Genomic DNA, 278,531 nt, shown 5'->3' on the forward strand with positions numbered 1-278,531 from the left:
TCCAGTTTTTTTACAATTATTTTTAAAGGAAATAAAACTAAATTAAAAATTTGAATATTTTGTTTATTTTAAAACGAAAAGCTTTATATTTTTCTTGGAAACAGAAATGGAGCTAGAGGTTAACTGAAATATTGTCTAACATTAAAATATTGAGCTATATATAATCCAAAAATTTGAGGGTACTTTCCTAGAAAGTTTTAAATTATCAGTCCATTACAGTCAATCTTTAAAAATAATCATGATTGAACGGGAACTGGCTTCGTAGTTCATTGCTCGATTTAAAAATAGTTCCCATGTTAAATACAATTTTCATTTGGATTTTTTGCTTCTATGAATCGCCAAATTAAAAAAATATCACTAATTCGTGAACTTATGTTGCATCGTTCATATTTGCACAAACTCAATATATTCGGATCACTATCAACTCAAACAAATGAAAAATCTGGCTAAAAATCTTTTTAAACTCAAATTTAATAAACATCTACAAAAAATATTATCTTCTTTCAAGCTGTTTTTTATTTTTTCGGTTAATTTTAATTTTTAATCATAACATTCAGCATTAAAAATGTTTTCCTACACATATTATGACTTAAGAATCAACAAACACTTTTAATTTATTCAAATTGATTCAAGTTAAATTCAGATTACAATTAAATTAATAGCAAAATTTATAAATAATATTTACCTAACGTAATTTTAATAATTTTCCTTCACACATAGCCTGGACAGTGTAATCAAAAATATTTTCCATTATATAAAGTCTTATTTCCAACAATGTTATTCCAAGAGCTGAAATGTTTGCGTTTAAAAAATAAACCTTGTTCCTCGAGCTCTTGCAATTCCCTCCACTGGATTTATAATTTATCTTAGTAGTGTAAATATTGCACGAAAAAATGAAGGCTCGAAAAACAAACTCGTTGAACATCTGTTCCTATAATACACACTTAGAAGCGCGAGGAGAAAAAATGAGACGCGCGCGTGTTCGTAAATAGAAACCGGTTGGAGGTGTGGCCTGGTGAGAACCGGTAGAGTGGCAGACCCGGTGGTGCGCATGCATCCCCAGCGAAGCGAGCCAGCGAGCAGAGCTCGGAGTGAGCCGAGCACCACCGTCACCCTCGCACCTCGCAGCTCGAGCGCCGATCGGTCATCAGGGGCCAATCCGGGTCCGAGCGTGCCTCCATCCGGCCCAGCGTGCCGCTCCGTTTTCATGAGAAGATAGCGGCCGAAATGGACGACGAGAAGAAGAAACGGAAGCTCCTCAAATGGCACGACATGCCCAGGTACCTGCAGTTCAACCCCTACATCCTCACCGGCTACCGGCCCGTGCAGAGCGTGTGGGACTGCGTGCATTCCCTCTTCTACTTCCACAACGAGACCATCAATATTCTCACCCACGGTAAGAATATCCCCTGTGCTACCTAAAATTGGACCACGCGAAGGTCAAGGGTGAAATTTTAATAGGTTTTAAAATAAATGTGTGCTAGATTTTATTGATTTTCGTCTAGAGAAATGTTTTTAACGATCGATATTTTTTAGTTTTACGAGAAAATATATTTTTTTTTAAATATTTATTACCTTATCACTGTGCTTTTATCTGAAACCGAATCTGCACGGACCATGCCGGGCTGCTCACTTGTGCTGCCGCACAGCTGTGAAAACAATCTAATTTTATATGTAAGTTTCAGCTAACAACACCAAGTATTCGCGCGCGTCGCGGTGGCTGTAAAAGAGGCATCAAAACGGGAGACGCACTGTTCTTAAATCCGCGTGTAAAAGTGCTGCAATTAGAGCCAATAAACTGTCCTAGCTTTTGGCACCGATTTCAAACCGGGCGCGCTTTCGAACGCCGACTGAGTGTGATAACTCAGCCGGCTCTCGCGGCTCGCGCACACGGCGATTCCGTCCGTCTCTAATTTAACGAACAAACTTTGGTGCCGAGCTCAGCAGATATCTGAATAAACAGCCGCATTCGCGCCGCCGATGAAAACGAGAAGGACGAAATCAATAGCGCAGGAATATCCGACGCTTCCAAGCCGTAATTGAGCAATTTAAACGAGCCCGTGCGCACTTTAAATGCTGGATACTATCTGCCAACATGTGCGGTGGCGGCGGCAGTGCCACACGATGGGTATTATTTACGGGGCCATCCGCAGCAAATACTGCGTTTACAATTCCTACGAGACCCATCGCCATTTCCTTGCTGTAAATCAACATATGTAGGCTTTGCCAGCCCCCGGCGTGCTCTCGCGATTTCCAGCCGTTGAGGTGCAGGAAATGAAGTGCCGAGATTGTTTTAGTGCAAAATTATTGATCAAGCTGACGAAGTCGAGGATTTAACCTGGAATTGTTGAGCCAGTAACTGATGATTTTTTATTATTTAGTATCTGTGAATCCTGCAATTCGTTAATTATATTCTTAATGTTTTAAAAAAATACAGTCAAAAATAGTATTGGTAAACAGACGAATAAAGGTTAAAAATGATGAGAAAAATGAGACATACAAAGGACATAAATTGTTTAGATCACAAATAATGCTCCAAACATTTAACCATGAGAACTGCTCGCATAAGGAGGGGATTTTGATGTGTTCATAATTGATTTTTGAAAAATATGTACTTAAAATATTCATAACTTAAACACGTTTTGGATTTGCTCTGATTTTTAATTTGGAATCATTTATCAGCTAGTGCAACACATACACCTTATTTTCAATTGCATGCTGAGAGACTGCGGCAAAATGGACGAGGTTTAATCAATGAAATTTTAGTAGAAGTATTTTTAGATTGTGATATAAACACATTTTCTACACTTCGATAACAGTAGTTAAATGCCACCACCTTTAAACTAAAGCTAACGTCACGAAAATAAGTTATTTGCTGCGCACATGCATAAAAGCGTGTGAATGTCCGATATTCCTCTATTTAATAAACACATTTATGAATGATTGATGTTCCAAAAAATTTGAATTTCAGTATTAACACAAATTCATTAATCATTCATCGATTTTTAAGAATGTTTATTCAGCAGCTATTGGAATTTAATTTAAGCAGGGATTTTTCCCTGCTTTTCTGCTTTTAAAACGAATTTTGCACTTTTCGAGTGACTCTCACACGCGAGCAGTCGTAAAAAACCAGCTCTTCCATTCACTGAATCATTCAGCACAGCTAAACCGCTTTGCTCGCATCACAAAATTCCAAATGACGCGACGAGTTCAGCCAGAGTGTGACAGTAGTGGTTCGTCTCTTGCAATTTTCACCCTGACGGAACTTGTACGCTTTTTAGAACGGTATTTGGGGTCAAGCTGAGTGATTTTTCACGTGAGCATGACAAAAATTTGCTGGCAGAGATAATAAATCATGGAGCAAAAACGCGCACAATTCAGCCACAAACACGCCCACCTTAAAAAAACGGCGTGTCGCACTTGCAAAAACCTGCGGCGTCATTTCCATAAAATTCTCCTGCTGAAATTGAACTCGCTGCTGTTTATTAATGCGGGTCGTTACTGTTTTCATGAAGAAGCGAGATGGCGAATAAATTCAGCAGCGCGAGTGTTGCGAAGTCTGCCTCGCCGGTTCACATATACACACACGGCTGTTAGGCGAGCAGGAGGAAATTAAACTTTCCTCCATTACCTAACTCAGCAGCAGCAGCAGTGGAATATACATACGCATCCATCATGGCCCCTTTTTTTGTCTCTTGGCCAATTTGCTAGCCGGACGTCGTTGAGCTCGCCGCCGTGATTAGGTTTATCTCGAGAAAAAATAAGTTGTTAACGCATGGTGCCGCGTAAGAGGGTCCTATATCATCTTTTTGCTTTCCTTTTGCATACTAAGTTGGTGAAAACTTTCCGCTCAAATGTATCAGATCTTCCTCGAACTAAATTTTCGCTGATTATGCTCTTCATTAGCGAATCTGGTGCTGCTGCTTATTTTCTAGGCTGCGATCTTGTAAAATTCCTTTGAGGAAGCCACTTGGCTGTCTCCGTGTTTAATCAGGAAGTAAATTAAGGCTGCTTCAGTCCCAACGTTGCTTTTTTACTGCTTTTATCATACATTTTTAGTCCAATCAGCCGGTAGAAAAATCCAAACTTTGGGAAACCTGGAAAGTTTGACAAAATGGATAGCACCTTTTTTCTTTTTGTTTTTGATAAATGTTTGTTTATGAATAAAATTGTTATAGTAAAAAAAGAAGTATTATTGAAAATGAACAAGAAGCATTAACAAAGGCAAAAAGTGACAAGTAGAAATAGAAATAGTCATGTTACCTTTTAATTGACTTTTCAGCCCATTACCTTGGCTTGAGCTGGAGTTAGATGGAAACTTAATTAAAAATTTAGGAGCGGAGTTTTGTCTTAAGGGCAACTCTTCAACTCAGAAAACGTTTCACAAAAGTGTAATTTTCGCTTAGAAAAATATATTTCTTCAATTCATGGAAATCGTGTTATACTAGTGAAAATCAACATAAAAACCAGCAGCAGTAAATTTGTTTAATTCAATCACAACATAGGTAAGCATTACCTATAAATAGCGAGACCAATAAGAAATTATAGCCCTGGAAATATCCGAAATTTCACAGTTGAAAAGAGGGCAAAATGAGCACTGCTGAGAATTTTGCATCATCTTCTGCGCGTCGACAAATGTACCACCAATCACATTAAGGTTCAACTGCTTTTTCGCCTCAAGACTGACGATGACGACAAGCAGTCGACTGCGATTTGTCATCATTACTGAGGGTCTTCCTTATTACATTGACAATCAACCGTCACAGTTAGCGGTCTTGCGCAAAAAAGAGTTGGCGTACATGAGCGAGAGCGAAGTCGGTCTTTCCGCATCCCTAGTGATGATTATTCTCCGCAAGCAGCAACGTAGGCCCCCGCAGGTCCGCGTGCAAAAAGCTGGTGGCTGTTGTTGGCGTGCAGGGCAAATGAGTGATCGCCGTTCCTTGCCCCGCCAGTCAGCTTGTCAGACCAGCCTATTTCCCATTTTCCGATCGGCCGACACAAAAAAGGCAGGCGATTCGTCCTTGAACAGGGCTCGCACGTCAATAGAACAATGCACCAGCAGCAGTCACGACACGGTGTGCGCCGTTCACAAGTCGCTAGCAGCCACTGCTATTATTTACGACCTGGCCAACAAATTTAAAGGCTGGCTCACTATCGATTCCGCTCCCAAAGGTGGAATTCCGAGCCGTTTTTCCAATTCGTCACGACGCGGGAGCTGGCGGTGGATCAATTATTTAGAACACAAAGCGATTCGGCTCGTGCGGAAATACGCAAAGCCATCAGGGATCACGGAGCACCTGGTTCAAAGTTTCTCGATAAAATTACAAATTTTTTGGGCAAAGTATACACAACTCGGACATGAATTTGCTGATGTGATTTTTAATGGAGTTGAGTGTTCAGTATTGTGCTATGGTCCGTAGGGAGAGCGTGCATGTGAGCAAATTTGCTGACACACAAACATCCTGTTCGCTTCCTTCCTTCGCCAGAATTTCCAGATCCCCGGCTTTCTACAATGGAGTCGCGTGGAGATACAATCTCGTAACACGCGGTTCAAAGACGCATCGATCGCAGCGAATTTTCCAGCGCATAAATTTTTGAGAAAGCCTCACTCAAAGAAAAAATTCTCATTTTGAGACGAAAAAATCGGCTCTCAAGTGAGAGTAAAAAAATTCGTCTCACTTTGAGAGCGAAAAGCGGCCTGCCGCTTTTGCGTCTCAATTTGAGACGAAAAAATCGGATCTCAAAAGAGAGCGAAATTTTTCGTCTCACTTTGAGAGCGAAAAGCGGCCGGCAGCTTTTGCGTCTCAATTTGAGACGAAAAAATCGGATCTCAAAAGAGAGCGAAATTTTTCGTCTCACTTTGAGAGCGAAAAGCGGCCGGCCGCGTTTCGCTCTCAAAGTGAGACGAAAAAATCGGCTTTCAACTGAGAGCGAAATTTTTCGTCTCACTTTGAGAGCGAAATGCGGCCGGCCGCTTTTGCTTCTCAATGTAGAGCCTAATCTGTTTTGTACTTACGATCGGCTATGGCAGGCCCCGCAAAACTTTATTTTCAATCCATTTGATGATCCGCTTGGCCGAAAAACTTGAAACGTCGTTCACGCACAGCATTATTACCGCACTTTTTGCCACTTAGGGACAATGCACTTGACATAAAACGACCTCAAAACCCGACTAAAAACGCCAGCGTGAGCCCTTGCCGCGAAAATAGACGGACCAGCTGAAACTGAAACTTTAAAATGTAAACAATGACACTGATAGGCCAATTTTAATTTTTTGGACCAATCACAAATTAGTTCTGGTTATAAGTTATAACCTCACATCCTTGACTTTGACTAGCGCGAAGTCAGTCTGAAAAAATATAGGAACAAACTAATTTTTTTCAAATCAAGAGAGATGCCAACAATAATAAAAGTGGAAATAAATTATAAAATAAATACAAAATTAATTAAGATAATAAGTGGTATAATAATTAAAATTATGAAAGAGTAAAATATAAATTAATATGGATAAAAGAAATTTAAATTAAAAAAATAAATAATTTAAACATGAAAATAAATACAGTCTTTAGGAATTATTGTTAAAAAAAACTTCTTAAATTCAAATCTGGAATATATAACATGCTTCATAAAACGAATAGCAGGTAGACTGGACACGGCTTAAAGAAGTATACATGGTTAGACTCTCAGTTACACTTTTAGGAATAAACCTTTTTTTAAACCAATTGCTTGCATAATTTTGAATGTTAATTTTGATTAAATCTTTAGAAATCTAGAGTCGGCCACAGGGACATCATAGATTTCAATTTCACGTACAAATTTACATGTTTTAATGATTCCTGAGCGGCATATTAACATTGAGCAACATAATTTGAATCAATCTGGCATATTTTTTGATGTGGACTGTCATCAGTGATGTAAATTAGTGATTAGCAGCATCGTTTTCGTCTTCTTTCATGACAGTATGGACCAACATGCACCAGGAAAGGAAAACATTTTGCTACAAATAAAAATTTTGAGACATTTATGCATAGATTGACCAGCAAGCCAGGATTTCCCGGGAATTTGGTGCATGTTATCACATTTTACCATCGGGGCAGTTTCAGGCAAATTTGCGGACATTTGGAAGAGATGCGCCGTTATTATGTTTTTTCTTCATTGAGATGGTTCAAATATATTCAATTCAGATTAATTAGAATTGGAGGGTTAAAATTAAAATTCTTGATAAAATTTCCAAGTTAAAAGCAGGTCCATACTGTCATGAAAGAAGACGAAAACGATGCTGCTAATCACTAATTTACATCACTGATGACAGTCCTCATCAAAAAAATATGCCAGATTGATTCAAATTATGTTGCTCAATGTTAATATGCCACTCAGGAAACATTAAAACATGTAAATTTGTACGTGAAATTGAAATCTATGATGTCCCTGTGGCCGACTCTAGATTTCTAAAGATTTAATCAAAATTAACATTCAAAATTATGCAAGCAATTGGTTTAAAAAAAGGTTTATTCCTAAAAGTGTAACTGAGAGTCTAACCATGTATACTTCTTTAAGCCGTGTCCAGTCTACCTGCTATTCGTTTTATGAAGCATGTTATATATTCCAGATTTGAATTTAAGAAGTTTTTTTTAACAATAATTCCTAAAGACTGTATTTATTTTCATGTTTAAATTATTTATTTTTTTAATTTAAATTTCTTTTATCCATATTAATTTATATTTTACTCTTTCATAATTTTAATTATTATACCACTTATTATCTTAATTAATTTTGTATTTATTTTATAATTTATTTCCACTTTTATTGTTGTTGGCATCTCTCTTGATTTGAAAAAAATTAGTTTGTTCCTATATTTTTTCAGACTGACTTCGCGCTAGTCAAAGTCAAGGATGTGAGGTTATAACTTATAACCAGAACTAATTTGTGATTGGTCCAAAAAATTAAAATTGGCCTATCAGTGTCATTGTTTACATTTTAAAGTTTCAGTTTCAGCTGGTCCGTCTATTTTCGCGGCAAGGGCTCACGCTGGCGTTTTTAGTCGGGTTTTGAGGTCGTTTTATGTCAAGTGCATTGTCCCTAAGTGGCAAAAAGTGCGGTAATAATGCTGTGCGTGAACGACGTTTCAAGTTTTTCGGCCAAGCGGATCATCAAATGGATTGAAAATAAAGTTTTGCGGGGCCTGCCATAGCCGATCGTAAGTACAAAACAGATTAAGCTCTACATTGAGAAGCAAAAGCGGCCGGCCGCATTTCGCTCTCAAAGTGAGACGAAAAATTTCGCTCTCAGTTGAAAGCCGATTTTTTCGTCTCACTTTGAGAGCGAAACGCGGCCGGCCGCTTTTCGCTCTCAAAGTGAGACGAAAAATTTCGCTCTCTTTTGAGAGCCGATTTTTTCGTCTCAAATTGAGACGCAAAAGCGGCCGGCCGCTTTTCGCTCTCAAAGTGAGACGAAAAATTTCGCTCTCTTTTGAGAGCCGATTTTTTCGTCTCAAATTGAGACGCAAAAGCGGCCGGCCGCTTTTCGCTCTCAAAGTGAGACGAATTTTTTTACTCTCACTTGAGAGCCGATTTTTTCGTCTCAAAATGAGAATTTTTTCTTTGAGTGCTCGTGTTTTACGAACGCATAAAATTCAAATCGCATCGATTTTCCTTCCCCACGTGAGTGCTGGCAGATAAATATTAAATTCGAATGCTCAGCACAAATCCAGATTCTTATCAAAGCGTTGGTGAGCATTTGCGAACAAATGCAACCGACTTCAAAGGTTAATGAATGTACGGCGTGCGCACGTAGACAGCTCTGGTTGGTATAATTGTGCGCCGTCAAAGCATATAGTGAGGCAATAGCTCGGCTCGTACGAGTTGCCCCGTCGGCGCACAGCACACACATGAGACAAAACCACTGAACTATCCAGCTTCGGATCTTTTTCAACTGCGAAGTCTACACGTTTTACACGCTAATTGTGCTTCCTATTTTTTTGTGACGCGACGCACGCAACACTTGTTATCGATTTTTGCGCACGTTATAAAAAAACAAAAGCCCGAGTACGACTTCAAAGGCGGCACAATAAAGAGGAGTTCGTCACCCGCGAGTGAGGAAATTCTCGCGGCGCACGTTATTTTTGAATCAATTCTCAGCAAACTGCCGGGGAGTGTCATTAGCCACCACCACCTTTGACATTTTGGTCCGTTGTGTGGCATAATTGGCCTTGCTTTTGCCGCGTGCAGCACGTGCTGTTTGTGCGCCTGCTACCGGCTGAGTGTAGGCTTTTTGCCCAAGCGCTGAGTGACGCGGGCTGCATAATTACGAGCCTGCAGCAGCCATGAATAAATAGCGCGTGCAACACTGGCAGACCCTTCATTTTTAATCTGACGCCGTGCTTTCCCACGATCGCGGTGCAACATGAATTCTAATTTATACATAGCACACGGCTCCAATTCAAATGGCGTTACAGAAATCAGAAATTGCAAGTTTTCGCATGTGTGAAATAAAAGCGTTTTTCACATTCGTTTTATTAACATTGGATTTCAAAATATTTCAATTTGCTAAGAAGGAAGGAAAGAGGGCGAATCAAAGCACTTCCCACACAGAGAGCAGAAATCGATAGTGTCTATTTTCGACGTAAATTTACACCGGGCTTTGTTTGTATACTGATGAACCCGGGTTCCTGCACTAAAATAAGGAAAGTCCTTGCTCATTAGCCTCGTAATCTTAGGAAGCAATGCCGAAATTTGCCAAAATCCGAGAACTATATATAATCGAAATCTTGTTTAACTCGGAACAAGAGACAGCAGCGAAGAAGATGGCAATAAATTTTGTCGATGAGCTGTCCAGCCATGAAAACGAACAACTTTCAGTGAGTTTTCTTGGAAATTAACCATCATTTTTATCAGATTTAATGGTAGAAGCATATTCTTTTATTGATGGAATTACACGACTTGCACTATCCAATCATAGTGCTGATGTTCAAAAAAGGAAAAGTACTTTTCCCACATTTTCCTCGACTTAATGGCGAAAAATATGCGCGCTGTGCAATGCCTGGTTGAAAAGTCTCTTCACCAGCAGTACATTTCATCCACTCTCCCACGTATGAAAGTAGCAAGTGCATGGTGAGTGGTGTTCTAGAATTTTCTTCCGCTATGAATCTCTGGAACGATCTGCACTCACCTTTGTATGAGCAGGAGAGTCTATTCAAGACGCTGCGAAATGAGAGTAAAGATTAAATTGTAAGAAATGTGCTCCTAATGGAATGATACTCTGAAAGAAAATTGTTGGAGTAAAAATTGTTTAAGGACTTCTTGGTGAAAATGAGAGCAAGTTTCTCTGCTGGCTTAATTCAAATGGCAGAAAACGGTGCGTAACGCACGTAATTTATCGGAATATCATTTTCGCCGTCGGAATTCACGCGGTCGCTACTCCATCTCTGACAGCACTTTCGACGCTCGAATTCACTTGCAAATTTATTCATCGCGCCCACGAGGAAGCCGCAATTTCATCGCAGCGCCGAAAATATGCACGGCTCTCTGCGGCGTTAGAGCCGAATTAACACGCCGCACGCGCTTCTTCTTTTTTCGGCATGTATTTCGCGCGGTCGTGTGCGCTGCGGCCGACGAGAGCTATTCCTGAATCTAATGACATCCCCGGAAGATAACAGCAGATAAAGCACGCTATAAATGTGCGCGCATTCTGCTTGGCGGGTTGCCTGCTCTCGCTCTCCCCACTGCCGGAAGTTTGTATATCTTTCAATTTTCCAGCAGTGACATTTATAAGATTCCGCCCACTCTCTGGTGTGTGATGAATTCGGTTGGAATGCGTTTTCGCAAACACAAACTCACATGCTGAACACGACAGAGGCAACCGTCGACGAGCACCCAGCGGACAGATAAATTTGCGAATAAAAAACGACAGCGAAACAACATTCCACGCGTTGAGCGTTCATTTTGCGGTTTAGTCTGTTTCGAGATTAATTCCGCGCCCTGAATGAGATAGCGACGGGGGAGAAGGAAAAAATAATGCAAAATTCTCTAACTGGGAAAGTTTTCCAAGCCACCAACAGATGGTTTGCACCATTCATTTTCAATTTTCGGGTACTTTTGCACTGCGATTTTAGATTCAATGCTCCTACTATGAATTTTAGGCATTAAAATATTTCAATTGACAAAAATTTAACAAAAAATATCCTCATCTATTTAGGAAATTCAAAGGTTAAACCAGGTGTTTGCATTTCTTCCTTTGTCTTAAATATCCTGTTCATACTCTGGTTCAGTGACCAAGCCGTTGGCTCGCGTTCACATTGCGCGCACTTGCAATGTAAGAAACCGAGCGATGCTTGGGGGAGGAGTACGGGCTTTACTCTCTTTCATTAAAATGACGGGTCCGTTTGGATTTGGAAGGATTGCTTTCGGCAGTCCATCGCCTTTGCTGCTTTGCATCTTTACAGCGTGCTTTTGAATTAATTTCACGACACGAATATCTAGCGTTTCGATAAAAGACCCGGTGCAGGGTCACTGACATAAGCTGGTCCTTTTCTGGACTGAAGCTTCCTCTAACGAGGCACGTCCACCCATGCTATTCGTTCGCGGTAGTATTGGGAAAAATTGAATTTGACGTTCTGGAAACATAAATCGGCTTAACCTTACGTGGTAAAAACGATACCAAAAAGATAGTTTTCTTAAAATAACGTTTATTAGGTTTCTACCGAGATTAACTGCATATATGTGAGGTTACGCCTCATCAAAAATGAAATCATTTATTACTCCAAGAATATGCACAATACCAGATTTAAATCTGAAATCGCAGTATAGCAGTGTATGAAAATTTTAAAATGAATGGTGGTGACATCTGTTGGCAGCTCCAAACACAAGAACTGTCCAGATTAATGTCACCTTCGTTTAAAAATATGGTTATGTGATACCGCTCACGTGGATTCAAATCATAATACTTTTAAAATACGTAGTGCACGTGACACGGAGCGTGACGGAATTTTCCATATCCGCTCTCGCGAACTAGCCGCCAACAAATTGAACGGAACGATAAGGCAAACGGCATGAAAAGAGCCGGGTAGTGTGCGCGGCACGAATCGTGAATGTGAATATGGAGAGTACAGAGGATTTACATTAGCCCAGAATGAGTCTGTGTTTATTTATGGCGGCACTTTTGCCTGATGCAAGCCGACTTCTAAAAACGTATTGATTGTGGAGTTCCGAAAAGGAATGAGAAGTATATTGTGTCACGACATCGATCACCGTTCACGAACGTATACACATCCAGCGAGAAAGCAAATTCAATTCCGCGAGTGGTCCATTACTCAGATTGCGCGCGGCGTGGCGGAGGCTTCGGCGTCTCTTTGAATTCGCGCATGAAATATTCACGCTAAACGTGGCTTATTTGAACATCGCGCACACATGTACACAAAGCTGCCGAAATTCGATTATGTGCGTGTGCGCTTTTATTTTTGGCCCGACAGTGAGGACTGAGTGTTTAAAGGTGGCAATTTGTTAGCTGCATGTTTACAGCGAGCGACTTCCAGAAGGGTGAGTAAACAACCGCAAATCTTCGGCATACAAATAACTGTGCCTCATAATTCTCTCCGTCAACAGAGCATTTTCCTCAAAAACACTTCCTTTGATTTAAATTCCAAAAAATACCAAAATGGAAATACAATCAGGAATTCTGTTTTAAAATACCACATTATTGAAATACAAAGTCAGAAGTGAACGCAACAAAGAGAGTTTTCTAATTTTGGAATAGCTCCGTCATCTATTTCCGTGTTGTATATGTGCCTTTAACTCAACAACTAACTTGCAGATCCAATGAATTATGCTCTGCTTGTTTGACTTGACCGGAACAAACAAAATATAGACGACCACAGTCTGGAAGTTTCCACCGGTGAGTCACTTAATCAATATGGCTGAAATGCATAGCACACTAGGTCAAATGAAATCGCAGCTTGCGAATTTCTCATCGGCAGTGTTTGAGAGGCGAGACAAAATTGATTTACGATAAGAGAAAGACACCAAGCCGCGCGTGGTCTTTCATCCTCGGCAAAGGAAAGCCTTTTATCACTCTGACGCCATTTTTGCACAAGAAAATTCGATTACCGCGTGCGCGGCCTGAGAAATATCTGGTTCTCTCACAAAGGGCGTGATAATATTCGTTCTCTCTGTTCGTGTTGCTATAAACAAAAGCAAATTTCTCTGCAACGAAGACCCGGCCGGATCGATCCGCTTTCACAATCGGGAATATATTTAATTTGCGCCTTAATTTCGCGTGCGAGTCACATGATGGATGGGATCGCACGCGAGGGAAAGAGAGGCGCTGCAAATATTTGGAGCAACCATAACTGGATTGGCGCAAAAAGCAGCGCCGTTGTTCGCACGTCTGCTCTATGGCTTCCTCGTCGTCGTCGTCGAGTTGTTTGCCCAAGCGATTTTCCATCGTGCGCACACACGCGAGTGCTTTCTCTGAAATGTGCTTGCCTAACCTATAGTGTGCCTATGCTTGTTTTGCAAAAAATAATCGATCAACTCTATACACACAAATGCTGTGCAAATGGAAGAGAAATATTTGGCTCCGTCCTCCGTCCCACAGCACATTTTACAGGCATTCAGAATTTTGTTTGCAGTGTCCACAACTTTATATAAATACAAAACATTTGTTTTTTTTTCTTTTGAAAACTTTGTGTTTAGACAGCAGAGCGAATGTTTTGAACTTGTAGAGTTAGATTTTTCTTTGCTTTTGTTGGAATAAGAAACATGGAAATCATATTATCATCTTTCGGAACTGAAATTTGTTGCATTATTAGAGATGACAGTGCCAAAATATCGTTTCAAAACTCGACCTCAGCTTTTTTTGGAGAAAGCAGATGTTTCTGTTTCCACCTCGACTCGAGGCGAAAGGATCATTTTACCAGCAAAAATACGCGCTTGGTTTATATGCCCAAATTTTTAAATATAGGAAATACGAAGTTTCAAATTACGAATACTTAGCTTATCTCATTTTCGTGGGTTTTTGCTTCCAAAAAGAGAGTATTCTGTGCTTTTGCCATTAAATAGAAATAATTTACATTCTTGCTTTTTCTCAGCCGATGAAATACAAAAATACATAAGCCAGAATCCCTGAAAGCAACAAATTTCTGGCCTGGGGTCCGGCAATTTTGATTAACCTTTCTGTTAAGACTTTGGCCCGACGCAACGGATTTTAGTGTTTATATCGCACTCCTTAAAGCACTTTGGTTCATCATTGGACGTGAATAAAACTCAAACGGTGCGTAATTTTTGTAAATTTCACTCTTAGAACTCGAGAATTAGATTGCTACGGCCTGTGAAAGAAGTCTTGGCTTCTTACAAAATCTGCACACCATTCAAGTTGTCGTGATCTTCCCTAGGAAGCCGAAATATTCAGTGTCAACCCTTTTCAGCCCCATCAAAAGTGAAAAAAAATCATTTTTCGCACGATTTTTCGCGACTGACTGAGCGTGTGAACAGTGTAAATTATTTTAAATGGCTCAAATTCAATCTTGAGATGATCTTGATCTCCTGTTATACATTAAAACTATAAAAATAGGGTTAAAGCAAAAAAATGGTAAAATTATCGATTGAGTCACTGAACTAGTTTGTGTTCTTACAACTGATATGTAGCTAAATGTCATTTAAGGGCTAGTTAATTATAAGTTAGTTATTTGTTAGAGGTGTACGTATTATCACGTTTTTTCATACAAATATTATTATCATTTCATGATTTCTGAAACAAAGAAAGAAAAAACAACTAAAAAAGAGGATGTCTCATATGTTTGAAACAATTCATGTCTGCGTTATAAAAACCAATCATTTGTTGGGTTTCTTTAGGCAAAATAGAAGACTTCTCTTCTTTGCAATGCAAAAACTGACAGCTCTTTGTTTACCGATTTTTATACACGCATGGCTTGTCCCTTCTTGGCGCACCGTCGATAAATCAGAGATCCGTTTTATTATAACAGCGCCGAGCTTTGCTTGTTCGCATTGTGTGTGTACTGAGTCGTCGTCGTAATGGATGAGCCGGCCCACTGACAACCGTTCGTCACAACGCGCAGTGTGCGCGATGCGGTTAGTTGCTTTCGCCGTCGGAGCGTAGGCGCCGCGCTCGCGTTCATTCATTCGCCTCCGAACGCTAGCTTTTTGCATGAATTCGCCTTTGGCGCCGGCAATTACGGCAAGCACTCCCAAATATTTGGCATTAGAGTCGGTCTGCGTGATTAATTGGTCGCTGCTTTTTAGGTGGGCGATATTGTATTTGTGCTCTCATCCTTTCGCAATGTGTACTCACACGAAAGAGGGATGTGTATTGGGATTCGGACGCGATAAGACGGCCCTCTTAGTGAATTTATCGATCTGGAAGTGCCTGCGGCCGGATTGCTTTTTGCTGCATGCCCTATCTAACGTCATGCATGACAGATGACATAATTTGTGTGACGTGTGCGTTGCGTTTTATATTTGGAACGCGACATATCACCCTATTTTCTAAATTAGATCATTTCGAAATCATATAAATGCGGTGACGTCAAATAAAAAAGTCTCCACGTAGGTTATTAATTCCTCTCTACGCACGAAATTCACGAACAGAAAAAATTGATCAAAAACATTAGTAATTTTATAACAGAATGGCCACATTTTATTAATGAAAGCAGTGTTATGCTGAAATTGATAATGTCTAATGTCACAATTTAAAATACAAATATCGGAAGACACGAAAAATTCCTTTCGTCCTTTTTTCATGGGCGAGCAGTTCTTTGATACTTAAACGTCAAACATGAAATTAATTTTAATTCACAACCCCATTTCGTTATTTTATAGGTCACCGTCGCTATACTCTTGAAGAACCGCCCTTTTTCACACATAATTCACTTAATTGTATCTCCCAAAATGTCATGGTTTTAAGTCATATCCAAAACTCTAAATTGCCAATACAAGTCTTTTTCTCAGATTTTCTTCCTCTTTCAAAACCTCTACTTGTACCCAATCAAACGAATGGTTGTGTTTTCGAGCATGCTGTGCTGGCAGAAAGCCGCTTGTCTGCGTCGGATCGACTGATTTTTTAACCAATCTTTCATGCCAATCAATTCTAAAACACACCTCTATAGTTTTTATGAATACCAAACTGTATGAATTCATGCAGCCTGTTTTGTATTGAACTAGGTTCACAAGCTGAAAATGTCCTGCTACAATTTAACGAGCTTTGAGATTCTGCTTGGAATTTTAGACGAAAGACTATTTTTCTGAGCTTCTAATCAACACTGGACGATCAAGTGAGTGCAAACTAAGCAATATTAAACCATTCCTTTTGTTACAATAAAATATCAACTTTAATTTTTTAAACCCCTTTTTATACGTTCATTCGTTGCAATACTTCCTAAGAAAATTACATTCTTATCGAATTTCTACAAAAATTTAAAGCAAATTTAAAAAGTTTTGAGTTTTGTTTGATTGGTTCATCTCTTTTTAGATGCCTACCCCCTTATAACGAACTACTCGCCAAAACCCCGCATCCCAATAACATCATATGGGTGCACGTGCCTCATTGGAGGAAGCCCATTCTAGAAAAAGACCAAATCATGTTTCCCCGCACAGGGGTATTATTTAGTTGAAATGCTAGATATCCGTCCCGTGAAATTAACTCACGCATGGCTGGAAAGGTGTAAACTAGCTAGTAATGAGTCGGAAAGCTTTCGCAATCCTTTCAAATCCCAATGGACTCGTCATTGCAATGCAAGAGAGTCAAATGTAGGCGCAAATCAGCCCGCACTCAAGCTCGGTTTCTCACAGTTGCTAGTGCACGCAAAGCAAGAGCGCTCAACAATGCGGGCAAACGGCTTGGAATTGTAAGAACGCATTTTCCTCAAGTTAAAAACGGAATAAGGCTACCTGATAGTCGGATCAAAACATTTGTTAGACTATCAAACCCCTTTAAGAAGCAATTTTCCTGGCCCAAACAAGCGAGTTAAAAATTAATAACGATATATAAATTCATATTAACGTTTCCACATGGAGACTCCACAAGGTTGAAGCCCAGAGACTAACCACATCCGCCGAAATCAAATTTTAATTTGTTGAAAATCAGCCTTTTTACAACACTAACTGTCAAAACCCCGAACCTTAAACCCTAACGAGATCCTTGTCACTTTCCACCGCAAGTATGAGGACTGCAAGAGTATATATATAATGGAAACGAGATTATTGATACATATGATCCATTTTAAATGAAATATGGTGCAATGGTAACAATAATGCAAGCTGTGCTTTCACTGCATCCAATAAAATCATCGTCTAGTAATTTCCGCGGCCTCGACGTCTGATTCGATAAAGCAGCATCTATATATATGTGCCGCGGAAAATCGATGGCTCAATTAAAATCACCACACGCGGATGCCATACATGCACGGCCTACTGCGATAGGATGGGATGTTTTTCAAAGGCGAGGATCGCATACATAGCGCAGCTCATCTCACACACACAACGACGGAGCAAAAGACATAAAGGCACTGCACAACTCATCATGCAGGCAGGCCTAGTCGAAGCCCCGCTCTTGGCAGCACCCAGCTGCCAATTACGACGACAACTTTTAGTTCCTCCAGCCGAATGCAGGTCAAAAGAGCGCGGATGCCTCTCATATATGAAAATGCAACACCCGCGGCTCCTTTATGCTTTAAACAACTATCGATTTTCGACGACGCGACCCACCGGCGGAAGGCAAGTTTAGTTTTGCTGCTGCTGTCGGTGCAGAGGAAGCCGAATAACTTTCTTCCTCCCTCATTATGTCCCACATTCTAAGAATATTTATCAGGCCCACCCAGCAGGCACGCCCCTGCTTGTTAATTAATTCGCACTTCTTGCTCCGTTTTTGGGGGTGTGAGCACCGCGCCGCTGCTTTTGTGTTCGTCCCTCTGCATAGAGACGACGATCGCAGTGCAACGCGCGCCAACGCGAGTCTAAAAATATTATTAAGTAGGGGGTTCGAAGGATGTGGATTTATTCGGTCCAAAGGGTTTCTGCTTGGAATGTGACATGGCATATATACCAGAGCGAGAGGTTAATTTTCGTCTCGCATAAATTTCAAGGTCTGAAAGCAGGGTGTCAAAATTGCGCCGTTTTGAAAATCCCCAGCAGCAAGGAATACTAATTTATAGGAATTCTTGCTGGAAGAATTTAACTTACGCCCCTCTCGATAGGCACTCGTTGAAAGGAGAGACACGTGGATTCCACGTCAAAGTTTGCTTGTTTTATATCGGAAAAATTTAGGGGGATTGTACCGTTATCATCATTCCTCGCATTTTCACTTCATTTAATTTGACGCTCCAATTCGATTTTAAAATAATTTTACAGTAAAAAAGTCTTGCTTTTAATTTTGAGCATTTTAATATAATATTAGATAGTTGCTTGTCAACGTTTTTGTATATTTCCGTATTTAATTGAGTGAAGGTAGGGTGCAAACAAGCAAAAAATGACTACGAGTTTTGAGCTTTTGGTGAAACCATAATGTAACATTGTTACAACAAATTAAACTACACAAACACGCCAATTTTCGGTCTGCTTTGAATTTAATCTTGAACCACATTCTCAAAGAGGCCCAGGGAGAGGGATGTAACACCTAACCATAAACCTAGAAAATTTGTATTCAATTACGACGAACCAAGATGATACACAATTTGACTAAAATAAGGGCAAACCCTTACAGTCGGGACCGTGTTTGGAGAAAACAAGATGAAATTAACTTGTAAAATTTACGTTTGGACGGAAACATCTTCTCAAACAAAGAAAACAAAATGTGTCACCATTTTTGCATATGTTATTGCCAAGTACTTTTTAAAATTCTATCCCCTTAAATATGCAGGATTTTTTACGATGCCTTTGGAAGCCTTACTTTTGATCTAAAATACGAAAAAGTTGTTGGGTGAAAAATAAGAATATTTTGGACACCAGTTTTATGGTTTTACACTTGGGATTTGATCAAAGTTATAGTTATTATTATCTGGAAAAACTGCCTTTCAAGAAAGCGACAAACTGTGAGCCCCAGAATTAGGCAATCCTTGGGAAATTTCCAGGCGGGACGTAGTTAACTTGCACAAAATTAAATCAAAATCCGAAGGACTCTTGCCAAAATCATTTTCAGGTCATGCATTAGGTAATGAGGCGCTTTAAAAAAACTTTCCATTTATTAAATAAAAATTTTACAAGATAAGAATAAAAAAATGAAATGAACGATGGGAAAGCATTTTGCAATCTCCCTCTCATCGAGTGTATATTGCCCTTAATTAATGAAGACTTCATCGTGCGCTAGCTAACTCGGCCTCCTGCTGATGAGCATGGGCACGCGTAATGAAAATTAGCGATTTCAACTGGAAGGCCGCAGGCAATCGGACAAAGCAGCAGCTGAGATTGAATCCAATTAGCTGCATGGATGGGAAATGCGACACTCGGCAGGTCACGCCCAGTTTGGTTGGCCTGCTTCCACCAAAGTCGCGCGCGCGTCTCCGCTCCACAATCTGCTGCTGGAAATGCGCCGAGCCCGCCGCAGTGAAAGTCCCTGCCAAGTCGGGGATTAGATGCAATCAGCCGCAGTATTTGCGCGCACAGCACACAAAAACACAAATAAGTACAACCTGCGCGCATATCTCTACTCTCTGTTCTGCCAGGGGCGGAGAGAGAGAGAAAGAGGGATGCGGTTCAAAAACCCTAAGTGCGCGCTCTCTCACAATAATGCTTGAGCCGCACACGTTCCCTGGTCTTTCTCACGACCGCTTGTGCGTGTACATTTTTCCACTTGATGAAAAAAGTCGACCGTGCCTCGCATAGTCCTCACCTACGTGCCCGGTGATAAAATGATAGTTTTCCTGCCGCTCTGTGGAATGCAAGCGCGTCCAAGTGCCTTGGCGAAATGAAAAAGTAAATTGAAACTCTAAATGATAGAGCACGTAGAGCGCGGCAAGACAAGCAAGCCGTAAGGTTAAAACAAAGGAAGCAGCTTTATTGCATCATCAGGCATGATGCACGATAAATTGCCTCGATGTACTTCAAATATGTATATTGAGCAGCATATATAATCTGGCTTGAATTCTTTCCTAGGGCAATGAGATTTACTGCAGATTTAAATATTTTTATAGTTGACAAAAATTTCCTCAGTAGATTGATTTTGAAACTGAGGTACATAGCAAAATTCAGAGTGAGCAGCTCTCTATTATTTAAAAACTTTTATTTGAAGGTAATCAGGTTTAAGGATATTTATTTCTTCTCTTATTTTCATTTCAAAGAGTGGAATAGTTCACGCATATATACGGAAGATAGGAAATAATTTGAAATCAATGTCATTGGTTTAAAACAAATTTACATTACAAACAAAACATTAGAAATTAATAACGCAAGCTGTAAGTGGACAAGTTATTTTTTTAGTAATCCTGCGCTTCTTAAAGAACAATAAATCATTATGTCCAAAAGATATTTTAAAAATTATATTCATAAGTTTTAAGAAATTGTATTAATTTCTAATAAGTTTAATCAGACATTAATTTTTAAGGTTTTATGGCTTTTTTATTTTCAAATTAATTATTCAAAAAGTTGCTCTATAGTATATAAATAACGCGCAAGGAATGCCGTGTTTCAGGTGTGCCGATAGTGTACATTCTGGCGACAGTTCCTGGTCTCCTACCGTGGAAAAACCACCCTGAATACGACCTGATCGGCCACGTGCTGCCCTGGTGCCACCTGGTGGGCAGCGTGGCGCCTTGGGTCGGCTCCTTCTTCTACCACCTCTTCATGAACTGCGAGCTGGGCGGCGAGCGGCTTTACCATCGCCTCCTGCAGATGGACATGCTCGGCATCTGGATGAGCCAGAGCATAGGTTAGTCCTTCCAGAACAAACATATCAAATTCCACGCGAGTTTCCGTGTCCGCGCGATGACCCCCTGCGGGCCGAACTGTATTATAGGGTCGGGCATGCACTCGATCGCTCGGAAAATTCGCAGCTGCTGCTCTGGTTACGGGGCTGTGTGAGTGAGATGCGAGTGAGGGTAATGCGACCACTTGGAAACTTGGAAGTTAGCTCTGCCGATCAATTGAAAGAGATCGCGCACAGTTTGAAACTAGGTCCGAACGGCGGCATTTTTGCGGTCGCTCCACTAAAGCGCGAGTCTCTTGGGACGCCGAAACGAGCACAATGGCGATTGGGGCAGAATGAAATCTCTCTCTCTCTCTCTCTCTCTCTCTCTCTCTCTCTCTCTCTCTCTTCATTGTGGTCTAAAAAAGGGTTTCTTTTTTACTACATTCATTGACAACAATGCATCACGTTATAAAAGGACAGGATTCTAGGTAATTTATTAGTTGAACTAATTAAGGGTTGTGAAATGTGCCCAAATATTCTTGAGGTAGGAACAGGGCAATCCATGTTCATTTTGCTCAATTTAGTGAAAGTGTTTTATCTATTTTCACCATTTTTTATATTTTTTCCCATATAAAAGATAGATTTCACTCTTTATGAAATAGCTAAGTAAGAAAGGATAAATTTTTGACTGAGTTTAATTGTTGGAAGAGGAACTTTTGATAAGGAAGAGGTGCGAGTTGCGAGCTGTCAAGATGTCATCGCCTGTTTCTCTTTCAATTTATGCTCAGATGAGTGCAGTCGGACGTTTTCTATGATCGCGCTGATTCAGTTTTCTCTGCAGCTAATGCTGAGGTAGGAATGGGAATATATTTATAAATATTTTTATAACTATCATGTAAATTAAAACGGGTTAAATTTCAAACTGCAGTGAAAACTTTACCCTAGACGTCTAGACGACGTTTTTCTGATTCCCTTAAGTGTTATTTAGAAAAAACCCTTCATTAAATAAAAGAAGCAATTGTGTTAAAGGTGCTTAATTGGTTAGAACAAATGGGGCTTTCAGTGATTAAAGAAAGTCTTCCTTCGTTTCCTCTGCAGATTTTGTCGGTTCGTGTTTCCCTTACAAATGAAACCACACGTTCGAAACAAAGCATCGCCAGCCAAAGCTGCGAAGAAAATAACATCTTTTAATTGGCAAGCGAGGCAATTCCACGATTGATCTTGACTTTTTCGAGCACTTCAAGGCCAATTGAAAAGGCAGAATGAACTTCTCAGCGCGTACAATCCTCTTTTTCATCTCACATCCAACAGCGCAATGAGGTCCTCTTTCAAAAGCCGTGTTCTCTTCTGTCTGTGCATCCGAAACGAAGACCCGAAAACACTTTCCACCCGGCGCAGAGAGAAAAATTTGCATCAACACCAATACAAGCTTTGCTCGAACCGAGAATAATCAGAAATTATGGGTTGATTCTTTTCTTCAATTTTGATATAAACGTTAGAAGAAGATAAGAGGGATAAAACCTTTCTCCTGAGAGCTTTTTTTTCATTGAACATGGCTGCCTATATATAGGGGCTCGAGCCAAGCTGTGTGATATAGCGTGCACGCGTGTATGGAATAGTGCGTTCGCCGGGACGGGAATGTCTCAGGACTCCCGGAATCTCCCGGGAATTCCCGGCGCCAGGACCCAAATTTTTAGGCGGGAGCCACGGTCGGGACGGGAGCGGGAAAGTTTTGCCGGGAGCGGGAATTCCCGGGAACCTAGTCAAAATTCACATTCACAACTCGCTTTTAATTTTCCTAGAATGATTAAAAAATTGCTAGGAATGTTTTGTATATTAGATATTTTTCACGGTTTGATAACTTTATGAACTGTCCTAATTTCAATTTGCGGAGTTCAAGCTGTAATATTTCATTTTTGTCATTCACTACAACTAAAAATGTTACAGAATACAGAATTTTCTTTCATTGATGATTCACGCCACTTAAAATAGTCGGGAGAAAAGTTCTTGATCTAAATAAAATGCAGTTTTTTAGGTTTAGTTTTACTAATTTCTGCATCTACAGAAAATTGAATTTTATTTAAAACTTAGTATTTAACGTTGACCAGTAAAAATTGCCTCCGTGGATTTTTTATCAAAGAAAAGTATAATTTATAACTTCAACACGGAAAAATAAAAGATCATAGTAAGTTTGTATTTGTAAATATGCGAGCTAAGAATTAAAAATTATCAACGCACATTGCTGGTGTCTACTTTCGATTTTAAAATTTTTGGCGGGAAATCGGGAGCGGGAAGGATCGGGAAATAAGAGTCGGGAGCGGGAATTCCCGGGAAAAATATTTGGTAAGGGCACCAGGAAATTCCGGTAACAGAGGAAACATTTTTTCGGGACCGGGACTCCCAGGGAGAAAAATTTGCTCCCGAAGAACGCACTAGTATGGAACAAATTTTGGCTGGCCTGTAAAGGTGAATAGAACCTGAGCATGGTATTGAGCAGTTGAGTGCCTCTGCAGCAGGTACACTGTTTAGAACTGCAGGAGAGAGTTCACACGCAGCAAGGTATGAAGTTGAGCTGATTAGAACTGCGGGAGATACCGCACACTGCACTCCATGACCTTGACCTGTGAACTCGGGGACAAGCTATATAAATATGACAAATTCAAAGTACTCGTCGAGTTGAGTTGAACGGGTTTTGGTTTGAGTGATCACCTGGAGCAACGTCAAAACACGATTTTTTTTCAAAAATCACTGCAAATCTGAGGGAGTGGGGGTACGTGCCACTTTTGAGCCTCAAGACATGGGCCTTGTTGCCATCAAAATTTTAAGTAAGTCTGTCGACCCTATTTCAAGTTGTTACCGAGTTTTCGCTGTCAATAAATGAAAAATAATTTTGTAAATATTGTGGTTTGATACAATTTTTAAGATTTACTCTTCTCCAAATGACTTGCTCTGCTTTGCGGGTCCAATTAGCAGCGTTCCAATGACCTATTTCAACGAGCGCTCGAGGTCACCTCGAGTGCATTCTAAAGAAGCAGTATGCCGAGCCGATTTTAATTATTCATTGTGACCGAGGCTGTGTTTGTTGGTGGATATTTTGCATATCACACAATACACTGCGCGCGCGGACGGGGGGTTTGATGTTCCAGCCACCGCTGCTGCCAGCAGCTTTTATGTGCGCAAAATCAACAAGCGGGCAGCAGAAAGCAGGGCTGCATGCACATTTCGCTAGTGTATAAATAAATTTGCTTTCGGCCGCTCCCGAAACGTGAAATCTGCACGCGCCTTTGACATTTGCCAAGCAGCAGCAGAATGAGATTTGCTTGCTTTTTCGCGTAACTGGTTAAATGTGTTGCGTTGGAATAACATTTTTTTGTACGCGTAGACAATCACGCAGCTGCCCTCGGCGCTCGGCAATCGGCAACTAGATAGGGAGATGCGTTCGGCGCGCGTGGGATGGCGGATATTGCCCAGTTTCTCTCGACGCCCAAATAGAAGCTGTTTCGGCACCGCCGCCAGCCACTATCGAGTTTGCACGTGGCGCTTTTGTCTTCGAAAGTTGAACGGAAATGGCCCATAGTGCGAACCAGTGTCAACCAATAAAGGCGAATAATACCTAGAATATTATTGTTTCAACATTGGGCTTCTTTGTCGGAGCAAAGCCCTGAAGATTTGATCCAGGAAGCGAAGTTTGGTGCCGTTAACGCTGCTGTATCGATTTCTGCTGCACATAATGGAGTCATTTATTTGCTTTTACAGCCCTTTCCACCGCTTCACACCTAAATGGCTGTTTCATATTGAAATTATTCTCTCAATATTTTAATCCCTTTTAAATGATCAAATGGCGAGTAGAAGGAGATATTGTATTAATTCCGCACAGTGCATGTAAAATTTTATTGCTTTTTGAGGTCTTTAGTGTGGCTGCTGTGGCAATTTTGTTGATTTTCTCTCTGTGTATTTCCCCAATTACATGCAAACCACAGCAGCTTATTAGATTATTTATTAACAGAATCAAAGAAGTAATTGTTTTTTATTCAACGTTTTCCTCCAAAGTTATTTGTTACCAGGAATCTTAATTTTTGCAGCCCACTCTTGATATTCTGCAAATCCATAAGTTGGGGTGTACACATTGCACAACTTTAAAATTCTAATTTTTCTATTAATTGAAAAAATTATGACCTCAAGTATGTTTCCTTTCATGTAAATTGCGGATCAACAGAGAGCAACAATTTTTCCATAGCCAAAATAAATCAGCAAAACATTAACAATTTAAAATTTAGGGATAAAAATTAGTCATTTCATTATTTTTAGAAAAATGTCTCATACATATATAAATTTTTTGTTTGAATCCACTTCTCGTTCTTGCCTACGTCTGATGGCACAGACGATAGCACACATGCATGTGTTTTAAATTGAATTTTAGTTTTTTTTTTTGCCGATTAGCAGCGTAGTTTTAGTTTCAAAATTAAGTTTATTATGGGCTGACAGGGCAACTCTGCCCCTAATCAGCACACATCCATAAAGTAATGATACAATTATGTAGGAACAACATTTGGAAGGAAGTAATGATTAATGGTAGCTTGAGAATATTGCTTCTTCAATTGTCTTCTTAAACGCATTCATCATACACAAATTTGGTGAAAGACTATTCCACTGACGATAGCACTGCACTTGGAAGCACTGTTCAGGCACAGTAACATTTACACGCGGAGCCAGAAGCCTCAATCGATGAGCTCTGGACCTGCCTATAAAGTCAACATCGCGCATGGGGGTAACATAACATTTTAAATATTCAGGGCAATTATTGTTTTGTGTTTAGTTATTAGTTTTACCCCATAAATCCCCACATCCAAAAGAAGAAACAAAAATATCATCTTTTAAGCCCTGATATACATTTGCAAATGAGACCAAGAGTCGCTGCTGATATATGAATAACTCCCAAATAAATATCTTGCGCATTACAGCAAAACTTTTTAAATATTCAGGGTGGTTATATGCAACATTTTTAGTTTTGATCTTAACATGCAACTTTCACTGAACCTCTTTAGAAATTTATGAAATTATAAGAATTTTTCGCTATTTTTAAAGATCGTGCATGCATTTAAAATAAATATATTTATTTTTTATATCTTTAATAAAAAAAGGTTAAAAGTTTTGTCCAGTACATTTTTAATTTTATTCGTAGTCACGTTTCTCTTTTAGGGGTGATACATAAAGCAATTTCCTCGACCCAGCCAGAATAACAATTTGATCAATGCTTCAAATGCTCTCAAAATATAATCTTATTATTGATTAGCTGCTTTGTAGCGGCGAATATCAAGGCTGTGAGCCAGAACGACGAAGTTATTGTTCCGCTCGGCTGCCGTTCATCGTGTGGATGCTTCATTTCGGTGCAATGCAATCAGGCCTCATAGTCCATCACACCCTGGGGGTGGTGGAAGTGGAAGGCAGGGCGACTGCAGAGAAATGCGAAAATTTAATGGCCACTGGTGTGCTTGATTCACCAGCGGCCCATCTATCTATCCTTGATACATTCTGGGCGACAAAGAGGGCACAAAGGCCGCCTCCGCAGCCGGCAGGCGGAATAACTTGATGCCGCGTGGACGGACGGAAGAGAGAGAGAGAGAGAGAGAGAGAGAGAGAGAGAGAGAGAATGCCATCTCTTTAGTCGCGCAAAGAACAGTAAAAGTGGGCGTCGCGCGCGAAAATCCACGGCCGTTATACTTAAGCGCGCTGCACATATGCCTCCCTTGGTCGCACTCATTTCTCAGACTTCCCGACACTCATCCCTATCCTAAATCTCCCTTAATTGCCTTTTTCTTGTCTGGGGTGCAATATTTAGGACTCTCGAGAACTCTCATTTCTAGTCCGGGTCTCATCGTCAAAGTTCTCCGTCATTTAGCTGATTCAAATACAAATGAGATGTCCAATTTTTATTTATTAACAGAAAATGGGTGAAAGTGAATTTAAAATTGAATTAAACAATTCCTAATAACGATTTTCCCTTAATTAGGGTTCGCTTTGAGGCTCTGAAACTTTTACAAAACTTAATTAATGAACAAAACAACTTTAAATATTCCTAGATCTACCCTTTTCGTGATGATTAAAATTATCTTACATTTTTTTATATTTTCAAACAAATTAAATACATTAAAAATATCCAGATTCGAAAAAAATGAGTTTTTTTAATCACACAAAATTTGAGCTTCGTTGTCCTTTAATCATAATCTACTAATGATTTTTCCTGCTAAAGTTTAAAACATAGGGACCTATCACGAAAGTCAAAATAGATGTTACTGAACGGAATTTTGCATCAAATTTCGAATTTAAACCGATTCCCAAGTTAAATACCATTAAGGAGTTTAATACTTTGGACCTCCACAGCTTTCTCACGCCGTTAAATTAAACAGTTTCTCTTTGTGATCCTACTTGAATCGTTGATAGTGCTCGAATTTAATTAATGCGCCATAAAGTAAAACGTAGAAAGAGTTTCCTTGTAATTAATAAAGTTTTAATCAACAGATCCACACAATTATTTTGTTTCTTTTACTTCATATTTATGCTGACTATTCATGTCCCTTGAAACTGTGAACTGTGTGCTTTCATTAAAAATGCAGAGAGGAAACTTTTATAATTCCATACTATGTAATATGAAAAGCGTTATGACGGTAATTTGATATTTAAAAAGATGAGGATTATGTAATATTGTTATTCAACTCGGTAAACTGGATAAAAGCGCTATCTCACCTGGTTCAGCCGACATTTGCACCCCTGACATCTTTTTAGTTAATAACTATGCAATGTGCGCGCAAGCAGCGAGCAGGAGCGTTAAGTTGTAGGTAGGTCGGTCGGTTCTTTCGCTGCAAGGCTACAAAGCGTGTTGGGACAGATCCAAAAGTTTGCACCCGTTTGTGCCTTTAATTAGAGATAATACTCCCTCCTGAGGCAAATGTAATTAAGATTAATGCTTTCTAACAGCGAGGTATGCCAAGTCTGCGCGAGGCACGCGAAATAGATTGCTTTTGTCGCCGCAGCAAAAATGGATATTAAACATTCTTACCTCGGAATGTTCTTATCTAATATATGAGAGGCAGAATTTCTGATTCAAATTGTTTATTTTTATCAAAATTAATTAAGACACCGTTTCATTATGTTGAAGTCACACTCGCAAATAGCAAAATATGGAACAAAATAAACCATTCAGGGAAACAAAATGAAGCGCTGTTTTGAACTAAACTTCCATTTTTTCCACTTAACTGAATAGAAAGATATGTCCACGTTCAACTGAGGAATTTGCTCAATATTGTCTCACCATTCTTTTAAAATCATCATTCCTCAAAATTCCCACGCAAAACAGGAAAAGTTAGAGTTCAACAAACATTTTATTTATTCAAAATTTGCATTTCTTGATTTTTTATCCCGTGTTTCCTTTTTCGCTCCAATAATCAAGCGAAGGAAAACATCCAGTCTGCCTTTTTTCATTATTTATTTCATTGTCAGTGTCAGGTGACTCCAGCAGGCTTTAATCCAGGAAAAACGAGAACAAATTGCGCTTTAGTCCATATAAACTACGTCAGAGTGAGAGTCAATGCGTCAACATGTCCCCTTGACATACATGTCACCGGGGAAAACAAATTAAAATGCTGTCGGTTAGCTCATTCTGAATTGTAATGTTGTCACGAAGTGTGCGCAAAAAGAATTAGAACGGTGTAATACGGGGAAAAAGTTTTTGCGCGTGTCACGGCAGCGCAGAGAAGGCACTCATTTCGATATATTAGCTGGCCAGTCGGACGCGTGCATAAAAAGTCCAGTCGGCTTACGCAAAGCAAACACACAGTTCATTCTCTCGCACGTGTGATTTGCGGGTGAAAAGGCGGCGGCGGTGGAACGAAAACGAACTGACGGCATTTGTGTGTCCGCGAAAACTGTCATTCCAGAATATGACGCACCATGCACACTTCTCGCATTTCGGTTTTTGTTTCACCACAGGCGGCACACGGGGTTAAAGGTTATTCTCAGGCTTTCATTGCCGTCAAAACCTGCTCTGCGATTTACCACTGACGTTTTAACAAAGGCCTCTCCCGTTGTAAGCACCACTTTTTTTAGACAAGTCAGTTGTTTGATAAGAGTGAAATGTTTTGCCTGGCACGTGTGGGTGAAAATATGCCCACGCAGTTAATAATTATCCACTCCTATCTCAATTGTATATAAGAGGCAAAAACATATTCTAGTGAACAATGTCATGTGCTATACTGGAAATAAAAAAGAGAAGTTTTAATAATTAAATAAATGTAAGCAAAAAATGTTGTGTTTAGTTTAAACATTTTTAATTTTTCTTGGACCATTATATTTGCAGGGGTAAAATTCATTTTCATTAAAATGCGTCAAATTTTCTACCCTAGATCCCATCTAATAATATTTATAATACAAAATCTCTTTCCATTATACTGAAGTTTTGCTTCGATAATTTTTTTAAATGCGTGCTAGGTCGTCCTCTATTTTGCCTGTAGTAGCAGGGCATTTTAATTTTTCAGTATCAATTGATTCCAAATTAGGTAAGGCATCATCGAAAAATAAACACGATGTACCGAAAATCGGTGGAAACGTAAAACCGTAAAGTTTTTGGATAACTAAGATAAAAGCGCCACAAGATAAGAACGGCCAGTGACCAATCAGTCGAGGTTCTGTGATTGACTCAAAGCCAGATCGAGACTGCAGAGCCACAGTAACAGCCAGCCAGCAAAAGCCTTGTAGCTTACAATTAATTGCACTGGCTGTCGCAGTGGCTCTGCCGGTGTTTCTATCTCATAGTTAGGCTAGGGCTATGTCAATAAAGCCAATCAGAAGACTGCTCCTTTCTCTGATTGGTTCTGGCGTTCTTTTTGAAACTTTTAAATTTAGACCAGAAACCGGTACAGAATAAGATTTTACTCCGAATCTCGAATTTTCGACATTTGGATGCCTAATTTAATCCGACCTTCGAGTATCAATTAGCACTGCAAAAAGTGCTATTCTCGGAATCATGACGGCTTTACCCATAAATAAGAGAGTATGACGCATGACTACTACCGCAGAAGCTTTCTTTAAATATATAATAGTATAGTTTATGCATAATTTGCAGCTTTTACATTTCTAACTTTAAGGTAATCAGATTTTGCGAAAAATGCGGTCATTCGTTAGTTTTGATATGGTGTGTGGGAAGTACAATTCATTAAAAGTCTTGCGGTCGATGGACGCAAACATGATTACGAAGTTTGCGTTCGCAGAACTTTTTATTGACGTCATCGTGCAAACAAAATTGTTGCTTCGCCCAATACAGCTAAAAGGGAGACACGCGATCCTCCGCTTCCCTTTGAACAGTTTTGCGTCACTGTCATGCTAAATCAGTGTATCGGAATTAACCTGACATTTTGAAACTGTGCATCTGCAATATAAATCTACGTCGGCATTGAAAGCCAATCCTCTTTATCGTGTTACCCACAACTGGCAACACATCGATCGATCGCTTCGCAGCTGCAGAACGTAGGGAAAATCAAATTGGAAAATTCTACTTGAACAACGCTGATGCTGCATTTTTCTATTCTTGGGGGTGAAAATTTTTATATTAATCATCGCCAAACTTTTTCGGGAGATACATTTGAAGAGAATATTATCTAGCATGTTCCATTAATATCCCTAAAAAACTTGACATAAAAAACTTGGAATGGAGAGAAGGAAAGATTTGATACTATGGTGATGTCAATAAAAGGCAAGAAATTTGATGGATGGAGAGATAAGTAGGCTTTGCTGCACATCGGGAAAGAACAGGAAATCACTTCCACATTTTCAAATCTATCCAGTATCAGAAATCAGGCGTACAAAAGTTCGTATTGGTGGCTTCACATAGAGTTAAAGTATTTTTATAACAGTTCCAGAAATGTTAAAATCTGTAAAATGCAATAGGCAAGTCAAAGTTGATACAAATACAGCCATCCATCTCAAAGTTTTTTTAAACGTCAAAAAGCGGAAGGCATGTCATGTGAGCACATGTCTGTTTGTGAAAAAGGCTGACTTCCATTTCTGGCCAACCATTGCAGGGGTGACATAAAACTCGGGATCTATCTGGGACATTTTAAAAAGCTACTCCTGAATACATTTTCATACATTCTGTGCGAGAGAGAGAGAGAGAATTTAGTGCGAAGTTTATCCACAAAGCTCAAGTCAGCTAGTTTGTGAAACAGCCTGGATTTCATGAATTTTAGACAATCCAAAAATCGAGACCTGTTTAAAAAATTATTTTTCAACCCTTTTTTAAGTTTTATTTGGACATTATATTTCCTGAATTAAATGTACTCTCTTAAATTGTCTCCACCCGCGCTACATGTCATTTTTTAACGCACGCGGACAGCTCGTCATCGATTAGCTGGTGCTTCCGTAAGAACACACGCGACCAGACGGTGGATCTGCTTTTAACGACATGAACGCAATTTGTGTTTCAGGTGCAATGCCAATGGTGATCGCCACTGTTCACTGCATGCCGTTACTGCTCAAGTACCCGCTCTTTGCCTTTTACGTGGTGCTATCAATCTGGGGCCTCTACAAGGTACGTATCGCACGCACATCTATCTCTCGGGACGGACATGCCTGCATCCGCTACCGCTGCTTTTTATTGCTGCTAGCCGGTGGTAATTGCGCCTCTTTATCCTGTGCACTTTTCGCAGGCCCTCACCGCCTGGTCGCCCTGGGAGAGACGACTCTGCTTCGCGCTGCCCTTCCTTATGAGGGTCTTTTTCTGTGGCCTCCGCTCTCTGGGTCTCGCTGGCGGCAACCCGGACGCGCTGCTCCACGTCATCCTTCAGGTCAGCACAGAGCACATTTTTTACTCTGATGGTTATTTTTTAAGATATAAATTGAAATCGATAAATAAGAATGATTTTGGAACAAAGAAAAATATCGGCTTAAATAAGGGTAAAAAAATAGTACGAAGCCATGCGGGATAATTGTTCTCGTTGAATATTGAAGCTAATATTCCTATTTTACTCTTTCTCGGGTGGGCATTTATGAAATGATGCCTGGGCTGGTTAAGTATGATATTAAAAACTCTATTCTATTCTAAAATATGCAGACTTGTTTTTATATTGTGTTTATTTGGTACGTCATTCTTTGCAGATTAAAGTAGCGCGAAAGCCCTGCGGCACAAAGAAAAAATTCCTCCCACTAATCAATCATGCAAAAATACAACTTTTATGCTACTGCCAACAAAATCAACATCCATCTTCCATCTCTCCTTTCTACTCCTTTAAACTCGCCTCCATATGCGACTCGCTTTAATATTCCAGCAGCGTAATTATTCCCCCCAACTCACTTCCCTCTCGTTAGCGTGTAAGGGCTGTTTCGCTTTTTTCCATTTTCCGTCTCAGGAAACACGGTTTCGCGCTTTGCTGAACTCACTTTTCTTTATCCATTACAATTTCACACAAGTACTTCGTTCAGAGGATGCTACCTAAACCAATTTATTTTACCTCAATTATATGTCTCCAATAAAATGCTTTTTTTTAGTTTAGTTCTCTTAAACTCAAGAAAAAGACAACCGATAGGTCACTGTGAAATTTAGGTGATCATATGTTTTTGAGCTTGCAATCGTTTTGGGACCATGCATCATGCAATTTAAGGCCATTTAAACTTAACTTTAGTATTGTTTAATCTATCTAAAAGCGATTAAAATTATTTATATTCGGATAATGCCAAATTAAGGGTTGTGATGCATACACAGCTTCCTAAAAAAACATCTAAATCGGCTTTGAAACAGTCTCTAAATAGTCGACTTTTGTGTTGCACACTTTAAGGGTTCAATTGAGTTTCCATTAATTAATTTTTCGGGGGAACATCTGAAATTCACAGCCCTACTGGTAAAGTGACGTTTGATGATTTCCGATCAATGGTATTCAATCAGGAAGCTGACAAACACGGACGTTGCGCAGGTTGCCTATTTACGCTCCAGGCTTTGTTCCCAAGCAAAAATTGGCGCATAATAATTTAATGAGGCCTGGTTGGAGCGTGACAGGAAGCGCGGGAGGCCAATTTCATTTCCAATCTCCATATAATTATTCAAATGAAAGTACATAGGGGGTTCGGCTGGGCTGTTTCAGGACGCGGTTTCGGCCGTGGGCGGCGCCATCGGAGCGATGCACGTGCCGGAGAAGTGGTTCCCCGGGCGGCTGGACGCGTGGTTCAACTCGCACAACATCATGCACGTGCTGGTGGTGACGGCCGTGTACTCGATGCACCAGGCCACCGTGAAAGACCTGCAGTGGATGGCCGACGAGGGTGTCTGCTCGGCCAGGTCGGCGCCCGAGCCCGAGATGGCCGAGCTGTGAGCGGCCGCGTCGCCACGACCAATTTTTCCCCCTCTTTCGACTGAAAGCACGTTAAGTAGCTGCAAAAAAGCGATTTTAACCACGAGAGAAAAAAGAAAGAAAGCAAGTTGATGATGTTGCATGTGATTCGGACTTTTTAACGCACGTCGTGACGACTGGTGAATTTGAGAACGCAGTGCGCTGTTGACTTTTTTTAAGAACTACCTGCCGTGTTTGTGCCGAGGAGCGGCACGCGCACGTTGTTGCAGTTGACACACTCAACTGATATTTGAGTCAAATTATATAAATAAATCGATCATTCCACGGATAGAGATGCTGTCAATGATTCCGCGTTTAGATGTCAGTCTGGGGTGGTTTCTCATTCCGAAATCTGTTGGAAAGCCTTGTAGACTTTTTGGGGGTGATATTTAATGATTTCCACTATTTGATTCCAAAGCTTGTATCGAGGAGTCGTTTGTTAGGACCAAAGTGATCTTTTTAGCGCCTTGGTACTTTTCTTGCACTAGCCTGCTTCAACACGTAAACACATACGAATCTAGTCATTTTGTATCGGGCGCTTGTGCTGATTGATTTTTCAACCGCTTTCTCAGGGTTTGTGCGAATCGCGAAGCGATAGATTTACACTTTTGAAAAGACCACCCTGGACTTTTCCGTTGGTTTTCCTTTGACAATTTGCTTGTTAGTCTCCCTCACGTTGCCGCGATCCAGCTAACATGAAATTTAAATCCGTAGCAACACAATAAGCAAGAATAGTCAAAATATCCTGCCAAAATGTTTTTCTATATTGTACATGCATATTTACGAAAAGTTGCACTGTTGACACACGCAGAAGATCTCTCGCAATACACTTTGGGAAATAGACTTACATCAAACCGAACAAAACACGAAGAAGAACACGCGTACACCACGCACAGGGCCGTAGGGATGACGTTTCGACAAACACAGTAGATTGTTGCTCTCCAAATTCTGAACATATAGTGATATATATATTATATATTGTCAAACTCGCAAAGTTTCAAACTTGAAAAAAAAACACAATCCTTGACGCGAGTTTTGATTATGATTTTGTGTTTGTGACCTAAAATATGAGTTTAAATATATCTATATCAAACCTTGGAATTCGTACCTTGACGTCGATTTTCTCCAACTGGTGCACTTGCATATGTTTCAATGTAATGTGATATGTGCGCATTTTGCTGGTTGAAATGTGCACATAGTTGCTAGACGCGAAGGCGCTGCACCCTATTTAAAGTTGAACGATTCAGCAGTTTCGCCTATCAAGTGTCCGAAGGAAATTTTATTTCTCTTCTACTAGTGCCAGACCTCCCTCACTTGCAGTTTATGATTACTGTCCTATTGTTACATTATTTAAGCCACCTGTCTTTGATTTTCAATTACTTTCGCCCCTCCAGTTCGACTCACAAGTTTTGTGGCGAAAACTGAAAAAAATACCAATTTCTCTCTACCGATAATAGCAATAAAGAATCTTGAAATCTTTGAAATTATAGGCTGTAGGTTGAAAATTAATGCATAATTACATAATTGATAAAATTAATTGTTGCTCTCAAAGACATGTAGATATAAAAGCGTTTGTTGGAAAAAATTTCAAGAGTCATCAAATGAAATTTAAAAAAACGCACGCGTCACACAGTTTACAAAAAGGAAACACACAGCAAAACATTTCACGCGTGTGGCACTTGACAGTTTTTGTAAAAAGCCAACTCAAAGACACACCAACCGAAAAGAGAATTTCAGAATGTGCACGCTTAGAACGCTGCAGCAAATGAATTGCACTTTCACGCAAAGTATTTATGACAAGAAATTGTTGTCATTCATAACAAAAAATTGATTAGTCTCATAGCACGCATGACGTAACGTTGATTAAATTGGATCTCGAATGACGTGTCCGTGTAATGATAAAACATAATTATAAAAAGCAATTTCAAGGAGCGTCGTTCGCATAAGGGTTAAGGATCATTCTTTGACGATACTACAAACTATGATAAAAAATTGTTATCAACATTATATAAATAATGATAGACTGAATAACACTTCTCTCTTTAATTTGGATTGTTCATCATGTCGTTGGACGATCAGTCTCTATTGTTGATTATTTGAAAGATTAAGCCTTTGGAGAGCCTAGTGATAAAATAACTTTGTTCATTTCGATCTAGCTGTTTTTTTCTTTCCCACCTTGTCCATAAGATGGAGTCTGCAGAGCTTTTGCACTGGAAATCTTATGCGGCAGTAATGAGAAATTATTTAGAGATCGATAGTGCTAAAATTATTAAAAATTTCCAAATCTTTCATACTCTGTCATGCGCGTGTTTTAAGAACGTTGAAAGTTTAATAACCTGAACATTGATACATTAATTAGGGAATAAATTAAATTGCAATTAAATATTCTACAAATCTTTCTGCGTCCTTCTCAAAAATTTATCGCCTAATATATCTTAAAATTCCCTATAAAATTCGGGATTGATGCATTTATCCAAAAGATTAGATTGAAAAAAGATACAATCTGTGATTTTCACACCTGAAATGCTCTGTAATAAAATGCTCTACGACTTTGGTTGGTTTATGCTTTAAAATATGCTCAAGCTTTTAAAAAATTGGCCCCTAAATGAAAAGAACCACACGATTGGACAGTTATTAATTCTACACCGTGTAGTACCTCTTGCATGGTTTAAACCTTCGCCTAAACGCACTCTGGCAGAATTAGCGAAAAAAAATTAAAAACGAAACTTAATCAGTGGTGGAAAAGTACTTTAATCACAATATGTATAATTTCATTTCAGGAACTTTTTACATAATAAGATTACAATTGGCAAACATGTACAATGGCTGAAACGTTCACGTGTACATTGACTAACTAAAAATAAATAGATTGGTTCCTTTCCTAAATCTGCGTTTTAATGTCAAAACGACCACCCCAAAGGTTTTTCTGATCCGCTGTCTGTGTCTCCGTTTTCCTCGTCCCCTTGAAAAACGATAGCGGTTTTCCTCTTCGTCCATTTGCCTGGAGCAAACAGAAATCTCAAATAAGGAAAAGCTTGTCAACAAAGGAGACGCATTTGTTTACTGACCAACATAGGAAAGAATGACGGGCAGCAGAATAAGTCCATGTGTGGCTCCAACGATCACAATCCCCAAATACATTCTGAAATAGAAAACCTGGCAACGAGATTAAAATTAAGGTGTGATCCGAACTGAAAATTCGATTGAAATTACTTGGAAAATTTGGCTTTTGGCAAAAGCAAGCACGATGATTCCTCCGAACTTGGTTAGGGTAATGCCGGAAAATACCTAAAACAGAATGACGCCACTCGTGAGAGGGGGGAAGCCGGCTTTTGTTTTGAGATCCACTCACCGATGACCCCATATTCGTCAAGCTGTCGCGTGCCCTATCAACCGGGTCTTTGAACGTGGACAGCGTGTAAGAGTGCACGATGTGGCTGCAGAACTCGACCGAGATGCCGGCGCACTTAAGCAAGAGAAGAAAATTATGAATGCTCGAAAAGAGAAAGAGAGAGTGAGAGTGTGTGAGAGAGAGAGAGAGAGAGAGAGAGAGAGAGAGAGAGAGAGAGAGAGAGAGAAGAAGAAGAAGAAGAAGAAGCTCTCACCATCACGAGGTTGACCAAGGAAACGGCGTTGAGCTCGATGGTCCACCAGTACATGATCCCCGCCATGTTGAGCGTGATGGAGAGGATGGTGACCAGCACGACGGTCGCCGACACGATGTCCAGGCCGGTGAGCAGGAAGGTCACAATGAAAATGGCCAGCAGCGAAATGCCAATCGATTCGATAGCGTCGTTCCAAATTGTCAGGTACTGCTCGTAGTAAACGTAGAACACGCTAAAGGCGAATTAAGCGAGTCAGTGAGTTGCATATCGGCACATTACATCTAGCACTTGAATGGCCGATTTATCAAAATACACATCTCGACCCCGGAAAAATTGCCATTGGCGGCTAGATAAGAATTGACTTGATTCGGCTCATTTTCGGAATTCAGTAAATATTTTAGTAGATCGATTTTAGCATATTCTCGTGCCCTTCCTGTTAAATACGCAGCTGTTGTCTATTTCCGAGTATTTTTAATAAGAGCAGGAAAAGCTATTTTGGATTTGGATTATATTTTTTCCTTCTTAACAATTTTACTGAGCATTGTGAAAAGGTAGAGGTACATTAACCCGAAAATATGGTGTTTTTTCGCTACTATTCGATATTGTTAGATAAAAGATGACAATTTTCCGTTAATTATGGTTCATTAGATCTACACCTTCATAATTTTAACAAATTTCTTATGTGCCATAAATTCCTAGAAGGTGGTCAGATTTCAATCAACTTCGCATTTTTGCAATCTTCTCAGGGTGATGTATGTAATTTTCTTACTCATGGTAAGTTTGTGATTTTTTCACAAATTTTAAGCAGAAAAGTGTTCAGCGAGTGCTAGTTTTAATTTTTTTCTTATATCGTTTTAATAAATTTAACCTTTATTTTGACCTGTTAAACTATTTTTGCGGATCACATAACTTTGCTTGTAAAAATGAGTTAATTTTTAAAAAGGCTTTATTAGGGAAAACTTTTCAGATTGATAGCTGCCGACTATTTTTGTATCATGTAAGTCAGCCGCCAGCCACCGGTAAAAAAGTAAAAAAAAATAATAAGTGCCGGAAACAAATTTACCCCTTTGACCATTTGAACCGTCAAAATTTACTTTTAAAAATCAATCAGCCGCGTAAGCTTCCTCAAAAATTCGCGGCTAACTATGAGACCTCAAGGAAAATTAAATATATATGCAACCGGGAGAGCATGTGTGACGAACCGGTTGCATAGCTGCATTACCTGTATGGGAACATTTCGATGCTGGTGCCGTTAATATCCTTAAAGCGGTCGTTAATTTTGGCAGAGATTTCTCTGACAGAGCGGAGAGCCTCGTAAAAGTCGTGCGACGTCCGCAGAGGCGTGTGATAGCCCATGAAGTAGGTGTCCCCGACGGTGCCGGCACCCTCGTCATCCAGCACATAATTCACGCCCTGTGCCGTCAAAATGTTAGCAAATTAATCCCAAGGAATTTTCACCCCCTCTCCTCCCGCGGGGTAATCAACGCACCTGTGCGTACGCGGCCCTGCCTCCCTTGGCGCAGTTGCTGTCAGGGTTGTCTTGCAAGAAGAACGAAATATACTTTTCAAAGTCCTCGACGACGGGCCGCACTCCGTCCTCGCGATAGCTGATCTCACACGGGCTGCACCCTTGCGAAATGCCATCTGCAAGAATTGGATGAGCGTGTTTGCGAAACAAATTTTATTTTGGCAGCAAGGGCAACGGCCAACAACACGCAATCATCAGTAGGTCTGAGAAAAATTCAGATTGTCGACAATTTTTTCTGAGCTTTTATTCACAAAGGCAAGGTAACATCAAATGAGCATGAATCATGCAATTTCAGCTCTAAAAAACGTAACGAAATTTTGTTTAAGACGACCAAACAAAAAATTGTGTCTTATTTTTATAAAAGTAAGTATGGAAAGCAGTTAATACCCAATTCTCCACCAATGTAAACAACCATACATGCTCAGTAAATGAGTTCAGTTAGTTATTTTTTATTAAATTATAAGTAAAATAAATAAGCATTTTAGTATTAGTATTTGAAAATTAATAATTACGAAATTGCTGATTTTCTCTGCATGTGCGATTTTTAATTTTAGTTTAGAAATTAGTAAACTATCTAACATATACTTAAAAAAGTCAAAAGTCGTCTAATTTATTTAAAAAAAAATTGAAAGTTGCAATCAAAATCAAAGGGAATTAACGCTTAAAAAATTAAGGAAGCCATTTGTTAACGTTGCAGATTTTGACATTGCGTTTTTTTCTAGAAAAATCTACACCAATTACTCAGCCGCCAAGCTGTCGCGAAAATAATAGAGAAGTAAAAACCGCCGAACAAAGACGGTGATTTGGCTTCCGCCTCAATTTTTCACGTGGTCGGCCGAGCGTGCAAAAATAATGGGTTGTGCTTACAGTTGTGCGGGCAGAAGGAGTCATTGAGCGCGAAGTACTTGCAGCAGCCGGTGACTAGGGTCCAGTCGAAGTAGTCATCCAGCCAGCTGGACGGCGCGTTCGCCAGGTACGTGCTGCAGACAGACGGAGAACATGCATGACCAGTGCCGTTAATTAAGCGTTTCTTACCCTTCGGGATTGCGAGTGGCCGCGAACAACTCTGTGAAGACCGAGTCGGACCGGCACCGCTGTCCGCCGCACATTGCATCTTGGATGTAGGGCGAACTGTAGTTGGGGCCAGCCTTGACCACAAAGTAGACAGGAGGGCCGACCGCCAGCAGATCTTTCATGTACTGCAAATGCACAAGGGACCGTGTGGTAAAAGCGAGAATTTGTTATTGCGAAGACAATTTTACTCCAGAATTTCTGAATTCACGGAAACAGGGATATTTTGGAACAATCGGAGATAGGTGAAATCTGATGTTTCGGTTCACATTTTTTATATTTTTATCACTCTAAAAATGAGACTTGCGTGTTTTTTAAATGTGTAGTTTGGATCGCTTTCATGCGTGGTAGTGCAATCATAATTTGAGATTTCTCTATTTCCAGTTCCTTGCGTGTACATATTTTATTTGTAAAGTTACACGCATAACATAAAAAAGTGTAACGCATTCTTGGGGGGCACTGAATACAAATATTAGGTACTGTTGGGTACTGCGTTAAACTAAACCACTAAACCATTTTCATATTTATTTTAGTAAGTAAAACTGCGTTGAAGTGATAACACACGACTCAACATATACACTAAAAATCTGAAGGTACTCTAAGCAATAAACCATTTTGCTCTGCTTCATAAAAACTTTCCAGCAACTTTTACGGCAATTTTAACCGTTGATTTATCCACTTGCGTGCACGTTCACGCTTTATAGCCGGTGAAGTATCGTAAAAAAACTAAAAACAATTTACTCCAGCAGTACGCACTAATTGCAAGCAAAAGAAATAATTAGTTATTCGCACGGCAACGTTCAACTCACCTGGAAGTATTTAAGGACAAAAGAGTCCTCTGGCATGGACAGCTCCTGGTCCAGGCCGGGAGGAATCACAGGTACGACGGCGATGGACGTACACAGCCACGCAAAGAAGAGCAACAAAACTCCCAGACGTGTTGGCTCCTTCATCAAGAAAGGAGCGTAATATTTGCCGAAGAATTTGTAGAGGAAGCCGCGGCTCTCGCTGGTGGGAGAAACGTCAGCCGTTTTCTTCGGGTTCGGTTTCAGGCAGCACAGAACATCCACTCTGCCCGACTGCAGTGGATTTTCCGTCAATTAAACTATTCGATTCTAATTTAATCATCGATTTACCGTTTGGCGTTTCGTGTCCAGCACCAGCAAACTGACGAAGCACGTGATTTGGAGAATGAAATCAATCAGCAAAGCGCACGCGGCGTTCAGTGAAAAGGTGTTCACTGCAGGCATTTCCGACAGCGCACCTGAGGCACAAAATTTTAATCATTTTTGTGTGAATAAGGGAAAATAAATCTTCAACTCGATCAAGTCGAAAATTCAGCTATTAATGACACAGATTTAAAAATCAGAATAGAATAGAACATTCTGAAAGATCCAGACGCAATCGAATTGGATTAAATATTCTGATTTTCTTTTTGTTCATGATTAAAAATATTTCAGTTAAACAATGTATCATAGAAAATAGAAAAGAAACATTTTTTCATTGATATCAATTTTGATTCGTTACCAGTTGTGAGAGTGATTATTTTATCCAGTTCAAAATGTCCAAAATATAAGACCTTTTATCTCGTTGTAAGCCAATAATTAAATAAAAATTGTGCTTCTTACCGAGGAAAAAGCAGGTGATCTCGGAGACGCTGGTCAAAAGCATGGAGGGTCCCACGTGGCCCAGCGCGCGGCCCACCATTAGCACAGCCGGCTCGCTACTGTGCTTGGGCACGGGCTCGCGCTGCACACGCTGTACCAAGATGAAAATGTTGTCCACCCCGACGGCCAGGACCAAAAACGGAATCACCTAGAGTGCGATTAAATATTCAACACAAGGACGAGGAAAATCGAGAGAAATTGCACCTCGATGACCAGTAAAGTTGTTGGAACGCCAGCGTAGCCGAAAATTCCCAGCGAGCACGCGACAGAGATCAATACGACCAGAATTCCACCCACGGCCAGAGTGACTTTGGAGTCGATCTTAATTTTTAAATTTTATTTAAATTCATTGTATTTATAGTTGACAAAATTTCACGATTCAGAGGAAAAATTTGGCATAAAGTCAAGTAAACTTTACGAAATTTGCCAGTCGATTGCATAGTAAATTTTTTTGACTGATTTCTGGTGTAAATTTCGTTGATTTTGCTTGGCCTCTCGCCAAGTTTTTCCTCAGACCCGTCACATTTCATTAGTTAAAATTTACCGGAATGGTTTTGATACTCCTGATGCGGCCGAGGGCGATGGAAATGTAGACGAACATGACCAAGTAACTGATGAGCACCGTGTACACCTCGGCCTGCGACGTCCGGTCCAACTCGTCCTCAATGGAGCGTTCGGAATTGTACGCGATCTCCATAAAGCCTGGTTTGCTCTCCGCCTCCCAGCGCTTCATGAATGCGATAAAGTTTTTCTCCCACTCGTACGCGGGCGCAACCTTTTCCGGCTCCAGGTAGTTGTCCACCAAGATGGTCAGAACAATAGCCTGCGCTTTGATCATGTCGGACGCGTCGCCGGACAGCTCGCCCGGAGGCAGGTAGCCGCCCAGGCCGACCGACGGCAGCACCGGCCCGTTGTACGGCGCGAAGCAAACCGGGTTATACGGGTTCCTGCATGATTTTGCAAAGTTAGTTCAACGTTGATTTGTAAAGCTCTGCTCGCAAGGGGATCGGCTTTGAACTCATTTATGTGGTTTGTAAATCGTGTGTAGGGGTTTATGCTTAAGTATGCAATCTGCTCAGCGCCCTTGCCCAACGGGTTGCATACATCTCAAACTAGAAAATTCCTCCGCTTAAAATATAAAAGATATGCAACCCGTTTGACAGAACTGTTGGGCGGGTTGCCGATATTTTTTTAACAATCAGAAAACTGAAACATTGGCTAGTAAAAAATTTCTAGTAGATGATGCTTCAAGAACTTAATCAGGCTTCTGATTGACACATTAATTTACGTACCAACTCGTTCCCCGTGACTTTCTCTACCTTCAGATTACATTCATTCGATATCTCGTGATTACATCAAAAATTCAATCAAAGCGCAAGCTGATAAAGGTCAACAATACCATTATTCACAATAAAAACGAAAATTTTGCAAAAATTGGATGCTTCTCTGTGAGAGTTAACCAAGAATTGGTAGCTTTAAGTGAAAATTTGGAATATATGAAATTAATCTTATTAAGGCGTCTTTTTTACTTCCAAAATATAATACAAACTGCAGAGGATTATGAATCTTCGGCGAGCGCACTTTATATTACATAATTTCAAACTTCACTACTCGCCCTTCCTATGACCAAACTCCCTCTTTTACAAAAATTGAAAAAGCATCCTTCCTTATTTGATGTTATTTCACGGGGTAATAGTCTGTTTTTTTCTGTGTCCTTTGGAAGAATAGGAAATATATTTGTTTTTTGCTCCATGGTTGGTCATTAAAAATTTATGTAACCCATAACGTGGACATATAAGAAATTTTTTTTCTGGAACTCCAAACTTGTCTCATATCTTCTTGAACAATGTCTATAATCCTAATTTAAGCAAAAAATGTATTTTTTAAAGCAATTTTATCGCTTAAATCGATAAATTTCCACCACCTTGCATGGTTCACATCAAGGAAAGCTGCATGATCGAATGCAATTGTTTCGCCAAAATTAAACAGTCAAATACTAAGAGTTTCCTTGATCGTGAAAAATGGGTCAGTTTTACAATAAATCAGTTAAAATTTAACTCACTGAATGCAACTTTGCATGTGGTCGAGATAGTTGAGCTCGGAGCCTTCCGGTCCTGGTTTAACTTCGTTGAATTTGTCCCAGTCATTGTTGAAGAAGCCAAAGACGCTCTGCACCAAACACTGCTCGACGACCCTGGGTCCGGTGAACGCGTTCGTCATGGGTGCATTGCACACGTCCTTCAGCAACGGAGCGCCGACGATGTCTTCCCCCAACTGCAGACAGAATGTGTTTGTTAGCTTGTTTTTATTTGCTGCAGGAGTGCAAAACTTTTTATTACCAGTTGTATATCCTCCTGAAGTTTAAAAATGGTTTCCAGGAAGGTTTTATTGAAGACCGGCCCGAAAACAACCTCGCCGTCGGCAGTTTGGTGAACAACCTGATAAATTATAAACACCACGCTGGGTTTAGTGAAACGGTGCAACACGAATTAAAAATTTATCACGTTCTCCATGTTGACCGCCTTGAAGAAAATTTGCTCCGTTCGATAGAACGGACGGAAGCGAGAGTCGAAAAAGTTTTTCTCGAGACGCGATCTGCTAGTTGGCGAGGCCCACAATTTGACCGGATCGGTCGTGACCTCCAAGAGGAATATTCCCTGCAGGAGGACGAGAACAAATACGGCTCCGCAGCCGAGAACAACGGCTGGATGACGACCGCAGACTGAAAAGCACACAGAACAGGATTAGAAACGGATCGAGCCATCTGTGCAGGTGGCAAAACTCACACAATCCTAATCTGAAAAACACTCGTTCCAAGAATTCCGTCATTTTATCTCCAGCATTGAACATTGGTTTTAAGGCTTCGTCGGCGTCGGCTTCGCTTGAGCTCGCAGTTTCTGTTGAGTCTAGATGAATTTTATTCATGAGATTAATTCGTGTTTAAATGCGTAGATTCAGCAGTCATGGGAAAATAATCCAGCTTTGCAGAGTATGCAACACGCTTGACACATTTGCCGAGCGGATTGCATAGTACTAATGAGGCAGACAACTAGTTAGCAGTGCTTTGCTCTTCCGTCATTGTCGATTTAATTATTCATTGGAAAAAAGGCTGATTAAAAAATATCAATTGGTAATAAAGTTAATTCTGTGTTATTTGCTTGACCTTTTTTCCTTCAGCCCGTGACTTTTCGGAATAATTTCAAAATTGCTTTTGGATGTCTGGCATGAGCTGAAATTTCAAAAAGAATTTGAGCTCGTTTTCTAAACTTCTTTGTGTAAGGTCTAGTTTTTTATTTTGTAATTCCAAAGTAATGAAAAATATTTAAAATAAAACTATTAAATTTCCCAGTTGACTTTGCATTAATGATTTGAATTTATTAATGTTTTGAAGTTTTTACCGTTGGAATAGGCTCTCTTTCGCTTGCGGTACTTCAAAAATATGACGAACACGGCAGCAGCTACGGTGACTACGCTGAAAATGATGATTGCTGCGAAGGAGCTGCAATTGATCACGCCAACCATGCAGGGTTCTGCAGGAGGAGACGCAGGCGCCGCCGCTGGACACGCTTCAGAGCAGTCGACGCAGCTGCAGGGCCACGATCCTTCCTGAAATTGGCACCAGCCGCAATGCTATTCGTTCCAATTAAATGTTAGATCGCTTTTATTACCGAAAACGCTTCGCTGCAACGGGCCGTGTACGGGTCTAACGGTACGTATTCGCCCTCGGGCTCGTCCATGGGCAGGTAATTAATTTGGAAAGGCACAAACGGGTTGTTCGTGTGATCTCCCAGAAAGTCGAACATCCTGTAGGTTTTTAATTTTCGGTTCAGGCGAATTGCTTGGTGATCAAAGTGAATGTGGAAACCTTTGCGGTGTGCATTGCTTGGCACCCCAAATACCGCACGACGCGTCTAAAGCGAGCTGCCCACTGCTCGGCATAATTACTTCGCTGCACGCCTCGAAAGTCTCGTTCATGTAGCGGCTCGTCAGGTAGACGTTAATTTCGTACACGGCAACTTTTCCTATAATTTATTTAGGTTATTGCAAAAACTCATCTAGTTTCGGAAGTGTAAGTTTTTCAGAGAATTGATAAGTTTTTTTAAGATGACACTTTACGTCATACCCTCGCGACTTTTTTTTAATTAGTGTTTAAAATGATAGCATGAAACTGGTTGCAATTAGCTAAAAACCTGATGCCAAAAAAAGCAAAATGGAATGTAAATTAACTGGTCTTCTTAGTTAAAAAATAATATTTCCGTAAAAATAATCGTATTATTTAGCAATACGAAAAATAATTTCATGCCATCGAATAGATGTGGAAAAATCAAAATTTTTCAGGTACATATTGGTTTTCCATTTTTTCCACTTTGAATTTCGAGGAAGACTCCTCTTTTTTAGCGCTATATGGAAATAAACTAAACCGGAAGTGTTTTTGATCTAAAATATATATAAAAGTTCGAAAATTTCAATTAGTTTTGTATAATTTTTATAAGCACCTCCAGCAATTGGTTTCGTGTCCACGAGTTCGATGTAGTCGCTCTGGTTGTGACCGCAGGTAAATCCGCAAATTTGCTGCAGCAGGTTGCGGTAGCACGATGGACAACGCTGGAGAAGGCCGGCGGCCATCTGTATGCTCTTGTCCATCGATCGCATTTGCGCCAAGTCGCAACAAGTGCTGGCGCTTCCATCTGCATTTTAATTAATGTGTGCGTAATATTAATTCTTACAGAGGTTCTCGTTAAAAAAAGGGGAAAAGTACCCTCGTTTATGAAGTGCGGGCAACGATTCCTAAGGATTTCCAGGCCCTCTTCGGTCTCCACCGGCTTCGCTGTGCCATTGTAGATGCAATTTACTGTGGAAGGCTCGGTAATACACTGCTCGTACCAAACGCAGTGGGCCTCTCCTATTGTAGTCTTCACCTACGCGGGAAAGTGAAATTAAAATAATCTAATCGCTCGGCATAATGACGTGTGTCTCTTTACTTTTGACAATTATTTTTTTGCATCATATTACGATAATGAGCTTTCTTTTAGACACTTTCAATTATGGACGAGATGAGTCATTGATTATTTACTGTTTTACGTATTAATAAACAGTGTGGAGCAAGGAAAATAAATAAGAATGTCTGATATAATTATATGATTCATAAAACTCGTTTGCAATATAATTATAATATAAGAATCGTTTCTATATACATAAAATCAAATTCGAGGCACAAAAGGAAACAATTTTTGAATTCATGAAATATAGGGTTTCGGGAAGAAGCCAAACTATAGCAAAGCAAAGACGTTTTTAGCTTTCAGGAAAACGTCCAGCATATCAATTCAACATGCAAAAAAGACCTCGTTAGGATTATTCTGCGGGAAAATTATAGAATGAATATTGCTAGACGCAAATTGCATGGTTTTAAAGTATTGCATCTGCGTGTTTCATATTATTTTATCAGTTTAAAATCACAGAATCATTAAATGAAAAGGGCTGTAAAAAGGTTTAGACATGCATGTGTGTAGGGCTGTGTAACTTAGATGATCGACTATTTTTTCCTGAGCTATTGGAACAGTACCTGAAATCGTCTATAACTGCCACAACTGTTTAAAACAGACGCAGAAACAGTATAAAATCGTCTAAATTGACAAAGAGCTCTTCACAGCATGCGAATATTGCGAAACAGACTGTTTCTTTTTGGCCCGTTGATATACAGTTAGAACTGTCCTCATTTTGGTTCTAAACAGTTTAATTTCCATACAACGGGTTCTATTCCAGCAATGAAAATTTCAGTCAGTTTTGAGGGAAAAATAATCTTTTTTCGGTTCGTAAATTTAGCACAGTTCTCCTAAAAGTGCCAAATAACCTGTCATATGGACAAAACCGTTAGAAAAAGAGCATAAACACGGCATAAAAACATTTTAATAACAATGCCTCAAAAAACCGTCTTTGTAGGCTCAGAAGGCGTTTAAAACCGTCCATCCAAGCGGAAAAACAGTCGACCATTTCCCGAAACAAACCGTAAAAATTCACAGCCCTACTTTCAATGCGTCACTTTGAGTCAAACCAGGAAAAAATCACAAATCGTGGGTGATAATGATAAATCTGGAACGCTATATTTTTATATAGCAAATCAACAACTAATTTTCATTCCTTTATGAACCTACACAGATGATTGAAACTGAACAAAAGTGAGTTTAAATTTTAAATTTTCGAAGCCTCGAAAATTAGTTGCGTAACCCTTTTGCCGCGTGCCTGCTTGTTCTAGAGTCTGCCTCTCGGCACAAAGCAATCGATAACTACACAGGTGTCCATTATCTATGTTAATAACTATAAAAATGTGGGTTCCAACAATTCGTACCTGGCAGAGCAGAATTAAAGCTGCAAGAAGTGAGAGACCCTTCAGCTGAGCCATGGTTGATGCACGACTAAGTTTCAAGTTAATCTATCTATCTGGGCTGCTGCTTATTCACAGGGAGGACCAAAAGCTATGCACGGTCAGAGATAACGCTCTGTGATTAGGACGCGAAATGATTGTGGAAGGCCTGTGATTAATCATCCAAGGTGAGCTCATGCTGTCCAATTTCACACCAAACTTCCTTTCAAAGGATTTTGATGGTCAGATTAATTTATTTTCAACCAATACTCAAAGAGCAGCTGCCTATTTTTCAATAGAAATAATTATTTCAATAATTGCGGGTGTTAATCAAACACTGTCGAAAGCTGAGTTATAGTATACAATTTGATTAAAAAGTATAGCTCTGATATCTAGAAGCGAGCTCAGCAAGACAGGTGCGAGCACAGGTGGTTTCTCAGCTCATTTTGATAACGACGAGTAATAAGAAAAGCAGAGCACCTGTCTCACACGCGCCTTGATTGTTCGTCAAAAGTCAATTTTTATCAGTCATATTGCTGGTCAAGATTGCATTCTAGCCGCAACACCTGTGATGCATAAGTATGGTGCTGATAGCGCTGAACGTTTCTTCTGTTATTCATCATTCATAATTAAAATTAACTTTGTTGCCTCCTAGTCAAGTGGCATTGCCGTTTTTAAATTTGATTACGCAATTCTTTTCTTCCAGAAAATTTCTGGAATTAGGCACCTTTTATTAAAATTAACATTTAATTTAATGCGATTAAAAATTCATCTGCTACATAATGTAGTTGAAATATATACAAAGAAAATTTTCCCAGAGTTTTCAAAGAGACACGACGTTCTTTCGCTTATCGCTTACATGAGATGCAAAAAATATTCTTTGTTGTAAAAGTATAGAAAAACGCAATACAAATATTTCTTTAATTTCAACTGACCTATTTTTTCCAACGGGTAAAGAAATACTTAAACGTTTTGACTATATCGGGTTTTTGTATTATTCGTGATGTAGATTTTTTCCAACGTAAGAATAAATTTGAAAGAAATTATTTCATATATTTTAAAGAATTAAACTGACAACTTCCCTCGCATCAATGCTTCTCGATTAGATTTTAGCACACACAAACGTTATTGAATAAAAGTTTTCATTGGTTATATGGTTATTTTCGGGCTAATTAACAAACTCCTTCCCGAAGTTCTAAACTTGCAAATGTTTGGTAATTTGCTAAACAAGGAAACTCTGAAAGTTTCAGAGTTTTTGTTTTTAGCAAAACCATTTAAATTTTTTTCGATAGTATGAGAACATAATTTTGTACCTTGATTGATTTCCAAATTTATTTGTAAATACAATTTTTGCTCAATTTAGCTGAAATTTATTTTGCAAACACAGTTAATTCAAACAAATCGATTGGTGGGTCTTTTTTGACGTCACGAAAAAGATTAAAAATTTACTACAAGAGAGTTCTGAGCTTTGAAAGTTTTTAATGGTTGATTATTGTAGAGAAAAAGCATTTATTTTTTGAAAGCTGATAAAATTTAACATTTCTTACGAATAGACCACAACTTTCTGCATAATTTATTTCCATAAAATTTGTGTTTGTAAAAAACGTTAAATTAAGGAAACATTTTTTATATATTTTCCTAATGATAAAAAGCTGCATGAGCCAGCAGTCAGCTCAGAAAGTTCGTTTTCTCAACCCATTAATGAGCTATTTGATTTGCAATCATCCAGGCAATAGTAAAAAATTACGTTTTCGTTAAGTCAAAATTGACCCAGCGATTAATTAGAATTCGGTTCATCACGAGGATTAGAATTATTCGATTACAACACAAATGAACGAAAACTAGCTGCACCAACAGGATTATCAGCCTTCAGAGTACCATATAGCTTGGACACTCCGTCAAATAAAAATATTTTCTCTGATAGTATCTCTCAACTCATTTGATCAATCCTACAAGTTCAATAATTTTTTTTCAAAATCTAAAAATTCAAACCTAAAGTTTCCTTGGAAGAATACAAATTGAAGACAAAATCCTAATATCGTCTGCTAAAGTCTGGAATTTTCTTACTGGCTTTTCCAAGAAAAAAAACGGTTGTGGATAACACCAGATGGAAAAAACTGCAAACTCTGAATCAAATATTAAAGAGCTGTTTGGTTTTAAAATTTGGAGAAATAACAAAAATTAGAATAATTTTATTTAAATATTTTATTTAATTTTTTCATTTTACAAATCAAATAGTTAGCTGTATTGTACTTGAAATCTTTAAAAAATTCAAGTAGTAAATTATTCAGCACAGTAGTCTTTGTTGAATACTTCCAAAATATCAAATTTTATTAGCAGCGCTAAATAGCTCAGATCCGTTCCCCTTACATCTTGAAGGAAATCAACCAGCCATTGAAAGCCGATTTCTCACTAATATCTCCAGTATAACGTAATCAATCCAGTATCTTCTGTATGTCAAAAGCTGTAATCATATTTAATAAATCAGGACCTTTGTACACTAACTTATATTTTGTTATGTGTATTGCAGGAAAAATAAATTAAATTAAGTTCCTATAGTCTTCATAGGCTTGGATTTCCACGTTGCGTTCAGTTGCTGAAATTTACAGACAGTAAAGCAAACGTAAAATAAAAATATCAGCAAGTACAACTTGGGTTTAATGGGGCCCCCAAATCAGTGTTTGGCTTCTAGCTCCCCTTTATTCAAGTGTACCAAGGTAATAAGTGCAATAAAACTTATGCACTGTTTTAAATATTATGAATTTGGAAATTCTCAAAGGCTCATGTTAAACCAACACAATATGGTTGGTCTGACAGTTAGTTCATGGCTGTCAATAGTTTGAGACTTAATTTCGCAGCTGTGCATGCCTTTTCTCCTCCAAGAAAAGTTTTTTTACAATTGTAAGCGCTTCAGTGCGAACGCTCATGTCAATATCCCATTTGGCTCTTCCATTTTGGACACATCCCATATTTTTTAGATTTGTAGGTGCTTCAGTGCGAACATACAAATTTATTTTGGATTCTGTGCTTCCATTTCAGAAAAACCCCATAATTTTAGTTTCAGGGAAATGATAACAATTCTCTTTGTTCAGTCTGTTTCAAGTGCGGCGGTTATTGAGAGCATTCATTTGCCCAATTTTTAAGAATGAAATGGCACCCAAATCAATAGACACGTTGGGATTTTTAACAGAGCTTTCCGCGGAAATGACTGGGATGCTGAAAGATCCGCTGCCTTCGCTGTTGCTGAGTGGGATGTAGTAGTTGATGCCGATCCTTGCGAGATTGTTCACCACTGTGGCGTCTTGCACGTTGACAAGAGGGATGGCAAGCTCACCCCCTGGTGGCACGCTGTCCTTGTTGTGAGTCACTTCATGAGTGCGCAGTCCATCTGCTGAGGTGAAAGCTGCATTGCACACCTTGCACCTTGAAAAATAAAATATGTTTGAAGTTAAAATATCAATTTGAAAATATCTAGTTTTGATTTCCAATAAAAATAAACGCGGCGGGAAAAACAAATTATTATTTCGCCAGCAAGGCAAAACCAGCCCGTTGGCTCGCATTTTTAAGGCATTCTCAGGAGTGTCAAAGCAATGGGAGGTATTTGAGCAGTTCGGAGATCTAATACTGGCTACCCAATGTCAGAGATGGCAAAAAGTGGTTAGTTTAATGACCCGAAATGCTCAAATTACTCAACTGGCACCGGCGCCGACTCGCTACTTGCTGGTTTGCACCTTTCCAGCATGCGTAATTTGGCCTCACGGGACGAATGTCTAGCGTTTCAAAAAAATTCCTCGGTGCGGAGGCAAGTGCCCCTTGAGTGGGCTGGGTCCCTGTGCGGCCTGGTGCGCCCATGTTATCCGTTCACGGTGTTATTGGGACCCGGGTTTCAGCATTCGTGCTAGTGCAGTGCGCGCCCTTCCCGGTCTTCGGACAGGGATAAAAAGAGCAAAAAAAAAAGAAAGTATAATTTTAAAATAATTGACATGGCAAAAATGAGAAAAAGCTTCCTTGTTGAGTTTTGAGCTCCCATTGCCAGAGATTATTCTAAACTAGAGCTAGTGTATATCCTTTCCAAATTGAGGTAAGGTTTGGACTTTTTCTGGAAATTTCAGTAAAGTTCTGATCTCAACTGATAGCAAACAATTCCGTGGTATTGTTCCGCCAATTTAGGTATCGTTCTAATCAAAATTTAGATAGTAGAACTAGTCATCAAAGTATTCATAACAATTCTACAATTTTTTCTGTGAACACAAAGTGCTATTTTTAGTTATGTGAAGCAATAAGTAATGCGTCTAAATGGGTTAGATTATAAATGATTAAAATATAAATATAATACATTATTTAAAAAATATTCCTCTCGTTAAATAACTATTGTATTTTGCAAGTTTAGTAACTGAACAATAAAGTTGACTTAAAGCCATGATTTTCCACATATTATGCTTTTGTTTTCTGGTGCTTTATCAGGATACAGGCTCAAGATATTATTAATGCACTGCGCCACTTAACAGATAATGAGGTCAGTTAAATATCAGCCAACAGGGCAAGTGGAAGTTGAGAGGGCAAACCACAGCTATGTTAGGTTAAACCACTCATATCTTGAATAAACGCAGCATTAGCTTTGTTTTATATGAATATTGATTCAAACAAGGCGCACCCATTGTGCCATATTCAAATAGCTAGTAAAATCTGCAAAACTAGTATTTTTTTTCAATTTTGATTTTTCAATTTTTGCAACACAAAAATATTGCTAAAAAACGACAAATAATGATTTCCAAAAACCAAATTCGACCTGGTAAAACTTGTCGAGGGGTATGGAATGAGACCCGTTGGAATCCCGTAGGCTCACACCAGACCCCAAAAACAGGGTTCTGATATTTTCAAAGTCACGTTTTTTTATATCTTTAGACCGTTTTAACTCAGATTTGATCACTTGTGTAGCACTTTACTAATGAAAAAATGTTTCTGGTGAAATTCGGCGTCGATTAAGCACCATTGCAGCCACTGCCCACCTCCATAGCCTCCGCTGGCACGCAGCAATTTGAAAAATAGGGATTTCAAATATATTTATAATTTTTCTACAGACCAAAACGAACCGGAACCTGCGCGATATAGTTTATTTAATGTCCTCTATCGATTTCTCACGTTTTACACCTATGTCAAAAGTTTTCCCACTTAAATAACAATGAAAGATAGAGAAAGAGCCTTTTGAGGGCCCACGGATAGGCCCCCTATGGATTTTCCAGGCGCTTTCGATCGTGCGCAAGTTTGTGGGGTCCCTTCCTCGATTCTGCATAATGGCATACTCAAAATTTTATCCAAATCGTGATATCAGGGTGGGGAAGAAGTATCAATAGGAAATTAAAAAGAACGAAAAAGGGAAATTTTAATTTTTAAAATGTTCCTAAATTAGATAGAATGGTAAAATGATATGATGTATTGTTATGAGACATCTCTCCACACTTTAATCAAGAAATAACTTTTTGCGCAATTGATGCAGGAGAACTCATCTTTTGCCTGGCCAAAATTTACTTTTAAACTACATTTATAATTCAACCATTTAAAACTGATCTATTTTTAATTTTAATAAATTTAAATATTTTAAATGGTGTAGACTTACCTGTATATAACTTTTTCTGAGTGCACCATTCCAGTGTGTATGTTTAGGGCATTGGTTGTGGCGAAGCCCTTGTTGCAAATTTGGCAGGTTACGTTGTGGTTGCTGGGTTTCTTGTTTTGAGGATTATTTGCATTCGCCCTGGCCTCAGCTGTAATATCAACGGTTTGTGGCTTTGTGGGGCGGTTGACATTCTGCGCAGGTGCTCCAGGAGCAGGCATTTCCGTCTTCGATCCATTCTTCACCTTGGGCGTTTGTGAAATTTGAATATTCTTGTTATTGATCAGGACTTCAGGAATATTCGCCAGTGCACTTCGATTTTCAACCTTGTTGTCCTGCTCTGCAGGTTTTTCACTGACGGTTTTTGCCGTGACTGTTATGCCTCTGTCCTTCAGGATGCTAGCAACAACCTGAAATTTATTAAGGGTATTTAGCTTTGTTTTTGAAGCGGGAATTTGTAACTCTCGCAATTATTTTTAACCGTAAAAACTGCAATTTTAAGGAATTTCAAGAAGAGCTACATGTCCAAAAGTGCCTTTCAGAGAAATCCTCTCCAACTTAAACCCTCCAATTTCTTCTCCGAACTTCTTCCAACCGATAAGAGTATGACCAAAAGTTGAAAAGTTCACCAGAAACTCTGACAGCAAATGAATACCCGTGAATACCTTTGTAGCGGTTCCCGCACTTTTTGGCGTAACACAAATTTGAATCAATCTTGCTTTGATAGATGTCGTTTTACTGTGCGAGATGCGCTTCTCAACCTTCCACCTTTCACTGACTGATCGACCTCTGCATGCAGTGGTCATGTCACCTAATCGCTCTCTGGCAGGGAGATGATAAGTCGAGCGTATTCCAGAAGCTATGCTGATGTATAGTAATAATGATCAACTCAACCAAATGGGGTAAGCTTCTCTAGTGATAATTTAGATTCAAAGTGATTTTATTGCGGATCAGCAGAGCAACTATGCTCCACACCTCCCCACATTCAGAACACAATAGATAAAAATACAAAACATTTTTGTTATAACAGTGGGAAATAAAGAAAATCAGTCAGTAAGTTCAGCATTTGGCAAGAAAAATTTGCCTCACTTTTTGTTTGAATGCACTAGAGTTCTGGTTCATGCACAGAAACAACTTGAACTTTTGTAAAAATTAATGTGTTATTTCGATTTATGCTGAAACATTCCAAATGAAACGTTTTGATCTCAATAAACAACAAGCAAAAATTAAGAACTATAAATCATATATTCGGCTCAAAATTCCCACACATTGACAAGTCTTCTGAGCTAGATCATGCTCTTAGTTAGAGAAAGTAAATCTAAGGTTCGCACTAACCGATAAACGTTCGTTGAGTACACCTGTGATAAGCTAATATTTATGCTTTTGGCACTGATCTCTCGCTCGGGGTTAGTGTCGCTGCCGGTGCTGTTAGGTACGTCGGCCGTTCTGAGTATGAGCCGAATTCTGCAGCCGTTGGTAATGTCATCAAGATAAAAATGGACAAAGTAGGCACAATTTTGCCCCTCATCAGAAGTTTTCCTATGAGATCAACAAGAAGCCAGAACCGTTCATGCAAATCGTGCGAAAACCTTTCGGGAGCCTGGCCGAGGAGATCATGAAGGAGCAGCTGTAAGAAGTTACTATGTCATTTTTGTGCAGTGGATCTGACCGTATGAATCGAGTCTATGAAGAACTGCTGGACGTCTCACTGACAGTGAAATGCAATCCATCGAAAAGATGGATTGAGTGCACGCAACTCTTTGCAGCCAAACCTGAGCTTAATCTCGTGGACCCAGAGTGTGCTAATCCTCGAAGAAAAATCGGCGCCCAAGTGCTCGAGGAAGACGCCTTGGCAGCACCATTTAAGCTAAGTGAACTTTCATTGTTACTGTGGAATCTCAAAACAATTTTTAATTATGGAAGGTGATGAATGCTTCCGTGCTATTGATATTATGGTGCTGACTGAAACAGTTCTGCTAAGTGAAATTTCTATCAGGTTTTTTAGCAAATATATTTTTGGGATTAATTATGAGCATGGCAGGTCTTTAAGAGATTTACCGATTAGATTTACCACGTAAAATGCGAAATGCTTGTAAATTATCAAACTAGAAAATTCTCTTATTCTTAAACTTTGAAAAAACCTCAACCGTTGGTAGTTATTTTGAACTCAACACTAACACAAATAATTTATGGGAAGAATTAGTTGAGGCTTTTGGTTATTTTGGAAATCCTGATACTAGAATTTCTTGTGGAAACTTTAACTGCAGATTAGACAAATTATTCTAAAAGTGAACTAATTTCTTGCTTCTTAGAGAATTAACGATTTTTTAAACTAACAAACTATCACGCATAATGCTGTTTTTAAGTCTGCCACATTTGTAATTGTAAAAAAAAATCGAAACGCCTTGGTTATCTACCGTGTGCGTGTTTACTCCCATATAAATGATAACTATAAAACCACTCAATTGTAAATTCATCTTAAAGAAATGTTTCCATCACCACCAGAATGGTGTTACTAAAATATTTTCCTCAACAAGGTTGATTTTAGAGATAGAACATTCAAGAGTAATTCACTTTGCTTGTCTGGCGCTGAATCCACTTTTTGTAATACATATGGCAAATTTCATGTTGTTGTATACCGTAAAATATTCTTATCTAAAAGGAATGATTGAAAAATGTTTGACACTAAGGAAAAATTATTATTTTTTAAATAATCTAATAGGATATTTCTCTGAACTCCTTTTTTTAAATGTTAAATAGAAAATTAAAACCCTGGATGAAATGAATTTTATAAAGGTTATAAATATACTGTTGGTATCTTGTTCATAAATTAAATGAAAGAGAGGGAGACTGATGAAATTGATCCATCACTGGTTTGTCTTTGGTTTGCACCTTTATATTTAGTTTTTGAGTACTACGGTAAAATAATAAAATATTTTGAATTGAATACTGGGTGTGCAATATATAAAAATTATCGTTCCAATTATGGATTTTAAATTAATATTTAAAGTCTTTGAAACTAGCTATATTCCATAAATTCTTTTGTGGGTAAAACTTCAATTTCAACATTTCAAAATTCTCTGAACTTCTTTCAAAATCCATTCATATGCGAATTAGCTGCCCGTTACACATTAAGAAGGATAAACATCAAATAAAAATACTACTTTTAAATTGAGCATGCAGTGAAACAAAAATTTACCTCTGATTGCGGCTTCCCCTTATCCTTGTCTATGGGCTGAATAGACACAGAAATATTGGAGTTGCTGAGCAAAGTGGAAGCTGCTTGGGAAGAAATTTCATTGGCCCGTGAAGCTGCTCCCTGCACACTTGTGATCTGAGGCACACCGTCCCCTCCTCTTTGCACTGCAATTATCTGGCAGTCGTCCGGCTGCTCGACAGGAATATCCAGACCAGTTCGCTTCTTGGCCGGGGGAGCGCCCTGCTGTCCCGTCTGATTCTCCGTTGGCCTTTTTAGAGGGGTAAGTGTGTTTGGATTCGCCTGACGGTATGCAGTGCCCTGCATTGCCTGCCTATGCGCAACGTTGTTCGCGTTAGGCTGTTGGAACCTATGCCTGCTTGACTGCCTGATGACGCCCCTTGGTTGCATCGCCATTTGATAGGGAGGAATACCAGGCGCCATTTGCATGGGCCCCATTACTCGCTGCTGCATGGCAATCATGCCTTGCAGGCTGGGCTGCATCGGGTGAAGACCAGGGGGTGATGGACCTCCCATCTGCTGTTGCAATAACATTTGATGAAGCTGCTGCTGGTGGTGCTGAAAGGTAATAATGAATTAGCGTCATTGGGGAAAAGAGTGCTAAGTGATAGATAACATGTAAATATAAAGAAAGCTAATTTATTCCAAAAACTAAAACAAACAGAGGGATTGGTGAACTATTTGAATACTCAAAATATAATAAAATATTTATTAAACGCACTAGGCGTTCAAATAATTATCAAAATGTTTTAATTCCATCATCCCAAATAATTATGAAACTCGAAGAGAAGAGTTTTAAAGCAACGCACACTTAAAAAGTCAAAGGGTCCTTAAGTTCATCGCAGTTCTTTATTTTAATTGCTTCCCTGTTAACCCAAAAAAAGATTTTTTTTACCTCAGGTCATGAGTATCAATGATATGATAAAAGCTAAAAGAAAAATCCGATCCAGAAAGAGGGTTTGACCCCTCAAGAGATAAAACAGATAAGAAATAAGTTAATATACTTGATGTAAAAAATATATATATAGAGAAAAAGTCGTCAGTTGAAACCACATTTCTTTTGAGCTCTTTTCAGACCTAACAAGAGCGAAATTTTTTTATGCTAAGACACGAGCGGTTATTATTTTGGGGCGCAAATCCATGGGGAGCGGAAGGATTGCATTTTAAACAGCAATATTTCCCTGTACTAAAATGTAAAATACGGCCTTTCTCGGAAAAAGCCTTAGATCTTGGTGTAGGACGATGCCAGTGGAGTGTCCCACCAGATTAGAGTCGATTTTATACCGTTAAAAAAACAGGGTTTTCATCACACTTATAGCCCTAACCAATGCAGAATTGTAAGAGACGTAATTTGGCAGTAATTTTTAGGACCGATTGAACCAAGTTTATCATAATTTGTAAATTCGAAAAACGTGATTTGGGACATAACTGAACAAGGCTGCATGGGGCTCCAAAGGCTTTCTATGAGGTTGTTTTTGAATGCACTCAATAATGCGAGCAAATGAACTATACAGATTTCATGCTTCAAAATCATTTACTTGAAACATATATAAATCTCATTCAACGATTAGAAATTCCGTTTAGGAGTTTTTTACGCATTGGATGCACTTGAGATCATGATACTAATTGTAAGAGTAGAGATGCCTTAGCTAGCCGCGCTACGCCAGCTGGTCATGTAGCCAGCCGCGCTGCGCCAGCTGGTCACGTAGCCAGCCGCCAGTTGTCGTGACTTTGGCTAACATCAGCTGCGCTAGCCGCCAGTGTAAAAGTCGTTAAGCAGCAGGAGAAATAAAATGCTCTCTGGCACTTTGGACCGATAGGCTCTATCAAACTTGACTTTTAAAATTTGGTCAGCAGTGCCAGCCGTCAGTGAAATGCTCAGCCACCAGGTTTAAATTTGGCTTGAGCCAGGAAGCCTAGCCAGGAACTCATAATCACGCAGCTCTCTAGTTCTGTGTTAATATTAAAGTTAAATTCTTAAAACGAATAACGCAATTTTGTGGTGGCGACTAACACGGCTGAGAAATTTTAAAATCAAAGTTTGACAATGTTAATAATCAGGTTTAGTTTTTTTTTAGAACAGTAATTTTCAGAGGTCTCAGCCGCGAGCTTCAAGGCGGCGGCTAGCGGGTCTGGCTTAGTCGACTTTTTTGCGGCTGGCCATTTTCACCGGTGGGTGGCGCGGCTGACAATATCTTAAACGTTAAGTTTGATAAGTGTTTAACAGCCTGAAGGACCAAAAGACATTTTTCCTCCTCCATTTTTTTATTTTTGACCCTTTTTCACCGACGGCTAGTGTGGCTGGCTGAGACCGATAGTCATCTTCAATCGTATATTCAAATTCTAATGAAAGATTTAATTTCTGAGCTTTATTTCCTGTTTGGGACTAAGATAAGACCTACAGTTTAACATGGTTTTTTGCCCACAAAATTTAGCAGCACGGAAAATAAACCAAGCTATCCAAATTCAATAGAAAAGGTTCCGATCCAAAAAACCAAATTCTATTGGTCCATTTAGTTCAATGTCGTTGCTATGGCAAACGTTAACAAAGATGGCCTCACATACCTTCGCATACCACAGCCTATTGGTAACAATATATCAATAGATCAAGCTGTTCCCAAACATTGGAATGCCCCCCCCCCCCATTGGGATAGGGTACAAAGCCCTCAATTGTGAAAATTCTCCTTTTTCACGCGACAGGAGAGGAATACAAAAGAGGGAACAGAAATTTCCACAGGCTTCAAGATTGACAAAAGCAGGAAGTTCAAAAGGAAGGTGCAGTGAGGCTTAGAAAAAAACACATTAAAGGGGGAGAACGAACCTCCCTCCTGCAGCGTCGTTGCCTTCAAAGGAGCTTAGCAGATGTTTTTAAAATAAAATTGAGAACATGTGGTATAATATATCCAGCAGCTCCGCGCGCTACCGCCAACTAATTTCGGTTCATGTCGGCAGCCGCTGTGGCTTTTTAGCTACATATTTCCCTGGACCACTCATAAGGTCGTTAAATGGAAAAGGGCAGAGGAAAAAACTGGTTTTCAGCCTATCCGAACGTTAAGTTCTATCAAACTTCACATTGAAAAAAGGTTTTAATATGGCTCAGCTACTATTATCACGAGCCAGCTGCCGCCTCAGTTTCACTTCTATAACTTCAGGATAATTATTCTGAAACTTGCGAAATACCGTGGCGTTAGACATTTTCAAATAGGAGCAGGGAACGTTAGATGAAGCAAAATAGATCAAAACGGGTAAACGTCATAGTAATTTTCACGCTTACTCTTTTTAGGTTAAAATATATTTTGGCAAGGCGTCTCACAATCAGCCGCGAGATTTAAGGCGACGGCTGGCGGGACCAGCTTAGCCAAATTATTTGCCCGGCGGCGGCTGAAAATATTTGAACGTTATGTTTGATAGTGCTCAACAAACAAAGGCCAGAAGACATTTTTTTTCTCCAGCACTCTTTAATATTTTACCCTTTTTCACCGGCGGCTGGCGTAGCTTAGCCAGATTCATAATGACTGCCCACGTGACCCAAAATTTGCCGCCTGGCGCGGCAAGACCTAATTTGGCTTGTGTTCATAATTTCATGTCTCCATAAGTTTTGAGGCGTCGGTTGGTATTACTTACTACTTCTGCTCCCTGCAAAAACGATAATTTTCCAAGAGTTGGTGTTGTTCAATAAGTAACAAACATCGTGCTTACAACCTCAATTATGTTTCTGTGAATGCTGGTTATGTCAGTGATATTATAATTATACGTACACGTTCGCGTTGACTTTTGGTCATTTTCTTTGAATAACCCGGTTTTCCTCTTTTAGCTCGATGCATTTGAGACATTGGGAAATGTTTAGGATGTAAAAACCAATTTGAATAATTATTAACAAGGCTAACAAATCTAAACAAAACAGCAACTTTTAACAAATCTGTTAGTTTGTAGCCTAGCCTATCCTTTCTGTAAAAGGAAGGTTTGTTTTTATTAAATAAATGCGAGCTGAATAGCACTTGCGCACTATAGCGAGCAAGAGGTAAAGAAGGGGGAACGAGAAGGGAGAACTAGTAAAATTTCTAGTTTCCCCATGCAGTGTTAGCATGGTACCAAATCTTAGCAAGCAGACCCCCCACCACCACACTGCTCAGCTCGACCATTTCAGGAAAAGTAGGGAAGATAAGAGCGCCAACAATATAAATGACTCGTCTGTATAATATTTTTTTTAATGTTTCCCGGATGTCCCTGATAGCCGTATTTTTATTTTTCCCCATACGTAACCTGCATGTTTTATCGCAGTCGAAAAGATAGGGACAGTTGTCACGCGATAAATAGTATTGTACAAGGGAAATTAATACGGGCGCATGATATATAATATACTGACCAAAATGGAACGAAGTTAGTTATATCTCGCGTAACTTAAATCGGTTTAAAAAGTTACATGACACGTGAAATTATTGACGAGATGTCAAGCGTTTTCTACTAGCCTATACAAATACCATTTAAGCTTCAGTGTAATTGTTAGGCGCAATAAAGAGTGAAAAATTCCCCAGATAGTTTGTTCTTGCCATCGGGCAAAGCTATATAATATTTCTTTCAACAGTCAACACCAAAAAACCTGAATAGATTAGAACAAAGTGCGTGACACGATTGTTTTTTACCATGCCAACAAATAAAATTTTATTTTTTCAACCTTGATAAGGTGTTATATATAGAGAACGGTGGTTTAAAAGTGGTGTGCAACAGTTGAAAAAATATTAAATAACAAATTTAACTGTTGAGTTTGTATTTTCCGGTATTTGCTTCATAGCCGCTTTATTTCCTGTTCCTGCACCTCTAACTATCTTCCCTAAAATCATTATTTTCATCCGCTACTTAGTTGAGGCGCAGGAAATGTTTCCTGTGCGTGTATAGGTCCGCGCTCAAGCCTCTATTTTAGAAGCAAATAACTAACTTCAATTTACGAGCAAGATATAAAAACCATTTGTTTAAAGGCCCTTCCCAGCCTGATGGACGCTCTACTGCGAATTATAGCTTTGTTACTAAAATACGATAGAAAATGCTTTCCACGTTAGCACAAATAACAAAAATTCATATTCGTGTCCCTCTTTAATGTTCTCATGCTCCAACCGAAATGATGCAGCATCTGCGGGGCTCTACCTCTCTTACTTGTGTTTCCAGACACACCTGCACCTTTTCAGGTGTGCACAATAACCATCATTTTTTTATAAAACGAACAACAGCCGAGCGGCGGCGCGGCTGTTATAGCCAAGCGCTGTTCTGTTAGGGGACGGTTGGTAACTGCCTAATAGCCCAGCCAACCATAATAGTGCTCGAAAGAAATCCACCTGAATAAACTATTTTATTTTAGCCCGACAGGAATCAAGTTAAAACAGAAACTTAACACGTTACTCTAAATTTTTGAGCTCACTCTAGATTATAATCTTACGCACACCATACTCGCTGTCGGGCTTATGAAACAGTTAGTTAGTGCTGACAAATTTTCAAGCACTGAAGGTTGACTAAGCCACCAGGCAGCAACACGCTCCTCGGGCTGATCACTGTTTGCAATTCATCCTGCTAGTAACTAATACTTTTGCAAGAAACCAAGAAGAGTTCGTAAAACTAAAAATAAGTATAAAATATGCATTCATCGTTTGACAATAAATTTAGGATGAAATTTACCTGGTGATACGGGTTTTGTTGCATTACGAAAGCTCCATTCAACTGTTCCTTGTTCATGTGTTGTTGGTAGGTTGGCAGCGGATTATGTTGTCTCTGGACTGGCTCAGCCGCATGTACATTTTTGTGGTGCCTCATCACATCTTCCTGAGTCTTGAAGTTTGATCTGCACATTGGACACATGAAGTGTTCCTGCAGGGTTCTGTGACCATTCAACTGGTCCATGTTGGTGGCCTGGTAGTTGCAAACGGAACAGCGGTATGCTGGGTTGGCCTTCAGAGGCGCCTGACGCTGCTGCATCCCCAATGTGGACATGTTAGGCGCTGACAACAAGTGATGAAGGGAACGTTGTGCCATTGGCGGCGGTTCCTGCTGCTGAGCCATGAACACGTGTTGAGTCGAGATATAGACCTGCTGCGTGGTTTGTGGCTCAAAGGACAGTTGATGTTGTTCTGGGACTAATGCTGCTTGTTGGGATGGAAGGGTTTGTGAGATGATTGGGGTGTTGCTCTGTGGAGGAGTAAGGATCGAGGCCAGCGTTATGTTGTTATCCGCCAATCTCTCGACCGACACGAACTCTGGCTCGTCGGCATTTTGTTGCACGGTGTCACCTTCCTTATCACTCAGGTTTCTAAGTGCAGACTCACTCATCAGAGAGGCTGTGCTGCGAACGGATATGAGCGGCTGTTGCACGCTTTGCGCCGGTGGTGACAATGCTGGTGTTGAGGCTGGGGAGCTAACATAACTGCAATCAGAATGGTTTTAGGTTTAAATATTTTTTGGAAAATTTAATTCTACGCAAGTCATGCTATATAATCTGAAGTGACTATACTGGCCAGATCCGATCTAATGCAAAGAGGACGAAACACCACAAAATAGAGAAAACGTTTGAACGTGCTTAATAAAGACTTTTGTCCAAAAGCTAGAGTTCAAAAAGGGAACATAGAGGTACCTTAGAGATATGCTTGTGGCAGGACTGGGCTCTGGTGGCAACGTTGCAGTTGAAGAAAACTCAGCGCTCTCACTTTGCAAGGACTCTATGATCTTGTCCAAGACTTCCATGTCATTTTCCATATTTTCTTCGCGAGATTTTAACTGAATTGCAGACTGGCGCCTCTCCTGTTCGATGCGCTGTTCCGCTGCTTTTGCTTTCCGACTTGATGTGAGCCGAAGGCGAATTTTTGGAAAAAGAGCTTGGTAGTTCTTTGAGATTTCCTTTCTCAAGTCTTCCGCTTCTTGCCTGTACTCAGGTCCCAGGCCACGCAATTTGACCCAGCAAGGCCGAATGTGACTTTTATGGTGGATTAGGAACTCGTTCAACGTATCGAAATGATTGATGCCACAGCGAAAGCACCTCCTCTGGTGCCAAGCTCTGACGTGGTCACTGAGCTGGTTTATGCTATCGAACGATTGATGACAGGAATGACAGCTGGCTGGCGTAAAACCGGTTTCTGTCTCACGACTTTTGAGCTCCTTTGGACTTTTTGGCTTAGTATTATCTCCCAAGAACTCGGCATCTGCAACCTCGTCTGAAATAAAACAAAATATTCATAGGGGTATTCGCGGTGAGTAATGATTTTGATGCAGAGCATACAAACCTATCAGAGAATGAACAGGAGTTCTGTGCTTTCTCTTTTTGCTAGCCCCAGTAAGCCGTGTTTGTGTGTGTGTTAATTCACCTGTGCAAGCAAAAAGATACCAAGGTATGAACACATGCGTTGCAGAAAAAGCGGAAAATTTTGCCTTTTGTGATCACTTTAACAACATTGCCTTTAAGTACCTGAGCTTCGTAGTTTGAAAGATGGAGTAAGGTTTAGAGCAGCTAAAAATGTTTCCTGGTCATGGATTGATCTCGCGGCTACAACAAATCAAATAAAAGCAAAGAAAACATCAATGGCCGAATTTTAGCTCCTCCACATTAAATGATATGGAATGTGATTTTGGGGAGTTACCAGTGTACGGCGTAACGAATCGTTGTGGAAACGCTAAGGTTTCCATCCAATTTATGAAGCTCCAAAAGCCATGCGGGAAAAAAAGCACATCAAACAAAACATTGAAATTTGCGGCTAAGTGAAGTTTTGTAGAAAAAATACAAGATGCACATGTTAATGTGTGTTTATTGTGTACATCTTAAGAACAAAGTACTAAAGAAAGAACACCTACCCTTTTTTACCAATGCCACAAATTGTGCGGGAAAGAAAACTATAAACAGTGCTTTTTAAAGTTTGTCAAATCAAGTCGTTCTTAAAATTAATGGCATTTTCATCTAGGCCTCAGTCAGCCGTCAAATTTTGTCACGTGGGCAGCCGCCGTGAATCTGGCTATCATATCATGCGCCAGCCGCCGTGAATCTGGCTATCATATCATGCGCCAGCCGCCGTGAGAATGGGTCAAAATAAAAAGTGCAGGAGGAAAAAATGTCTTGCTGTTCTGCGTGCCGTTAAGCACTATCAACCTTCACGTTTTTAATATTGTCAGCCACGCCAGCCGCCGGTGAAAATGGCCAAGTCAGCCGCCGCCTTACATCTCGCGGCTGAGACGAGACATCTACTTTTTCAGAATCGTGGTAATATTTTAGAAAAAATTTGTGTTCGGCATTACACTGAAGTTTTTAATTTCTAGGTAAAAATTTCTAAGAACTAAGCCCAAGCAAAAAAATGTATGCCATCACAAGACGCCCAACACCAGGTTGACACTGAAGGACAGAGCTGTTTCAGTCTCATCTTTGGGCTCCAAAATCAGGGCTGAGCACATTTGCAATATTTTTTTATTAGAAAAAGGTTGACTCCTTTGACGCCGAAAGTAGGAGCGGAATAAAATTCAGTGATTTGAACGAGCTAAATGTTTTCTTTGTGGACACGTGGTGATTAAAAAACAAATATTTATTTAGCAAAAAATATCCGCTAAAGACAGGGTAGAATTTCAAGCGAAAAATGTGGATCTTTTTCCTCGTTTCACAGATAGAAAGATATTTAAGAAAAATTTAAAAGCACAAGTCATACCAGTGAGGGTCGCATTCCTTTAGATGGAAGCGTAATAATAAGAGGAAAAAGGTAACGCTAGCAGGGGAGGCCGCTGCCGCTGCGCACTTAAATATTCTCGGAGCAAATCCGACGCTGAGCAAGTCAGCAGACAATAATTCCCTTCTCTCTCTCTTTCTCTATCTCGAATTCTCTCGCTTTCGTGGTAGGCATTGAAGCAGCAAGCGGGCTAGCGGCCGACGAGCTCTCCCGCTCGCTTGGCCTTTGGAGCGAGCAAGCGAGCGAGCGGGCGCGCGATCACGAAAGCGGCGGCGGGTTCGTGTGCGCCGTGCTGAGAAGAGCCGACACGAACCACACGAACATGCGAGCCGGCGGTGCGTTTACGCCCATCGCTTGCGACGATGCCAACTACGCGGCGCGGGCGCACCGTCTGCCACTGGCGGAGCGCTCATGGCCGCGTCATGCAATGCACGAGCTGGCAATAGGCCGTGGTTAGCCCTCCACTGCTGGCAGCGCCGCGTCGCTTTGTCAGTAATGTCAGTATCGAGCGTTGAGCGCTGCAGCACACACGTAACGATCGCGTCTGTTTCGCGGCCCGCAAGCCTACCTCTGCGGAATCATGTCCACCGACCTGAAGCTTATCAACATGGTCAAGGAGTTTCCGGATCTCTACGACACCCGGAGGCCCAACTACAAGGACACGGTCCTCAAGGAGTCGATTTGGACGCAGATCGCGAGCAACATTGGAACTCCTGGTGCGTTACCACCCTCGGTCAAATTACGATGAGCAGCGACGCTGCTTCTCCCCTCTTTGGTGCAAAACGCATATGCTTTTAGATATCGGAATTTTTTAACGCCGTTGCGAAAAAATCGCGCGGTTTTGAAGGGCTATTTTTTTGCTCGATCGATCAAGTTGGACTATTGAGACGGAGCGTGGAGCGGAGCGAACCACGTGCTGCTTTACTCTTTCTCCGCATATCAAAGCGCGTGTGACGACTGCCTGACTGAGAGGCGGCGCAAAACATTATTGCGATCTCGCACCGCATTAGTAATCACGTCAGCGCGCACTGCGCTCAGCATTTGCTTATTGTGACGCAGACCGCAGACACGCCGCGAAGCAAAAATTGTCCGAAATATTCGCAAATATTAAACTCTATATAAATCTTCACGCGTTTTGCCACAAAAAAACTTTTTTCTTCATTTTAGGCGAGCTACTTGCCGGCTTTATTTTTTAAATATTATATTTTGGCACATGTAAAGGGCTTTGCTTTGCTACGATTTAGAACAACAAAATTTGGAAACCAAGATACCATTTTAATTCGTTATTTTTTTGGTAAATTTACGTTTAAGTGTTCAAACTGCAAGGAGATTTTAATTGCATACTTGACATAATTTTTTCTTTAATAAGAAAATAGCAAAACTGCACAGAGGACATTATTTGTGTGCAATATCCAGTTTGAGAAAAGACTTACACGAGTGATTTTCAACAATATCCCGCAATTTTTAAGTGTTTATTGAATATTTCATAAGAATCACGAAAAAGTAAAAATATTTATGGTTTGAAACCAACATTATTTTGTCAAGCTATTTTCTTATTGAGATAGGCACCCCTGCTTTACCCAGTCCGCAACGAGCCATGCGCGCTTGATAACACCGAGAAAGAATAACATGGGAAAGCTCAACATTTTCTTTTTATTATGGGACCACCATTTTGTTGAATCGCTATATATTGATCCCGTGAAGCGTGCATTAGCACAAACGTTTAAATTTAAAAACCCTATTTCTATGGTTTGTTTCATTTTATCTAAAATTGTTAAAGTTAACTTAAAATTGAATGTAATTCTAAAATATCTGTAAAATAAAAAAGTACCGTTGAAACTTAATTTTGAAGATCTTAAATTAATTTTTTGAAGAAACAATTATTTCAAACCCATAAAACAACTATCCGTTCTTAGTATGATGTGCAGCTCAATGACGTAAGATTCGATATATTTTCCAGTTCAAGATGTGAAGACGCGGTGGCGATCTTTGAGAGACAGATTCACCAGGGAGAAGAAAGCAGCTATCTTGTCCAACAGTCCAGACTACACAGGAAAGCCTTTCAAACCATGGCCCTTAGTGGAGCACATGAATTTCCTTTGGAGCTTCATCAGCCACAGAGAGGGGTTAGTATATCTTAGCATTTTTAAATTTACAGGAATATATCCAAATTAAATTTGTATGAAGAGCGTAACTTATTTGGTAATGATTTAATTTCAGACACGGAAATCTGAGATCCAGAAAAGTTCCCTCAACTGAATACTCAGCAATAAAAAACGAGTCCAAAGGTGAATCGCAAGATGAAAATGAAGACTCAATGATGTACGAGTGGGTTGTTGAAGATGACCAACTCGCAGAGGACCATTCACGGCTCGTGGAAACGACACTGGAAGAGCCTAGCCCAAGTGCTGAACAAAGCACGTCAACTCGCAACACAACCAAGGTAGTTAGCTATCTTTACAATTCGCCATTCCTCTTATACCAATCGATGTTAATGTTCAGCAGCGCGCGAATAAGTATGACAGCGGTGATGACCAGCAACCCTTGGAAAAACGGAGACGCTCAGAATCTGCAGAGGACGAAGACATGCTCTTCTGCAAAAGCATTGTACACACACTACACAGACTGAATCCCAAACAGAAGGCCTACGCTAAGCTTCAGATACTCAAAGTTCTCTACGAAGCAGAGTTTGGTGGTGATGATGACAAACATTAAAGACTTATCTATTTACCGACGGTACATACTGGCAGAGGTTAAATTGATATAAATCTGCGTGTCTGTGGATAATTGTTTGGCAGGCATCGCAGTCACTAGCCATTCCGTTTTGAAACAAAATATCAAATAAAATAAATTAGCTTTAATGCACATACCTAAAAGCCTTGTTCATAGATTTTCTTTCCCATTCTATAGCAAAGGTATTTTACACTAAAGGAGAGCATTTTTTTCGATTACTTACCATGAAGTTGAGAAGCTTCCCTAGTCGGTTGTGTCTCTTCTGATACACTCAATGGTAGCTCTGCCTCCACAGCTGAAGCCTCTGTAGGCTTGCCAGGTAAAGGTGGAACAACTAAGTGTGCCTCGCTCAACACTCCTGAAACAGAAAGGGTGTAAATAATATGCATTACAGTTATTTTTTTTATAAAAATACAAGTATTTTTCATACAGAAAGAGACTTTGACAATTTTAGGGGTGCGTTCACGTTGTAACAGGGATGCTTTTAAAAAATATATATGTATGATGTCAAACAACACCGTTCGCATTCTCTTAATAAACGTGTGCAACACAAAATGGAAAATATGTATTTTTTTAAATATCTCTTAATTGTAATCTAAATCGAATACCAATTTCGGAGGCCAAGGTTTTTTAAGTAATGCAATAAATCCAATATTTTAAACGTTCGAATCCCGATCTGTTTTTATTATTCAAAAATGTGTTTTTTTTCTACACCGGGCTAGTAGCCGCAGAATGGTTGCGATGCTGTCTAGCATTGCTGCCTCTAAATGATCAATTGTTAGCTTAACAAGTTGTTATGCTTGGAGATGGAATAATTTAGGCAAGCCGCTAGGACTCCGTGAGATGCGGAGCAATCTGCACGGATACGGACTCACCACCGGCAAGTATTCTCTTTCTTGCCCGGCATCCGGAGATTCTCAGGCATGTGGCGAATGCAAGGCGTTTCAATTGAAAGACTTCGATGGCGAGAATTTAGAATTATGAGTTACATTGTTTACCATTTAGTAGGCTTAATAACAAAAAATGGATGAGCAGTTATTTGCGAGATTGGAGGTCGATTGGACGCGATTTTTCAGCGTGGAAATTTTAGGTGGCAGTCATATTTGCTTTAAGTACTTGTTAATAGATGGTGAAATTCCAAATTTGAAGCTCGGGAATGGGGGCGTTCCCTATTTTTTCGGTATCTCAAAAATACCCAAAAAACGAATTGCGTTAATGAATTCTAAACTGCAACTCTTGACTGCGTTGAGGTATCACCTTGAAATTTTCACTGCCCAACCTAGTTTTTGATCCTGAACAACTTTTGTATTTACAAAAAATTCGCAGGTCGAAGGTCAAGGTCACCTTTTACGACCTTTTTTTAAAAATTCAAAATTAAGGGATGATAGCCCCCTACGATTTTTTTGAGGTTCAGGGATGAAATGTAGCCCGTGAAATTCTGCACAAGTACACCAAGTTTCATAGGTGCAATCGCGATAGTTTTGCTGCAATTCGAATTTGAAGTTTGAAAACCTGCTCGAGGCCGCTTTACCGCGCATGCACTCAGAGCGGCGAGTTCGCCTCTCGTTCTTCAAGTTGATTTTTTTCGCATTTCACTTGCTTGGAAACACCAAGAGGGCCTAGGGTAGACCAAGGAAGGTCGAAATCAACCTTCAGGGTCTGTCCCTGACGTGACCCTGAGATAAAAAATTTCGAAAATTTTCAATTTCATCGAACTTGGTGTCTGTTTATAGGTTTTCACCCCTGTACAGCTCAAATATACAGCCAAAATTGCTGAATTACAATCCTGAAACCGATTCCCGAGCTTCAAATTTGGAATTTCACCATCTATTAACAAGTACTTTAAGCAAATATGACTGCCACCTAAAAATTTCAACGTTGAAAAATCGCGTCCAATCGACCTCCAATCTCGCAAATAACTGCTCGGATAAAAAAATTTACGTAATAGATTCGAGGAATTCTTATTGAATAGATTATTTTTATTGTAACAAATTTAAAAAACAGCAAATGTGTAATTTTTTCTTTGTATTTAATTTTAATAAAAACGTGAAGATACTTAGCGAGCAAGAACTCTCAGCGCATGATCATTGAAACTCTTACAAATTGGGCAATTTAAAAATATCATGTGCGATGCAATATAAAGCCCACCTCATAACACATAAATATATTTTCTAAACAAATTTAATACTAATGAAATGTGATCAGGAACTAGTTTAATTCAATTTATTTTAAAATTTTTAGATGAAAGAGCGCACTTTTTTTTGCACCACTTACAGCGCAACTAGAAACCGAGCAAAATATATTGCGATAATTATCAATGCTGTTCATTGATATCTACATATATAAATAATTAGGGCTGTGAGTTTTAGACGGTTACTTTTGGGAAAATAGTCCACTATATTTAGACGGGGGTTTGAATAAATTTAGATAGTTTTAGTCGATTTTTTTTCAATTTAGACGGTTTTAGATATCATTTGGAAATTTGGAGGTCAATGGGACATTGGATGTGATTTTTGGCGTTGAAATTTGTACGTGCCACTTTTATTTCCTTAACAAATTACTGCTTGTTTATAAAGATGGTGAAATTCCTGGTTTGAAGCTTGAGAATGGGAGCATTCCCTATCTATTTGCTATCTCAAAATTTTCCCGAGTTCTGTGAATGAAAGGTGGACCGGACTGTAACTCTCGACCGCGTCCCCCATTCCTGAGCTTCAAACTTCAAACCTGGCATTATTATTACTCTATTTATTAACAAGTACTTTTAATTAAACATCAGTGTCACATAAAAATTTCAACGCCAAATAAATTTAATTGCATTTAACTTAAATGAAGAAGTGCAGATTGTGCGCACGTGAGGCCAATGTATTATACTCGGGAGAAAAGTTCGTTATGCGGGGCCTAAAACTCATCATCTCGGCGGCCGGCGCTCTCAACTGTGTTAAGTGGTCGAAATTTTGACTAGTTCTGTAGGACAGGATTGCAAAAAACCGCATTTATAAAAAAAATGCAAGGCAGTGGTAAAAAGCGTTTTTTTTTTCATTTTAACCAGTTTTTTGCAGACAATGTTTGCACCTCAGTTTTCTATAATTTTCTAATTATGAACAATTGCCAGAGAGAAATTTTTGAAGAAATTGAGGCAGCAAATGGCAATTAAATAGGAAAAATCAGAGAAAATTTTGATCACTCCAACCGCAAATGTTAGATTTTCACATGGAAAAATGGAATAAATTCATTTCTCCCACTTCTTGCGCAAGAAATTGGTAATAACCGAGTGGTAAAACCCGTAAAAAACCAGTGGTGAAAATCAAGGTGGTAAGCAAATGCAACCCTGGATGGAAAGACAATGCTTTCAAGTTTGACCTTGGTCTTTCAGTTTCAACTATGTCGCACCTTTTCAGCGGCTTTAGGGGCGTTTTGATCAAAGACCTCGGGGCAGGGAGGCGAAAAGATGGCCACATAGGGCCCAGGTTGCTCGGCGGCCACTCGGGCCCCGTGATATCCGCTCGGCGGTCTTAAAGGTGAGCTCATAGCCCAAAGGATGTGATCAGCAGAGGTTCCGAAAAAGCGGCAACGTGAAATTCGCGGTAACAAACCATACATTCAACATTCATGACAATTTCTCAGAAAAAATCATTTGAAATTAATAATACATAGGATCTGGATTTTGTCCTAAAATGCAAAGGAAGTTCCTTAAAATTGTAAAAATATTGTGGGGACGTCTTTTGCCGGTTTTTAACATTAAGGGCATTTTTGCATATATATATATATATATATATATATATATATATATATAAATATATATATATATATATATATATACTGCCAAGGAATATCTATAAAGAAAACTGCGTTGATGTAATGAGTTTAGAGATAAAATCAATTTTAACAACTAACAAAGATTCTTACCTTTAGCAACAGTAAGAGGCTTCTCCATGCTGACGATAGAGAGCTCATTCTTGGAGATGCATCGAAAACCTGTAAACATAGAAACAGGAACATCATGAAATGAATCTAACACTATATTATAGAGAAAATTCAAAAGTCTAATGATTACCCGTAATTTTAGTGATATTTAATATTTAATGCAGATGATTTAATTTTATTAAAAAAAAGGATGGTAACTCGCTGTCGCAACAAGAAATTTCATATATTGTCGTAGAGATTTATCAATCAGTCAATAATTGGCACAGGTGAAGGAACGGGCACACCATTGTGCCAGGTGACTGGTAGGTATTGCGGACGGGGCTTGGAATTAGCTGAAATTGCAATGCAAACCAGTGCTGACTGCACAAGCTAAAATTTTATACTACTAAATTGTTTTCCAATTTTTTAAATCTTTATCATATGAAAATATGCATTAATAGGATGAAAATCGATATATCTACAAGTTTGTATGGATTTTTAGGTGAGTGAAAAAACATAATTTATATTTCTTTCTCATTGGCACCTTGCCAGCAAACGTGTCCAGCTTAACGGTACATTTTTCATTATGTTTCAATTATATAAATTATATTTTTGGCACCCCGTGTTGGAAAATAGCGGAAATTGAAATGAGAAGTGCGTTCTTGCTCATTGACGTAACACTTTTTGTCACTTTAGGGAAGATAAAGTCTACACAATGCGGGAACATTACTGCAGTTGCTTGGTATTTTTATCATTAACAGTGTTGATTAGAGTGCTTCGCAACGTTTAAATATAGGCGCAGTTGAGTTCTTGCAAACATTTATTTCAGACATGGAATTTAAGAAAAATGTTATGTAGAACGAAAATTAAAAAATACCAGTGAAACAAGAAAATGCAGTGTGTTTAAACCCTTGTGCAAAAATGTAGCCAATTTTAGTTTCAAAATTAAGTTTATTATGGGCTAACAGGGCAACTCTGCCCCAAATCAGCACACATCAATTTTAGAGGAAAAAGAAAATTATTATTGATGAGTGCGTTTATATTCTTTGTTTAAGGAACGCTCAAATTATGTTTGCATGTATTTCAAATTCACTAAACTATTTCCATATTTCATATAAACTGCTAACAGAAACTTAATTCTAGCTTTTTTTTTTTGTTAGTATCACCCCATATCTTGAACGTAAGCATTCTCAATAAAACCAAATACAGTTGTCCAAATTTAAAAAAAGTATTTATTTCTTCAAATTTTGTTTTATAAGTTAACTTAGTGCTAGTCCCGCAGCGCCATATCGTTCGATTGGACTAGGTTGACGTGGTCAGCCGCAAACAGCCGTAACCTATGAAACTACAGCAGGCGTCCTGGTCCTGGTAATATTGCGCAACGTTCAACATCCAAATTTTCGTTGTAGAATTGATTGCTGACCTTTTCTTGCAACAAGGATATTCGCGTTGGGTTATTGAAAGTTGCAGAATTTTACCGGGACCAGGACGAGCTAAAGTGCACCAGCAGACTGTTCCATTCTCAAAGTATTTATACGGAAGGTTAGGCCGTTGACAATATAAATACCTGTTAAAAAAAATCACGAACACCAGAAATTTGGCTACAAAGCAACCTCAAACCGAACATATCGGCTCAGCCAGCCGCCAGATCAATACCGCCAATTCCCACTTGAGCACATTTGGTTACCTGATGGAGCTGCAGATGATCGACTGTCAGAATGTTCTGTGCTACTTTGATCACTTTCTTCCCTATGCTGAACGGAAAAGCTATCTTTCTCTTGAGGCTGCTCTGAAGAATTTGCATCATGGCGCGATTTTGGTCTTGGTTCGATTGATTGTGAGCTTAGGCTACAGGCTGCATCACGGCTTGAGCTAGAGGGGACCTCATGGCAGCCAAGACCAATCTTGGAATTTGTTTGTGGGTCTTCCATCGCATAGTTCTTCTCTGCGGTTTCCTTTGATGCGGTTTTCAACGTTTTCTTATCTTCAGTTTTCTTCGTGGGTTTCTGAGTGTTTAAAATATTGTCCTCCTTTTTTCTTTTCTTATTGACGATCAAATATTTATAGTGCGGCATCTGTGGGCAAAGCATTAGAAGTCTGACGAATATTGGAAAATAATATTGGCATAAATTACACTAAACGATTAGTAACAAAATATCTTCAATAAGAATAAAAAATTGATAAAGCGTTTAAAAAACAGAACAATAGATGAAAAAGAATAAAAATTAAATTAATATGTTAAAACACTTCACTGATTCAAGTTCCATAAACCGGCATTACACGCCCACGATGAGAGGACCGCTGTAAATAATTAACTGCTCTTTGAAGCGAGCCACGTGTGTCACTACTTAGCAATTCACGGTTTGCGTTTGGACAATCACATTGTTTGTACATTGCTAGTAGTGCCATCATAGACACAAATAATTGTGCAATGCAAATTGTGGAAAGTCTAAATCATTTGAATTGCCCGCAACATAAATAAAATTATAAGATCCCTCAACAAATTAAGCAACTACTGCGGTCCCAGCTCCCAGCCAGCCGCGCTGCAACGCACCAGCCGTCAAGTTTTGGGTCACGTAGGCAGCCGCCAGCAGCAGTGAATTTGGCTCAGCCGCCAGTGAGATATGGTCAAAAATAAAAAAATCAAGGAGAAAAGAATGTATTTTGGCCCTTCAGGCCGTGAAGCACTATCACACTTAATGATAAAAATATATTGGTCAGCCGCGCCAACCACTGATGAAAATGGTAAGCCGCCGACCGCCGAAACCTGGCAAAAATTAGTCTAAGCCGGTACCGCCAACTGCCGCATTAAGTCTCGCGGCTGAGACCTCTAAAACACATCAGTCCTAACGTTAAAAAACTCTTCTTGGAATACTACACCGAGTAGAGCATGCTCTCATTTCTTTAATAAATTGCATCCCCTCAAAACCATGATAGACATGTTAAAAATATCACGAATAACGGCCACCAACATATATTTTGTACATTGAAAACCGAGAGTTAGTGTCTGAAATTTTGGATAAATGGAACTAAAAAATTTAATAATATATATTGATGATCGATTGATGGAAGATCATGTGGGAATCTTTTTATTGTTCAAGTATCAAAATATAATATTATAATTAAATACATGAGTTAGATAGTGAATAAAATATCATGTGTTGAAGATACATAAAGTAATATACATAATATATATTATTAATTGCGTGAAATATTAAATCAGGTGCAATACATATACATAAAGGAACAACTAACTAACTCACATTAGCAGCTCACGGGATGGCATAACAAAATGACATGAGTGATGAGTGAAACAAAAAGAATGCAACAAAAACGTGAATAAAAGCAGGTTTATTTTTGTTCGTTAAAATGCAGCAGTTCAAGCTAGAACGCCTTCAGTATTCAGTATAATCTTGCTGGAACTTTCCATCCTTCCCCTCCATTTAAGTATGCCTTTGAGTACGCAGAAATTCCATGCGGTTAACTCAGCTACAGTAACACGCCAATCAGAGTCTTGTTGGCCTTCCTAACTCCCTCCTCCGGCTTACCTAAACGTCCTAAACTCATATCAATTTGAGCGCACACTGAAAGTTTTGCTAAAACTGTACCTTGGCAGTTAATGCGAGGACGAGGATGGCTGCACGGAGCAACGAACCATTCCCCTCTCGCGCAGTTGTAGCGCAGCTGCTACTATATTATGGGGATCCGGCAGCAGCAGCGCGGTATTCGTCGTGGTTCCCAGGCTTCGTTTGCTCGCTGCGGGCAAGCGGTCGATGGTGAAGCTGGTTTATACTCTCCCCCACCTTCCGCGAAGCCAACTTTTTTAGTACCATTCCTACCATGCTATCACAGTTCTACGTTCTACTTGTTTGAAATGTTTGCATAGCGTTCGCGAATTCCATGTTCATGGTATTACTCACGCACCCAAAATAGCTTTTCATTTTTTTAATAAATATATTACTATTTCTGTAACGATTCGAAAAATATAATGTCGTTTACAGAACTTCAGTGTAAACATATTGATGGATTGATGCTGGACAAATACATGAGATAATTTCAGAAACTATGAAACTGACCAAAAACGTGGCTATTAATGAGTGTTTAACAGCACACATACTTTTCCATTTATTCGCATGGGTGGTAAATTTTTAATTGTAATTTAATGAGAATTAAGATAGGACGACGCAATTGATGAGCTCGCAGTACATCCATTAAGGAAAATGGAAGATTGCTCAAGAAATTTAAATAGTCGTAATATCGGAATATCCGAATTTTATTTTTAAGGCCTAAAATTATGATTTTATAAATGCTTGAATTTAAGGGAATTTTATACTTGGAGCAGAAAACAAATAATAATATGACGGAAAGATGATGATTACTATTTGTGTGCGCGAAAGTAAAGATAAAAGTTATGATGGATGATATTCGTTTGTGCGCAAGAACATGAAATTGACCTCATAACCAAACAGACTAAAACCATGCTTCATTATGAGCGGTGATGGAATCGTTCAGACTCCCTCCCAGTCCCAGTCGTTATAATGGTTCTGTTGCTATAGCAACCTGGCACTGCATGCGGAGCCACTAAAGTCCCGTTTCCGAGTGTAATTTATAACCAGAGAGCCCCCGCCTCCTTCCACTTTCCTTCATGCACAGTGACTGCCGTCTCTCCAGCAAGGCCATTGCTTGCGCCTGGTCTAGTGTTATCCACAAGTCATTATTTATCTCCCTTACACACACCGAATCACAGAATACCGACATACACATTATTATTTTCTATACAAGAGTATCTCGTCAGCGGAACTTTAAGTTACAATAAATTCCTACAAAAGCCAAGGCTTCATTTAATTTGAAGTTTAATTGAAATAATGGACATTACCATCGAAGCAATCCACGATTTATATTAAGTAATTTTACTGCGGATCTGCAGAGAAACTTTGCCCTTACTACCCTACATCCAAAACATCAAATCATTAGAAACAGGAGAAAAAAGAAATGTTTTAAAAAAATATTGCATGTCCCAGGTTGGTATAACTTTTATATTTTAATGGAATCTACTCCGACCATTTCATGCTGTCCTCCTTGCTATAGCATGGCGCCAGGACGCTGGAGATAGCAATACATCTCTAAACTATAGAAATTAATTATGACATGGAACATCATGACGGTTGACCCATGTCAAGAGAGTGAATGACATGGATGTTCCGCTCGTCAATATGAGCTAATAGTATATTCTAATAACTGATAACACATTTAAGGCGTGCCAGATTTTTAACATCATGTTAATCTAACACGTGGTTCAACCATGTCAGGAGAGCAAATAATCTCATTCCGAAATAGCAGTTCCATGTCAAAATCAGATCGTGTTGATAAAGCGCGGGTATGATTGGTTCATAATTAAATCTATTTATTTAATAATTAAAACTAAGAAGATCGGTTAAGTTAGTAGTAGATTTGGTAGAAGTGTGATTTAAGGCGGCGAACGGATAAACCAACTTTGGCCTATTTTTGATCCAGAGAAGCAGTTAGTAGTAAAACATTTTTCGAGCGGCTGACAAATAATGTCGAAAATATAAATTTGAATATGCTTTATGGACTAAAGCTAGAAACAATTTTTGTATAAGTATAATGTAGCGGCTTCAAAACAGCATTTATCCATTTCTATTTTCTATTTCCAACATTAATGCACTCGTAGAGACCTTCCCAAATGCCAAATTAATAATGTTTGCCGATGATCTGGTTCTGCTAGCAAACTGCAAGGAGGAAATAAAAAATTTCATGGCCAGTTTAATTGACTATTTAACGGGCAAAGAGTTCAAACTAAATTTTTCAAAATGCAACATAATAGGGTTGAGAAATAAGGGGGAGGCTGAAGCAAACCGAAAAATTATTAATGAGAAATAAGGCTGTCGATTTCGTCACCGAATTTACCTACTTAGAAGCAACGTTTCAGTCCTCCTGAATTTCATTTTCTAAACACATATGGGAAAGAGTGAGAGCATCAATTCTGGCCAAATTCCAAACTAATCTCTCTTCCCAGATCATCGGTAAGCAACTTTTTAATTTAGCAATAGCTCCGATTGCGACCCACGGAATAGAGGCAATTTGGCTATCGCCCCTGCCATGGGGGCGGATCACGGCAACGCAACCTTGAGAAAAATGGCAATGCTGGGCATAAGGCAATCATTGTACAGTGCTTCAAGGTCGAGCTAAAAATGGTGCCGTGATCCGCCCCATGGTCAACCAAAATTAGAAGGGAGCTATTTATTTTACTAACAGACACGTGTTCACGAGACCCTCTTGTCACGGTTTTCACTATTTGTAGTAAAAAGTCGACCTAATACTCCTGCACGAGTGAATACTATGAGTAAACATTCTGTAATAATTAGGGCTGTGAATTTTAGACGATTTTTTGGCCAAAACAGTCGACTATTTTTATGTTTAGACTGTTTCTAATTGTAAGAGCAAATTAGTCGGTTTTAGACGATTTTTATCCATTTAGACGGTTTTATTTTTCATTGTTTTCTTCAGGTTTTTATATATTTCAAACAAATTCATGTTTAATAACTTTCTATGTTGTAAAATTACTAATATGTGTAAAATTGAATTTTTTGGAGCCAATTTACTGATAAAATTATTTTCACAATTAATTGAAAAGGTTAAACATCGGCAGTTTTTAGTTATATCGAGCGATTCCAATAGAAAATAATGGTCCATTTGGACGGGATTTTAAAACATTGAAAATTTGCAGTGATTTGATTTCATGAATTTTATTAAAGTAACTTGTTAGGAAATGGAGAAATTCCAGATTTTGAAGCCCGGGATCCATATTTTTTCATAATCCCAAAAAAATTGAAAAATTAAATTATTTGAATCAAAGTCGAACTGCAACTTTTGATTGCGTTGAGATAACAGTTTGAAAAATATAATACTCAGTACCAGAGTTGAAAGGGACTGGAATGTTGACGTTTCACATCTACTTCTCCCAAACAGTGAAGAAGATCCTATTTAAGCCAATTTTTGTATTTCTTCTATTGAAGGGGGCATCAAATAAGGTAAAGAGAGTGAGGCGTCTCAACATACCCTGACGATTTTACGACAAATTTTGACCAATTTGTAACAATAATGAAAAAACGTCATTGGTTCACCAGCAGCTTACATATTAAATTTAAAAGTTTCAATTTTAGTATGTAATACCTCAGATTTATGATTTGCCTAACATTTTATTTTTTTGCTCTTTTTATCCGTCCTCGGACTAGGAAGGGCGCGCACTGCACTAGCACGAATGCTGAAACCCGGGTCCCAATAACACCGCGAACGGATAACATGGGCGCACCAGGCCGCACAGGGACCCAGCCCACTCAAGGGCCACTTGCCTCCGCACCGAGGAATTTTTTTGAAACGCTAGACATTCGTCCCGTGAGGCCAAATCACGCATGCTGGAAAGGTGCAAACCATCAGCAAGAAGCGAGTCGGCGCCTCCCAGCCCGTTGAGCAATTTGAGCATTTCGAGTAACTAAAGTAACCACTTTTTGCCATCTCTGACATTGGGTAGCCAGTATTAGATCTCCGAACTGCTCAAATACCTCCCATAGCTTTGACACTCCTGAGAGTGCCTTAACAATGCGAGCCAACGGGCTGGTTGTTGGGCAAAGAGCAATGTCTGAATGTGTCCCATTGTATTGTATGAGTCGGCGCTTAAAGACTAGACAGGGTCAAATAAAAATCGATATTTAGTTTCAATTTAGTTTCTGGGGCGGATTTCGGCACGGAAGTTTATCTTGACCTTGAAACACTGTACAATGCTAGCCTTATGCCCAGCGTTGTCATTTTCTGCCAAGGTCGAGCTAAAACACGGTGCCGTAATTCGCCCCTCTGACGATAATCATTACTATTTTCTTTATTTATTCCTCTTACACCATATTATACATAAAAAAGAGTGAATAGGCACTTAAAAAAGCGATCAGGTCGCTAGCTAAAACGTCGGCAATCAAGAGGTAGCCAAGCCAAACAAGGCCTATGCTAAAACACTGTCACAAACACTTAAAAAATTTTGCCACAGACGAACTTTGAGGTCAGATGCAAAATACTCAAACTGTCTGAGGCAAATTAATCCATTGCTTCGTGATACGAAAAGAAAAAGTTCGTTGGCCAAAAGATGTTCTAACCGGGGGCGGCAGCAGGCGCCCTTCACCTTCCAGGACTGGGCCAGCCAACAAGCGCGCCGTCCCACCACTGCTACATTTCTTGAAAAACAGCATGTCATTGTACTGGAGCTGCATTCAAACCGGCATAATTTTCTGCTTGTCCGGTGCGGGCAAAATGCTTCTTGTGGAAAGACCTGACACAGCATTGGTTATATACGAGGCGGATTACGGCAATGCAACCTTTAAAGAGAATGGCAATGCTGGGCATAAGGATAGCGTAGAAGTGTTTCAAGGTCAAGCTAAAGACAGTGCCGTAATCCGCCCCTAGAACGATATAGAAGTATCGGGCAAATTATACACATACTCACCCGAATTTTTCCTGAAAAACTCACTTCATTACATTTAACTGATTTTTGCGGGTTTTTCTGCAATTTTGCGCAAATTTCCAAAACACTACATTCATATTGAAAATCAATAATTCTCCATGACCAAAAATAGGGATTTAATAAATCAGTAAAATTGTCACAGGTTTCACCAAAAAGCCGGCAATTGCAACTTTTCGTAATTATCCAAAACTTTTTAGTTTTGACGCGATATGTGACCCTTTCGGGATTAAATTCGGAATAATGCGGAAACCCCCAAAACGTGGGGTTTCTAACTAGTTTTGGCTCATTGTTGCGCATTGCACAACTGGCGAACCCTTTGTACTCGAGAGGTGCATCGCCGATGGCGTCAGCGATATAAAAGGGCAACCATGCGCTCGTTTTGACCATCATTTAAAATATCCTTGATATCAGCTCCATTCCATTGTTCAGTCATCAAAAGTCAAGATTATTCATGGTTCGTCTTTTTTCTCGTCCACGTCTTGGCTTGTTTTCTTCTTGAAGATGGTGTTTCCAAGCACTCCTGCCTGAAAGCAAAGAATCTATTATAAATATTGTGATGACACTTTTTTCTAATTGCATGGGCTAGCTCGACTTACCTGGCGCTATGATTTGTCTTAGAAAATATGTCAGATTGATATACTAAAAACTTCATTTGATCCATGCTGAGAGTATACAGGTAAAAAGTAGTCGTTCAGGCTGGCACGCTGTAACATCAACTTTGCCATAATATGAAATTGACTTGGGAGGCCTGGAATATTCCCCCTATTTAGCAGCTAAATTTCATTTCTCAGCGCCAAAAATTAGGATTCCACGTAAGTCAAAGTATTTTGGAAAATTGTTAATTTAGTAAGACTAAAACGAAGATACAGTTCAGCATTACTTTTCTCGTATATTTTTAAATTAATTTCCTTTATTTAATTTGTATTACACAGCGGTACAAAAATCGAAGCTTCTCCATTTCTGTCCGCGCATTTACAAATGAGTCTCAAACACCAAAATATTAATAACAATAATTAGAAGAAACATAGTGTAAACATTTCGTTATGTTTGTGTCGCAAGCGAGTGTGCGTGTTTTGCTACATTTGGTGCTCTGAAATCGAGATATTCATCACAAGCATAAAATTTGTTAGCATAAACAAAAATCTTTAATTGCTTTTCGTATTCGTCTAACTGCGCCTCCCCCGAATCTGCTCTGGAAGTTCATTATACAAATTTAACATGTAAATCTTTCATCCTTTATGTGCTGAAACGCGCAAAATTTGTAAAATATTTTCCAGAAAATCCCTAACTGATAAAACTATTCCACCGTACAAGTGTTAGGCCATATTTGATCAAAGAATTCTTGAAAGTAAAGCCAGTGGCATTGAATTCCCCTGATAAAAATCCAACCAGTATCCAATATTGAAAGCATTATCATTCACCTCCCAACCCACGTGAAGCAAATTCAATTTGCAAAGATAATTGCTCCAACAGTGAACACATTGATCGGTTAGCATGACTTTAACGACATTCACAATACCCGAGTAGAACTTTGTAACTTAACGAATAGAGGACTGGGTGCGCAGGCGCCGATTTGGTGAGATTTCTTAAGCGGACGCTCTCGCATTTTATAATTTTTCCTCGGGATATTGGGCAAGGCTGTGCAAAAGACTCGCAGGAAGGACGTGTTTAATGCCCTTTTTTTACAAATCGAGAGCAAAACTAGCCCAGAACTCGGCCGAAAATTGAAGTTTGAGGCGAATAAGGAGTCTTGTGAGTGCCGGTGGCGTGCAGATCTATTTCCAACCCCTCTGAGACGAGCACAAAATGGACTCGCAACGAACGTACAAGATGGCTGCGCTACCCCAAAATCAGTATACTCTGTATGACAAAGCTGAATTTTCTACGCTGCAGGACAATCCCCACTACGAGGCACTGCAAAAAATTAATCGTGACCTGGACATGATAAAGACGTTCCTGGGCATTAAGGACGAGATGAATGCCGAGAAGCTTGCATAGGTAAACGCCGAGTACAATCGATTCTTGGCCGTTGAAAAACAGCAGCTTACCCATTACCGTTTTTCTACTGATGTTCCAAAGACGTATAGCCAGGCTCTCTCGCTCCAAAAGCCCGCTACAAGGCCAGAACAGAGAAGCTTTTAATCAATGCTGACCGGTGGAAGGAAGGTGAAGAGCGGAAAAGGAAGTCAACTGTCGCCAGAGATGACGTAAGGCGAGACTCTGCCTCCAAAGTGGTCAAAGCTCGAGCCGGTAAACCCAGGGGTGCATCGGCTGCGAGCGTACCGGCGGCTTCCACCTTGATGATCTGTGGGATGAGCTTTCGGAAGCTATTCAATTTGCAGAAAATCCACATAATTTGATTTTGGCTGGCGACTTGAACTGCCGCATTGATAAAAGTAACCCAAAAGAGGAGATTCCATTTTAGAGTTTGCGTCGCTTAACGATCTGCTCCTTGTTAATTCAATTCCATTAGATTTAACCTATACGTCCAAAAGTGGCTCAAGTGTCATTAACTTGATATTTTTCGGCTCCCAAATTTTAAAAAAGTCTGCGTGTTCTTGACTCCTTTCTAAGGAAGCATAACATGGTTAGTTTTAAATTTCAGTCATTGATTCTTGCTGAGGGAGGGTTGCTTGAAGACGCTCAAGACAGGCGCAGAGTATGTAGATGCAACAGCTTTAAGCTGCAGGTAGACATTGAGCCAGCCGCGCCGCGCCGCGCCAGCCGACTTAGCCGGTCCTTTTCTCGAGCCGCCAGCCGCCGACCTTTTTGATCGGCTGAGCCGCACCAGCCAGCCAGCCAGCCACCCATGGTTTTTATCTTTTTCATTTTTTCATTTCACGTGTCCCGAAGCTGAAAAATTTCGCATCGTTCTCTGTTTCACGGAAAATTTTTCTCAAGTAGACCATACTTAATAAGTCGATTGTCTTAAAAAAAACGGTGTTTTTCTTATTAGTTGCAAATTTATGTAACTCGCAACCAGGGTTCGCCAAACCACATTTTTTTGCGGAAAACCCCTAATGCAGTGCAAAAAATCTTCAAGTAATGTTTCTGCAATTTTGCGCATTTTTTTCAAAATACAATCGTTTTTATGGAAAATGAAAAATTCTTATGATGGATGATAAAAAATATGGATTTTTTCAAATCAGTATAAAATCACCAAGGGACCGAACATTTTAACTCTTCGGTCATCGTAATTTTCCCAAAATTTTAGCATTTTACGGCGCGAAATTTGACTTTTTCAAGTTTAAATTCGGAAAAATGCGGTAAACCCCAAAACTGGTAGGGTTGCCAGCTGATTTTTTGCACATTGCGAAATTGGTGAACCCTGTTCACAACGTATTTTTCCAATATTTAAACCGATTTCCAACCTAATCCACCTCTTTTATCTGAAAATTTCATTGCTCCCTAATTCCTATAAAATAATGTCAGGGTTTTACCTGACAATATTACGATCGCATTAATAATTGTTGCGCACCGATACGTATTGACGTGAGCTTTTGGGCGCCCACAGGGGAGAGTGGAGGGAGAAACTCAGGTATCAATAAAGGCAACGCCAGGGCCCAGGGCCTCCCTCTCGCGAGCACACGACCTGCTTGCACCCACACATTCGCTCTCCTGACGGCATGCGAGCAAGAGGGTAACTCTCTCGCTCCCCCGCTCGTCCCTCTGGGTAGCCACGCTGTACCGTCGCCGCTATCAACAATAAACTGGTATGGTATAGTAACCGGGCATTTTTCCTTCTTGTCCACCCTGCACCCTTTAAAGTCGACCATGGCTAGAAGAACAGGCTCCGACCTCGTGATAGGGAGAAGGCGCGCCGGCAGGGCCGATTGCACCCATTTGGCGGCCCCTGCCCCGCGTCGCTGACAAATAAATATAAACTTATGTGATGGCCATTTGAAAGGGAAAACACAGATGTAATACAGAAAACTTGATTAACTTTACTTGTCCATTTTATTGCATAAAATGCAACTAACAGCTTGCCATGGTGCACTAATTTTGCAATGATCAAACACTAACCACTGTTTTTTGCGTATAAAACCAGCGGGATATTCCACCAGTTTACGATTTTTCTTGAATATCGTTTAAATATTCGAATTCCAAATAAAAATAGAAACGTATGCTAGAGCACTCACATCTGCCTGCCTCCCAAAATCTCGGCCACCAGCTTTGGATTTAGCTTACCAGGCACGCCAGGAACCGGTCAAAAATTCGAAAATGGAAAAAGAAGCTTCAGATACTTGGGCCGTTTGTTGGCCTATTCTCATCAAAATCTAATAAAAATTCAGTCCAAATAATGCATTCAATAGTTTCCGCTAGTTTCAAACACGGAAAGTGAATTTTGCACTCTCGAAGTGGGGGCCGCCGAGTCATAGTACCTGATCAAGCTCTCGGTTTAATTTTTATTTCTGTGTGCAAAGACGGAAAAATCGGAAAAATAAAGGATATGAAAGTTTTTCCCGTTTGCACATTCCCTAACAGAAATTTGATGAAATGAATTTAATGAGGAGCGGGCCGCCGGTATGCACCAAGACTCTCAACCATTATAATATTATATATTTTCAAGTTCTATTATAATGAATTGTCTATTTAAATACATAATATCCAGAAATGCAGCTAAAATGAATAAAATTACTCACCTGTACAAATTATGGCCAAATTGTGTGTTTCCTTGACGGACTATAACTGGCAACAGCAAATTTCTTCTTCGCTCACGACCTGAATGCACAACTTCTGAGTGCACTTCTGACTTGAGCAAGTTGACTGTTTACCACTACGTCTTCGACTGTTAGTTATGTAGTGGCAGGGCAGCACACGGCACAGGCCTGGCACAGGCCCAGCAGCAGCTTGACAACTACATCTAACGGGGATCAAGAGAACTCCGTGGAGGGAAAACATTCGCGGAACCTCGGCAACATCCTTTGCTGGTTGGGTTTGGATTGGAGAAACCCTCTGTTCTCTGCGTATTGTGTACGGCGTGCGCACATGCTCATATTACCTTTGCCTTTCAACCATGGTTGAAGTTGAAGTTTCCACTCGTCGCGCCCTCTTTCCGTCATCACTAAAACTTTCCAAGGGGGCTTGTCCGTGTCGATTTGTTTACATCATCAGCCGGAATTTAATACGTACACAGACACAGAACTGACTGTTGACTGTGTTGAGTGGAGTTGGGTCTTGTCTCCGAAATTTTTAAGATTTCGTTCGGAATGGCTGAAAATATTTTCTGAAATTAATTTTATTTGACTCAATTCACTCGGAATCATGGCATTCATTTTAGAGAGTCAGGAGCTTTGTTTCGACAGAGGTGATTTTGATAAGGTTCGTATTCCTTACATATTATGACTATAACAAAAACTGATTTAATCCTCGCTGCTCTAGAAAATTCCTTCATAAAGTTTTGGCGTCTTAGTATCGCCCTATTTCTCTATAAAAATTGTACTCCACATTAATTTCAATTCATATTATTTATTTACGGTAATTCAAATTAAAATAATGTTCATACAGGTGTGATTTTAAATTAATACATACGTGGAAACAAAAATTAAAACCAAAAACATAAAAAATGCTCAGTCCATCGCTGTCCCTTCCTTCAATTTCGGTCTTTATTCTGTTGTGTTGATCTATCCATTTCAACTATCGCAAAATTATCATTAATAATCACGCTTTTGTCAGGATGACTTCTCTGTGGACAACTTCTTGGACAGTCGAGGAACAAATTTTGAAATACTGCGTGATGATTTAGGACGGTATCTAAAGGACCTGCGGTCTGCCATGATTGAACTGATCAATCAGGATTACTCTGATTTTGTCAATCTGTCGAGTAACTTGATTGGGCTTGACAAGTCAATTTTGAAACTGAGAATTCCCCTGTGTCAGTTCAAAGAAGAAATTCTGGTGAGATTGGACTTAGGTTTAAAAAAATATCAAATTCAAGTTTTTTTCTCTATTAAGCAAATAAAGTGTAGCCTTGATGAAGGTATTGAAGAACTTACTCAGCAGCTTGACACCAAAGAGGAGTTGATCAAGTCAAAGGAATCACTGAAAAACCTGCGATCATTGATGGATTTGATGGACAAAATGGAACTGCTTTTGAAAAGAGAGAGTGGTAAGTTCCTTTGCAATAAACCGTCCAACTTATTTCATAATTAATCCATTTGCCACAGATGTTAATTTGCACAGAATGGCTGCTCAGTTAGCTGAGTCAGAAGTTTGCAAAGCCAACTGCAACATTTTAAGCAGAGAACTGATCCAGGTGCTTCAATCTTGTCTGCCACGAATTCAAATTTTAAGTTTGGTGTGATTATTTCAGAGACACATTTCTATAGAGAGGGAAATTTTCGCTTTGCTGGACAATTCTCTTCTCAAGTTGCTTTCAAGTGACAAGCTTGGCAAAGACAACGCCCACAGAATGGCCACCAAAGACTGTCTCAAAATATACGCCAGCCTGGGGAAGAATAAGCACGTGGAAGAACTTTTGAGAAACCAAATTCTGGTTCCTACATTGAAGAGTATCCTCAACGAGCAGTCTGCTAGATCGACTGTTGAAATGTATAACCAGCTCTTGCGTCTGCTCAATGAAAAGAGCTCTGCTTTAAATCTTCTGATTAGCATATCAAAGTAAGGTAATTCATATTATCTTAGAGCTCTTTGGTAATTATTTCCTTTCTTGACAGCGAATTTGACGAAGTGCGAAAGTTTGATTTCTTGTTGCATTCCTACTGGCCAGAGGCTAGCAGTGGCCTGCTTTGCCTGAACAACCTGTTCTCGCCTGGAGATCCAAACGAATTCTATAAGGTACATTAAGCCTCATGGATTAAATCATTAGAACGGAATTGATTCTGCTTTGATAGTGGATGAGAAATATTACATTTTGGAAGATTCCTTCTGTTCTTCCTTCTTGCTTTTCAAACGCATTTCAAAATATATTTACGAAATCATTTGAGCTATTTTTAATATTAAATTGGTGTTAATATTCCAATTCAATCTGGGGGTTATGGAATTTTTCTATTTTTAAGACTCATTATTAATATATGTTATTTAACCTTTCAGAAATTCAATGAAAGCCAGAAATTTATAGTCCAATTTGAAGCCCAACTAATTACAAAGGAAAGAGTTTTGGAGTTTAGAGCGCGTGATGATTACTCTAAATTTTTAAAAAAGTGGAACTTGATTGTTTACTATCAAATTAGGTATTTAAAAATTTTCAAATTATGTTTTAAGAAGTACTTTTATGTATGAAAACAGATTTCAAGAAATTGCTGGTACCCTTGAGAAAGCTCTTGTAGAAAGCAAGCAGTTTCATCGCGCAAGTTCTGACTCTATTTTTGAACTGAACGCAACTCAACTTGCCTGGGATTGCGTTTTGAAGTGTTTTGCTCCTGGAATTTTTCTTCCCCAGCTCTTGCACAAGTGAGCATGCGTGAATTGAAGATAAATTGGTATAAAAAGGAGACTTTAGGTTTTGGAAACTAGCGCTGCAGCTTTTTTCCCGAATCAGCAGTTGGGCTGATGAGGTTCTTGTGAAGAGTGACAAGCTTGAGTTTCTCTGTTTGCTGCATGCCGATCTGAAACTACTCTCACATATGGCGAAAGATATGACAAAAATCGTGTCTTCAGCATTCGCACTCACTCCTGAGCTGTTATCAGCAATGGAAGGTTTTTTTCGAAATGAAATGTCAACTTTTTATATCGTCTAATTTTCATCTCGCTTAGGAAACCTAAGGGAGAGTCAGGGCAATTTTGAGAGAATTCGTGCAAACATTGTTCAAAACATCATAAACTTGAGCTGCAATAAGGAAGATATCTCAAAATCAGTTGCAGACATTCCAAGACTTTACAGACGGTAGTAGCTATTTCCTTGATTAATCAAACGTAACCATTCACATTAATTAACAGAACCAACCGGGGAGTGCCTTCGTCAGCTGGCGCTTACATGGATAAATTCCTGCGCAACGTTATTGACACATTCAATTTTGACGCGTTTAAGTCAAAATTCAGTGAAGCTGAACAGAAGCAGACAGTCCTCAATATGGTGAACAACATTACTAGCAAGTAAGAGGTCGCAAATTAATGGAGGAGGAACACTAGATCATTTGTAAAAATGTTGCAGCTACCTTGTCGCCGTCAAGGAGCTGTTGACATCTGTGCAAAAGACAGAGGACTCTCTGCGAAAGCTGAAGCAGATCAGAGACAAATCCTCGTCAACAGGGCAGACGCCATCTACTGGAAGCCAGAGTGTTTCAGATGATGACAAGATTAGAATGCAAATCCAGCAGGACCTCCTTCACTTTGCACGGGAAATCTGCAAACTTGGAATATCTTCTGATGACGTCACTGATTTGAAAGAGCTGAGCAGCGTGGTTGAGAAGTCTCTTAGCACCAAGTAAGATAATTATGTTCCAACTTTTATTCAAGCAATGTGTTATTTTTTAATTAAATGCCCGAATTTGTTTATTTCATCTGATTTAAATATTTTACACACAAAACGAGACCTTTTAACTCTTAAATCTTGCGTAAAAAATCGTAAAAAAAAACTCGAGCTATTCTTCTGCTGGCGGTTCCTCTGCCGGAGGCTCTTCATTTGGTGTCTCAGCCGGAGGCTCTTCCTCAGCAGCAGGCTGCGGTTCCTCAGGAGCAACTTGCGCCTCTTCAGCATCAGGCTGCGGTTCCTCAGGAGCAACTTGCACCTCTTCAGCAGGAGCTGCTTCCTCCGCTGCTGGTTGCTGCTCTTCAGGAGCTGGCTCTTCTGCTGCAGCCTCAGGCGAGGGTTCTGCCGGAGGCTCACCCTCAGGTTGTGGCGGTTCTTGCGGCATGTTATTTTCGTTTCCTTGGTTGTTATTGTTTTCTGGTTGCTGAGTGGATGACATTTCATTGTCTCCATTTGACATGCCGTCGTCATTAATTGAATTGGTGCCAGATCCAGGGGAGGGTCCTCCCTGTTGAAGTTGTCTCCAAAAATCTTCCAACTTGCACTTTTGCAGCAAACCCTTTGCTTTGATGCAGCCAGGGCCTGAAAGATTTTTTTATTTGAGGCTCCAACTTGTAAATTTTAACTGCAAACTACTCACTATCAATGTAAGACTTGCAACCCTTATATCAGAATTAGTTAATTAACAAACAATGAAGCAAAATATAAATATTCACCTCAATCATTTTTTTCCGAAGGCACAGTATAAAAGCATAAGGAATCAGGCTTGTTTGCTTACCATCCGTGGTCGAATATTGTTGAATCGGTATAGCTGCATAGATTTTAATGAGAATTTTTTAAATTTACTTATCAAATCAAATTAGCCTTGAAATTTCCTACACCAAAGAAGTTTAAATTGAATATAATTGGTTCAAAAATTGCGGAAACCACCTGAATTATAACGCTATGCAGATGCAGATTTTTGAAAATTAAATTAATGTTGATCTAAAGTTTACTAAATGACTGCGATTGATGCGCCCGCGTTGCAATTTACGAGATCATAACACGGTTAGCCCTGTAATTCGTTCTCAAGGTTTTAAGGACGCGAGTTGCTCCCAATCAGGGGGTCACCTGTCACCCCTCTCAGATGAGATAAACCGATAAAACAGTGCATTAATATAGACCTCATGCACTTGAGTTTGATCTTCGTGTTACACTGCAGGAACTCATGTGACAGAAATAAATTTATAGAATAACACATGCAAGTAAACAAGCTGCCACGCTACTGGCTCAAAAATTAATTTTTATTCTTCAGAGAAAATTTTAATTTTTTTTAAAGAAGAATATTTATTTGTAATCTTTGGAAGTCCAGCCAATTCCGAAGAATTAACGGCTGGTGCTTATACATAGCTAATAATTCAAATCACACTTAGTGGTGCAACACTCGAAAATATAAATATCTCCAATATTATCTGATTTTTTGATCTCATAGTGGGATATTATTTTTTTAGTGAAGACATTATTCTTGCGGTGGTATCTCTCTGTGAGCTCATGGCCCACGGGATGTGCCAAACAGAGGTTAAAAATGAACTCTCAAAATTTTGCTCACGCTACTAGTGGTTTGCGCTATTTCTACTCAAAGTCGGTTGAGTTAATGTCATTTCCGCCATCTAATATTTCGGTAAATTCTCTAGGCTTCCATTGAATCTAATCATATTCAATCGAGTTACGTGATACTAAAACTTACTCTCTGCTTCTTGTTGACACGTTCGAGCCGCAGTAAGTGCTGTTGAGTCCCAGTGGTTGTCCAAATACTTCTTTTTGTAGTTGGTTTGGATAACTTGCTCCAAGACCGGTGTATCAATTTTTCCATCCTCTTTAGCCTAGTGAGTTGTTATTATTTGTACCTTGAAATTTTTGTAATGCTTATTATATTTATCTTACGATCTTAACGTCTTTTAGAACGCACGAAACGAACATCTGTCAAATTGACTTGATAGAATTAAAATTAAATTAAATATTGCGTTAAATCATACCGCAGGATTTCCAACAAAATGTTCTGATGTTCATAATCATAATTATTTTTTGCTTTGGTTTTATAACAAAAATTCTTACGAGCTTTCGCGTTGAAATCGTTTGGCTTGGAAAGTTTTTTCTCTCCTTTCCAGTATTTCTTCATGAATTTCTCTCTAACTGTGTGCAAGAGACCGCTGTGTACAGTTCCTTCTCGATTAATGCACCTCTTCTGCGATTCTTTTGTCGGAAGAAGGGGGACGTAGCAGCAGCTTTGACACCACTAAACATTAACATCAGTTTAAGTTAAATGTGGCCCATTATTGTAGCTTCTCGCTGTTCACCTCGAATGCAACTGAGATGCAGTCGATTTCAAGATTCACGCCTTTTGATTGTACCGGCTTTGATTTTAATTTCGATTGTGTTTTTTGAGGACTTCGCTTCCAACGGGACAGAACATCTTTGGTATTTGACAATATTTATTTGTTAGATTTGGTTACAATGTTTAAAAGTACCGTCATCAGATGAGTTGTCACTGCTAAAGCTTTGTCGGAGCGATCCTCCATAGCTGCTACCCTGTACGGTATTTAAGTTTTTTCCACTTTTGGTTCGAAGCTCAGATTTAAAATCTACTTACCAAAATGAGCGTTAAGACAATGGTGGCCAAGAGTACACCTCGTACGGCGACCATCCTGAAATGTTGCCTGTTAAAATGGCAGTCGGTGCTGGTTCGCGTTCGGTGGCGTCATTGCCATGCCAGCTCTGCAAGGCCGCGCCAGCTTTTCTATCTAAAAATCAGTAGCAGCGGAAGTCATGAAATCGGTGCAACCTAGCAAATGCGAAGTTTCTAGATAAAATTTAACCCACTTTCTAAATATTTTGATATTAATTTTCCTTTAATAATTTATTTCACATACTTAATCTAATAAATATATCAAAGCCAAAATCGATATCATTCAGGTTACACTTATGCGTTTTTTTACTATCAGAATTTGAGAGGTTTCTATGAAAATTTAACTTGTTCCACATCGCTGAATCTCCAACTTTATTTAAGTTCGTTGACACTCGTACCAGGTTTCATGGCTATTGGCAGCGATTGCCACAATCAAATACATGTGGTTTTAATATATTCGGTGATTTTTTTTATTATTATTTAGGACAGCAATTATTTAACCATTAAATTGCAAGCAATTTTTTTTTATTTCACCCGTCCTATAACTACTTAAATGGATTACAAATTGCTATATTCCTGTCAATGTCACTGCAAACTGTTGGTGCTGAAAGAACAATTTATTTTACAAAAAAGCACGAGATATTTAGCTGTAACGTACCTCCTGGTATTTTGAATTGACAGTTCTAAAAATTTATTATTTAGAGTATTTTTTGTGCGAACATTTATTTATTTTTACCTCAATCGTCTCCCTTTTAATACATTGGTACAGCAGGCCTGGCGTTGTTCTCCACTCTTTGGTCACGCTGTCAATTTTCACGCGGATGGTTTTTGGAATATTTGAATTCCCTACAAGTTATTTTAATCCGGGATCTCACATAAATAATATATTTTACCGGCTAGCAAATACTGGCACGACGTGTAGGCGTTCGACACGACATTTCTCCAAGTTGTGTTCGTTACATTCATTTCAAAATCTCTTTTCGCAGCTTGATAATCCACCATCCCGTTTATCATCTTTTTCACAAAATTAAACTTAAAATAAAACTGTAGTTTTTATGTTCTCACGAGTTTTCTTTTGTTAAACAAGCAGTCCATGTACGCCTAAAGTAACAAATTTCAATCATAGAATTTAATTTGCAATTAATTATATCACCAATTTTGCACCATGCTTCGTTGACACTAAAAAGGATCTGTTTATCTCCGTTGTAAAAATTAAAAGATTGTTCATACTATCCGAGGAAGCGAAATCGAGCCTTCCAGCTACGTTGAGTGGCCCCGTCAGTACATAAGTGCTCATAAACATTTTCATCGCATTAGATCCAACTGAATTTGCTATCTTAGCGCACTCGTCGTCCCCAGGTGGCAGTTGTAGTAACTCAGCCGGAATATCTTTGCAGCATTCTGGTATTCTCTTTCGAAAAAAATCGCTCCTTTTGAAATGCCACCCAATATGTAGATTTGCACTCTTACATCGAACGCCTGGTTTTCGTACGCTTTGAAGTTTGTCCAGACCATCCTCGCGCTTTCATCGTAACAAACTTGTCCAGGCTTGTCCGAGCCCAGGAGTCCCATGCACTGGGCCACGCAAAAGTATTCACTCGCCTTCCGCTTGCTGTCTCCACTGCTCGCTGGAAAGATGCGGTCAATCGAAAAACTCAGCATTTTAAATCTTACTTTGTTGACACGTTACTAAAAGGATCTGCACCGAAAATTATGTTTTGGAATGCAATTGCTATAAAATTCAAACGAACATACTTGATGAATCAGGAGGAAAACTATCGCTAAGACTCTTCCCGAATTAGTCATTTTTAGACACTTTAAAAGAGGCACTCTGCTAAACATTTTCCGATCTGTTGCTCCCATCAGTCACCGCAGAACTGTGTCACACACTTCCGCCGGCCATGCTGATTTTTCTTCGCTCCAATGATGTCACTACATAGCTCTCAATCTCATGTCCGTACATTAAATTTCAATTCAAAATTACTATTTTCTTTAAAATTATTGTTTATTTATCATGGTACTATTTGCAATTCATGTTTATATAATTGCAAGAATCAGAATAGTTTTAAGTCTGCGTGAAGACGAGAGCCTGCAGAAATCGTTCTTACGCAACTTGCGTGGCACGCAAGAGAAGCCGGTTGCATAAGAAAATCTCGAAGAAACATTCGTGCAAATATAACATTTTGGAGTTAAAAAAAATTAAACATCACGGGGTTTTCAGGCACCACAAATTTTTATTCCCAAACTTTAAGATGATTAATTTCCGTCGTAACACGCTTGTGCTGGTCTATCGGAGTCTAAGAGTCCAAGACACTGGGCCACGCAAAAGTATTCACTGGCCTTGCGTTTGCTATCACTGCTGCTGATTGCTAGAAATGTATGGTCAATCGAAAATTCAGCATTTGAGCGTCTTACTTTGTTGACTCATAATAAGGAGAATCTTCGTCCGGTAAACAAGATTTTAATAATTATGTATTAGCGTTTTTTAATGAGTCACACACAGACTTACGTTTTGGAGCACAAGAAATATTATTGCAACAATTCTCTTCGAAATTCCCATTTTTGGGACACATATATAAAGTTACGATCAAATCTGTATCACACGTGTGCCACCACAGCACTGTGTGTGCCTCACTTCCGTCGGCCATTCTGATTTTTCAATTCCTCTATTGAGGTCAGTGCTCTCCTTTACTCATGTCTGCTTTTATTGTACTCAAATCAAATTTCGAAACATATCCCTGCTTGTACAATGGACTGCAAATGGAAATATATGAAATTAAAATCATTTATATCAACTCAAAGAGCAGACGTGAGACGACAATTTTTGCTTCCTTGAATGTTTGAGGTTAGATAAAGCGCCTGCAGAAATCGCACTTATGCAAACTGCGTGACACGCAAGACGAGCTGATTGCATAACAGCGTCTTGGATCGAAATAAAATTCTTTGTTTTTTTAAACCACATATATAAACTTTATTCTACAAAACTTTGACCTATTTTTTTAAAAAAATGTATCATTTGAAAACATTAAAACCTAGGAATGGGAACCTTCATTTGAAAAATATCACATTTCTGAAGAACATCGCGCTTTTCCACGCACGTTTCAGCTGAAATAATAACGAAAATTAATCCAAACGAATTATATGCAGCATTTTCAATTACAATTGGTCAATTTATTTGGAGATGGACATCTCTGAAAAGTTTAAATTGTAACTGTAGCTATTTCTAGGAATTATGGGAATTACCAGTCTCAATGATTTAGCAACGCACTGTTGGAACAAATAAGGATGGGTGAAACAAATCGGCTGAAAGCTTGATCCTGGGTTCTGCATCACAGGTGGGAACTCTGCGGATAAAATCATAACAAGCAATATTTTATGTTGGTATGTGTAATTGAATTTTACTGTGCATGACTTGAGAGCAGTTGCGCACAGATTGCATGATTGTCGAGTGCCATGCTCTGTCCAGATTTGCAGAAATGAAATGTTGGGGCAACAGTTGGAAGTCTAGATTGCCATCTTCCCTTACCTTTGGTGATAGTAAAATGTAAATTAGAAATGTAATATTGTGACAAACGCCTTACCAAAAATCGCTTTCTAAATATGCAATCCATGAAGCACTAAATATTGTTATTAGATTAGTATTTTGCTCGTTTCAATTGTTTAATTTTCTTTGTCTTACAACGCTGCTTCCCAGAGCTTCTCCAGACACTAGAGTTAAAATTTAATTGTTGTCAAAGAAGACATTTTTTATCTTACCTGTCTCTGAACTGGAAAGGTCTATCGAATTATCATTCAGTTGTCCGAAATTCAGGTTGTATTCTTTGAGAACAATTCCTGGGTTGATTGGGAAAATGTCTTGGCAAGCGTATACAATGGATCCACTGAAGAAATCTCTTGGAGTGTTTAAGCAACAGTCTTGCATTCGCTAAATTTTGCCTCAAATCACTATTTTACTATATTATTTAGATTGACGGTATTGCTCACAATAAAATTTTGGGAGTTGCATTTCAAGGAGGGCAAATATTGCATTTCGGCATTTCCCCCAGTAGACAGATTTGGCCTTACAACTTTCTTGACGTTTCCCATATTATTTTTTGAAGCGGAGAACGGTTCAAAATGTCCTGGAGTATCATCCGCGCTGATCGTAGGATAAACGACAGTTTCTTGCGCATATGAAGCCCCAGTGTCGGGTTGGAAATCCTCCGCTGCGGGGTTTTGTGCGTCGTCGTTTGGCATATTGCTAGCTAAACATTTAGTCATCTCCTGCATACAAAACTGCTCTTTGCTGGTCATTCCGTTTTGGGGGCTTTGAGGGGCTGCTTGCAGTTGCTGAATCTTGGCTGACTCTGTTTTTAAAGCGGAATAGACGGTGAATCACTTTGAAAGGTGAGAGGTTCAAACAACGAACTTATTTTCATTGGTACCGAGCTTATCAGCTCCATGGTTGGCTCCTTTTCGTTGGCGTGAACCTGCCCTTCCATCATTAGCATCAGTTCGCCGTGATTTTCCATCGCGCTCTCATCGTTGACCTCAACATGTGACGGACCATACGGGTCTTGTCCAAACGTGTACTGCTGATAAATATTTTTTAATTTAAATATATATTTAAGATGATTTCTAACTTACTGTACACAATATGTCGAAAATTAGGAGAGCAGTTAATAGTTTACTCCGCATTGTCAGTGTTTCACCCACGCGCCGTGCTATCAGGAAATGCACTGTGATCAAACCGAGTGTGTAGGTATTTCCGTTCTGAATCATTATGATGGTTTCGAAAACTTGCGCCACTTAGTACGAACCCTAACCAAAATAAAAATATGGATCGATAATTTTTCTCTCGATATTTCCATACTGAAAACTAACAAACAGAAAATATAATAGTCTGTTTTAGAGAGCTCGCAAAGTATTTAACAGGAAGATTTTTTAAGAGAAAGATAGATTTTTTCTTTTTATCAAAAAATTTCTTAAAATGTAAAAAACCTGTCTCTGTCGTCCTGCTTCGTGCCGGTGGAGATGAAAGACCAAGAACAAGGCATAATTTTTTTTACAATTTTTCATCCATTGAAAAATCAATTTTATAAACAAAATATCTCTCTGAAAGTAGTCTTGAAAGAAAGAGTTTTTTCAATAAAACAAATAGGTAAAGGTTTTTTTATTTAATTTCTTTGGGCAATTTTAACACATTGTTGTCTTGGAAAAGGACACAATTAATTATTATGTTTTTATCACACAATTAAACAGCAGAAGAGTAAAAGTTTTCATTTTTCAGTCTTGGAGGTGAAAGCATCAAATACAGTTTTTAACTCTTTTGAGTCTTCTCGGCCCAGCAGGTATCTTTCCACATGTTTAATGCAAACGATGAAATTGTCAGTCACCACTTTGCATCTATTTGCTGCAGACGTAAATTAAAAACAATGAATATCACGAGAATTTGAAACGTGCAAAATTGCAAATCACTTGCCTGTACTGGATTCAGGGCATTGCTGTATGGGAGCAACATTGTAAAATTATTTCAACAAAACCATAAGTTTATTTTATCACTGTAATAAATGCACCGTTGATGATTTGCGTCCACAGAAAAGCGACTGCAGACACATTTCTGGGATGGTCACCAGATTTAATGCCAGGACAAGTGATGTATTTCACTTCCATTGGTAAAACTGTGAACCAATAATATTGAAGCACAGACTTCATTTAAATGACTTAAATTAATCTTACATTTTTCAACCAGAGGTTCAAAATTTGTTCCTCCAGAAAAAAGCGTCGCTTTCCAGAAATCGTCATTTTGCAAGGAAGAAAAATGATCTATCGTTGCCGCCAAATTAATACTTCCATTCGAAAGTAGAAGTCCATTGGATTCATACACACAGTTAAGAAAGTCCTGAATGTTTATAATTATTTTTGTGCGTATTTGAACACTCAAATTAAACTTACAGCTGCACCACAAATCTTGTTTGCTGTTTTTAATCAAATAAAAATTAAAGCGACTTGAAGGTGTTTGAAATGAAAGAAGGCATTTCTGTTGGGTGAATAATCGGACAAGAAAGTATGAAAGATCGAAATGCTCAGGTTTTGTACCTGAAGAGCTCTAATGAAATTAAGGTTAGCGCTTAATTAAATTTTATTTCTAGGAAAATACTTTTTCATAGCAAATAATTTTATAGTAAAATGCTTTGTTTAGAAAATTTATAGGACGCCGAAACATGTGAAAAAAGTCTTAACATTCCAACACCGAGGACAAGTCCGATTATTTACTCAAGAAATAAAAAAATATTCATTACTAGTTCTTGGATCAGAAATATCGACGATGTTGTTTTTCCTGAAGCTCTGCAAACTATTGAGCATGTAGTTGTTTGCCCATTTAACTAGATTTCTATCTCTCCGTGGATTGCAAGCAGTTAAATGTGTGTCCAAGAAAATATTTTTTCCAGAATTTGGGCAGCAATTCGAGTCATGCGTCTGCAAGTAAAATTACTGAATTAATTATAATATGCCTGACTTGGCAAGTAGCTAAACACCTTGAACTTTTGTCTGCTGCAATCGACAGTTGGTCTGGATTGACGTTTCTCTCGCTGATGTGCTAGTTGTAAATAAAAACAATGAGAGAAAGCTCCTAATGTCGGTGCAGATTTTTCTTACTGAAGGTCGCAAATGAGAGATGAACTACAGCCGTCTTTTGAATTCCATCGATATAGTTTTAATGACAGGTAGCTAATAATGGTTTTGCCTGCTTACCATCACGAGAAAGAGCCAACCGCACAGACGTGCCATTTCGTCTCCTTCTCTGGATGCTTCTGAGTCAAATTCTCAGCTGCGAGCGCTTGTTTTATTTACCACAAAATAGAAAGTTGCGTGGTGCAGTCACTCAGGCAGACGTGGAATATGATTCCGACTCCTAATAAATTTGGTTGTGACCCAAATAAGGGGAGATCTTTCTGATAAAATGCGCCATCCAGAAGTTTCGAATCTACCATAGCACCCGAATTCACTCGATTTAACCGGTTCAATAATATGGAAGTTCATGACACGGTTTCAGTGTAGGATACGGATACTTTATTGCAAAAAATTCACATAAAAAGGGTACATATATATTTCATAGTTATAAAAGTCTCTTACAATTAGTGATATAACTGCATCTGGTCAACATTCCCAAAAACGTCGAAGCAGTGTCCTACAAGGATGATTTTCAAATTAATCCTCAAACGTTTTCGTTCACACTCTTAAGCAAAAATGTAAATTTTGTTAGACCATCACCGTGGAGTGGTGGAAATAGAGATTAGTATTGGTAAATAGCGTGTGAGGCGTAATGAAATGAAATTGGAAGCAGTTTGACGAAATGAAATTATTTATTCAATTTTACAAAACATAGTTGATTTTTAGAAAATCATGATCAAATAAAATAAAGCTGCTATTAACACAAGAAATATTCACTGCACACACATAGCTTGGATATAGTGTGCGTGACAAGACCTAGTAATGCTAAATCCTAATTAGCCCAGGTTTAAATAACGCTATGACACAAAAGGACAGTGTTGAATCAATAAAATTCTACATCAGATCTCCAAGGACGGACATGTAAGCAAATAAATTCGCTACCGATTGTTTATAAAAATCCAACAGTACAATTTATCACACAATTATAAGGCCGAAATACTGGATGGGAATACTGATTGTCTTCTCTTCAATTAGGCATATTCCAAAAGAGAATGTGCAGAGTAATTATATCAATCATATAATATAGTATATGAACAGCTTTAACACACACTGCAATCAATTTTAACTAACGGAAACAACAACGGCGTCTCGAGACTGACAAACATCTTTAATTAATCAACTAACGGCCCTGCATAAGTGCCAAGAACACAGAGAAAGAAAAAGAACAAGAAAGAACACTGAAATTAAGGACGTCAACCCATCACCGTTTTTACGAGTTAGTGTTTGCGAGTAATGAGATTCAGCTGAAGTCGGGCAAGGAGAAAATGCGTTTGGCTGTCAACTTGCCTTCGGGCTTGTATTTGAGGTGCTCCTCAACGAACTGGCACGGGCAGCGGGCCTTGAGACAGTGTCTTGGCGGCACGGCGTGCTCGCCGTCAGCAGTCAGAGGAAGCATCTGCCTCAGCAGCAATTTGGCCCAGCGTTGCGCGTAGCGCAGCAGCAGCATCTCAGCCCTCCCCTGCCACCACAGAGACACAAGACGTGGTCAGATTGGCCAATGCTCCCGACCTCACCAACACCAAGAAATGCATGCGTTTGTCACTGGAGTCATGTCCAATTACACTTGGGAATTTCGGTGGATTATCTCTATAGAGAGGAAAAATACATTCAAATTCTGATTCGTTAATAAGGCTAAAATAAACCAAATTTAACGACCAAAAATAAAAAAAACTGACTGCTTAGGTGCATAAATAGTTAATTAATTAAGTGCGGGTAAAGGTGTTTAGAATGTTTTTATTTTTACAAAAAAATGCGTTAAAAAACAGCATTTTCTGAGTCATCTTGTCTCTTAAAAATATCAATTTTTCTGCTTGTTTTGGCTATGAATAAAGCGCCTGGAGTGGTCCAAATATTGTATAACTCAAACACTATTTACTCCCTAGGATTGAAAAATTGACCTTTTCTTAATAAAAATAGAGCTAGTTTAATTTTAGAGCGTGAAAACACGACTAAAATTCCCAAGTCTTGTGATGTGAGTTGGAACACACAAGGAAAATAAAAATTAAGTCATTTTAACTAAAACAAGATTTTCAAATTAATAAATATTAAATAATAAGATAAAGAGAACAAAGAATCAGTTTTCCCTGTAGCAGTGATAAAATTAAGTCAAAAAGAGCCGAGAATGTACAATTTTAAATTAAAAGGAACCCCCGCATACCTTCCAAAATTTAAAGTATTTAATTTTGCATCAGACATGCCGACTTTCATGAAACCACCGATCGATTCAACTCTTCAAGAGAAGTTGCAACGCCAAAAATCACAGCAATTAAACAAATATCAGATTTTTTAAATCCTCTAATGAAAAATCAGTCCTTAACTCGAAAGCAATGCTAGATAGAAAATTTTAACTGGTGGTTCATGTTTCCATCACAGAAGTGTACACGTTTGATGCAAAAAAATATTTTAGGGGCGGGAGGATCTTGTTAGTAACGTTCTCACTTAAGCTGCGCAGTGTTCCTGTTCAGATATGATTAAACAAGCAAAGACTATGTGAAACACAAAAAGGCACAGCTCAAAGAAGCATGCAGGACCAGTTAGAGGTGTGTAAAGACAAAATCAAAACAAACAAATCGTGACGCCGACAAAGTGTGCACACACATATTGCGCTAATTAAATTATGGCAGCAGCAGAGTGTTCGTTCGGCGCCTTGCGGAGAGCTAATCGATGCCCTGCTGGGCACACCAAAGGGAACAACATGGGCAGAAAGCGTGGGTGTGGTGGGCTGCGGCTGTTGGTTTGTTGCGCAAGTACTCCTCCATGTACTGGCACGGACACAGCGCCCGACTCAGGTGCCGCGGGCTTGCCGGGTTGCCTCCGCTCTCGTCCAGCGTCCAATCGAGGCGCCGGCGCAAAAAGTCTTTGGCCCAGCGCTGAAGGTAGCGCAACATCACTCGCTCGCCCTTAGCCTGGATTTGATACAAGTTTTAAAAGGGCCCAACGCAATGATGAAAATCGATTTTGAGCGGTCACAATGAATTTATATTTGACAAAATACAGTATGAGTTAATTTTTTAGATTTTTAATAGGAAAATAAAATCTAAAAATTTAAGGAGATGTTTTTCCAAGATTGTACGGCCTGGAAAAGTATCGCATCTAGCAGTCTAGAGCTTTTATTTTCCTAAAATTATGCTACCCGCCAAAGATTCTAGTCCATAATTTCCCTAGCAGGTAGGATTTGAACTTTAGCGTGAATAAATTACGTTGAAGAGTTGGTCATGCAAAATACTGATTTTTTGTTTTGTTTTAGCATAGCAATTGTGACTTTATTTAAAAAAACAGGTTTTCCCTAAAAAATAGAAAGGTTTGGGTAGTACCTTTTGCACTGCTGAGAGGGAACAGACTGACAAAAGTAAAAAAAAAAACACGAATTTAAATTTCATTTTGTCAGTTATTTCAATTTTATAATGTAGTCACAGCAAAGTTCCAAAATTAAATGAAATATATTTGTTATTAATTTAGATGGAATGTTATCAAGGTTACTGACACTCTCAAAATATTATGAAGGAAATGATTAATAATAGGGTAATCTGTAAAACCTCTAGAAAAATGAAGTATCTATAAAGGTAATAAAGACTTATAAAGATATTTTAATATTAGAAAATATCCCAGCTAGGCATTACCTTTAAAAGCAGATACAGGAAATACCACACTAATCGTAGCTTTTAAAAATTTATAATGTTTATGATAAGGCCTTAAAAGCCAATTAATAATTACAATTGTTGACAATATTCCAAATAATCAAATTCCCAGAAAGCAAAAAATTCATGCGAAAAACACGCATGCAAATAACATGCTGATACTTCAAAAGACTTACTTGTTTTCTGGAGAGCCGCGTGGTGTTAGCACCCTGGATAATGATGTCGCTGTCATCAATGTCCATGCGTTCCTGCAGCTGCACCCTCTTTCGCCGCTCTTCGGCAGTTTCCTCGCGGCCGACGACCCTGCCAATCCGCTCCTCACCATCGATCACTTCCTGAAGCTTTTTCTGCAAACATGAAAGTTATAACATTTGATGATGGGCGTTTAGACTGACCCTCCTTACCACGCACTCTGAAGTATCAAAATAAATGAAGCAGAGGTTCACTTTGTGGCACGACAGCTTCCCCCTGTCATCCAGTCCGAGAAGAATTTTGTGCCGCAACAGGTGTCTATTCACAGACGCTAAGCAGTGTTCCAAATTGTGATTCAGCTGAGGAAAAATTTTGTTTGAAACAAATTTAGGCAGGCAAAATAAATGTCGCACCTTGATTTTCATCCAAATGCAAAGAACCACTGCAAAGGCGTTGACAAAGATCCAAAAAACCCCTAGGCCGAATAGTGTGAGACCTGTTACTCCGGAAAAAAGGAGCACCAAGAGAATGGAAAACGCGAGTATGACCCAGAGGGACAGTACTCTTTTGTAACAAATGTTGTACATGGTGAATCGGAAATCGTTGGTCAGCAGCTCCATAATTTGTACGTAATCCTCAACGGTTAACTGCAAAAGGTTTTCAGAAAATCAAAATGTCCTTTAAGAATTTCCTAATTGGCTTACAGTGAGCCCTTGAGCCATCAGCTCTTCGGGGACTAGTTCAGGACGGAACTTGGCTGGCGTGATCCAAGGCCACTTGGTATTGACCGGCAGCAGAGTCACAATGATGTCACCGTTCACTGCAAAGACCAGCAGTTAGCATTCGAACGCGTACTGAATTCAATTAATGGTCTCACCAAAGCCCTGTCTGATTGTTTCTGACATGGGAATCGAACCTGCGCCATTTGTGAGTGTGCCTCCTGAATTCAGGTCGATGGTGCTCAGCACGATTGGGTTGGCACCAGCACTTTCTGGCACGGTAATGGCAACTTCAGAACTCCTACTCCTGTCCAAATCTATGTGTGATGTTTCTGCAGTAATCACTGCGCCATTGTACTGAAACGTTTTAGGAAAATTAAAAAATTAATGTGTTGTTGCTGATTATTTAAAGTGTCAAATAAATCATCTTATTTACTATTAGACTTACGTCGATATTAGCAAATTTAGGGTTTTCAAAGTGGATGATCTAGAAATGTTATTTATTTTCCATTTTGTTTTTAATCAACACCACGAATAGAATTAAATCATAACTAAAAGTCTTACCTCTGATTTTCCTCCGTTCTCATCCTCCTGCTGAATAGAAGCAGACTTTTCGCTGCCCGTTTCCTCATCTTCAAACTTAACCCAACCTTTGGCCGGAGTCTCATTTTTTGGTGCGGTGCTCATCTGCAAAATGACAAAACACAAACCAGTAGCAATTAGACGCAAAAAGCAAGAATGGCAAAATAAATTAAATATACAAGGGCGTGGCTTTGTTGTACTTAATCTCAGAGTCGCAGCTTACGTTTCTAAGTACTGTCCGAAAGTGACAAAAACGTATCTACAGGTGGAGCTCACTCAGCAAATCTCCTCTGCACAATCAGCGCAAGGGGCAAATGTTTTAGTTGAGTAAACTATGGAAGGTGGATAGATTGCAACTTTTATCTCTACCACACACACATATGTGTAATTGAATTACATTTGGCTCATGCTATGTAGAATATATGATAATCCCACTCAGGTTGTGGGAGCTGCCGTAGACGAGTGTAAGTGTGCAGCCTGTCAAGAAGCTCGATTTGTTTGATCGATAAAGTGCAGTGCGGTAGCAAAAGAGTCTAATTGGATCAATACCTTTTATGCACATCAGTCTAGAGCCTGAAATACCACGACAAATGCATAACACCTGTCATCTACCTGTGGAGGAAACAAGTGGGCGGATGCGTTTTCAGTCGCTCATTCCTGACCAAGCACCAGGTTCGCTGCTGCAGGTACACCACAGGAATGCCAACATAGTGTGTTATCTAAAATAAGGACGAGAAACCCATTAGTATCATGAAAACATTTACATTGTCGATTAATAACAAAAATAGTATGTTAAACAATAACCAGGGCATAACAATCATTATGTAATGAAGTAGTTTCTGGTTTGATGAGGTTCATCAAAGGTCATTAATTTATTAAGTATACATATTAATTTTTGCAAACACATGATTTGCCATAACCCCTTTTCAAGCGTGATAGCCTAAAAATAAACGAACAACATAGCACGTATATCACTTAAATAGTTTTATGATGTTGTGTTATTTCTATTGACATAAAGCACAATAACTCACGTGTACGTCGCATAAATGAGATACAAAATAATACTATTATTCATTCACATTTAGCGCCAGTGACTCTGATTGGGCCAATGTTACGCCCCTGTCAGCGGAACTGACCGAATGGTACCACCCTCTCTCATCCAGGCCGCCTGGTCACAGGTCTGATTACAGCGACAGCAGCTGTACAACACGAGGTTTTCAGCCTGTTTGGAACACCAAGTTTAGTGGAGCCCGTGGAGCCCAGGCCCAGAGTTGTTTTGATCTCCAAAATGCCAGGAAAATCACTCGTCTTGAGGGCGAATTCCTCAGATCCACCGCTCGGTGAGAAATTCATTTTTAAATGCTGATTCTACGTGCACTCGCCTCTGATTTTGCCGGATTCAATATCAAATTCCAGAACGGAGGACGAATCTCATAATATCGCATGATGAAAATTTCACTCATTAATTAAATTTTATTAAAGTACTTCTTGTAATATCACATAATTAATTTATTAACTCAATCAATAGCACATGACAACGTCGACTCATTTTAAATTGGCGCGTTTATGCAGTGTTCCTGCTTGTCATATTATGCCTTTGTTCACGATGTAATATTTTTAATTGAAGACAAATATGTATTCTTTGATACATGGACAATAAACATCGAAAAAAATTAACAGGAGGAATCCTGACGGCTGCTTTGGTCAAGAGTAGTCACCAGGTCAAAGTGGAATATTCAGGCGAAACCAGTCTTCAACTTCCTGATGGCTTTGTGTTGGACACTAGTTCCACCATAAGCAGATACTTGGCCAGGATCACGCCTGGGTGCATCCTCTATGGAAACAGTGCAATTGAGAGATCTGAAGTAAGCCTGTTAAAAATGTGATAAAAAATGAAAATTTGGAAGAGAATTACGCTATTTTAATTTTAATACTTCAAACAACATTATTTATATAATTATTTATTTGAAGGTTGACCACTGGCTGACCTTCAGTCAAGACCTGACTTCTGGAGATTACGAGACTGGTCTGAAAGATCTGGACCAGTGCCTATCTCTGAACACTTACCTGGTTGGGCATTCCATAACAATTGCTGATCTTTGCGTTTGGGGCGCTCTTTACTGTAAGCTGAGTCACCACCCACATTGAAAAAATTGGTCCTAATTTTCGCTGAATAAATAGATCACAGGAGCTTTGATGAATTAAAGGCTCCTCAAAATGTTGCTCGTTGGTTCAAACTTGTGAAGTCGTTGAGTGAGCTGCAAGATGTGCTCCCCACCTTGCCTGACAAGAGTCGCATATCACGGGCTGGCTCTGAGAAACCTACTGGTAGGAAAGAGGAAGGAAAATTCATCGATCTTCCTGGAGCAGAAATGGGCAAAGTGGTTGTTAGATTTCCACCTGAAGCCAGTGGGTAAGAAAGTTATTAATGCCTTAGTGGTCTATTTAAAAGGATGACTGACATAATAATATTAATTTTTCAAAGAACCTTTCCACTTAACCATACTATCTTTGTTGAATTGACTTTATTACAATAATTATTCATATTGCATTTGTTTTTTCAGTGCGGAAATTGATAAATTTCTTGTTCCTAATAAATTTTTTCTATTATTGTAGCTATTTGCACATTGGCCATGCTAAAGCTGCTCTCCTGAACCAGTACTACCAAGAGGCGTTCAAAGGAAAACTTGTCATGCGCTTTGACGACACCAATCCTGCCAAGGAGAAAGTGGATTTTGAGAAGGTGGGTATTAAACAAAACTTAAAATCAATATTTTAAATACAATTTCTGCATCTGCAGGTCATCTTGGGAGATCTGGAGATGTTGCAGGTTAAGCCAGACGTGTACACCTACACATCAGACTACTTTGAATTGATGCTTAAAATGTGCGAGGACATGATTAAACAAGGCAAGGCTTACGTCGACGACACTGACCCTGAAGTGATGAAATCTGAGCGGGAGCAACGCACTGAGTCAAAAAACAGGAGCAACAGCAATGAGAAGAACTTAAAAATGTGGGAAGAGATGAAGAAGGCCACGGAATATGGCCAGAAGTGTTGCGTCCGAGCCAAAATTGACATGCAGTCTGCCAATGGCTGCATGAGAGATCCCACGATTTACCGCTGCAAGAGCGAGCCTCATCCCCGCACTGGAACCAAATACAAGTAAATTAATTAATATTCTTTGGTACACGTCTATTAAAAATGGATCTTTAAGGGTTTACCCAACCTACGATTTTGCCTGTCCAATCGTGGACAGCATTGAGGGTGTGACCCACGCCCTGAGAACATTGGAGTACCATGATCGAGACGACCAGTTTTACTGGTTCATCGAAGCTCTTGGTCTCAGGAAGCCTTACATTTGGGAGTACAGCCGGCTCAACATGACCAATACCGTTTTGTCCAAGCGAAAACTCACCTGGTTTGTCGACAATGGCTATGTTGATGGATGGTAAGGAAATTGATTAAATTTTACACTTATTTCATTCAATTAATGCATTTCAGGGATGATCCGAGGTTCCCAACAGTTCGCGGTGTTCTCCGGAGAGGAATGACTGTGGAAGGATTGAAACAGTTCATCATCAGCCAAGGCTCTTCTCGCGCGGTCACCATGATGGAGTGGGACAAAATTTGGGCGTTCAACAAGAAAGTCATCGACCCTGTAGCTCCTCGCTTCACCGCACTGGAGGAAGACCGTCCTGTCACTGTGAACGTGAAGGGTATCAGGGAAGAAGCCCTGACTGTGGCCAAGCACCCTAAAGACCCGGCTGTTGGTAACAAAACGGTTTGGGTTGGACCCAAGGTTCTCATTGACAGGGTGGACGCCGAGACCCTGAAGGAAGGAGAAAATACAACCTTCATCAACTGGGGCAATATCCTCATCAAAAAGATCAACAGGTGAGAACAAAAAACTGATACTTCAATGAAGCATAAGCAGCGGTGCCCTCGAGATAACTTTTTGGTTAGACATGATATTAGAAAACATGGGCTCAACTAGTCATAATCAAAAGAACACTTCTTGTCTTTTTATTTTTTAAGTTATGAAGATTAGATAACTGTGTTTTATCATCTATTCCAGTACATAATTACATCGTTATAAAAACATCCTTATGGTGGAAGTTACACAGCACATAAATAAAATAAAAATGAAACGTACTTGAGACATTAAATTACAAAATGTGCTCTTTTGCGTTAAAAGTAGCGTTGTACACAGTTAAGAAGGCGAGATTTATTAATTTAATATTGATAAACTGACGCGAAACAAGATGAAACTAATATAAATTGTAGGTCCAATGGAGAGATCACGTCAGTCGATGCAGAGCCCAATCTGGAAAACAAGGACTACAAGAAAACTCTGAAAATCACTTGGCTGGCAGACACCCCTAAGGGGAAGACCATTCCTTGCGCTTGCGTGTATTTTGAGCACATTATTAGCAAGGCTGTCCTGGGCAAAGATGAAGATTTCAAGGATTATATCGGCCATGATACAAGGGTACAATGTTCTAAAATTCAGTGTGTGCGTGAATTAGAAAATTCCATCGATTTAAGAATGATGTTATGATGCTTGGAGATCCTGAATTAGTCAATGTGAAAAAGGGGGATATCATTCAGCTCCAGAGGAGAGGCTTCTTCATTTGTGACAAAGCATACGAGCCAACTAGGTTAGTTTTTTATGCTTGGGAAGAAATTGTAAAACTTGAATAATTTCTTTGATTTAGCGTGTATTCTGCCAAGGATAGTCCCATTGTTCTCTTCTCCATTCCTGACGGCCACACCAAGAACATGCCATCGACAGGACTTCCAAAGAAACCACAAGAAATTAGCACAAAGGAGGTATGTTCAATTCATATTATATTTTATGTTCGCAAAATTGTTGGGTTGACAGACACTACAAATTAAAATATGATTTTGAGAGCACATGACGTCTGATTTTATTCTGATGTGCTTTTGTTTATTGTTAGAAAATTTATTCGCCTTTATTATTTTAAAAAGTCACTTTCCTGCTAATGTAGATTTAATGCACAAAGGCTTGTGAGCGCTTTTTAAGGCTGCCAAGAGATGTCGGATCCTTTACCTCCTTTCCCCCACCTTTGTCTCCTGACCACAGGTATTTTCCCACTCCCATGTGTTTGACATGTTGGCATGCTTCACATATGTGATCGCCAGCCTTATTTGCCTCTAGAAGAGAACCCCTGTTTTAAACTGGCGATAAACTTGCAACAACCAGAAACTGTATATTGGTAAATTTAATTGCTATCTTTCTGATAAGCGTTTTATGATGTAACATCAGAAAACATCAACATCATTCCTTATCAGGTAATAAATAGAAGAATATTTTGGTAGAAGTTGCAGTCAGCAAAGGGGAAAGCAGCTGAAAAGTCCCCTCAAGAAGAGCAGAAGCCTGCACCCTCTACTGGCAACGAGGCGGCAGCTATTGACAGTACTATCAAGCAGCAAGGGGACAGAGTCCGGCAGTTAAAGTCTGAGAAGGCATCAAAGGTGAATATCTAATTTTTGTGCTCTAAATCCACTAATAATATTCCTGGTAGGAGGCTATTGGAGTGGAGGTAAAGAAGCTGCTGGAACTCAAAGAGAAGTTCAAAGGCGTCACTGGTAATTTTGTGTCATCATTGTGTCACTGTAATTAAAAAATTCTTATCATCCTTCAGGACTTGACTGGAAACCAGACATCAAGCTCCCATCCGCTGAGCCAGCAGCACCTGTTGTCAGCTCCAGCGAATCCGACATAAGTGCGAAGATCGCGGAGCAGGGGGAAAAGGTTCGCAAAATCAAGGGTGAGAAAGCTCCCAAGGACCAGATAGACGCTGAGGTCAAGGTCCTCTTGGCACTGAAAGCAGAATACAAAGCTGCTACTGGCACGGACTGGAAACCAGGCGCAAATCCTCCTACTGCCGCAGCCAAACCAGAGCCAAAAGCCACAGCCAGTGCAGCTGATATCAATGCCCAAATTGTTGACCAAGGCAACAAAGTCAGAGACCTAAAAAGTCAGAAAGCACCAAAGGTACTTAATTTAAAAATATATAGTTCTGAAAAATATTTTAAAATATAACTAATTATAAACTTAACCATTCCAATAACTAAAGAGGGTTTGCACAAAACGCATTTTTAGACACAAAAACACTGCATTGAAAAAACTTTATTTTGCTATTTTTACCACAACTTGAGCATTTTTCTGAATCACGTAAATTCATTAGATCATAATTATATTTAATGTTGGATGACCAAAACTAGAGTTTTACAAAATAATGGATTTTTAAATCAAATTGAACTCTTTGTCCTTTTTTGTCTTATTTTGCCGCAAAATATAAACTAAAAAATTCTGATTTTTGTCAAAAGATCCTGTAGCGCTTTGCAAAAGTGGTGAACCCTGTTCAACATGCAGTACATCATTTTCAATTAAAAAAAAGGACGAAACTAAGCTATTTTGACTAAAGTTAAACTGTTTATTTAGGACGCGATCGACTCCGCAGTGAAAGTATTATTGGAGCTGAAAAGCAGCTACAAGAACGCGACAGGTACTGACTGGAAGCCAGGAGTGCAAGTAGCTGCACCTGCTCCCAAATCTGAAGCACCAGCTGCCGCGTCAGCGCCTGACAACAAGTCTGTGGACTCTGTTTTGTCAGAAATCGCAAAGCAAGGTGACAAAATCCGCCAGCTGAAGGCTGACAAAGCTGCGAAGAACGTAATCACCGGTGAAGTGAAAACTTTACTGAGTCTGAAGTCGCAATACAAGGAGCTGACTGGCCAAGACTGGGAACCAGGCGCAACCGCTCCTAAAGTTGAAGTCCAGACACCAGAAGCGCCAACAATGGCTGATCCTGGCAGTGACTTGGCAGAGCAGATCAACAAGCAGGGTGACAAAGTGAGGGAGCTGAAGGGCAAGTCTGCGCCTAAGGTATGCCATTGATGAAAAAGGGAAGACAAGTCTTATTTATAATAACACTATTTTGGTATTAGGATGATGTGGACAAAGAGGTGAAAGTTCTGTTAGACCTGAAGGCGCAGTACAAAGCAGCCACCGGAAAAGATTTCCAGCCTGCCAACGCTGCTCCAAGGCAAGGAGGAGGCAAGAACAAAGAGAACAAACCAAAGCAAGCGCCCAAGAAGCAAGCTCCAAAAGAGAAGCCAGCCGAGGTAAACTAGAGCTTTCAATGAGGGCGAGAAGACATTGGCTAGCTGCAAAAAGTTGTTGTGGAATTAAAAATATTTTGCTTCAAGTTGAAATTTAATTTTTTTATCTCAACTTCAAACATCTCTATGGTTAACAGCTTTGACATGTAAGTACCAAAAGAATAATTTTGGTGTTCACCAACTTTTTGCAGACTTAACATGTTTTCCTGTCATTGCCCTAACAATCGTGCAGCATGCGTTTGTGCCTTTGTTTTTGAGTATTTCCAAATTACCAAAAAGGGAGTATCTAAATATTTTCAATGTCTAGGCTGATGATGCACAAGGTGGTTTGAAGAAGCAGACCAGATTGGGACTGGAGGCAAAGAAGGAAGAAAACCTGTCTGACTGGTACTCGCAGGTCATCACCAAAGGAGAAATGATAGAGTACTACGACGTCAGTGGCTGCTACATCCTCCGGCCCTGGTCTTATGCTGTTTGGGAATCAGTGCAGCGGTGGTTCGATGCTGAGATCAAGAAGCTTGGAGTGCAGAACAGCTACTTCCCAATTTTTGTCTCCAAGAGCGTTCTGGAGAAGGAGAAAACTCACATTGCTGACTTTGCCCCTGAGGTAATATGCAACCTCAATTAGCACAAAGGTTGTTACGTTTTATTTTTGTCAGGTTGCTTGGGTAACCAAGTCCGGAGACACAGATTTGGCTGAGCCCATTGCAGTGAGACCAACTAGTGAGACTGTCATGTACCCAGCCTATGCCAAGTGGGTACAATCGCACAGGGACTTGCCCATCAAGCTGAACCAGTGGAACAATGTTGTGGTAAGTACTTGATTTTAATTTTTCTGCTATCTATCCTTTGTTTATTTGAAAGTATTTTGAGAATTTATTCGCATCTGAATAATTCCGTGAACAAATAATATGGGCTCACAAGCCTCATTGAAATGTTAGACATTAATGCTAAGAAATTAATTTATGCATGCAGGAAAGTTGCAAACCAGCTAGAGTGATTAGTTGGGAAGCTTTAGCAGTCCTCTCAAAACCAAAGGGAATGGTTATGAGAATCAAATAATGTAAGCGCAAATCAGCCCGCACTTGACCCCTAACATCGCTCAGATTCTCCATTGCAAATGCACGCAAAGCATGATGTGTGCTCAATGGCTTGGCTAAAAACCAAGCCAATTAAGAAACTGTATGAAATAACTGTCAAAGATCTACAGGAAACTTTCATTTGTGTAGAGTTTGATTGAATGTTTTGAACACATTCAATAGTGAAATAATAATTATTGTTACATTATTTGCATGAATGATATTTAATTTTCTCATGTTATGTTAGAGGTGGGAGTTCAAGCACCCTCAGCCATTCCTCCGCACTCGCGAGTTCCTCTGGCAGGAAGGTCACACTGCTTACGCCTACCAAAAGGAAGCCGTGGAAGAAGTTTACCAAATCCTCGACCTCTATGCTGAGGTGTACCAAGGTCTGATGGCCATCCCCGTGGTGAAGGGAAGAAAAACCGAAAAAGAGAAGTTTGCTGGTGGTGACTTCACTACCACCGTTGAGGCGTTTGTGTCCGCCAGTGGTAGAGGCATCCAGGTAAACTAGATAAATTGAACGCTTTTGCATTGTGCCTAATTAAAATCTTCCAGGGTGCTACATCTCATCACTTGGGCCAAAACTTCTCAAAAATGTTTGACATCGTATTTGAAGACCCAGAGACAAAAGATAAGAAATTCGTGTTCCAAAACTCATGGGGCATCACAACTCGAACGATCGGCAAGTTATCCTCAACTCTTATTTTCAGGTTCTTTTTATAAATTAATGTTTATTAATTTACAGGTGTCATGATCATGGTCCATTCTGACAACCAAGGATTGGTTCTGCCACCCAGAGTCGCTTGCGTCCAGGTAAATAGGCCAGAAATGGATTTTATGTAATATTAATTACCAAAATTTGTGTAGATTGTGATTGTACCTTGTGGAATCACCGCCAGCATGAAGGACGAAGACCGCAAAACCTTGATCGATTCGTGTCAGGAGCTGGAAAAGGGCCTGGTCGACGTCCAGGTGAAGGTGAAGGGAGACTACCGAGACAACTACTCTCCTGGCTGGAAATTCAATCACTGGGAGCTGAAGGGTGTACCCATTCGAGTTGAGCTCGGGCCGAAAGATTTGAAGCAGGGCCAGCTTGTAGCTGTCCGACGAGACACTGGCGAGAAAATAACCATCCAAAGAGCGACTGCTGTTGAGGAATTGAAAAGTCTGTTGGACACCATTCACCAGAGTATGCTGGACAAGGCCACCAAAGACCTCAAGGACCACACAAAGCTCTGCAAAAAATGGGACGATTTTTGCAAGCAACTGGAAGGCAAAAATATCATTCTGGCCCCATTCTGTGGCGACATTCCGTGCGAGGACAGCATTAAGAAAGACAGTGCCAGAGAGGAGGGCGAAGGTGCCGAACCTGGAGCTCCTGCTATGGGCGCCAAAGGTCTTTGCATTCCCTTTGACCAGCCTGCTGAGATTTCTGCTGCAGACAAATGCATCTATCCATCCTGCAAGAACAAGCCCAAATACTACACTCTCTTTGGAAGGAGTTACTAAATTATTCCGCTCTTTACTTTGAACTGATAGGGATGCGAAATAATAAGTAAAATTCCAAAACATGATTAGTGGTTTTAATTTTTTTCATTTCCTGCTTGTCTAGATACAACTTCCATTATACAGTTTCATACAATTAAGTTCTCGCGTGGAAATATTATTCAGATTTTTATATTTCTAATTAGATAAAATATATATAGCAATATGTTAATGCTCCAATACTGGTTTATCTTGACATACTTTTTTTATTAATGTTGATCGATTTTGGACTTTACGTTTAATTTCGTTGTTCATTCAAAACAAGATGTTGCGACCTTCGCTTGAAAAGATTTGATATTGAGTATACCTGGTAAACAGCACATCACTGACATCACCAGCTTTAGTATATAGATCCCACCCAAAAAGTTATTTCCTCCTCTATTGATAACTAGGAGGCGGGATTATAAAAAGCACGCCTGCGATCGCGCTGTATACGCTATCGTTGCGACGATTCTTACAATTATTAGCTTGACAGTTTTGCTTCTCGCAGCATGCGTAGTGTCATTCGTTTTATGTTTTTTTTTATTAAATAATATATTTTCTCTCATATAGAAATCGAAAAATAATCCGAAAAATTAAGTTCCAGTGTTCTAATGACCAAAATTTTTACTGTTTTAGACAAGTTAATTTTGGCATTGCAATAAATCTCCAGATTTTAGTGATATTATGAAAAATAGTTAGAGAAAAAAATATTATCCATGCCCCCTTTCTTCCCATAGGACACACACAAGAACGTCATGGCATTTTCCCGCCAAAGCATTTTTAATTACACCATTTACAACACAAGTCATAACAATTCATTATAAAAAAGCACAAGTTTTGTTAGTTTTTTCAGGTATTTGAGCAAAACAGGTTTGTTAATAGCCAGAAAGATTTTAGCATTCAATAATCGCTGCCATCGAGCGTTTTATTTTTCGGCACTTGTTTCCCTCCGCGATTCCGCGCCTCTGGCGTTTAAAGAAAAGCAGCATGCAATGACTCCGTGAGTTGCTATAGCTCCGCCCCAATCATCCCCTCCACCGGATGGCGCAGCTGCTCATTCCGAAGCAAACACCAAAAACCCTGAATCCCTCAAAAAAAGGATGAATCCTGCGGCTGCCTGCGAGCTCTGCGGATCTCGTGAAAAGCTGCTGCGTTGTTCTCGGTGCCGCAAAGTTTGGTATTGTAGCAAGGAACACCAGAGAGAACATTGGAAGAAGCATAAACGTGCGTGCGTGCCGCGGTCTAATGTCTCCGGTCCGACCCCTGAAGGTGACTTAGCATAGGCAATCTTTACATTGCACATTTCTCGCAATTTACCAATTTACGCTCTTTAAGACTTTGTCACTTAGCGGCTTAAACAGATTTTGTTCGCAATCTGTCCACTGCCTGAGATGTCAATGATTTTTAAAAGGAAATAATCTATAGTACACATAAGCTCCACTTGGCTTGGCGTGTGCAAGCCTAACGCACGCCAAAACAGAGGGAAAGCCTGCTGCTGTAGCTTATGTGTTTGTTTTCATTTAGTAGAACACACTTTCCCACTTAGGTCGTGCTTGAAGCAGATCTCTGAAAATTTAAGTCGTGCCATAACAAAATAATCTTTAGCATCATTCCCCTTAATCAAAACATCGCGGAAGCCACACAATCCTAAAAACGTTCTCACCCTCTGTTTGCAGAGCCGCAAACTGGTTTAACATTGGTCGATTCTGGCATTAGCGAACTCAACATCAACGTTAATCCTTTTCCTTGCGAAGGGAGCTCCGAAATAGAGATTCTCAACGCTGTCGCCGAAGTCCTCAGTCCTGTATTTTTGGATAGCCTCACCGGACAGTACCTTACAGAGCCGTCTTCGCAGGAAATGCCCGATCTAGACACCATGGGCAAAGTACCACATACTGACAACCACCCTCCGTTCCTACACAGCAGGAGCTCTCGAGACCAGAGGGGCATCATTGAAGAAATTTGTAAGACTGTGATCAAGGACATGGAAGACTATGGCATCTGTGTCGTGGACAATTTCCTTGGGCTCACCAAGGGAAGTGAAGTGGAGCGTGAGGTGCTCTCGATGTACAACCAGGGAGTTTTTAAGGACGGACAGTTGGTCAGTTCTCGGCAGTCGAGGGGCGACCTCAAGACGATCCGCAGTGACGAGATCACCTGGATCGACGGCAAGGAGCCTTCTTGCTCCGCCATCGGACACCTGATCAGCCGGGTCGACGCGGTCATTCTTAAAGCAAATCAGATGTCAACCAGCGGCAAGCTCAGCAGACACACCATCACAGGCAGAACCAAGGTGAGGAATCTTTATTACAGAGTGCACACTTGAGAATCTGCACGCACGCTTTTCTCTTAGGGCTATTCTGATTCTGATTGTGAGGTGCGCGCGCTCTGCCCCTCTGCCGACCTTGCAAGTTTGCCACAATAGGAAAATCGGTTAAATTTATATTCGCTGGAGAATGAAGAAAGTCTAAAATAGAGAAATTAAATATTTGGCAAAGAATTTTTAAGAAACATGCAAACTTTCTCTTGATTTGATTGCAAACATTGCAATATTAAAGCTTTGAAGCCTTTAAAATTTAATCAACATGCTTATCGATATGTTCGTCATTGTCATTACTGCTATCTGCTCGCTCACGGAATCGTGAGCAGTTCTCGAAGATATTTTCAAATAGTGTGAAAAAATATATATCTATTCTTACTTGTAGTACAAAAGCTGACCGAACTAAATCTAAGACTTTGATCTCCCACACTATAGCAGCATGTAAGGAAATATTTGACATAACACCAGAACCGGGCCGCCATGCTCTTGGAATGAACTGCACGTATGCACATAATTGCTTCGTAACATTTTGTTTTGAAGCAATAATTGACACATCCGTTGGACATTGTTAAATTCTGAACGAATAGAGGTATTTTTTTAAGGTTTTTTAATGGTGAAAGTCTCTTGAGGCGATTAATGAGTTGCTTGCGATTTATATCGGTATTTCTCATTACAATCTTTGGATTAGTTTAAAATACAGTAAAATTCTTGAATACAACTCTACAGTATTTTTTAAAACGATTCCATAAATTTCAAAATATTCTTTTGAACTGTTTTTTTATCAAAACTGATTGCAAATCATGCGGTATGCGCTAATCAGCAATAATATTGACGCAGTGAAGTACGAGTTCAGATTGCCAAAACGCAACTCATTCATCTGCATGCCAGAGATTTCAACATTTGAAGTTGGAATCATTGAAAAGATGAGCGAAATGGAAACTCGCGAAAGAAAAAAAATCACGAACTCTGCCTCTGCTCTTTTATTCGAGTTTAAATATTTAAATCCAATTTGTCGGCTCCGCGAGTGGGTTGGGAATCGGAGCTACCCGGTGAAGGATGCGCGCCCAGGAAAAGCCTGCTCGCTTTCTGAGTGGAGTGGTTGGCACTGGGTCGGGTCGGGGGGGTATTGACTGCGGTGCAGTGGCCTACGTGCCAAGATGCACCGCTGCCATAAAGCGGGCGAGTGCAGCTGCCTGCATTGGCAGACGCGTGCACGAGGCCTCCTGAATGTATTTAGGTGATGGCTACGTGTGCTCGGCCACACACTTGGACTGTGATGCACTCGGCCACTCGCTAAATGCCAAATCGCGCCGAGCCTACACACGCACGTACGCACCGCGGCTTTAATCCGAGCGCCGCCCACAACCCGGCACGGCTTTGCGGATGGATATATGTATATACGCACACATTTTTTTGCCAATTGAGCCATAAATATATATATGCGTACGGCCGTGTGAGCTTTACAGGCGTAATTATGCTTCAATCAAGTTTGCCGCCAGACCGGTGGATCTGGTGAGTCATTTAGCTGCTACCGACTGCTGAAGACTGAAGATGAGAGATATACAATTAAATTTTAAGCAAATGCTGATGTCTATTGCAGAGGTTTCAAATTTCAAATCCTGACATTCCCCCATAAAGTGTGTTGTACGAAATTGAGTCACATTTTATCACTCAGGCCGGTTTTTCAGTGATAATAGTGACGAGCGAGGTCTGCGTCAATCCAGTTTATTACGAAAACATCGAGCAAGGCGAGAAAATGAATGAATGGCGCTCAATGTTTATTTATCAGTTAACGCGGGAATAATCACTTAGCAGATTTGCACAACGCAGAGTGGCTTAATCTTTGTTTGCTTTTGCTTGCGCTGAAGACGTGCCAACGAAAAGGGAGGCAGGACAGGCCAGGCGTCCGTTCAACTGCACCGAAACTCATTAGCGAAACGCGAACGTGACTCATGTCATTCAAATTTTCGCTTCTGCCCGCAATTACGCGATTTTGATATGAAAAGGTATGCTCGGTGCCATTAATCATTGTGACACGGTGGGTCACACGAATTCCGCGCATGGAAATACGTGCACCACGTAGCCGCACACGCGTGTTTTTATATTGAAAAGCTGTCATGAGCAGAGCGCAGGGCTTTTATGGTGTGGTGTACGTGCGTTTGTGAAGGTGCTTTCGACGCGCCCAACGCGCTCCCTATTATTTCCCGAATAACGAGCGATTATTATGTTGTTTGTTGTGCGATATGAAAGCCACTCAAACTCGAAAGAGGACTGGTCAGTGGCTCTAGCACGCAATAAATCGGGCCAAGAGAACCGTGAAGCTGATAAAGAAGAAAAACTCGTGTTCGATACAACGATAGGCAGACACGTAATGCTACGTGCGAGATTGAAAGTGCGTCCGTGGATGAGCTGCCTTCATCTTTGGTTGGCCGTTGATAAACCTAATTAAGCGGAGCAATTGACGACTGATTGTTAACGAAGAGTGTCGATCGTAAATCGTAATGCATACCTTACTGCCTCGTTACGTAACCGCGAGTCGAATTTGGGGAGTGTTTGGAGAAGCAATTCCCCTTTGGATAGTCGCGTACTATTAAAAGGTACACAAAAGAACAAAGGATGCTCGACTGGTTTCCGCTTTATTGCTCTGTGGATCCTTTCCTTGCTCTCTCTTTTCGCGTGCATTGCAAAGCGAATGATCTAGAAATTCGTCCTTTATGGAAGAAAAACGCTCTGCAAATAATAATATCAGGATCAATCTGGTTCTCGCTAACTTATTGCGCCAGCGTTCGCAAAATCCGCATATTCCCGGGAAACCCCACTGCTCTACAAAACATTTATTTTAACTAATTTATTTCCACTTAATCATATTCATTATCATTAATGGGAATAAGATAAGTGGAAAAGGCACAATGTAAAAGCGATCATGTCGCTGCAACGTTGGCAAATAATAATACAGTCGAGTCGCACGCGGCCTATGCTAAAATACATTCACACACAAGTTAAAATTTTGTCACATATAATTTTTAAGTTCGAACGGGAAAAATCGATAAGGACAGTGGACAGTCTTGAAGAGGCTGAGGCAAATTATTCCTTTCCTCGGAAATCCTAAAGGAATAAGCTTGATGGCTAAAAAGGGTTACCAAAACACTTACAATTTTTGTAGTGGATCAGAAAAGTATTTTGTTTACTGACTAAAATTGAATTTGAAATAATTAATTATTTCAGTGCTACTGATTTCACAAAATGATGGATTTTAAAACATTCAATTGAATTTTTCTTACCCTTCTGTCTTTTTGGCGCTACATAATGACCTTTTCAAGGTTTAATTAAAAAAAATTGGAAAACCCCAATATAATTATTTTGCTGGCTTTTTTCGCGTAAAAAACCAAGTAGTGAATTTTTCCTCATTGCAAAACTAGCGAAGCCTTCTCAGTCCGAATGGTGAAATCGACCTCACAATCAGCTTACAGGGATATGGATGCACCATGTTGAAATTTATGGTTATTCTAATGACCAAATTATCTTCAAGGACGCGTTAAAATTTCCGAGCCAGTTTTTACGGTTTTTGGATACTAGAAACTAGCGAAATAGCGCACGATTAGGAAGCCTCCATGGCCTACGTGCGGAGCGGAGCAGTCGGTAGTCGTGCGGTGCTTTTGGCCTGGTGATTACACTCCACTAATAAATCTGCCTAAATTTTGGATTCTTAATAATATTTTTATTGCTCTTTCGTTGAATTTGTTTTTTAGCTTTCGAGAAAACGAGATGCAAATTTTCCTTTCGCAAATGTTTCAGCTCAATTAAACATCGCCAAGATTACTCTTTATGGGATGTGAACGTGAGGTTAATGTGTGTCGTTCAGACACTTCTGGATGGCAAATTTTTAGATGGAAAGTAACGGCGAACGGTCGTTTGAAAGTCCTAAAATTAGCCGGCGGCGGAGCGTGTTCATTCAACTGGTGTTCGGAACGCGTTCGGAGGCCGTTTCGCTTATCTCCGTCAAGGCGGCCTATTTGCAAATAATGGCGTGTAAAGGTATTCCAGCCATTCAAACGAATTACTTTATCGAAAATTATTGCTTGCGCGCTCTGCAATCACATTTCGGAGGCTGTAATGACCGCACGTTACGCATTTTACGTGTGATTTTTGCTCGGAAATGTTTTCCTCAACACTCGTCTGCAATTTAAAAGGTGGTCGCCGCACATTCATTATAATTAATGTGATTGATTCTGTGGTGTCGTGCGAAGAAGTGCGAAGTGCGAGAAGTCACGTACACCGTTTTGTGCTCTCTCTTGGGGAACACCTACAAGCGCATGTGCAGCTCTGATGAATAGCACGCTGTCGGCTGCTATGTTATCGCCCCTTTTTCGTATTTCTGGATCAAAACAACAACCTTTTTATCCCAAACCTTTTTTAATAAAGCCATAAAATAATCGGTAAAAAATTGATTTTGCCTCTGGTACGAAAATTGGTTGGCTATTGAATGACGACTTTGTGAGCTAGTTGTTATCTCCGAAAACTTAATTAATTTCGGTTTTTTAACTTCTATAATACATATTCATGAAGTGATATTTCTTTTGAACGCTTCAGTCGTTACGGCAAAATACTACCTTCAATTGGTAGCTTCTCCCATCCCAACATTGGAGCCTCACCAATCGACCGGTTTGGAGAGGAAAAAAGCTATGCTGATTGACTATACGAAAAAATTGTCAATAAGGCTCATTTAATGATTTCGCCCAGAGCGATATGCTTCAATAACATACTGTAAAAGAGCAAAAAGAATGTCAATAAAATTGTATTCTGGTTTTCAAAATTAGGAAATGGTGTGTTCATCATAATTGAATTTCACTTGGGAATAAGTTATTTCTCACGCATGAAATGCTCTTTATTTTTCAGGCCATGGTAGCTTGTTATCCTGGTCACGGCACTGGCTACGTGAAGCACGTCGACAACCCTAATAGAGATGGCAGAATTATCACTGCCATTTACTACCTCAACAAAGACTGGAACATTAAGGTAATTTTGCGCGTTTGTCCTTCGTCACGTTGCTGTAATCTGAATTTGTAATTTAAGGACGACGGTGGTTTGCTGCGGATATTCCCAGACTGGAGCGATCATGTAGCAGACATTGAGCCCGTGTTTGATAGGATTTTATTCTTCTGGTCTGACAGGAGAAACCCTCACGAGGTGCAACCCGCATTTCGTACTAGGTAAGGCTGGCATTCATTTTCTCTGGTCCATAGTTATATGAGCTGTAAAATTAAGAGGGTTAATTTTTCCTGCCTTTCTAGACACTACAACAAAATCGACAAAGCTCAATAACACACACTATTTATTTAACCTCTGTATTAAGTGTCAATTTTGCTCATTAATCTAATATAATTTGATATCCCCCTTTTTTAGCACTAACATACATATTTTTATGATTTCATCATAGTTGAAAGTAGGTTAATTGAAATATTATAAGAATTTTCTTAAGTTAAATCTACTGCCTTCAAGAGTTGCGTCTTAATCAAGTTTATCACACATTGACCGTGCCTTTCTGATTCCAGATATGCGATCACTCTATGGTACTTCGATGCCGTGGAGAGAGAGGAAGCATGCAGGAGATACAAGAATGAATGTAAGTTTTTTGCTTGAGTTCATTCCTCCTGCGTGCAAAGAACGACCAGAATTGTAAGCTGTTTTTAAAGGCCGAGCAAGCATTCATCCCAACAACTCTTCCAGCTCTCGAGCCGTGAAACGACCTGCCGCATCGCTCGGCAGTGCGTCGTCACAAAAGCGGCGTCAGTGTGTCGTTTTCACCGGCAACTCCGACACGCTGCTCCACTCGTCCTGCCGGGCGCACTGACCTAGTTTGTTCCTTGGCCTTGCACCAGGGTGCATGTTCTTCTAAGAGAGTCGGGAAGGACATCCTGTAATACCTTGCTGCGCTCTGAACGCTGACTTACATTATATCTATATATTCTCGGCAGGGTGGTCATTGTTTATACTACATCATAAGATAAATATAAGCTTATAACGTACTGAACGAGTCGGTGAATGTGTTTTTTCTCAAGACTAAATGCAGCTTTTTGAAGAGATGCTGACGCTGAGAAATTTACGTTTGTGATAAAAGTTTCGGAACAAATTTCCAGGAAAAGTGAGGAGACTCTGACATAGGCTCAGTTATTTTTTAAAAGTCCTAATTAGAAGTTTCCAAGATTTGACTTTTGAGAATTATAGTCTTTATGAATTACATTGAAAGCGTGTCTCTGTGAGAAGGCGTTCTTGCGACTTAAGCTCGATTGAATCTCCTAAATTGAAATTCGTGTTGGAGTGACAGAGCTCCAAAGTGAAAGTTGAGGCAAAGCTGCACACTTACGAACCGTTTTGTTTAACCCCCATCAGACTTATTCACGTGTATTATGATAGACTTTCAACTAATTTTTACTTGTTGCCATGAAGTTTGACTTACGGAACTAGTTTACCATTAAATTTGATAAAATTTTGCATTACCTCATTATACAAGTTATGGTTTCTGGCATTCTTAAATAATAACGGCTTTAGAGAAGCCGGCAACAGATTATCATCCATCAGCCTCATCTGTTGTTCTTTGTTAGCACAAATATAGATAATCAATACATCCACAGACTTGAATTAAGTATGAACTGGAGTGCAAATAATTTCCAATGTAATCCCCCTTCAGTATCATGAGCCACCAATATCATGGTTGATTATCAATTTGAGTTTCAAGACTTGTTCGGTTTTGCCGCATTATTCAACTTTTATCACAATACAGGACTGCTTTGTGCCACTAAAAAGAAAAATCTTGGCTTTATTGGACACGTGATTCTCATCTGAGCGAAACTTAAGCTCCATTTGTAAATTAAAAAATTAAACCAAATCAAGCCTGTTAGTTTGCTGTTATTAAACATAGTTTATCAATAATTAAGTGTTTTATTGACTGCAAAACATCAGTAATATAAGGTTGGAATTAAATATCTTCTGTGATCTCGCTCTCGTCAACTTGCTTTGTGCTGGGACAGTAGGCAATGAACATGAAGTTGTTCTTAGCAAATGAGCCCTGAAATAGTATTAAATTTAAAAAAAAAGGAGAAATCAAAATAGAAAGACTTACTGGATTGGCCACTTGGCAATCAGCATGCGAAGATTTGAAAGTATTCACTGTATCACCGATGACAACGAGATCAGGCGCCGGATGCAGTTGCATGGCATGAGCAAAGCTCCAGTAAACAGGACGCACAGAAAGGGGAAGCGGACAGAGGTTTGCTTGGCTAAGCAACGTCTTGGCAAACTGAAAGAAGCAGAGTGATGTCTTTCTTAAAATGATATAGTTTAATGTGCTGCTATCAAACAAGAACAGGATTGGAACAACAGCATTATTTAGAGTTTGACATATTTGCCAATAATAACCGTAGGAGTACATGATATTTTTATCAGTCTATAATGATTTTTGGATGATATATCACTGAATATTTTTACTGTATCTTAATAAAAAAAAATAATTCTTTTTATGGTATTGCAGAAAAAGTTCCAACGCTATTTGAAGAGTGAACAGAGGGGGACTACTTCAAAACCAAATTGAGGAAATTTCCACTTCAACCGTAAGAATTTACTAAATTGATTTTTTTGTGCGATTCTTCATCAGTCCAGGCATCATTCCATAAGTTCCCCACGAAAGATAAGATCAGCCTCAATTATACAGAGGGCGTAATGATGAATTTGAGAGCCCAAATTTGTTTGGGAAACAAAACTGTTGATATTCCTGCCGTAATTACAATCTTTTGTGCAATTCCATAAAAAATAGGTATATTTTTAGTTGTAAAAATACCAGATTGTTAAAAATCCGGTCCCGAGAACAATTTATGGGCTATGAAGTTACAAAAGTAATGGACTAAATTTTGTGTTGCTAAAATCACAACTGGGATCATTTGAATTCCCTTACGTGCTCATAAATATTCCCTGTGGTTGGATAATGGATGGTGTTTCTGCACAGCTTGGACATGATGTCCTCCCTCATGACAACGATCTCCTGAGTGCAGTATCTGATCCGACAAGGATTTGAAGTAAAGATGGCATTGGGTACGCGTGCCTCGAAGTCCTCCGTGATAAATTTTGGTAAAGGGGGCCTGTGGAAATAATACTAGATAAAATATGGTAAAAATGAAGACAAATTTAATTGTAGATTTTTAATATCTCAAGATCAAGAAACAGTTTAAGGAGAAAAATTGAGCTTCACTCATTGTCAGTTAATGGGTAATAAATTTTGTCTGTTTCTGTGACTCCTTAACAAAATTTTCCATATTGCATAGCAAAATATTCAGAAAATTCTCGACTCCATAAATTTCATTGCATTTTAGTCGGAGGAAGTAACTGTATTAGGAGGATTTAGTGAAATTAAGCTGACCTTGGCAGAATATTGGGACAAGCCGGATCCTGCAAGCCTGGCACAAAAACAAACTTGCTGAATTGTCGCAGATTTGGATGAGAAGCTATCAGGTCTGCCAATGAGCGCAGGTTGAATTTAAGTTGCTCTGCCTGAGCGCTGCCAGGCTTGGAGGACAAAAAATTTCCCATGAAGATGAATGCGATTGGCGGGTAGGACACAAACCCCTCAAACAAGGTTTGAAGCTTGCGCATCACCTGGATGAAACTTTCTGTTAAAATATAGTATATTAATTGCATCTGAAAAACCAACATTGTCCTGATCAAGCCACATGTCGGAGAGAAAGACGATTAATCTGTCTTTGTTGTCCCTCATGGTTTTCAGGAGAGACTTGTTGGTTCTGCATGCGAGCCTTGAATCGCCGCCGAACATATTCAGAGATCCCAAATACGCCCGACTAACTTCTGCTGTCTCCGCTGGAGGGAAGCCGATGGCCTTGGCGTGGAAAATTTTGTCTTCATACCAACCTTCCGCCAAGACAATGCAGTTTTCAGCGTGAAGACCGACATGATAGCTGTGCTGGTTAAGTTAAGGCATACCAGACCCAATAATTACTTTGCACGTTAGAAAATAGACAATCAGGAAAGTTTGAAAAGGATATTGCATCTGTGAGGTCTAATTGGACGATTCCTGTGGGGTCTTCCAGGTGATACATCCCAATCTTCAGCTGCGAGAAGAGCCCCAATGTGATGATTTTATTCAATCTCCGTGGGCAACTCAACAAGTGCTCAATGGGATAGATTTTAAACTTTTCTTCAGAGTTGTCAGCTGATGGTTTGAAAAGAGGGTGCCTCTCTGTAATCTGCTTGATGAGTGTATATCTGGGGATGAAATTTATTATGAAATATTTAATTTTAGAGAAACAAATTTTACCTATCCCGAAATAGTTGAGCTTTGGCATCTGCTGAGTCAAACAGTGAGTGTTCTTTTTTTGGAGCAGCCTCGTACTTTTTCAAGTCAGGGTTGAACTTAAATCTTGGCACATCAAATGCACTAATAACACAGAATACATCTTCAGCAGCTTGCTGTTGCTCATTGGCACAATCCTAGAAGAAGTTGTTGGTATAATATTACATAAATATAAACACATTAAAAACGACTCACTCGAACAGCAAGTTCAACTGCATTTAGCTCGACAACGTTTGAGGGAAGGCGCTGACTCTGGATATGGTCTATGAGTTTTGCTAACCAAACTTCAAATTCGCTTTCGTCCAAAGGCTCTAGCTGCTCCACTAAATAGGTACAGCTTTCACTACGTGGGCAGATAATATGTTGAACTCGTAAAATAACTAACTATGATATGCACTCTACATAGTTTTCAAAAATTCAAATTGATTCAGGTATGCTGAATTAAATAGTTAAATTTACCTTCTGAGGGTAAAACCATGAAGCTTGAACGCTGAAGAAACTTTTCTCCGGACAATTTTATCAGCCATTTCAATAGCCCAATAACTAGGTATATATGTATGTATGCTAGAGAATAACTTATAAACAAGCTAATATAATCAATGGTAAGCACGACAAATTATGACAGTATAATATAATAACAAAAAATAATAAGTTTTTAGAGCGGGTTTGTAATCAATGCAAGCCAGGTGACAGGTGACTACTGACTGCCTCTGTGCCTCAGCTTTCAGATCAGATTGGATCACATGCGGGCCCAATGTTTTCCCGCTAACATGCGTCAACACCGATCAACACTGCGCAGCAACAGCCAATAGAGAGGGAATACTTTTTCCATCTCTTCAAATTATTTAAAGCGCGGCAAAGTGGCAAGCGCTGGATGATGATACTGATGATAGTAGTCGACTAGGCCGGGCAGGAACAAACGAGCAGAACCAGAACGAGCACAGGAGCAGAGCAAGAGCACAGACGCTGGCAGGCTGAGCAGAATTTCTAGAGAAAAGTGTGCTACATGCGGTTAGCCGGTTACATAACTATCAAAGTAGAGTGACTGATTGCGAGACGAACGCCATCAGCGAACAGAAGATAAAATAAAGAGAAACAGAAACAGACCGACTGAGCACGAGCAGTGGGAGCCAGTGGCAGCAGAAACAGGAACAGGTAAGGTAACATAGTAAAATCAGTCGTCGCACTCATCCTCATCATTTTTGTCATCGTCAGGCAATCATAGTAGACTCGTCCGGCGGACAGGCAGCAATCGATCTGATTGACAAATTACTCAAACCCTCTTTTCATCCTTCATCTTCATCACTCGACACTGGTAAGGAAAATTATTAACTGGACACAACGAATGCGAAGTATGTACGTAGTTAGATAAAAGCATTCCAAACACAATAATATTATGTACATACATTTATAGCAGCGAGAGAATTAATGGTTTGTATGTATTTCACATAAATTGAACTATGTACATACCATTTATAATTAAGTTTATGTGTATATTATTATATGTATTACTTACTATGTATCATATATCATATATTATATTATGTGCATTGAACATTTTGCAGATCATTATGTAATATAAATAATATCCAACCATAAAAACGTGGAACATAACATTATCATGTATGTTGATAATGATTTGTCAAACTTAAGTATGTACATATGGAAAAGTTAAAGTTCTCGCCGTGTTACAGTTTTCGCCTTTCAATGTTATTAGTATAGGGACGACAGATTTGATGCGTGTAAACGGTAAAGTCGGCGAGAACTGTAGCTTTTCCATACATAATAATACATACAAAATGACATGAAAATTTTGGCGTTGACCATAAGTATTTACATTACTTAAAGATCAGGATGGTAAAAACTTTGTTTAAAAAAAAAAAAATCCAGGAACCCCCCACAGTATGTTGTGCATACACGTAGGTCAAAAAATGCGTTAAATATTTATGGGAATAATAAATGTTCTATACATAGTTCAATATGAAATGGCATATAATTGATTAAAATCCAGTATGGAAAAGCTACAGTTCTCGCCGACTTTACCGTTTACACGCATCAAACCTGTCGTCCCTATACTAATAACATTGAAAGGCGAAAACTGTAACTCGGCGAGAACTGTAACTTTTCCATAATATGTAGTCTTTTTTCTACATTTGAAGCATTTGAGTTTAACAAAGACTTTTTAAACCAACGTTCCTAGCCAAAAACCTTGAATTCGTAAAATAAAATAGGCATGTTTACATAATATAACATGCATGCATTAATATGATTGTGGATTCGTTAGTACATTTTAACTTTTTACTATATTTTTATCTTTAATGAATATTTTTTAAATTGAAACGTGGTCGCAGCTTTTGACAAATTACCAAATAAATTTTAACTTGTCACACAAAACATTGAATTAAAATTTTATAAAATAGTTATATATCATGCCACTTCCAGATAAATTTGATCCACTGAAGGATGAACACGCCAATGAGAGGAATGTCTGGCCTCAAACGCCCATCTCAAAAAAGTAATATATATGATGGAAATATTGATGGTAAGCAAATATTTAAATTAAGGACCTAGTTGATGTTATTGCTTGTAATTTTACACTTATTTAGCTGTGCCCTATGGTGGCAAGAGTGAAAAAAATTCAAATCTTCCAGAAGAAGCTGTAAACAGTTATGTGCTGAATTGCGGAGCTATGTCAGATGATGACATGGAATCTGACGAGGGTCAAGATGAAACAATGTCGTCCCAAGAAATGAATGAAAGTAAGAAGCAGAGGGGACGCAAGAGAAAAATATCCCATTCGACCCCTGTTCCTGCGAAGGTGACAAAGAGATTTGATGTTGGCCAACTTGTGTTTGCCAAAATCCGTGGATATTCATCTTGGCCTGCAAGGGTGAGATACTGAAGAAGGAATGCCAATATGTTTTGTCATCTCAAAAACGCGTGTTTTCATATACTCGCAGGTTGAAGAAGTGATTGAAGATTCTTCAAAGGGCAACAAAGCTGAGACCTGCAAATACAGAGTTTTCTTCTATGGGACTCACGACAAGTAATATGAGAGATGCTTTCTTTCCTCGAATGGTTGATCAGATGAGCAAGTCCAGAGTTTCTTTCCACAATTTAATAATACGATGAAATTAGAATCATCTTTTTTACTGCTCAGCACTGAGCACTTCATGTTGGCCATAGCTTGCCAGATCTCAACAACACCATTGAGCGGATATAGCATTATGGGCCCTGAGTGGTCAGAGAGGAGCTTGGGCCTTTTGTGGCCATAGTTTAATCTCCCAATTCTGAGGTCTTTAGTTCAAGCGCCTGAAAAGTCGCTGGAAATCTGTGCAAAACCAACAAGTGGTGGCTCTAAGCCGATGAGCTGTGAGCATATTGAGGCACATGTAATTAACACCACCTTTTTCTCTGGCATAACGCAGGCAGTTCAAATATCCCAGAAATGCTCAAATATCTCCCATGACTTGACACTTTTAGGAATGCCTTCAAAATGCGAGGCAATAAATGGGCTTGTTAACTTAAGATCATTATAATTTCCAATTTAAAAGTAATTTGACTGTAATATATATGAAAATTGCTGTAAAATTACAGTGGATTTTGCCGAGCTGCTGATATGTTCCCAAGCACTGAGGAGACCAGAACTGAGATGAAGAAGCTTTATCGGAGAATTTCGTTGCTGAAGGCCATTCAAGAAATGGAGGAGTTGCCAGATAAGGGGTTTGAACCTCCTGAGGAGAAGAAAAGCATCAGAGTCAAGCAGGAGGCAAAGCAGACGAATGTCACCAATGAAGCTGCTGTCAAGAAAGTGAAACCATTGCCACGGAACAAGTTCACTTCGAGGGAATATTTCTTTGGTAAGTATTAAATAATATATAATAGCAACAGTGTTGATTGAATTATTTTATATTTCCCAACGCAGGCAATTGCTATGAGGATGCTTTTCCACACCGAGAAGAACTTGAGAAAACAGATTTGAAACGAATCTTTTACCCAAGGGAGCCTCGTGAGGAAGGTGCTGAAGAGCATGACATTGAAGATGTAGGAATTTTTGCTTTTTGTGTTGTTATCTTGGTTACCATTTTTCTTCTATTTTGAAAATCTCTGCTAGTTACGGTCATGCATGAAGAGTTGTTAGCTATATATTGCAGTGAGAATTAATTAGTATTTTAATTAGGAGGTGTTTACGAATCACAACCCCTGTTGGTTCGCATTTTTTCTAGAACCTCTGCTCTGTAGCACATCCTGTGGGCTATGAGAGCTCTACAGTGTCTAGTCAATGGGAGATATTTTAGAGCATTTCTTTGGATCTATATAGCTGCCAAATATTAGGGATGTCAATAGGTAGTTAATTTTAAGAGACTCCTAAATTCTCAGGACTGGGTGGTGCCATTGCTGGTTTACGCACCATTCTACCGGCTTTAGGGACAAATGTCTAGCGTTTGAGTAAAATACATCAATGCGGGGAGGAGAAAAATGGCCACATTGGGCTCAAGCTCTTCTGACCCCTCAGGCCCCATGTTATCCACATGGGGTGTTTGGACGCAGTGAACTTGAAACCAACGGGAAATGCTGACAATGAGCAGAGGTTAAAGAATAATAAAATGCTAGGGTGTAGGGTTTCCACTTTCCGTGTCATTAACTTAAAATTAATTCGTCAAAATCAGCAGACCAAATTTAAAAGCTTGAACAACTATTGGATGCAATTGGGCGTGGGAATCTATAAATGCTAGACTCGTTAAACTCTTTAAATCATTACTTAGAATATTAATATCAGAAAATGCATACAGTAAAAGCCAAACTATTTGTGAACTATGTAACACTAAAATCTTCCATAAACCTGTTCTCGCATGATCAGAAATATTTTCGCTCATTCACATTTATGGCGGATTTGAATTTCTTCGTCTGGGTTAGAACTGGACTGTTCCATGTCAAAGTTTCTAAATCTACTGATCTTGCAATAAAAAATTTCGCAGATTTCTGAAGAGGAGTTTGGGAAAACTCTTAAAAGGGTGGAACAGGCAGTTGAAGGTATGAAGTCCTGGCCAGCTGCTTTACGAGAGAAGGTAGATTGCTCAATGCCGAGAGACCCGAGAAAGTTGATTGTGGAATTTGTGGAGAAATGTCTTGAATTAGACAGATGAAGATATGATAGACTAAAACATTTTGAGTAGGATGAACAAGGTGGTTAATTTTTTTCTGGAGAACAAGATTTAAAGTTGTCTTTCTCAAATTTGCAAACAATTGTTCTCTATTGCGTAATTTTAATTGTTGGTGATCAAACCGAGAATACGTGAACAATCTTATTGTGTTTTCCGAATTTTTGTTATTCACTTGATGTAAGGAAAGTTAAAGAATCCGCTATGCTGACTGATTGTAGAAGTCAATTTCGAATACTTCCTCTTGAATGACGTTTATAGTTAAAAAGATTAGGATCTGGCAATCCTGTTAACCCTAAAAATGCTATTCTCATGAAGGGTAATAGGAATTTAGGCCCAATGTCTGAACCTGATAAATACTGTATTATTTTTATTGTGTAATTATTGATGAATATCCAACAGCAACGAATCTTTATCATTATAAAAATCCCAATCTTCATTTATATAAAATGTCTAAAATGTTATCCTAAACTGAGTATCAAACATGTTGTTTGACTTTTTCCGAAAGTATGGCAGACTCACCATTTTCGCCCAACTCACACTTCTCGCTAGGATAGGGATTAACATTGAATCTTCCCATCAGAGCGAGAAGTGTGAGTGAGCGTAAAGTGTGAGTCCCCCATACATTAAACCATTTTGTATCTATATAATAAACGGAAATTGATAATAATTATAGGTAGTTTATTGTGATTTGATCCCAGACCGCAAACGTTTTAGATAGAGAGTTTCTTTCGAACACAACGGTACGTGACTTGTTGGTGACATCCTGGATTTGGCGCGGAAACTCGTAGCTTTTCTCGTGCGCCATCTGAAGGTTTTCGTCAGAAGCTTGAACACCAGAATTCTCATGTCAATGCTATTTTGCGACTAGGCCTGTGTGAAAAGTCCCTGGAAGAGATTGCCGCTTCTGGAAAGTATGAATAATATATAGCAAATTTCTCTGTAAATGTTTACGGAAGCACGGGACCATTTTTAATGAACTAAATACGCGTAACGGATTTTCGAGAAGGTAGCGGAGTACATAATGTAAAATATCTACATATCATACATACATAGTTCCAGACAAGTTAAGTCTGCAAGGAACGGGAAAAATCCCGGCGCGCCTTTTTCGGTGTTTGGATGTTGGATGGTATCATAATGTCATTCCCAATAACCAACAATAATTATTCACAGAAATTCATAGTGAGATTCAATTAATGTATTATTTACGCTTGTTGTGCACAAGGAGCCGAAAAAAAGTTGATAAGAAATGTTTTCATTTTCTTGCAACTTCATTACGAAGAGATAAACAATCCCTCTAAACATGTTAATTATGCTGCTGAAAAGAACTAACACGGATTGGTGTCGCTGTTTTCAGATACATTGCCGAGGGCAAACATGGTCAAAGGAGGTCGGAAGAGCAGTGTGGCTGCCACACCAGTGGAAGTCAGGACTTACAGCAAAGGCGAATTGGTTTTTGCTAAAGTTCGAGGTCACCCGGCTTGGCCTGCGAGGGTAAATTTGTGTGTTTGTTTCTTGCGTTAATGGAAAAATTACAATTTCTGCTGGGTTACAAATCTCGCCAGTTCTTATGAGAACTCTAATAAAATGTAAAAAATATGGGTGGCGGAAACTGTATGTATGTATATAAGTTGCGGCGAAAAGTGTAATTTTATCATATTTAAATGCACAGTGAATGTGCATTATGCATACATAATTCATCAACATAATACAAATTTAATATAATGATGTCTGTTTAATGAATTACAGATCGAGGAAGTTTTCATAAATCAGAACAATGCACTGAATAGATACACCGTCCTTTTCTTTGGAACTCATCAATTGTAAGTGTTATTATCTGTTTGGCCAACACCTAATTAAATGAAACGAAAAATATTTTTAAACTGCAGCTCTCAGTGTAAAAATGAAGATCTCTGTAAGTATGAGGAGCTCTGTGATGCCATGAGGTCTAAATACAAGACCAAACGATTTGTTGCGGCAATGAAAGAGGTTGAAGAGAATCCTGGTATTGTTATTCTACAACCAAACCAAGTGGCTGATCAAGAAGAGGAGGCATTGTTGGCTCTGGAAAATTCTGGTGACAAAGCAGAAGGATCTGAAGGTAATTTATCGTCCTGGTCCCGGCAAAATTGCGTAACTTTCAACAACCAAACGCGAATTTCCTTGTTGCAAGAAAAGGTCAACAATCAATTCGACACTGAAAATTTGGGTGTTTGTTGAACGTTGCGCAATTTTGCCAGGACCAGGACGTTATATTCCTGTCAATTGCAATATTGTTGTCATTTTTTTGCTGCAGATGAGGATTCAAGTGAGCAGCCTGGTTCTAGTTCAAAGAAGATCAAGAGTGCCAAATCAGCCACCCAAAAGCGCAAAACGAAACCGATTGAGAGTGAAGATGATGATCACAGCTCTGTTGAAAGACCAGCCTCCAAGAAGAGGAAATTGAGCAGCCTGCGTATTAAACTGAACACTCCCACCAGAAAGACTGGCAAAGTGGATGAAGAACCTGTCGTGGAGAAGAAAGCTGCTGAAAATGAAACCCCAGCAACAAAGACAAGGCCTTTGCCTGAACTTCCCCAGACCAAGCAGGGAAGTGCAAATGATCCAGAGTGTGATGAAGATCTCTATCTAGAATATAGAGAACCTGAAGATGAGAACATGCCTGACGACGAGAGGATAGTCAGGAAGCTTATTAAGAACTCTGTGTGGGAGAGCAAGACAGATGATGTTGGCCTTGATATTGTCATCAGAAAAATGGGCTATTATTTCAATGAGGACAAAATAAAAAACTGGGATCCAAGTGAACTGAAAGAAATGATCAACTCTGAGCGCGCTCATGCGAAAGAGAAAATACAGGAATGCCTTACTTTTGATCAAGAGGAAGAGCTGAAGAAAAGTGAATCTGTGCCTGAGAAGAGGGTGAAAGAGAAAGATGAATCCAACGGCGACTCTGATGAAGACCCTGACCAGGATGATGTTGACAAGGTATGTAGATATTTGCTCGTTCATGTGTGTGGAGTTAATTTTTTTCGGTTGGCTTAGGGTGAAGGTGTCTTCATCAAGCACTTTACCAGAAACCAAGTTGATTTGATGCTGCAGTTGAAGCACTTGAGGTGCAGTCCCGATTACTTTGCCTATGTTGTTCAGCTTGTCTTGGAAAATCCGGATAATGACTTCAGCCTTGATAGCCAGCCACTTCCTCTTGAAGAGCAAAGAAGGTAGTTTATCAGGGTTCGCAAAAACCTGCATTTCCCAGAAAAAAATCTAAATTCTACCAACTGGGCTAAATTGGCGCTGGTTAAAACTAGATTTTCTTAGTTTTATAGATTTTAACATAAAATATTTGCTAAATAATACTGTTAACACAATATCAAAGTTAGTGCCAAGCCAATTCAAAATAGGAGAATCTTCATTTTAGTTTAGCAGTTGGTATAATTCTGATGTAACCAGTGTCATGGTTCATTAACTTTACTGGAAAATGCTGGCGTTTTTCAAACACTGACATCCTTTTGCAGATTGTCTTAAACAAATTAACGAATATTTTCTGAAACGAATGCATTTTTTATGCAAATGAGTTACAAAAAAATGATGAATGACCAAAATTGGTGGTTTAAAGCTCTCAGCTGTTTTTGCGCAATAATCTGGTGCAAACTTGCACAGTACAGAACAAAACAATTCTAATTTGTTATTTTTTTTTTCAATATTATTCAGGCTGTACACCAATGAAGAGAAATACCAGCTGCTAACAGGTGAGATTAGAGACAAGTTGCCGAAAGGAGAGAAGCACGACACCAAGACTGCCATTGCCCTCCTTGAGAACATTTTGGAAGTTGAGCTGACGAAAGTCATGGTTTGCAAATATCCCAATGCTGCTTACATTTTGACGCGCCTGTTGAAGTACGAAGGCAGTAAAAATGAGGGAATGTCTGACGAGGAGCAGGTTAATTTACTCTAACAAACATGTGTGTCGTTCAGAACAATTTATTATTTTAGAGTGAGGAAAAGGTTGATGCAGATATTATCAGAGGCCTCACCGAGGAAGTCATCAAAAAGCTGCAGGCTTTGATTCTTCCAAAAGACTGGGAAAAATCATTCTGCTCTGACGATGGCTTCCATAGTGATCAAGATGGGGAAAACAGTCAAGCTGACAACAAGTCCAAGCATTTAAAGAGCAAGGGTCTGTGGATGTTGCACGACTTGATTCGTGCTGCTCACCTGGTCATGACCAGAGCTGCAGAAGGCAACGCTGATGAATATGCCAAAATTCTGCAACCGACTGTTGGTAATTATTTAAAAGACAATATTGTTAAATAATGATTAAATCTAATTCATTTACCAGTTACAAGGAAACCCCGCAGTCATTTAGAAATATTTGCTTCTAATATTTACACCACCAGGTTAAATTTTTATTATTGGCACTGTTTTCTAGTTAAAGACTGGGAGTTTTCCAGAAAAATAATTGAATTTTAACACTTAAAATTTGTTCAATTATTATTATGGAAGACTATCACTTAACGCCTAACTCACACTTCTCGTTAAGATAGGGCATTAACATTTGATTTTTCCCATCAGAGCGATAAGTTTGAGTGAGCAGAAAGCGTGAAGCGTGAGTCCTGTTATAAAGATTTCCCTTGATGAATCAAAACAATAGGTATATTATTGTCATTTTAGACATTGACAATCCAGAAAAACTCTTTAATTTCCATTTATGCCTCTTTTGGCCTTTAAAACGCAATTATATTTGATAATTAGATTAAAATCATCTATATCCTCTGAAAGCTGATAACATTTTTTGCTTATTTTTAAAATTAAAATAACCATTTTTATTTATTTTTCAATTGGTGGATCATCCCTTACATGATAAAAAACTACAATATTTGTTTACCATGATAGGTAAAAAGCTGGCTTATTTAAAAAAAAATAACATAAAGCTTCATAAGTCGCCATTCTAAAGTTAGGTACGTCACATATAGTGCTAGATTTAAAAATTTTCTTCTAATTTCATGAAAGTCTACTCGTCTGATGTACAAAAAGTGCTTTAACTGTCAGAAGGTAAGCGGGGTTTCCTAGTAAATGTTATGAAATGTTTCATCATACGGGCAAGACTGGGAAAAGCTAAATTGTGATGAGTCCAGCACACTTTATTCAATGGGCAAGTTTGTTCAGTGGATTCATAATTAGCTTCCTTGCAGTCAGCCTCATAACTATTTATGTCACTCAATAGCTGAGGTTGTAACTCGCGATTTTCTATTGTTATAGCCATCCAGATGACAAAATCGCAGTGCAGGAAATTGAAGACAATGATGTGGAACTTCAAGAGTAGTCCGTACAGACTTGAAAAAGAAGTAACTTATTCTTGAGTAAAGGCATTAAGTTCCTTCAATAATGTACACAAATTTCAGGCCTGTTTTAAGACATGTGCGCTGGCCCGAAGCTTGCACCCTTGGTCTGACGTTCCTGCTGACTTGTACTTGCCAGTTTTGCAGAAGCAGAGGAAGGACGAAAATGACAATGGAACTAAGGAATCGACTGACAAGAAAGAGACAACAAATTGATTCGGAATGTTGAACTTTAATTTCATAATTTTCAGTCGAGTTAATCCGCTTTGAAGGGTTTTAGTGGTTTCCGGACCCCCAATGCGTATGCAATTTGTAAATATTTACGCATGTCCATTTGAGTTGGGCTTTTTCTAATGCAATCGATGAAGCCTGATGGCGGAATTTTGTATTGGTGCGGATAATTGATGAACTATGGCAATGATTATTAAATAGAAATGAATAGTAATTTCTTTAGTGCTTTGATTTATTTTAAATGCAAACAGCAAACATTACAAATCAAACTTTAAAAAATGAGCAACAAAATGCAGCTGCAGTGTATAAAAATTGTAGTAAACATGCACAAGGAAAGCTACGCCCTGGGAATCGGTGTTAAGTACATTCGTACAAACTTTCAATGTTAAAAATGACATGACTCGTCCAACAAATAGACAAGGTGTGCTGGTTTGTGCATAGCATCCCATTTATCAAAATAGCTACGTAATGCGAGATATTTTGTCATGGATTTAATTCACAAAATGTATAAAATATTTCTAAATGCAACAGCAGTAGTTACTTCACACGTGTAATGAATTATTAAGTTTTGACTGCAAGCTCCACAAATATCACAAAGCTGCTGAATTTGTAGGGGAGTTGGTACAAAATGACCAATACCACATCTTTTGCGAAGAAAGATTATTATGTTTACGCAAAAAGATCTCGCGGCTTTCTATAGTTAGTATTTCATTTACGGGGACATTAGACAACAATTTGCGATCTTCACTCAACAAACTCACTTATTGTGCACAGGTTTTTCCAAATTGCAAACACGTAAATACTCAAGACTTTCATCGTAGATTGCAGTCGTTTGTATATTGAAATGGAATTAATTGCTGTATAATATAGTAAGACTGATTTGTGCGTAATGCTCACCACGAGGTCTCTGTATTCAAATGTCTTAAGCTGCCGGTCAGCCTTGAAAGTCAGGTGCTGCCACACCATTTCTGCAGGGCAATCACAGCCACCAGTTTATATTTTTTCTGTTCTCTTAACTACACTTGATTATTTGTTGGCTCTCCTGCACATTTTGGCCAGGCGGCCAAAAACTCCTTGGGTGTTTGTCATCAACGCGGGGCGGTGCCGTCATTGGGACTTCATTGTCACCAGTTTGCGACCACGAGCCCTTGCCTCCTGCCTGGTGTTGGTGTATTCAAACCACATGATGTTCGGGATCAGAGTCGTGTCCCGAATCAGCAACAATTCAGAAATTTTCCTGATTTGGATAAATGGTTTTAGAACTGACATTTACGAGAAAATAAATTCATTTTACCAGGTAACGATAGTCGGGAATAGAGGGGAGAAGACCAAATGTGTCATTGCAAACCAAAATATTGCAAACGCCACCCCAACGGCAGATCCGACCAGCACTTGCTTCCAAGAGTGATAATTCAGATAGACCCTGTGTTATTTCAAGAGATTTATAAGGCTGAACTCGTTGATTAAATCAATTATTACCTGCCAAATGAAACAATGATTGCAAGTAGAATGCAGGAGCATACCAGGCCTATTTTCCAAAAGCTCTCAAGCGCACTGCTGTTGTTCATGTGATGGAGTCTGAAAGGAGAGCTCGTGTAACTAAAGACAGTTTGCTGCAAAAGGGAAGCATCGCACCTGATCAAGATAAAGAGAGCACAGTACAGGGCAAAGAACCACATGAATTGCGAGTGTGATGACGGCATGCCATACTCGGTGTAAAGACTGCTCCTCGCCATGGGCCTGGCTTCGCAGATGGTGTGCTTCAAGATAAAATTGAGCAACTCGTTGGTTGCTGTACCGATGAAAAATGTGATCTGCAATTTTACAGCGTAAGTAATTACAGCAGCATGGGAAAGAGTGTGTATTACGCACTGTGTGCAAATCTCTTCTAAATAAAATTAAAGCTGCGAACCCAGCAAGGATCGCAAATGGACTCAAACTGAAGAGAGCCAGCAATTTGCCGAAATGGTCTCCTGCAAAAACAAAAGCAACATTATAAACTCTTATGTGACATCCCCCAAATTCGGAGGGGTGAATTACAAAAAATCGATGGTCGGCGTGCATTTGAAGTCTCACCTTCTGGATATTCAACAAGGGTCAACGAAAGAGGCACCCATTTCTCCGCGCTCTCCGTCATTGTAAATAAATGTGTTATTAACGATTACTTGCAGTCTTCAAACTTGGTAATGATCCGTAACAAAATGATTTTCAGCCAACCACTCAGTGTATTTTTGTTCCTGACTTTAGCAGCGCAAGAAGGGCAAACATTTCTCGCTGCCTGTGCCTGTAGTCGAATCAGATGTGATCACAATCTTGTCCAGCCAGCCACAGCTCAGACACAGGCAACAGCCAGTCAATGGGCGGTGCGCATGAGTCATGCACACCCCAGCGCCACCACTGCGTTTTCATTTTTGCCCGCAAACACAAAGCAAAACAGACCAAACCCTCCTGCTCTGCTCACATCTGGCTCACATGCGTAGCACTGCCGGCCGGGAAAGATCTTGCCGCTTTTTTACTGTTACATTGCAGAGCCAATTTTGTTTATGTTTTTATCTCCATTCTCTTTTACGAGACGTCTTGTATGAAATTAATAATGACTGCTAAATCGACGAAGCCATTGGTATTCCAAGTGTTGGCAGAATGCTCCACAAGCAAAGCCAGAACGAGTCTTTTAACTTTGCCGCATCATACAGTTGAGACTCCAGTGTTCATGCCAGTCGGGACTCAGGTTTTTAACTTTCTCTACTTTTCGGTATTGTGCATAATGCATTCCCTTTTTTTCTTCCAGGGAACAATGAAAGGCATTCTCCCCCAGCAGCTGGAAAATCTCAATTGCCAGATCATACTTGGGAACACATATCATCTCGGAACGCGACCGGTATAACCAAAAATTTAACTACCCAATGAAGTTTGAGAATTAATTATGTATTGTTGTGTTTAGGGCCCTGAGTTGATGGCCAAGGTTGGAGGGCTGCACAAGTTTATGAACTGGAACAGAGCCTTGCTGACTGATTCCGGCGGCTTCCAAATGGTCTCCTTACTGAAACTTGCAGAAATAACTGAAGAAGGCGTCAATTTTTCATCGCCTTTTGATGGTGATTTTTCAATAAATTAATGCCAATTATTATTAAAAAAATTCTCCTTAGGCACACCTTGCATGCTGACGCCAGAACGCTCCATCGAAATCCAAAATGCAATCGGAGCTGACATCATCATGCAACTGGATGATGTGGTGAAAACAACTACAACTGGACCTAGAGTGGAAGAGGCAATGCAAAGGTTACACCTCCATCCCATTCTATTTAATAGCCTTGCTTATTAATTTTGTTGTAGAACCACCCGCTGGCTTGACAGGTGTATCGCTGCCCACAAAAGGCCAGACGAGCAGAATATTTTTCCAATTGTCCAGGGAGGTTTGGACCCTGAATTGCGACAGCAGTCAGCCAGGCTACATACTGAAAGAGAAGTGAATGGCTATGCAGTTGGTGGTTTAAGGTAAAACAACTCTTTGACTTTCATGAAAAATCCTAACAAGGTTCATTCAAATACAATCACTTGAGGCTCTAAGAACTGCTTAGTTAAAATGGAATTTAGTTCTAATCTTCTGATTTTTTAAACTGATGACAACTTGCTTGTAATTTATATATTTTTGTGAAAATTTGAGTTTGAATGTTCTGATTATTTCTGTTGGTTTATGATAAAGGGCTTTAAGCATTTAAGCCACAAAAGATGATGTTTATTAAAAGAAATACCCGTCATTTCAATTCATCATATTATGTATTCTTTAAAGTTTTTACTATAATTAATTCGTTCACATCCTGGACTTTCGTCTATTTTAAATTATAAATTGTTTAAACTTCTTAAATTAAGAAAAAAATCATTTTAAATTTAAAATTTCAGTGGAGGTGAGAGCAAAGATGAATTCTGGCGCGCGGTGCATTTGTCGACTAACATTTTGCCAAAGGACAAGCCCCGCTACCTGATGGGCGTGGGTTTTGCTCTGGACTTGGTTGTCTGCTGCGCCTTGGGCATCGACATGTTTGACTGCGTCTTCCCCACCCGAACGGCCCGCTTTGGATGCGCACTTGTTCCTTCTGGCCAGCTGAATTTAAAGCAAAAAGCGTACGCGTCGGATTTTTCGCCAATTGACGACGAGTGCGACTGCAGCACCTGCGCCAGATACACGAGAGCTTTTCTCCACACTATAGTTACAATGGAGTCTTCTGCTTGCCAGTTGCTCACAATCCACAATTTATCTTACCAGGTATGTACCAACCTGCTTTAAAGCTAACTGAATATTTATGCGTTGGTTTTATTAATAGATGCGTCTGATGAGAGGAATCCGAGAAAGCATCAAAGAAGACAAATTCCCGACATTCATTCAAGAGTTTTTAAACAAATTGTATCCAGGAAAGGACTACCCCAAGTGGGTTATTGACGCTCTGAGTGCTGTTAACATAAATTTGAATGAAAGCCAGTGAAGTGCGGACTTCAAATATTTTGTATTCTTTAAAGTAAAGGTGCCAAATACAGAAAAAGTGAGCCTTGAGAGAGGAGACCCACTTTACCATCATTCACATGAAGTCGTCCGAGTCATTGCCATCATCATAGTTTGAAGTCATGTTTTCACTTTTCATTAGTGAACTGTAGCTTCTGCAAATTGAATCAAATTAGAATTTGAAGCAAAATTAGGAAAAATGCACAAACCTCATTTCAGCCTCTTCCTGCTTGCGCTTTTGATCAACCCTTTCCTTCTCTTTCTGTTCCCTTAACTGTTTCTTCCGGTCTTCCCTTTCCAGACGGTCTCTTTTCTCTTTTTCAGCTCTGAAGTCTACTTGCTTTTCCTCCTTGGTCTTGTTCAATCTATTGATTGTTTCAGGATTCCGCCTGACGACTCTGACTTTGCGGACCTGAACAAAAAGTTTAAAATTAGGCCTGGTTATGCGCCGACTTTGGAGTCTCACCTCCTTTTCCTTGTGGAATCCAACTTGGCCGACCTCCATACTTTCGGTCTTCTTCAGATTCGCCCACATAGTATAGACGACGTCAACGTCATTCATTTTATTTCCACTAATGCTGTTGGCCTTAACCAGTTGAGCTGCATCCTCAATCACTGCTGCTGCGACATCGTCCAGAGTTTGACCCTGTCATAAACATATATATCCATGAATTCTACTGCAAGAAATACATTCCAGTTGACAGTTGATGCTTACAGGGTTGAGCCTCAAATACACGTGAGCAGATGAAACCTTATCGACGTGGAACCAAACATCTTCTGGCCAACCCCATTTAATCAAATCTTCATCTGTAATAAAGAAATTCATGGAATTAAAAGTTGAAGCTTTTAGGATATCATCTTATTTCTTACTCTCGTATTTATCCAGCCCCATGAATAGGATAACAGGGGGTGAAACGACTGAAATTAAACAAGCATTTAATGAAAAAGTTTAGATTTTTACGCACGTCTTTACCATTGCTTGTGAAGTAGAATACCATAGTAGAAGTCTAGTTAACCTATACCAGCGGTTTCACAGACTTCTGTGTTTCGCCTGAATTTTAGGTCTGTTCGTAGCTTTATGTTCAAAAAAATTAATTGTGCATCGTCTGAAATAATCGAAAATGTTTTATATATTTTCAACACAATTTGGAAAGTGTATTTCAAAACAAATTTTGCGATTAATAACTTGAACTCTTAGAGAAAACAATAATGTAAATTAAGGAAAATTACCAAATTGATCCGAAGAACATGCATTGAACAACAAAAACAGCCAGGACCATCCTTTATGTTTCTTAAGAGTGACTCAAGTCGCAACAAAATTGAGTATTGAAACTTTTTTTGTAGAAATACCGCACAATTTTAAAATTCCCAAATTTCTATCATCCTTTTAAATTTAGCGGTAAGAAAAGCACTTAAACATGGCGTATGCCAAGACCCTCTGAGGTTATTGTTAATTTGGCGGCGCTACTATCGATTCAAACATTACTGCTGTCGCTGTCTCATCAGCAGCTGGGCTGGGAGTGACGTTTGTGACTATCGAATTGATAACATTACACCTCTTTTGAACCCTTTTGCTGCTTTGAGTTGGCCTACACCTCAAATTTCACCGAGCCAAAGCTGCATAGTTCAGCAAAATGTTTCGGTCAACGTCAATCTTTGATAAATTTTTAGGTTTGTATCAATTTTGTTGTCTTTGAGATGAGAACATAACTTATGACTGCGAATCCACATCATTCCGATTAATGGAAACCAATCTGGTATTTTGATTATGAGTCATAATTTTACAAACTATGTGTCATACAATATATTGTGGTCTCTACATAATAATATTCTGTTTGTCGCTTACATACTTTAATTTGTTTTGGATTAAATTTTTCAATCGGAATACATCCACGAATTATGCACACAGGCGAGCATAAAATGTGTTGCAAAACACACTCCTCCACGGGACCGTGTGCTGTCTTTTCAGCTGTGTTTTGTGCCATAAATCCCTAATACTAGGTAGATTATTCAGGCTATCTAGAGACGTGACTATGTATAATTTGTGTGCTCGCCCATCATGCTCGCTAACAGTTTTCACAGTGCAGTGTGAAATTAAATCGTTTTATTCGTTTTCACAGATCGAGCTACCAGCAATCTACGCCTGGAACCTGATTGGCCTGCAATTATTCAAATATGTGATTTGATTCGTCAGAGCGATGTGCCGTAAGGATGTTTCCACTTAGTCAAAGGGTCCAAAGGCTTAATTATTTATATCTATTTTCAGAGCCAAGTATGCACTGGCTGCTATCAAAAAGAAAATCTACCACGCAAACCCTCATGTAGCAATGTTTGGTCTACAGGTGGGCAAAACCATCAAAATCTGGCATTTAAAAGCCTATTATATGAATTTTAACAGGTCCTGGAGTCCGCTGTGAAGAATTGTGGAAGCTTGATCCACGACGAGATTGGCACACGCGCTTACATGGAACAAATGCAAGAGTTGGTGAAAAGCTCTCCTCATGAAAATGTGCGAAACAAGTGTCTTGAGTTGCTACAAATTTGGGCACACGCATTCCGCAACTCCGCCAAGTACAGGGCTGTGCAGGTGAGTGGACTTAACAAAATGCAGATGGAGCTAGTTTGTCACTCCCACTTTTGGTTCAACTTGAAAGGTTTCTAAGTCAATAATTAAATTAGCTGAGTTAAATCATTACTGTTGAAAATGTCGGACTGTGAAGAAGAAATTATTTGCGATGATGTACTTGTCATTGATATTTTACTTATATCATGCTTATTCTTGCCTTTTCAGGACCAGGTCAACATCCTCAAAACCGAGGGCTACCAGTTTCCTGCCCTCAAAGAAAGCGATGCCATGTTCTCAGCCGACACGGCCCCAGAGTGGGCTGAGGGAGAATGCTGCCACCGCTGCAGGGTTCAATTCTCTATGATGCAACGAAAGGCAATTAAATGATGAAATATTGCAATTGCATTGTGTTTTCAAACTAAAGCATAACATATTATAAATTATTTTTTTCAAGCCAGATTAATAAAATGTGTATTTAAAGTTGTTGGTTCTCCTGGAATTAATGATCCTTAGTTGCCTGTTTTGAAAACTCGGTGAAAATAGTTCAATGTGATCTTTTTCTAGCACCACTGCCGAGCGTGTGGTCAAGTGTTTTGCCATCAATGTTCATCGAAGACCTCTACGTTGCCCAAGTTCGGAATTGAAAAGGAGGTCAGAGTTTGCGAAGCTTGCTACGAGAAAATTAACAAGTAAAGCGTCAGCTTTTGATTTCAATGCGTCAATTTGATTAATGTTTTTTCAGACCGCAGCTCACCAAAGGAAGTGACACGGAGCTGCCTGCAGAGTATTTGGCCAGTCCCTTAGCTCAACAGCCACAGGTAAGAGGAAGATGCTAGCTTTGCAAGATTCTCATGTTTTAATTTTTTGTCAGACTCCGCAGCGGAAAACTGAAGAAGAACTGAGAGAGGAGGAGGAATTCCAGCTGGCTTTAGCACTGTCCAAGTCAGAAGCTGAGGAAAAGGAAAAGGAACGTGAGGTAATGCTCGTCAAATTTTTCCACGATTTCTTTAATTTTAAATAGTGTTACCAAGTTTGTCGAACTCAACAATATCTTTAATTGAATTTTGATTATTATTTGTCTATGTTAACTTGCGAAATAGATATTCAATAATACTTAACATAATAATACTTGAAATGTTGAGCAAAAAGAATTAGTTTAAGAGAAGCAGCAAAGACTTGTAAGAATTGATTGCATATATGATAAGTGTTGCACGCATATTATGCTTTTAATAATAAATTCATTCAATGATACTTAACAGTTAATATTCTTTGCAAATGCATGTTATCAACTACATAATCAATATTTCCCTTTTTTTCATTTCAGAAACAAAGACACAGGACAGAAATGATCAACTCTGCCTACAAGCAACATCAAAGCAGCCCTAGCAAACAGGTGAATAAACAGTCTTCCTCAGTTCGTTGATTTTGGAGGCCCTCAAGTGTACAATTTTCATCTCTTAAAATTGTAGGAGTAGATGTCGATTGAATGAAACATGAGGAGTTACTCAACTATTTACTTTATTCACAAAGTCAACAAAATTTCGTGAAATCCATTGTTTAGACTTGGAGTTTATTTGAATCATATTTTAAATTGGGATGAAATTGGGTTTATCTTTACTGTCATAATTTACGGTACATTATTAAATCAATTACAGTTAAAAAGTATTTGGTTACATAATTAGAATAATTTTATTACAGTTAATATGGATAGACTAAATTAGAATCGAATGTTCTATTTACACAGTTTTAGAAAACGTTGCTTAAAATTGCATGATCCATGCTCTTTTGACATTCCCGCAACGATTAAAAGCTCAAAATAAAATTTCAGACGTCTAAATTTTATATTTTACAGCCTAGTGATAATTATTTCATTATAACTTCTCTTACGAACAAGCATCCAAATATTAATAAAATATGTTTAATTGAACAGTTGGAACAGGAGCTGAAAATTGACAACGGCGAGCAATCTGGCGAGCTGGCTCGCTACCTGAACCGCGGTTACTGGGAGCAGCGGCAGGAAGGGCTGCCTAGCGCACCAGCCACGGCGACCGCGGCTCCGTTGGGGTCACCCGTGTATGCGAGCCCCAGGAAAGTGCAGGAGAACGGAGGCAACGAAAACCTGGAGGACTTCATTAAGACGCTGCGTAGCCAGATTGAAATCTTCGTCAACCGCATGAAGAGCAACTCGAGCCGAGGACGCAGCATCGCCAACGACAGCTCGGTGCAGACGCTGTTCATGAACCTGACGTCGCTGCACTCGCAGCTCCTCAAGCACATCACCGAGGAGGAGGACAAGCGCATTCATTTTGAGGGTCTGCAGGACAAGCTGGCGCAGCTGCGCGACGCCAGAGCCGCCCTGGATGCGTTGCGTGAGGAGCACCGCGAAAAGCTGCGCAGACAGGCCGAGGAGCAGGAGCGCATCAGGCAGATGCAGATGGCGCAGAAGCTGGACATGATGCGGCAGAAAAAGCAGGAATATCTCCAGTACCAGCGACACCTTGCTTTGCAGCGTATTCAGGTAATATTCTTGGCTCAGAATTTTGTGGTTATTAAAATGGCATTAGCATTTATCACATTTCTAATTATTGTGTAAATATGAGTGGTAAAATTCCGGTCTACGGAACAAAGACTAGACAAAGTATAATTTTTTAGAGGATTCAATGGAAAATAAATAACTTGTTTCCAAGATTATACGGCCAGTAATGATTCTATTCTCCATCCATTTAGAGATTTTGGCTAATTTTCTGGCAAAAGTCTTAAAACCTTTTGCAGAGAGCATAAAACGTCTCAAGCAGTATTCTCAAGCTACCATTAATAATTACTTCCTTCCAAATGTTGTTCTTACATAATTGTATCATTACTTTATGGATGTGTGCTGATTTGGGGCAGAGTTGCCCTGTCAGCCCATAATAAACTTACTTTTGAAACTAAAACGAACCTCTGAAAGATTTGTCTTATCAAATAGAGGCTACATATGAAATATCGTCACGATTGAATGAAATTTCTCAACTCGATTTCGATTTTTAAACATTTCTCACAAAGATTTTTAACCTTTGCGGTGCCAATAATTTCACCTTAAACTAAAACATTGACTCTTAAGAGCAGCCTATGCCAATTCAAAATCTTACGCTTGAAAACTCAAATGATGAAAACTCAAATTCGGTTATAAAAAACCGTCATGGCGAATTGGACCAAAAGATTCGTCAGATACTACTCATTCCAATGATACAGCTTTAGCACAATATTTACTTATTGTTAGCACTTCATTCATTATCACATTTTCAATAGCCTGATGTTCAAACCGATTACTCATTTTATTGCAATTTGAAGGCCACTAAAAGTCTAAGCACGTGAATCAATAATAAGATAAAGTTCGTTTCCTCTTTCGTCATTTCTACGCAACATCTCCCAATCTTAAAATATTTCTTTGGTGCAACTGTCAATATTTTTTAATAATCGACTGTAATTTTGGCAGCAATATCAATCGCAGCTTAATGGAACTAATATGCCCGCTATGCCAAGACAGACAGTTAAACGATTGCCAAATTTCCTTCAGGAGCAGGAACGGGAGCTCCAGATGCGGCAGGAGCAGCAGAAGCAGCACTACATGGCGATGGGCGCCGCCTACCCTTACGCACCGCAGCACTACCCACCCGAGCAGTACGGAGGGATGCCGCCTCACGCGGTCGCCCCGGCCGCCCACTACCCACCTTACGCCGACTACCAGTACCAGCCGCGGATGATGATGCAGCCCCCGATGGGCAGCATGCCTCCGCAAATGGGACCACCAACCACGCAGCCCCAAGCGATGCCCCCGCCGGGCGTGGCCCAGATGCCCTCAATGGGCCAGATGCCGCCCTCCGGACCTGGCATGCCGCCCCAGATGCCTCACGGAGCGCAGGTTCCTCCAATGGTGCAACCCATGTCCCCTGGCGCGCAAATGCCCCCGCCCGTCGCCATGCCCATGCAGCCGCCGACCAGCTACCCTGCACCCACTAGTGCCCAACCGCCCCAGATGGCGCAGCAGATGATGCAGCAACCCTACGTTCAACCGTCGCCCATTATCTCGCCCCAGCACGTCCCTCAAATGCAACAACAGCAGCCACCGACGCAACCGCAGCCCCCACCGAGCACCCAAACTGCTGAGTTAATCAGTTTCGACTGAGTTCGTAGATTGTTATCCTTATTTTATCTTGTGATTCACAGCAAGTTTTGGAATTTGGGCTGCAAAGGGTTGCAAATATTATATGGTTTTTGTATACGTTATGTTACAATTCTTCCAAACTATCTTGTATAGGAATGGAATGATTCTCTTTAAAATATATAAACATGCCATTGAAAAAACTTCAGGATCTTTAATTTCAAAAATATTTATCGGTATGTATTTCCAATTATAAAAAGTAGTGCTTTAAAAAAAACCTTTGGTATTGAACAATCATCAGACCCATCTTTCTCACAGGACAACACCGTCATTGATGCGAATTTATTTGATACCGTTAACACATAAGAAAACAATTAGTTTATCAAATAAATTCGCTCTCCGTGAGTCCTGGTTCAAACTATCATGATTAGCACACGCGCTCACAAGGCGCCCTTGCTCACGGCTTGGCAAACTTAATTGTGTTTGCGAGAACTGGAAATTACAAGTCCTCTCAATAAACATAATAAATTATAACTTAACAAATAGAAAACCACTGCACAAATGACGCTGACAAAAAATACCTTACACCTTGAGATCGTTCCGAGAATTAAAATTCATGCACTCAATCGTGTCTACTTGGCCGCTGCAGGTCAAGTGCGTATGATACCTCTGCTGCAGCGACGAGGGTGGAGCAAAGGCAGCCCGCCGTGCAGGTTGCCTACTCTACTCTGCATGGCGATCTCCATATAGGGGTCAATGTGAAGTTTCCTATTTAATACCCATTTAATTTTAATTCTCATCGATAATATATATATATATACCCTAACTAAATAACACGCCTCATGCTCCTCTCACTGAAATTAATAAAATATAAGCAGCACATGAAAATGATGCAATTAAATCACATTAACCTATCCTATGCTACAAATTGAGAGAAAAGGGGATACAAATGATGCATTCTTCCGTATCATTACCATCCAAAATATTATTATCTAATAAATCTGATTTTTAATGCAATGCAGAGCGCGAGAACTGATTAAAATTACAGTAACACACGCATATCACACAGTGTTCCTTAATAACGGCATCCAGAACTGAATGAGATAATTTAAAGGCTCATTGAGGTGAACTCAATAAATTAAATTCATTAGCTATAATTACTGAATTTGAACTCTGGTCAGTACTCAGGACTTATCTCGCAGGCCAGTTATATTAATTTTTCTTAATTTAGTAGAAAAAATATTAAAACAGATATCCTCTAAATCACGAAGTTATATCTCTGAATCTGCTGGTAATAAGCGCTTTGCAAATAAATTAAAAAATCTAAAAACCTTTCTTCAACATTTTCAAATAAAAATCACCATGTGAGTAAAATAAATTCCAACTCAAGATCTCTGATTTTCAAGCTGCGGCTCTATATTATAATTGTTATCAATCCGGCACATCATGAAGATGAGACTTTAAATGAGTATTTATTTTAAGCGGGGTTCGTAATATTAGCACTAATTAGCAGACTGTATGAATTTCATTTTAATTGCAACTGGGCAAATGTGACTAGTAAAACACATTCCATGCAAATCGAGTAAAGCGACATAATATTAATATCGAAAATGGAATCTCTTTGTTTTTTAACATTGCTTTCGTTCCAGTCTCGTAAATTTCCGGTAAATATTTTTAAGTTTCAATACAAATATAAATATTGTGTTCTACTACGTTGTACTAGAATCTTCATTAAAACATATGATAAGTAGACCAAGACTTTGTTTTGTGTTTCAATTTTAAGATAACGCATTAATGTCCGACTGGAGTCTTCACTAACGGTAATATACTCCGATATGCTACATGTGAAAAATAATCATTAAAAAAATTTATGATTTTGTGTGTAAGGCCACAAATTTGTTTTTCAGTCATTCATTTCTGCTGAGGAATGTGAAAAGTTTTTTAAGTCCTAGAAAAATGTTTTCAACTTTTCACACAGCTGTAAGTGCGTGGTATAAATATTATTATAGGCGATTTGTCATCCAGTCCCGACTCAGTACTTTCAAAACAATAACCATATTTCCGAAACTTAGATTTTGATTTAATTGACAAAGTCGTTAATATATAAGTTTAATGTTTGTTAGTTTTATATACACCACAGTAAATGAATTTTCAATAAATTAAGGTTCCGTTCAATATCATATGGAACCTTCAGAGCAAAATATTTTTTTGCGTTTACAACAAACGCTATTTTTCACTATGGTGTTAAATCACCATAAATTTCATATTTATTAATTCCAAAAAATTCAATTCCTAAATTATATGCGATCATTTTCATTTGCTAGAAAAGCACTTATCAAGACGGACAGAAAATTTTGCATTTTATAACATGTTTGATTATTTATATGTGAACGGAATATAATATCTCCGATGAAGAGAAATTTTGAAAACAGCCACATTGAAGTTTGAAATTGCAGCAATCATATTATTCTTCTCATGAGCACATTTTAACTCATGACATGTAGTATGGAGCGATGCCGCCTCACGCGGTCGCCCCAGCCGACTACCAGTACCAGCCGCGGATGATGATGCAGCCCCCGATGACTTAGTTCAGTTGCTGCACCCTCCGGACCTGGTATGCCGCCCCAGATATGCCTCACAGAGCGCAGGTTCCTCCAATTGTGCAGCCCACGTCCCCTGGCGCGAAAATGCCCCCGCCCGTCGCCATGCCCATATACGCCGCCGCCGACCAGCCACCCTGCACCCTCGTAAGGCCCAACCGCCCCGGATTGCGCCGCAGATGTTGCAATAACCATCGACTATTACCTGGCACGTCCTTCAAGCGATTAAGCAAAAGCAGTAGCCACCGACGCAAAATGCTGAATTATGATCAGTTTCGACTGAATGTTTTTTATTCTTATTTTATTTTAGGATTTACAGCAATTTTTGGGATACGGGCTGCGAAGGGGATCAATTAAAGATTTTTTTGTATACGATATTATGATACATAATTTGTATAAACTATCTGTGTTGGAAATGGATCGATTTGCTCTGAAATATGCAATTCAAAAAACCTCTGTATCTTTAATTTAAAAATATTTATTATTTCAAATTATAAATATCAGTGCTTTAAAAAAAACTTCATTATTGAACAAGCACCAAATCCAGAACATTTTTATCTTTCTCACATATCACTGTCATTGTCGACGGTGGGCATCTCACATGAATGAGCATCTGCTTTTGGACTTTTCCCTGTAACCAAAGAAATGGATTGGTCAGAAAAGTCATCGGGTAAATTTTTCAAGCACTGCAAATACAATAAAATAGAAACAACGCTAATTTAGAAACAACAAACACAAAACACGACTTACTCCATGCACTGTGTAGCTGCATTTTCTTTCCTGAAAATGTTAATTTCGTTTCTGAAGCTGTCTAGGTAAGCGCCGGCGAACTCCTCATTCAATTTTTCGAAAACCACTCCAAAACCACATTTGTCCTCAAGATCTTGCTTAACAAAACTAGGAATGCGAGCGAAGCCTTCACTCAGCTTCTCCTGAATTTGCGCGCGGTTTTGATCTGTGGACTGTCCTTTCTTTTCCAGCTCAACTCCTTTTCTGACCAAGTCCCACACCTCAGCAGTGTCTTTGTTCTTGTCGTCTTGCTGTTGCGTGACAAATAACTTGAAGGCGTCAACCATGGCAGCGTCCTCGAAATCCTTCAGTTCGGTGTTGCACCATGCCTCCAACTTTTTCGAGTCCACCTTCTTGAAAATCCGCTGGACGTCAGGTGATGGCATTGTTGTACCGGTCGCTGCACAAATTCTCAAGAGCTATAATATGCCTCAGTTGAATTCTCACTTAGCTGGAATAGACTTCATTCGAAAAGTCCCCTCTTACGAGTTTGCGCGCAAGTCTAAAGCCGTAGCATGCCAGCTGAAACGCGATCAATACAACGACTATATAATCTTATCATTCAATAATTAACAAAGTCACACGCAGTTGAGGCTAAATAGAAAGGAAAGTCACAAGCAAAAGCGACACCAATCCACAAATCAGAATTAAAATTATCTTTAGTTTCGTTTCCGGCGGTTAGTAAATTTTACGTAGGTTATTTTTACACACTCGGCGCGCGGTACGAGTTATTTCGCTTAGCGCGCACCTCACATACAAAAACACACAAGTCGAAAAATAAACTGGGCCGTGCGTCTTGAGAATTTCCTCTTGTTTATTCACACGGCGCGAAGGAACACCCTTTGCAGCTCGCTGCTCCTTCTCCACAAAATATATATATTCTTGGCGTTGGAGTCGGCTGAACACAAAGTCAATGGGAAGCGCCTATTAAATACATGTGTGCACGCTTCGTTTGGCAGGGAGAGGCAGATGTGTGCCCTGCATAAAATACCCGCAACGGCTGCCTTTAAATTTTGTAGTGGAAGTTGACGTCACCTGCTGATAGGGCCGCAGGTGTACGTATCATGCCGGCAAAATTAGACCTAATTTATTTTACAGATTTTGCTGTCGAAGAAAAGCGCGTAAAAATTATGTTTACTTGTGATATTATTTGGAAGACAAAAGGAATAACAAAAATACCTAATGGAAAAAACAAATTTTTGTGTCGTGAAACAGTTATTGATCGCATTAACTTTATTTTATCTCAATTAATAAACACTCTTTTACTATACCAAAAATATTTAAATGATTTAATCAGTCCAACCTCAAAAAACAAACAGATCAGTTAAGGGAGTTCAAGTCTTTTCGTGTCATGCTCTTATTAAAATTGATTTTCCTTACTTCAAGGATGATGGTGTTGACGGCGGGGAACACAATTTAAATTTAAGGCAGTATAACAACTTTCAGCTCACTTCTCAGCATCACAATCATTGGACTGCAACAATTGAAGATGATTTTATATTTTAGTATTATGACTTTTTACTACATACAGGTTTTGGAAAATAAATCTAAAAGGCTGCGTTAAGATACTTACATCTCACTTATTTATCTTGATATTGAGCTGTCGCGTCCTTGGCATTTAATTGAGTGTGCAGCTCTGACGGAAGCGCTCACTGCAAACAGATAAAAAATAAATTAATTTTATTTCAAGATATTACCAAAGGTAATCCAATTAATGAAGAGAAAATAATTGTTCAAATGGGACAATCCACATGAATATTTTCGACACAGCTATTTCTATCGATCGAAACTTGCCTAGCAGACGGCTCTGTCGATTTGTGCGCTTTCCTATATTCACTAATTTCCACCTTGAAACCCTCGATCAAATCACTGCCGAATTCTTCATTCAGCTTGTCGAACACAACGGTCAACGCCACGTTCTGATCAACGTCTTCTTTGATGTTGCTCGGGATATAGGCGAGGCCGTCGCTCAACTCTCGGCGAACAAGGGTCCGAATTTCATCTGTACTTTCGCCACTTTTCTCCCGCAGGGCTCCTTTTCTCAGCAGGTCCCAAACTGTTGCGGTCGGCCCATTTTTGTGCTGCGTGACGTACGAGACGAAGGCCTGGATCATAGCTTGGTCATCCAGACAGTCGAGTGTGGACTCGTCCCACACGATCAACTTGCGCCCCGCTTTCTTGTAGATTTTCTGCCGCTCGGCGGAACTCATCACTGCAAAATTGCTCTTCTCGTGTCACACACACTGACACTTGATGGTTGTTATGGTGCTGTTGGTGTGCACTACGCGGCTGCTAAGGACGGACTGCTCGGGAACGCAAACGCACACTTTCCTGCCACGAGCGTGCGCGAGAGTCGCGGTTCGCGGTTTCCTTTCGACTGTGAGAATCGAAGCCGAATCGGTGCCAAAAAATATTATGTGCCTGTGGGAAATTTAAAAGCAGCAGACATATTTAAAATAACAGAAAATATTTTCGTGCAATTGTTGTTACGAAAGGCATTTCCACACACGATATATATATATGAGGAAATTTGTTTTCGTTATGGCCGGGTAATAAAGTATTTTTAGGAATCATTGAATTAGTAAAGTTGCACAGTGTACACTTTTAATTATCTGCCAATAGTTACATAGAAGCGTTAACAGATTGAGCGCAAACGTTATTTTACATAAAATATAAAAGATTTTCCCGATCTGCCCTATTTAGAAAAAATAGGAGGATATAGAAACTGACAAAATAAAACGGGGAATATATTATTAGTATTATCCGTTGTCTTTGTTAGTGTCAGACTTTTCTTATTTATTTATATTTTTAAGATTTTTAATAACGCGTCTCAATAATGAGCCAAAAATTTGAAAATACGGTACAAGCAGAAATAGTCATATATATAACAATATCATGTGACCAACAAAATATCACCGTCCCAATCTCGAGATAATAATATTTTGTTGCGTGACCAAAACCATTTATTTGCACAAGATATCCCCAAGCGCGTGTTCATTCAAAAGCTAATTCTTATCTGGAGTACCCTATAGAAATTTTATGTACACATGCCTCGTTTTTATTTGACATTTTCATGATTTTTATCATGTATTATTGAAGTACTTTCCTTTGGGGTTTTCCTGAACCTTTTTTTATCACACTCGCACCAGCTCAGAACAAAACAATCTAATACAAGCAACACAAAAGATGCATTTGGCATTTAAAATTGGAATTTATTTATATATGCTGGAAAGTAGGTTTTGGAATTATTACAGAAAACTATACGTAATTTTTTTTTTTAAAAAAAAGAACATTCATACACAGCTAATCGCAGAACACTTGTCGCGTGTAGATGTAAAATAACATCATCTGTTTTCCTTTATGATAATATTTCTTGGCAGCTGAGCAAAGAATAATGCAGTGTGCCGTAATTATACGCCCATCATTAGAGGCACAGGCTGCAGGGAAATAATCCAGCTACATAATGAGACAGGTATATTATAATCTCCCATAAGTCACATCTCATGTTCTGATCCACATTAAAACAATGCAATTGATATCGTTCCATTGTTTTTTATCATAACAATTCAAAAATTAAAACAAAGCTGAATCAAAAAATGTTTCCTACCTTATTGCAGGATGTTTTCGGATTGAATGATGCTATTCTCGAGGATGCAAGTCGCATCCCCCAATACTAGAGCGTTGTCGTCAAGAACCAACAGATACGTTTGTTGGCCTGAAACAGAAATGAAAGAAGTGCAATCTGAAGCAGTGCGGCGAACAACAAAGCGGAGTTAAAAAAATATAAAACTCACTTTCAGCTGGTTGATCGGTATTTGCAATATTTGCGGCGGCAGTGTTGGCTTCGTTGATTAAGCTGTTACTGTCTAGCGTTTGAGAAATATCAATTGTAGTGGTACTTCCTGCAACAAAACGCGAGAGAGTAGGAAATGGCTTTAAACACGGTTATTTGTTTTATGGGTTTTAAGCACCATAAAATTCTTAAATAAGCTCTTAATCAAATTGGCATTTGCATTTTAGCTTATAAATTAATTGAGGTCATTTAATAAGCGTTTTTGTATTGAGACTATCAAATTAAAAAACTATTTAATTCACGAAATAACGATGAACCGGATAACTTTCTCTTATCAAAAGTGTTTGAAGCAAGGACAAGGAGCTGCGCCTCTTTATTGCTTTTTCATGAGCATAGATCGCCGCCAAGAGTGTTAAATGTTAGGATTTAACACGAACATCAGGCACATTTAGACAGACGCAGGTTTATGTTTACGGACTCCTGACAAAGAGATGAGCTTACAAAGTTAATTTCATGCTCACGCTCCGCAGGTAAATTTTCTCTATCTGCTATTATGTTTCCGTTGCATCATATGGCTGATGCGCTGCGGAGGACAACAATTTTTCTTCAAAAGGTGAAAGAGCAAAACCACGAAAAAGGTCGTGACCATTATCAGCATTGTGAAATCTCAAATGCCTTTTAGAAAAGCTCAAGTCATAGAGATGGACAAGGACGACGTGGTTTGTTGATGAATAGAAGCGGCTCGCAAAGTATCGTTAGTTCATTAATATTGATCAAAACGTCTCTCATTAGTCAATTCGCGAAATGACTCTAGCAAACGCTGCGTTGTTAAGTAATTTAAATTGATGGGATTTTTTAACCAAATCAAACTGGCCTGCTTATTTAGCAATAAAAACGAAATTTAAAATCATAAAAATAGTTAATTTCAATAAATTAATTTCTGGAGGCTCTTATTTGCTGCACATTTTGCAATATGGATCTTTAAAAAATGAAAAAACCCTGCAGAACATTTAAAATTAAAACAGCAGCAAATTCGTTATGGTAGGTGCAGAGAATAATTTTGATGATGCTAGGGCAAAAACGATAGACCTGATATCAGTGGCAAAAAATGATAGCTCATCATGGACAAAAAATATATATCATCGCAATTGACAATTTTTAATATTAAAAATAAGTCAATTTTTAGAATTTAACTTTAGGGAGAAATGAAATCTACTTGGAATTTATAACAATTTTCTGCAAAATAGTTGAGAATTTTTGAAATGATTAGTTGCACCATACCGGCATTAACCAATATTATTTCATTTCTTCTGTTTAAACATAAATTTAAATGAAAACATTAACTTCAAAAAACAAGGGGAAATTTAATTTAAAGATAGATTTTACAGAAGACTCCAATATATGCTAAAAACTAAGAATTTATACTTCACTCTTTATTCAACCCATCCCTGTTTTGAGTTCGTAGAAGAGCTATATATGGTCCAAAAACTATCTTTCCATAGACTGCGTGCAAACCTATGATGTAACAATTTGGAAAACCATTTTTGAAAAGCAACCACCCAATTGGATTTTACTTTTTATTTAGAAGTTATAAGCATTTTAGTTTCATGTCTTGGATAATTCATGATAGTTGAAAGTTATTAAAATTGATCTTGACTATGGTTCTTCAGGGCAAATTTGCCCCCGTGCATCGCCATTATCAAGCGGAATTGAAAAAGGATGGCTATATCAGTAAAACCTTTGTTTTAATAACCAAGACATTTCATACCAAGTCATTTTTAACAAGGGAGTAGTACAACCCTGTTATTATTATTTTGTTCTTGTAAGCAAATTTCATATTTTAGATGAAAACTTGAATAAACTTATGTTCTATAATTAATGAAATAATTAAAATTTTGCTGTACTTACCAGGGTTGGTAGATGAAGAATTCTTGTTGCTGGGCTTATGCATTTTTGAGTGTCGAATCAAGGAACTTTTATTCCGCAGTTGTTTACCACAAGATTCGCAACAGAACAGATAATCTCTGCTATGCGTAGATTCATGCACTTTGAGTACACACTGAAATCAAAAGAAGAAGATTCTTTGGTTAAGATATGGCACTGAACATTAAATAAGCTCAAAACTAACCTGCCATCTAAAACTCCTGTTGCATGTCTTGCAAACAAATGGTTTTATATCGTTGTGAATCCGGAAGTGTTCTTTCAAATGGCCAGCTCGCTTGAATTGTTTGTTACAGACGTGACATTCAAACGATCGCTTAGAGGAATGCGTCATCAGGTGCTTATGAAGAGCGTCTTTGAATAAAAAAGTTCTTTTGCAGATGTCACACTCAAAACATTTGCCACCTATTTTAAAAATGAATATTAATCAGCCATTTACAAATTTTGATTCGGTTTACTGCTGTTTTACCTGCGTGGTCATTCATGTGCAGACGAAATTGAGATTTTTCACTAATTCTTTTAAGGCAAATATGGCAACGGAAGAATTGGTTATTTTTCTCACAGCTTGCCTGAAATTTCATGTTGCCAAATTAATATATATCGGTTTCCATTATTGTAACAAACCTCTCCATCTAGTATGTCATGCACGGAAATCAGTTGCGCACAAACAATTTGCTGCCAGCAATCACTCTCTATGACGTTCTAAGAAAAATTCATTTTAAAAAATTTGATGTTCTGTAAATCTCCAATAAAGGAACTTACTTCAGCAGTAGTTTCTTTGTTGTGCACTTTTTTCGTATGTCTGTGCAATCCTCTTTTGGACTTGTCAACATAGAAACACCTGTCACATCTAAATTTGAAGTCTTCTAAATGGAACTGCAATTAATTTATCAAGCTTATTATTTTTTTTGTGAATTGTTGAAATTTTGACAAACCTGTAAATGTTTAGAGAGTTCCTTGATGCTGCTTACTTTAACTTGACATGAGAGGCAAGAGAAGTTTTCACTCTTTATTTGCTCAGCCACTTCTTCGCAAACTTCTTGCTCCGATTGAATGAAGTCCACTCGTTCTTTAGACGGAGCTTCTTCGTAATTTCTAGGGTCAGGCTCTTTTGTGAATGAGGATTCAAGCAGTTTCATTAAAGACTGCGAAGCATCCTTCTTTAATGAATCAATGCTGTCATCTATCAACAAAAAATAATTGGTAAAAATGGAAATCTGTGTCCTCACATTTCTGTTACCTGTAAGGGGCTCTCTGTCGTCACAAATATTTCTTTCTGGACTTTGGCATTCCTTGGTGATAATGATTTTCACTGTCTCCTCTGATTGGGATTGATCTGGAGGCTTTGGTTTGCTACCAAAAGCAGTTCTTTGATACTGAGGCAACAAATCGACAGGCTTAAAGGTGCATGGCACAACTGATTTGATGTGTCGAGCCAGAGTTCCTGATTCTCTGAAGGACATTCCACAGCTTTCACAAACAAATGGTTTTTCTCCTTAAATTAAGGCACTTCAGTCAGATGAGCTTTCATTTCCAACGGCAAACCTGTGTGGCGCCGAACATGTCGCTCCAATGAAGCTTTGGTTTTGCAGGCGAATGAGCAATTTTTTCTGTCACATCTAAATGGCTTATCCACGGAGTGCACGGTTGAAATATGAGTTTTCAAAGTTGTGGTCTGATTTTTTTATTTTCAATTAGAGAACATTTAACATGTACCCCTACTTACGTTTCTGTAAGATTTTCCACATATATCGCATGCGCATCTTTCTCTCGATCTAGGCTCATAGGATTTGTTTCGCTCGATTAGGCTCAAACCCGCACTGCTCTCTTCAACCGACAGCTAAAAATATATGTAATCAGTTAGTTCAATCAATGAAATGAATCTTGGTGTAAAATACATTTTGTTGCTGCTCATGCACACATTCTTTTAAATATGCAGGATGGTCCAAGTGAGGAACACTACTTTCCTCACCAACATTTACAGGAACTTGTAATTCTGCGACCCTTTGGATGAATCTGTTGAGACATTTCACGAAGTATTATAATTAGAGTATACATTTTCGTTGTAATAGGCACCTTGGAATTTGTATTCCGTTTAACTTTTGGGAAGAAAACAGGACTAAACTGCAGCCCTCATCATTGGTTTTGTGTAAAATTAAATCCTCAAACATTTCAAACTCTCTGGAGCAGCCACCACACCGATAGATGTCACAAGTAAACTGGAAGTCCCCTGATAGATTTTTGTTGACAATCCCTTGTTGAGGATTTTCTGTAATCATTCGGAAGAGAAGATAATTTATGACCGCAGGTGATCAAGGAATTGATCTGACTAATTTAACAATTTTTTATTGTTTTTACCACACATTTTTTCAGTGAATGGATATATTCAATGATTTTCCCTCTCAATGAAATTAATTGTGTGCATAAAATGCGTTCAAATTAAGCGTTTCATTACGTTAGTGTTCAAAAAATGTCAAAACACACATCAAAATTTTAATTTTTTAACCATGAAAAATACAAATTATATACCTTGTCCGCCTTGAACTTGGCACCCAGTTACTATATTTATGAGCAGGGGTTCTGCCATTGCCATCAGTCTATGGCTGCTCACAATCAGGAGACAGGTATTTAAATTACAACTATTTACAAACGTTCAGTTTTAACTTGACCTATGGATCGGAGCTTGTTTACTTTTTTAAATTTCGTACGTCTCCCCTCTCCCTGGATTATTATGCAATTCGCAACTTCCAGAGGGGGAGGGTCTCTAATCCTCCTCTTTTTTGCTTCTGTTCTGTTGGCAGCCGTAAAGCAGAAAGCAGAAACAGCAAACAGCCGAACTAGAAAACAGAAACAGAGAAGACATTCAAAACAAAACAAAGATGTCCGCTAGCGACGCCGCTGGACTGACCAAGACATGGGAACTGTCCCTGTACGAACTACACCGGACGCAGCAGAATCCGGTTACGGACAATTCGGAAATAGCAGTGTCTCCGCGAAGCCTGCACAGTGAATTGATGTGTCCGATTTGCTTGGACATGCTAAAGAAGACAATGACCACGAAAGAGTGTCTCCATAGGTTCTGCTCCGACTGCATCATCACCGCCCTTCGCTCTGGAAACAAAGAATGCCCGACTTGTCGCAAAAAACTAGTGTCCAAGCGATCGTTGCGTCCAGATCCCAACTTTGACTCGCTTATCCAGAAAATCTACCCGAGCAGAGATGAGTACGAAGCCCACCAGGAGCGGGTGATGGCCAAGTTGAACAAGAGCCACAGCCAAGCCGCCCTGATGAATTCCATTTCAGAGGGCATCAAGCTGCAGAACCAAAACCGGCCCCAGCGCCGTCCCAAAGGCACAGAAGCGGACACGACGCCGACTGGGACTGCTCCGTCGACTCCAAATCCACAACCAGAGGCTCAGGGCAGCTCAAGCCACGCTCCCAGCCCAGTGCCAGCGTCTTCCTCAGGACAGCAACTGCAGCAGACTCAACCACCGCCGCAACAGCAGCAACAACCGCCGCAACAGCAAAATAAGCCGAAGAAGATGAAAGTTTTGTCCTCTGACGATTCCGGATCCGACATGGGACACGAATCCACTGGAGAAGGAGAAAACTCGTCAGACCAGTCTTCAAACGAAATCGAGTTGGTCTTTAAGCCTCACCCGACAGAGATGCCCAACAACGCCGCTGTCAAGGCTCTTAAGGAGAACTCTATTCGATTTTTGAAAACTACAGCCAATGCGACAGGTAAATTTAAACAGCTGAGCAGCATTTTGTATTATTTTCTTTGAAATTTTAAATTCTAAATTTTACTGATCTATTTCAGTTGACCATTTGAGCAAGTATTTAGCGATGCGCATTGCAATCGATCTGCATTCCGGACCAAAAGAGAGTCTCATCAACTTCTGTATCTACATTTCGCCAACTGCAGGACATTATGTTGTCCTCAATGGAAACCAGACTTTGAGCCATGTCATCGATCGATTCTGGAAGGTCAAAGACCCACTTGAAATGTTCTACTCATGGAAAGAATCATGATCTGCTTGACATTTATCTAGACTGTAAATTTGTTTGATCAATATGTGAATTTCAATTGTGTATTCTAAGATATAAATAAAATTACCTATTTAACTACACGATATAATATGAGTTAGGTGTAATTTTAAATTAAGGCCACCTTCATAAAGTTTCTAAAGGCTAGAAACATGTTAACATTTACATACAAACGTTGAAAAAAGAAACAATAATTATCACTAAATTTTCTTCCAGCAAGAGTGAATACCCAGTGACACAGTTTTGCAATGGAATGCAAGACTTAAAGTCAATGAGCCTGCGTTGATGTTCACATAAAATCTTTTACTTGAACTTCTGATTAAATGAGTGCCAAACAAGATAGCTGAAAATTTAACACGGGCGGTATTGGGATATCTTTTGTTCCTTTTTTTACCCAAAATTTTTCCGGGACTACTGCATGGGAGAGGAGGGAGAAATCTGAGTTTTTTTCTAGGGCTATCATCTAATCCTCAAAATTGGTTAAAGTTTTGATGACGCATACATCACTATTTGACTGAATGCTTGAGAGTTTACAATTAGTACAGTGAAGCAAACAATCGAAAAATAAACTCGAATTTATTTTCAATTTAATTTTTGTGCTGCCGTCATAAAATGATTGAATTTCAAGTGAGTTACAGCGTTACAGCGCGCGTGAAATTTCAATTAATTAAAAAAAAAATTGGGGATGGTAGTATTTTTTCCCCAAAAACGCGAGAGAGACAATATACTTTATTACATATGTACCTAAATTACTTTTCGTCTTCCCTTACTCTCGCTCATTATATTTTAACCATTATAGCAGGCTCGCATTGAGCATTGACTGTCTGATGGGATGGGGAGGGTCAAGAACATAATGAAATGATGAGGAAGAGAAAAAATAAATTAAAAGACAAAAGATTCAGTTTCCATTGGTTTCCATCTCCAACCAATGTTGCGAGTCGGGCACGTCGTGCTGCGCGTGTTTCGATGTCTCGTCTCGTCCTCCTACACCCCTCTCTCTCTCTCTCTCTCTCTCTCTCTCTCTCTCTCTCTCTCTCTCATTCTCGACACTCATTTCTCTTTCACTTTTCCCACTTTTCATTTGTTAAACGCTATAACCCAATCACAATCAGTTCATCATCCGCAACTAAAAGTATGTAACTAATTTTGCATACATACACATCATTTTGGAAAGACCCCCACCGAAGATGATCTCTGATGGATTATGTACATATTAGGTGAATTATTTGATCTGAAATGGATTAGTTGGATTTTGCCGATTTTGCTGTTGCTCATGCCTAATATGTGGAAATTTGTGTAGCTTGCACGATCACTAATTGTAAGCGCCGATTGAATGAACCTGACGACGTGTGAATTAACGTGAACTGTCGGCGGGAAAGAGAAGTCTGAATGCTGATTGAAAAACAGGTAAATCGGGGAAAACCCGTAATACCATAATATAAAATCCCAAAATTAAACGTAAAACAAGCTCAAAAATTTATGATATTATCAATATTACATATACTTATGCCCATACGAGAAACTAGGAATATTCCGTACTTTTTCTCAAGAAAATATGTAGATCAAAACTTTTCAACTTAATGTATGTGTGTACATTTATGTATGTATGTATGTATTTTACATATGGAAAAGCTACAGTTTTCGCCGCCGAGTTACTGTTTTCACCACCCCTACTTTAACATGGGATTCTCATAAGAACTTGCGAGATGTGTAACGCGGCAGAAACTGTAACTTTGCGAACTTTACCATAAATATACACTGCAAAGTTTTGATTATTATTTTACAAAATTTTCCAAACGCATCGTAGTAAGTACGTAATATGTATATATATATATATATATATATATATATATATATATATATATAATGTAGATATGTACAAAAAAATAATTGTGTACGCTAGTCACAGCTAGCCTGCAAAGAATTTCTTGCCCTACGTACTATTCTGGTAATATTATTTACTTGATATCTTGGGAAGAATCTACAATACAATTAAATTTTTTTAAACAAGGTTGAATCATAGTCGTATTATAATACGTTTATATTGCACAAAATTATATACGTGGACGTGGTATTTTATTGAATTAATTAATTTTTATACATTTTTCATCTGTGACACATTATTGCGAAATCACATTGAAATAGGATAAAATTCATTACAATTCTGACATTTTATGAAACAAAATTATTTGTTATATTTGTAAAATTTTGGAAGAGGTTTGATTATGTTGAACTAGGTTGTTAAGTTTTCCAATACATAAAATTAACTATTAGCTGTTAGCGCGGGAAGTTAAAATATATTTTTATTTTCGCAAGAAAATCTTGTTTTGAATAAAAAAATCAATTATTTATGATACACGTTAAAATTATTCAAATCGTGGGATGTAGCATCAAAATTACTTGATTTCCTGATAACAACTTTATGAATTTTGATGTTTGGTGAAATTGTGTCGACAGGAATGCAATTATGGATTGGATACACTGCAACAACTGCAGCAGGCAACCTTGCCAGGACAAAGTCCTGCGATTCCAATTGACTAGCTGCGGCCACATCTTCTGCTCGCAATGTGTCGAGAGCAGCACCAACCCTGCGTGCAAAGTGTGCGGCTCGAAATGTAACTGCCTGCCGCTGAGCTCAAACATGCCTCCTGAGATCCAGAGTTATTTCTCTGACCCAGAGGAAACCATCCGAAAAGCACTCCAAATATACGCCTTCCAGAAAGGCCACCGACAGCGTCTGGTCATGCTGCGTGCCAATCGGTCCATCGAGAACCAGCTGTCTGAGGAGAATAAGAAGTTGCGAGCAAAGATGATCGAGCAAGCCAAATACATCGCCAAACTCGAGAATAAGTTGATTCAATTCAAGCAGATGACAGCTGCTCTCCAGACGCCCCTGCGAAACAACATGCACCTGACTTCCCCACGGACTCCTTCTTTCCTCTCGCCTGCGCCTTCAGTTAGCTCCCAAATGACTGCTGGTTTTGGGCACAGCCAGCAGGCGGAGAAAAGAGTTTCGCCTCATTTTGCTGGAACATCAGATATGTTAAACTACAACAGAACGGGCAACGTGTCAGCTGCACATGGAAAGGTTACGAACAGCAGAGACATAAGCAACAGGCAGAAGTGCAGCCCAAGAGAACGGTTAGGCAACTATACTCCAGATTCTGGTAGAAGTGGGGGCAAAATGTAAGAAATATTGGTGCTGTCAGATTGATGAGTCCAGTGTTAGAGGCTAGAGGCCTTAAGTTATTCAATGTTTTTACTTTGCACGGTATTTATGCAGAAATGTAATTAATTATTTGTGACAGATAATAGATTGCAATCAGTCTTCACGCCTGTTGAATTTGATGGAGCCCCTCCTACACTGATATTGTTTGGCTTGAAAGTTGACTAGTGACGTTAACAAATTGAGGAAAATATTCAACATGTCTGTAATTTTACAACTTCTGCTCAGCACATCCCATGTGTTGCGAGCTCATCAGGTCCCAATAACACCGCCTGCCCGCACCTTGACCTTTAATTGAAACGCCTGAAATTAAATATTATATGCCCCTGGAAAGGTGCGAAAATTAGAATGTTGAGATTTTAGAGCTACTTAATTAACCACCTTTTGCGATCTCTGTCATTGGGCAGCCAGGAACAGATTCCAGAATTTCTCAGATATCTCCTTAACACTGCGAAGATTATCTTAACAATGCGAGTCAACGGCTGGCATAAATGCTATAGAGATGGTGGTCAGATTTAGGATACTTAAGTTGAGCTAGTAGAAAGTCTAAGATGATTATTTATTTTTCACAATTAAAGTGTATGCTCCATATTTTCAGTCACTGTCTATTCACGCTTCCTCTTCCCAAACACTTTATGGTTTTTTCCATTTTGCTGAACAGGTTGGTCTTTAGGCTCCCACAGTCCGCTTCGAATGAATCGCTTCGCAACACCTTGATTCAGTCTTGGTGCTGCCGCTCTGTCCTTCAACTGTTTGGCTTTGTCCAAATGTTCTTTCACCCTACCTAGTGCATTTTTAACAGGATGGCTTGTAGCATTTTTTCCTTTCGTTTTTAAGTACACCCAGAACAATGAGTTGATGGTGTAGGTCTTGAAGAGGTCGATCTGTGCCTTGTTTGCTGCATCCAAATTATTGTATTTATCCTCAAATTCTGGAGATGAAAGCATAGACAAAAGTTCGTCAACTTGGTCAATTTTCTCTCCAAGCGTTGAGACATTTTTTTCCAATTCCTTGTTATTCAACTCGGACAAGTCGTCACTCCGCTTGGTCTCGGTCATCCTGTGAAAAAAAGGTCAAAGAATTTGAAACTACATAATACAAAAAAATACATATTAGATACATTATGTATATTATAATATCACATACATATCTCCATAAATAATTATTATCGTTATTATCAAACCATCTGAATCAAACGCACAAACCTACCTTTTATTACTAAAATAATTTTTTCTAAACTGAGATCCACACTACGACACGTTGGTTTGTTTGTTATTTACTGAACGCTTAGTATAATACACATTGTACCACTAACTTAAACAGGGAAGAGTGAAGAGCAACGCTGCGCCATCTATTATCTATTATTTAATGCAGCAATGATTCTGAGACCACGCCCATTTGTTTATAGTCTTCAGCAACACAGCGGATCGCAGAAGAGTATTCGCAGTCCTCGATTCTTAATAATTCCTCCGAGAGTTTCCACTTCGAGTTGTTAGCTTCACCACTGAGGTAAATATAATGAACTGAAATATTTGTTATGGCCATGATATTGATAATATTAATCTAATTTAACCCATTTTGTCAAAAAATTATCCGGAGGGGTTGAAAATTGTGATGTTGCGGGCTATCCTTTTCCGATCGATAGAAATTTCTAGAAACCGTAGAATTATTGAATCTATATCCCCGAAAATACCCCAGTTTTTCAATTTACTTGATTGGGAGAGATAAGCGGATCATTTCTAGAAAAATCACTGACAGTCTTCTACAAATTTTCAGTTAAAATGGTGGACTACAGCAAGTGGAAGGACATCGAAATTTCTGATGATGAAGACGACACCCATCCAAATATTGACACACCATCGTTGTTTAAATGGAGACATGAAGCTAGAGTGCAAAGAATGGAGGAAGAGAAGAGGGAGCAAGAGAGGCTCGCAAAAGAGAAAGCAGAGTTTGAAAAAAAATTAAAAGCGTCAAGCGAAAGTCCGAGCGCATTTGCACTAAAACAGTTAGAAGCTGAACGAAAGAAAATTGAAGAATTGGAGCTGGATGTAAAGAAAAAGGAAAAACTACGCCCCTGGAATGTTGACACGATCAGCACGTCTGGATTCAGCAAAACTGTCATTAACAACCCTCCACCGAAAAAAGAAGAGGAGCCACTGAGCGAGGAGGAGCAGGCTAAACGATTGAAGGAATTCACTGCTAAATACGAGAGTCTTTTGAAGAAGTACGGTATGCTACGCCGATTCGAAGACAGCAAGAAATTTTTGACGGAATACCCTCAGTTGGTGTGCGAAGACACCGCCCATTATCTGCTGATCTGGTGCATCAACCTGGAGATGGAAAGCAAAAGCAGTTTGATGGAGCACGTCGCTCACCAGTGCATTTGCATGCAGTTCATCATGGAGCTGGCCAAGCACATGAAAGTTGACCCGAGGGCTTGCGTGCCAGCGTTCTACAAGAGAATGGAGAGCTCTGAAGCTGAATACTTGGCAAGTTTCAACGACGAACTTAACAGTCTGAAGGAGAGGATCCGCACCAGGGCCAAGCAGAAGCTGCAGCTAATCATGGAGGAGATAGAGGAGGAAGAACGACAGAAGCGGCTTGGACCAGGTGGCCTAGATCCAGTGGAGGTGTTTGAGTCTCTTCCGAAAGAGCTGCAAGATTGCTTTGACAGGAAGGACATCCCCATGTTGCAGCAGGTACTGAGTACCATGCCTGAGGAGGAAGCCAAGTATCATCTGAAGCGATGCATCGACTCTGGAATGTGGGTTCCTGATGGAAAGAAAAAGGAAGCAGAGGAGGCTGTCAAGGTCCCATCCAGCTCTGCTACTGATGATGGTCCAGATGTTGATTAACTTAACTATCAAGACAAAATGTATGCTTTTGCAAGCATTTCTTTTCTTATTAATTGCGTCAAAATAAGAGTTAGTTTCACTGTTGTAAATATGTTTATGGAATTATTAAAATAAAATTGATGCCATTTATTAAACTAATTCATTTTATTCCTACGATAATCTTTTAATTTGATGGTGTTACGACAGTCGGGGTTCCAGGCGAGCCGACAACGTCAATGATTTCCCCACCTTGTATCTTAGTTGGACTTTGTTGAATCTGGGTGGTTGAAGAGGTGTTGCAGAGAGGGGTTAGCGTGCTGGTCGGCAGGGGGAGAGGCTTGTGCTGCACGTTCTGGAGCAAAATGATAATTTAATTTGTCATCCCTTCAAATCAAGTTACAATAATACCTTTCCTGGGCAGAGAGCGTCATGCTGGTGGCGAAGAGTTTGTAGTTCATAAGCACTGTTGGTCAATGCTGACCTCAACTCGTGGAGGAGAACCATGTCACTTCTCAGCTCATTGAAATGCGTGCAAATTTCGGGTGTGGCCATGGGGTTAACCTCAACGCCGAGCTCTTGCAGCATCTGTTCAATCGCCTTGCTCTTCTTCTGTCCGACGTTCGAGGGCAGTTTCATCCTGTGCGATCTCAGAAACACGCCACTATTTTTAAAGTCCGGAAATTTAATTCCCGTGAAGTCCAATGTGGGCTGATGAAAGCACAAGTAAGAACAAGGTTGGGGGTTTAATTATTTGTGTTACCACTGCCTCTGGTTTCGGGCGAGCCTGCTGTTGGGGCACTTTTTTCTTTTGAGCCTTCTTGTCCAGCTTTCGCGGTTCAGCTTGGCTGTCTGCGGCTGTGATCAATTTTTGCAAGTCCTGCGTTTTCTTTTCTCGTTCCTTCTTACGGACTTCTATCTTTCTGAGCTCAGCAAGCAGCATTTGCTCTTCTTCAATCTACAGAAATATATTTACATACAGCAGGAACATCAAGTCAACAAAATTTACCTGCTCTGGCTTCCTGTCGAACAGCCTCTTTAACTGCTCTTTTCTCCTCCTCTCATGCTCAGCATCAAAAACAAAAACTTTTGGCTCATGCGGCCCTGTTGATCTTGCCTGCTTGAAAATGGCTTGTTAAATACAAGTCAGTTGTTGTTTTGTTAAAATTTAACCTTTGTTAAGAGCCCACACACTTCGTAGTAGCGAGATTTGAGTTCTTCGATGGATCTTTGCTTTTCTGTTTGCCACCTATCATGAATTACCACAAATCTCAGATCAAATCTACGGCATAGGTCAAAGAGTGAGTCAGTCTCTTCCTTTGTCCAGCTATCAACATTCAAGTGCTGCTGGTATTCTGCGTCTGTGTAAGTTGGAACTGGTACTTTCTGCATATAAATAAAGTTACGTATCCATGAAAATATTCCAATAATGCACAAACCTTATTGAACTGAGCAAATGGGTACTCTTTGCCTTCATCAGCAGCTCTTCTCCAGTGATGAAAAGCAGCACCATCTGTCCTGGCGGGGTTTGTAAAGGGCATCCACTTCCATGGTCTAACTCTTCGCATGCCAAGCTTGGCTTTCATCTGTTTATAACCCGTCCCAACTGGAAGGCAAAAATGCAAAAAAATTATATGAATTAACATATCCAATGTTTACGCTTTTTTACCAGTGTCTGAAGGTATTAGAGGAGGAGCGTCTTTGTTGTCAGTGTAAAGCAAAGCATACAGCTCTCTGTGCATGCCTTCAGGCCTCTTTACCACATCCCGAAGAGGTTTTGGCTTCTTCCGATGCTTTTCATGACCCAGTATAGATTCCTTAGTCATGGGCTCCTGAGGGACAGGAGCCTCGTTTATGTCTAATATGTCCCGTATGTCAGCCATGATTCTTGAACTGGAATAAGAACAATTCAAATTACAATGTGATACGTGATACATGGTTATAGAATTTATCTTTTATGAATATGTGTACATAGATTCAATTTTTAATTCAGTTTTATTTCTTCAAACAAATTATTATATAATCATAAATTAAAATCAACATACATTAATATAGAATGCCACATTCATATTTGCGAGAAAAAGGCAGGCTTTTAGTAGCATTAGCAATTTATCTAATCGATGAAACTCATGATCAAAGTAATAGCATAATACTAGGTACACAATTATTATTTAACAATATATTTTGCGCATTTCGCAATATGTATCATACATTTGGGAAACTGCAAACTCAGACGCAATTTTATTTTTAAAGAAGTTAATGAAATATCGAAAAATCTAGGTTAAGACTCCTTATTTCCCTTTTTAAAAGAGAAAATCAATGCACAAAAATGCACTGTATAATTATGATTGGTGAAATCATGAAATAATCGAAATAATAATGCTTTTCTATCAATATCAATGCGAAAAAAATACAGTATAATTATTTTTTAAACCTCTGATGACGAGCTCGCAGTAGTCGCAGTTGTCACAGCAATGTTACTTCTCACCCTCTCTTGCTTTTTTAAAAATTTTGGATGAATAGTGCAGTGCAGTGCTTAAAATCGGCTCAAAATTCCATACAAGTATGTTCAAGGTACGGCGGCATTCGGCGGCTTCGGCGCCATATTTGTTTATGCTTGACTCTCTGGTCTGTGCTGTTTGTTGAGCCCAACCCATCTTTTTCCACAGCCATGCAGTTTGACCAACATGATCCTCAACTACGACTTCGCCAGTCTCTTGTTTCAGAAATAAAAATGGATAAATTAGTATGTATATGTATTATTGCATTAAGTCCTAAATGTTTTATTTATTTTTGGATTGATAAATTTCTATATAATTATATACAGTAATACTACTTGATATTTTTATTTACTTGTTATTTTTTACTATGGTGTCTGCCCTTCCCTCCTACGATTGGTTCAGCTTACATAGGCTGACCCTATCAAAAGGGGCTATCGTTGCTATGCTGGTGACGTATTACTTTGTTTTGTGTATCATTCTTCATTCACAATTCACATGTTTTCAGCGTTCAGTTCTTGTCATCTCACCTCTCACTATCACTGGAAATGGTGTTGTCTCCTCATCACTTTAATTATTTCCTCCACTTTAGCATCGTTTTCAAAGTTCGATTTTACGTTGGTGTTGACCGACCTTTTCGCTCCTGACTCGATGAGTTGATCTTTCGTCCAGGTCGTCCTGGTCGTCCAGGTATGTTTCGTAACACAAAATTTCTTCGTGTTTTTCACTGGGATCGTGCTTCTGCATCATGGCCGCGGCGTCGCCATTCACTCTCAATTTTTCGAATTTTTCCTCTAATTTTGTGGCATGCAATTATCATGCGTCAGCAGCGCATTAGTTGCACTTAATTCGTGGTAAAATAAATAATTTTGCCTCGATACATAATAACTACTGCTGGCCCATCGCATGGAAAGTGTTCTCCGTTCATGGCACAGTCAATTTAAAGTTGAGGAAGGTCAAGGCAATCAAGGTCACTGCAGTGCATACAGTGTTGCAAGACTTAATCAAAACTGGACTCATGACACAATGAGAGTGAATTGGGTGAATTGAGAAAAATTAAAAATATGAACTACTGGAACTTTCATCATAGGCACAGGCCAGTGCGGTTTACGGAGAGGTGGTTTTAAACCAAACCACACTAAAGCGAGGCTTGGACTTCAATGGTTGCGGTTTTTTCCTCTAAACCGCGCGCGTCGGGGGCAGATGATTAGTAATTTTTTTTACAGAAATTTTGAACAGAAAAAAATGGCTATGTATTGAATTATTGATCACAAAATTACGTTGTCCTGGTCGCGGTAACATTGCGCATCGTTCAACAAACACCCAAATTTTCGCTGTCGAATTTATTGTTGCCCTTTTCTTGCAGCAAGGAAATTCGCGTTTGGTTCTTAAAAACGACATACATGCATAAAAATACATATAAAATCGTCCTGGTCCCGGCAAAATTGCGTAACTTTCAAAAACCAAACGCGAATTTCCTTGTTGCAAGAAAAGGTCAACAATCAATTCGGCAATGAAAATTTGGGTGTTTGTCGAACGTTGCGCAATTTTGCCGGGACCAGGACGAAATCAATTTTTTATCATCATTTATCGAAAAATTAAAATTATGCCTTTTAATAATGGAAAAATTACACTTTTCGCCGCGACTTTTACAGTTTTTGCCACCCATTTTTATATTAACTGGCGAGATGTATAATATGTAACCTGGCGGAAACTAATTTTTCCATAAATAATTATTAATTCACCAGTTGCATAAACCCTAAGTGTTCGAAGCCGCCAACAGATGGCGCCACCGTAGACTTTCGATTTAAGGCACCCGTGGCGATTTCAGACTCAATCTAGCTACTGTGCATTCTTCAATTAATTTGCTATTTTTTGACGTGCTGAAAACCAAAATCGGTTCAGCCAATCGCCGTAGAATCGCGAAAAACTATTTTTTGAAAAAAAAAAATATTTTCCAACGTTTCTACGGCGAATGGCTGAAACGATTTTGGTTTTCAGCACGTCAAAAAAAAAAGCAAATTAATTTAAAAAAGCAAAATAGCTAGATTGAGTCTGAAATGGCAGCGGAAATGCCTTAAAACCGCTTAAAACCAAATTTTTAAAAAAGTCTGTGGTTGCGCCATCTGTTGGCGGCTTTGATAACTAAGGGTTTATGCAACTGGTGAATTGAAACATTATTTTGGTAACATAATTGAACCAGGTATACTCTCATATTATTATTGTTATATCCCAAGTATTAATCATGAATATGGAACAATTATTATTTCCCCTGTGAACAGAGAGGTGCCTAAAACGAACCTTTTTATTACTCTCGGCCAATGAGATCGCAAGGACTCGCTAGTCGCTACCATAATGAAATTGTGTAAAAAATGTAAACATCGTTTGTTATTTGATTATGTTTATCTTCGGTTGTACACTCTCGTGTTTAATAAATATAATTATTCATTCAATATTTCTTAGAGAATAATACCTGGTGAGTATTCGCTTATAACTTTTTTTTTTATCAAATTCATAATTAGACATTAATTTAATTTAATGATTTTTTTCCAAACTCCAATAATTGGCTTATAGAAATCACATATTTCATATTTATTTGCATCTTAATCCGTTGCGGAAAGGAGCAGCCCTTCATATATTCGCCCCCATTTCGATAATGCGAACAAAAAGCTCGGAGCCAACCAAATGTCGCCTGATATAATGCACTTTGCGTTGTCTATATCATAAGCTGATGGGATTGAATGTCATCTTTTTGCAGGTCGCAAGTGTGGTGCTCGCCGTGATTTCCATTGGAAATAAATTGCTCCAATGATAAACTTAAGTAAACTCGCTGAGTTGCGGAAGAAGAGTTTGGCACAGGAAAGCCCTAGATCAACAAAAAATTCTGTAAGAATAATAAACTTGGTTTGAATTTGGTTATATTTGTGGATCTTTCCTACTGTAGGACAGCCCGCCCGCCAAGAAGTCGAGAACGAAAGAGGGAGAGGCACCATCGGGCTTTGGCACTTTGCAGCTGAGTAAGTGGAACTTTACTGATCGCTGTTAAGAACAATTTTATTGTTAAATCTTATTAACTTCTTAGAAATAAATAAGCTCGTCTTTTGCTGTTTGTTTGCCTATTCATATTTTATTTACTTTAAATATATATTATGCTGTCCTTCAGAGTGATTGTTCGCACATTCCCGCAGTCATGAATAATCAAAAAAATGCTTAAAACTCATTCGATTTTGTTAACACTAATAATTATTCCAGAAAAATTACTATGGATGTAAAATTCTATTGTCAAATATAATAAGCACATTTGTTTTGAAAACATCATAGGCTCAAATTAAATCTAAAAATGCATTTTGTCTTTAGTGACTGTTGCTAAGTGGAAGATAGCAACATTAAAATCAATTGCTCATAATCATTGATATTGTTCTTGGAGGTTGTGCAAAAATGGCATATTTATCAACTATCAATCACAGCATAATGATAGATAAGATACCCAGATTTTCCTATCGTAGATAGTGTATGGTATTCCTGTATTGTGGGCATTTCCAACAGTAAATATGGATCATTTCTGTAATTTTCACGAACTCTGGTCATGCAGATCCTGATGGCTCATCAAAACGCCCATTACGCTTGACTCAACGTCAACAGTCGCAAGCGCAAAAGCGACAAAGTCCTGTATCACCCACGCGGTAAGATTATGCCTATTGGATAGTAGCCTCACCTAAAAAACTTGAATTGTGTTTATTGTTCCCTTTTGAAGATTTCAATTACTGCATTTGATACATTTTAGTTTGGCCTGAATGCCCAAAATTCAAATGGTATTTTATGCCTCCATATCCATTTTATTATAAAGTAGGGATCAAAAATAGGAAAAATTTTAATGTAAAATTTTGTTGCCCATGTCTGCATATACATAATTATATGAAATAAGGTCTGAGTAAAAGTTAAATCATATAATTTTTGCCATAATACATATTATAATGTTAATAATATTTCGCGAAATTTTGAATCTTCTCATCGCGATCTATCCAACAGTGTGAGAATTATGAGCTGAATTTCCCAGCGAAATGAATTCTGGTTTTCAATCAAAAAATAGTGCCTGCTGTGCTTGATTAGTATTCAAATTTTGGAGCCGATTTTCTTAGAAATTTAAGCAGCAAAACCTTGGAAACTTAAAATAAGCTTTCCTAGTTTTTAGGCAAAGGAAATTTACTTTTCAGAATTTTGCAGCACAAGATATGCACATGAGTAAAGTGACACAGGCCAATTTTAACTTCTTTTCAATTAGAATATTTTTTATCACCCCCTTGCAATGTTATATATGAATAATATTAACTAATTTTAATTTGTTCACAGTGACTTAAAAAGGTGCGCCTGGAAGCTATTTTCTTTCAACAACTGTATCTTAGAAAACCTTAGAAAATTTGATCATGGTAATTTTTAATTTTAAACCTCATGATTTTTTATGTATCTTTTTGTATAAACCATAGTGAAAGAAAATTAAATGAGATAATTATTTAGTCAATAAAATTTGTTATCTTTGGTTAAAAGTCTTCTAGCAATTAAATGTTTTTGATACAAGAACTTTAATAGTCTGATTGATATAATTAAGAAAATTAGAAATTATTATATAGAGAAAATAAAGTTAAAAATCAAACAATCGGTGAAGACGTTGATTGAGTTTTCTAACTATTAATTGATTACAATATACTGGTGTATTATTTTGGCTGATCTATAGCCATTCCTATTGCTTACAGAGATGAGCGAGCGCTCACTGCGTTTCGTCGATGTGCCGGACGTCAGTAATGCGGACAGAAATCGATTGGTCGAGGGGAAAGAAGTCACTGCGGTCAGTGCACAACCCCCTGCTGCACTGCTGCTGTCGCAAGAGAAACCGCAGACAAAAAATTCAACTAAATGTGTTCCACCATAAAGGTATTAATTTTGCTTCTTGACATAATTATTTCCGAATACCAAAATTACAAAAAAAAATATATATGTTTACTATTTTTACCGTTCGGGACAGTTTTCTTTGCCCACTGACAGAATATGGTGCCATTCTGCTGCGATTTCAAATATAATCTTTGTCCCTCAGCCCTTAACATAAATATAACAGAATTCCATTTGATGTTCTAAATAAATCTAAAATCAGTTTAGATTTCTGAGTAAAACGAACATCAGAGATTCTAAGTTCTTGACCAATTATTTTTCACGTTTCTAATGATTGGCTGAGCTGAATTTAGGTTTTAGATTAGAAATTAATTTTGTCTTTGTCTGGTATCCTTTAACAGCATATTGAAATTTTTGGAGGAGAAAAGACAAAAAATATTGAACAAATTTTTTCGACTTAAGTTATATTGCAATTTTGGTTTATTGTTTTGTTCACTCAAAAATGTATGCCTCAAAAATCACTGGACTGCATTGTTTAAAACCAGAGGTGAAATGATTTGCAGTGCACTGTTTCTTTAAACTGAATGTAGATTTTACCGCCTAGACCCGTTTTTTTATAATTTATTCTATATTTCTTTTCCGGCTGCAATTTTTGGGAGAATCTTGTAGAACAAGCAATCATTTTACTATATTATTTCGCAGTGTTCATAAGGGCATTTGAAGGCATTAAAATGCGCGATCAAATGGTATTTTGCTAGACACCCCAGATGAACCAAGCTCACAAATTTGTGAATTAGCTTTTTTTATTGGAATATGGAGCAGAAAAAGTCATGCTGCCCATGTTAGGTCCCCCTTTCAAGCACAAAAATTTACTTACAAGGAGGAATTTGCACACTGATATGATTCCATTTTCAGTAACTCTAATGATCTAAGCATAACCGGTCCTGCATCGAGAGGACGGAGCAGTTGATCATGCGCTCACCTAAGAGCAAAGCCAGAGAGTGGCCAGTCTGACCAGCCTTCACCAACTATATAGCTGATGATGTGTTAGGCTTCCTGTGGTCCAATGCCCAGCGAGTTGGAAGCTGAAATCGGAGCACTTCTCACCTCACCTATGCTGTCTTCCTGATGAGCAATCTTTGATCTCTGTGCGCACTTGCCTGTAAGATTCCCTTTGCTATTTTGCAAATTTTATACACCTATTTAAAAAGGAAAGGCTCTTTAGAGTTGAATCTGAATAGTCAGTATCCACTAGTGAGCTCGCAACATGATGTGAGCTTTAGTTCAAACTATTTTTTTCTTATCATGTACAAAAATATTTACCCTCAATGAAATCCTTGTACAGTGTAAGTAATAAAGCATTTTATGTTTTTGAAATTATAATTGCAATTCAATTTGTTAATTTCTTAAAATTCCTGTTGATTTCTTTCTATTACTTGGCTGCCATTATAGGCTAGCCAACAATTATTTGCGTAAAAGGCACTGAAGCACAGGTTTCGAACCTTCAGTATCAGCTTCTTTTCTTTCCACTTAGAGCCATCATTCCAAGAGGTCTCCTTTGAACACTTGAGGACTTTCCCAAGTGCTCAACGACTGTTTTCAGGTTAAATAATCACAACTATGTAATTAGAAATTTAAAGTCCTTTTTTTAAAAAAATAAGGTTTAACCTTCTTACTGCTTTTTAATCTCCATTACAAAACTGTTTTACCATTCTTCACAGTAAAATTATCAAAAAAGAGCCATGTATAACTCAAAATGAGTGACTTAAATTTAATTAATAATATCTGAAGTTCCACAAATAAATTATTTCAGCAGTCAGATTTTAACATGAGAACACCAATTAATTGGGATTTAAAGACTGGCAAGTTATTTTGGATCTAATACTTTTATTTTTTCTGAGCCAATTTCATTACCTAAATTATGAAAATGAAGAATTCTTACGAATCATAGTAATATTTGGTACTATACGCTTCCTAATATTTAAAAATCGGTTTCAACAGGCAGAGCATTGATTATTCTGGGCATCATGACGGATGGAATCTGGGCTGACATTTGAGGCAACATAGTCCCATGCAAAGATCATTAGGGGAGGAACATTGTGCCTATCGAGTGCTTGATCCACCACTTAGGTTTATTGCGCCCTGATACCAATTCGTTTCAGTTTTTGACCAAATGTATCACCCATTTCAATACATATAATGAGTATACCATAAGAATTTCAAATTTTGCGATCAGTGGATGGCACAAGTCCAGTGTAATGTTTTTCCACATGTATCTCATGCCGGCCATGACCCTTACAACCCTTTATTGAGGAATAAAACGTTATGTAGGTGGAGAAATCCTCCCAAATCACTGTTAAGCAAAATATGACTTCCTACGATAAATAAATCTGACGCAACACATGACACATACTTGATCCAACCCAAAACAAGTATCAGTGGTGCACAAAGCATAATTTAAGATGACGCGTCCATCCGCAATGTTGCACCAAAAATAATTAATGAATTTGAAATCACCCAAATCACCGCAAACATATCAACTTAATTAATTATTATCGTTGAAACTAAATCTAAAGAAGTCCACTTCAATGTCTACTGATTGTTTTTTGTGGAATCGATAAGTGGCAGGCAAATCGTAGCGGAGCTCTGCAACAACCTTGGCTTCCACACCCCACTGTTTGGCCTTGCTCAGGACGTGCTGCCTGGTCGAAGTCTTGTGCAGGGAGTAAACTGCACGTGTTGCCAACCTCAAGCCCTCCTGCAAGAATGTCATGTCCGCACCTTTGTTCTTTTTGGTGCCGAACGGTGGGTTCATCAGCACTGTGTCCACACTTTTTTCCCACCTCGACCCTAAACCAGCTTCGACGTCTCCCCTGATGATCTCCACTGCTATTTCAGTTTCCTCCAGATTCTGCTTGGCAATGTTGATGGCCTCCTGGTCTATTTCAAAGCCGTAACAAACGCGAGCGCCCTGAAGAGCAGCTCCGATGGCCAGGGTGCCACAGCCCATACCCAGGTCAGCAACCACTTTTCCATCCAGATCCCCGAAAGACTCTTCTGCGGTGTGAAGCATGCAGGCAGCAACGTGAGGTGAGGTTGCGTACTGCTCGAGCAGCACTTTGGGCTTCTCGAAGCCATCCAGTTGTTGCAACAGCTCTTCTAGTTTGCGCAGCTTCATTTTGAGTCAAAGCGGGGGAGGACAGGAAGGATGAAATTGCCAAAGGCAGAGTCTTGGGGCACGAAAAATCCAAATGACTGGGAATGGGCTAACTGCAGTTGAATGCTACGCTGGTTGCCGGCATCATGAGCCTAAAAATTATTTTCAATTTTCGTCAATCATTAAATTGTGTTGTATATTACTTGGTTTTGAGCAGCACTGGCATTGCTGAGTTGGGTGCCTTGTTTTAGTAACAGCTGCTTCTTCTGTTGGTGCAGGTCTTCCAAGATCTTCTTGTTTTGTATCTCTGTGAAATGTTTGAAATTATTAAATTTTCTAAAAGTGCTCTGAAATTTAAAAACACGTATTGGTGGAATAATGAGTTTTTTTTTAACCCGACTACACAGTGGAGCTATTTTTCATGAATAAAACAATAATTCACAGATACTACCAAAATATATATAAAAAATACAAAATCTAGCAACATTATATTATGTATAATAAAATCATACAATAAAGTACCTATTTCATGTAAAAACACAAACTGGTACCAGCAACAGAATAAACTGATTTTTTTTAATAAAATACTAAAGAATTTACAAAAAGGGACTGGTTTGGGAATGAAATATTTAAGGAGGTACATAAGTTTTAAAGAACCGAGGATGTCTGTGGAGTCCGTTTCAATTTAACAAATGTCGTAATAATTAAATATAACACTGATTCATAAATACATAATAATCTAATTTTTGAAATAGGCGACCACTCGAGGTTGTGTTCATAATGGCAATAAATTAAACCAGGCTTCATCCTCATTGCAAAAAATTGTCGTTTTTAATCTCTCGACAATAGTTTCGACGTCATCCAGTACGTCCTAAACATGAGTAAAAAACAATTAAAATCAATACAATATCTAACGTCACATCTTAAAAAGTACAAAAAAATTCCGACATAAAAATTCCATACACTTCTGCACAAATATCAATCCACCTATTCACGAGGCAATTATTGAGGCAAGCTCCAAAGACCAAATGTGAAAAATTCTAAGCCACCCCTTTGTTAAATAAACGCACATCTCACAGGTGGTAGAGAGCCTTTTCGTTCCGTGAGCTAAAATTTCCCCTTTCAGCGCTTACAAATTTTTTCCAAATATCACAATGCAAGTAGCTGGGGTTACTAATCACATTTTCTGAGCCTTCCATTGCCACCGCTTCCTAAACCACCCTCTTCCACAAATTCGTTTCTTGCTTCAACACCTCCACATTCTTCCAATCAAAATTATAGTTGAGAGATTAAAAACGACAATTTTTTGCAACGAGGATGAAGCCTGGTTTAATTTATTGCCATTGTGACATGTCATAATAATCTGTTTAAATAGTTTAAGTTCAAACCTTGTCTCATGTTAGGGGTGACCGGCGGGGTTTGAGATGGAAAAGACATTTCCAGTGAGGTTTTGTAACCAGGTTTTCCGTGTGACACACGCCTGCTAAAACTTCCACTCGGCTCGCCTGAAAGACGAAAAGAGGTACAATTTTATAAGGCTCTTATGAAAGATGTAATGACATTCATACTCTTTTTACTATGGAAATGAAGTTGCGTTTTGTTATAGTGTGCTGAGTGAACGAGGTTTTGTTGCAAAAATGACAGGCAAGAGGTAAGTTGAGCAGATCGGATGCAGAAGGCAGAATGCGGGCTTTGATCAGCTGATTGTGATTGTGAGCTTGGTTTTCACTAAAATCATTGTTGATGAAGGTTGTGCTGCACTCTGATGGTCTCTCTGTGAACTTTGAGGTTTGAGAGATAAGGATTTTGAAAGAAAGCGCCATTGGTGCATGTTACACAGGGTTCGCCAATTTTGCAATGCGCAAAAATGCACCACTGGTTTTTTGCGCAGAAAACCGGCTGGAAAAACATACCAGTATTGGGTTTTTCCGCATTTTCCGAATTTATCCCATAAATAGTAAATTTTTGCTCCAAATCGGTCTGAAATTTCATAAAATTACGTGGAGAGTTTAAATTTTCTGTCTCTTGAAGGATCCTTGAAGGAATCTAATACTGATTTTGGGGATTTTGAAAAATCCTATTTTGGGTCATCCCCAGCATGATAATTTTTTATTTTCTATAAGAATGCATGTGTTTTGGAAAAATGCGCAAAATTGCAGAAAAACCCGCAAAAACAGTTTTTTTGCAATGCAGTGGGTTTTTCCGGAAAATTCGGGTGTTTGCGAACCCTGGTGTTACAGGCTATGAAGTTAATTTTCGTAATTATCATTACAATATTTTTAATGTTGCGAATGATACTCACAATTAGACAAGGCGCCGTTAAATGAGGACAGTGAAAATCCTTTTCCTAAAATCGCATCATGATCGTGGAAAATAATAATAGTTTTTACGATTTTTTCCAATTATATTATGGATGTCATCAATGAAGGCAGATGCACTATATATACTTAAGAATGTCATAATTTTTAATAGATATGAAAAGAATCAAAGCAGCTGCCTCGGGACAAAAGAGATGCTGATTTTTCCGTATTTCTACAGAATTTCCTGCTAGTATGTGTCGATTGCACGGTTGCAGCCCTATATTAAATCAATTCGCTTCCTCTCCTATCTGAGGTCTGGTTGCTTGGATCAATTTTGTTATTTACATTTTTTATTTTATTGAATTTTTTAATATTTTGAAATACAGGCAAAACAATTTTGGACAAAATATTCCGTGAAGCGATTTTATTTTCCTTATTAACATCATAATATAATCCCTTCAATCATGTTTTGAAACAACAGGTATGACGAGCGTATATCCTGATCACTATATTTTTGAAATACTTATTTAATGTGTTACTTAATTGATGAGAAAAGATACAAATTAACATGTATTGTGTGCAATATACGCACACAATTCCATCATCAAATCTATTCCTTCGCAAGTTGAGCTGTGTTTTATTATCTTAACCTCTCTACGAGGGTTATATGAATAAAAATTAATTTGAGAAACTTAGAATTTTTGACAGTATAAAGATTTTTAAATGTTAAGAAAATTAAAAAAAAATCCAAATAAAATTTCATCAACAAAGGCGTAATTACCTTGCCAAAGTTTAACACTAAACTTGCAAAATCCATAATGTCAATATTATTGACTTTATATTATTTCAACTTTCGACCCAAATAGTTTTTAACATTAAGAAATTCCTAGGTTTTAAGTTACACAAAAATATTTTAAAGAAGAGACGATTTGCACATAATATAGCTAACTCTTAGATTTCTGTTTGGAAAGCGTAGCTTAGCATTATTTCAAAGATTATAAGAAGAACATCTCTAGCTAATCTATAAACTCTATAAAAATAGACTAAAATTACGAAAATGAAAGGGCATTCTAAAATTTGGAAGCCTGTAATAAAAATTAAACAAATAATCAATAGAGCTTGTTGTGATGTTATTGCATATTCTATAGTAAATACATTAAATCCGTCCAAATTCTACCATTTCCTAATGACTGTGCACGATAAAGATGAAATTTGTCTGACTACAAACCGATATTACTTATTACAATTCCATAACAACTCCATAATTTCGCAAGTTATGGTTTTTCCAATAAATTAAATTAGATCCAATAAAAAATAAACTATTTTTGAGATTGAAAAACTGAATAGTCTAAAGTTTAATTAATATTTAGTCCGAACAATTTTTAGCATTGAAATCTATGTGCTGTGCAAAACGGTAGAAATTGCGATGAGAGAGATGCAGGCGGAGCTTTCTGGACCACCGGCGAAGATCCCAGCCATTTTGACTGCGAGCGAGGCTGCTCTTGCCGACAACGGGGGAGACACCAATCGCGGTGCTCCAAATGCAATCTCACTCGCAAATCTTCAATGAAGCTATTCAAGAAAATTTCGCAGGGTCAAAAATATTACAGCTTAAATCATAAAGGGAAAAAAGTACCTTTTTCTAATGAGGTCGACAAGTAGAGATCCATTTACTAAATAGGTTTAAATTTCAGCGCATGCATTATGTTGGGTTATATTGCCAAATTTTTAAACAATTTAAAAAATTAGGCAAGAATTTAACCATTCTAAAACCATAAAGCCATGTTTGTTTTTGCCTGCTGTTTTTTTTTAAATTGCTAATTTGTTGATAAACATTGACACTTTTGCGCTAGGTAAGGATAGTATATTTTATTGATTTTTCAATCTGAAACGCTTCATCCGTGGCGCGGGCCACGTCGCAGAATAAATTAGTTCTAATCATTTGCTCGCATGAAAGAGGTTATTTCGCTCTGAGCAGCGTCCCGACCCCTCTTTCAATTTATCCGAGCGACACGGCATGAGTAGGACCGAGAGAGAAAGAGAGAGAGAGGCGCTTGGGGTGGCGCGCTCGCGCGTGTGTTAAATAAAATTCACACCCAATCAATGTAATCTCTTAAAAAGAAGCGAGCAGCATCGTGTTAATGCAGCAGCGCGTTGCAAAAATAAATTTCACTCCTCCACCGCGCGCACCACCCCTCCTGCATAAAAAGCTCGGCTTGTTTTATGAGTTTATTTTTTCACTCTTGCGCGGGGAAGGCGCCCCCTCGCCTTTGTGCGGCAGCAACAACGCCTTCGATGGGGCTCAAGTGGATGAGGAGGGTGTGTGTATCACGTGTGATATTGGTTTGCTGATCAATCGAGGGGATGAAATTCACTTATGCTGCCGCTGCATGCTGATGTACTGGAAAAAGCATCAGCAGCGCCTCGCTCGCTGCTATCATTACAAAACATGGGCCAATCATGCGGCTACATAATAAACCCGCTGGCTTCGGAGGCTGTGCTCCTGCTTCCTCTTCTTCTTCTATCACAACCCTCGGTGCACTGTCTATCGCGCTTTCCTGATCAAGAGTCGGAATTTGATGCTCTACGTGCGCCACCCTCGCTCGCCCTCGCCCGGCGTGCGTTCTATCTCTTTCGGCGCACGCTTTTTCGATTCATTGAACATTGTTTTCCCTCACCTCTTGCCTTGTCGACAAACAAAATTGCTGGTGTCTTAACACAAAACCTCTGTAGCAAGACTGCAGAAACCCTAAGTTAAAAATAAATAATCTGTGTAGTTCATATATAATAAAACATTAAGTTAACTGTTTGTAAAGCTGTGGGGCTCAGTGCGGCGAGAGATAATGAAACTGTCATAAATCATTTTTGAAGCATATTGCTAGGTTTATCTGCACCAATTCTGATGTTCATTTGCTTTTAATTGTAGTATTTGAATGGTATTTAAATTTGAAAAAGATGTAAAAACAATCGGTGAACGATTCTCTATGGTGGAGGAAATTTTCTATTTTCTGCTTGTATCGTCATCGTCAGGAAGTGAAATTTATAAACTGGGCAAAGAAATCAAGATTAAATTGAAATATAGAAAATTAATTGAGTTTCATGTCAAAAGTAAAATTGTACACCGTCAATCCCACATTTTGAAATTATTTATTTACTCTATATTTAGCTATTGGTCATGGTAATTTCAGTTTACTCGCTGCACGGGCGTGAATGACTCGAGAAATATCTATATAACAGAAAACAGCTAAGCTAACAATTCTTAATCTTAAAAACATTAAAATAGCAATTTTTTACTATTTAAAAACATTAATTTCTGCTCATAACTTTTCTATATATACATCTTCTTTTAAACATAATTAAAACATTTTCATTGTTAAAATAGTTAATATCAATTTACATAACGATCAAAAGTCTTTCATATTAAATTCCTCAGAAAATATTTCTAAAACATCTGAAAGTGGAGATTTTTTAAATTTCTAATTGCAAACCTTTTGGAAGAAGCGTGAAAACACCTGAAACCCACAAATGCTGTGAAATACAGCAAGGATGTATTGTATAGATGTTGATTGATGCCGCATGAAAAATCACCTGTGACGAAAAGGCACAGAGAAAACACGAAAAACGCATGGGTTTATCTCTTAACCACAAACATACACACTTCGACTTTTTGTGTGTTTATGGATGAAAAATCGCTAGGGAGACAGCGGTCTGGCTCAGAGGGAGTAGCACATTTGTACACGTGTGGGAAAGAAAAAGCGCCAGCAGTCTGCGATGACGCGATCCCTGACATGCAACTTCAATCACTGTAATTGAAAAGGTGGAAACATCATGTACACGCATTTTGCATTTCATTCATTTTGTGCTCGCGGTGATTGATTTGGTCGAAAGAGAGGGGGCCTTTCGAGAGGAATCTTTCGAGTTTTGGGCGAGAATAAATGAGTCAAATGTATACTTTTGGAGAGCACCCAACCCAAATGCTTTTTCTCTGCGCCTCCTCTCTCTTTTTTATCGCGCGCATTTTTAGTAACAAAAGCCTTTTTGGTTGTAATAAATATTTCACTGTCAAAATGGAAATAGCTGCTGCTACCAAAGAAGGAGCACGGCCGCCCGATAAGAATCGCTTCCATGCGCTCCTTAAAACACACACACACACAACTCCCAGAGATTTTCTCTCCTCCGCGTGCACGCTGAGCGCCGAGCGATACTCCGTAGATGCCTAATGGACCTAATGTGTACTTAATAATCTTCTTTGCTCATACACTGTTAATTGCTTTTAGTGTTCCCGCGTCACTTGCTCTCACTTGTGATGTCAGAAACACTTGATTGCAACTGCCCTCGCACTGTAAATGGTTAATTTAATATTAGATTTTGTGGAAAGGTTTTTCAACAATTTGTTAAATCACATCGTGGATTTTCAATTTACTTTTTCAAGACATGATATTTGTGTTGCTCAGTACAAATTGTATATTTATATATTTTTTATTTTTTTTAGATTAAAAATTACACGTCCAAGAAGCTTTTTTAATTTTTCAGTATTGATAATGCAGCTTCCTCGATGTTAGCGAGTTGTTTTTTTTTTTAATTTCGACAGAAATGTATGGCTCAACTGAGGACTTTGCGCCCAGACGGGATGGGCAGCTCTTATGAATTAGAGCTGCAAGCAGCACCCGAAATAAGTTAAAGCAGGACATAATATCTATCTGTTTCAGCAGTAATTTAGATAATACACAAAATCTACAAGTTGCTATTCTCAATACTTACCTTTCTTTCGTCATAACATATTTTATGAAAGAAGAGCTTCACAGGCCAACAATTAAAAACATTTTGCATTGTTGACTAAGCAAGTAGTTCATTAAGGTATTGTGTCTGAAATTTAACAATAGTTTTTTATATCTACAGTGTACAATAATGAAATCAGTTCCAAGGAACAGTTAAAATTCATTGTACCAAATTTCTCGAAAACGGGTTTTTAATGATTTTTCGCCTGATTCCCTCTCGACGCGATCTATTCAATGGTGTGGGAATTATGAGCTAAATGAAATCATGATTTTGAATAAGGAGACAGTGATTGATTTTACCATGCAAACTTTTGAACCGATTTCCAATAAAATTTAAACGGTAACCTGGGAAATTTTAAGCTTGATCCTGGTTATTAAATGGAATTTCAAGTAAAAGCAAACAGGATTTTTCACAAATTTTCTGTTACGCTTGTATGAGCTCCGCTACTTCTGTAATTAGGAAAGCATGAAAAAGGAAGCAAAACTGGGAAAAATCATCTGTCAGATTAGTGATGAGAAAAAATGATAGTATATGCAACCCGTGTGGTGTATGTGTCAGGGAGTTGCATACCTCAAATATTTTCAGTTGAAATTAGAAGCAGCTTTCTCGGTGTACAGCAAGCTGTTTATTTTTCCATATTTCTACAGAAATGTCCTGCTATGTAGAGCATATATGGATATAATTTAGGAAATGAAATAAACTAATTCCCTTTTGACGGTATTATAACAGGGGTCGACCTATTTTTGTCTTTTGTGCGTCATTCATACCGCGTAGATAGGTTCTTTGATATTTTAGATCGCCACCGCACGTTTTTATTGAAATGCCTTCCGTCTGGCGTATATGAATAAATTTTCCCGTCATCCACACAGCAGTTCGCATCGCGGCAGAAATGTGTTTGTGCCTTGGCTTTTGTCGTAGTTTATATTGCATCTTGCGTCACATCAAAGGAGCTGTCACCGCTTTCGCTTCTATTTGACGGCGTCGCTTGTCTTCATAACACACATTGTCATCCTTAAAAGACGCGTTCAGCGCTCTGCACTGCCGTGCCACGGTGTAATAACAACCATGTTAATATAATAGCGCGGCTGCAAACGCGCCAGTGTAATTACACACCATTGTTCCACATATTATTATTGCAATCAGTATTTTATTAGCCGAAGAATGCGCAAAGTGACTGCTGGGAAGTGCTTCATTAACCTACATTATAATATTCACTCCCAGAACCAAAGAGACGCGACGATAATTTTTGCTTGTAGCAATTTGTTTTACTGCTCGCGAGCAGAGCGTAATTCGCTTCACCGGAATGAATGAAATGGTCTCCTTTCAACAAGAGAGCTAATTTTCTAGTAAGACCAACAAATTTTCTAGTACAGCAGTCCAAATTGCGTATAAAGAGTAATTAAAAATATTTTATATTAAAGACCGTTTTTCATTATTCTGCAGCTTTTTTCCCCAACGCTGGAAACACGTTTTCAACGTTCGCCGTAAAAGTTAATGAACAGAAACAGTGGCAGAATTAAACTGGTTATGGTGTTCAGATGCTGGTGGTAACCTAAGTTGCGCTTGGAAATATGCGCCTTCTTCTGCTCAGTGTTAGAACTAAATAAAGCGCCGTCAACAAGTCATGCAGGATAGCTGCTTCACGCGTAATGAGCTGTTTATCATGGGAGGTGGGGTTGAGAATGCTTAAGTGTGGCGGACAATTGCTGGAGCTGCCTGCTTAACAACTTGGCAAAAGCCGCAGGGCCAAAATCTTCGTGTGTGGTCCAGCGAGCGCGGAATATGTGACACTGCGCGGCTCTGCACATCGCGCGTACCCATCTCGCGTTTGGGAGGTAGCGCCAACTAGTGGCAGGCTCGGTTCTCCTCCTCGATTTTTCGCCCTGAGTTGTACAATTTTGGAGATCCTCTCGTTGGAATCCGGGAATAATGAGCAGCTGAGGGATAACCTGAGCAACGCAATCAGAACCAAACTTTCGCTAAACTCCGACAAAGACCTGCGCAAAATTCCGCCAATTTATTTCAAGCATGCGGGTAGCAGATTGAAACACCTGCGAACATTTTGCGCATTTTTTCCTAATCTCGCCGCGTCCCAGCAGTTTTTGCTTACTGCGTCGGTCGTTTGATTTCCTTCAGAGAAATATGAGAAGACTGCTGCCGCTTAACGCAGATTATTGCTGTTTTTTGTACTCGCGAAGCAGGGACTCGTCTCCGATTTTCTCATTCTTGTTCTGAACAAACTATTATAGCTTTTTAACAAATGCTTCCTTTTCCATCAAGTCAAAAATTCCATCACATACGATGAACGACAACAAACAATAATTAATCCTTTCCCAGAATGCACTCTCAGCATATTAATTAGAGTCGCCCTTAATGAGCAAACTTTCCCTTTGCAATTCAATTGTCTATCTCGTTACTTTTTTTAAGATTAATCTCATTTCAATTTGTAAATAATGACGGATAAGGTTTAAAATATATTTTATTGGAATGGAGCGCATCATGAAGAAATTCTTTCATTGTACTACACTGGATATAGTTTCTGCAATTGAATAGAGAACCCATTTGCTTATGTAGCATTCCTGCAACTATATAAATAAGTTTAAAATCCTTTAACTCGCTCCCTTCTGCTAAAATGTAATTCATCCAATTATATTGTGAGCAGAGAATATAAAGCTCTAATTAATCCACTATTGTTTGTTCAGCATTACTGACTTACACGTGTTGAGTATATTTATGGGAGCATTATTATTAATGCTAATAACTCGGTATTACCTTACAAGAACAACTGAAACTACACGTGACTCAAAAACTCGCGAAGGAAAACTTGCCAATTTAAAGTAATAATGAACAAAAGTTAAATAAACCATAATGCTGGTCAAGAATACGATGCTGACACTGTCTATAGCAGGCAGCAGCATATAAAATTATTCTTATATCAATAATCAAAAGTGTCATTATTATTTATGTATTAGTAATTTAAATTAAAGAAAAGCAAATGTTTTTTAAGTTAAAAGTTGTAATAATTTCTCCTGCTTGCTGAAAAAATTGTTTTAACCCTCAGTTTTATTTTTAGGAGAAATGGAACGAAGCCATAACTTGTCTTTACCTTTACACTGTCAAAAGTGCTGATAAAGTTTTTGAGTTGTACTAAATATACAACACATTTTTGACAGGCGAGGACACGACGCAGTTAATATTTAAGATTTTCTTGCATTATTGTGCAGCAAATATTTTGTTTACTCAGAAGACATTTTTATGTTTTATTTCAGGCCAAACCGTTGCACAAAACACAAAACTTATAATTTATATTTTATTCCCTGGCACCGTACGCGGCTCAGTGCGCACTACAATTCAATAGGTTATTAAACACAATCTGGCGTAGAACTATTGCCATTATCTATACGTTTTTATCATTTGTTTAAATAAATAGAATTTGCAGGCTTATAGCTGAATGCTTGTGTATATATTATTATTCTGGTTATTATCACAGCTAAGAAAGTGGTAAAAATTCATATTTTTTCGACACAGATTGCAAACGCATGTTGGCTTAGCCTCATAATGGTACCCTTTGGTTTTACATAACACAAAATGAGAACCGTGACAGGCATGTCTCGTGATTGCATGCCTGTTTGTGTTTGCACAGCAAGCTGCTTCCAGGTCTGGGTGACCATTTCGGGCGTGTCGTGAAAATCCGGCTCTATCTGCTGGGAAAACTTGTATATTTGATTCCTAATGAATTTACTAGAAATTGGAGTTTCAGGCAGCGAAAATCTAGACATTAAATCCTTGACAAAGATATGTCAGTGTCGGCCAGTTCATATGTCAATCTAGATTTCATATACCTAGAGAGGCACTATTTGTGCTTTTTTCAGATAGACTTTCTATCTTCTTTCTAGACTTTCTATTAATTTTATTGGTATATAAAATACTATAAATAGAACGATTATATTTATATGATACACAAATTTGGAGTAAATATTCAGCGCTATAATAATATAATTCACCTTCATTTGAAAAAATTAATAAAATATTTTTATTTAGTTTATGTCACTGTATAATACAATTTTATATATGGCCTGTATACACAGCAACTCAAAGCCACGTTATTAGACGCACTGGCTCAAGATTAATTAAGAACTTTCAAGAAGTTTCAAAGCGCCGATTCCGATTTGGCACGCTAAAAATAAATCTTGGTTGAAAACGTACCTGCTGTGTGTAAGTACAAGTATTGAGCAGCGATTGCTCGCTCACGCAACTCTGTAATCTGGGCGCGGAATTATATAGTACCGGGCATATTGTAAACAGCAGTTTAGTGGTAATGGGTGGATAATAAAGTTTGAAACCATTTGATATCATTTGGTGAAATATTGCCGGGGCAGCGGCACAGTGCAAGAGGCTAGCAATAGCGGCCGTAATAAAACTGATCAAATTATCACGTAGCAGCGGTCGGAGAGAGCGAGAGAGCGCCGCGGCTCCTCCTACCGCGCATTGTAAACATTTACATCATTGGTCGGCGCGATATAATTTCAACGCCCTATTTTTATACCATCTACCGCGCTGCTTCTTCTTTTATCGCACGACCGACCGCTTACAACATGCGCATAAGGTGGCACGGCAGAGGCGATATTACCTTATGGTGATTAGCCGCACTCCGACTCCCCTTAGCAACTACACTCCTCCCATGCGCCCCTTCCATTATATCAAAACTCCCACCTATAACGATTTCCCCTGAGCGCCGGCCGAGCCGCGAGTGTGCCCGCCGAGATGATGATAAACTGATCTCATCCTTGGTGGCGGCAACTACACGAATAAATCTGCTCCGCCGCGGCGCCGACAGCGCCGAAACACGAGCACCACCATCGACGCCGAGGCGCTGAAAACGCACCCCCGCCGTCGGGCCAGGCACGGACTGCACCACTCGCCCGGCGATCAGGTACGGACGGAGCCCCCAGCCGCGGGCGACGAGGCCCCCCACCCTCGACGGTCCAACCCCACCCCCCCAGACGAGGCCGGTCGCGATCTCCCCTACCGCGCGGTGCAAGTGCGGCCGGAAAATCATGCAGATGAAATAAGTGCGCGATAAGGAGCTGAATATTGATGAATTAATCGCTTAATGAGGCGTCATGCCAGCCTCCGAACAGTGAGATCAGCCAGAAGTTGATGGAGACATGGCCGCAATTGCGTCGCTTCTTCACCACCACCAACAACTCTTGCTGCGTGCCGCTTCCGCCGCTGCCCTCATCAACAACTCGCCGCCGTCGACGGTGCCCCTGCACCCGCACCACCATCCACAGCAGCAGCAGCACCATCACCACCACCAGTCAGTGACCTTTGACACGAGCAGCTGCAGCAGCGGCGCCGGCAGCGACATGTGCAGCCCGGCACCGTCGTCATCGGGCTCAGCCAGCCTGGCGCCGCCGGCCTCCGTGCTGTCCGAGGAGGCCGCTTCGGACGACGACGAAGTGCTCAGCGTCGGCAGCGAGACGCCGCCGTCGCTGACGGACAGTCCGGCCCTGAGCGTGTCACCGGGCGCCGACTTCGCCACCGTGCGCAACCACATGCTGATGGAGCACGAGGCCGCCCTCCGCAGCGGCCTCAAGTTCAGCATCGACAACATCCTGCGACCCGAGTTCGGCCGCCTCCTGCCCGCCGCCGCCGCTGCAGCCGCTGCGGCCGCCGCCGCCCCCGGTGCCAAGAAATGTGATAAAGCGAAGAAGAAGAGCAAAGACTTGATGCGAATGTTACCCCCCGCGAAGGGCCCTGCCGACGCCCCGGCCCCCGCCACTCCCTCTCAGCCGATCAACCTGTCGGCCAAAGACAATTCATCCTCCGCGAGTCCGTCGCCGAGTGCGGCGCCGCCACCCAGTACCAACTCCTCCGGCCAGCCCATGCTTTGGCCCGCGTGGGTCTACTGCACCAGATACTCGGACCGACCCTCCTCAGGTAAGACCTTTTTCTGTATAGTTCTCCAGCACAATTAGCATTCTTCTCGAGTTATTTATTTTTGCAAGAAAATTCCGATTGCAAATATCAGCACAAATTATGCAAATAATTTTAATCATACAGTCCGAAGCAGATCAACACTGCGTTCGCGCCATTAGTCAAGCTACAAACACGTCCTCTCGATGAAAAGCTTGTGCCATTAGTGGCGCGCTAGCGATCATTGCAAATGAGAGTGCAATTAAGGAACAATTAATGCTCGTTAATGATTTCAAGCCCGAGGCGACTTTATGCAATAAATATCACCGCTTGTGCTATGTCATAAAGGTATACACATGCAAGTTAACTTGCCGTTCATGAAGCGGGAACAATCTCGAGAATAAGCCCGACCCTATACTGAGTATAGAACTCGCATATAATAGCCCAACGTGTGCGCGGCCGTACACATGTTTCTATCAGCCAGCTACTTGCCCAAGCGCACACTCAGCGTTATATTGTATACAACATTGCTCCAATGATCCATCTTTGGAAAGCAGCCACTTGGAATAAATTACAAAAAGGCATCTGTAAAATATCAATTAGCGAAAGAAATCTATATTGACCAATGTGTATTATAGAAGGTGATTTTGCAACAAACAAAGTAGTCCAAGCGTTTACCTCCCTAAAAATGATTTTTGCATTAATTCATTTGCGTCTGATCGAGAGATACAACGTGAGAATAAGAAGTTGCACTCTGCGCGTTGCTCTTATAATGTTTTGAATTTAATTAACGCTGCGCTAACGTTGTTAGTAAGGATGAGAAACATCTGCTCCTAGGATGTATTTTCCTTTTTGAAACTTGTGCCGTTGTGGTCATTCAAGTTCCTGGACGCCTAGGAAGGCTGCGAGGAGCGCGCGTTAATGGCGCTGTTTATTAATTATTCTACATGAATGAAATCCTATACACTTCTTTTTTCAACGAAGATGATTATGGTGATGGGCAGCCGCAGTGTGGGCTTCAACGGAAAATAATATAACACACACACGCAGCACTCGAGAGCTGATCATGCAAAAGAGAACAAAGATTTTATCTATTTGAGAACGCAAGAATGGGCTTATGGAATATTATTATAACTCATCCGCGCGCAGCAAAGCAGAAGCCGCCGCACTCTCCAGCTCCTCTTCTTTTGCCTTTTAAATTTATGGAGAGAAAAATATCACTCATGATGTAACGAGAGACCTCCACGAGGAGGGATGCTGATGCGTAACTAAGCAAGCTCCTCGTGATGATTGATCATCGCCAAGAGAGAATCGTAAAATATATGGCCAACAGACGGAATTATTAATTGACGCTGTCCGCAGTCACAACGCGCGTTGCAGACTTGGTGGTCAAGCAGTCTATGGAAAACTGAATTTAAATTTAAAATAGTTGAGGTTGTGTGTTGGCTGTGATATTTTATAACTTATGGTTAATACTGCAGTAATTCTATATAATAAAATAATGTAATTTTTATTTATCATTATAGTTTAACTTTTCATAACATTATATTTCAAAAATTTTATTTATATTTAAAAACTACAAAAATAAAATAAAATTTTATTTTAAATAAGTGAATTTATGAGTTTTTAATAAAATTTTGATTTGGAGCTTTGTGATAATAAAAAATATATATATTTATGTGTGACGTGAAAGTTATAGAGTAAATTTAAAATTCTAAACAGATTGGTCTTTAAAAATTTCAAATAAATATTTTTTACTCGCACTGCAAATAATACCATAGTACGTATGCTTTTATAACTCTTAAAAAATTGTCTCTGAATATAATTTTACGCATATAATTCATTATAAAATTGAATAGAATTTGTTAATTTTGCGATTGTACCTCAATATACAATATCGTACTTTCAAAATGTTGCAATTCGTGGCAGCAAAATATTTCTTTTAATTCCTTCATTCTGCGTTTCCACTGTTGTGTATTAAATTGGACGATGTTTTTTTGAAACGAAGTGAGTTGGCCAAATTTGAATCAGTACAGAATATGTATTGGCATTCTAATATTTATTTTAGTCACCGCACGGCAGGCTGCCTCGTTGTCCGAGAGAGCTCGACTGGCGAGCCGGCGCGCTTGTTCGCGTTTCCTCGGCGCAAATCCGGCCGACGGTTCGCTGTTTGGCAGGCAGTGCAGTAAAAGCAGCACCGAGCGAGGATTAAACGCCGCGCGTCTGCCCGCTTTTATTGCCAGCGCCTGGGGCAGCGAGAAATTTAATAGGTGATGAAAATCAGAGCAAATTGCCTGCGGCCTTCGGACCACACAGATTCTGCCGACACCTCGCTCAGCACAATTAAACCGTCGATCGCTAATCCGGCGGCTGTTCGCAAGTATTGACCGCTTTATTTGCAGCATTCGCGCTCGACTTGCCGCGCTCAATGCACGCCTCTTGTGCAGTCCAATTCGGAGCCGATCGGGCGGCCGCCTTTTGTTGGCATTGTGGCCAAAATGTTTGCTCGCTCACATGCCTGACGTGCGCTTCGGAATTTCGTAATTTTCCAGCGCACCACCGCCCGCGCGCACGTTTAGGCAAAAAATTTATTGCTCTTTTGTGCGTGCCCGCCGCGCTCGGATAATTAAAAAAATAATAAAACACACAGGCAGCCAGGAAAAACGCAATAAAAGCGCCGGGCAGCAGACGTTTGCGGCCTAAATGACCATTTAGCCTCGGCCGCAAACAAGCTAGGGGTGCGCGCGCGCCCTATTTACCCTACACCGCATAACAAAAGGGGGAGTTTTCTGCAGAAACAAAAGCACTCGCACACGCAAAACTGCCGCTGGCAATTCCAGTCGCGCGGTGACATTTAAATAACAGCTCGGCCCACCGCACACAATTTTTATGCAAATCGCATGACGGGCTGATTAGCCCGGTGGGCGTGTGGAATTTAATTGCCCACGGTGCTTATTTTACTGCGGCCATTGTTTTGGGACTAACGAAAAATGCAGCACGTTGACGAGCCGCGATGAATCTAGTGCATTTAATTCCGTTTTTCATTAAAAAAGCGTTTTTCCTCGGCCCATTAGCCGCAGTGGTGATCAATTTATGCGCGTGCCCGTTTCAAGTGCAAATTACACGCGAAACGATATGAAGCATGTAATTTAAATGGTGCTGCGCGCTATGAAATTTGTGCGAGAGAATGCTTGCACTTTTCTCTCGTGCTCGCCACTCGCAGCTGTCATTGGAGCACTTACAATCAGCGATCCGCGTGCTGCTGGGTTCGACTCTATCCGCTGGTCAGACGACCGAGCCTCCTGCTGTAGCCGGTGTGCAAATTAATTGAGAGAAAGTAATTGAAATTAAAACCACGCGGCGTGCACCCTTTTCCGAGTAGCTCCAGCAGCATTATTGAGCAATTAGACCCGATTCGCGAGAAACCGCGTTTCATATATGCAGTGTATGTGCCGTGGCGGTGAAAATAAATGCCCAAATTGGAGTTTTTCCTGCTTCTCGCTGTTTAATTTGGGAATTATAAAATAAAAATATACTTTATGATGCCAAGAAGGAGATTTCTAAACTTCAATCCGCCGCACGCGTCAAATAATACTTGCCTTTAAAAGGAGCGCAGAGCATTTTCAAGAGGACAAAAATTAATCATGCCACGCAGGATCCGGGCAACTCCCGACTTAATGAGCTGCAATATCACCCAATTCTGGCAAACGTTCAAGAGCAGCAAATTTAATAATGGCTGAAAAAATGTGCGATGCTTTTTAATGGCATGTAAGTGTCACTCCGGAGCCGCGACGTTGTATAAACAAGGGACGGCCAGCGCTTGGAAACCGTAAATTATCCGTTGCGGCCTCTTCGAGTACATAAATTACGTGCGAGCCAATTGCACAACATTTTATCGTCCGAGAGAGCGTACATTTGTACAAACGCTTGCTTTTTGCTCTCACGGCAGTCACTCGCCACTCTCGCGCGCGCAGCGAAAAGACTGCAGCGTGCGCTCAACTCACACAATCGCAGCTTGTAATTAATCGAGGTCAGAGAGCGATGATTGAAATAATTTAAAGAGCCGCACAGGCGAGATGATGATTTGGTTCTTCCCTTCCGAGCAGACACGCTAATTAGGCTTATAATTGCTGGCTGCCGCCTTGCGTATTATCCTCATCATCGCACATTTCTGTTCTCTTGCAAGTGTTAAATCGGAGGAGTGTGGTTCGTGTCCATCACGCAATGATGGGGAATGTAGACTGATTTTATTGATATTATACTGCACGATGATGGCCTCGTTCATTGTCGTCGCAGCAGTCTCCCGGGCCCATTCATTTGAGCGTGGCTTTAATTTATGGCCGACTAACAACAGCCGTTTGAGGGTTTCCTTTTCAACAATCGCTGAGACCAAGCAGAGTCAGCGCGGCAGATGAATCAGCCGCCGGCTTTTTATTGTCATTATTCGGGTGCGAAGATGAGAAATGAAAAATGCACTCTTGCGGTGGCTGCTCTAAGCCGCGTGCTGATGTTATCTGTCTCTTGTTGAAGAGACGACCCTCTCAAGATTGCGCACCTTCACCTCTTGCGAGCTTCTGTTATCGAGAAGAATTTCTCCGCCAGGCTCTCGTTTGCCGGATTTTAATTTACAACGAGCCAATCAAGGGATTTAAGCATATTTATGAGGTGGAATTTAAGGAATTCCCATCATCGACCAGCCAGAGATTCTGCGGCAGCGAAATCGTCAAAATATTTCAACCAGTCATATAAATGCATTCAATTTAACTGTTGCGGACCATAAAACATGATTTTATTCTGACCCTCTGCGCGCAAGGATGCAGTTTCTGCGTACAGTAAAATCGAAAACAAGCTGCTGAGGTGCTTGCATGACCGTTTTTAACATCAAAGATCTCGATTATGAGCACAGATGCTGCTTTTACTCCGCGTTGCATTGGCATCGGCGTCAGAGACCACACAAAGTCGTCTCGCATTAAGTGCATTTCTGCTGCAATAGCCTGCTCGAGAGAGATGAGGTGTCGTCCATCTCGCTTTATTGATGTCTCACTTATAATACATATTCTTTCTCATTACTTGTTATTTAATGTAATGACCGTGAAAAGTGCAGTCCATTAGCGAAATGCAGCTGCCACTTTGCATCTCCGCAGTGTGAGTTTCCTACGCGTGAAATTGGCTGCGCGGGGAATGTTGCATTCGACGGCAGGAAAAGCTGTTTTGAAAAGTTGCGAATAAAATATGGTTTGTTACTGCTGGTTAATGCGGGACACAAGTATCAACTTTCTGGTTACATTACGGATTAAATGGATTTCAATCAAGCGTCGATAATAAATTTTACAAGTAGTAAAGAGTGGAAAAAAGCCTCAGACTTCTTACACTAAATGAAAATAATCACCAGTTTTTTAATGCGACCTCACACCCAACAAACCTGAAAAGGAATATATTAATTACGAGACACAAATTGACGAACATGAGATTCTGCAAATTTCCCTTAGCGATCTATGTCAAAAATGATTCAGCGAGTTTGATTCCAGCACAGCGGACTGGGATTGGGAACAATTAATAAAAATAAAACCCTGTAGCTATTTACGCATAACGGCGCCAAACACCGAGCCTGCGCAGCTCATTAACTTTTACAACGATGACAAGTTCAAAATTTTTAATTCCCCGGCCGCACCGACGGCATAATAATAATCGTAATCAGTCGGGTCGCGAGGGAAAGAATTTGTATTCCGTCAATACGCATAAAACGGAATGGCCATTGAATTACACGAGTATTATTATATTGCCACTGCGTGTCGCCGCGAAACAATAAAAAGTAACGACCTCAACCGCTTCGGAACAAGAGCATATCAGTAAAGTACACCACCACTCTGGTCGGCGGCCAATATTAAATGAAGCAAAAAATCGCACGCACACACACAAAATAAAATAAAAGTGCTGCTGTTGTTTGAGCTGCAAGATAAGCATCTCTTTCTTTCTGCGTTCGCTGCTGTGCCAAGCTGCGCGCATGATGATCATTTTCCCAATATATATGTAAACGCAAACACAATACATATAGGTATAGGTACATACCTTTTTGTGTGCTAAATTATGAGTGATTTAGTGTAAATGATGTTTTTGCAGGCACCGTGTGTGACGTGGCTCTCTCTCTCTCTCTCTCTCTCTCTCTCTCTCTCTCTCTCCTGTTTCTGATGTTTTGGTTTTGTTTTGTCTCCGGATGCTGATGGGTGGTCCAGCATCCTTGGTGATGCGAAATCGAGATGAGAATAAGAGACGACGTCTCTCTCTCTCTCTCTCTCTCTCTCTCTCTCTCTCTCTCTCTCTCTCTCTCTCCTATTCCGAAAGAATTTCGCCTTTCTCATCATCAACGGTGGCGGCAGCAGGTGAATAATTTTCGCGGTATGCGCCATGCCCTTATCCTGTAGCCTGCACTCGTCTGAGCCAAATCAATTATATACGGCGCGCTTGCTGCTTATGCAAATTAATATATTCTAGGAACTTATAATCTGACCGCTTTATCGTGGCGATGCCATTATTTATTGTTCCTCTTGATTTTGTTTGCTCACTTGGGCCGAACTATTTCGCCAATAAAACAAGCTCTTTCGACTGTTTTAATTGATGTTTGTCACGAGAAAGCGGCTGGCTCACCCCTTCTGTGAGCAAACATAAGTTTTTAACGCTGAAATTCACGAGCAGCCGACGCAGTTCGCTTAATGATAAATTGATGTATGCGGAATTTCCACGAATTGAAAATTCCATAAATTTTAAATTATAGGGGATCATTCATTTGTTTTGACGTGTCACTTCCTTAATGACATAGAGAGCGATTTTCAATTTAAAAAGCGTATATGGTACGTGTGTTTTGCAGCGGCACTCGTCATAAATGGCTTTTTGATGCATCACATATCAGATTTTGATTGCTTTTTAACGTCGAGCTGCTGTTTTGACATTTCAATTTGAGTGGGAAATTTCCACCAGCGCGGCTATGAAAACTGAGTTCATTCCCTTTATAAATTTATTTATCTTAGCACGCATGCTTACTTTTGCAATCCAATTATTTATATTTCCCAAATCATGCTGCTATAATGCTGTTTAAATAGAATAATTCGTCCAGCGAAGAATGCAGAATTTCGAAATATGATAATGATATGAAAAGGATTTTTTACCAGCAAGGCCCCTGAAACCAGCATTATCCAGAATATCACGCACACCGTAATGTGTACACTTTTGCTGTCAACATTTTTATCGCCATATACTTAATGTGCACGCTAGTTGCAATTATGGTGATGGATATATTTCCATTTGTTCAAAAATGTTTAATCAAACCAGGGAAATTAAGCAGTCAATGATTGCTTCGAGAATAATTTCATTTTCAAAGCATATTGCATGCTTGATTAAACTAATTCTTGTGTTTTGTATTCATTAAAATTCAAATCACTGAATTGGCTTGATAAGATTGCTCGAATTTCATGCTATATTTTACCTTCGTCACGTTCATCTAATTTCAAATGCAAGAGCGACTGTGTAATTTGTGCGCACTCCCAATGAAAGCTGCTTCATAATTGAGTTGTCAAAATACCGATAATTTATCCCAATCTCTTGTGTAAGGTGGAAAGGACCTTTTTGACGTGTGTGCCAACGTCAAAACGAGAAATTGGAATTATAAAGAGCGATTATACTTTTCAAAATACCCTATTTTGACAGCAGATGGCTTCATTCTATATATTGAATGCTCGAGGAGACGCAACTTATAAATATTTCAAGAAAGGAGGAGGAATATTTATTGGCGTGGCTAGCGGGAGATTATTGTATTTTGAGAGCTCTCTCGCTATTATTCCGGCGGCCTCCACTCACCACTCGCGCGCGCGGGCGCAGAGATAGAGAAACAGTCTGCAGTGTATGAATTCGATATTTGATAATAGGAATGGGGACCACCCAAATAAGCAGAGAATTATTATTTCATTTTGGAAGCTATCATTAGATTGAATGAAATCCATCAAAGAGCGCATCCTCTCACTCGGCACTGCGCGTATAAAAACAGCCCGTGGAACCACACGCCGCGTAATTACACACCTGCTTTTGAACATTATTTTTTTCTTTCTAAATGAGCGTAGTTTTCTAGTTTGTTCTTTTGATATTTGCATTCGTGCGGTCCAAAAAAAAATCACCGTGCTAGTCTGTCGGATTGAATAGTTCACGATCAGACCACCAGGATGGAAATAAAAAAGGCTTACATAGTTTTACGACGAAGAGCAAAGAGCGAAAAAATAAACGCGACGGATTATCCATTGTTCGTGTAATTTTCACGTTTGCGCCCGTTTTCAGTGAACTAGAGGATGCAAAGGTGACTCGTCACGTGATTATTATGCGTGCAGTCAAAATTACAAGCCTGCATGAGCGAGAAGAGTTAATTTTGGTTGTGCACGCCGCATGTTTAAAAGCACAACAAGCGACTTCCCGGCTGCTGGTTGCTTAATTATTATGTACATTCTCTCATACCTTCTCTCTCCTTTCTGGAAGTGGAGTAACATGGCTGCATATTACGTTATTTTCATTTGCCAACTTAGGGCGCAAGTAAAATTGTCTGTTTAGAGAGGCTTGTTTTCCACTGGTTGCACGTGATAAAACGCCCATGATAGCGGCGTTTTTAGAATTGCACTCTGCGCGCAAAGGAAATTATTTGGTCTCAAACATAGAGGCTCTCAGCACCTTTGTTTTACAAGCTATGTTCACTTAACATGTCAATTTTCGACCAACTTCTCATGAATTCCCCCATTTCCTCTGACTCAACTCGTAACCATTTTAAAATAAGCACATAAATTTTGCTGTTTATTCAGAGCAGGTCGGCTAAAAGGTGATTAGACCACCAAGTCATGCAGCAAAATTAAGTCAGCGCTATAAATTTTTAGGGTCGTTTAAAATTTGTATTTTACGAGCAGTTAAATATTTTGAGCCGCACGCCCTGAATTTGAATCCTGCCAAAACGGCATTTCGTCGCGCCGATATCCGCTCACTTATATTTTTTTGGCGGCGCCTGCAGAATGAAACACCGCCGTGGCAGGGAGGTCTGAATGTCTTCATTGTTCTTGCGCAACGCCGGAGCGTGATCGACCGGACCAAAGCTGCCGTGCAAGCATGAAAATTAATTTTCACCCAAGTGACATTAGCCGGCCGAGTGGAATTTCAATCGGCACCGGACTGGGGGAGCGCGAATGCGCCTCTTATCCAGAGGCATGACGCGATTTATTTATGATTCGGCTGACCACCGACACAAACGTGCAAGTGTCTGCGTGCGAATTTATTTCTGGCGATGGCGCCACTCACACACTTTATTGCAAATCAATAACCCGGACGCGCGAATTTGAATTCCAGCTCATGCTGCAGCGGCGCTTAATTGATGCCGAGTGAGTAAAATTCAAATCGACTCGCTTGCATATTTATATCTTTGTTTCTTGGCTCTCGTGCTGCGCTGCTGCTGGGTTGGGTGTATATCGTTTAAAAAGACTGCTTGGCCGGGTAACACCTATATGGAGGAAAGCGTTGAACTGATATATGAATAAACCGCTCGTGCAGAGGCGAGTGGAAAAGGGCAGGGTTGTTTGCGTGACGGCTAGGGAAAACGTCATAATTATGGCAAGTGCGCGATCAAGATAGAATGCTATATAATGTACACTTGCACTGCTCTATACGCTGTTATTAAATGCATTTATTGGGGAGGCAGCTGAGAGGAGGAGCGAGCCGACCTTCTCGAATGGCGATTCCCAGGACGCAAATTTTCCTCAAAATGATTTAGTTTACGTTTTAAAGCCGTGTGTACTCTTAACGAGGGAAATCATCGCTGGCTTTGCAAAGTGCGGTCGGCCTATACTCACGGGATAACATCCTGCTGGTCTGCGTGCCACTTTTGTGAAGAAAAAACACATTTCCCGCGAGGCCGTTGGTCTGACGAGCGAGCGGCCGCGAGGGTTGATGTTTCAATCAAGAAGACACAAAGGCCGCGTTAAAGTGTTGACAATTTCGATTTTTTTCCTCATCCTCCCACACGTCGACCGACGAAATAATCTCGTGTGGGCACCGCACTACTTCTTCTTAATGTTGAGTCATTATATAATCGAGAGTGGCCTTTGTGCCTATCACACACAAACAGAGCGCGCCGCGCGCATAAAAGACGCGCAAAGGCACAGAAGCCAACGCACCACGTCACTCACTATCTTTATTTCCTCTCGTGCAATACAAAAACGATAGACTCTCGCTGCTGCACCGCGCACCTGTCTTGCGGCTTTCAATTGTGTGTGTATTAATAACAAATTCGAGTGCACAAAAACGCTTTCCCGCAATGTGCCGGAAAATGTGCGCCGGCAGCTGGTTCCCGCAGTCGGCCTGAAATGTTGGGTGAATCGAGCCAAAAAATTGAGTCTGCTCTCAACAATGGGTGCAACAACATGGACTTCATTAAAAGTGAAAGGCGTTCAGCGCGGCGACCAAAAATTCATGAGATAAGTCAGCTCCACGTTAAAAAATAATTAATCGGGAACAAGAAACAATTACAAGCATCGTTCAAATACGTCACGTTTAATTGCATTCACTCGTCAGCAACGTAAAGAGAGAGATGCCGTCTGAGTGCAATGCACGCATTCATGTCACCCGGGTCTTTTGTCATCAAATTACACGCGCATGCACCCCCTCCCCAGCCGACACTGGTACGAATTATATTGGATCTCTTGTTGCGGAAAGCAAAGATGATTCACCGGGGAACGAATTCCGACTCAAAATTAATTAAAATAACACGCGTGGAAATTAAATTGCTGTTGAACGGTCGAATTATGTGAGCGCCGGACTCCCCCGCCTGACTCGCGCATCAAAACAAGGCTCACAAAGCGAAATAGATTCGCTCGGTGTAGTTAATGAAAAGATCGTGTTGCTCTCAGTCCACCAGTGCATGACACCTAAATTTGCTACGTTGCTCGACGGCTCGAAATGAAATTGCTGCTCTCGCCCAGAGGATTAAATGGAAAATTTGATGCCTTGCCTGCGTTATAAAATTTGGAGTTTCTCTAAAAAGTCATTCTGACAGAAAAAGCAAATTTGTGGTCGGACCAACAACGAAGCAACACCGCAAACTGGGTGCATAACTATCGGCTGAATCGACCCTCTTCCAAATCACACCGCACAAAAACAGGGCATCGACAAACGTGTTTGCTTTTCAAAGTAGCAGCAGCAGCACTAGAAATGAAAGTTCCCATCAATCAAACAAAACTATACATAACATTACAGTGTATGCAGCGGCCTTTCAGTAGTTCCTAATTTACCGCACACTTGAAATTACGCTGCCGCTTATGATGCTTTTTTATGCCACCAAATTGAGCAATTTCATTTTGTGCTGGGCAAAGGCACATTTGTACGCTCACGGTAGAACAAAATTCGTCGGCAGCCTCTCCTCTCGTTTCCTCAGCGCGGCAGCGGCGCGGACCACACATGAAATAATTTGGTCTCCTATCGTAGATTAGTAATAAAATATATACACATTTGTGCTGCAGATAATCAAAAAGTGGCCGGTGCTGCGGCGGACTCTTTTTGTCTGTCCAAATGAAGAGTAAATATAAAAACAGAAGCCAAGGAATTTCCCGCGCTCTTTGCTTCTGGGATCCTCTCGGTGACACATTTACATTTTATTCCGAACCTTTTCCTCGCAGTCTAATTCATTAATGCGGGTCGCGTTAATAAAAAGGAATCTCTGGTCTTCTTAACGAATCCCCGAACAACAGCACAAATAAATCGGAGCGCGATAAACATCTGGGAGTTCTGATTTTTTACTCCAATTTTCGGGGGGCCGACCATTAAATTGAGTTGTAATCTGAAGCAAAACGTCGGACGACAGCGAAATGATGATTGATCTGGCCCACCCCTCGAGGCAGAATCAATTTGTCTGGTGAGGCTGTAATCCAGGAGCCGATTCCCGAAACACACTCCACTGCTTTTTGGCCAATCTCGCGGCTGCTGCATAGTTCACCATATAACAGCCATAAATACGGCGCGTATTGTGTTTCTTAACGCACACCATATATATGGCAGCAGGCAACGGGCCGAGCGATATATTAGGAAAGAGCAGGCCGCGCGCTGAGGAATCAAAAAAGGACCACACACACTATGCAGCCAGCTCCACACTTGAGAAGAATGAACGAGAACGAGCGAGCGAGAGAGAGAAGCAGTGTTGCCACCGCGCGCGTCTGCTGAATAATAATCGGAATTTATTGTGTATCCGAACAATATCAAAAGGCTGACCCAGTTTTTTACCGACTGAGACAAAACCGGACGCAGGAAATAATGAAATAGTGGTCAGCATATGCAAGGCGGCAAATCCGTGACAATTAAATATTAACTCCATCGCTGTTAAGCAAATGTGAATTAAATTTTACAAATCGTTAATGTTCATAAAAATACAAGATCTGAGGAAAGCACGCACGCAAGGCAAATTAAGAGTTTGAAGCCGTTTTAATTGAGCTTTCACGCGGGCGCAATTCGTGCCTCATAATTGGTTTGTAAGGAAGGGAATTGTGAATAAAAATAATCCTTTCTCGCCACTCCGCCCGAGTGAGCTTCCTGTGAGCGTGCTGAGTTTTGCACGCGAAAATCAATACACGAGTGCGCTGCCGTTTTATTACAATATAACGAAGCGACGAGAACGAACAAGCGCGTAGGAAAATGAACAGAAAGGGCGTCAGGAAATGAAGCAATTTATCTGGACTTTATAGCATGTCGCCTACTTCTCGTCTGCTGCTGCTTCTTTTCTCGAGAAAATCGCGCTCGCAGCACACACAAATCGTGGGCGTTCTATTATCGACGAGAGCCGCAGCCAAAGCACATGCTAAATAAATAAAAGGCTCCGTGTAAAACAAGCCATTGACACTGCACTTGATCGGCTTTCTCAGGAATGGCACTTAAAGCCGTTCTTGCTTGAATAGTTCCAATAGGACGCATTTTTCTTCTGTGCCATGCAACATAAATGGGGAAAATAAATTATTTTTATCGACTAAAAATTTAATCTTTTTCGTCTATTGATTTTTAACGGTTCTCAATAAACAAAGAAAATAAATGAAAAATTAACATTCAAATATATATATCGTGAAATTGATTCATCCCTTTCAATTAGTTGGTTCATGATCCCCAGCATCATTAAATGGGATTACATTTATAGGGAATTAATAATTCTGCTCGTAAAACTTTGCTCAATGGCAGAAGAGGATTCATAAATTACACAAATTTAATTCGCTGAGAAAAAGATTTGAGTGATAACGAGATGGCCAGCTGTTGTGCTATTACCGCACTGCGCTTTTAATGGTTAGTATTAAAATTCCCGCGTCGATTAAATAGGAATGCTAATCAAGCGGTTTCAATTCACTCGGGCAACTTACTCACGCTCTCTCTGCGAACTTAACACATTACTTTTAATGCCTCTTTATTCCCCGTCGAATGGCATCATCAACTTTTATTAATCCGGTGCTGGACATTCTTTTCGCGGCTGCGTGCGGCGGACCTGCCGCGTTCTGGACTTAATTTTTGTCCGAACCAACCGACTTTCGTTGTAAATTAACTAGCCTCCCGTGTGCACAAAAAGCAGAACAGCAGCATCGAGACTTAATAAAAAGCTCATAAAGCATGCCCAAATTTGGTGCTCGCTGCCTGCTGCCTGTTTCAAAGTATAAAAGGAAACGTCGCAGCGATTAAAACAATTATTACGACAGAGTTGATCTTTTCTTTCTGTGCATACGTAAAATGCACCTGCACTTTTGTGCCTATTACACTCATACATATGACAAAAAGCACGACGCGGGATGGAAATAGGCTAATAAAAATTCCTTTCATCGTGCCGCGTGTCAAAGCGATGCCAGCAGTATGCAAGGAGCGGTGCACACACTGTCAGGAGAAGAGGAAAAAATAAAATATTCGCTGCGGCCCGCATCTTCCCGGCTTGAAGCATAAATAATCTTGGCAGCAGATGTATCAATAAGAGAGGCGCAGGTAGAAGAGTAATTGTTGGGTCAAAAGGGATGTTTCGACCCCCATCACTCATATAATTGCGTGGCGACGGTCGTTCAGCGACCAGCACACCATACGTCGATTTCTTGCGAATTTTGTGGCAAGTGCGCTTCCTTATTGCGACCTGTTTTATGCCTTCCAGAAAATGATAAAATTTCATATAAACACACGGTTTTAACTTCCTTTAAAAGTGAGAATAAATTTTAAACAAAGTATGAAATTGACTCTGCATATAGAAAGAACTCGCATTATATATATGAATCTATTTCATATCTTTAGCGAGGCACCAAATGAAGATAAGCGCTCACTCAGATCCCGAAACTCAAACAAATAAGAGTCAGTTTGACGTGACGTTTCAATGGAACGGAGTGGGAAATTCACCATTACCTGGCCGACAGAGACGTGTGTATTATTTTTTCAAAGAACACGCGGCGGCAAAGCCTTGGTCGCGGTGGCGGCGGCATTCATGCTAACTTTTGAGTCGGTGGACCTCCCTGAAATAACGTTATATGTTCGAGCAGACGCCTGGATAATGAAAGGCAAATGAAGATTACGCGCTGGGATAACACACGTTGCTGCCGACCAAACGAGACTAGGAAAGTATTAGAGTTTCGTCCTGACGAGGATGGATGTCCTGATATTCAAATGGTAACATTGCTATCTCATCAGTGGGCTGATTGAGACGTATACCTGCGCTCCAAAGGAGATGAATGTGACACAACAGTCTCCAATAATACCTCGACAGCCATGTGACCAATAAGCCTTTCAAAATCGTTAATTTCTTGATAGAATAGAATCGGAAATTTATTGAATATGCTTGGTGCACAACGCTTAAACTATATATTTTAGAGATCAAGTTGTGCATAATTTCCTTTCTTATCTTAGAGCCATTTTTCTTGCTAAATACTTTCACAACACATTTGGATTGATTATCATCATGGATCACAATGTCAATGAAGGAAATTTATTAAAAATTATACATTAAAGACATTTGAGAAATCGGGGCTGCCCAAGTGTTTTCACGGAAATTTCAGGAAATAATCATTCTTTTCTACAATAATAATTGTTATACAAACGAGTAAATTAGGAAACCCAGCACTATTTTTAAATGAGCATTCATAAGATTTTTTCTCTAACAAAAATCTCCGGGAAATGTAACAATTTAATTTTAGCATTCTATATGTGTTCTACAAAAACTTGATAGACGGCAAATTAAAAAAACGCTCTAAGATTATTTCATGATGTTTTTACGATATTTTGTTGAACATTATTTTGAGAATTCAAAGGCATTCTCAGGTGTTAATTATTTTTACCAGAGCCTTCTTGATAAAGTTTTTTTTGTTGAACATTAAAAGTAAATTTAATTTACTTTTTAAAGTCTTGTTTAAAAATTTAACCATTGCATTCATTTTAATGTTGTGGTCAAGTCGGAGGGATTTGACCCCCTCTCCCTGCACTTGTTTATCACGGATTTTATAAATAACTACATCAAAGAATTTCATCTTCTGGATTTTTTTTTAACTGGATGAACAAATATACAAACCCTATGTATGATTGATTTAAAAAATAAATTTACAACTGTCCATTTCAACAGGTATTTATTCGAGCAAGAATTGAGTTTTCTGCTTGGGTATCTTCCTGATAAAGGACTTGAAATCAAACTCAATTGCCACCTGCATCTAACTGGGGAAGAACCGAGGGCACAATAGAAAAGGAGAGAAGTTTTGACAGTAGTATACACATACACGCGCAGAGTTTTTGCCCTCCCGCATTCCGCCCTTTGAGCGGCACGCAGGTAATTGGATTAGATTTCGGGGCACCTTCCCACGCCTCTCCACTCCGCGTCTCGTTCTGCGCGTTATGAAACTATCATCATGCGATGACAAATAGCAATCTTTCTGCCTTTGAAGCGCGCGGCACGATGGATGCTCATATTCCAGGGCTCTCGGCCTTAATCTGTGCGCTGTGAAGTCTATTTGACTGACGGTATAATTGAATTCGCGGAGGTCCGACTTGTTGACATTTTCCCGTGTGTGTGTGCCGTGAGTGTGTACCATTGTCCTTCGGCGCGGCATTGTTGCTGCCGCGGCTCTTTATTTTGATTGCAACAGCAGATTACGGCGCAAATGAGTCTTTGAATCAGCCGTCACTTGAATGGAATTGATGATGAGCTGCATGCAAAAGTGACTGCTGATGGAAGATCAGCCGCCGACAGACGCTCCATCTCTTTGATGCTGCTTGTGGCAAATGTTTAATTTACCAGACGAGAGCCTATCCGGCACATATATTCGGCCAGGTTTTTTATATGCAAATATCGAATTGATGCGACGCCAAAACAGCTTAACAAGCTGGCTGTTTACCGCACCTCGCGGATTAATTTTATTTTGAACGAACGCCAAGAAGCTGATTTCAGCGCGCACTGATTTTCGCTTTGAGGCGTTTGTGTAACAGTGTGCGCAGATAAATTTCAAAAATCAGGATCATTATTATAACTCGCAAAGCAAGGTGAGCGTGAAACAAAATAATCAGTTTGGAGAAACTGTGAAATTGGCAATCCCATTCGTGTGTGGGCTGCATAACTGTCAAAACACCCATGTGCGAAATTTCAGGCAATTAGGGTTCAAGAGCGTTCAATTGCTGCTCGTATAACAAGTTATTGTTTTTTAAATTTTTATTTTCAATAGCCATCATATCAGTGCACGCCTCGCTGTCAATTAAGCGCAGCGCTCGGCTCTTTTTTCCTGAATGTGCAACGATTGCAATCGGCCTTGCGGGTTCAGATCCCATTAGCTTTTTATCTGATTAATTGATTGAACGCGAGCTAGCTCGAATTATCAGTGCACACACGTGGGAACGGCGCAACGCACACTCACGCGCGGGTCATAAATTTGCATCGCCTCGTCGTCTCAAGTCTCAAGTCAGCGTGGAAATAAAAAGCGAAGAGGCAGTTGGCGAGCTGCCCTTCATTACAATTTAATGACACTCCGAAAAAAATCGCGGCAGCGGTGCGGAGAAAGATCCAGTCCGAATAATATATAAAATAAACACACACACACACAGCATCCTCCGCACAAAATCGCAGAGAGTGCGGCGCGTTCCAGCACTCATTTTCTCGGCGTACCACACAAGTAGACGCGCGGTCCTTCTCTGCCGTCTATTAATTAATTCGATAACATGAGTAGATAAATGTTTAGATAGCATTCAGGGGCTTGCTCCTTGCTCATTGTGGGCTCAAACAGACACGAGCATAGCAAGGCAAAAAAGCAAGCTGGCAACGTATGTATATTAGATTAGCACGGCAGGCTGCTTTTCGCCGTCCATTAGGCCGATTAAATATGCATAAATGGGCCACGTGATCGAATGCGTGAGCTACCAAACGCGCGAGACGGACGCATGCATCTCAGTCAGTCAGCAGTCAGGTCCAGGTATTCCCACCCACCTTGAAGGTGACGTCACGCACTACGCCCCCCACTGAGTTGGACCTAGCCCGGGGCCACAACACATCAAGTCGGCCTAGAAGGAGATGTCTTCATCAGCATCGGCTTCCTAATCCTTACATAATAGCATTAGCCAGGGCCCGGCCCCCTTTATTAATATTACATGCTATTAGAGACGCAAATAACAAAAGGCAGCAGCACACTGCCTGCGCTGGCGCTGGACCGGGAGATGCTGGGGATACTTTCGTTTTGTTTCTCGTGTGTGTGAGCAGGAATGTGATTCATTACCGCTTCTTGGCGCCTCAAATTGGGCGAACACGCGTTTTAATGTTATTAAAAAGGAACATGCCTGCCGAGCCCGCTCCTGACGCAGGTTGTGCTCTTCTGTGATTATCTAAAGTAAAAGGAATCGTTTCAAATTTATTTTGACGCAAAAATACTGTGAAAATAAATATCAGAGCACTGCATTGTTCATCAACGCTGGAAAATTTGAAAAAATATTTTTAGAAAGGATATATTGTTGAGAGGCCAGGAAAAATGAGAGATTTTATGCTTTTTTAAGATGCTATTTTTGTTTAGTGAATTTCCCCAAGTCTTTTGTGCTATATGAAAAATCTATTAATAATGCATAAGATTTGGCCTACTATCAGATGAAATAAAATCCATAAAATGAAAACAAGAAACCTACAATATATAATACATAAAATTTTACGTGCTTTTTACGAGGGCCAAATTGAAATCGATGGTGTGCTGCAGCCTTCACGGTGTCCATCCACGGAGCGCTAATGACGTTTAAAGTTGATCATCGCCGTCATTATTGACAATAAATCCAGCCGTATAATTTTCCCGCTCTGCAGCTCAGTCAACATTAAAATGTGAATTATGATAGGCCAGCGAGCATCAGCAGAAAAGACCACCAGCGTCACTCTTTTGACCTCTCATCTCTTGACCGGCAATAAAATGATTTCTCTATTCAAATATCCGCCGCTGAAACCAGCAGATTGACCTATGCAACAGCTATAGCTCATCTGCGGCAGCATCTGCGCGCGTAGCAACCGAAAAAAAACGAGAACACACACTTTGAAGTTTGAAGAGCCGGAAAAACGAAAAGCGTTATTTACTTTTATTATGGAACACGCGCATAGAGCTGTCATCAAATCATAATTCCCGACCAACGCTCGGCATTTATGTTTTTCAATTCCCCAGGGCAGTCATTTCTGGGTATATAATCTTTTTTTTACAAACTTTATGTATTTTACGACTTCATTAAGACTGCCAGTCGCAGCGAGAGACGATAGGCCTCTCTAAAGAATTTTTGGGAAATTTGCGAACCAGCACCTGATTTTTCATTAATCTCATAGAGTCTTGTCACATTTTCAAGCCGTAAAAATTCTTGATCCCGATTCTCCTGAAGCTTGCAAAAATATTACCATAAGAGAGCCCTCATAATACGCTTTTTTGCTCATCAGGAGAGCGATGTTGGGGGTCTGCGCCTGCTCCATCGTATATGAAAATATTTTTACAACGCATAATGCACCTTCCACTCGTTTTTGGGCATAATGGAGAGGTAATTTAGTGTTGATAATGTCTAAATTTGGCACCGCTGACGGGCGTGCAATCGCTCGCAGAATGACAAAAGGGAATTGCGGTGCGTTCTATTACACTTCTTTTGAATCTTTCGTTTCCTGGAATTTCTGAATACAATGAATTTATCTTTCAGAATAATTTCGTCCATCTATGCAAGAGAATAAACGCGTGATACCGAGCAATTTATTTGCTGCAGCACTAAAGGAAATGGTTTCCCTTCACTTTGTAAAAAATATAATTCATTGTGTATAATATTAATTAATTCTCTCAAAGACAAAATCTTTATTAGTTTCGCTCCCCAAAAGCATTGTACAAGAACAACGCAGTCAATTTCCGCGGGTTGCACACACACAAGAAGGATTATCAGATTTAAAATTGAGCATGCACACGTTTTGTAAAAAAGATTTTCCCCAGCGCCGCGCTTACAAAATTTATTATCAACCTTTAGGTAAAGGGTAAAAGCCAATTATTATTATCGTTCTCGGCCGCGATTATGGAAAATGAGCTTGCACTCGGTAATTTGAGATCATGAGCTGTTGGATGCATGTAAAATGCAAGAGGAGGCGAACGCTAATTTGATCAATTGATGACTCTATATGCATAAATATTATGTGTAGCTGTAGCATGCTGCTGATTTTATGACTGCTGACGTCAGCTCGGCATAATTACACGAGTAATTGTGCTTACTTTCAATATATATTATTTAACAGCATCGGATGATGATGAAGCTCACAAAGAAGCTCAGAAGAGAATTCGTGATTTTTTTCTTGCACCTGTTGAAGGAGCTCCGGCGAATAATTAATTTGCACGCCACGTCCTCAAACTAGGGGATTAAATATAATTTGGTCGCTTCTTTTAGCGCGAATTCCATTTGTGAGAAAGTTCCTAGAATTTCCCGCTTGCGTTGCTGTTGGAGCTTTGCGCTCGGCCAAAGCAGCAGGGGAATCAAAAATTTTATCAGCGACTCGAGATCTGCAGGCTGATTCAGAATCGAGAGAGCGAGTTAGAGAGCGCCAGCTTCAGGAATTCCCAATAAAAACACATAATAAAATGTTAATGTCAACGCACAAGTCGATTTTAAATAAAAATAGCAAAAAAAAACGACGCAAAAATTCGGCCAACGTCTGCTGAGAATGCTGAGAAAGGGAGCAAGAAGCTCACGCCTTTAGCTCCTCGCCGGCCTTCAATTTGAGATAATTTTCTGCAATTTTGCTGCATGACGTGTAATTGCCATCGATAATGAATAAATGAATGGAACAGGGAACGCATGCCAATCATGCCGCGCGGTGACGTCACAAAGAGGAGCGAAACCGCGGCTGGCAGGGTGACTCCTACGGCGCGGAGAGAAAGAGAGAGAGAGAGAGAGAGAGCACTCTCTAAGAAAGAACTGCTACATGAAGGCTCCTTGCTCTGCTCCTTGAGATGCGAGACCACCCAAGGAGAGAATCTGAGATGAGCATATAAATTTTCGAGAAGAAAGTAGAGGGGAATAATCCTCTCTTTATTTGCTTATACACTTTTTTTGCACAAACAGCATTTTCTTCTCTCCCGCCGCATGCACGGCCGCCGATCGTTTGTTTAATTTAACCTGCCGGAGCCCTCTAATTTTCAATTCATCACCCGGCCGCTGGAGAGTAATCCTCCGACACCGCTCGCTCAATTTTCTCCGCATTAATTTTTTAATTAGCTGCGGGCGCATAAATTTCCCTCCCAAAAGCGGCGAATTTCCTTATGCAAATAGGAGCGGCGGCTGCGGCCGAGGCGGCGGGCGCGGGGAAAATTGGTAATTCGGCGATACATCCTCTGTAATAATAACTCAAGCGCGTAGACCGCCCCTTTCTTTATTTTTCGCATTGTTTGAGTTTCACCGACCGCTCGTTCGCTGGCTGCGGCTCGCTCGCGCCTCTTGTACGGCCCGCTCGGCAGACCACACACATTGCATCAATTCGCAGGCGGACAGCAGAAGTACGCGAACCCTTTGTGAGCTCTTTTTGTGCGCGCGGACTGCACTTTGTTCAAACAAGCAGACGCACGAATTGGCCCGATCGGCAGCCTCGCCGATTCACGTTTAATAAAGTGGAAAATGTGCGGCCTTTCTTTATTTTGTCGTGTTTTCCTTACCTGTCGCCGATCAAAATATTACTTACGTCTCACTATCTTTTTCCGTTGCAGCTGCTTTAGCCAGCTATCATTTCTTAATAATTTTTATTCCATTGGCAAATAAACTATCGGCGTTCCTCTAAAATCTTTTTATCTAATAATTTTATTACTCACACGTTTTGCACTAGAACAAAATTTGTAATTTATCATTTTTATTTACTTATATTTAATTTTTAAGATTAAATAAAAATAGCATGAATTATTTATTTGGTGTGCCAACTGTCTAATTAATTATTTTGCTCATTTTATTAATTATTTATATTATTTACACATTTTTGAACAAAATTTTAAAAGTTAAATTCATTTCATTTTAATTTTTTAAATTGATTAAAATCACTGTTTAAAAAATTAAGGTTTTGGTGGCATTACGTTTAACGATGTGTGTGTTCAGGGTAAAAATATAAATAAACCTGGAATGGCTACCCTCCCAGCTCAATGAAGTTAATTCAATTCAATTCGGTATTCATTTCGTTTTAATTTCTCCGCAAACAAATCATAATATATTATAAACATTTAAAGTAAAAAAATCACATTAGGAGAAATAAGGCATTTGTTAATGAGGGCAACGATCAATTGAAACGTTATGCCTGAAAATTGCTCATTGGAATTATTGTAATTTGAATTAATTTTATCAACTCATTTTAAATTAATCAATTAATATACGTCACGAGGGACACCATCCGTTCAACGCTATTGGCCTGAAATAACTCTTGAAACATTGAATTTTTTATTTTTCTAGATGCGTGTCCCTCCATCTCATCCTCGTGAAGTATAGTTTGAGAGCGAAAAGCAATAATATTTTATTCTTTTGTGCACCCGATGTCTGCATCTCGCAGCCGGTTTTTCTTTGCTCTGCTGAGATTTATTTGGCGTTTTAATGATTTCGCTTAAAATGTTGCGCGTTGCATGCATGCTGTGAGTGCGGGATAAATATAAACGTTTTACCGAGACGGGCAAGAACTGACGAGAGGGTTCGGCTGTGAATATGAGACGAAAATTGGCTGTAAAATGTGACCTATGAGGTCACGCTGGAATGTCACCTTGATATGTTTATGATCTGCGCGGCTAGCAGTGTAAACCGTGGAATTTTGATAGGGGCAAGGACACTCGGTCCTGAAAACGAAGCCTTGCACCAGATGTTTCTTTTCCTGCCACTCAGCCCACATTAATGTGTTAATCTCGTCTGTGCTCGGCAAAAATGCGCAATTAGCCTTAATGCCAACTCATCTTGGCCAATTTCAATTAACAAAAACAATTAAAAACTTTCGTGTATACAAGAAACGGTATTCAAGACATTCATTAGGCCCTTGTCCGCGTGATGAATTTACAATTTCGAAACTTAAAAAAGAGTGGATCCTGTTGTGACTAATTCAGCTAAAATGCGTGATGTTCACGGATGTGTTCACTGCTTTTCTCGAGCCCCTTGTCTCTGTAAGACTGACATTAAAAAAAGGAAATCGTATAAAAAGCGATCCTGAGCGGCAATATTGAGAAAGACAATAATTTATGCACGTTCGTCCAAACGTTTTCTTGAAATATAAATCTCTCTCTTATTATTACAATCGCTGTGTTTGTTTTGTTATCTCAATTTGTTATGTAAATCGCAGAAGAGAGTGTGTGTGTGTGTGTGTGGTGCTGCAGATGGAACATCTGTCAGTTGCCCTTACGACAGTCATAAATAATAATTCCCCAACTCTGATAACACACCGCACAGCAACGCCTTGAATACAAAAGCGGCGTCGTCGTTTTTATCCTAGCAAACAAAAAACTAGCATTAGTTTTACAATATGCATTTTAATCGCTATTAAAGTGTTTCCGAAAGTGTTATTTTACAATATAATAGCCGCTATAATTCGTCTAATTCCATTATTCGCGCGGCGCCGTTGAATAAACGATGGGAGGTCTGCGGGCGTGGAAATACACACGCCAGAAAAATTTAAACGCACTAATTACATGGATGTTGCACACCTATCAACGAAATTAACAAACAATAAACACCATGCAGCCCGGGCAGATGCACTTTTTTTTGGGCAGATGCGACATGCGAGTGACACCTTGGCGGCTTTTTCCCGTCGAATTGCGCCGGAATCGGGGCCATAAAACGAATCGGCTGCGACGAAAAACACCGAAAGCTAAAATTCAGACACCACTCGCTTGTAAAACAATTAACTTTTTCGAGGCAGAGAGGAAATACACACATACAAGAGAGAAGAGCTGAGCGAAGCGCGCGCTCGTGCTGTCGGTCTGCTCTCAGGCTCTCAGATCACGTTAACTGTAAGAGAGCTGCCAACACCACCAGGGAAGAAACAGCCGGGTGAGCGGCTTAGCCTGTTATTATTAGTTTGGGGAAATTGATTTTTAACAAGCTTGAAGTGACAGCTACAAGCGCGGTTTTTGTAATGAAGAAGAGCTCTTGGCGTTTGAACTGGTGCGCTCAGCAAATGCTTGCTCCCCTGGAAAAAAATTGGTGCAGAAAATTTACATCTTCAAAGCGATACATAAATTTTTTTTCCATGGCTCAGATCCATCTAATTTCAAATTAAGCAAGGAAATGAGCATGATTTAGTCCCTAATAGAGAACATGCTGGTGATGCAACTTAATTAACTTGCAGCGGGTAAATAATGTTGATGTAACGAGCCTTTTAGTGCGAAAGCGAATTCCTCGCCTAGGCTGCGTGAGGCTCTCGAGGTGCTGCGAGCCCCGACGAAATGTCTCTTTGCTCGCAGCGGCAACCCGGGTGTAATTAAGACAGTTTTCGCAGGCTCATATATCACTCAGCGCTCGCCGACGGCAAAAACGAGACCATCCCTTGACGAAGGAAGACGCTCGGCGCCGCCGGAACGCGTGTGCTTTAGTTCGCTCGCTGCGAAATTAGAGGGTTGATGCGCACTTGGGGTGGAGCAAAATGTTTATATTTGCTAATTGCCAGAATTTTCTTGGAATGCGAGCTTGGAATGCGTTGCTCTGGAAGGGGACAAAAACTCTGGCGCTCAAGAGCCGAGGGGGAAGTAGCAAAATTAAATTGAGTGCGAAATGATTCAGGGAAACGCTTTTTCAGGAAATGGTTTTTACCCTTATGGGTTAGCTTTCTTATATTGGAAACAGATTTAAGATTACTATTTCATATTTTTTTTTGTCAAAAAATAATGCCGATATGCACAAAACGTAGAAAAAATAAAAAGTCACTGTGGCTCTGGCCTGTGTGGTTTTTTTAACCAGTATGGGCGACTTCAAAGTGAACTTCTGAAGAGAGAGAAAAAATAATCTCGCACGTTCTTATTCTGAATAGCAGCTGTTTCGGTCCCTCTTAGACCTCGCCTGCAAGAAAATCCGAAACACAGAATTAACTGCAGAGAATTTTGAATCACCAGCCGTTGTAAACAAGTGATTACTATATCGCACTTTCGCACTGCTGAGAAAAATTGAACAAAGAGAGAGAGAGAGAGAGAGAGAGAGCAAAGTGACACAAATCCTTTCAAAAATCCAGAAATCCTATAAGCTATATTTCAAAGAGAAAAATTATGCTTTATATAATGTTTATACTTTTGTTTTTTCGTTTATTTTCTTCAACGAATCAAACGAATCAAATGTTTTTTTTTTTAAATCAACCTCTCTTTCTATTTCTTTTTTACCAGGACATTATTCGCAGGTCTTTTTTATTCCTGGCAGTATTGTGAATGGAATGAATCAGCAAGTGCAATCTATAAAGATCAACTCATTCGCAGAATTGCAATTGAACGTAGGCATTCCAGTCGGCTGGCGGAACTTTAGCAAACATTGATTTTTGCACTGCGCGAGTAAATCTGTGCCAGCAGGTGGCCCGCTGGCTCGTTGGTGGGCTCTGGCTTCAATTGAATGAAGTGTGCGCGAGCAGTGTGATTAAGTCATAAGGCGCTGATCTAAGACACTTCAAAAGGCAGATTAAATTTCCTTCTATTCGAGCAGACTGGTCAGCGGCTGTGTGTATGTGCCTTTGGCTCTTTTTCTCCGCGCCGAAGCCAAAGCACGGGTTCTGGTCCATATAGCACATAGCACGAACGAACGCAACATAATAAGAGGCTTAACGACCACCCAAAATGTGGACACACAGTCTTCAGGAAGCGGTGTGTTTGTGTGTGTGTGTTTACCTGCGCTGCCGGTCAATGAAATGTCCTCGATTCCCTTTCTCTAAATAATGATCGAATCCGAATGGGATACAAATCATTTTCCAGATTACCGCCGGTTTTCTCTCCAATTACCTCGATTATCGAATCGGTGCTGCCGCCCACTCTGCATTTTATTTCAGATATGATGTATGAATTCGTCGGCAGCACATTTGAATGAAGGGACCACCGTGCCTCGATAATTATATCAGCCTGGCGACAGTGGCGGACGCTGACCTCGCCTGCGCTTGTCTCTCAATAACACACTCCTCTATATTAGAGCTCTTCATTCTGCTGCTCTGCAGTAATCGAATTAGAGACGATTTTCAGTCACGAATCGCTCTGCAGCCTCGAATATTGGTGTTGAATAACAAGTCCAGATCAATTTCGTATTCGTGGTCGTTATGAAGATGATTTAATCCCGACCGACTGGACGAATTAAGTTTTTTTTTATAGGAATTAAATAATGTAAAAGCGCACGATCAATCTTACGAAATAAGCAGTTTCACACAGAAAACGTCAAAATGAAAAGAGCATCGCTCCAGCGGTTTCGTGACTCTTAAATGCTGACAATTAAAACTTGATCCCGCTGATGACTGTTTCGCGTGATGACAGCTAAAATATGGATTATGTTTATGCACGTCCCGAGAAGGAAAACGGAGGGAAACACGAGCGAGCACACATTCTGCTGCGTCGCGCCGGGGACAGGCGAAAACGCGAGGAATTTTTTCGCTAATGGCCTGCTCACAAGAATGGTGTGTGCTGGCTCGTTTCTCGGAGTTTAACCCGATTCGACTGCTTTCCTTAATTGGCTGCAATCAATCCATCAGCTGCGCGCATGCATGCTAGTTATCTGTTGTGCTGGCTGCGGCTGGGGCTTTTATTCCGGCGACTAATAAAGCAAGGTGGTGAGCTGCGAGTGGAACCGACAGCATGTATTCTCCTCCGCTACTTAATTACTCACTCTCACAGATAAGCCACTAGTGTTCGAAGCCAAATTGGACCACACAAATGCAAGCAAGCGCTCGCTCACTCGCTCGCTCGCTCGCTATAGGCCATACTTGTTTGTTTTTAGACTGGAAATATAAACAAGTGTGAGAGCTCTTTGCCTATTCCATCGCGCCACTTATTTGATTTCTCGGCTCAGATTACATTCGTATTTTTCTAATTAACTTGCCGCGCGTCGCTGCACCAAATACCCCAGCTGCAGGTGCTGCTGGGACGGCTAACTCGGCGGGTTTTAAAATGAATTAGGTGCGGATATGTATATATATATATTATGCATCCAAAAATCTATTCGGTGCTGGCTGCCGAGGCAATGAAAGATCGATTATACCGGAGAGATTAATTACACAGTGCTTGGAGGCGGTTTGTGCCTCTCGGGTCACATAACGTGTTTCCTTCTATCACGCTTTCCAAATTTATTGCGCACATTTTTCCCTGCGCCAATTGGTTTTATTTCCCTGTTAATTTGTTTTGTGTTTCTGTAGCCGTGTAATAACATGTGTTTTTATTTCTGTGTGTTTAGGAAGAAGTAAGTACCCGCTGACCTCATGATGACCCAACCGCGACACCTGTGACCTCTTTTCTCTCCGACACGTGAGCCTTTGAACTAAACAACCGCACATCCCAATCAATACCCTTGTTCTCTTGTGTGCTCTGACAAATCTGACCTTTCTGTTTCTTTCTTCAGTCAATTCCGTGGATATATTTTTAAACCATCGACATTTCTATCGCTGTCAATCAAAATTAATAGAATGGTAACGTACTTTTTTGAGGAATTTCCACGAGTAAATCACGAATCATTATGCTAGTTCACTGAAGCACGGAAATAGCGTAAACGCCTGTCGAGCAAATTTATGAAGAGCACATAATATAATCCTAATTCCAACTGCTCTTATTGCTTTTAAATGGACCAGTTGCATGCAGGCGAATTGTACACACAATCGCCTCCGCAAATTTCTGACAGTCATTGCCGTAAATCACCGCGGTGGTGAGCACAATAATCGAGTTATTGAAATCCACCAGCAAATTATTCCCATAAATACGCGCATCAAGCCGGGCCGGAATTGAGCCCGTTTATCAGCCGAATCTACTGCAATATTCGCATGAAACAAGGCACCGATTGCTCCATTAATACCATCGAAAGCCGCCCGCAGCACTTTGACGACTCCTTTTTTGCTTTGCTGCGAGTCTTAAAATTTTATTGCGGCAGCAGCCCACCCCGGAGTGTGTAAATATTGACTGATATATTAACAAAAAATAGATAATGAGTTGGAGAGGCTGCTGGCAGGAAGATCAAGCGCCGCCTGCCTTTTCCTCTCCTGATGTGCGCCGTGCGCTTGCCGATTATTACAATAATAAAAATGTGCCAGGGCAGTGAAAAATAAGATTTTTTCAACATGAGTATGATTTATTTGAATTTTTTTCTTTTCGAGTTTTGAGATGGCATTTTATTCGAAACAAGAGGCATCAAAAACTAAATTTGACCAACAATGTGTTTTGAAAGGTATTGCTGCTCGCACTGAAATTTTTAAGAGAAAATTTTGCACGAGTTTTTTTATTAAAGCAGCTTTTTGGCCCTTCGGTGCTTTATTCGGAAAATCTACTACATATTGCAACACAATTTTTAACAGATGAAGGATTCTGAATCACCAGCCGCTGTAGTTTTTGCAGAATGCGATCAAAATTAGCTAAAAGAGTGCTGGTAGCGAAATCTTGTGAATCTGTGCCATTCAGCCTCCCGGCGATAAAACCTTCTCGCCATGAGTTGAAAGCCCGGAAATTGCCACCCTTCCTGTTTCAAAATACATACTTAAAGTAGCCATTTACAAAGTTTGATTTGTAAAAAATTATATACCGGTTGTGTATGATGTATTTTACCCAATTTCAAGAAGCATATTTAAGACGAGAAAAAATAATGGCTCTCTATTGTTCATATTTCTGACTTCCAGTTAAATTATCATTTTTATTTCATTATTTCAAATTCTATTGCAGAAAATACGTTAAACCATCACTGCTTACATTTTGCAAATTTAAAAAATTTCATTTATAAAATTCCTGTTATCCTTAAGATTTTTTTATAGAAGTACTTTCAATTTGTCATTGCCCTTACATCAACCTTATGATTTATTCAATTATACCAACTCGAGCGCGGGCAGTGAGGTAGGTCTAACTCGAAAAACGGAGTTCTCTTTTTATCTGGCAAATCTAACGCAAAGTGCCAATTTTCTGTGCGGAGCCGCGCGCGGCTCCCTTAGCCTTTCGTTACACGGTGCGCGGGGACTCTTTAGTGTGCGGCTGTGTGTGTGCAATTTGCATTTTTGCCCGCTTCATCCACACGCGCGCGTATCATTCTCCTCACATACAATTTGAGCAGACCACCCGCATTGCCTTTATATTTTATAGCTGTCATGCGTGCGTCTGCGTGCAATAAAATCGGCCGCTTAATTCCTCTCCTGTGCATAAAATTAAAACCCGCCGTCGCCGCCGCGGCCGCGTGTGCTGTGTAGTGTAATTACCGCGCGCGGCTCGATGGTCATTAGCCGCACCGCAAATATGTAATTGTGCACTTTTCTGGGGGTTGGGGGCCACGGCGCCGAAAAATTAATGCCGCGCGGCCGTTCAAGTCTCCCGTTCTCTGCATGCCGCCGCTGCCACGATTTCGTTCGGCAAATTAAAATATTAGCGCTGCCTCCGCGTCTCTCTGCGTGGGGAAATAATTATATTGTGTACTTTGAGACGCCCGTGAGTGTTTGCTGGGCCACCAAGGAGAGTTTTATGTGCTCTTCGCGGAGCGACGTGCTTCTTCACACATTGTGAATTTTGATGTGTGCGCGCGGATCGACGAAAAAAGCAGCAACCTTAGTCCCGAGCTGCATTGCAATCAGCAGACACTTGCTTTATATTCGCGGCATGAAGTGCAATAAAATTTCATAATTTTGCTGAGGAAATAAATTTAATGTGCGCGCTTTGACATGATTGCAATGAATAAGCATGAATACAAGAAAGCCGTGCCGAATAATAAAAATTTATCGACGAGTAGCGTGCGAAAATTTTCATGTGCAGGTTTTTTCCATTAAAACGCGCAGAGTCGAGGAGATCGTTTTGATCCAGAGCGCTTTTAATTGATGTGGGAATCGCTCGGATGTTTCAATTCTGCTCTTTGACGATGTAATAAAATTGGCGGTCGATGCGGCAGACTCGAATTTCTCATAAATAAGATATCATGATTTCTTACAAATATATATCTTAATTAACAAGGAGTATTCCTCACCTTCCCCATAAAATCAAAACTATAAAAACCTTTGCTAACATATAGAAATCCCGCAGTCCGACTGTATACCTAACATATTTTTTTGTCATACATTTATATTCACTTTTGTGATGTAAACATATGAACCGCAACATTAAAAAGTTTCCCCCTAGCATAGCTTTCGAGTTATTTTTGGAAAAATGATTTAGAAATCGATTTAAAAAAATAATTTTTGTTTTTCAGGATATTTTTTGGTATGTAGATTCTCCTTGACGAGCCAAATCGATTGGTGGATAATTTTTACTTTCTGAAACCCCACTTAATTTATACATTTAGATTCGTCCTGCAAAAAATTCGAAATGACTGGTCAAAAATTGTCCATTTTGTACTATTAAGGTTTACCTTCATAAATCACCTATGGTGCTAGGTAAAAACTTGTTTTGGTCATATTCTTCTAATTTTATGAATTTGCATGTCTGATGCAAAAAATAATTTTAATTTCGGTCAGTATACGGGGTTAACTTGTAAATTCAAAATAAATTAAATAAACAAATTTAGATGAAAGAAAAAATCCAAGGATTTAAGATTAACAGATATAAATCAAACACAATCTGTATTATTGCATTAAATTGCGAGCAGCTTAAAAAAAGAGAGTATTATTATATGCAAACCAACAAGCATAATCCGAGTGCGAGTGTCGCCGTCGAGAAATGTATCACGTTAAGTGCGTGTAATGGAATTATCACATTCTACAACATTTATTACCCGCTGATTTCTTCATTCGACTTGGGATTAAATGCGACGCATTTTCCGTCGCTGCATGTTAATTATCATTAATTTTTCTGCCCGATTCGAGCGGCATTATTAATCGCCCTGCTCCGCACGCGGTGGCAACCTCCTGGGCCCGGCCCGACGCGTATACTCTGAAAATTGAAACGAGTTTGTTCATCCGAATAAGGGACATTAAAAACGACTTGTTTGCCTTTCTAAAAAGTCATCGCACGCGGCGGGCAAAAAGGAAAAGAGAGGCAGCTCGCTTAATTGGTGGTGCTAGCCGATAATACGCACTGAGGAATTCGCGCAGAGAGTAAATTAATTAATTTCCTCTCCTGCGTCTCGGCTTTTAATATATAATATTTTATGGCTGCACATTAAGAGATGTCTAAATCTCTTAATTTGGAACACACGGAACTCGCTCGTCTTGCGGTCTAATTAACTCATTAACCGACAGCAATAAATACGATTCGTATAACTCATGCGAAAAATATTTACCCGAGAGCCTTTCCTCGTTGACGCCAATGAGAAATGCGTGGAACAAAATTATTACACAATGAAAGAAATCCGGGTAATCCATTCTTTTCGTGGATATAGGAAGGAAGCAGTGTCATTTTTTGAAGGGCTTTATTTAATGGATTTTCTTAAAAGTAGCGTCATTTCATCTGACGAAATAACCGAGGAAAATAATATCTGGATTACGTCAGTTCGCCTCATTTTTTTGGAATTATGAAAATCAATTGGAAAACGCCATCCTTGAAATTTAAATCCACTCCAACATTCAGCTAAATATTTTTTAACGGTTTATAAAAGGCTTAAATTTTAGCTCAACACGCGCGGAGACCAGAGGAACGCAAGAATTAAGAGGAAAAAATAAATGAAAACGTTTACATAAAAAATCCATTAAAATCATGCTTTAAAATAGCATAAATGCGTTGGGCCCTAGAGTGGTGTTCCAGCCTAAATATTCTGCCTAATCACAGAGCTATTAATGCTGCATTAATAAATCATGATTGCACTTGCGAGATAATCCGCCCCTCGCGTGTATCCAAATGCCCGGTGGCGCGTTATTTGTTTGCTCGCTGGCTTTCGCTATTGTTTTTCATTATGACTGTACGTTTTTGCCTATTCCAAGTGTGCCAATCTGGCAGTTTTGCTCGCATTTCTCTCCCCGTGCGGCGCTCGTGTGTGGTCTGCCGTGCATAGGACGCAATATTACAATTTTTATTTTGTGCCTCGCGCGTCTTGCCGCTTTCCCACCGCGGATATTATGCTGGCATTTAAAGCTCTCATACGCTCGGCTAATTCATTTTTAACAAACCTTTCAAATGAAGTTAGAGCCTAATTCATATTTTATCTTATTCTCTAAAATCTGTATGCAATTACGGGCGATGATCAGTTTAAAACTATCTTTTCATCCCATATTTCAAAAAATTGCGATAAAAATTAAAAGGCAGCGATAGGATCGTAAAATATTAATTGAATCACAATCGTAAATAAATTTTGAGACGCGAAGTTGAACTTGTATTTAATTATGAATTACAAAATCATATTTCGATACACTGTTCTCTGTTTAAATTATTTTTTATGTGACGATAATTATAGAAAATATCAAGAGTTTTTTGTATTATGTTTCATAACTGAGAGGTAATTACCGTGATCGGAAAAGGAGATCACTTGAAGTGTATTTGCCGGCGAGCAGGAGCGTGCGAAAGCCGGTTCACACTGTGTAGTAGCTGAGAGTGAGCGCCCGGACCACCCAGACGAGCCTTTGTGCAGCGCGCAAACCCACGCGATTTATAGCCAGAAACGTAATTATTATTCCATAACAAGCGCCGATTTAATGCACTCTTCTCGAAAAAAGGCCGAATGTAACTTCCCTGCCAGCCTTTTGTCGTGTTCTCCGCGACTTTTTGCAAATTCATTTTATGGCACAGCCGGCCCTGCTTGCATCTAACGCGCGGAGAGGTCGAAAGGTGTTTCGCTTGTATATTATAAAACCGACTTTTGCGCGAGTGAGTGAGCGCGAGAGAGACAGAGACTCACGCAGCAATAAATTTCATAATCGCCTGATTTATTATGCATGCAAATTGAAATATAATGCGGCGTGAGAATGCTTGTACAAACATAATTAATTATTGTAATGCATGAAATTGCACATTACATTATTTTTTATTTTAAAATTTAAGTCAAGATTTATTAAATTAAAATCCGACTCTCAGAGATCTTGTGTGAACCCCCTATTTTTGAAAATTTTGCCAGGTATTATCACTTCCTGAAAAGATTAATTAAAATAATTTCTACATATAGATTATAGGTTTTCAAACATCAAGAGCTAGCAGATATAAGCTGCAGGTTTATTAATAAAATTATAGCTGTGTGGTTTGTCTACTCATGAGCATTGTTTCAAAACTCATTGATTGTAATCAATTTTATTCCCAGCAACGCTCGTTACCACGGCAACTATACTATAGGGAAATAAAATATATAAATTAAGTATTGGACTTTTTGCAAACTGTCTTCCAAGTTTTCCTTTGAGCTCTAAATTTTATAGAAATAACAATATATTATCAAGATAAACTATAAAGCAGCTCAATACCATAAACAATTGTAAAATCCTTATATGCCTCCCTAACATCTGAACATTTTTGTAATCGCACATCCAACTATCCAAGGGAAAGAAAGAAATCATAACGAAGAAATACCATTTAAAACTTAAATAAAATTAATTATGCTGAGGTAGGTGAAATGCGTCTGCATTTAAGTCTAACTTACGAGAGATTTTAGATTTTCAATCAGTTTCTTGTGACAAATCATTCCTCTAAAACGCTCGATTCAAAGGTTTCTGACCGGTTGATTAATAAAAGTAGTGCTTTTGCGTTGTAAAAGTAATTAAAGATCTTGTACGCAAATATGACACGACGCCTGTATCTTTGGCGAGTTGGTGTGTTGCTCAGCGGTTAGTTTGTGTTTTTGTTAACATTTTTGGTTTTGTGGCCTCTCGTCACATTTAAATTATTGAAACTCACCAGTTGCGAATCACCAGTAGATGGCGCCAGCGGTTCCTTTAGATTTTAAGGCACTTCCGCTGCGATTTAAGACTCAATCCTGCTATACTATGTGAATGCTGCTCTTAAAAATAGTTATTTTGATGTGAAGAAAACAAAAATCAGATCAGCCAATCACTGTAGAATCATCAACAAAGACTTTTTATTATGAAAAATTGTTTTTACGATTCTTCGGCGATTGACTGGACTGATTTTCGGTTTGAGCACATCAAAAGAAATTATTTTAAGTTCAGAATTCAAGTCAGCAGGATTGAGTCTTAAATCGCAGCGGAAGTGCCCTAAACACTATGAGCTTTCCCAACTGGTAAATTGTTTTTCAAAATTTTAAATTCTTTTCTTGGATGTTCGAGAAAATTCCCCTCACTGTTCGGGCGAAGTCATTTGAGCAATTACCGGTCGAGTTTTAATTTTTACATTTTAATTTTTAATAGTTTAATCTGAAATATTCATTTTGTGTGTATGGTATATAGTACACCTTATAGCGAATGGTGTTCAATAAATTATCTTATCTCATCTAAATAAATGTTCTTGCGTATATTTTTGATGATTCGATGGTGGATTACAAAATCCATTCGTTGGACGTTTTTGTTTGGAATATCAGAATTGCTTGACTATTTTCAAAAGTTAAGTTCTTGGCTTGATCAGAGGGGTTATTCCCAAGTTCTATTTTAATTTCAGGCAGAAAATCAATAAGTGATGGAGGCAAAACCATCTTAAATGGGTTTTAAATGCAATACTGTCAAAACGCGTGTGTGCCAGTGCGTTTGTCCCTCGATCTGCACCACTTTCAAAAAATACAAACTCCATGCAGACGTCCTTCCATGCGAGTTGGCTGGCTGGCAGCAATAATTTATGTCGGTCGTGGATTGTATTGTTGACATGAAACACATAATCAGGCATATAACAATAATGACCTGCGCATAAAACGCTTTTTACTTTTTATTTTCAATTGCTATCGCTGCGATGCATAAATAACGTGCCGGTTTGGTAATGGGCGTTTTTCATGACTTTTGCATAAACACAAAGCGCGCATGTACACCGCATCGGAGAGCAAGCACGACTTATTTATATTATTTGTGTTTGTACATCGAGCACCATGCACTGCAGCTTTTCTCATTCGCCAACGCGCACAACCACTCAATGGAAGAGTTGAGTGCAGGCATTTTCTCCAGCTGCACTAAAATATAATAAACGCAAAATTGCGGCGCGTTTTGTTTCCGATATCGCGCATACATGCGCGCTGCGGCGATGGCGACGGCGGCGGGCCGGACAATGCACAATTAGTCCACTTTAAAGCGAGAGCCAGCAGCCCACTCGTGTCGAGGAAATCTCGTCGATCATTAATGCCGCCGCTGATGCTTTTTTGCATTCTTTATTACATCTGTGCTGATATCTGCGCTGTATCACGCAGACTTAACTTCATTAGCATCAGAGCTGCTGCTGCGATTCCTATCTGCTAATGATGCACACGTACAGTAGCGCGGAGAATTAATGCTTCTGTTATTTGTATAACAAGCCACGCAGCCATTTTTGCCCACAGCTGCCGTTTTTATAATTCGCTCCTCATCTGATTGTTATTATACAAACACACACACACACCATATTAAATATGTGTTCTTCTCAGCGGCTCGGCAATCTTTTTATGGAAGCTGTTTGAAAGGATTTTGTTTTATCTTGTCATCTATTACGAAACATCACGTCATGCAAATTTATCCATTTTGGCTTTTAGAGAGATGATTAGTTCAAGATTTTACTGCACACAATATTCACAGGCATCTAAAATTTTAAGACTTATTAAAATTAGTTTTAAGTGATCTTGCTTAATCCAGGAAAACATTTAATCTAATATGATGTTAAAATTTAAAATGAAATTCAAATTTAACTCTCTCGGCGATAAATAATATAAAAATTACCTGACCGGTGTTTAGAAGTATGACTTTTTAACTGAGGAAAAATTCCATTTGTGGAATTAGAAAGTTTCTTTTTATTTAATTTTAAGGCAAATAAAGAACAAGTATGAAAATTATGAAAAGAAATAATTGAGTGAGCCCGCGTATTATCTCGTTTCCGAATAATCCTAATTGCATGCCTCGTCATCTTCAAACTTTTGGCTATATAATTTTCCCAGTCACCAACTCGCCACACGGGTGTTTAGGATGAAAATTGTTTTAATCCCTTGATCTAATTTCTTTTAGCATTTTATTTTCTTTGTTGAAATAGTTTGCAAATATTAAAAAGAGAGCTACAATTTTCATAGGGTTAGTTTGCAAAGTATTATTCTGAGAAGATTTGGCTGATCTTTTAAGTGGGGTGAAGACCAAAAGTCTTCCACTGGAAATAACAAAAAAGGAGAATTATTACAACTCACAAACTGTTGGATAAAATGCGTCAAAAACAAAAAAAATTTTCAAAGGCTCTGAATTTTCTAGAAAGTTTGCAAAATCTGTTTTGATTGTTGCCCGTTACCTTTTGATATGTGCGCAAAAAATTGGAAAGAGCCATAGACACTGCAAAAGGCACGGATTGACAACCCGACAAGACTATATTGTCTTGGTCCGACCAAAAAAGACAAAAAATATATGTTGGCTTGATTCTAAATTAGCAATTGGTTCAATTGACCGATCATACTTATAAAGCGTAATTAATCGTTGTCTTGTAAATACCTTCCAAGTCTTAGCACTTTTAAATGATGAATATTTTTACTCGCAGGATGCAGTTTACGATGCCAGTGATTAATGGCTTAATGATTTTTTATGGTTTAAGTGATTTTTCAAATAAACTGAGAACCTTTTAATAATTAAATCTGCTTCGATGTAATAGTAGAAATTAATGGTCGAATCCCATTAAATTCAGATTGGTACTCATCGACAGCGCAACAAATTAGAAAATCAGGTCAGAGTAATTAAACGCGCATCCAAATGACAATTAATATAATGGCTTTTCGATCGTCTGCGTCAGCCATAAGCGATTTTCTCCATCAGAACAATTAACGCTGCGCAATTAAAAGCGCTCGGCGTCGACGGCGACATTAGTCAATCACTGCAATGATACAATTAGCCATAAAGTAAAAAGCAACTTATTCGTCCGGCTGCAGCTGCGTGAGAATTTCTCAATGCGCGCACCGACCATGTAATAAATAAAGCGGTTATTATTGAGATCTTACAATTTGTTTTCTCTTTATAGTCATCACATTGCGCTGAATTAAGTATAGACCACTTACTTACTTGCACATGCACACACTCTCATGCAAAGTGGACACGATACATGTGTCCAGCCAGGCGTCGAGAAAAACAAGATCAAATGATCTCGCGGGATTTTCTAGAGCGATTAGCGTTTATCCGCGGCCAAAGAAAACAAATGTAAATAGGTGTGACATGTCAACTCCTTAAAGGGCACCGCTTTGGATTCGGTGCATTCGAGAGAAAGAGAGGTAGAAATATGCGCGCATAATGGTTCAATTACGGCTGCATGTCATGGAATTGCAATGGCCGCCGCGCGGAATTGCGTTGTTTTTCCTTGAAGGGAATAAACTCGTACGGTTTATAAGGACATGCCTGCCGCGCCGAGAGTGAGTGCCTAACTCGCGGCCTGCCATTGGCGGTGCCTTTCCTGCCTGACAGAGATTGATTTAAGCTGCATGGCACACGGAATGATAATTTCACTCGGCTGCCGAGACGACAAGTGCTTGAAATGCCTTTTTCTGAAATTTTCTCATTGTACTGCTCAACTGCGCTCGCTGTCGCCGCCGAGCTTAATTAAAGAATTACGTATATACGCCGCTGCTCACTCACTCAAAGAGTAGATTCTGAGGAATTCTCCGTGTCAAGAATTTTCTTTCTGCGCGCGTTTCAAAAAGCGAAGAGAGATTGCTTTTCTGACCGTCTGTCTGCTTTGTCCGCAGGTCCCAGGTCGCGGAAACTGAAACGCAAAGAAAAGAAGCCCGAGGATAAGAGACCCCGCACCGCCTTCACCAGCGAACAGCTTTCCAGGCTAAAGAGGGAATTTCAGGTACGCACGTTTTCCTTTTAACCTTTCTTTTTAACAAATTATATGCCCAAGCATATTCAGAGGTGCATTTTGCGAATTGATCTTTTGGAGTTTAACTTAAAAATTGCAATTAGTGAATATTATGCAATTAATAGTCAGCTTTATAGTAGGTTTTATGACCATTTTAATAATTTGATTAATGGACCGATCACCTTCCTAAACATTAGAAGCTGCTAAATCAATGCCAACTCAGAATTAAATTACAGCGCAAAAATTTACAAATAACAATTAGAGAGGTCCATATTAGTAAGATCGTCATCCCAAATTCATTAAAAATTTTATAGTTTAATGGAGAGGTAGAATTCTGCACTTATGCTTAAATCTTATTTTATCAGGAAATGAATTATATTATATAAAGGGAAGAAAGTGGTGTAGCGTGGAAGTTATGTTCTCATATTACACTTATTAATAATTGATGCGAAATTTTCGCCGAAAATATAAAATATTCAATGTATCATATTATTAAAATAAATTGATTTTAATAAATTATTAATGATAAAATTATTTAAACAAAATTTATAGTGTTACAATTTTTTCTAAAATAAACAAATATAACTAAAAAATTAAATGTGCATAATACAGAAAATTAATACTGTTAAGGAAAACAATTAATGCTAAAATATTTATAAGTATTTTTCTTACAAAATTTGTAATTACGCTAATTTCTTTTTTTCCACTTCTTATTGTGCATTCAAAACCCTCTCTCTCTGGCGGTGGTTCATTTTTCTAAAAAAATATGATAGGTATGTCTCTCATTGCTACTATATATAGCAAAGAAGGCTAAATTATTCCTGTTTTCGATGACGATATAGCAGTGGTCTGGATCGATAGCAAAGAGCTAATTATCCATATTTATTGCACGCAATATCCGGAGAAAAATCATATTGAACCTCCAAGTTTCATCAAAAAATTTATTCGCAATTTTTGTCATGTTTGCAGGAGAACAGGTACTTGACTGAACGACGGCGGCAGCAACTGGCCTCTGAACTGAAGCTGAACGAGTCGCAAATAAAAATCTGGTTCCAAAACAAACGTGCCAAAATCAAGAAGGCGTCGGGCCAGAAAAACCCGCTGGCCCTGCAGCTGATGGCGCAGGGTCTGTACAACCACAGTACCATTCCGTCAGGGGCGGACAGCGACGGCGAGATTGCCGAGGGACCGTCCTCCCCCTCGTCGGCCAACGGCGACTAATCAATCGTGTCGATTGATTGCGAGTGAAAAAAGAGAAATTCTGATCGAGCAAAGTGACTCTGGGAAAAATGCCGGGCGACAATTTATTTATTTATTTGGTTTGCGCGATTGATTAACTCTGGTTGACGTGCAAGTCACGCTGCTGTGAGACTCGCCGAGTGAACTAACGCAGCAGCAGCAACAACTGTGCATTTCCTATTTCCTATTAAAATAAATAGACCTCCATAACGTGTATTCCTCTCCCGAACATTGCCACAGCAGTCGTTAAATAGATGTTGAGATTTATTGATACGAAAAAGCAACGTACTGTGTCTCTAGAGAATAAAGGCGCCGCGCGGAGAGAAATCCAACTTGTGCAACGTGTAAATTACTCTATATACATACATAAATATGATACTTGTCGTGAATATCAGGTAAATTGTATTATGCAAATACTGGAGCAGCGCGGCGGCGCATACGTGAGTTGTGTTGTACTTACTATTGTATAATATCTACGCGAGAATTATTAAAATATTATATATACCACCAGCAGAGAGACTATGCTAATTGTGTCGCAGCGAATGATGCAAATTAGTAAATAGGCAAAGCAATTTAATATTCAATAAATGCTGATGAGTGTCAAAACGATGAAAATTTGCATTTCAATTATCTTCCAACACACCACCTGCTTAGATAATTGGTTCCAATTTCCGAATAAAATACGTGTTTCAATAATTCATGGTTTCAACTGTTTGTTTGAGGTTCCGACGAAACAACATCCAGCCTCTGAGATGGAATAAAATTTGATTTTTAACAATTTGGAATATATTGATTTCGTAGGTATTTAGATTTCCAGAATTGCCAGCGCAACAGCTTGGGAACAAAGTCGGTCTAAATCGCAGCTCAGCATCTGCTAAAGTATTCAAAATGGCCGAGGAACCACATTCCACAACCATGCTTGCATTACAAAGAAAATGTAGCAGAAGCAGTAAGTCCGTGCTTGCTTGCTGGTTTCACATAAAAAACAAAAACACAATCTAGAAGAGGTCTCTCTCTTGCTCTCTTGTCTCTCTCATTCTGATTCATCACGATGGAGTTGGTGATTAGAGCTCGCGGATTGACCTAATTTGCCAGTCGTTCCTAATTAGAAACTCATTCGTTCTAGGCACGTCACTCAGCCGGGTAATTAATTATACAGCTTCGATCTTTGCCAATCACGCTGTTGATGCATATAAACGTGAACTTGGCGATCGAGTTTCTATTTCTATTGCTAGCAGCAGTAATTTGCGACAATCGTTTTGTTTACTTGTGATTTACGAAGGTAGCTGGACGGAGACTTGTAAAGACGTGAGACGTGGAAGGAACACCTGCCGGTCGTATAGCGCTGCAGACTGGTTCCTGACACATGGAGTCGAAGCTTACTCTCGCGACAGGCCTCGGCGTAGGCAACCATCACAGTCAATGTGCTGCGCCGGCTGCATAACTTTTTACCCTGTTGTCAGCAGCATAAAATCTCGAAGCTTGAAAAAGTAGGAGACAATACAGTGGCGTTCTGCAATAATTCATAGCATTCGAAACCAAGTAGTGGTAAGGTATTGAAGCATTTTATCATATTCATTAATATGTAAAAGCAAAAGTTTCTAGAGGGTTAACTCATTAATTTAGTTTTTAAGTCATCATTTTCCATACCACGAATTTTATTTTAATGATTTATGTTTATTGGTCAACCGAAAGTAGAGAATATATGATTGATTGTTCTGAAAAAGAAAATTAAATTTAGGTTTAGAATTGGGACCATTCTTTGTTATTAATACAGCATGTTCCTCTAATAAAAGCTGAATTGATTTTTGACTTTATTATATAATAAAAACAAATCAGCCGAGCAAAATCATTCACGTAGTCTATTCAATTATAAACAATGCTACATTAATGCTTCGCTACTGAATATTTTCCCATGAGGTAAAAAAAAAATAAATCCGACTTAATTTGTCCGATGAGGGTCGTTTCATAAGGAAGGTGAGTATGGAGACATTATTCACCATTTTTCTCTTTGATAATTAACTAAGTGTATAATCAATCGTTTTCAACAACCTCTGGTAACGCAAAATCCTCAGCAGATGGTTGCAGTGATTTGTAGATAAAATACTGCTAAGACGGGCTGAAACAATCTATGTCCAGTGCCATAACGTGTGTGAGCTAAAAATAACTTGAACTGAAACAAATTCAAAAGTCATTTGGAGTTAATAACAGTAGCTTATTGTTAGCTTTTTTTTATCAATTTGACACATCGCCTTGACTTACAATTAGAAAATAAATACGTAATTTATTGATTCACTTATTGGATAAGATTTATTTTTCCCCTCTAGCGTATCAATCAATACCACACTTTGAATTTCATAACGTTTTTCCAGGTCCTCCATCTTTGAGACTAATTAAGCGATAAATTGAATGGCATTAATCATAGTGTCATTGGCTGTAATAAATGACTCGCTCAACCACACCTTAATTAACAATTAGCTCACTCAGGACGAAATTTATCAGCATGCTCGAGAGCACTCGGTGCAGTCGTCAAGGACGAATCAAAATTAGCATTCGCATAATGAGCGTGGCGGCCAAGTGCGGCATTAATGCAGGTGAAAAATTAATGATGAAGTTGACATTGTCATTACTGCGCCAACGAGTTGTGTGCGCGTACATATTGCTTTACATTTGCCTCAGCGGAGAAGCGTGCATCGTATGCGTGTATTATTTGCGCTCTCATTGACCGGTCTGTCGACGATTTACTTAATTCATCGCTCATCACGTAGCAATTGGAAAGCTGACCTGCTGCTGTTTGCATTTCATTCGTGGCCGCAAACGCCTCATTTGGACAACGATGGCGATCGAAATGATTGACGCGGGGCAAACCTGTTAATCGGCCGACGCTAATGGTAATCGAAGCTGTGAAGATAAACAAATTGTCGGCGTTTCTGCGTATAAATACCGCAGGCAGCGGATGTTTTTTTCCACACTCGGTGATTTATAATTGGAGATACGGAGCTATGTTTGTGATCCAATGCGTTTCAAACTAAGGCAATTAACTGGAGGCTGAATTGTAAATACGCGCACATAAATTATGTCTCCGCACTCGACGACGTGTGCAAACCTTGGGGAAATTGTGAGCAAAATGGCTGGTGTTTTCCTGTCGCAATTAGAGCTGTCCCGATTTTCCTTTTAACGTAATTGCAGTGGGCACGGTACGCCCTAAAAATTGAATGCTCACTTCTTGTACGGGAGAGGCGTTTAATATATCAAACAATCAACAATTTGCACATTTACACATATTCAGGCACCAAATGGCCAAGGTGAAACACGAACAATAATCTAAATCGTCCAAACAACTGGCCGAAATTTATGTATCTCCCTTTTCATCAGACGGTAGCTGCCCGACAGTTTATATTTAAATGAGAGAAAACCAACAATGCACAAACATTAATGCTGCGAGTGTGTGTATAGTAAAGTTGTTCGGCGCCTTCTTCGCCTCGTCGACAATTTGCATAGATTTCACTTCATTGTGCTGACAGAGATGAAATTTGAGCGTTTACGTAGCCCGGTGTTTACAGTTAAATTTCGGACCTTTTTCATTTCGACGATGCTAATCTGACATGCTAAAAAAGCTATTGCCTTTCATCTTAATGCTTCCATTCATGCACCTGAGCACTCGTGAAATCGATACGAGACTCTATTTGCATGAGTAATTGATGCTATTCGTGCTGGGTCAATAACCGCGACGTGCAGCACGAATTAGAGGTGGTCCATTTCGTTTTCTTTATTAATAGGCGGTGCAAGTATGAGTGCGAGGCTGGCGCGTGAAGCCGGCCCGGTAATCGGGCCATAAATCGGAAAAATGCGAGCAATGCAGAGGCGCCTCATTTGCATTCCAGCCGCGACCGGAGAGCCTAATAGCCTAATTAACGACGCAGCGAAAGCAATATTAAAATGCTCGGCAACCTCTTAATTAGGCAACCGGTGCGCCACACACACTGACCACACGCGAGCACGTCGCGTCCGAAATTAGAGTGAAATTCATTAAATCACATTAATTACTCAGCATGCGCGTTCCGAACGCCATAGCACTCGCCAAATACGGCCACATCTGCCGTGTCAATTAATTAAGCAGCTTTTTCTTCTGTTTTCCTGGCGTTTGGAAAGTAGAGATGCTTTGTTTGCCACCTTTGAAACATGGCAGCTGCCGAGTGAAACAATAATTTTTGGCCCACCTTTAAGCCAGCCCGACACGTGAGAGTTTTCCGGGGCCCTAATTGGTGTCGCCTGAGCGGACGATTTATCATAATTAGGCGGCACGCACCGAACCGAATACACTCTCTCGTCTGCGGCTCGCAGAATCATTGGGTGACACGGAAATTGTGCTGCTGCGTTTATTATTTATGCGCGCGGCTGTTTGTTTTGAGCGCTAACGAGATGGTGATGCCACCGCTGGCTATAAAATTATAGCTCGCTCGCGCACCAGATTGCACCTCGCCACGCACACGCCTGCTCGATATACTCTCGCACGTATTGAAAAGCGCGACGCCTGCTGCTGCCGCTCGCGAGAAATAATGAGCTCTCCACTGCGCGGTGGCGGCGGCGGCAACGTGAATTTGTCACTCTAACGGCCAATTAGACGACGCCGAAGGTGTAATTTAGGAGATTAGGCCTGCTTTATGCGAATAACTAATCGGGAAAGTTTGAGCTGTTTGTCTTCTGTGCCGCGCGCCAGCTTGCTCTCTGTATTTGGGCTTAATGGGTAAATTATTGTAATGAGATCTGTGTGTTTGTGTGAAAGTCAAGTAAATCAAACCTCGAGAGGAGAATGAGGGCGATCGGCTTTTGAAACCTGTAACAAAAAACCTCGATTGAATTGTTTGACACAGTAAATTATGCAATCCAATGGAATGAAAAAGTTCATATTCTAAATGCATTGTTTAAAACGTCATAATCGCATAGAAGAGGTAAAAAGGTCAATCTTTTTAGAATTAATAGTTGGAACCTTCCAACCATTATATCAAGCCATATCAGTTTCACTCACTGGAAACTAGCTTGTCACAGGGGAAAATTTGGTATATAAATTAATCATGTAAAACTCTATATGCTTTGAGCAATTATTGAAATATACGCCGATGGAACTGACACTACTGACAGCGCAAAATCTATCAATCGACTTAAAATAAGGAATTAAAAGACATAAAATTTTCCAATTTTTAAAATTAAAAATCAGGTTATCAGGTTTCATATTAGTTAAGTCCACCATGTGTTTAAAATTTAACAGAAGTTAAGATCAAGTTATGATATACTGAAATTTGATAAGCATGTTCTATCGTCACATCTTGATGGGCTGAATGAATTTTGATTTAATTTATTCAACCGAAAATTGAATTGTATTTGAAATAATTACAATCTGCCTGCAAATACTTGTATTTCCCCCCTTGAAACTTAACCATGGGAGAAATTTAGATCGCAAATTAGGTGAAATTTGGGAAATTATTTTTTTAATTTGTGATCAGATATGTTAGATCTCCAGAGTGTGCTGCACATACCTCCATATATAATGACAATTCCTATGTCATAAAAGTGTAAAGTCGACATCTGTGTCAGCCATTAACAACTGCAAAGAGAAAAACAAATTTTTGCTCTGCATTGAGTAAATTATATATAATGAAACCGTTCTAATTGGTTATATTTCCCTCCTCTATGCGCGATTCTTGCTTTTTGCTTGTTGTAATTCAACTAGGAGCAGTAGCCAGCTGCCTTTAATTAATTGCAGCGGAATTTTTTTAGTTGTGAAAGCAAGGCAGCAATAAACACGAGTGTGACGTTTACACACACAATTCATTAAGTTCGCTGCGTAGCTGCAATCATCTCGACATCTCAGGCGGCATTGGAAAATCAGCATTTTCTTCTCATTATCGGGAAATTGCTTTCTTAATATACTAAACTTCCGTGTCGCAGCTGTCGTCTTTGTGCGAGCTGATAATGGCCAATTAAATCCAGCACGAGACTAGAGTAATAGGAACTTGGCGTCGGAACACTCGCAGCTTTTAAATTCCCTCTTGGTACTTAATTTAAGCCGGCGGAGCGATTACAGCAGAGAATTAGAGCTGTAAAATGCGTGGGAGTAGAGTTAGCGGGGTGTAATAATAAGGGTTGTATTCGTAATTAGGTGACAGTGGAATGCGTTGGTGCATTCTCTTGCCTTTACTCCTCTCCATGCTCGCTGGAAATGAAAAGAGCAACCAGAAGAAGCATCAGCAACGCCTGAACTGAGAATGATGTTTTCAGAAGCATCAGTTTCAGTTATTCTTGGCTTAATAAATCACATTAAGACATAAAAAATATCCAAATCACTAATTCCCGGGCTTTTTAACAAAATTATGATATATAACTCTATATATATATATATATATATATATATATATATATATATATATATATATATATATATATATATATATATATATATATATATATATATATATATATATATATATATATATATATATATATATATATATATATATAAGCTTAAGATATAAACTCAATACATTATGATTTGGCCCTTCTGTGAGGAGGTTTCGAGCGGCTGTTCCTGGTGACAAACAAATCCAATTCCAATTTGTTAAAACCTGGCAAAAAAAAGAATTGTCATTTAATGCCACTTTCACTCTTTGGAGGTTTTTTCACGCCGACTTCATCAGTTTTTCCCTCCACAGTTTAACCTAAAGCCATTTTTGCCAAAAACGAGAATCAACTCTTCCCTAGACTACTGAACCAGAGTGCAAGAGAGAACTGCCAGAGTCAACCATAAACCCTCTCGACAGTCTGAGCCCACATTCGACATATTTTGAAATCAATTTTATTAAATAAAACTTCTCTAAATTTATGATAAAATATACCCCAATAGACATAAAAAATATGAAAATCATCAAAATATAATATTTAAACAAAAATAAGCTCGCAATCAGCAAAGTGCCAAAAAAGAAAGAATGAAAGGATAGAGCCTGTTAAGTAAATCAACATTTGGTACTTCAAGTTATACAACGTTTTGTTTCTGTTTGAGTGAGCGGCTGAGACCACCCAGACGAAAGCGACGAAACAAAATATTTGCCATTAATTAACTTAGCATGACAAAAGTCATAAACATTTACATATCCCATGTGGCGGCGGCAAGCATGTATAGGATATAGGATGACGAGCCAAAAAAGCGATCGCCTTACGCTCTGCATGATGAAGCTCCATATGGTCCAGAAGTGGCGAGATGCGCGCGCGTGCACACATGTAAACGGGGGAGCAAAAGTAAATTAATGAATCAGCTGCACTCAATGATATTAATGGTGATTCGGCGCGCCAGAATAACATTATCCTGAAGGGTAGATGACATAATAGGCGTTGGGGTGTGTCACCCCCCAGACGCCCGGCTCTTGCCAGATTCCTCGCATTCCTCAGTCTCGCACCGGGGTTGAAATTGAGTGACGGCTGCAAAACGAATCCGCCCTCATTTCAAGCCGAGCCGCCTAGCTGCCACTAGATCTGTTTGTTTTTCGCCTGTCACTCTCCTATAATGATGATGCGTCGATGTTTCAAACCAAATTCAATTTGAACTAAAGTTTGCAATTTATTAACTTGATCTTAATTTAATGCTGGTGATAAAATTCCATTGTTTTATTTTTAACAGGCAAGATAAAGCAACATTATTTTATTCTCGCCAATTTTAAAGGAATCGGAAACTTTAGTATCTTCCCAAATTTTTACAGGGTATTATAAGTAAACATAAAATGGATTTTTGACAATTTTTGTCCAGCTTTACTTTAAATGAAATAAAGTGTGCAACCATGTTGGGGAAGCCTGTTTTGCTGAAAGACCAAGTCGCATGTGCAAATAAATATCTCTCTCATCTCTTAAATTTCACTCTCAAACACTGTTGATTTCGGTGGAGTTCCGCTTGAAAAGTTTTTCACACTTTGCACACTGCATGCACGAGGAAAGGCAGAGAGCGAGCGAGCGAGTGAGAAAGGCAGGCACGATGATTGTGTTTGATATTGCTGTCAGATACGCATCGCAAGCGCCCCATTTGACAAGCGTTTTCAGCAGCCGTTTTGACTCGACGCCAAGCTCTTTCGCTCCCCGCCTGTGACGTGCAATTTTAATTAATTTTCAGTGGCATCCGCGACAGCATAACCGCTCAGTCAGACGTGCACACACAAAATTATTCTCGAATACCCTTATCGCAGCCTCTGCGCGTTTCCAAGATTGAGCAACAACGGAATTTATCCACGGAGGACGATAGAGCACGGAATGTTCTCGTAGGGATTTTATATAAAAATAGCTGTTTGGTATTCAAGGTGGAAACGCCGATTGGCATGAAATTCGGTCTTCATGAGGCTGAATTGCTTTTCTATACTGCATAACAAGAAGATGGAAATTCCTTCATATTGTCGTTTCAGAGTGCTGATTTATTTATAGAAAAATTCCTGTCTTTAGTAAGTACTAAATAATAATTTTAAAATATTTAGCAATCATTTTTACATGTTTAAGTTTTAACCAGGCAGTTGGCTCGCATTATTAAAGCATTCTTAGGGGTGTCAAGGGAATTGAAGTATTTCGGAGATTACTGTCAACCCAACATCAGGGTTTGCAAGGTGGTTAATTTAGTGACTCAAAACGCTCAATAGCTCAGCGGGTTGGGTGACACCGCTTGCTATAGTGTTCGCACCTTTCCAGCGGCTTAAGGGACAATTGTCTGGCGTTGCCTCGATGCGGGAGGCAAAAAGGCAAACTCTTCTCTTCTGCTGCCACTCGGGCCCTAAGGAAGATATCCGCTCGGTGATGTTATTGGGACCCTCAGGTCTGCTCAAAGTCCACACGGGATGTATTGTCGCTGAGCAGAGGTTCAAAAATAAAAAATAACACATCAATGTTTTCAAACTCAACATTTTCACTCTCGTGAATAGGGTCCCAGTTGGAGCTGGAACCTGTCGAGAAAAATGAAGTCTCAACCTTCTAACAACGAATAAAAGTCCGATTATTAAATCCCATCGACTGCCAATTTTACGAAAGTATTTAATCAAAATTTTCAATTAAATGCTAAAAGTACACTAAATTAATTTATAAATATATATTTTTTATCATAAATAATGCAAATTTTGGTCATTCAACCATAGCTTGTTGATCTTTGAAAGAATCTTGGCCTGCACTGCAGCAGCTTGTCTGTTTTTTGCTCTCTCCCCCTTTGCTTCTAATGCAATTTACACATTGTTTCTATCGCGACCGCAAACCTTCTGATCAATTTCCTGGCGAGTGTTTATAGGTAGCAGCGCACTCGGAATTCAATTTATCGGCGACCCTGCAGAGGAACTATCAAATCGAAAATAGGCCTATTAAAGATGGTGGCTGAAAACAATCCACTTCCTCCTCAAACACCATAAACCCGATGGATTTCCTCCGCATTTGAAATTACCGCGCGGCCGCAAAACGATTGGTCGGGAGCACATAAAAGAGCTGCGAATTCGGAATTACATACAAGAGAATATTATTTGGCGGGTGCGCTCTCGGCACTTTAATAATGAGCTACGAAAAGTAACATTCCCGCCGATATGCTGATGATTAGGCTCGCGTGACAGGAAAAGACAGAAAAAGGCCCGCCTCGCATTCAATTAGCCGGCTTCTTTTAAACACACACTGTGCTTTTCCATCTTACTCTGCTGTCTGCGCACCAACACCACACCTAAACGAAAGACCGGCAATAACTCTGGCTGCCGGCGTGCTAGCTGAAACCATAAATCGTTTCCTTTTATCAAAAACGCAGCACCGCGCATCAGCTTGGGCAAGCGCCGCCAATCTTATCTAGCCGCCACCGCCGCCTCGTGAATTTCAATTCGCGCACATCCATAGCCAGAATGAATGTCCTCTCGCCGCCTTTTCGGGGGAGTGCTTCAACACTAGGAATATACACCGACAACACCTCAAGGCGATGAAACCGCAATTATTTATGGCTTCTAACTTTTTCGGCTGACGGGCAGCTTGGCATGTTTCCCACAATGAATGCGGATAAAATAGAGTTTCTGAGTATTTTCCCAACTAACACTAGATCGTAAATAACAGAGCTCGAGATTTAATTTTAAATTTATAAAATCGAAAGGAAATTGCGAAAAACGAATAGACCAACTCTCCTGATAATTCATGATCCCCCTTCAGAAACTAATCAATTTGATTGTAAATTTTTTTTAAATACGGTAAAAATGCTCATTTTCGCAAAAGAATTTTCACTTGAGACAGTCAGCTGTAAAAATGTAATTATTTCCTGTTTTCATATTTTGAAAATCTTTTAATTTGAAAGAAGTTATTGAAGTTCTCTCATTTATGAACTCTGCTCTCACTACATCTTAAAAGGTGTCAAATTCTCAAAAGAGCAGGTAAAAAAATAATTGAAGGTAATTATGCTCCGCAAGAAGGCGAAATTTCATTTTTACGCTTGTGCAGCGATAAAAAGATTTAAAAACTTAATTTCCCTTCGAAATTACACTCCAAATACACGCCATTAAACTAATTGCATTGTTTCAGGTGCGCCGGAATTGTCACACTGCCCTTGGTCTGGTGCCAGTTTTCAAGATAGACAAAGAAGGAGCAACAGCTTTTGGCAATAAATTACGAACTTTCGCAGCACATTTTTTATCCTCGGCTGACTCACAGCGTAATAAAAAGATTAAAATTTTCCGCAGGGAGAGCTCCATTCATAAAATATAAATTATTCCCTCTCTGCCGACTACGTGTGTGTAAAACAATAATGAGTTGTAGTTATGGCCCACCTAGGTAGACAAAAGCAGCAAGCAGAGAGCTGCGGCCGTGCGGACGCTATTTTGCCCTGCTGGCTGCATAATTTGCTCGAATATTCCATGTTCTGCCGCGCTTCCCTCATTAAACCTCGCGCACACACGAGATATAGCGAGTTTTCAGCACAGTTTATGCGATATTTTTACAATGGAGACATTCCATTTGTGTTTTATTTTCTATTGGGTGGGCACAGGCAGGCACACAGGAAGTGGTAAATCCAGAGCACACGCACTTAAAAATGATCATTTGTCAGCTGTGTGAAATTACGAATGGAAATAAAGGCGTATCGATAAAGATGCCTCTTGATAATGCATAAATATCTGTCCAAAAGGAACTTCTGACACATTTAGAAAAAATTCTCTTCTTCACGGTTGCGCAGGTACGCGATACAAACAAGCTGGTCGCGAATTTAAAAATTAATGTGTAGGGACTGCAGCCAGCAAGTATCGCAATGTGATGGATAACTCACGAGGACATAAGAAGTAGTAATATCCACTTGGGTGGTCCGTGCAGATCAAGAAGAGAGGTTCTCTCTCTCTCTTTCGCGGCCTCCCACCGCCCTCTCACAAGGCTATGCTATACGTACATGGAGCAGAAATTGAATGAGCGCAATAATAACTCAAACAACTCACACACACAGCCCTTTTATCCTGCAAATATTTTGAGCTGTGCGACGGGCTCCGCTTCGACAAAGAAATTTGGCAAATTGTTCGCGGGAAAAATAAACATATATTAATCAAGCGGCGCGGTAATTGCACGCGCGGGCAACGCGATTTTTATAATTACTCCGCAACGGAGCGTCTAATTTTAATTCCACTGCACGTTGACGAGCGCGCGTCCCTTTCTTAATTTGTATTTTTCGCCCCTTCAAAGAGGCGATGAGTCGGCTCTCTCATCAAAAGGGTCGTGGAGCAATAAAAAAGGCAGAAAAAAGCCGCCCCTCCCCAATTAAATGACCGGCTCGCAATTTTTCAGCGCCCCTGTTGAAACAAAAAGAAATTCTAATGGCGCTATTAGCACGCAAGATCACAGAAATTAATTAAGCGCGAGCGACAGTCATGGGCGGAATTCTTGCTTTGAGCCAGCGTCTCGAATTAAAAATATATTTATTCAGCACGTCACTCTCTCTCTAGTGCGTTTAGCGTCAGGATGAATTGCGTCAGGCGGGCGAATGCAATTAAAAAAAGCGCCCCTGCTACGCTTCAATCGGGTGTTAGATAACAAGTTCTGTGGAAAGGACAGGAAACTGGAAATTATTCTCAACAGCCAGCCAGCTACATTTCGCCGGCGTGTCTGCTCTGCGCTCGCACAAACGACAAGCCGCGTGCGTGTTTTATTGCATTCGCTGCTGCTGCTGGCGTTCGATGGCACTTTTTGCATCAAAAGGAGCGATAAACAGCCTTTTTTGCGCTCGCAGACGCCGCGGCTTGTGGCAGATGTAATAATAGTTTCAGTCTGCATTCCCAGAAGTTAGAATCATAATTTCTCGCGGTACGGACGTTGATTCTCGGCTTTTGCCTCCTGTCTGTCACCACGCGGAGCTTTCATTTTTAAGAGCTTGCCAAGCTTGCAAATTTAAGTGAAATTAAATAAAAATGAGCGTTAGTCTGACGTTTTGTCATGCTATCTAAATTTATTTAATCAAAATTTGCTATATATCAAAAACAAAGCAAGTCTTCTTAATTCTTATTGTTAATAAAAGCTAAAATTTTTATAAAATAAAATTATTAATATTTAATGTATTATTTAATTTTAACAATTATTTAATTATTTTTAAATATATATATATATTTGTTTTATTATTTTTATTTACATCAAATAAAAAATAAATAAAAATACCTTTACTTAAAAATATTTTTAGTCAATATATAAATAATAAGTTTAAATTGTCAAATTCAACAAATAAATATATATTTAAAGTCAATATAATATAAAGCACAAATTCAATAAAGGATGTAAATCTATTTTAGATACTGCTGTATAGTTGCATATCTTCTGCCTTAAATTTCACTGTTAATTCAAATAAATATGTAACTTAGAAAATCAGGAAAGAGGAAAGTATATAAGTAGGTATTCTAATATTAATTAATTTCAACTTATAATCGCTTACTAACTTACTTATAACTTACTTTCAAAAAGTATTTCATTATATAGTCGATTATTCGGCATCATATATGTAAAAAACCTATATACTATGTTCATCTCTTTAAAAAGACTTGGAGTGATGAAACATCGATTTCTCTTCTAATATTCATTTTAAGAACTTACGGAGATAATGGCTATACATAGTTATTTTATTCTGGCTATGGGATATAGTGTACGCATAGAATAGAATTTTCAAAATTTAGTTTTAGTTTCCTTCTCCGTTTATTTTAGCAGTGAAAATCAGTAACAACCTGTATATTGATTCACGCGAAAATAAATTAGGGTCGACTGCGTGCGCGTTTGAGCTCATTTCAAGGGCCTATATAGCCTAATTGCCTGCTGGGCTGCGCATTCGATACATTTGAAGGGTGTGACCACACAGAGTGTGTTGGCTGCTCACCATACTAATATGGACAGGATCAAGTGTCGGAGTTAATTCCCTAACTAGCTCCAACTACATAACGATGTCTTCAAAGGGCCCAATCGCATCTGATAGTAATTTGGTTGCCACTTGTGCCACACACCGAGTCCTTGTTCAACATTGTCCGTCTCTCATGGCTGCTTTGGACGTGTCATCGCCGCACACACGCACTCCCAATTATAACGAAAATATTTATATAAACGCGACAGCTCGCCGCATATTCGACTCTTTTGCTCCGAAAAAGGCAAATTCCGCAAGCTGCTTTCGAGGAGAAGAGAGAGATAAATCAGAGCTACTTTATTTCGCCGCCGCGCTCGAGAAATTCGCTCAAGGGAGATCTCTTTCAGTCAGCAGCGCTTGCGAAATTCGTGCAACCTGTAATTTACAGCTGCCATTAGGCAAATGTCTATTATTTTGAACACGCTGAATGAGTCTTTGCTTTGCTTCATTGAAAAGAAACGATCCGCAGGCTCAAATCCATTGTTAATGTAATTATTTTTTATTCCGTACCATGCCACAAAATCACTGAAAATAATCACTTGACTGCATAACAGATAAAGGCTTTCATTTCCAAAATTCGGTTATTGAATGAATATATTCGTAAATGTCTTGATTTTGTTTTCAAGCAATTCTTTGCAAGTTTAAAAAATCCGAGGAAATGATATTTTGAAGTTTTCTAATAATTCTCTTAAATAAAATAGCTAAAAGCTCTCTGACCAACATGAATTTTTTGATGCTTTTGTTTTATTTTCAACTCAAAATCACACATTTTTTTATTAAAAATTAAAAATATGCCAGTGTGTTCTGAATCTCTATTTTTATTTTTAAAAAACAAGCTGAATTTACATAAGAATCTAATGCTATTATTAAATTAACGACTCATAGAACAATAGCTACTAATTAGTACAAATATTTATAACCTTCTGCAATTAATAAACTATCTATTTAAAGCGATCGCTGGCAATGCGAATGTAAGCTCTGAAAGCCGTCTCGGCACATTGTTAAATCAGGAGCGTGCGATCAAAGTATTAAGGCATGCAGATGATATTGTTGCCTGTGTGTGGTCCCGCTCGCTCATTCGCAAAACTGCAGCCTTTTTATTTTATTATTTCCACCAGCACCATCAGCGGGCAGCTCAGCAAACGCCCCTCAGCCGTGCTGCATGATAAATCAAACACTTTTCTCTGCCGGATGACAAAATATTTACCCGTTCGTCCTCTTGTGTGCACACGAGGACGCATAAATCACAAATCACGACGAATGAATGGAGAGAGAGAGAGAGAGAGAGAGAGAGAGAGAGAGAGAGAGAGGGTTTTCCGCGCCGAATGGAAATGAGGGAAGAGGAATTTTAAAGCTCCTTTGCAATTAAAATTCGTTTTGAAATCGATATCTCGTGCCTCGCAAAGGGAGTTGCGAGCAGAAACTTTCAAGGATGATTTGCAAAGTGTGGCAGTCATTACTGCCGCCGCGTGATGATGATGATCGGAAACCAACGCCCAATAAATCCATAACCCTTTCGGCTTAATTCACAGCCGCAGCAATAAAGCCAATGAGCTTTATTACCTCGTGATAAAATGTATTTTACGCCACGCTGAAACGACGGAGTGGGGAGCAATATGTGCGTGTAATTCAGCTCAATATAATTGCACTCGTGTTACGAGTCAGTCCATCCAAAAAATTGAGGAAATTCGTATCCTGTGCTGCGAAAATCGCGCACGGAAGCTGTCGAAAATCGTTAGCCCACAGATATTTTTGGCATCCTGTGGACTGCCAATAAACTTAACTTGCTAATTAACCATATATACGTCGATTTCAGTGCAGGTAGGGTATAATTTAGACAGGTCATTTCGACCAAATATTTGATCCCACTAGAATAAACAGGCGTTTATTGACGGTTTCTCACAATTAGCTGACATTTTAAAGTCCATTCAAAAGCGATAAAAAAGGAAATAAATGGTATAATATATATAAAGAGTCGTCTTTTTCAAGCAAATTAATAGAGAGAAATATCAACAAAGTTGTATTCAAAGAAATAAATAAGAAATAACACACTAACGGCAGGTTAACAGTTGTAACCACATTTTCAATATTATAAGCAAAGGAAAAACGCCACAGCACAATATGGAATAAATCTTTTAAAAATAATCCAGTGGAGAGTGTCCGCAGAGGAGCTTGGGCCCAATGTATGGCCTCTTTTCGCATCCTTGAACCGAGAGGTCTTGGATTGTAACGCCAGAAATTTGTCCCTAAAAGCCGCTGGAAAGGTGCGAAATTCAGCAAGTAGTGAGTCCAGCCCGTTGAGCTTTTTGAGCATTTCAAGTTGTAATGTACCTAATACTATGCTATTTCAGCAAGTATAAAATACATTTTTGCTATACATAGTGGAATAAAATAGGCAATTTTAGCACCAATAATAAACGAAACTCAATACCTGTGCAATGATAAATTATCCTTTGCGACCAGAGATATAAAAACACAGCTTTGACAGCTAAAAGAAATTCAATTTTCTTGGTATAGATGAAATGATCGTGAGAAGTGATCACACTCTGTATGATATGTCTGGACGTGTCTCCCTTAACGAGACTATTTATTTCGTACAACCAGGCAAACACAATTTTAGACTTGTTGAAGATCATACCACTGACAGACTGTGTAAATCATAGGAAAGATTGATTCGGCACGCTTATGTTTGGTTAGAAAATAATACAAACTTAAAAGTAGATTTATGACCTATAGTGAGGGTGCTTGACCACAGGACGCTTGAATACGATTAGAGAATAGGACATTCATTATTATGTGAACCAATTAGATATAGCTCTGACTCAACAATTGGGTATTTTCCACCAACCAAGTTCTAGAAGGTTTGTGGACGCACAAGAGAGAGGATTCCGTTCAAGGGGACAAAGTCAGTCTTGAGAGACACCCTGGACTAATAATAGGAAGTCATGCCTATATCTTCTCAATCCATGTGCAGTGAAATGAGCTGTAGCTGTGGCCGTATAGACTGATTGTGAGTAACCAGGCCCTATAAGCACCTGTATATATAGGGAATGTGAGTAAGTATTCAAAGTGTTGAGGTTCTTTAATTAATTAATACACGCCAAATTAAAAACAAACCCATTCTGCTTTCTATTTTTCATGCAGGATCCTATCGCGAAATCACAGAACATTGTTCCCGTTGAAGTCCTTTTATCTTTTTTTGCTGTTTTTACTTCATTATAAGATTTGAAGACAATTTTTTGCTTGCTTTCGACGTAAATTTACGTTAATATATTTTTTACATAATTTGTGAAACCTTTCAATGTAGCTCAAATGCGATCGCTGTAAAATATCTTTTTTGCAGTAATTTGCTAGTTCTGTATGCCCATTTTCGTTATAATTGTATAGCCAAAATAAATTTTAACGCACTTAACGCGGAAATAAAGAAATGTGAGAATGCAATTCCAGAGTTTTTTTGCAGTTAAGCCGGCTTGAAATCCCGCCGAGTTTATTGGAGATTTACGAGCTCCTGCATGCTTGCTCTCATTATCATTATATAGGTAATTTTGCTCTGCACAAAAACTCTTTGGCAGACATAAAAGGATTTTTTTTATCAGTCGCTCTCCGCAAAAATGATCTGCAAACATTTTCCACATTTGATTTTTTCTTTAAATGTTCCCCATATTTGATTAATTAAATAAAGTTACATCCTATGAAGATAAGATGCTTCTAGCGATTCGGCAGCTATAGCTTTGTCTTCGAAAAATGCACTTACCTCAGGAAATCGAGCCCAAAACTGCAACTGAATTCACTGTATTCGGTTTCTGGCGCGCCATAAAAGTCGATCAGCTGGCAGCGCGAAATAAAAATTCAAATGAGCTGGAAAAATAATAGAAATACGACGTGCTTAGTCATGTAAATGAAATTTATCGAGTATGCATGTGTTGCTTGACGATTTCACACCCGACTTTATTACCCCCGGCGTATCAACAGTGACACAGGCGTGGCCGCCCCGCTTTTCAATTAAATCTCGGCTGGTTTTATATTCCGTTTATATAGCTCCTCGGCGCGAACCGGCCGACACGTGGAGATCCGTCGGGGAGATGGGGTTGCGCAAGGGGGAAGCCAGCAGCCAGAAACGAGCGGGGTGCGATTTGATCTGTTGATTTCGGATCCACCCTCGCAGACAAGCTGTATGTGTGTTATGAAATTTAATGCTTGTTGGACAACTGCGCATTGCCGCTCTGCTGCTATTACGCGATGGGTGTGTGAGTGTATCTTTGCACTAATAAATTGCTGCGGCTCTGGTTCGCAACCGAAATTGCACCGCTTTTGTTCCGCCCGCCTGACGTGTTGAAGGGTCGCACCATACTTGCTGTGTGTAATTGAAACAGATTCGCAACGCTTGAAATTCGACTGCAATAAAGTCTTTCGTGAAGCAAGAATGCTCGTGTTCGTAAAGCGGCCAATTCCCCTTACGATAAAATAAAGTAAAATATAAAAATCATAGTCCTTTTTAGTTCAATTAATTTGAATTGGCACTATAATTAGGGAAGTCAGTTAAAATAGAAATATAAAAAGAACACGACTTTTCAATAGAATTCCTTCCGAGAGGCGTGAAAATAAAGGAAACAATAACAATTCACTGCAAATCAGGGGTGAGAAAAATGTCACTGCGCTGCAGTGAGAAAATCTCAACCCGCTGCATGTCACTGCTGCGCGGTGCGAAACACTCACCTCTGACACCCCCAGGTATAGTGACATACGGCGGGGTGAGATTTTCTCACTGCAGCGCAGTGACATTTTCTCACCCCTGACTTGCAGTGAATACATACTCTTCATTCTAAACAAGCACCTGAATGAAAGAAGATGTGGAATGCTTTTGAAGTCTTTGTGTAAGCGCAAAATTACCTATAATGATAATGAGGGCACTCATAGAGGCTCATAAATTCTTGAAAAACTCAGTGGGGTTTTATGCTGGCATAAGTGCATAGAAAAATTACTCAATGGCATTCCATCCCCACAGTTTAGTTTCTTTTACGTTAAAAGTGTTCATTCATATTTTGGTTTTTGTACAGCTAGGAAAAAGTATCAATAATCAATAGTCAGTACCTGCGAAAATGGACACACGGAACTAGCAAGATACGGCAAAAATGATAATTTTCAGAGAAATTTTCAAAAAAATTACAAGATGAAAAGACTTCAATGGGAACAGTTTTTGTGATTTCGCGAACATAGAAAATATTATTTTCATAGCCTCCACCAAAAGTTCCCTGAATAGCTCATTTCAATTTTTTTAGTGATGCTTATTCTAAATTTTATACAACATTAAAAAAATACTGACTAATTCGATCAGCCTGACGAAAGTAAATTTAACGGCCCTTTGCCATTAACATCCTAATTGATTGAACGGCAGTTAGAAGCCTTCAAGAAGTTACACGAAATTTTTATTTTTCCTTCCATGGAATGGTTGGAGCATTTTTTTAATATTTTGAAGATAGCTCACACAAAAGCATTTTGAAACCGGGACTAATAAAGGCTTAAATGCGTGTTTCAAGTTCATATTTCAAGAAAGCACGATAGGAAGAGAAAAATGTCTCTAGAGATTATAGATAATAGGGTTGAAGATAATTTAAATAATGCTGTTTATGTTTAGTTTTAAAGACATTTTTATATCTGTCAGTTGAAGTAACATTCATTCAAGGACAATGACGATTGAGCAGAAATTTATATGCAAATTTTGTCATTTTAATTACGAAACAGGAATTACGTACGGCTCTATTATTTAATCAAACATTCAATCGCGAAATTCTCAAGCTGACCAAATGTTTTCCTCTCTGAGACACAGCGTAGCACCTGCGCCAACGCGTAAAAGTTCAATTCACTTTATTAACGGCAGAGTGAGACGGCTGCAGTCCCACAGATATCAGGTTGCAATTTGTCCCAAGCTGAAGAGCGAGCGGGCGACATAAATTACTCCTCGAATCCAGCACAAACGCGCGCGTATAAATTCAGCTCTCCACACCGCGCGCGGAACAATTATTACCGCTATTACATTTATTACACGCACTCCTGCAGCAGGAGACAGGGCGACAATAAAAGCAGCAAAAATCGGCGCTTTTACCTAGAAACGGTGTCAGCGAGCGATATTCGTGTCTGCGCGGCTGCTGGTAGCTTGTCGGGTGTAATAATATTTTGGGCGACACGTCTGCAGGAGTTGTCCAAATATGTGCATGTAAGCCTACATCCGCCGGACTGAAAAGTGCTGTTCGACCGCCAGCACGATTACATTTTTGACCCTCATTCGCAGCGGTAAAATATTACCATTCGTTATTTATTTTAATACGAGCAATTTATTGTGTGTTGTTACTGGCGGTTTTTCAAAGAGATACGTTTGTCTTGAGCGGATTATAAAACGGCGCGATGCCCCTCGGCGTGCGTTTAATTATGCAAAATGACTCCGGCCCAGGAGAAAAATTGATGTTGTGCGAATATTTAAGCGTCTGCAGCAACCGCCGAAACGAACATTCGGGCGGTCCTGATCGCCTTTCATATTTGCCGGCTGATCGTTCCAATTTCCTCTTTAACGCGTCACAAATTATCTGTCTTTACAGGGGGCCATATGTCAAAAAGAACAAAATTGGCTTTTCCTGGTCAGAGGCCCGGGTGGTTGTGTAGCATAAACGTCGCAGGTGTGTAGGGAAAGTTCGCCGATGTCATAATTTACCTTCTCCCGAAAATATGGTTTCATGATTTGCTTATGGACACACAATATAAAATTTCCAGAAATCCATTGATGAAGTTTGTTTAGTGTGTGATGAATGACGCTGGCGTTAAGGTTCACCCACGCTTTGTATTTTTTTTTTAAATTAGACACAGCTCAACAAAAGGCATCAACAAGCAAGCCCGGTGGCTCGCATTTGTTGTGCGCAAGCTTTGCTTGCATTCGCTCCAAGCGATGTTTGCTTCTGCTGTTTTTCACTTAAATTTGTCTCTCATGCATTGCAATGACGTTTTCATTAGGATTTTGGGAGGTCGACACGCTACTTGCTGCTTTGCACTTTTCTAGCATGCGTGAAATAATTTCACGGGACGAATGTATAGTTTTCCAACAAAAGAACCCCGGAGCGGGGTCAGTAACATGAGTTGGTATTTTTCTGTAATGGGCTTCCTCTAATGAGGCCAACGTTATATTCGTTCGCGATATTATTGGGACACGGAGTTTTCGCGAGTTGTTTGCTATCAGGGTTCGCTTATCTCGAAAGATGTGAACCCATCTAAAAACCCATCATACTGATTTCGAAAACATAGCAACATTGGTGTTAATGAAGTGCAAGAGAGGAGGTCGCAAGAAAACTCGTCCCTCGTGGATTTGTCAAACACTTGCTCGTTGCGGTCAATTTTAGAAATGAGATTTGTTGAGACGAATCATCCCGACCTCCCATGGAGGGGGTCCCTTTTAAAAAGAATTGTCACCCGTGAGGCTTTGGAATGACTTTTGGATTATCGCTAAATGAGATGTGAGAACTAGCTGTGACTTAAATGCAGTGCCGAAAACCTTCAAAGCGGGGCGCGAAGTTATAAAGTAAACTACATTTCTCTCTTGACGATTTGAGGGACAAAGGCTGGATAGGGTAGCTATTTTTCTAAAGTGAAGGCCGCGAAGTTTTAAATTAACTCTTTTTAACCGGGGCCTTTTATCTTAAAACTCATGACAGCGTTATTACTATTTGAGAATTGAGCAAAGTTTTTTTACTGCACAAGGACTATATCAATTTGGCTGTGGAATTGAAATGAAAGGAAATAGGAGGAAACGAGAAAAAGTCCGTTTTCTTTCATAACCTCGAGTTTTGCCATCTAAACTAAAATATCTAACTGTCAGTTACTATGTATGCCAAAAGCTTGAATGATTGGTAAAACACAACAAAATATGATATTATATATTAAGCCTGAATCTATTTGCTAAATTTGTTAATTTGTATAACATCGAAATTAAAAAAAATGGGGAAACTCAATTATGAATGTTACCATATTAGTTTGCATTGAAATTGGAAAATATAAACTTGCATAGGTGGAAATAAAAGCACCGACTAAAACGTTTTGCGCGCGAGTGGAGTGCAATAAAAGAGGCCAATGAAATAAATAACCAAAAAGCACACCGCCGTGGTGTAATAATAAAGATGATGGGGTTATAAAATTATATTAAAGGCAGTCACACAACAAACGCGCGGGGAGAGCGAGAGCGCATTTTATTATACGTGCTCCGCGCGATGCCGGCGCAATTTTGAAACAAAAAAGCGCCGCCGCCGCCGCATGATCGTTCCGGCCGGCGATGGAGCTTTTGCTGTGTGTGTGCGTTTGGATGCTGCATAATTTGCTTTTATTTACTCTGTGAAACCGCAGCGATAATTTTATGCGAAATTTGCACACACAACACTTCCAGTGCCGTGTGTGTTTGCTGGGAGCGAGAACACGGCGGCTCGCGGGCAGGGAGAGAGAGAGAGAGAGAGAGAGAGAGAGAGAGAGAGCAAAGAAGGGGTTTTAAAAAAGCGCTAGCTGCTGCCCGGGTAAAAAATAAACAGCATCAGCATTCTGTTTAGTGATGCGAGAGTTGTTTGCGGTTAATTATAAGAGAATTTCATTGGCGACTGCTGGCACGAAGCGCTTATGCGATGACACTTTTGTGTCACACAAGCGCTTGCTTAATTTAATTAAATGTTTTTTTAATTAATGCTCAAGATTGGGGCGACACAGTGCGGCTGAATCCTCCGCTGGGAATTTAATTTTAAAGCAACTCTCCCCTGTTTTTTTTTTAATTTAGGGATATTAGTTTCGGATAACATTCGAATTCCTTTATGCGGCCTTTGACATTTTTGTTAATAAATAAACTAAACTGTAATTTAAAACCTTTACAAATAACATAGAGATTGACTATGCAGCAAAATTTATCGATTTTTTAGTTTAAAATTGGACAATTTCTTGGTTATTTTAAAGTAAAATTTTTAGAGGAAGAGTCTTTACTTTATTCAAAGGTGGATTATATAAATAAATTTTCTCCTTTTCCGATTTTATGTTTAACATTGCCTTTTTTTTTAAAAAAAAAAATAAAAACTTGTCTCAAAGCGAGTGCAGACAAAGAGCTATAAAATAATAAAAGCGCAGAGCTGAGAAGTATGCGCTTTATGCAATTGTATTTTTGCGCTTTTGATATGAACATGTAATAATAAAATAATAATGGCCGCCTGCAGCACAATATGTAATACGAAATATGATAAATTATTGCAGATGTGCAACGCGGCCAAGCGGTGGTTTCGCCGACGGTATATTATGGCGAGTTGAGCTGAGAGCAGAGCGCAGCCGAGGGAATATAATGCAGATAAAATGCAGCTTATAGGTTGGTTGGTGTGCCTCTTGTACAATGGCGCTGTTTTATGACTCTCGAATGATATATTGGTTCATTATGTGCGCTCAATACACGGCGCGCAACTGCTGCAATTATTATGATCTCGCCGCAAATCGAGCATGCACTTCGTGCCTCCTCCTGATAGATTTTTTGTCGGCAACATGCATTATGCAGGGGAGATCTCTAAATGAGATCAAACTTTTTTATGTTCAGCTCACTGAATTTCGCAATTTTTATATTGAAACTACATCATCATGCATCACGGGGCAGGGGGCTGTACGATATCGTATGAAAGACATACATCATTAAAAAAATTGCGGTCAAATTAATTTCAATACAGAAGTTTTTCTGGCTGAGAGTTAAAAGTTATTTTCACAAGTTGTATGTATTCAAGTTAAATGCGCAAAAAGGCACTCGGCTGATCGTAATTGCAAAAAAAATTAAATGGTTTTTAAGCTAAAATTATTGATACCCAATGATTCTTCTTCGTATTTCTTAAAACTAACTATTCACGATTATTGCAAATTTAAAAAATTACAAAAGTAATCTCAACAACCTCTCAAAAAAGGGACAAATTGAGAGCAAAGACAATTTTAATTTAAGGCCATTTTTTTCTCTCTCTATACGACTGACGAAAGACAGATGATGATTAAAAACAAAGCAATCTGCCCCTTGAAATTCCTTCGCTCGTCTTTAGATCTCTTCCGTGTCGCATTTTGATCAAGACGGAAGGTTTTTCATTACAAGATCATCAGCTTGCTCTTTTTTATTTTGTTTCCCAGCCTCCGTTGCCACCGCCGGGGGTGCAGTTGTCAGCGGCGAGATTTCGCCCCATCACTCAGCGCAGTCGCATTATTTCCACCCTCGGCGCGCTTGTTTGTTTCCACGTCCTTTCGCATTAGGGCGGGTGTATGTATATGTGTTGCAGTGCAACGATGTGGGAGGGCGCCCGTTTGTGTGTGACGACGACATTTGTCACGTGCCCTTTTCCACAAAACAATAATAAAAAGAGCACGACACCCGCCCGCCACCGGCAGGGAATTTCAAATCTCTCATTTCACTGAACTAGAGTTGCTGCGCGCCGAGAATTCGCGCGAGGGTGGTGTTTTCTACACTTTTTTCTCTCTCGCAGATTAATTCTGCTATTCACGCCCAGCGGAGAGGTTAATAAGGAAATTTTTCTTTTGCTTGTCAGAGACACTTGGAGCCTTTTCTCAGATACCTTTTTATTCGTTATTGTCCTGTGCAGTCCTATACTAGCTTCTTTACGTTCTAAAACGTACTTTTTAACAAGGATGCTATAAAACTTATGTTGAACTTTAAAAAATCTATATGGAATTTTTCTTTAAAATATCATAATCTTTTAAAATTTGCTGTCTCAAATGAAAATAAGTAAAATTACATTTCTGTACACAGATGAAGGTTTTTTGTGATTAGGTCAAGGTTTAAAATAAATTTTTGATAGACAGAAGCACACGAGGTTGCCTATTTTTTAAAAAAAAAAAAATTCAGTGCTGCTCTGTAAACTACAGAAAAATAAGCAACATCGAGAAAACTACATTTAGTAACAATTGATAAATAAGATCAAACCTCATATTCATTATTTGATTTTCAATCATCATTTAAGGATCATTTCATTATACAAAATATAAATGTAAATGAGCAGCCATGAGTGAATTTTAAAGAACAAATACTTTCACACGTCCTCGTACTGGACAGCATAATATATAATATACTGTTTCGGCTCCTCTCAGGCCCTCAACAGTAGTTAACCATGTAATAACAATAAGACATTGTAAATTTTTGGATGATGGCAAATTGGCAAAACACGGATGAACACTTTAAAACACATTTACCATCCGCTTGCCGGATGTGACAAAAAATCAGCACGCCACAGTTTAAGTTGCAAGGAATTTTGAAAGCACCAGCAGTTGGACACGATTGGCTTAACTCATTGCTGACATGAGCAGAATCAACAAGAGACGAAAAATCTCATATAACTCCCCACGACACAAACTCAAATTAGAATACAACAAAAAGCCTTAATTAAAATACTATACTTTTTTAAGCTACATTTCATAGAGTGAAAAAGTACATTGTCAGCAAAATTTTTGTTAAACTATTATTTATTTTTCGTTAGTTGTAACAAGAAGAGCGTACAACAGAGTTATCAATCGAAGGCGCCATGCACACACGCTCTGTGTTCTCGCCCTTATTGGTTTTGGCCGGGCGTAATGGGCGATTGAGTGATAGCACCCCGAGCGAGCTGGTGAGCGCACCCAGCCATGCCTGTGCATTGATAAGGAGCAAGCCACGCCCTGCAATCGCGAAACGCAAAGGCACCACGCCTCTGCCACGAGCAATCAATAACCCTCGGCGCAAGTGGTGCATGCACCCTCTCGCTCTTTATCGGGGGTAAGTGGCCCAGCTTAGCTGCTGCGCGCTGCGGAAAAAGTCGCTGCTCCCATCCGCAAGGATCTACACACACATACACAATTTAACTGCTGCGAGAGGCGAGCGAGCGCCTGTAAAGTAGACTGCTCCGCTCGACCGAGATGAATGCACCTCGCAACGGCCAGAATAAAGAACGTCTGCAGCTACTTACAGAGGTGCCCGAGCAGGAGTCCCAATGGACGCGATTCTGAGGGGCTGATTTAAATTTTGATCAGGCCTCGGGGATCTGAAAATCTAATTAGCGGAATGTAATGAGGTGCACTCCCTTGGGACGCTTAGCGATTTCTGCGTTCCAGCGGGCAGCGCAGGTATTGGCAACTGCATTATACAAGCAATCAATATGCAAAACGGGAAACAATTTTTCAATTTGCCGAGGCGCAGACGTGACTTCCCAAATGAAACCCGGCAAGTAAATCAATTTCACGGCGCAGCCTTGGCCGAGCTCGGCAGCAGCTTTTGCCTGCTTGCAACGCGCACAAAAGAAAGAGCCAATGAGTTTCGCACGTCGATTATTGTCTCCCGCCGCCACCTACGGTGAATACGAACTTTTTAATTAAAATTCAAATCATATTTCACTTGGCTGCCGCGGCTCTCTGACCGTTGAGCGCGCTCTCGCGTAATTTCCAGAGCTCGCGTCGACTAATAAAAACGTCCGTGTTTAATCACTTTCGGAAGAAGACGGACAACTCCCTTAAAATTGCGCTCCTTCACGGTAAACTCAGCGTTCCTCTCACAACTTGATATCCTGCCTCTGACAATGAGAACCACCCACACCACCCCCATATTAACTTGAAAAAGCCCAGCAGATGAGAGGTGACAAGATTAATAATCACCGAAATTAACACAACATTAACAACAGGATAGAAAAAGGATGCGTGACGCAATTAATCCTCATGCCAGTTCAAATTATTCAAAGATGCACATGTGTCGTGTTTTTTTAAGACGGGGTTTCACATCATTTACAAAGGTTTTTTTGGGAGGGGTCAGACCAAAACTGAACATTTTTTGAACCTATTGACACAGACATTATATTTTAACTATTTTTATTTTTAATAAATACTTTTTAAAATGAAAATTCATAAGAACTATATTCTATTGTACAATTTAATTTCCTCTCCTTTATCATCGCCTTCAAGTTGAATTTATTTCGAGGAAATTCTCATATGGTAGAAATACGAAAATGCTGGTTAAGCGCTAAGCCTGTATGCCTTTTTTATTTAATTTTGCAATAGTGCGCACCATACGAGTTCAAGAGTTTATTTTTCATCGCATTTGGACGATACTGATGCAGATTGTGGAATGCACATTATTTTCGCCATTGGGTGCAATACAATACATTATAGAATCAGCGAGGCTTTAGGTTTAGGACGATCGAGGCGCCTCCGTGGCAATAAAATATTTGCCGAGGGAGAGAAAAGAAAGACCGCGCGCATAGCAAGAGGTATGTGTATTGATAATGATTCCGCGGCGGTGAGTGTGTGTGTGTGTGTGTGTGTGTGTGTGTGTGTGTGTGTGCATATCAGCAGCTACATCGGCGATTATGGCATCAGTCAGTCAGTCAGCCCGGGGACCACACACGACGAGTTGCGAGCGCTGTAAATAGGAGCGGCGCGTCTTATAAGTTAATAGTCAGAGACCGCCAGGGAAAAAACACTTTGTGCAAATTTCTCCAGCCGGGCTGGCGCTTTGTGTTTGCTTTGGTCATACTTGAGATGAGCTGCCGCATTGAGACACTAGCCGCAGCAGCTCTCCTCCTTTTTCGACGGCAAATAATTAATTTGTTCAGCCTTCTTCGGTGTAATTACCTGGAATTTTTGCTCGCGCTTTTGATGAGCATGGGCGATAGTCCGTCTATTCTCTTAACTCGTCTCGGTTTCTCGGCTGCCCACGTCTGCACTCACGTACACACATTGTTCTGGATTAGCGCAGTTCAAATTATCAGGGAGGTTCCGATTTTGAGCTGTGCACACACACCGGTAATCATCGGATTCAATGTGCGTGTAATAACTTCTTTTGGGGGAATTGCAATTTTTCAAGGAAATGTGTTCAATTTAACCTCTCATTTTCTTACAGTCTGACGAGGTTTTATTGATGGATAAACTCACACAATTCGTATGGGTAAAATGAGTGCTATAACCAAAAATAATTTGGAAACATTTCAAGGTGTTGGGATAATTTTACCTGGACCTTGATTTCAATTCCAAGCAAAATTCGAACAAAAATTCTAGAGGTCTCGACCGCGAGATTTGTAGGTTGGCTGTATTTTGTTGCGGTGGTTATATAGACAAATTTTACCGGCTTCTTGTGGCTGGTGTGTCTGATTTAAATTTTCAAGTGCTGAAGTTTGTTTTAGTGCTTACTGACCCAGAGACCATTTTAGTTAAATTTTTTTCTCCTAAACCAACAGCTGGTATGTGGCTAGCGCGAACGCGGTACAGCGTTGCTGACTGAGACCTCTTCATTTTTGTCGTTTGACTACGCTGATTTTGAGCACTGATCTAAAGTGATTGACATTTATGGCAGCATAAAAATTCAAAATCAGAGTGTAAATGTGCTTGAAATATGCAGCTGAATGTTGGCGCTGTCACTGCTGTCTGTCTGTGTCTTCAAACAAAAACGATTTACATAAATCAATAATTCATGCATTTTACATCTGATGCTTTCCTTAATCATGAACAAAAAAAGAGGTAATTTCTAAAAATAATATTACAATGTTTCGAGCTTTACCTCTTAAAGCTCTCTAATAATGATTATTGTTGTTGCCTTTTGAAATTATAGCAAAAAACTTATTCATGCCATGTACGGCTCTTAAAAAGGAAATGTGCTGAAAAAATTACAAATCGTATTAAAAGATCGCTGCGACGAAAAAAACATTATTATTTCAAAATTAATATGCCGAAAAATCTGAGAGACTATCTCACAAAGGCCGGGGGTTCCACTTCTTCAGTGATGCAGTGATTCAAAGCCCGCTGTCAAATTACGTTTCTCGTTGGGCTGCTGAAAAAGCTGCGCAGCTGTTGGCGAGTGTTGTTCCCCGTAATTATTATTTTCAGACCTAATTTGCCAGCAAATATCACCGGGCGCGCACTGCTCGGAGGGCGGTCTCCTCTCTCTCTCTCTCAACTCACAGCAGCGCACACTGCCTCGCATTATCTATTCTATACACACATAATATATTTTTCTCGCGAAACGGCGGCGGATGCTGCGAAGCAGATTCTCGTTAAATCGTCAGCGAGAGTTTATTTTTACTCGTGCGTGCGGCTGACGGGCATCGGGCGCATTCATCATCCCTTAATTAAACAAAAAATAAATCCGGCTAGTGTCGCGGCGCCTTTGAAGTGTCATCTCATAATTCGAGACACATGTAAAGCAGCCACCGGCAATTAGCGCACTGCGCTCCATTCATTCCCGAACGGCCACACACAAACTGCTCTCTGCCGAAAGCCTTTGTGCTCGCTCGCTCGCGGCTGCTTCACTTTGTCTTGTTATCTTTGCCCAGCACTTAATACGCGTGTATTATTACATACGCGCGTGAGAGAGACCCTCGACTTTTCTGCTAGTTGGCCAGCTGCTTCATTCGTCGGCTCGCCCGCCCGTTTTTATCGCTAATTACGACCGAATGCGGTTGACCCTTCTAATTAGCATCAACACGACGCAGATTCTATTTCGCACATTGCCCGGCTCTGAGCGCAATTAAAGTTATTCTGCGCGTCCCCTATTGTCCTCATAAGTTGGTTAAGATCTCTGCTTGCTTGCGAAAACGCTGCTCTTTTAAATGTGTCGCAAGGCGGCAACAACAACTAATATGCGCACAACGGTGCTGATGACCGCGAGCTAAGTGCATTTCCGCCCTCTTGCTTGCTTTCAGCAACACTTAAAATCATTTTAAATTCACTCCTCAAATAGCTTTTTAAAATGAGGTTGTCTGCGTTTTCTCCAGAGATAACTTTGAAAGACCTTTTTGGGTGATAAATAGCAGACTTCACTCTCTATTAAAAAGGGTGAAATGGAACCGTTTACAGATAACTGCTAAAGTGCGTCGTGTCGCAAGTCAGCTGACAGAAAAATCGTGTGATTGACGTAATTGTTAACTTTAGCTGAAATTTTGTAAAGAGTGAGTATATGAAGAATAGAAAGCATAAAATACATAATACCATGATTCTTAAAATTTGATTATCTACCATTTTATTTGTTGGAATTGCAATTTGTTAAGCGTTTTTTGGCAGATTGCATGGAATTTTATCAAAATATTTCCACATTTAGTGGAATTCCCTCACACTGTGTTTCAGTAATCTGAAGTTATTAACTGAAGGGTATAAATCAAAACGATTTTGATAAAATATTATTTCAAAGTCTCTCATCATGTGTTAAGCAATGATATTTGTATTATCAATTTTAAGTTTCGCTTACCTGGCGATAGTAAAATATATACGTAATTATAAACATATATAAAAGCACCAACAAGCAAACCATTTTTATTTTAAAATAGTGCTAGTCTATTTCAGTAAAGCTTCGTGCTATAATTTTATTTCTATAGAGAAAAATGCGGAAGTGAAACGAAAAAAGGCTTTTCCTTAGGGTTAAGCGTGTGTTTTAATACTTATAAGTGATAATTGCTATTTAAACGATTATTATTAACGCTCTCCCCATATTTGTAATAAAAATAAACAATCTAGAAGACCTCCATAAGCAGGATTAAGAAGGGAAATCAACTCGAGATGCGATTTGCATGAATGACTTTAAGCTATATCAACTTGAACGGTCTTGTGGGTGATTGTGTCATTATTCATTCAACACAAATTCAGCATTTCAAATAACTCGGCAGCAGTTAATTTATTACCTCTGAGAGCAAGTGCCGATAAAAAGAGTATACGCCGCTTAAACAAGCTCGATTATTATGATTTCCATGTATAATTAGCACGACGCTGCGGGTTCTCGCTTTTTATCCATGATGAGATATTGTTCTTTTTGCAGTTAATGAGAAATGAAACAAGGCTGGTTTTGTTTGTATTTCTGACTTGACGATCGTTTTTATTCGATGACGCCGAGGCGATATATTATTAAATTATAATACACGACATCTCTTTATACAGAGTCGATTTTTCACAATATGCACATAATACACGTGCTTTATTAGCGGACAAAAGCCGTTGTTTTTCACATTATATCGCATGGGTTCACGAGAATGCTTTACATAAACTCGCGCGCGCATGTTTCCAGTGTTGATTACTTTGAAAAGCGACTCCTGCAGCAAATTGCATCAGTTAGAAGCATTTCACGTTTGTTCGCTCGCCGCACACAGCAATCGCTTTTTATTTTATGGCGAGGTCTGCTATGTAACATGCTGGCGAATATTCAAAAAGCGCGCTTGAATGTTAAACTTTACATTTTGTAAAGATGTACAGGAGGGCAGTGAATACTTGAGAATCTAAAATAAGAAATAGCTTTAGTATGGAGTTTCTTCACTGTGGCTGCCATCAATATATTCTAATATAGAGGAGACTAAACTTTTGTACAAGTTTTTTATTCTCAATGTTTACATTCACTTATCCCTCTAGCATGGGAGATATTTTCACATTTTTGCACTCTACGAATTCACTAGTTTCTCAAACATTTTTCGAACTAAGAAGCTCTACCAAGTTTGGAATAACACAGATTATTTGTAGTTAGATTTTGCGCCTCGCCTCTTTTTCCAGACACGTTGGGGAGAACATAATTAGGCTTGTGCGAAAAAAAAATCAGTCTGAACAATTTCCAACTGCTTTCCTCAACGGCCCGAAAAATGCGTTGATTCGTATTGAACTTGCACAAGACTCCGACACTCATTTCAATAACTCTCACTAAATTTATACATTTAAACAACCACGTTTAAGTACTATGATATAAATCTCACGTTTAAGTGTCTCTCTGTTGGTTTCCTAAAACTAGCAGTCTTGTTCTGAGATGATGCTTCGCGCTGACCGCGATTTTGGCTCTATACATCGATTTTCAGCGGGCCAACGGGTCGAAGAGGACGCCGGCGGCCCTGGCAGCGGCCGCCTCGGCGCCCGCTCGTGCCGCAGCAGCGGCGGCCGCCTCCAACTCTTCCTCCTCGTCCACCGGGATGGTGCTGTGGTTGTACAGGCCCTGCGCCATCAGCTGCATGGCCAGCTGGCCCTTGGTGCCGGTCGACTTTTTGATTTTGGCCCGCTTGTTTTGGAACCAGATCTTGATTTGGTTTTCGTGCAGGCCCAAATCGGTGGCCAACTGCTGCCGCCGCCGCTCGGTCAGGTACCTGTTTTCTTCGAACTCGCGTTTTAGCTTGTTCAGTTGCTCCTGAGTGAAGGCGGTGCGCGGACGCTTCTCGTCTGGACGCTTTTCTCGCTTTTTCATTCGCCTCGACCGTGGACCTGAGAACAAAATTCATCGAAATTTAGCAAAACAATTCTTAATGGTTTTTTAATCACTATAACAAATCAAAGAAAAAGAATATTCTCATAATTATAAATTTCATGTTTTTCCTATTGACAATGTTAATAATTGGGAGAGTAATGATATAGATTTGTTGGTCCATATTTCTTTCAAATTCAAAGAAAAGACAGGGAAAGAAAAGAAAAATTTCACAACGATGACAATTTTTAAATGACTTCTTATGATCGTATTTGACCATCTTCTCCCCATAAACTCTTTTGAAAAATTTCCATTTTTTCCAATATAGGCTGTAATGGGGTAAAAACGGAAATTCTTTATCTTCATATATTCAACATATTCTCATATTTATTTTTCAAAAAAAGTAAGACAAACCATCTTGGATTTTGGTCTTTAAAATCTTCCTTTTGAAATATTCTCATTACATGTGGCATTTTTTTATCTCGTGAAGCTAATGAGCATTTCCTCCGTGTTAAGACAAGACAAATACGCCAAGGGAATAAATCGAGATTTAAATCTAATTCTGTGCGATTTGCCGTGCGCGTCGAGCTATTGTTTTCGCAGCCTCCGTTTTGCAGTTCATTATTTGCGCCGAGGAGCATCATTACCCGCGCGCGTAATGCGCACCATATGAATTAACTTTCACACGTGCGCTACGCAATCAGATAAAACGCGATTTGGCCGACGCGAGCGAGACATGTTTTATTTATCAATGCCTATAATTATAAGCTAAACGCTGAGTAATTTTCGGCGCGGAGTATGGCGTTTTGTGTGCAGTGCGTGCAAGCACTCTTATTCTGCAATTACCGCGCAGATAAAGAGACGCGCGCATCAGTATTCATTACTGCGGTTTCAAAGAGATTAGAGCGGCATCAAGCACAATTATATTTTTTCTTCACGAGGGACGGCCTCAATTGCGTGCGTTAAATTTATCGCAAATATTATGAATTTTCGCATTATATTCTGCGCAAAAAAACAACAACACAGGAAACAATGTATTTACTCCGGCGCGTTTTGCTTCTTTTGTCCGCAATATGAAGTTATAAATTGCTTAGAGCACTAAAAAGCTGTGACGGATTTTCCTTTCCTGCTCTTTTATTTAATGAAATTTCGGGCCGCGCTGCATGCCGAGAACGCGCACAACCCTTTGGCCGCCGCTTTTTATCTCATCTGCGCGAGTTTCTAATATTGTGTGTTTGTGTCGCAACTATTAATCTTGCCGACAACAAGTATACAAAACGGCCAAGAGCGCGCGCACATTGCACACACAAACCAAATAATAAAATAAACGCGCGTATTTATCACCCGTACACAGAACGCGAGAGCGGATTGGATGAAATTTATACATTACACCCTCTTAGATTCATTACCAGCGTGTTGTTTGCTCCCTCCTCTCTCATCTCGAGTTAAGGGTTGATTATTGCACCATGCACCCTCTCCGCGGCAGCCACTGAATATATTATCTAATCTGTTGGTCGAGGGAGTGCAAATAAAAGCAGCCTGTTGTTGCGCTGATGTGCACTTTCAACTCCCGTGGGGTTATTAAAAATATATCGTGTATTTTGAAATGAACCCTAATTGCAGTTAATGGATCCCAGACGGGGGTTTTGTTAAGCGGCCCCAAACGAAAGTGAAAAATGTTATGGCAGCTGCACTCTGCTAGGTGGAGGGTGCGTTTAATTTAAATGAAGGTCCATCCTTGCGGCCAAGGGATTCCAACCCCGCAAATCATCAATTTTGATTTCCGCACACCTATAATAGCTGTCTGCATAGTGCATTCCTTAGCGTATCTTCAAATCCCTTGATACTCCCCGTTCATTCAAAAGTGCATTCCTGCGAAGCTGATTCATCGAAGAATAAATATTATTATATTTCAAGAATAACAGGTATGGGAGTTAAGGTATGTCTGAATAGGGGAAAAAATATCTGACGTGATAACCAGAAAAGCAGAAACAGTCCAGATTTTCTTCAAAAACCGTTGACTAAATAATATATTTCTATATCTAGAAAAAAAAAACTACAAAATTGTCACTCTGTGTTAGATCGATGACCACGTCGTGCTGACAGGTTAATTTATTTTATTATATATCTTTTTGAGAAATGAAAATAACTATTAAACATTATTTTATGTGAAAACAATTTTTTAGAAATGAGAGTCAGCTAGGTGGATTTTCTGCAGTGGTAATTTACAAAATAAAGTCAGCTGAATTATATTTTCACATCCCTAATTACAAGATAGATACTCTTCCTTGAATTTTTTTGTGCCGTTTCGCTGCTCTGGCGCGACCAAAGATTGTTATTGGCGCTTTGCTTGGAAATATGATGATGAAAATTTAATTCTAGATCACGCAAATTAGACCTCACGCGAAGTTGCTCCAACAGCGGACACCCAATTTGGTCGTACTTGTGCCGCCTATATCAGCTTGTGAGGCTTTTCTATATATGTTAATTATTGCTATAAAGAGTAAAATTAGCGTATTGTGTGTGGCGCAGATGTGCAAAACAGATTATATATTCCGCGTTTTATTTATTTTGTGCGTGCTGGAATAGAGTTGTTCTAGGCAATTGAGGGCACGGGACTATAAAGGAGACAAAAAGGTTTATAATTCAATTTGCCGAAACAATTATAATAATTATATAGAATTCATGAATGCTTTTGAGAGCTTTTTGTCGTTTGCATGGCAGAAACTCCAGCCACTTGCCTGTATTATGGCCAGATATATATGCTGATTGCTTCATTGCAATGTTAACCTTTTTAGTACAATGATTTTTTCAAAAGGTCGTTACATCAGCGTGGCCATACAAAAAGAAAAGAATTGCTTTTCGCGTTTGAAAAATGTCAACCCAGTTGCCGGGGATTTTCAAGTGGCGCGGCGCACACGCAAATGCGCCATAAATCCATCGATAATTATAATTCCACTGTGTCAAAAGCACACTTTTTAGCTCCTTCCATAGCACTGCTGCGTGGAGTAGTATTTAAATCCACACTCGGCATGACAATATGTAATTAATTCGCTAACAAGGCGCTTTCAAGCGCAATATACACATTATTTCGTTTTCGAATATCATAACAACGACATGAGAGACGTGTCTCGAGAAATTAATCATGCACGAACAGGGAGCTTTGCTCCACATTTTTGAACAAGAGAAGTCACGCACGTTAAAAGCATCTCGCCGGTTGAAATTGGAGAATTGCAGTCGCTCTCTACAAAGTGCGGTGCGGGAAACCAAGTGCGAGCGTTATTAATCTTTGTCGGTGGCATCTTTCATCCATACCTTTTGATGGACTTGTGCACATCATCAATAAACACTGCTGCTGGCTTCTCCAGCTTTTGTTAAGATGTGCCAAATGAGAGCGTGCGTGCGCGTCTCTCGCTCTCTGCATATACATATATATACACACACACAGTGCAAACAAACAACACGCGCGCACTAAGTGCCATCAGTCATCAAGTCTGTAAAGGCAAGAGCCGCGCCGAAAGGCACTCAGACTGAAATGCTGAAAGCCGGCTTTCCAAATTTGATGCTGCTGTATGGCAAACAATTTTTTGTGTTGCAGGCGGAAAATTGAAATGACAATAAGCAACGCGGATGGTCTAATATAGCAGGTCACTTTTTACATCGCGCAGGGCACCTTAACGAGCACAAATATACCTTTTGAGAAGCGCAGGTAGAAAGTGCACGAGATTTCTCGAGACGGGCTGAATTATGCGGCTATTGAAAATTTATTTCTGTTAATACACAAACAGCGAGGCGGAGGTGCTATTGAGGTTTTTCTAGCCGGGACCCCGCAAATGACCTATTGTTTTTTGACAGCGTTTTAAATGACGCACGCGATATGATTGTCTTTCAGCAAATCAGATGAAACGAAATAACTCGGCCCGAAATGACGGTCGTTTCCTAAAAAAGGGACTGATGCGCGAGCGGATAAAAGGGGCAGCTTTAATCAAGAAAGAAATCGATCGATCTGTGCTCGCATATAAAGGCGGTGGTCCTCTCCAATTTATTTATCCCGACGGAAGAGAGAAACAAGAAGTAAGCAAACGGCTGCCTGAGCGGCGCGATCGTTAGCGAGCGAGAGAAAAAAAAGCAAAGAGCTGCTGCCTCTCGAAGATCAACGCAGACCCCTCTCACGGAGGCGGCTCGAATTTCCGTTCCGCCGTCGTCAGGAGAGAGTTAAAGCGCGCGATCGGCGGAACATTAAATTTGGCTCCCTCGAAAAAATTATATATTACGAGATTGACGTACGATTGGAATATCTACCTGAGGAGGGTCTGTCCGAATAGCGCGTGCAGAATACCCACGCTGGCCACATGCCCTGGTCCTTGGGCACCGGCGGGTCAGCGAGTTTTTCCTCGAGAGAGGAGGTGGGCCTGCTGGAGCTGCAAACACTGCTGGCATCGCCGTTGCTGTGTTTGTCCGAATCGTCCAGCGTGAGTCTTTTCTTGGGCGGCGGGCTGCTAGGTCGTAGGTGAAGCATGGGCGACGAGGTATAGCTACGACAGTCGTCCACGGAACTGCATCGCGATGACCTGCTGCGGGATGCATCGAGATGGGCCCGCAGCCGGCACTCCTCGACAGCCCGCCGCCCGAATTCAGGCCTCAGGATGTTGGACACGGAGAATCGCAGCGGCTGATCGGCCTCGGCGGGTTCGGCCGGGCTGGCCGGCCGCCGCCGGGACGTGCTCGTCGCGTGCAGGGCGAATGTCGAAGGGTAAATTGGCATCGGGTGGTGGATGATGGCCGGCTTGATGTCGTGCTCCATGCTGCTGGGTGACAGCACCGGCTTGTAGGACGACGAGGACGGCGAGTTGGTGGAGGTAGGTCCCGGACTAGACGCGTTGTTGGGGCTTGAGCGCTCCGTCTCCAACGCCATGCTGCTGCGCTGCTGGCTGCGGTCAATGCCGATGCACGCTGCCGAGCGCACTGGCTGCCGAGCTGTCACTTATTTCGCGAGACAGGTTCACTCGCCGCTCACTTCAAGAGAGGAGCTGAGTGAGAGATCTTCGAGCTGTCCAAAAGGGAGTCGCGTAAACACACACACACTCCCCTTCCTCCAACAGAAAAAAGGCCCACCCCACCACTCGTGGGTTCGACTAGGGTTTCATAAAAATGTATTCAAATCTGAGGAAGCCACTTGAGCTGGAGAGCGAGCGGGCAGATGGAAAAGCTGCCTGCCGCGCACGACTCGCGGGGAAAAAATAAGACTTTTGTCGGACAAAAAGAAGCGGCTTAAGTGTCCCCAGTTTCCCCTCCACGGTCGCCTTAACTGCGAGACACACAGCTTTATTACACGCACAAGCTGCTGAGCTGCCGAGAGACCCGGCCCATTTTTCTGTCCCTCGTTTTTTACCGCGACGTGGTGGGGTTCACCGCCCGCCGCAGGGCGTGGCCTGCGCCGCGCGGAGGGGATTAAGGGTGGAGCGTCGCCAGCCGAGATGTAATAATTTTTATATCAAAACATCAGGGCCCCGGGAGAGGTAATCAATACTTGTTATACGCGGTGACGTATGCAAATTTCAGCGCACAAAATAACAAATTAGCGCCCCCGACACAGGCTAGGGGATGATACCGCACCACGGTCGGGGGTGCCTCAGGGGTGGCTCGCTACTGCTGCGTGACTGAACTTTTTCATTCAATCGCTGTTATTAAATAGGAGCAAACTCGTTGAATAAAAATGGCAGAGCTGCAAACCAATAATGGAATTTTAAGAATATGCATTATTTATCATCGAACATTAGCCAAAATATTGTTTCTCTATACAGTGGTAAATGATTTCAGGGAGGATAGGAGGAAATTGTCTAAAAATTTGAAATTTGATGTTCTTGATTGATATACCAATATTGATGACATGTTGTAAACATTTCAAATATTTAAAAAAAGGAAAAATTATGGAATGTCATTTTCAAAATATTCTGTGTGATTGGATGGCCAGTATTAAAAAAATCAAACAAATTATTAAAAAAATTAGTGGTATTAATTAACTAGCCCAACTTGTTTGATTCTTTCATTTCATGCCGTTCAGTGAAATGGGAATTAAATCGAATTCCACCCTATTTTTATAATTAGAAAAATCACTTTGAATCACTTTTTAAATTAATGATAGGGATTTTTTTTAAAAAAAATACAAAATTATCACAAGCAAGATATATATAAAAAATGCACGAATATAAAAATTAATCAGTAACTGCTTTTTGTTTGTTGTCTCATAAGCACAGCTTGATGAAAATGTGCGCGCAAATTAGTGCTGCCGGAGAGCGGTCGTCGTGTATGTGTATACCCTTGAAATCCGCGACATGATTGAGCAACTTGAGCAATTCGCAAGTGCAATACATCACTTATTACTCGGCTTAATGGACCACCCACGGAGTGGAGGAACCGAAAAGAGCGAGTGAGACAGCCACGCTTTTATTTTCTGCGGGCCGCAGCGCGCTATGTGCCTTCTCAGCCAGCCAGACAAAGCAGCACTATCGTCTTTTTGCACCGTGTGAACAATATCCACCGCTGAGCGCATGCATCAGCCTCTTTTATAATTAAGCGTCAATTAAAATTTTCTCACATTGCGGCGCTGAGTGAGTGAAAAAGGTGAGTGTGTTAACAACACTCCGAGAGGGATCGCGGCGCGGTCAACCCGGGTGGTTGAAAAGAAAACTGCATGTGCATTTTCATTTATTAAAAGATAAAATCTGACAAGCGGCATGGCTACGAAATTATAATCCTTTGACTTTTGAGACTGACGGCGAACACAATAAAAAGAGGAGAGTAACAACAAGCTCTCAATGCGGCTATTTATGCGCGCTGCTCCGGCGGTGGATTAGAATGTCAGCGAGAGAAAATCGCGGCCCTTCCATTGTGCACACGGCGATTTCGATGTTTATCTACTTTTGTATAAAGCTCTGCTGCGTATACGTATTACTTATAATAACAATATCTCGCGGTGTGTGAGTCAGCTGCATAATGGTGTTGCATTCGCGGCCTCCCGGGCATGCCCCAGTCAAAGGGAAGAGCCTCCAGAAACATTTTACCTGCGCGCGTAGAGAGAGTACAATGCGAAATGAGAGCCGCAAACGTGTTGCTCGCGGTCGAATGCAGCTGCTGGTCGTGTATCTGTGACGCGCCGCGACTGTTGACATTATTTTTATCAGCCACCCTGCATGCACGAGAGCTTTTTTCGATTCAGCGCGGAGAGCGTGGACAATTCGAATGACATAATTTATGGGGCCAACTTCCACAATCCATTTGGCTGCGATGCCAAAACAGACTTAATTTTCTAAATGGAAAGCACGTTCCGCGTTCATACGGATCTGGCCCTGCTTGAATATGCACGCTTTCCGCGCAGGAGTTATGGCCTTTTTATTGTAATTAGGCATTTTGCACGTTGCAGTGGTTGCGCGGGCTGCATAAGTTGCCACGCAGCTGCAACAACTGCTCGATGGATGCGATGGGAGTGGGCGCATCTCGCGGAACGTGCGCTGCATTTCAGATCACCGTTTATATTCGTCAATTTCCGGGGCGTTTAAAAAGACATTTGGGAAAAATGCCCGCACACCGATGTCGGCGGAATGTTAATGTTTTTATTCGCGCCGCGCAGAATCAAGCTGCCGATTGGGCGCGGACACAAAAGAGAGCTGTTTTATCTCTGCAGTGACCGGTGTAAGCGTTTGGGAGCCGACCGTGATTTAGTGTAGAGTGTAGGCCTAATGGACCACGTCCAGCAGCCAACATGTGTCAATAAAAACATCGTAACTATGTCACCACTGCGCAGATAAAGCCGCATACACATGGGCGAACGGCGCACGCAACACAAATTTGTGCATGCGCCGGCCTCTCTGTTATCCTCGTCTTCGTGCGTGGGCTGCGCCAGCAACACAACGTAAAAACTTACTATATATAAAATACCAACTCTGGATAGAGCGATGCATTGGAAAGGCTTGTATATAAAAATTTTCAGTGCGCTCAACAGAATTGATTGTGAATTGGAAAATTGTTCATTTTTTTGTCTCATACATGGACATGATGGTTCACCGTTTGCAAAGGGGATCAAAATTTATTTCTAGTTTTTGCTTCATTACAGCCCAATTTCATACATCTGTTGAAGAAGCCAAAAGTAGTATGGAAATGCACTTTCAATCTCTTGGTACAGATTTTGTTTTTCAATAAATTCATAAATGGATCATTGCAGAAAAGTTTGAATATAGGAAACGAGGAGGTAGTATTTTTATTATATACATAGATGGGTAGGTTTTCGTTTCAATTCAATTAATTTTATCTGTCTTTTAGCATGGTAATATATTCAGGTGATGATCTTCTCACAATATATTCCATCTAATTTCAATTTAGAGACACAATATACAATAGAAAAAAATAAACTACAACAATATCATGAGTTTTTGACAAAAGAGAAATACTCAAAATAAATTACAAAAGAAAAAAAATCACTTCTATATAATCTCATTGACTCAAAGGCTGTTGATTAAAAAAGGTAAATTTGAATAATGAACTCTATATTAAACAAGACAAAGGATGAAAATTACAGTAAAAACAGAAAAGAAACATACTCTTCCGCATACGTTATCCCAGGACAGCAGTTTTCTCATTGACATCCCCTTGGGCATCACCAGCAATATTTAGAAAAGAAATGCAAAATGTGAAGCTATACTCCCTTAAATATATTAGGCAAAAAATAAGGAATAGATTGAATTAATTGCAATATTTTTTGGTTAAAATTACGCCATTCTCGTGAGCCCTTAACTCCATTGGCATCTACCAACAATTAATTTCAATTTTTTTACTTGAAAAATAAAACCCTCAAGCTGCATCAACTGCAGAAAATTTTGCAAACAAATTTTCTGCACACTTTGCAACACGCACGCAAATCAAAAACAAAAGAAAGAAAATTTTAACCTAAAAACTCTTCTTCCCAATTAAAACTCGAAATGCCAGTTACTTGTTGCCTTTCCTAGTTTAAACAGTACGATAAGTTGTAACTGATTGAAAATTTTTCGTTCTGAATAACATTGGGATTTATATATTCAATAAGTTTGAAAATTATATTTATTTGGTTCTTCCTGTTTATTATTTCGTATTTTGTGAAAACGAGTTCATAAAACGGTTGACTGTGGGAGTCCAGCGAGTTCAAAAGGTTGAGGAGAGGAGCCATATTTGAGATTCGCATCACGATCCCATAAAATGCCAAAATGCAATTTGGAATACTTTTCTTGTTTGCATGCACGTCAACTCGTAAAAATGAATGTTTATTATATATGTGGCGGGTTAAGCAAAATTAATGTAATCATTAGAATCCAGGCCAAACATTTTTCTATGCAAAAATTTCCCTGGAAGAATTCATTGCCTCATATCATAACAAAAGCCCAATTCAAACGTTTCCCTTGCTTAGCCCAATAAGACGCCGCTATGCATGCTCAATTCTATACCCTGATCGCAGCTGCGGGTTTTCTCCTGGGTGGCAGGACCGGAACCAATCGAACCGCGATTTTGATGTCTGTGTTTTGTCAACACTGCACGCAGGAAAATACAGAGTAGAATATAGGTGCAGCAATAAATTCAAATGTCCGATTTAAGCCGCTGTCGCGATGGAAAGTCATGCGTGCATGCGGCCGCTATGCAGAGTGTGTTTATTTTCGTCACAGCCGCAGCTCCTTTTCAACTGAGTAAGCGCGCTGTGCGGTGGGCAAATACATTTGTCGCGCGTTGCAAGCGAGATCGCAAGTGATGGAGCAGATAAAGCAGCGAAATACCACCGAGAGACCGAGAAAAACAAGCTGTTCGCCGGACTGCTTTGCACACGAACTGATAAAAAGTGAGAGCATGGCACACAACGCTCATTTTACTTCGGCTGTTTTTCGTATTCACAGAAGCTATGCGCGTTGTTGATTGATTAAAAATGTTTGCGAGGCTATTGAAGCGGGCTGAGAGCGAGTCGAGCAGCAGCGGCGACGTTTAATTAATTGAATTTTCTCGGAAAAAGCGGACAACGCCGGCTGAGAAAAATCGCTCCTGCGCCGCGTTGATGCTGAGAGTAAGATGGGAATGCTGTGTGTGTTCCCTATCGTTTCTTTGAAATCGATCTGTAGCTCCGCCATTGGAAACAATAATTGTACGTGAGTGTTGTTTAAATAATTTGCATTTAGGCGATGGATTCATATATATAGCACAGTGTGCGCCCTTTCCGGTCCTCGGACAGGGGTAAAAAGCAAAGTAAAACATTTTTTTTAAAAGAAGAATATAATCAATCGAATTTCTTTATATGATTAGAGTCCGGTCGGATTTCAACTGTAAATCAATACATCAACAAAATTCTTCAAAAGAATTTAACGTTCATCATTATTTCAATCCTCATCTCTAGAACCATTTTAATGGATAATAGTATAGCGGTTCCCGCACACTCTCGCGTTAACTAAGTTTGTAACCTATAGATGTCACTAATACTGTACGTGATAAGCTCTGTGATTCTCCTTACCGTTCACACGCACACGCACACGATCACGTCACCTTCCTTTCTCTCTCTCTCTCTCTCTCTCTCTCTCTCTCTCTCTCTCTCTCTCTCTCTCTCTCCGGCCGAGAGCATTATATCGTGTGCATCTTTACGCTTGTATTAATTAATAGACCCGACGCATTTCCAAGGTAAGCATTTGATTATAACTGTGATATTAATTGTTATTCTCGACTCCCATTTTACTGCGTAAATTAATTGTTTATATAATGGCAATCCTTTGTGATTTTTTACTTTCGATATTTTGATTATTTATTTGTAATCTTTCAGTCTTAAATCTGGATTAAATGCTAATACAAAGGACCTGAAGCTTTTCAATTTCCCTTGGCTTGAACCTGGACCCCAACAATAGTGAGTTAACATAAACATGTTAATTAAGGGCGTTTTTGCTCTTTTGCTCTTTATTTTTTATTTCTTATACAAAACTCGGCTTACTAAAGAAACTTGTTGTTTTAATTTCTGATCAAAGTATTTGTTTCGATGAATATTTCCATATGCGAGTATAAAAATTTGACGCGATGGTGCAGCACAATATTTAACCACATAAAAAAGAGGGTGCTGCAACTGTGACCCGCGGCAATCGTGCCCTAAGTTAAAATGGTAGGAAAGGGAGGAGTGTTGCATCAGGGTTTCGTCCTTAGGCTTAGGGAGGGTCTTTTGAGGGTGGTTTTGGCCTAAATAATAATGCTACTTTAAATAAATAATTTTGCTTACAATATCTTTGATTTCCTGCTTAATTCGCATCGAATATATATATTTAAAATGTGTGTTGGATTAATTTAACAGTCATGTTATGGCAATTTTATGATATTATTAACATGAAGTACTAGGTGTCTTTTTCATGGATTCCTGTATATTTGATTTTTCACGCACCCCCCAGCATCGCGCCGTGATTTTTCACGCACCCCCAGCATCGCGCCAGTCAATACATTATTGTCAAGCACACAAAAGCGGTCGGCTGCAAAGCAAAAGTCTGACCTGCGAGCGACTTTTTTAATTGTGAAGCGGCGCGCCTCCTTTTGATGCACAGCCTAAATATGTGCACGGGCTAAACACCCTCGGAGGGTGCTGCGTTGCAAGCTCGTCATGATATCTTGATATCAACACACATTTTAAATATATTCAATGCGAATTAAGCAGGAAATCAAAGATATTGTAAGCAAATTTATTTATTTGAAGTAGCATTATTATTTAGGCCACAACCACCCTCAAAAGACCCCCCTAAGGACGAAACCCTGATGCCGCACTGCTCCCCTTCCCACCATTTTAACTTAGGGCACGATTGCCGCGGGTCACAGTTGCCTGTCACTCATAAAAAAGCCAATTTTAAAACGCAGAATTTAAAAAAAGTATATTTAGATCAGAAGAGCAAGTTCTCTTTTTTACAACCACATAATAATAATTTATGATTGTTGCGGAAATTTTTTTGAAGCTGTTTTATAATATCGAGGCAGTTCACAGCGGACGCAAGGGCGCGGGGCGCTCCAATATTATAAGCCATGACGTTGAAGTTTTTTCTCATCCCATAATGTCAACACGAAAAGAGCGAATGCAAGAAACAAGAATTATGTTGGGAAAGTGTTTTGTGTTTCAGAAATATTGCAAAACCACCAGCATTCAATGGGGTTACTTTTAAGCTATTTATTTGTCCATCTCATCCAGACTATGAAGAAAAAAATCAGTTGGCTTGAATTCGATTTTTTATGAACACAGAATAGATTATGATGTGCAACTTGACGGAAACTCGGAAACAACCAACCTTGTTGCACTCAGGACACACGTGACGCAGAAGAGAAATAATACATCTATAGTATAATAGAGAGCACAAACTAGTCGTTTGACAAATACTGAACAATGCTGATTGAGACAGAAAATAGAGGAGAAACAGCTCAAGTGCCATGGACTTTGGCGGCCACCCACGCATCATTTCAGCCGCATGTGGACGCATTAAAGGTCCGTTAAAGAATATGTACTATGATTTCTACATTGCTTTTTCCTTTGCGGGCTCTTGTTGTGTGTGAAGTAGATAAAAGAGCCGCTCCTTTATTAGGACGTGAAAATTGTGTCTATTGAAACTGCCAAAATAGTTGAGCCTATACAATGTTTTTGTAGAAAGTTAATATATTGTAAAAAAAGTTACGCCGACGAACTAGCTGGCTATTATTAGAAAAATATAACTTCTTTTGGGTCAAGCACCTTTCACCGATTTACTATATTTCTCACTAAAACTGACAGTTTCCTCATTTTTCTAATTCGTTCCATCAAAACGGATGTGAAACTTAATTTTTCATTTTTTGAAATATATTTTCTCTAACCAATCATGGTGTATATTATGCGATCCTTATAAAACACGTGCAAATATTTGTTTTAACAATAGCACAAATAAAACAATTTAATCAGTTAGATTTATTTACTTTACAATTAGAATTTTTCCGAATTAGAACTCTAGTTTCTCATAGGTTAAAGCTGAATCAGATTGTTGTAAAAAAAACATCACAAACTGAATTTTTATTCCAGAGTTTCAACGCGCCCGTTTAAAATTTCACCTGTTTTACGTAACTGTAAAATTTCCATGCAATCCACTCAACGAAGAGATTCATTTTATAATTACATCTGCCCACGCCAAACGTATATTAAGCTTTAGCCAAAAAGGGCGCAGTGACAGATTTACAAGCAGCATGCTAATTTGTATATCGGAAAAGGATCAAGTGTCGAGGCGCCCACGCTCGGCGCTTACGCTTAATTTAGTTCCACCAGCAACTTGATGGCGTTATTATATTTCATTTTACCGAGTGTAGCGAGAGAAGATCAAGCCCGTGAGTGCAGCCTCCGCGCAAATGTGTTATTATATGTGATGCGGTGTTTTGACGTGATGAGTTCATAGAATTGAGCTCTGCACCTGCGATGAATGGACCACGCTCTAGGGACGAACGAGAGTGAGTGATGAGGAATTGAAATGCAAAATCAACTCCTAATCAATCTTAGCCACCTGCCAATCGTTGGCGTTTTGATGAATGGGCAATTTGAGATGGGATGGGCCATCCCATCGATTTCCTTAAAGAATAAGTAACAGAATATTCGTTAAGCAAATAAGAATCTTCCGCCTACTCGGCCTGCTGAAATTACTATCTAATAGTTCTCCATTGAAAGAAGAGCGTTTTTTATTTTTTTGGACTCTGTTTCAAACGAGTGTTTAAGTTCATAGAATTGTTTATTTTAAAATATGTTTTTATGATAAATCTGCATAAGTATGATGTTTAATTTAACATCAGAAGCACACATGTGTCAGAGTTGCACCTAACATCCTCAGGCGCGTCCTTGCAGGTCGCCTCACCCGCTGACACTGAAAAAGTGAGGGTCAGGTTATAGCCATTATGGGGCGCCCTGTGAAACCACGCATGCGTGTGAAGCTCTATAGTGTTTTGCGCTACCCTGACAAATGTTAAAAACTGTGATCTAATTGTAAGCAGAGAGGTTCAAGACAAAATCATTATCAAAAAATGTATTAATTTAGGAGAAAAAAATACTGTTGGATTTCTCAAATTAAAATTAATTGGAAAGTTAGTTTGGTAATCATAATAATTATTACAAAAACGGATGTTTGCAATCGCTTGTTTTGTTAGAATGCAATATGCCATTTTATATTCCTATGTATATGAAAGTTAATAAAATATTTCCCATATTCTCGCATCCATCTCTTCCTTCTCTAGTAGCATGGAAACATCTTCTATTGGCCAACGATGAGGTCTGATATCCCGGCATTATTTCAAGCTCACAATTTTCCTAGAACTCATCACAAATTGCTCTCCATATAGCCGCGGCCGAATCTAACAACCATCTCGAACGCACGAGAGCAAGCAATGTAAATTCTGCCGAGGTGCTTGTTAAAATCCAACAGGATCGCATAAAGATGGAAGTCCATAGCCAGATGAGAGTCTAGAAAATACCATAAAAATGCCAGTGCGGAATTCCTTTAGCCGATACATACAAAACAAAATATTCGTGCTGTCAAAACGAGCTGTGTGTGTTAAATCTATTAAGAAGGCAAAAGCGTCAAGCGCGTTTACGGCTGAATAAAAATTAGAGGAGAGCGTTTTCCTCTCTGTTTACTGCTGGGCCTTATTATTTAATAGGTCCCGCTCTTCGGAAGACTATTATAAGTTGCTTTATTGTTGGTTTGTGCCGCCAACAAGCTCATGCTTTTCCTTTTTACTGCTGACGTATATATAGAAGCTTTTTTCAATTTGAACGCAGGCATGTATCCGAGCATAAAAGTCTTCTGGCCCCGCTGTCACGCGGTCAATATAGTCTCTATTGCTTATTCCTCCTGCTTTTCCCACGAAGTATAAATATTTCATATAGTGACCCATGAAAAAGCTTTGTCAACTTCACGGGAATTTTCAGGAAATATATTACGTTTTCGATGCGCATGTAGAGCGTATAAAAAGGGTAACGTTATCTTGCTGTGATTCAACCTGGACTAAAGAAAACGGAAGGGTTTGTCGCAAGGGGAGGCCTATCCAAGGCCGCGCCTGCGAATTAATGGTGGGAACCTCTTGCACGTGCCCCAGGATTCGGGATGCTACCCTGACTGAAGACAAGGAAGTACTCTGCTTTTTGAAAACTATTATTCGTCGGCGTGAAAACCAAAAACTCGTTGCAAAAGGCTAAGAATGAATGTTTGTTTTGGAAGGAATATGTCAAAGATGACAGGCCAACCACCAAATCTAAATTATGAAAGAGGAAAGAGGACTCTTAAAAATAAATAAAAATGTAGTAATTTTGAAATGGAACCTTTTCTGGATAATGCTGAGCTGTATTTCCGCAGGGAGAATCCTAACGGACTGATGAAGCAATAGGAACTTGTGAAATCCCGGGGACAATCTTATCCATAAGCTTTTGTTGTTGAGTAAAAGCGGATCAAACTTTTTTTAAAGCAATAACTGAGCATGTCAGTTATAATCACGAAATGGATTTCTTTCTCATTCGATTTAAAAGTATGTTACACGAAATTTCTTGCGGTGGAGTCTTCATCGCATAATCCGCGGCCAGGAGATCTTTATCATGGCTGTTATTTGCCGCAGTATTTCGAATATCAAGCCAATTGTGCTTCCAACATGTATATATAAGAAAGGGGTTTGGAGCAGAAGACGAGCACATAATATACAGTGAATAAACGGTGGGCACAAAAAGCGCTTGTTGAAGAATCTGGTATAAGCGGTGCAGCCAGTTTTTCACCGCTGGCTGGATTAGCCGCGCGGCGGTCATAACAATGCCTGCACCCAATTAAATACAAATAACTGCCCGCTCATCTGGTATGCCCGACTTTGCTCCACAAATAACGCGCTTTTTGCACCCTCACCGCCGCAGAATCTGATTTCCTGGCCGGCCAAGCGACATGATTATTATTCCTGCGCTGGCCAAAGGGGCGCATATCACAAAGCAAAATATTCCCCGCACATATCGACTGCTTTGCCGCCGCCACCGTCAAAATAAATATTAATGTTTAAAACGCCGAATATTGAATTGTATTCATCAGCTGCTCTCTCGTGGCGGCGGCATGTCAAATAAGCTGCTCGGAAATTTATGCTGAAAGCTGGAACGGCGGCAATTAATTTGCAATTCAATTGACCGGTGATCTCACAAACAAAATTATTTCTGAATTATGCCTCTCACTGAATATCAATAACAAAGTCCTGCTCACTGTTCCCATGATGAATTGGATTATTTTTTTAACACAACATGCTTATAACCTTATAACTTTAAAAATGGCACACCTACAAGTTCAGTTTTACTTTTATTCTGAGGCGTTTTTTACAAGGGGCATGTTAAGAAAATAAATTTTATTCCAACTTCTCTATAGATGGTCCCTATAGAATATTCATCTGATATAAGGCTTGCTAAAGAAAGTGTGCCTAGAATAACAGGAAAATGGAGTTAATAGCCAAAATATAACAAATATAAACAAAATTGAATTTATTAGTTATGACAAGTTTGAAGGACAATAAACTGACAGGATAGCAACAATTATTGGTAAATATTAAGGCTATAATTTTAATCTTCGCACAATTTAACAATACCAGAATATTTCACTAAGATAAACACAACAATCAAACTCCCAATTAAAAATTTTAAATGCAAAATAGAAAATGCGATAGCATAATAACTGCATTCCTTTCCTGATCCTCATTTTGAATTATTTCTGCCAAAAATTCATAGCGTTTTGAAAGGATTTATGCTAGAGTCGTATGGGTAAGATTACCCATAATTACAATTTTCTCCCACCCACGCTCAATTCCGGCTCATGCGATAATAATCAAAATGTTTTCCTGGTGCTAGATGCATGGGCAAGAGATTCCAGGCACCGCGGCTGTGTTGGGGCGTTGCTTTTTGACTCTTTGTAATTTGAGATGAGACGAGATGTATAATAATAAATGCTTGGAGCGCAGCGGCATTTTTGCAGGGAAAAAAGTTAGCACGTCGCGGCACCTTTGTTCGCGGGAAGAAAAGTGTTCCTTGCCTCTCTCTACTCTTCTCGACTGACAATTTAACAAGGGAATAAGCCCTCATCATCAAATAAGGAACGAATGGCCAAGAGTCAGTTGATCTCCTGAAAAATAAACGCCGCTACTCGCATGTGCTGATATTTGCGGTCTTTTTCACATCAGTTGCTGCTTGAGCTTTCAACCTGCCATACGCGAACACTTTCCTGCATGGTGCATTCCTCGAGGTAAGAATCTCAATTTTAACGTCAGTTGGCAACAATTTTGAAATTAAAATTCTGTTATACATACTTCATAAAAAACTATTTGAAAATTGTGAATAGCACGCAGCATTTAGTCGCAAATTATGTGAGAAGTAAGTGTTTAATTTTTTTTGTAGTTTAAGTTATGTTTACATATTTTATGTAGTCATTAGGAAGTAGTGAAATTTGCTATTTTTCATTCAAAGCGAAATTTTTCATAAAACAATCTGCATGTGCCTCCTATGAAGACTTCCAAGAATAACTTAACCATTTTCAAGGTTTTAATTTTAATTTGAAATGAACAAACGAGCAACAAAAATAAATAAACAAATAATAAATATAAATAATAAAATAAATAAACTGATTTTATTCGAGTGTTTGTGTTGCAAAAAAAAACAGTCTTAATTTATTTACGCACGCACCCTTATAGGTCCAACCGCTGACCTTTTGGGATTTTAAAATACTTAAGTATACTTATACAAACAGAGCTAGAGTTCATGGAATCTAATCCTTGCTATAGCATTTAATTGGTAAAATGAAATACCAGACAACGCAATGCGATCCTCATATAATTTTGAAGCTAATGAGATTGTCTCCAAGAAAATGTTTCAGGTTGATTAACACGGAATATGCCCTTGGCTGTTGCCGGGTCCAGTTTTGTTTTTAAGGGATTCCATTCTTAGCTTTTGCACACATTTTTTTGGTTAAACTTGCATAAAATTTCACTTCTAATGAGGGTGAATCGTGAAAATTTAGAAAATTCAGGGCCAATTTAGCTAGTCGGCGGATTCAAACGGTGCAGCGCTGCGGAGAGATCTATGAAATTTGCATTATTTGTCAAGCCCAGCGGTGGCTGGACGGCAAACTCGTTACGTACACACGGCGTGTAATGTATGCATGACCCGCGGCTGCAATGAGTAAGTCGGGGAGGTGGGAGGGTTAAGGAGAATTGTATCGTGTGAGCATGTAAGGTGCGGTGATCCAACAGATCTTCCGACCGGGACCACACACGAAGTTCACGATTAAAGGAATCTCTGCGCGAGGAGAAAAAAGTAGCAGAAGCCTCTTTAAAACATCAGAGAGCAGCGGCGGCGGCATCCCAGAATCACACGTTCGTTTTGGAGCCACACGCTCTCGCTCTCGCACACAGCAAGACCGAATAACCGCCTAGTTAGCTCTCAACCCTTTGGCTGCGCTAGCACCTTATTAACAATTCATTCTCCTAACGAGACGACGATAAAAATCCATTATCAAATTATATAGGCGCACAGCATAGACCGCGCTGCTTTCCACATGAATCCCAAATATTTTTATTGGCGCGCGGACTGTGCGGCCCCGCTCCGCATCGGATTAATAATAAATAGCCGCGCGCACTATTTTCTGCGTCTGGCCTCGCCACGTTTTGCACGCATCCCCGACTAAATGGTTTGATAAACACAGATTGCTATCTTTGCGAAGAGAAATGTGGTGTAAAATTTCGCATATTAAAATTCCAATGCGTTGACTGATCTGATTTAAATGAAAATCAACTAAAAACAACACAATAAACAAACGTTGAAAAACTGCAAAGAATGAACAGCTAATAACATTAATTTATTTTTATATAAAAATTTGAAACAATTTAATTTTCAGACGCTTTGCTAATCAATTAAACACATCAGTTTTTAGAAAAATAACAGTTTGTAAACGCCAAAAAGGAATGCTCAT

The 278,531-nt window shown here is 39.6% G+C and overlaps 29 protein-coding genes and 1 long non-coding RNA gene across 57 annotated transcripts; 15 read left to right on the forward strand and 15 right to left on the reverse strand.

Annotated features, from left to right (window-relative positions):
• Nucleotides 1-1,059: 1,059 nt before the first annotated feature.
• On the forward strand, nt 1,060-36,104 carry LOC135940187 (progestin and adipoQ receptor family member 4). The gene is made up of 5 exons (XM_065484980.1): nt 1,060-1,396; nt 20,632-20,868; nt 31,323-31,426; nt 31,545-31,682; nt 32,973-36,104. Exons 1-5 carry the CDS (start codon nt 1,228-1,230, stop codon nt 33,198-33,200), a joined length of 876 nt encoding a protein of 291 aa, XP_065341052.1. The 5' UTR covers nt 1,060-1,227; the 3' UTR covers nt 33,201-36,104.
• LOC135940176 (NPC intracellular cholesterol transporter 1 homolog 1b-like) lies at nt 35,946-47,569 on the reverse strand. The gene is made up of 24 exons (XM_065484968.1): nt 47,436-47,569; nt 45,849-46,008; nt 45,586-45,777; nt 44,955-45,111; nt 44,758-44,893; nt 44,488-44,695; nt 43,876-43,995; nt 43,594-43,811; nt 43,429-43,527; nt 43,152-43,363; nt 41,634-42,036; nt 41,294-41,410; nt 41,051-41,237; nt 40,559-40,686; nt 40,232-40,501; nt 39,387-39,550; nt 39,219-39,331; nt 38,313-38,467; nt 38,046-38,236; nt 36,824-37,055; nt 36,571-36,684; nt 36,432-36,506; nt 36,287-36,374; nt 35,946-36,219 (listed from the first exon to the last, which is right to left on the reverse strand). Exons 1-24 carry the CDS (start codon nt 47,487-47,489, stop codon nt 36,119-36,121), a joined length of 3,894 nt encoding a protein of 1,297 aa, XP_065341040.1. The 5' UTR covers nt 47,490-47,569; the 3' UTR covers nt 35,946-36,118.
• A 2,068-nt stretch (nt 47,570-49,637) lies between these two features.
• Nucleotides 49,638-84,917, reverse strand: LOC135934775 (uncharacterized). Of its 7 annotated transcripts, XM_065476749.1 has the most exons (11): nt 74,865-74,983; nt 73,289-73,676; nt 71,605-71,673; nt 67,922-68,056; nt 63,726-63,803; nt 63,544-63,624; nt 62,898-63,474; nt 61,949-62,690; nt 56,264-56,839; nt 53,068-53,474; nt 49,638-50,873 (listed from the first exon to the last, which is right to left on the reverse strand). In XM_065476749.1, exons 2-11 carry the CDS (start codon nt 73,674-73,676, stop codon nt 50,549-50,551), a joined length of 3,378 nt encoding a protein of 1,125 aa, XP_065332821.1. In that variant the 5' UTR covers nt 74,865-74,983; the 3' UTR covers nt 49,638-50,548. The 7 variants fall into 7 exon arrangements, with proteins under 7 accessions (XP_065332821.1, XP_065332824.1, XP_065332825.1 ...); XM_065476752.1 differs by lacking the exons at nt 73,289-73,676; nt 74,865-74,983 and adding an exon at nt 84,775-84,917; XM_065476753.1 differs by lacking the exon at nt 73,289-73,676 and having other exon boundaries at nt 74,865-74,925.
• On the forward strand, nt 56,714-67,834 carry LOC135934778 (transcription factor Adf-1-like). Of its 3 annotated transcripts, none has more exons than XM_065476761.1 (4): nt 56,714-56,846; nt 66,926-67,091; nt 67,186-67,408; nt 67,468-67,834. In XM_065476761.1, the coding sequence occupies exons 1-4, from the start codon at nt 56,819-56,821 to the stop codon at nt 67,678-67,680; spliced, it is 630 nt and encodes a 209-aa protein (XP_065332833.1). In that variant the 5' UTR covers nt 56,714-56,818; the 3' UTR covers nt 67,681-67,834. The 3 variants fall into 3 exon arrangements, with proteins under 3 accessions (XP_065332833.1, XP_065332831.1, XP_065332832.1); XM_065476759.1 differs by lacking the exon at nt 56,714-56,846 and adding an exon at nt 65,451-65,681; XM_065476760.1 differs by lacking the exon at nt 56,714-56,846 and adding an exon at nt 65,451-65,681 and having other exon boundaries at nt 67,471-67,834.
• Nucleotides 84,918-85,157: 240 nt separating the features above from the next.
• Cog2 (conserved oligomeric Golgi complex subunit 2) lies at nt 85,158-88,598 on the forward strand. Its single transcript, XM_065476755.1, has 12 exons — nt 85,158-85,453; nt 85,808-86,029; nt 86,087-86,240; nt 86,299-86,387; nt 86,445-86,752; nt 86,809-86,929; nt 87,185-87,324; nt 87,380-87,544; nt 87,594-87,790; nt 87,848-87,977; nt 88,031-88,186; nt 88,245-88,598. Exons 1-12 carry the CDS (start codon nt 85,397-85,399, stop codon nt 88,519-88,521), a joined length of 2,016 nt encoding a protein of 671 aa, XP_065332827.1. The 5' UTR covers nt 85,158-85,396; the 3' UTR covers nt 88,522-88,598.
• Nucleotides 88,576-91,326, reverse strand: LOC135934777 (uncharacterized). Of its 2 annotated transcripts, XM_065476758.1 has the most exons (11): nt 91,192-91,326; nt 91,070-91,130; nt 90,899-91,014; nt 90,657-90,837; nt 90,578-90,600; nt 90,486-90,521; nt 90,289-90,424; nt 89,279-89,373; nt 89,203-89,224; nt 88,822-89,144; nt 88,576-88,779 (listed from the first exon to the last, which is right to left on the reverse strand). In XM_065476758.1, the coding sequence occupies exons 1-11, from the start codon at nt 91,243-91,245 to the stop codon at nt 88,675-88,677; spliced, it is 1,152 nt and encodes a 383-aa protein (XP_065332830.1). In that variant the 5' UTR covers nt 91,246-91,326; the 3' UTR covers nt 88,576-88,674. The 2 variants fall into 2 exon arrangements, with proteins under 2 accessions (XP_065332830.1, XP_065332829.1); XM_065476757.1 differs by having other exon boundaries at nt 88,576-89,144.
• A 365-nt stretch (nt 91,327-91,691) lies between these two features.
• LOC135934569 (uncharacterized) lies at nt 91,692-93,141 on the reverse strand. Its single transcript, XM_065476439.1, has 10 exons — nt 92,983-93,141; nt 92,902-92,926; nt 92,698-92,855; nt 92,458-92,638; nt 92,381-92,406; nt 92,293-92,328; nt 92,121-92,241; nt 91,964-92,073; nt 91,886-91,910; nt 91,692-91,831 (listed from the first exon to the last, which is right to left on the reverse strand). Exons 1-10 carry the CDS (start codon nt 93,088-93,090, stop codon nt 91,773-91,775), a joined length of 849 nt encoding a protein of 282 aa, XP_065332511.1. The 5' UTR covers nt 93,091-93,141; the 3' UTR covers nt 91,692-91,772.
• Nucleotides 93,142-94,015: 874 nt separating this feature from the next.
• On the reverse strand, nt 94,016-96,216 carry LOC135934568 (uncharacterized). Of its 2 annotated transcripts, none has more exons than XM_065476437.1 (10): nt 95,854-96,216; nt 95,636-95,798; nt 95,212-95,573; nt 94,984-95,152; nt 94,907-94,935; nt 94,809-94,844; nt 94,630-94,753; nt 94,471-94,571; nt 94,388-94,418; nt 94,016-94,332 (listed from the first exon to the last, which is right to left on the reverse strand). In XM_065476437.1, exons 1-10 carry the CDS (start codon nt 95,986-95,988, stop codon nt 94,253-94,255), a joined length of 1,230 nt encoding a protein of 409 aa, XP_065332509.1. In that variant the 5' UTR covers nt 95,989-96,216; the 3' UTR covers nt 94,016-94,252. The 2 variants fall into 2 exon arrangements, with proteins under 2 accessions (XP_065332509.1, XP_065332508.1); XM_065476436.1 differs by having other exon boundaries at nt 95,636-95,801.
• Nucleotides 96,217-96,368: 152 nt separating this feature from the next.
• LOC135934570 (uncharacterized) lies at nt 96,369-98,158 on the reverse strand. The gene is made up of 9 exons (XM_065476440.1): nt 97,963-98,158; nt 97,867-97,900; nt 97,746-97,807; nt 97,509-97,686; nt 97,162-97,184; nt 96,946-97,108; nt 96,769-96,887; nt 96,689-96,710; nt 96,369-96,619 (listed from the first exon to the last, which is right to left on the reverse strand). The coding sequence occupies exons 1-9, from the start codon at nt 97,996-97,998 to the stop codon at nt 96,486-96,488; spliced, it is 771 nt and encodes a 256-aa protein (XP_065332512.1). The 5' UTR covers nt 97,999-98,158; the 3' UTR covers nt 96,369-96,485.
• A 99-nt stretch (nt 98,159-98,257) lies between these two features.
• On the reverse strand, nt 98,258-104,178 carry LOC135934566 (transmembrane protein 268). 5 transcript variants are annotated; one of them, XM_065476435.1, is made up of 10 exons: nt 104,104-104,178; nt 103,685-103,791; nt 103,055-103,177; nt 102,649-102,847; nt 102,476-102,591; nt 102,185-102,418; nt 101,984-102,130; nt 101,756-101,926; nt 99,229-99,400; nt 98,258-98,398 (listed from the first exon to the last, which is right to left on the reverse strand). In XM_065476435.1, exons 3-10 carry the CDS (start codon nt 103,175-103,177, stop codon nt 98,346-98,348), a joined length of 1,215 nt encoding a protein of 404 aa, XP_065332507.1. In that variant the 5' UTR covers nt 103,685-103,791; nt 104,104-104,178; the 3' UTR covers nt 98,258-98,345. The 5 variants fall into 5 exon arrangements, with proteins under 5 accessions (XP_065332507.1, XP_065332503.1, XP_065332504.1 ...); XM_065476431.1 differs by lacking the exon at nt 98,258-98,398 and having other exon boundaries at nt 99,386-100,847; nt 104,104-104,177; XM_065476432.1 differs by lacking the exon at nt 98,258-98,398 and having other exon boundaries at nt 99,386-100,847; nt 103,622-103,791; nt 104,104-104,177.
• LOC135934571 (uncharacterized) lies at nt 103,348-103,791 on the forward strand. The gene is made up of 2 exons (XR_010574126.1): nt 103,348-103,456; nt 103,512-103,791. It is a non-coding gene; the product is annotated as an uncharacterized LOC135934571 (long non-coding RNA).
• An 81-nt stretch (nt 104,179-104,259) lies between the features above and the next one.
• GluProRS (Glutamyl-prolyl-tRNA synthetase) lies at nt 104,260-112,880 on the forward strand. The gene is made up of 22 exons (XM_065476430.1): nt 104,260-104,412; nt 104,753-104,937; nt 105,044-105,194; nt 105,254-105,485; nt 105,689-105,815; nt 105,873-106,237; nt 106,290-106,523; nt 106,577-106,969; nt 107,360-107,564; nt 107,621-107,733; nt 107,791-107,905; nt 108,416-108,571; nt 108,622-108,685; nt 108,742-109,094; nt 109,545-109,988; nt 110,051-110,227; nt 110,532-110,831; nt 110,884-111,036; nt 111,551-111,808; nt 111,862-111,988; nt 112,052-112,119; nt 112,174-112,880. Exons 1-22 carry the CDS (start codon nt 104,361-104,363, stop codon nt 112,813-112,815), a joined length of 4,914 nt encoding a protein of 1,637 aa, XP_065332502.1. The 5' UTR covers nt 104,260-104,360; the 3' UTR covers nt 112,816-112,880.
• Nucleotides 112,881-113,853: 973 nt separating this feature from the next.
• Hph (HIF prolyl hydroxylase) lies at nt 113,854-122,083 on the forward strand. Of its 3 annotated transcripts, none has more exons than XM_065483359.1 (6): nt 113,854-114,102; nt 114,510-115,126; nt 120,050-120,169; nt 120,227-120,363; nt 120,706-120,829; nt 120,881-122,083. In XM_065483359.1, exons 1-5 carry the CDS (start codon nt 113,934-113,936, stop codon nt 120,791-120,793), a joined length of 1,131 nt encoding a protein of 376 aa, XP_065339431.1. In that variant the 5' UTR covers nt 113,854-113,933; the 3' UTR covers nt 120,794-120,829; nt 120,881-122,083. The 3 variants fall into 3 exon arrangements, with proteins under 3 accessions (XP_065339431.1, XP_065339423.1, XP_065339439.1); XM_065483351.1 differs by having other exon boundaries at nt 120,706-120,776; nt 120,847-122,083; XM_065483367.1 differs by having other exon boundaries at nt 120,706-120,776.
• DNApol-epsilon58 (DNA polymerase epsilon subunit 2) lies at nt 122,073-125,214 on the reverse strand. Its single transcript, XM_065483401.1, has 9 exons — nt 124,971-125,214; nt 124,707-124,854; nt 124,476-124,648; nt 124,207-124,423; nt 123,855-124,121; nt 123,564-123,799; nt 123,102-123,285; nt 122,274-122,450; nt 122,073-122,219 (listed from the first exon to the last, which is right to left on the reverse strand). The coding sequence occupies exons 1-9, from the start codon at nt 125,036-125,038 to the stop codon at nt 122,130-122,132; spliced, it is 1,560 nt and encodes a 519-aa protein (XP_065339473.1). The 5' UTR covers nt 125,039-125,214; the 3' UTR covers nt 122,073-122,129.
• A 175-nt stretch (nt 125,215-125,389) lies between these two features.
• LOC135939154 (hepatoma-derived growth factor-like) lies at nt 125,390-130,194 on the forward strand. 2 transcript variants are annotated; one of them, XM_065483381.1, is made up of 8 exons: nt 125,390-125,666; nt 125,727-125,826; nt 126,954-127,053; nt 127,118-127,401; nt 127,472-127,557; nt 128,109-128,371; nt 128,437-128,555; nt 129,491-130,194. In XM_065483381.1, exons 3-8 carry the CDS (start codon nt 126,975-126,977, stop codon nt 129,656-129,658), a joined length of 999 nt encoding a protein of 332 aa, XP_065339453.1. In that variant the 5' UTR covers nt 125,390-125,666; nt 125,727-125,826; nt 126,954-126,974; the 3' UTR covers nt 129,659-130,194. The 2 variants fall into 2 exon arrangements, with proteins under 2 accessions (XP_065339453.1, XP_065339461.1); XM_065483389.1 differs by having other exon boundaries at nt 125,391-125,666; nt 127,163-127,401.
• A 248-nt stretch (nt 130,195-130,442) lies between these two features.
• On the forward strand, nt 130,443-135,457 carry LOC135934848 (lens epithelium-derived growth factor-like). Its single transcript, XM_065476847.1, has 10 exons — nt 130,443-130,587; nt 131,031-131,167; nt 131,423-131,496; nt 131,563-131,774; nt 131,970-132,658; nt 132,716-132,891; nt 133,385-133,613; nt 133,667-133,955; nt 134,933-135,018; nt 135,076-135,457. Exons 2-10 carry the CDS (start codon nt 131,051-131,053, stop codon nt 135,226-135,228), a joined length of 2,025 nt encoding a protein of 674 aa, XP_065332919.1. The 5' UTR covers nt 130,443-130,587; nt 131,031-131,050; the 3' UTR covers nt 135,229-135,457.
• LOC135934850 (dolichyldiphosphatase 1-like) lies at nt 135,458-137,598 on the reverse strand. The gene is made up of 6 exons (XM_065476849.1): nt 137,320-137,598; nt 137,116-137,216; nt 136,879-137,057; nt 136,723-136,821; nt 136,538-136,666; nt 135,458-136,480 (listed from the first exon to the last, which is right to left on the reverse strand). Exons 1-6 carry the CDS (start codon nt 137,378-137,380, stop codon nt 136,351-136,353), a joined length of 699 nt encoding a protein of 232 aa, XP_065332921.1. The 5' UTR covers nt 137,381-137,598; the 3' UTR covers nt 135,458-136,350.
• A 111-nt stretch (nt 137,599-137,709) lies between these two features.
• Tgt (tRNA-guanine transglycosylase) lies at nt 137,710-139,739 on the forward strand. The gene is made up of 7 exons (XM_065476848.1): nt 137,710-137,971; nt 138,032-138,121; nt 138,185-138,338; nt 138,390-138,522; nt 138,577-138,738; nt 139,144-139,507; nt 139,566-139,739. The coding sequence occupies exons 1-7, from the start codon at nt 137,825-137,827 to the stop codon at nt 139,722-139,724; spliced, it is 1,209 nt and encodes a 402-aa protein (XP_065332920.1). The 5' UTR covers nt 137,710-137,824; the 3' UTR covers nt 139,725-139,739.
• LOC135934851 (coiled-coil domain-containing protein 25) lies at nt 139,727-141,127 on the reverse strand. The gene is made up of 7 exons (XM_065476850.1): nt 140,972-141,127; nt 140,715-140,847; nt 140,612-140,659; nt 140,457-140,548; nt 140,208-140,387; nt 139,951-140,153; nt 139,727-139,896 (listed from the first exon to the last, which is right to left on the reverse strand). Exons 2-7 carry the CDS (start codon nt 140,737-140,739, stop codon nt 139,818-139,820), a joined length of 627 nt encoding a protein of 208 aa, XP_065332922.1. The 5' UTR covers nt 140,740-140,847; nt 140,972-141,127; the 3' UTR covers nt 139,727-139,817.
• An 89-nt stretch (nt 141,128-141,216) lies between these two features.
• On the forward strand, nt 141,217-146,668 carry Hrs (Hepatocyte growth factor regulated tyrosine kinase substrate). Of its 2 annotated transcripts, XM_065476845.1 has the most exons (11): nt 141,217-141,412; nt 141,862-141,946; nt 142,008-142,083; nt 142,140-142,328; nt 142,533-142,682; nt 142,872-142,996; nt 143,050-143,125; nt 143,179-143,283; nt 143,632-143,700; nt 144,238-144,825; nt 145,864-146,667. In XM_065476845.1, exons 1-11 carry the CDS (start codon nt 141,376-141,378, stop codon nt 146,470-146,472), a joined length of 2,109 nt encoding a protein of 702 aa, XP_065332917.1. In that variant the 5' UTR covers nt 141,217-141,375; the 3' UTR covers nt 146,473-146,667. The 2 variants fall into 2 exon arrangements, with proteins under 2 accessions (XP_065332917.1, XP_065332918.1); XM_065476846.1 differs by lacking the exons at nt 141,217-141,412; nt 141,862-141,946; nt 142,008-142,083; nt 142,140-142,328 and adding an exon at nt 142,385-142,481 and having other exon boundaries at nt 145,864-146,668.
• Nucleotides 146,669-149,506: 2,838 nt separating this feature from the next.
• LOC135940140 (zinc finger protein 26-like) lies at nt 149,507-158,271 on the reverse strand. Of its 5 annotated transcripts, none has more exons than XM_065484943.1 (18): nt 158,101-158,271; nt 157,648-157,840; nt 157,470-157,587; nt 157,298-157,411; nt 157,117-157,246; nt 156,812-157,066; nt 156,507-156,754; nt 156,334-156,447; nt 156,196-156,273; nt 156,041-156,140; nt 155,759-155,976; nt 155,539-155,689; nt 153,632-153,739; nt 153,445-153,552; nt 151,411-151,489; nt 151,218-151,311; nt 149,799-150,359; nt 149,507-149,679 (listed from the first exon to the last, which is right to left on the reverse strand). In XM_065484943.1, the coding sequence occupies exons 1-14, from the start codon at nt 158,162-158,164 to the stop codon at nt 153,446-153,448; spliced, it is 1,998 nt and encodes a 665-aa protein (XP_065341015.1). In that variant the 5' UTR covers nt 158,165-158,271; the 3' UTR covers nt 149,507-149,679; nt 149,799-150,359; nt 151,218-151,311; nt 151,411-151,489; nt 153,445. The 5 variants fall into 5 exon arrangements, with proteins under 5 accessions (XP_065341015.1, XP_065341002.1, XP_065340993.1 ...); XM_065484930.1 differs by having other exon boundaries at nt 150,595-151,311; XM_065484921.1 differs by having other exon boundaries at nt 150,586-151,311.
• Nucleotides 158,272-158,401: 130 nt separating this feature from the next.
• Nucleotides 158,402-159,704, forward strand: Sce (E3 ubiquitin-protein ligase Sce). Its single transcript, XM_065484957.1, has 2 exons — nt 158,402-159,315; nt 159,395-159,704. Exons 1-2 carry the CDS (start codon nt 158,451-158,453, stop codon nt 159,604-159,606), a joined length of 1,077 nt encoding a protein of 358 aa, XP_065341029.1. The 5' UTR covers nt 158,402-158,450; the 3' UTR covers nt 159,607-159,704.
• A 992-nt stretch (nt 159,705-160,696) lies between these two features.
• Nucleotides 160,697-163,231, forward strand: LOC135941639 (RING finger protein 212B-like). Its single transcript, XM_065487227.1, has 4 exons — nt 160,697-160,838; nt 160,922-161,028; nt 162,079-162,807; nt 162,930-163,231. The coding sequence occupies exons 3-4, from the start codon at nt 162,089-162,091 to the stop codon at nt 162,931-162,933; spliced, it is 723 nt and encodes a 240-aa protein (XP_065343299.1). The 5' UTR covers nt 160,697-160,838; nt 160,922-161,028; nt 162,079-162,088; the 3' UTR covers nt 162,934-163,231.
• A 221-nt stretch (nt 163,232-163,452) lies between these two features.
• Nucleotides 163,453-163,905, reverse strand: Rrp47 (Ribosomal RNA processing 47). The gene has a single exon (XM_065485499.1). The coding sequence runs from the start codon at nt 163,903-163,905 to the stop codon at nt 163,453-163,455; it is 453 nt and encodes a 150-aa protein (XP_065341571.1).
• Nucleotides 163,906-164,224: 319 nt separating this feature from the next.
• Nucleotides 164,225-165,836, forward strand: Cdc37 (cell division cycle protein 37). The gene is made up of 2 exons (XM_065487214.1): nt 164,225-164,356; nt 164,624-165,836. Exon 2 carries the CDS (start codon nt 164,629-164,631, stop codon nt 165,700-165,702), a length of 1,074 nt encoding a protein of 357 aa, XP_065343286.1. The 5' UTR covers nt 164,225-164,356; nt 164,624-164,628; the 3' UTR covers nt 165,703-165,836.
• Nucleotides 165,828-168,292, reverse strand: DMAP1 (DNA methyltransferase 1 associated protein 1). Its single transcript, XM_065487211.1, has 8 exons — nt 168,257-168,292; nt 167,348-167,571; nt 167,118-167,284; nt 166,852-167,064; nt 166,688-166,795; nt 166,442-166,636; nt 166,090-166,389; nt 165,828-166,033 (listed from the first exon to the last, which is right to left on the reverse strand). The coding sequence occupies exons 1-8, from the start codon at nt 168,262-168,264 to the stop codon at nt 165,866-165,868; spliced, it is 1,383 nt and encodes a 460-aa protein (XP_065343283.1). The 5' UTR covers nt 168,265-168,292; the 3' UTR covers nt 165,828-165,865.
• A 312-nt stretch (nt 168,293-168,604) lies between these two features.
• On the forward strand, nt 168,605-174,449 carry LOC135933936 (uncharacterized). 4 transcript variants are annotated; one of them, XM_065475361.1, is made up of 7 exons: nt 168,605-168,866; nt 170,935-171,062; nt 171,121-171,193; nt 171,769-171,859; nt 172,527-172,603; nt 172,928-173,105; nt 174,017-174,449. In XM_065475361.1, exons 2-6 carry the CDS (start codon nt 170,985-170,987, stop codon nt 173,101-173,103), a joined length of 495 nt encoding a protein of 164 aa, XP_065331433.1. In that variant the 5' UTR covers nt 168,605-168,866; nt 170,935-170,984; the 3' UTR covers nt 173,104-173,105; nt 174,017-174,449. The 4 variants fall into 4 exon arrangements, with proteins under 4 accessions (XP_065331433.1, XP_065331431.1, XP_065331432.1 ...); XM_065475360.1 differs by having other exon boundaries at nt 168,607-168,857; nt 173,976-174,449; XM_065475358.1 differs by having other exon boundaries at nt 168,608-168,866; nt 173,976-174,449.
• A 478-nt stretch (nt 174,450-174,927) lies between these two features.
• Nucleotides 174,928-177,939, reverse strand: Mettl5 (Methyltransferase like 5). 2 transcript variants are annotated; one of them, XM_065497254.1, is made up of 4 exons: nt 177,786-177,939; nt 177,606-177,722; nt 176,421-176,524; nt 174,928-176,369 (listed from the first exon to the last, which is right to left on the reverse strand). In XM_065497254.1, exon 4 carries the CDS (start codon nt 176,236-176,238, stop codon nt 175,606-175,608), a length of 633 nt encoding a protein of 210 aa, XP_065353326.1. In that variant the 5' UTR covers nt 176,239-176,369; nt 176,421-176,524; nt 177,606-177,722; nt 177,786-177,939; the 3' UTR covers nt 174,928-175,605. The 2 variants fall into 2 exon arrangements, with proteins under 2 accessions (XP_065353326.1, XP_065353327.1); XM_065497255.1 differs by having other exon boundaries at nt 177,795-177,818.
• Nucleotides 177,940-188,056: 10,117 nt separating this feature from the next.
• LOC135938918 (homeobox protein engrailed-2-A-like) lies at nt 188,057-228,544 on the forward strand. The gene is made up of 3 exons (XM_065482966.1): nt 188,057-189,239; nt 226,575-226,681; nt 227,660-228,544. Exons 1-3 carry the CDS (start codon nt 188,465-188,467, stop codon nt 227,909-227,911), a joined length of 1,134 nt encoding a protein of 377 aa, XP_065339038.1. The 5' UTR covers nt 188,057-188,464; the 3' UTR covers nt 227,912-228,544.
• A 29,490-nt stretch (nt 228,545-258,034) lies between these two features.
• LOC135948011 (homeobox protein engrailed-1a-like) lies at nt 258,035-264,842 on the reverse strand. Of its 2 annotated transcripts, none has more exons than XM_065497047.1 (2): nt 263,815-264,842; nt 258,035-259,547 (listed from the first exon to the last, which is right to left on the reverse strand). In XM_065497047.1, the coding sequence occupies exons 1-2, from the start codon at nt 264,440-264,442 to the stop codon at nt 259,147-259,149; spliced, it is 1,029 nt and encodes a 342-aa protein (XP_065353119.1). In that variant the 5' UTR covers nt 264,443-264,842; the 3' UTR covers nt 258,035-259,146. The 2 variants fall into 2 exon arrangements, with proteins under 2 accessions (XP_065353119.1, XP_065353120.1); XM_065497048.1 differs by having other exon boundaries at nt 258,043-259,547; nt 263,830-264,835.
• Nucleotides 264,843-278,531: the final 13,689 nt, after the last annotated feature.

This window comes from Cloeon dipterum, chromosome 1, assembly GCF_949628265.1.
Source record: "Cloeon dipterum chromosome 1, ieCloDipt1.1, whole genome shotgun sequence".
Classification (NCBI taxonomy): domain Eukaryota; kingdom Metazoa; phylum Arthropoda; class Insecta; order Ephemeroptera; family Baetidae; genus Cloeon; species Cloeon dipterum.

Excerpts from the sequence above, each read along its gene's own strand:
- LOC135940187 (XM_065484980.1), top strand. The coding sequence starts at position 1,228 with ATGGACGACGAGAAGAAGAAACGGAAGCTCCTCAAATGGCACGACATG. Across the intron at positions 20,869-31,322 it reads CTGGATGAGCCAGAGCATAG|GTGCAATGCCAATGGTGATC; the intron begins GTTAGTCCTTCC and ends TTTGTGTTTCAG. Across the intron at positions 31,427-31,544 it reads CAATCTGGGGCCTCTACAAG|GCCCTCACCGCCTGGTCGCC; the intron begins GTACGTATCGCA and ends CACTTTTCGCAG.
- LOC135940176 (XM_065484968.1), bottom strand. The coding sequence starts at position 47,489 with ATGGCTCAGCTGAAGGGTCTCTCACTTCTTGCAGCTTTAATTCTGCTC. Across the intron at positions 43,528-43,593 it reads AGGCGGTCAACATGGAGAAC|GTTGTTCACCAAACTGCCGA; the intron begins GTGATAAATTTT and ends ATAATTTATCAG. Across the intron at positions 40,502-40,558 it reads TGGACACGAAACGCCAAACG|TCGGGCAGAGTGGATGTTCT; the intron begins GTAAATCGATGA and ends AATCCACTGCAG.
- LOC135934778 (XM_065476759.1), top strand. The coding sequence starts at position 65,546 with ATGTCCACCGACCTGAAGCTTATCAACATGGTCAAGGAGTTTCCGGAT. Across the intron at positions 67,092-67,185 it reads TTCATCAGCCACAGAGAGGG|ACACGGAAATCTGAGATCCA; the intron begins GTTAGTATATCT and ends ATTTAATTTCAG. Across the intron at positions 67,409-67,467 it reads CAACTCGCAACACAACCAAG|CAGCGCGCGAATAAGTATGA; the intron begins GTAGTTAGCTAT and ends GTTAATGTTCAG.
- LOC135934775 (XM_065476748.1), bottom strand. The coding sequence starts at position 73,691 with ATGCTTTGCCCACAGATGCCGCACTATAAATATTTGATCGTCAATAAG. Across the intron at positions 63,475-63,543 it reads TCCTGTTCATTCTCTGATAG|ACGAGGTTGCAGATGCCGAG; the intron begins GTTTGTATGCTC and ends GTTTTATTTCAG. Across the intron at positions 50,874-53,067 it reads TCAGAAAAAGTTATATACAG|GTGCAAGGTGTGCAATGCAG; the intron begins GTAAGTCTACAC and ends TTATTTTTCAAG.
- Cog2 (XM_065476755.1), top strand. The coding sequence starts at position 85,397 with ATGGCATTCATTTTAGAGAGTCAGGAGCTTTGTTTCGACAGAGGTGAT. Across the intron at positions 87,978-88,030 it reads ATTCCAAGACTTTACAGACG|AACCAACCGGGGAGTGCCTT; the intron begins GTAGTAGCTATT and ends ATTAATTAACAG. Across the intron at positions 88,187-88,244 it reads GTGAACAACATTACTAGCAA|CTACCTTGTCGCCGTCAAGG; the intron begins GTAAGAGGTCGC and ends AAAATGTTGCAG.
- LOC135934777 (XM_065476757.1), bottom strand. The coding sequence starts at position 91,245 with ATGGTCGCCGTACGAGGTGTACTCTTGGCCACCATTGTCTTAACGCTC. Across the intron at positions 91,015-91,069 it reads TGACAACTCATCTGATGACG|ATGTTCTGTCCCGTTGGAAG; the intron begins GTACTTTTAAAC and ends CAAATACCAAAG. Across the intron at positions 90,522-90,577 it reads ATTTTGTTGGAAATCCTGCG|ATGTTCGTTTCGTGCGTTCT; the intron begins GTATGATTTAAC and ends TCAATTTGACAG.
- LOC135934569 (XM_065476439.1), bottom strand. The coding sequence starts at position 93,090 with ATGGGAGCAACAGATCGGAAAATGTTTAGCAGAGTGCCTCTTTTAAAG. Across the intron at positions 92,329-92,380 it reads CGAAGCATGGTGCAAAATTG|GCGTACATGGACTGCTTGTT; the intron begins GTGATATAATTA and ends TTGTTACTTTAG. Across the intron at positions 91,832-91,885 it reads TCAATTCAAAATACCAGGAG|CACCAACAGTTTGCAGTGAC; the intron begins GTACGTTACAGC and ends TTGTTCTTTCAG.
- LOC135934568 (XM_065476436.1), bottom strand. The coding sequence starts at position 95,988 with ATGATTCAGAACGGAAATACCTACACACTCGGTTTGATCACAGTGCAT. Across the intron at positions 95,802-95,853 it reads TTTTCGACATATTGTGTACA|CAGTACACGTTTGGACAAGA; the intron begins GTAAGTTAGAAA and ends AATATTTATCAG. Across the intron at positions 94,754-94,808 it reads TATTTAGAAAGCGATTTTTG|GTAAGGGAAGATGGCAATCT; the intron begins GTAAGGCGTTTG and ends CTATCACCAAAG.
- LOC135934570 (XM_065476440.1), bottom strand. The coding sequence starts at position 97,998 with ATGGCACGTCTGTGCGGTTGGCTCTTTCTCGTGATG. Across the intron at positions 96,711-96,768 it reads TCAACGGTGCATTTATTACA|CAATGCCCTGAATCCAGTAC; the intron begins GTGATAAAATAA and ends GCTCCCATACAG. Across the intron at positions 96,620-96,688 it reads ATGCCCTGAATCCAGTACAG|CAAATAGATGCAAAGTGGTG; the intron begins GCAAGTGATTTG and ends TTACGTCTGCAG.
- LOC135934566 (XM_065476431.1), bottom strand. The coding sequence starts at position 103,177 with ATGAGCACCGCACCAAAAAATGAGACTCCGGCCAAAGGTTGGGTTAAG. Across the intron at positions 102,848-103,054 it reads AGAACGGAGGAAAATCAGAG|TACAATGGCGCAGTGATTAC; the intron begins GTAAGACTTTTA and ends AAAACGTTTCAG. Across the intron at positions 102,131-102,184 it reads GCATTTGGATGAAAATCAAG|CTGAATCACAATTTGGAACA; the intron begins GTGCGACATTTA and ends ATTTTTCCTCAG.
- GluProRS (XM_065476430.1), top strand. The coding sequence starts at position 104,361 with ATGCCAGGAAAATCACTCGTCTTGAGGGCGAATTCCTCAGATCCACCG. Across the intron at positions 104,413-104,752 it reads TTCCTCAGATCCACCGCTCG|GAGGAATCCTGACGGCTGCT; the intron begins GTGAGAAATTCA and ends AAAAATTAACAG. Across the intron at positions 111,809-111,861 it reads CCAGTGGTAGAGGCATCCAG|GGTGCTACATCTCATCACTT; the intron begins GTAAACTAGATA and ends AAAATCTTCCAG.
- Hph (XM_065483351.1), top strand. The coding sequence starts at position 113,934 with ATGAATCCTGCGGCTGCCTGCGAGCTCTGCGGATCTCGTGAAAAGCTG. Across the intron at positions 115,127-120,049 it reads CCATCACAGGCAGAACCAAG|GCCATGGTAGCTTGTTATCC; the intron begins GTGAGGAATCTT and ends TTTATTTTTCAG. Across the intron at positions 120,364-120,705 it reads CAACCCGCATTTCGTACTAG|ATATGCGATCACTCTATGGT; the intron begins GTAAGGCTGGCA and ends TTCTGATTCCAG.
- DNApol-epsilon58 (XM_065483401.1), bottom strand. The coding sequence starts at position 125,038 with ATGGCTGATAAAATTGTCCGGAGAAAAGTTTCTTCAGCGTTCAAGCTT. Across the intron at positions 124,122-124,206 it reads TCCAATTAGACCTCACAGAT|CACAGCTATCATGTCGGTCT; the intron begins GCAATATCCTTT and ends TAACTTAACCAG. Across the intron at positions 122,451-123,101 it reads CAGGGAATATTTATGAGCAC|TTTGCCAAGACGTTGCTTAG; the intron begins GTAAGGGAATTC and ends TGCTTCTTTCAG.
- LOC135939154 (XM_065483381.1), top strand. The coding sequence starts at position 126,975 with ATGAACACGCCAATGAGAGGAATGTCTGGCCTCAAACGCCCATCTCAA. Across the intron at positions 127,402-127,471 it reads ATTCATCTTGGCCTGCAAGG|GTTGAAGAAGTGATTGAAGA; the intron begins GTGAGATACTGA and ends ATATACTCGCAG. Across the intron at positions 128,372-128,436 it reads TTCGAGGGAATATTTCTTTG|GCAATTGCTATGAGGATGCT; the intron begins GTAAGTATTAAA and ends TTCCCAACGCAG.
- LOC135934848 (XM_065476847.1), top strand. The coding sequence starts at position 131,051 with ATGGTCAAAGGAGGTCGGAAGAGCAGTGTGGCTGCCACACCAGTGGAA. Across the intron at positions 133,614-133,666 it reads GAATGTCTGACGAGGAGCAG|AGTGAGGAAAAGGTTGATGC; the intron begins GTTAATTTACTC and ends TTATTATTTTAG. Across the intron at positions 133,956-134,932 it reads AATTCTGCAACCGACTGTTG|CCATCCAGATGACAAAATCG; the intron begins GTAATTATTTAA and ends CTATTGTTATAG.
- LOC135934850 (XM_065476849.1), bottom strand. The coding sequence starts at position 137,380 with ATGACGGAGAGCGCGGAGAAATGGGTGCCTCTTTCGTTGACCCTTGTT. Across the intron at positions 137,058-137,115 it reads TTAGAAGAGATTTGCACACA|ATCACATTTTTCATCGGTAC; the intron begins GTGCGTAATACA and ends GTAAAATTGCAG. Across the intron at positions 136,667-136,722 it reads ATCATTGTTTCATTTGGCAG|GGTCTATCTGAATTATCACT; the intron begins GTAATAATTGAT and ends GAAATAACACAG.
- Tgt (XM_065476848.1), top strand. The coding sequence starts at position 137,825 with ATGAAATTAATAATGACTGCTAAATCGACGAAGCCATTGGTATTCCAA. Across the intron at positions 137,972-138,031 it reads TCATGCCAGTCGGGACTCAG|GGAACAATGAAAGGCATTCT; the intron begins GTTTTTAACTTT and ends TTTTTCTTCCAG. Across the intron at positions 139,508-139,565 it reads TCCACAATTTATCTTACCAG|ATGCGTCTGATGAGAGGAAT; the intron begins GTATGTACCAAC and ends TTTTATTAATAG.
- LOC135934851 (XM_065476850.1), bottom strand. The coding sequence starts at position 140,739 with ATGGTATTCTACTTCACAAGCAATG. Across the intron at positions 140,154-140,207 it reads GATTCCACAAGGAAAAGGAG|GTCCGCAAAGTCAGAGTCGT; the intron begins GTGAGACTCCAA and ends CTTTTTGTTCAG. Across the intron at positions 139,897-139,950 it reads CAGGAAGAGGCTGAAATGAG|AAGCTACAGTTCACTAATGA; the intron begins GTTTGTGCATTT and ends TTCAATTTGCAG.
- Hrs (XM_065476845.1), top strand. The coding sequence starts at position 141,376 with ATGTTTCGGTCAACGTCAATCTTTGATAAATTTTTAG. Across the intron at positions 141,947-142,007 it reads ATTCGTCAGAGCGATGTGCC|AGCCAAGTATGCACTGGCTG; the intron begins GTAAGGATGTTT and ends ATCTATTTTCAG. Across the intron at positions 142,997-143,049 it reads TGCTACGAGAAAATTAACAA|ACCGCAGCTCACCAAAGGAA; the intron begins GTAAAGCGTCAG and ends ATGTTTTTTCAG.
- LOC135940140 (XM_065484937.1), bottom strand. The coding sequence starts at position 158,164 with ATGGCAATGGCAGAACCCCTGCTCATAAATATAGTAACTGGGTGCCAA. Across the intron at positions 156,755-156,811 it reads CGACAGAGAGCCCCTTACAG|ATGACAGCATTGATTCATTA; the intron begins GTAACAGAAATG and ends TTTTGTTGATAG. Across the intron at positions 156,448-156,506 it reads AACTCTCTAAACATTTACAG|TTCCATTTAGAAGACTTCAA; the intron begins GTTTGTCAAAAT and ends AATTAATTGCAG.
- Sce (XM_065484957.1), top strand. The coding sequence starts at position 158,451 with ATGTCCGCTAGCGACGCCGCTGGACTGACCAAGACATGGGAACTGTCC. Across the intron at positions 159,316-159,394 it reads AACTACAGCCAATGCGACAG|TTGACCATTTGAGCAAGTAT; the intron begins GTAAATTTAAAC and ends GATCTATTTCAG.
- LOC135941639 (XM_065487227.1), top strand. The coding sequence starts at position 162,089 with ATGGATTGGATACACTGCAACAACTGCAGCAGGCAACCTTGCCAGGAC.
- Rrp47 (XM_065485499.1), bottom strand. The coding sequence starts at position 163,905 with ATGACCGAGACCAAGCGGAGTGACGACTTGTCCGAGTTGAATAACAAG.
- Cdc37 (XM_065487214.1), top strand. The coding sequence starts at position 164,629 with ATGGTGGACTACAGCAAGTGGAAGGACATCGAAATTTCTGATGATGAA.
- DMAP1 (XM_065487211.1), bottom strand. Across the intron at positions 166,637-166,687 it reads TCGACAGGAAGCCAGAGCAG|ATTGAAGAAGAGCAAATGCT; the intron begins GTAAATTTTGTT and ends ATATTTCTGTAG. Across the intron at positions 166,034-166,089 it reads ACGCTCTCTGCCCAGGAAAG|AACGTGCAGCACAAGCCTCT; the intron begins GTATTATTGTAA and ends ATTTTGCTCCAG.
- LOC135933936 (XM_065475359.1), top strand. The coding sequence starts at position 170,985 with ATGATAAACTTAAGTAAACTCGCTGAGTTGCGGAAGAAGAGTTTGGCA. Across the intron at positions 171,063-171,120 it reads CTAGATCAACAAAAAATTCT|GACAGCCCGCCCGCCAAGAA; the intron begins GTAAGAATAATA and ends TTCCTACTGTAG. Across the intron at positions 171,860-172,526 it reads AGTCCTGTATCACCCACGCG|TGACTTAAAAAGGTGCGCCT; the intron begins GTAAGATTATGC and ends ATTTGTTCACAG.
- Mettl5 (XM_065497254.1), bottom strand. The coding sequence starts at position 176,238 with ATGAAGCTGCGCAAACTAGAAGAGCTGTTGCAACAACTGGATGGCTTC.
- LOC135938918 (XM_065482966.1), top strand. The coding sequence starts at position 188,465 with ATGGCCGCAATTGCGTCGCTTCTTCACCACCACCAACAACTCTTGCTG. Across the intron at positions 189,240-226,574 it reads CTCGGACCGACCCTCCTCAG|GTCCCAGGTCGCGGAAACTG; the intron begins GTAAGACCTTTT and ends CTTTGTCCGCAG. Across the intron at positions 226,682-227,659 it reads GGCTAAAGAGGGAATTTCAG|GAGAACAGGTACTTGACTGA; the intron begins GTACGCACGTTT and ends TCATGTTTGCAG.
- LOC135948011 (XM_065497047.1), bottom strand. The coding sequence starts at position 264,442 with ATGGCGTTGGAGACGGAGCGCTCAAGCCCCAACAACGCGTCTAGTCCG. Across the intron at positions 259,548-263,814 it reads CTCAGGTAGATATTCCAATC|GTCCACGGTCGAGGCGAATG; the intron begins GTACGTCAATCT and ends TTTTGTTCTCAG.